At 43.9% G+C, this 233,472-nt stretch overlaps 4 protein-coding genes across 12 annotated transcripts; 3 read left to right on the forward strand and 1 right to left on the reverse strand.

Moving 5' to 3' along the window:
• Positions 1 to 57,492: 57,492 nt before the first annotated feature.
• Positions 57,493 to 101,492, forward strand: RANBP3L (RAN binding protein 3 like). The gene is made up of 14 exons (XM_028524056.2): positions 57,493 to 58,079; positions 75,830 to 75,888; positions 76,724 to 76,763; positions 78,159 to 78,236; positions 80,914 to 80,985; positions 81,873 to 82,000; positions 84,916 to 85,019; positions 85,669 to 85,753; positions 91,918 to 92,020; positions 92,366 to 92,496; positions 94,004 to 94,124; positions 95,940 to 96,082; positions 99,183 to 99,372; positions 101,212 to 101,492. Exons 1-14 carry the CDS (start codon positions 57,989 to 57,991, stop codon positions 101,253 to 101,255), a joined length of 1,389 nt encoding a protein of 462 aa, XP_028379857.1. The 5' UTR covers positions 57,493 to 57,988; the 3' UTR covers positions 101,256 to 101,492.
• Positions 101,493 to 106,548: 5,056 nt separating this feature from the next.
• Positions 106,549 to 150,010, forward strand: NADK2 (NAD kinase 2, mitochondrial). Of its 4 annotated transcripts, none has more exons than XM_036020208.1 (13): positions 106,549 to 107,109; positions 117,318 to 117,406; positions 118,562 to 118,650; positions 120,183 to 120,264; positions 126,365 to 126,448; positions 127,793 to 127,929; positions 133,082 to 133,160; positions 136,016 to 136,081; positions 137,396 to 137,491; positions 146,338 to 146,444; positions 146,571 to 146,624; positions 147,365 to 147,488; positions 148,010 to 150,010. In XM_036020208.1, the coding sequence occupies exons 1-13, from the start codon at positions 106,810 to 106,812 to the stop codon at positions 148,146 to 148,148; spliced, it is 1,446 nt and encodes a 481-aa protein (XP_035876101.1). In that variant the 5' UTR covers positions 106,549 to 106,809; the 3' UTR covers positions 148,149 to 150,010. The 4 variants fall into 4 exon arrangements, with proteins under 4 accessions (XP_035876101.1, XP_035876102.1, XP_028371966.1 ...); XM_028516165.2 differs by having other exon boundaries at positions 106,553 to 107,109; positions 146,389 to 146,444; XM_036020209.1 differs by lacking the exon at positions 136,016 to 136,081 and having other exon boundaries at positions 106,550 to 107,109.
• Positions 150,011 to 155,187: 5,177 nt separating this feature from the next.
• On the reverse strand, positions 155,188 to 185,630 carry SKP2 (S-phase kinase associated protein 2). Its single transcript, XM_028513644.2, has 10 exons — positions 185,365 to 185,630; positions 184,590 to 184,864; positions 175,342 to 175,453; positions 173,293 to 173,439; positions 171,939 to 172,073; positions 170,252 to 170,350; positions 168,683 to 168,813; positions 162,021 to 162,072; positions 161,742 to 161,849; positions 155,188 to 157,080 (listed from the first exon to the last, which is right to left on the reverse strand). The coding sequence occupies exons 1-10, from the start codon at positions 185,406 to 185,408 to the stop codon at positions 156,867 to 156,869; spliced, it is 1,317 nt and encodes a 438-aa protein (XP_028369445.1). The 5' UTR covers positions 185,409 to 185,630; the 3' UTR covers positions 155,188 to 156,866.
• An 85-nt stretch (positions 185,631 to 185,715) lies between these two features.
• On the forward strand, positions 185,716 to 230,119 carry LMBRD2 (LMBR1 domain containing 2). Of its 6 annotated transcripts, none has more exons than XM_028524328.2 (18): positions 185,717 to 185,923; positions 194,938 to 195,167; positions 195,425 to 195,522; positions 197,499 to 197,594; positions 200,710 to 200,877; positions 201,276 to 201,486; positions 206,114 to 206,188; positions 207,260 to 207,373; positions 207,690 to 207,873; positions 211,400 to 211,581; positions 212,375 to 212,508; positions 214,373 to 214,478; positions 215,299 to 215,396; positions 217,693 to 217,796; positions 218,942 to 218,988; positions 220,815 to 220,920; positions 222,630 to 222,762; positions 223,673 to 230,119. In XM_028524328.2, exons 2-18 carry the CDS (start codon positions 194,994 to 194,996, stop codon positions 223,731 to 223,733), a joined length of 2,091 nt encoding a protein of 696 aa, XP_028380129.1. In that variant the 5' UTR covers positions 185,717 to 185,923; positions 194,938 to 194,993; the 3' UTR covers positions 223,734 to 230,119. The 6 variants fall into 6 exon arrangements, 3 of the variants coding, with proteins under 3 accessions (XP_028380129.1, XP_035876103.1, XP_028380137.1); XM_036020210.1 differs by having other exon boundaries at positions 222,636 to 222,762; XM_028524336.2 differs by having other exon boundaries at positions 185,718 to 185,923; positions 222,633 to 222,762.
• The last annotated feature ends 3,353 nt before the right edge of the window (positions 230,120 to 233,472 follow it).

Genomic DNA, 233,472 nt, shown 5'->3' on the forward strand with positions numbered 1-233,472 from the left:
AGAAAAATGCCTAGTATGCCAAAAATGAGTAACTTTAGATTTCATGCTGCTTTCCATTGAGCCCTCGTTTTCCATTCCTTTGATAACTGGACATTTCCTGCATGTATGGCTTATCATTATCAGGTTTTAATGCAAGCGAGGAGCCTGCATTACAGGACCGAGGGAACTGATGCTCCAGGTTGCCTCTGTTTAACCCTCTGAGGAGTGAGATGGAGAGAATGCAAATGTTAATGCTGCTCTCTGGGGTCATAGGACACAGGGGTGTCAATCATCTCCATAGCTCGGGTCCTACTCTGGGGGAGTTTAGGAGTCACGGTAGCAATTACAAAAGCTATATAAAGGTCTCAATATCAACCTTCCAAAGCCTAGTATTGAGTTTCAAAAAGGGGTACAAGTATGTTTCTATCTTCAAAGTGCTGACTGTTTACAAAATCTGCAACTCTGAAAGCCAGTAGTATTACGTATATATTCTCTCTTGAAGAGCTTTCTTGATTAATGCGGATTCGAGATGACATTTGTTAATGTATTCAACTCATGTTTACTGAACACTCACTGTGCAAAAAGCTCATGCTTGAGCGAAGGGAAACGGTGGTGAAACAAAACCACTAGTCATTGCTTTCAAGGTATTTAGAGCCCGGCAGGAAAGACAAAAAATAAACCTTAGGAAGGAAATGCAGTGAGTGCTCACACGGGAAAAGTACGGGGGGGAGCACCGAGCGAAAGGACCTACTCTAGTCGGATGAATAAATAAGAAATGAGCCTGTCAGTGGGAAGAGGAAGAGCGCTTCAGGAAGAGCGACAGCCTGGGTGAAGGACCAGTACCGCTGGAGGGGAGAGGGCGGGGGAGTGAGGTGCAAACCAAGGCCAGAGGGAGAGGCAGTGGGTCTAACCGTGGTGGTCCCTGGGCGCCCTGCTGAGGACTGTGGATTTCAAACAGAAGTGCAGTGGGAAGCCATTGAGGAATTTAAAACAAAGGAGCAAAAAGTTCATACTAGAAAAAGTGCCTTGTACCCTGCACCAAAACAGAGATTGAAGGCTTATCTGCACACACTAAGCAACAGTAACTCTCAAAATTTACCCCCAATTCTGCCACACCTTTAAATAGTCACCCGTTAGCATTATTTTCATTTTGGGTTAGGGTGAAATGTGGGAAAGAAAACCAAAAGTAGCAGTGGTATTTGGATTCTCTAGGATCTAGAGATTCGCATGAGCCAGGATGATCAGGATAAGACTGATGCTTCAGAAAGTGGGGGAAACTGTTCTCATAGCTTCCAGATCAGGAAAGGTACCAGGAAATAGTCAAAATATTGGATAGGTATCTTGGAGTGACTTTATTTAATTTCTATTTTTCAGTACTCCTCACATTTCTTTCTTTATTTTATAATCTGGAGAAACATCATTTTTAATTTAGAGTATAATAATAAAGTTACACTTTCCAAAAGCTTTGTCTTTTCTTTATCCTTCACCATCCTTCCATCGTTGCATATAAGGTCATGGAGAAGGTGTTTTTGATTTGTAATTCATTATTCAGGATCCCGGGACCCTGGAGGAAAAGCTCTGGGATGTCAGACTCAGAGAGGCGATAAATTCCATTTCACCATTGATTTTTATAGCTACTGCCTTTCTTCCAGCCTCTTCTTGCCCCAAGCAACATGAATAATGGATGTCTTATCTTCTTCTGAATTGGATGTTCAGCTCCAACTGTCACTAATGCAGGCCCGTGCACCAAACATGGCTTCAGAAACCCTATGTCCTGATGCATCTCAGAAAACACACTCAGATGTGAATGGTGGGGGGTGGCTGTTGTCAGATGTACAGCTTGATGGAACGATTCAGATGACCACCAAAGCCTCGAGTGAGGCTGGTGATGGACTCTCACATTTTAGCAAAGAGGAAACAGGTCCAGAGAAGTTACACAACTTGGCCGAGGCCATGTAGCTAGCTCGGGGCAGAACTGGGACTAGGCTTCAATGAAATGTTTTCCCTCCCTGGGATGTTGTTCTCACTCCACCCCATGGCCTGGGCACCCACGGTGTCAGCCTGGAGAGAAGGCGGAGGGAAGGGGTGAGGTGGTTGCACAGTGAGCTCACAGCAGCGCCAAGAGGAGTAAGGAAGGGGAAGGAGCGCAGAGAGGACGGAAATCAACAGGGGAGGGGAGCAGGGGGTGTGCTAACCTCAGGGCAAGGCTCAGAAAGCGCAGTGCAATCCAAACCGGGCAGGCAGGCTGCCTTGGATTGGTCCATCCGGCTGAGTCCTCCAAGCCGCCGCCCCCTGAACGGTGCCCAGCTGGCAGGATGAAAATCATTTGAAAAATATCCGGAAATTGCCACTCACCAGGGAGCATCTGTGAAAAATACTGGCCGCAAATGAGCTGGCAGGGGCCGGGGCCTGCCAGTCTCCCTGCCACAGCGAGTTTGTCTGAAGCCTTTTCCCAGATGGGCCGGCCGCTCGGCCGCTGTGAAGTGGTTGGCCCCCGTGAGCTTCTCCGCAGTGTTTCTCATAATGTTCTTAAAAAGCTGTGGGTAAAATCAGGGTTGTATACCCGGAATCATACTTTTCAAAGGCACTTACAGATGTTCTTGTGGTAACTCTCTAAACCGAAGGATTTCTTCAGAAATAATTTGCATTTTTGTAAATCTGGGCTTCCTAATATAGACTTCGCCCTGGCTGGTGTAGCTCAGCGCACTGAGCACAGGCCTCGCCGGTTTGATTCCCAGTCAGGGCACATGCCTGGGTTGCAGGCCATATCCCCAGTATGGGGTGTGCTAGAGGCAACCATACATTGATGTATCACTCTCTCTCTGTCTCCCTCCCTTCTCTATCTCTCTAAAATAAATACATAAAATCTTAAAAAACAAACAAACAAGCAACCTAATGCAGACTCCACCCAGAGTCAACATGGCGAAGAAATTCTAGGGCACTGAGACACAATCTGTATTTTTGCACACTGTTACCAGGCACGGTGAATGAGAGGCAGAGCTAGACCCTCTTCCCAGGAGCCCGGGACCCTGGGGATCGCCCTGCCTTGGAAATCTGCCCGGCCTCTGGCAGCAATGCTTCCTTAAGCAATCAAAGCTGGGAAAACCTAACCCAACATTTTAGCTCCTCCTTTACAAACAAGTTATTCCCAACATCATTCAGTCATTTTCATCTCCTAGACCCAAATGTCGTTCTCCAAAATGCTGATGTTCTCGGCAGGATGTAACGTAAATGTTTCAATTGGAGTAGAGTCTAGGCTCTTTGGTCTCATCTGGGAATGAGGCTCTTGCTGACACCTGGTGACCGTTGCTCGTTCCCTTGGTCTTTTCGCCTGCTGGGTAGGACCAAGCAGTTCACCAGAACAGGGTGTTCTGAGTTTTAATGAAACAGTTGCAATTAAGAGAATAAAATGTTTGCCCTGGCTGGTGTAGCTCAGTGGATTGAGCTCAGGCTATGAACCAAAGCATCGCAGGTTCGATTCCCAGTCGGGGCACATGCACGGTCCCCAGCAACCGCACATTGATGTTTTTCTCTCTCTCTCTTTCTCCCTCCCTTCCCTCTCTAAAAATAAATAAATAAAATAGAAAAAAAGAGAATAAAATGTTTGCTTATCATTTGTACTAGTTGGGGTTCTCTAGAGAAATGAAACTGATAGGAGATATAGATACAGATAGATATAGATCTATCTGTCTATCTATCTATCTATCTATCGTAGGAATTGGTAAATGTGATTATGGAGGCTAGGAAGTGCCCAGTCTGCTGTCTGCAGCTGGAGACCCAGGCAAGCCAGTGGGATGGTATAATTCAGTCCAAGTTCAAAGGCCTGAGAGCCAAGGGAGCCAACGGTAAATTTAGGCTGGGGTACAAATGTCCGAGAACCAGGAGCTCTGACGTCTGCGGGCAGGAGAAGACAGATGTCCCAGCTCCAGCAAACACAGCAAATTTGCTCTTCCTCGGCCTTTTTGTTCTATCCAGGCCCTCAATGGATTGGGCCTGCGTAGACGCAAAGGCATCTGCTTGGGAAGGGCAATCTTCTTTCCTCAGTCTACTAACTCAGATGTTAATTAGTCTCTTCCAGAAGAACCTTCACAAACCGACCAGAAATAATGTCTTGCCTGGGCATCCCTTAGCCCAGTCAGGTTGACACATAAACTTTACCATCACATCATCCAAATCAAACACACAAACTATTCTGTTCATCAGCAATAACCCCCTTGGAGCCTGTCTGGTGATTATAGAACTCCACCAAAGCTGTTCTGGAACTGCTGTGGGGTTCGACTGCCCGCTGCCAAGAAGTATGATTCCCAGGGCAAGAGTCTGGTGAAAAAGGAAAGGGGTTGTTTATTTAAAGTTTATGTAGATTTAGAATAATGGCCGATTTCTGCTGTTCAGTCCCGCTCCCTTTAAAAATACCCCCAAATACATAGTCCTGCCTCCCTTTGCCAAACCAGGCCAGTTTCAGAACGTGCCCCCCAGAGGTACCATCTTCCAGAAAAGTGGAAGTCTGCAGCTCATCATTCCCGGTCACAGTTCAACTCCAAGCACCTCTCATGAATCTGGGTGGCCAGGCAGGTCCTCCGTAGCACAGTCAACTCTGTTGCCGTCTTCTCCAGGCGGCCTTCCCAACCTCGTGGCAGACTCCCTGACTTTCAGACCTCCCAGGGAACCTCCTTGCTCACTGCACACCCCATGGCTCCCTCCCCTCCTAACCTTCAGCCCGCCTGAATTTAAATGCTCAGCCTGGAACCTCCTGTGTGATCTCATATCCAGCCCTTCCTTATGGTGCGTTAGCGTATGCCAGTTTTGTCAGTTCCCCAGTGTCTTTTACCCTCTTCTGGCTGCCATCTTTGGTGGGGACAAGAGTTCCCAGTGACTCTGGGGTATCAGGGTGGGCATTATGAGTCACCGCATCTCTCAGTCAGTACACAGTTCGCCCTGGGCCACAGCCCTCTTCCCTTCAGGAAGGCAGGGCTATTAACCTGCTTTTTGTTACGCATTACATCTTCACCTGTGTGCCGTCTGCTCTCCCCTTCCCCCAGTCCCGCCTGGAGACAGGATTGCGGGAGTTGCTGCCCTATGTTCAGGGGACCCAAGCTCTGCACTCCGCTACAATGGCCTCTGTCTGTTTTAAACATGTGCAAGACCCTGTAGGTGGAAAAGGAAGAGGACACAGTGGTGGAAATGACTTTGCAAACCCCATTTTAGAGAAGCTGAAAATGTCCCAGACAGGCCTCACCATTGTGAACAGAACTCCCCAAAATTCAGGACTTCTTTAAAGAATTCTTGATTTCTTTAAAGGCTCTTGTTTTGAGGGTCCCCTTCTTAGACACTTGACCTTTCAGCCCCTGTAAGCACAGAGGCTCTCTGGAGAGAGAACTGGGAATTGGGGTGAGGAGAAAGACCATTTGGGCAGCTAAGACATTTCAGAGGGAACAATGGGAAAGGGGATTTTAAATATTGCTGAGTGATAGGATTTGAATCTCTCTTAGTTTCTTTAAAAACCACAATGGAAAAATGGAATTTCTTTTTATGACTTTTGGTTCCCAGACTATGTTTTTTAAAAAATTCATCTAAGGATCTTTTTGGCCATACATGATTTCAGGGTTGTCTTTCTTTTGGTAAAGGAGGTTGGGAGTGGGGGACGGAAGGTTGTTTTATATTTCGGAACTCTTTAAGAGATAAGCTCAACCTGCAAAGTTTTAGTGAAAACTCCATAGGAGACACAGTTTGGAAGAAATGATTTTGTCCCTTGTCAACCTGTCCCCAGATGGCTCCAGGCCACCACCAGGATCCCCCCGTCCATCTGGTCCACCTGCTGGTGCCAGTGCCCATCGATGTTGCGAGGCCAGCTCCGCTGACTACAGAATCCCATCTTTTTATTGTGATTTTGTCAATCACAATACTTTATCACGGCTAAACTCACTTGGCAGATGCCTTTGCTTTTCATATATAAATACTGACGATTCCAATTTTAAAAATCTTTCTTATTTGCATGAACAGACTCCAGTTGCCATCCACCAACATGGATTGCACTAAAAGGCAACCACGATGTCCCTGAGACGTGGCCTTGCTTTAGTCCACGACTCCCAGGCTTGGGCATATATTGGACTCACTGAGGAAGGCAGTACTCATGGAGAAGTAAAGATTCCAGGTCTCATCCCAGGGATGATCTAAAAACTCTGGGGTGGGCCCAGGAGTCTGCATTCGAATACGATGATTCGGTGATTCTGGTGCAGGTGGCTCCTGACTGCACTTTGAGAGAGGTTGATGAAGGTGCTTGCCCTAGAGCCCATCCAGAAGCATCCCACGAGTCTCAGCCTCCTGCGGGCCTGCCCCTGCTCGTTCCTGGGATAAGTGAACATTCACAGGGGAACCAGCAAGGGCCAGGGGAACCTCACTGCCATGTTTGACATATAAAAGAGCACCAGGATTGAGCGTGGGCTGCGAACCAAAGCATTGCAGGTTTGATTCCCAGTCGGGGCACATGCCTGGGTTGCAGGCCACAGCCCCCAGCAACCGCACATTCATGTTTCTCTCTCTCTCTATCTATCTCTCTCCCTCCCTTCCCTCTCTAAAAATAAATAAAATATTTTAAAAAAAGAGCACCAGGAAAGCATCCTGTGTGGGTTCATCTCATGAGAAGCCCAAAAGGCTAGATAAGGCTGTATCTGCCACTTCATGGCAAAAGACCCACATCAAAAGGTTAAAGCCAGGCTTCCTTCCTGCCTGTCTTAGTGGCATGGAGAAAGAACTGCTTGGCAAGGAGAGCTGTTGTCTCCATAAGCTACAGGCTGGTTTTGTGGAGGGGGGTTACAGTTCTCCTACGTGGCTCCAGGGAGGAACCAGGATCAGTAGTGGAAGCTGTAGGGAAGTAGGGTTTAATTCAATACAAGGAAGTTTATGATTAGGGATCTTGAGAAAGAAGGGAGCTCACTGTACCATTTGAGAGTCAGGATAAAGAGGCTTTATGAATTAATCAACTAACGTATGTGTCCTACCTTTATGGTTAATATGGGGTAGTAGAAAGAATCCTGGATTTGGAATCAAGCCTAGATTCAAATCCTGAATCCCTCACTTACTTGTGACCTTGGGAGTGTAATTTCACCTTCACAGGGTTAATGTGATAGAGAGATAACACGTGTCACATGCCTGGCGCAGAGGAGTCGCCTGGTTGTATTTGCTCCCCGCCCCTTTCTTCTGCATCTGCATTGTTTTAGGCAATCATGAAAACACGGATGAGGAGGACCCTGGGTCTCCTCTCCAGGAGCACCCCGGCTAAACAAGGGAGGCAACAGAAACACAAATTGGGCACAAAATTGCACCTGCTGTAACTTAGGGCCACATGCAAAGGCTGGCAGAGGCCCAGAGGGCGCGGGAACTTTTCCCTCTCTCCAGGGGTTGGTGCCTCCTACTCACGCAGGCTCCTGATGCAGTCGTTTGAATTTTACTGGACACAGGGAGGGCCTTTCTGTCCTGGAATAGCCACCCGCCACTGGGAAATGCTAAGGGGCAAAGAAAAACTGTGCTATAAACCAAAGGTAAACTTCCCCTTTGTCCTTTGTTGCTTTGAATCCATTGACCCAGCAAATATTTTTTTGCGCGCACATCTATCCTAGGCAGCTGGGGATACAGAGCTGACAGGCAGAGCCCTCGTCCACACGAGGTTCATAGTCTGTGTGGGGAGGAAGACGGAGGTGGATAAATCCACTCCCGGGACCCCAATATCCACTCAACCAACAACGCCTTCCCGTTTTCCCACACTGTAGTCATGTGCACCCGCGGTCAGTAAAACTTGCCTTGGCCAGCATGGCTCTTCCTCTGCTGATGACTCTGCACTCACAATGGACTTTGTTTATTCAAGTTTTAGTTCAAAAACTTTATCCTTGGATCTTTACAATCATGACATTAAAACTCTTTTGATCACACGTTTTTATTGGTAGATAATTTTTAAACCTACATATATGAATGGTATATAATTACAACCATTACTTAAACTAGTTTCTCAAGATACACTCTACACTATGGGCAAGGCCATCATGAATAACAATGTTTACAAATCCTTATACCAAATAATCTTCGCGATTTCGATTTTAGGGAATCCAGTTCATTACCACATAGGATAAGATAGTTATTTTTCCCCTGTGTTGTTGCCAAAGGGGTCCTATGAGGAGTAACTGGATGCCTGCAATTGTGTATTTGTAGGTTTATGAGTTTGCATGATTGCAAATGTTATCTTCCACCACAGTTCATGTGAAACTCCATTTTGCGGGGCCAAGTTTACTTGAACAAGACAACCACCTTTCTGGGCACGCAGTAACCGAAAATGCCCCCATAGCTCGAAAGCAGAGGAGAAAGTGTCGCTGCCCACTGCACTGCTTTGTGGCTCTTCCTCATCTCCCTCATAGGAACCTGACCTAGCCTGTGAAATATTGGTGAAGTTCCTCTTTATTCAACTCTCTGCTTTCTGCTAGATCACCAGGCACCCCCTCAGGGTGTCTACCACACCCTGGAGCCCACTCAGGCTTGACAGCTGGCGCTCCCATCCTTTCTGTTCAAGTGAATGGCCCTCCACGCCGGAACGTGTAGGACAGTAGCTCCTTCCCTCCACGAAAGACTGTGGGGCTCGGGCCTGTGTCCAGCGCTCCTGACGTAGAAGCATCCCAGCGAACAACGGAAAATGTGCTGCCGTCTGCACTTCTTGCACCCTTTTTGATTGCAGTTTGGTTTTCAGAAAGACCACATGATGTAAAAATTAAAAACAAATGTCGTGGTTTCCAAGAGGTATTTGTAGGGAACTGAACACACACAGCACTTGTGTGTGTGTGTGGTTGGGTAGGAAGGAGGGAGCTTTCTCGTCCTCGTGCTAGGGCCCAGTTCCATGAGAACAACAAAAGACAAGACAAGTTTTGTATCTTGATGATAAATATGATGTCAAAAGATCCTTTTGTATGAAAGAAACTCTTGCCATTTAATTCTATAGACAAGAACTAAAAATTGTCGTTTTAGTAAAAGAAATAGTTCTTTTTTTAAAGATTTTATTTATTTATTTTTAGAGAGGGAAGGGAGGGAGAAAAAGAGAGAGAGAAAGAGAAACCTCGATGTGTGGTTGCTGGGGGCCGTGGCCTGCAATCCAGGCATGTACCCTGACTGGGAATTGAACCCGCGATGCTTTGGTTCGCAGCCCATGCTCAATCCACTGAGCTACGCCAGCCAAGGCAAGAAATAGTTTTACATTTTATTTTATCCTCTCTATCCCATCTAGAATCAGCTTTCTTTTAAAAGTGAGTTTATTTTTATTGTATTTTTTCCATTGTCATTTATCCCCCTTATCTCTCTGCCCCCACCACCCCATCCCCCACAATGACCACACCGTTGTCCATGTCCACGAGCGCTTTTTCTTTTTCGCTCGATCCCCCACCTCTCACGCCCTCCCCAGAGCTGCCAGCCTGCTCTCTACCCATGAGTCTGTCTCTGTTTTCCTTGTTAGTACAGTTCATTCCTTAGGTTCCACATATGAGTGAAATTGTATGGTGCTTGTCTTTCTCTGACTGGTGCAACAGGCATTCTTACTACGTTTTGTGCCATAAACCCTTAGCTGCCTGGTAAAAACTATAAACCTGCTCTCAGAATAGCCTGTAAGGTATAAAACAAAATACAGGAAATTTGAAAGGAAGCCAATTCTATCAAAATATTCAAAAATCAAAATATAAAAAAGCAAATTATGAAATACTAATATATGTGCTTATTTGCTAACACAAATAACAAGATCTGGTGGCAGATCTATTGTGATTTCAAAGTAACGATGAGCATAAAAATACTTTGAGATATCTGTAATAGCTAGAACATGATTAGAAAATAGCTGTGATTTCTACTGCTCACCTCACTAATAATACTAGATAATTATCTGTATGTGTCTGTATTTGTAACTCAAGAAAGTGCTAAATTTCAAATAGTAATTAATGGAAATAGAGATACAAGTTTTTTTTGCATTCAATTTCATACAGCCTTCCATCCTACGCAGGTCAGGAACTTCTCATTGAAGTTCCCAGGACCCACCCTACTGCCCCTGATGGGTATCCAGTCCTCTGAGCATTGGACAGAAGGAGCTACTGGCGAGTCTCATAGTCACACACTTTCCAGGAGGTGTCAGGCTTGCATTTCAGAATGCCGAAGTCCAGCTGCCACTCTAACCTTCTCAGGCAAACTCCTGACTCAGCATTTAAGGCAGATAATCCACCACTCCGAGTCACTGAAAATTAGACCCAAAAAATGCTGACTTCCAAGAGAAACAAAGAGCTTCAAGTTTGAAATAAATTCTATAAGGACTAAGGAAGGGCTGTCTGAATTAAAAATTTTTATGGCAAAAAAAAAAAAATCGAAAGCAACAGAGTTATTTTCCTGCCTTATCAGTATAAAGACAGGCTTTGTGTGGTCAGCAAGGATCAGATCCTGTGGAATTTCTGAAAGTACATCACAGTGAGTTTTCGGTTAAGATGAAGAATTTCTGTCATCACAGAGAAGTCCATAGTGGAGGATCACAGAAGAGAGGAGACGCTGAAGACCCAGCCTATGAACCGAGGCTTCGGGGCCCAAAGTAGGGGTAGATTCTTTCTTTTATCTGAGCGGCACCCTTAGAACCTCCCAAGCAAACTTTTCAAACAAACGATTCATTGGAAATCCAGTGCATCTCGTGAGAGTGGTTTCCTAGAGAAGCCATTGTTCTCACAGGGACTGCATGGGCTTCCAACACACCTAACACACGTGTTTAGTTACTCAGTGGATCATTCTTATACGAATGATCCATTACAAATGAGTAGATTTCTAGTATTCGTTGACTTTTGGGGACTTAACTTCTCTTCCCTCTTGATTTTCCTATTATAATTTCTGATTGACATTCGTTAGAAAATGACCCCTGTAATAATTTGCATTATTTTTCCCAAGTATTTGCCATCCCCAGAAAGGGCTAATGTCAAGCTTGGCCAAATGACTTGCTCTGGCTAATGAGAAATAAGCAGAAATGACATGTGTCGTGTCCAAGCAGAAGTTTTGGCCGCCGAGTGGTTTTGCCAACTCTTGTTGTCTTTCTTCTGCCTCAGGAATGGTATGTTCCAGATCAGGACGGCATCTGGAGCTTGTACTGCAGCAGAAAAAACACATGGGAAAGAGTGGCGGCTGACTGGCCGAAGTAATGTAACATAAGTAAGGAAAAAGCCTTCACCATTTTAAACTATTGGTATTTGGAAATTGGTTGTTATACAGTAAAACACACTGATATGTGATAACATAAACTTTTAACTCTTTAATATTCAATTTTCTTCCTCCCTCTCCTGGTTCAAGTAGTTATTTGACCTATAAACAAATTAAAAAAATACAAGTTTACCATGGATGTCTCTATTTAACTAAAATAATTTTTTTAAGGCAAAACGTTGCCTCTACAATTCCTCTCCTCCTCCTCCCTTTCCTCTTCCCCTCCCACCTCCCACCTGTCGGTGCCTGATTGGCCGTGGAAGCTTTCTGGGTTCATATGAAGGAGACTATAACTATTGTATTTGGAGACAAGTTTCTGGTTCCCAGTAAAAGCTTTGGGTCTCTTGGATGGTCCATCACAGCCTTGTTCTTTCTTCTGGTGGAATAAGTATAGAATATCAAGGTCAATGTTTGTTTTTCATAAAGAGACAAAGTTGCACTGACCATGTGTTGAGGATTCTGAAGCAAATATCTTATATCATTGACCCAGTGGTGTACATGAGCACCAAGTTTTTGCTTCTGAAAATAGTTATTTGAGACAATGTGTGATCCTACTTATATAAAGTTTAAAAGAGGCAAAAGAGAATTACCCCATGAGTCACGAGAAATGAGTGCTGGTGGGGATGGGGCTTGAGTGAGGCTCCTAGCGGCAGGTAGTGTTCTAGTTCCTGTCCTGGGTGGACAGGTGTGTGTCCACGTTGTCATCACGCGTTTATGTTTTCTGTATTCTCCAGGTGGGCAGGACAGGGGAGAGCAAGGGGGGGGGGCGGAATTAGAACAACTGTAATTGAACAACAATAAAAAAGTTTACGAATGCAACCGCCACAGCCATAGCCTATTCAAAGCATGTGACATTCAGAGCAGCAGGCAGCTGGACCTGCGCTCGAGCACCTACCCTCACAGGGGAGGGGCTCAGCCCTCCTTATCTCCGTCCTCTCTCTTCCATCTTGCTGGCTGGAATGTGGACTGACTTGAATTAGACAAGGGAAACACCCTATGAATGGGGGAAAAAAAAGATGAAAAGAGTCTAGGTTCTTGTTAACTTGGCAGAGCAGACCGGCCTTACCAGCTCTGGTGTTGATATAAGAGAAAAATTAATTTCCGTCTTGTATTAGCCTTTGTTACGTTTTCAGTCTCAGAAACATGAGGCCAAGGCTATATATACCTCAGCTGGCGCGGAGTCCATCTACACCCCAGTGGTTCCCAACAGGAAAGGTGTAATTTTGTCCCCCGGAGAACATCTGGCAATAATATTTGGACACGTTTTTTGGTTATCACATTTGGGGGCACAGAGGCTGCTGCTGACAGCTAGGGTACCGCGGCCAGAGATGCTGCTGCACCCCCTACAAGGCACAGGATGGCCCCCGCGCCCCACAAGAAAGAACTATATAGTCCCAAGTGATGAAGCCCCAAAGCACTTGAATTAGGACTGAAGAGAATCTAAGGCACAGAGAGATGGGTGACAAGCCTTGTGCCACACAGGTTATTGGGCTGGGGCAGTTGCCCAGGTTCCCTGATGCCCAGCTCTGCACTTTCTTATTTTTAATCCTACCATGTCACCAACCCCCAGAACAGATCGATTTTATTCTCCATCTTCTGTTTGTTTAGTGAGAGGATGAAAAGGTAGACATAGTACTTTAAAGACTAAGGAAAAATCATACTCCCTTTCTACCTACAGTCCATAATATTTCATCACCAAAGTTTTATTGAGCATCTGTTTGGTACAAATCCCCAGGCTGGAGGCCAGTGTTGAATCCAGTTGGAAAATTAAGGTCTATGCCGGGACATGGAGCCCAAGTGGTGCCCTAGGAGGGGCCCCACCACGTGGGGGTGGGGAAGGAGGGGAGGGAGACCACAGTAGGCTCTGGTTGGCAGAGACTTAGTGACACAGTCGGGTGTCCCAGCCCCAAGGACTTCCACCTGGCTGTGACAGGGATTTGACCTCAGACTTACAGTAGCAGCAACCTGCTTGTCCCTTGCAAAGCTGCTCTGTCCCTTTTGCATGTGGTTCTGGTGGGATGCCAATCACAGTCCTCCACTGGGTGTATCCCAACTTTCCCTCCGGATTCTCTCTCCACTCTGCTGTGTCCCAGAAGCCCAACTGACTGCCCCTCTCCCTATGACAAAAAAAGTGTTCCTGCCCTGCCTATCCACAGTCCACCTTTAGCACAAGAGTTGACCTGATAAACTCTTTCTTACTAAAGTGATAAGAGCTGCCTTGGTGAGCAGGAAAAAAAACCAAATCCATATCCAAATCCTGATTCTTTCACTGAGTCACTGAACCTCTCTGAGCTGGTTTCTTCCTCCAGAAATTTGAGATAAACTTAACCCAGGAAACGGCTCTAGAATGGGAGGGACTTCAGGTTCCTGGCTGCTGGTGTTGGTGGGCGAAGATGTTTTTTCTTTGGTGGCGAGGGGAAGTCTGAGGAGGTCGTGGAAAGGCCGATATGACGGCCGACTTGCAGTCCCAGGCCGCATGCACTTCCGTGCCACCGCTGAGGAGCCTGCCGTGGCTGCGAGGGCAGCAGGGACACTGGTGGTGACAGGGAACCTGGAACACCAGCCAGGGCCATTCCACGCAGAGCCAGCTGGATTCTGCACCTGCCACTCCCCACACCCGGCGGGAAGGGTTCTCCTTTCTGTGCTTCCAGAGGGGCCCCTTGCTGCGCCCCCGTCCCCACCAGGACAGCTTCCTCCTGCAGGGCAGCTGCAACTGCAAGGCCATGACACTAGAGCAACATGCCTGTAGAGCCTGGGCAAGCACAGGGAGGGTCTCTCGCAATCACCATCTGTGTTGGTGCAATCCGGGTGGGGGGGGTCCAATCCGCGGTCCAGGATGGCTGTCACTGTGGCCCAACACAAAATCGTAAATTTACTTAAAACATTATGAGATTTTTTTTTGTGATTATGTGTCACAAGGTATTATAAGATGTGGCCCAAGACAACTCTTCTTCCCGTGGGGCCCAGAGATGCCAAAAGGTGAGACACTCCTAGATAAAAATACTGAGTGAAAAGGTCCAGATGTTTCCTGTAATGATTGCTGAGAGAGAAGAGCAGAAACTCTTCAGACCCGTCAAGAAATCCCCCAAAGATCAAGACAGTGGCTCCAGCAGGACACGCAGGCATCTCTCTGCCTCTTTCCCTCTTGGTGCGGTTTCAGTCCAGGCGGTGAGTTCAACCCAGACAGACCAGTCCCGTGCAGTTCCGGTGGGTCCTTTCTCACCCCTCGGCCACGCCCACAGGGGGTGTGGCCGTCTCTCTGCTCCGCCCACCTGCTCCTACTAGAAGGTCGGGCACCAAGGGAGGTGTGCCATTCTTTTCATCCACACTTCTTATTACTAACTTTCCTCACCTCCTTGCAGGTCTTGTAAAAAATTTTTTTAATTTTAGAAGTTTTATTTTTTATTGAATTTGTTGCAGTGACATCGGTTAAATTTATATAGGTTTCAAGTGCACAGTCCTCCACACTTATTTTGATATTTAAGCTCTGCGACTTTTTTTGTGGTGCTGCTCCACAAATAGAATTTTAACTGTGCCCTGTCGGTGTTTCTGTTTCCCACACATGGCTCCCTACCGGCTCGTGCTGTTTCTCAATTTGAGGGTCATATCCACAGTGGCTAACCATTCTATTCCTGTCCCGTGTGCGGCTGACCATACACTGCCAGCCCTAAAGCCAGACCTTGTAATTAGCTCTGTGAGTTTGGGAACATTGCTTCTTTTTTCTGTGCCTTGATTTCATCATCTATACGTTTTTTTTAAAGGGGGGAGGGGCTGTTGGTGCAGGTACTGTCTTTGGTTCTATGTTCCTCTAAGGGGCTGTAGGATTGCTATCATTCTTCATCAACTCGAATGACCTGGACCCGGATTAATAGTTTCTTAGTTTACGCAAGTCAACACATATGTTAATGCATCTTTCTAAATAACTGTTTCATTATCAAGTATCACCAATAACGTCTTTGCCATGGGAGTATCAGTAGGTTGGGGGGTGGGAGCAAGGCCCTGAACAACAGGTCACTGGTTACACCGTAAACGGGGGCCCCAGGAGACGGCCCTCTGGTGCTTCCGGAGAAGGGCGAGGGCACGGGGAGCTGGAAGGAAAACAGAGCACGCACACTGTCGCAGAGAGTGCACGAATAGGCAGCGCGCATACACACACACACACACACACACACACACACACACGCATGGCTCTTCTCCAGCGTAACTCCTTCCACAGCCAAAAACACAAGCAGTGGAAGTTTCCAGCACAATGGACGAGCCGTCTCCAGTCCTTAATTCTCTGCTTCCTGAACTTCCCCGAAGCTTTATGGTGTTTGTAGTCTACCTACAAACTTGGGCTTTGAAATTGTAAAATTGTAAATTTCCCATGTCCTTTTTCCAGCTGAGGGCTCTATTTGCTTCCTGTTGGAAAACTTCCTAATATTTAAGTCTAGTTGTCCATTTGTTATTGAGACTAAAATGAGATCACTGGACAGATGTTTTAAAAAGAGCATTTTTAGAATGCTAAGGAACAGTACTGAATGGCAAACACCGAGTGCCCGGGGTTCTCTGCCGTGGTATCGGTTCAGAAAGGAGAACATCTGATTCAGGACCAGGGAGTGGACTCGGACGGAACGTTCACAGTTACCATTCAGCCGGCTTCCTCGGTGGGAAGTGAGGGCTCACTGAAGCTCCATTCATGGCTTTTTCACTTCCCTCCTCCCAGCAAACAGCATCTTGGGAGCAGATGTGGGCTGAGCTGTGGCTCCAAGAGCTTCTAACTTCGGCTGCTGCTGTCGAAGCTTCCCGACCAGAAATGGACAAGAGTCACAGTTGCCCCAATTAAAACGACTAAAAATGACAAGAATGGAATGTTTACTGTCTGCTAGTACCTTGACTTCAGAGAGGTCAGGTAGCTTGTGTGAGGCCACGTAGCCAATCAGTGCAGCGTCTGGCTGGAAGTTGGGTCCTACCCCTGCCAGAGGCTGAATTTATCGCATCCTGCTACACTGTCCATAGAGAAGGCTTCTTTTTCTTTTATAGCTACCTAGTCAGAGATTTTCAATACTATCCCACTTCCCCTACTCCCCACACCACCCTGTGGGCCAAGGGTGAGGGTTAAGCCAAACAGTTTAATTTGGTTCCAAAATATTTATTGAGATCCAGCTATTTGCTGGGCACCATGTTCGGCGGTGCCACAGACACAAAGTTTAGAGTGGGGAAAACAGTATGTATAACTATGGGTGGACTTAGAGCTGTAAGCAGAATGTGACTGTATCACAGGAACTGCAATGGGGTAAGGAAAGGAAGAAATACATTCAAATGGAGATCTGGGCTCTTTTCAGGGGATACCTGAGCGCATTTTAAAGGATAGGAGGGACTTGAAAAAACAGAGTTGCAGGGAGAAGCTATTTTGAGTGGAAGAAACAGCAGGAGCAAATACAGCCGGATCACAGCTCGACTCCCGAGCCTACAGTTGGAACACCCTTCTCCTCGCCAGCCTCCCAGCTAGGTAAAGAGGCAGTAACCTCCAAAGCTATTAATGCGGGGCTGCCACAGCCCAGCAAGTGAGAAAACACAATGACTACACAGCAAAATCCAGGCTGCTGGAGGCGGGAGGACTATGGACCTCCCAAATAAAGGTGCCCCCCGAGTGGTGGGACTCAGGGCACATGTTCCCTTCTCCCATCAGGAGCCACACTGAAGACAAAAACCACAGAGCCTACGGAGGTGATGAGTCACCTTGGACTTCAGCATCACCCGCCCAGCTGAGTGCAGGGCGAACGGGCTGATTGTCAGCAGGACACGTCTGGACGGGGCAGCAGGCACGCCTGGTGTGGTGCACTGCAGCTCTGGCAGCCATTCTCCTTGGTTGGGCCCAGGAGGTACTGATTTTTTAATACCTTTGAAAGAAGGGGGTCCCTTTTAAGGGAGTCACAATGTCCCAAAGCAAAAGAACCCAGTGCAGTTAAATTTGTAGTTCCTTACTTGTAGTTCATTGAATATATATATTTTTAGGCATAAGTTGAATGCTTCATAAATGGCATGGAGTGCATTCCATTAATGCACATTTTGCTTTCTCAGATCATTTTTGTTGTTGTCTTTATCGAATCTCAAGTTAAAGAGTCCCTTGGGAGGGAGAATAGGAATGGTATTTTCTTACATGTGCCTTTTAGAAATCTGGATTCATTTACCAGAACCTAACAAAAGCAGTGAGCTGTGGGGTGTGGGGCAGGGGTGCCTCAGAATGTGGAAACCGGGGTGATGGCAGGGAACAGGGGTGGCTGCATGACTTTTCCCAGGTTCTCTTTTACATTTGCTTATATGTCTTCTTACCTATGCGAATATAATGTCTCTGAAAACATAAGCAGGCCAATCAAGAAAAGAACTTCCAATAACTCTAACTGTTTAGACTATCTCCAGAAGGAGAACATTAAAGAAACTGATCCTGGGGTCACCTCTAGGGAGGACAGCAGCTGGGGGGGCAGGAAAAGGAAGAAGGCTTGCTTTTCACCCAATCACCTGTTGAACATTTTGAATTCTGTGCCACGTACATGTATTGTCTGCTCGTGAATAATAGATGGAAGAATAACAGTAACCCTAAACTAGGATGACCCTTCTGGCTAATCAAATGAAGAGTTCGAAGAAAAAAGGACCAAGTAAAGAGCGCCCTGGACTTTTTTAAAATTAAATTTATTGGGGTGGCCCTGGTTAACAGGCTCATGTAGGTTTCAAGTGTGCATCTCTGTGATACAAGATCTGTCCTGGGCCTTTGGAAGCCGGTTCCTCCTCACCAAAAAGGCCCCCGGCTTGAAGAAATAGTGCCTCCTCTGACTGGCTGATGCCCAGCTCTCTGTAATTGGGGCTTGACTTATTTTACAAATGCTTCCCTTTCTGGTTTTCTAGGAGGGATCGCACATTAAGCTTTGGTGACATTTCCACGCTAGCGAACGTAAATGTCGCAGTGGGAAAATGCCAAAGCAAACAGAAATAACAACAGGAAATCCACCCACATCCCATATTCGTTTGTTTGTTGTTTGTTTCAGGAGAAGAAGCAAAGGTCTCAGAAAAGAGTTGCACTGTATTCTTTGCCTCCCATTTTCCGGGTCTCCCCGGCTCCCTTGTGGATATCGCTAGGCATTCCCGCAAAACAGTTTGCCATGGCAGAAGCTTTTCGGGGCAGGGTTTGAAGCGGGATGGAAGGGACAAAGTACAAAAGGGGGAAGGATTACCTTGGGCCCGGTCAATGGTGCTGTTCTGAGAGCAGTGTAATGAGAGGGCAGGGTGCAGTCAGTCCTTTGGTCAGTAATGCTGGAAGAGCCAGTGCGTGTTGGGGAGTGAGTGGGTGGTTGGTGGAGGGTTATTTGTGTGAATGGAGAGCTGTGTTTATTGACAGATGGGGGTCAGGGTGGAGGAATATCTCCCACAAAAATGCCCCTGGCCCAGGAGGAAGGAAGTGGCTGTCAGAAAACGAGTAACGATCAAAGTTGCCCTAGAACCCTCTTACGAGTGAGATGAAGTTGACATGAACTTGAATATCTGAGAATATCCTATGTGTTTTTCTCAAACACTACATAGTCTTGTTGTTTAGTCCAGGAACTAAAGAATGTAGCTAGAAATAGTAAGTTCTTCTAAAGGCTCAGACTTCCTAGCTGGCAGAGGGGTGCATACCTTCAGCAAAATGTGCTGGGTCCCTCTTTCAATGACTTAATTTTTATGGCTGGGAATGAGAGGAAATATAAAAACAAGCTGAGGTTGAGTGAGTTGAGATATTTCTTTTGGACTACAAAGCAACAGAGCTCTAAAACAGTCTTTATCTTGCCTTTGGGGCATACACACAGTTTTGTGATTTCTTTCTGTGTGGCTGAGTCCATGAGCAAATATGAAAACGCAGATTTCCCCTGGCACTTGTCCTGCTGAAGAAGCTCCAAGGGCAGGTGGCAGGCTTCCCCTTCTGGGTAAAGAGACAGAGCACCGAGGAGGAGAAACCTTTTGAGCCTCCACTTGCCTCATGCCTCTGAGTCACTCGTGATCCTGGTGTGAGGACAGCCATCCAGAGGCCACGGGCTATGTAAGTGGGAGGATGAAAGGCCAAGACATCCAGGGTGGTGGAACAAAAGGCTGGAAAGAGCCCAGGGCCCTTAGGACATTGCCGCACTGCATCCTGGGGGTTTATCCTCCCATCTGCAATCGATACTGAGAAGGCTGAGAAGGTAATGACGTTGGGTATGAGAGAGCGTCAGGCTCCCATGTGGACCTCAGCTTCTGAGAGCTCTGAGACCTTCCTTTATATCCTCCCTTGACCCACTGCATGAGTCAATTCACATCTATTAATTCATTGACTAATTAAGTGTTTAACAGACTAATGGAGGATATCCAACTTCAGCTACACAGGATACGGAGGGCTTGGAAGGTGGTGCAGAGAGAGGAGAACACCGTGGGAGAGGAGAACACCATGGGATAGGAGAACACCATGGGATAGGAGAAGGTGTAAGAACAGAGGTCCTGGAACAGGTCATTAGTGCAGCATAGTTTGTGCAGAAGGATGGCATCATCTGGAAAGGGTTAGTGGGAGTTCGATGACTGGGAGGAGCAAGCGGCTCTGCTGGATGCCCTGCCAGGCACTGGGGCCCGGGCAGCAGACCGCCACCGCAGTCCCTGCACAGCGGAGAAACACCCGGACAGACACGCGTTAGAGAATGCATTGGTCAGCAGCCGGTAGGACATATGCAAAGACAGACATGCAGGGCAGTCAGGAAGCTCTTGAAGTTGCAGAGGAATGGACTGGGGTGGTGGTAGGGAAGCAGGAGGGAAAGAAGCAAATCCTGTAAATAGTTCCACTGAAGAACTGACAGAAAGCAAGAGAAGAGAAATGGTAACATTTGCTTGGTGCCTACTCCGTGCCAAGCACGTCACAAACGCTGCCCCGTTTAGTCCTTGCGAGTCATGTTATTATACTCACCACCCAGAGGGGAGACCGGCCTGTAAGCATGCAACGATGTGGGAGTGGCCGTAGTTCTCATCGGGGTATGTGAGGAAGCTATCGCTGTATCCAGGGAAGAGGCAGAAGTCTGAGGACTGCCCTGAAAGACGAGTGGAAAATTTAACAGACAGAAAAGTCAGGCACGAACATTCCAGAAGGCGGATGGCATGTGGAGAGGCGCTTCTTTGGCAACATCTTTGCATGCGGCGTCTTCTGGGGAATTCGGCAGTACAAGGAGGTTCCTCCCATGGTGAGATATTTGCAGGCCAGGGAAGGGGGCTTTCTGGTGCCTTGAAAAATACCACGTAGCTAACTGCCCACTTGGCGTCTTTTAGAAGAACTCTAGTTGTAGCCAGAAGGGAGCCTCCAGAGATCCCTGCGGGAAGTAACTCACTGTGAAGTGGTGACATGAGAAGGTGGAGGAGTATTGAAGTTTTTCCCCTGTCCTTCATCTCTCCACTCCTCCCAGCATCCTCCAGGGCCAGTGTTCTCTCCCCCGTCCCCTCCCCTGCCTGTTCTCCCACCTGTGGGGCTACTTATATTTGGAGCACAAAGAGCCAGACAGCACCATCTACATCCCTCATCTATTCACTCTTGAGCCTGACTCTGCAGCCTCCTCCTCTGCCCCCTTCCTTAAGATCACAGACTGCCCTTCTCCTAGCTCCTTGCTGCTTTCTGACATCTGGTCTGGGGCCCCCAGGGCTGGACATCAGAGACTATCTACCCAAACCTCTCAGTGTTCAGGACGTCATTCGCTCACTTGCTTGTTCCCTCCAATGCCCTTGGAGATGGACAGGAGACTTCAGATAACCCTAATCTCAGGAGGGTCATCTGAGGCTCCAAGAACAATGCTCCAGTGTCAGGAGGGGCAGGTGGGCTGCTGGTGCGCTCCCCGTCATGTCCCCTTGCTCACCTGCCCAGAGCCCCTCTCTGTGCCCTTCGGGAGGATGAGGGGTCTACCACATCCTCCTTTCTAAAAGGTGTTCAGAAAGTTAGCACAGGTTTCCATGCTTCTGCTCTGAGTCTGCTGGAACTTCGAAACTACTCTTGGAAGCATCGCAAATATTCACATTATGATCACATTACTCTTCTTTCAAATGACTCCCGAGTGGCACGGGACTCAGGGTCAGGACAGCCAGTGTCTGCAGACCTGACCTCTGGTGTGGCTCCTGCTTCGTTCCGTCATTCTGTGCCCTTGAACTAGACACAAGACTCCATTGCCCTGAGCCCGTCTCCCTCGGCGCAGCGAAGCATGCTCCCTCCTCTCAGTGCTGCTGGGGGAACAGGATGGGCTCCAGAGAGTTCCGTGATGGAGGAAGTATCCAACTTGATGGATGTGCACTGTCACTGGCAGCAGGACACAAGAGCGATGGCACAGATTGGAGCCAGATGGCTGGTTTTCTCCTCTGGAAATCCCCCCCAAAATCTCGGAAATCCCCTACGCTCAGAAGCCTGATGTTCCTTCATCCACGGGCATCACACTTACTGGGGGGCGAGATTGACAGGAGGGTTTTCATGGTTTCTGTCTAGCCCACCGGCTGCACGAACGTCAGCGTGCTTGTCTGGGGGTGCTGCCCGGTCCCTCGGGGAAAAATCACATAATAGGCAGTGTAAACACAGTACTGTTTCTTCTAAAATATAAGAAATTCTGAACTGGAGACGCATTTGGGCTCAAGGATTCTGGATCCAGGATTTTGGGCCTTTGGAACCAAACTCATAGGGTTGCTGTGAGGGTCAATTACATCGATTCAGGTAAAGCTCTGAGCCTGGTGCCTGGCCCATGGGAGAAACTCGACAAGTAGTAGCTGCCGTGCTCCTCCCTCTGTCACTGCAACCCTGAGCTCCCTTAGCACTTCCCACTGTCACTCCAGAGCTGCTTCCCTCTGGGTGGCCAGGAACACTCATGTCTACAGTTCTGTCCGCTCACCCACTCAGCAGTCGACTTCCCCGAAGCTCCTGCTTCTCAGCTCTCCACCAAAGTGCTCCCCTGGTTTAGAATAGGGACATGCTCCCTGTGGCCATCTCCCCTACCTCCCTCTGCTTCCTCGGCAGTTAGGTGGGTGGTTGCTTGCAGGGGCGGAAGGGTGGGAGAAGGATTCAGGTAGTATCCCACCAGCCGGTGTCAGCCTGGTAGCTTACTCTGACATACTGCCCGTGGACTTTGTGGCTAGGACCCCAGATGAGCCATGGGGGCAGCTCTGCCCCCTTACAGGAGTTACTTCCTCCTTTCGGGACCTCAGTTCCTCGTGGATTAAGCACACCCATCAGCCTAAGTGATGGCTGCGTGCTTCCTTGCCCCTGTAAATCCTGCCTCCTGCAATGCCGCGCTACACCTGCTGTCCTTGTGCATCTTGAACTTTGTGATCACGGGACATTTGACCCTCTTTTCCCAACTCTCTGGGCACGGACACTAACATGACTGTAGAGCAGGCTCTGGGTCATCCCCTGGACAAGTTTGGGGATGAATCGGACCATCTCACGTTCAAAGAGGTCCAGCCTTGGGGCTAGGGGGCTGCAGGCAAAGATGCCATCCGTTGAGTAACATTGGGGCTGGGTGGCACAGGGACCAGCACTGGATGCCCAGTTCATAGATAGGAAGACCCCTCCAGTGGGGACAAGGGCTGATGGAGAAGCAGGAGAGGGACTTTGAGGAGAGGCTGGGGCTTGGGGCGGGGCTCTAGTGCAGGAGGGAGGCTGAGGGATGAGGGAGAGAGAGCGGAGAAAGGGGCAGCAAGACGGAAGCCCAGTGAGCCCAGTGCCGTGGGCTGGGTCACCCAAAAGTGGGAGGAAGCGCCACGACCCTCAAAACCATGGCCCTCGGGGCTCTGGAGACTAAATGCCGCCACACTGTGGCCAGATGCTATCACACCTCAGCCTTGTCTCCCCTTTATCCTTATAAAGAGGGCCCTAACTTTGTTTCAGGAACAATGCATTTGATTAATGACACTGGTAGCACCAGAGTCCCAGGGTGCTTGGGCAGGTATACATGGGAATCCCCGGGAGGGGGTGTGGAGACACCTGCAAAAGGGTGGCTTCTGCTGTCCGTGCTTTTGCCCTTCATCCTCCCACTTCTGTTTCTGCCCGAAACTCGGGCAGGACGCTGCAAGAGAAACAGCTGTCTGTCTGGTGCATGGGAAGGCCAAAGCCACAAGCCAAGCTGGGTGGAGGTGAAAGCTAAAAGAAGCCCATGACCCTGACAGCAGCGGAGGTCAAAGGTTGAGCCCTGGGTGGTCATACCGCAGCTTCTTGTCACATGCAAAAAATAAACTCTTGTTTGGTCAGTTGGCTGCGGCTGGGGTTCTGTGTTTTGCAGACAGACCCAGCAGTAACACGCACACTTTTCTGTGTCACCGGGCTGTTGTGAGGATTAGATGAGACACCTCGGGAGACTTTGAGATGAGCCCGACAGGCGTCGCTGAGCACACAGGTTCCTGCTTTGGGACCTGTTCCAAATCTTAAGCCCTATACACACAGTGGAGACGTGAGCCACTGATACACACCTCCTGTCCCCAACTTGATTAACTCCAGACTGAGAGGGGCAAGGGTGATCCTGGGGACACAAAAGGGGTGTCGTAAATCCAGCTGCAGAGAAGCAGTTTAGAAAAACCAGGGGAAGCAAGGCAGAGGATGACAGATGGGGCGGCTTACTGAAAATCCATCTGCACATGTGGAAGGATTTCTCTCCTTACGTCCTCTGAGTGGTGGTTCAGTAGCACCTTCTTCACATCCAGAGTACACCATTCATCCATTCATCCATTCATCCATTCATTCATTCATCACCAAGTACTTCCTGGATGCCTACATTGTGTTGGGCACTGTATTAGGTGCTGGAGACACAGAGGTGGATAAAATACAGTCCTTGGCCTCACACTTCTTCTCTGAGTCCCAAATTGTTTGGGAAATAAGGCCAAAAGGTGAAGGGCACATTTAGGTTAAATATGATGGAAGAAAAAGCCATGGATGCTGAAACTGCCATCATTTTGCATCCTCTTACTGATGCTGGGAGAATCACACACACTGGGTTTGGGGAAGTGGGGGATATTTCCAGTCTCGACTGAAGTGGAAAGTTACTGGTATGCTCAGAAGTAAGCTCACATAATTACGAGCTGAGGTCAGACGAACTATAGAGTTCTTAATTTCCAGTATTTCCTTGGGCTGTGAGTAAACTACCACTTGACTCAAGTGGAATGTGCTATCTTTTTAAATGGAAAATACCCAGATGGTGGAAATTTTATGTGACTTACCAGTGGGAAGCTGTTGTTACCCACTGTCTTCAGTGAGACCCACCGCACCACACTGTGTGCAGCTGACTGGACACAGTCCCTACGCTGCCCACTGGGTTCACACAGTTGCTCCTGGCAGGAGAGGTGATAGGCTCTGTGGTGTAGACCATGCTTCCGAGTACAGACTCTGGCGTAGGGAGACCTGACTTCAAATCCTATCTCTGTTCCTAACCAGCTAGTGAGAAGCCAGGTAATCCCCTGACGTTACTGAGTCTCAGGTTCTTCAACCACAAACGGGAGATAATAAGTCCTACCACATAGGATTGTTATGAAGATTTAAAGTAATAGATTATGCAAAGGCTTGACACAGAGTCAGAGCTCAAAGTACTGTCGCTGTGTGGGGAGTGAGGTGAGAAAGAAAAGATAAGAAAAGGAATCTTTTCTCACAGGGATCACCTGGGCTGGAGCCAGTGAACCCCCAAACAGTCCTCCTCGTGTTCCCTCTGTCCAGACACGTCCCAGCCACAGACCCCAGAGTCAGTCACCCCTGTTCTCCCGAATTCTGTCCCAGCCACCTTCAAGCTGCTGGGGAGTGTGGGGCTCTCCAGTTGTTTAAGTAGAAAGCTGCTGCATTTCAGAGGTGTCGAACATTCATTGCTGAGGGTGGCCACGCAGGCCATTCTGGAGGGTCTGTGAAATGAGTGAGTCCAACACCCCATTGAATGGATCCACATTGTGAGGCTGGTGGAGGGTTTCCATGAAAGGCCACCCCATCTAAAGACATTCATTTCTCCATCTCTCCAGGGGAGGTGATTGCCCTGACCTCATCAGACGGTGGGGGATGCAACCAAATGACAGGCATCTAGTGCGATGACTGGGAGGGGGTGGGAGGTCGGTAAATATCCCTCCTTCCTTCCCCATGCCCCTGCCCTGCTCTCATGCTACCCTAGAGCGAAGGAGTATTACTGCCAAAGTGCTGACAACATGAGGAGGACTATAGAAATCTACTCGCAGCAACTGACACTCCCGTTGCAATTAGCTTATCGTTTCCTGGTCCAGTTCTTCTCAACCCCAGAGCACTTTAGAATTACTGGGCAGAATTTTAAAAATTATTCATGTCTGGCATGCACTCCCTCCCTCAAGAGAACCTGACTTAACTAACAGTTCCTTGAAAGAATGACTGACCACCTCTCTGGGTTTCCGTTTGTCCTTCTGCAAACTGAGAGCAGAGAGGTGGAGTAGCTTCCACATGTTGCACAGCCTGAGAAGCCACGGGTGCACTGAAACTCAGCCGAAGGCATTTACCCGATGGACGCTGTCTTTAGTTAAAATACGACATTTTGTCTATCGTATGGATTTTGATATTAATTTTGAGTTATAAAATATTGCATTAAAGTATTATTCATCTTCATTCCTGGGGTTTTTATAGTACCTCCTCAAATTTTGCACCTGAGGCCATAGTCAAATATGGGGAGTGCTTAAGAGAAAGCTTTTCTCAATGTTGTTTTCTCTAGAAATTGCATCTAGAAAGGGAAATGAACTGGGCATTTTGTCCTTTCCCTTGAATGGTCATGCTGGGCCTCACTGTGGTTCTGTGCTGTGGTTTAGGAGTGTCGATGGCCCATCACGAGGGTGAGGATGAGCTGCTGGTCGGTGGCAGAACTGGGCTTACACCCAGTGAATTTCTGAGGCTTCTCTACGAGACATCAGTTGAGAGTGAATTGAGGACTAGTTAGGTTTTGGATGTGTCTTTGTACCGCCTTACAGAGTGCCATCTCAATTATTGTAACAGCAACTTTATCAGGGTCAAGTGTAGTCTTACATGACCAGAAATGAACTCACACCTAAGGGTCTCTTACAGGCCAAGTCAGTAGCCTCTCCAATGTGTGGTAAAGATAAAACTCCTGCTACATGTCTAAAGCAGAAAAGATAAAGAGCATGTGAGTGTGTTTTATATCAGTTTGAAATTTTCAAGAGTGCCCTTAAATGTCATGTAGGTCTGTCAAGAAAGAGGCAGCATGTTCCTGTGATTGGGTCCTGTAGGGGACATTAATCACCATGCGAAGCAGCGCTGTGTAGTGAACTGCCAAGACCCGTCATGTGCTTCACTGCTAGGCTAACACGGAACGGGCAGGACCTACCAAAATGGTGATCGAAGTCCATGATGAAAAAGGTCAAGTTTCCTTGAACAAGGAAGATTATAGTTGCTGGAAACAACATGGAGAGTGACCTACAATATGAAAACCAAAAGATGACAAAAGAAAAAGATCTTAGAACACCCTTTTGCATACAACAATGAGAAATCAAAATTTGGACGTTAATTCTAAGGAGGAGACACTCAAATGGCACCCTAAAGGGCATGGCTAACTGGGCAGAAAAGGTACACTAGTGAACCAATTGTCAATCTCTTTTCTGTGATGGGGCCAGCCGCCAGATCTCACACTGAGATGTCGTAATGATGTCTGAAGTTCAGGGACAGGAAAGAGAGGGAAGAACATGTCAAAGGTTACAGCACCACACGTGGCTTTTGCCAGTAACCTCCCCAGACCAATCTGCCCTGGCACAGGGGCTGCGCTTTGGAAAATATTTGTCGAGTACCAGAGTAGGTAACATCTGAACCCTAACAGATTTAGGAATCATCCGTTGTTGTTCATAGCTAAAATGAAGAATGTGAAGGAAATCTGTGGAAAATGTAACATGAGAAGAGTGGGGGCCATCCCTAATGTTTAAGATCAGGACAGAAGATAAGGAGCCCAGTAAAGGGACAGAAAGTAAATGCCACAGAGAACCAGCAGAGTGTATTATCGGAGAAGCCAAGGACGCCTGGTGAGACACAGCTGAGAAGTGCGGCCAGCTAAGGACCGTAACTGTGCCCTGATTTGGCCGTGTGTGCCCGAGAAGTTTGAGCAGAGTGGTGTGCATCCAGCACAGATTGCAGGGGACTGACCAGTGAGAGGGAGGAGAGGAAACGTGGGTGGGACCAGCCATTGCTTAAGATCCCGAAGAAGGAAATCCACGTGGACACTGTTAACAAGCTTTTACTCCTGATGAACCTGGCTTGCTAAACTGTAGAAATGTATCTTCCGAACTGACCTGCCTGAACTACCAGGGTAGGAAATAATCACATCTGACCCTATGATTGGAGGAAATATTCAAATAACAGAACAGTCCAACCTTGATTCCTTTGAATATTAAAAACATTATTGCCCCGGCTGGTGTGGCTCAGTGGTGTGAGTGCCAGCCTGCAAACTGGAAGGTCATAGTTTCGATTCCCAGTCAGGGCACCAACAGGTCCCTGGTTGGGGGTGTATGAGAGGCAACCAATCGATCTTACACATGTTTCTCCCCTTCTCTTTCTCCTTCTCTTCCCTCTCTCTAAAAATAAATAAATAAAACCTTTTTTTAAAAAAGCATTGTTTGCTCCTTAGAGAAATAATGCCTTTAAAAAACTTTCTCCATAGCAATTCTTGGCCTTCTCTGTAGTACAGAATTTTCCCACAAGAGTTCGAGGAAAATAGGTTGGTATCTCTTCCTTAGAAAAGCAAGCCTTGGGGGCTAATGAGTTATTGTTGAGTCCAGCAAAGTACCCACCATAGAGGCAAGAAAAGGTCTCTTGACCTGCTGTACATGGACACTAGGTCCTATGTCACCTTTGGGTAAACACAGAAAGTGACCAGCGAGCTTCGGTTCTGCTGTGTCGCCAGAAGACTTTGCGCAGAGAAACTCACTGGAGGTGCTGGAAGGCAGATCCTGCCTCTTATTAAATAATCAAAACTTCAAAGTTGTTCAAGTAGATCAGCCGTGAAAATGCCAAGAAAAATATCTCATTGATTGTTGTTCTATTTCACAAAGCCAAGAGTCTTAGGCTATCACAACATCCTAGTGTTTTCAAACTTTATCTTAGCATCAAATCTTTTTCTTGAACTAAATTGCTCCCAATATAAACATATATCATTTTTTTAAAGCTAAACTATGGTGGTTGAAGTTGGCTGAGATTGGGCAAAAGTTTCCTCTTTGGAATGCAAGACAGGTCAAAAGTCTTAGCTCCAGAAAAGTGGCCCGCAACTCTGGCTGCATTTTAGGATCGCCTACAGACAAATCCGAATGCATTGAGGGGTCCTGATGTAGTCGTCTAGGGGAAGGGCTCTGGCACGGTTTTTTAATAAGCATGCCAAATGATTCTATAATGGAGTGAGGGCACAGACCGGCTACCCCAGAGAAAGACTAGAAGAAGTTCTGTGTAGCCAGAGAAGATTCTACTTACAGTAAGATTACTGTCAAACCAGCAGTTAGAGGCTACTCAGCAGTTGGTTAATTAAATGGTGTAGTTAATGAGAGTTGGCAAATTCACCAATGGAAATCCATTCTACATAGAATTAGAATATGATAATATACATATTGCAAAAGTTGGACTGAATCTCATTCAGCCAACACTTATCCAGAAATCATTTCTTGAGTGCCCATTATATGGCAGACCAGGTAAGGGACTTAGAGGGATATATAAATTATTCTTCTTATCTTTGCTTTCAAAGAACTGTTGAGTCTTTTGGGGAGGGTAGACTGTATGCTACAAAGCAAAATCTAAGAATCAAGAAGCACTGGAGGATCTTACACTATCTTGAAGTCAGTGTAATTTTCGTGGGTTAAAGAAGACTGCAAATTGTAGCCACTCCTCCCATCGGAAGGTGGTATCTATCTTCCTCTCCCTCCACATCCGGCCTTGTCACCTTCTTTGAACAATAAATGCAGCAGAATTGATACGTGCTAGTTGTAGGTCGAGGCTTTAAGGCCTAGATTTACGAAACTTGACAGCTTCTGTCTTTGTTCTCTTGTACCTTCAATGACTATGTACAGTGGGCCAGCTACTCTCCAGCCCCTTGTGTCCTTGTCTGGGGAGAGCTCGAAGGTGTGGTGAGCCTCATGTGACCTTCTGCGTAGCTTTGGGCATGCGCACTCCCACAGAAATGTACTTTCTCTCCTCCGGGAACCCATCGCCAGGAGAACACCTGGAGAGACAGATGCCTGGCTGTCCCAGCTGTTTGAACAAAGTGCCGGATACATGTTGGAACAGAGCCCTGAAGCCGTCATGGGCGGGAGCCCAAGCAAGCCATGTGCAGAAGCCACGTGGGCACCTAGGGCATGCTGGCCCACAGCCCCAGCTCGGTGGCCACATGATACAGTTTCATGACTAACAGCCAAGGCCAGGGGAAGAATCATTCAGTCCCCCCACAGAATCATGAGAAAACATTTAAAATTTTTAAGCCACTAAGATTTAGGGCTGTCTGTTACACAGCAGTATATAACTGACACAGAAACTGGTAACGTGAGACGGGGTGTGGCCATAAAGAGAGAGAGCCCGTAGAATTGGGTTTGTACCAGTTAGCAGGTAGGAGCTGGAAGGATGGCAAGGAGACCCGTGGAGGTGGAACAGTGGCGGAGTACTTGCTACTGGAGTACTTGCTACTGGAAGCTGGAGAAAATAATGCTTCCATTGTGCAGCGCCAACTCGTTAGCTAGAAAATGTGACTTCATGGGCGTGGACCACAGTGTGGTGATTGCTAGGGGCATGGAGGTACAAGCAGGCTAAATGGTAATGGAAAAACACATAATAAAGATTAAGTTTAAAAAAGAAGGAAAAAATTGCTTCAGTCTATCATCTGTTTGTGTTCCCCTAGATACAGTACACATGTTAGTTATGTTTTATCTAATGCACTTTCATATAGTCCCTAAATCATACTTTCCTTGTGTTCATGTGATACCATCAAAGTGTATCTGACAACAATAGCAAAACTCACATAATATGCGTGGGTAAAAAAACAGTCATCAAACCATCAGCACCAGCTGATGTATTCCCCGTGTACTTAGCGAAGCCAATCAAGATGAATTAAACCAGCAACAGGAGCGGATCATTGAAGTTTTTTCCGACTGCTGTAAAATTTTCCCCTGAGCAGTAACCTCTCAGTGGAAAATCCCCAGCACGAAGGTTCAGTGAGGAAGTATAGCCAACACGTGCTGGGCACTAGATTTATCTTTCAATGGTGTGTTTCCATGAATACATGGTTCTCGGAACAGCGAAGAACCTGAGCATCCCAGCAGAAAGAGCAAAGTGTAGTTCCAAGCGGTGATTGACGTCTTTTCTTGTCTTTGTATTGGTGTTCATGTGAAATTACTCAGTATATTCTTAAGAGGCAAACAACAAAACACCCGATTGGACTTTGAAATCACACAATTATTTTTAGAAATGCACAGACTTCAAGAAGAAATAGGCCCAGGGCGAGTAAGTGATTTGCCCGAAGTCACGGAGCCAGGTCCCGGCAGAGCCTGAGTTAAGGCTGCCCTTTACTACCTGGTCTACCCCCCTGGTCTACCCCCCCGCCCCCTGGTCTACCCTTCACTCTCCATACTACCTGCCTGCCTGCCTGTGCTAAGGTGGAGACAGTGCTGGGTGCTCAGTGCGAGACAGGCAGCCACCCTTGACCCTGGGAAGCTGGCAGAGGGAGAGAGATAGTCACTAATGGATTCACAAAGCGAACCACATAGTTTGCTAGGTGGTGACAAGAAAAAGAAAGAAGAAGGTAGAGCAAAGCAAGAGGAACAGGGAGCGTTGGCAGGGGCGACCGTGGGACACAGTTCTGAACGGGGTGCTCAGGGCAGGCCTTGCTGGAAAGAGCAGAAGGCGACAAGAAGTTAGCCGTGGGGGGAACCGCGTGGGAGAGCATTTCAGCAGAGCGCAGAGCCACTGCCAACAGCCTGCAGGCAAGAGTGGGCCGGGAGCAGGCTCCGAGGTGTGCCTGCCGTGACTGAGGACTCCAAGTCGTCTGCAATACTGTCGACAGCGTAGCCTCTAATCATCATGGGGCTGGAGGGGCTTAGAGTGGGCAGAGCCTGCAAAGCTGTGCCGTCCAGCCCCCAGCCTCGGCCTCCGAGAGGGAAGAGAGAGGCCTCAGGCACCTGGCTGAAAGTGGAGAATGGGAGGTTCAGCATCCGGTCTGTGGTCACTCTTTAGCTGGTTCCAGCCCCTTGCGTCCTTGTCTGTGGAGAGCTCAGAGGTGTGGTGAACCTGATGTGACCCTCTGCGTAGCTTTGGGCATGCACACTCCCAGAGGAATGCACTTTCTCCCCTCTGGGAACCCATCGCCAGTCTCCCATGCACTGGCTCTTCGTCGGGCTATCCAGGCCTGAGCAGCTAGCCGGGTTCTGTACGCACCAGCCTCCAGCACTCATGCTGAGCCCATGGAAAGCTCACACTCCTCCGCCACACCACACAGGGGGGACTTGGGCTGTCTCCAGACACTCTCTCCCTGCCTCTCGCCTGTACTGCTGTGGCACCCCTTGGTGTAACCCCGGCCCTCCGGATGATAAATACAAGCCAACCCCCTCTTCCAGAATGATTCCTCCAAAACACACAGGGTGGATTCTCTTGGTACCTCTAACTTGGGAAGGGGCAAGTTCAGTGCCTGCCTTCTTCCACAATACTAGAAGGCTCCACAAACTCTCGCTTCTCCCAAGAGAGGTAGCCTCACCTCCCTCCAGACCCTCTTCATATATCCTGGTGGCAAAGGTCACAAATCAGATCTTCTGGTTCGCTCAACTCAGCTTTGTCCAGTGCCTGGCAAGGTCCCCACTGAGCCTGGCTATTAACAATCCAGTGTCTTTGTCCTTGGCAGTCAGAATGAAATGGCAGGGGCGGGCTGGGGAGGGGTGACAACAAAGGTGAAAGAGAAGAACTCATACTTTATGTCCGAGTCACTGCCATATCCGAATACTCAGTATGCTCTGTCCTTCTCACACCTGCACCCTCCCTTCCCTCGGGGCAGATGGCTACTATACTCATTCCGGTTTTAGGCTCATTATGGTCATGGGCTGAATTTCAAAAAGATTTGAGAGATCACAGTTTAATTTCCTGAATTTGCAGGTAAGGAAATGGAAATCTATATGCGTGCAAATACGAAAAATTTCCCTTCTCTCATAGCTTGCTCCTTTGTGCCAGGAATTTTGGAGCATGGTAAGCAGATGGAAATAGGTACTGGCCATTTCTAGATAGCCTACAAAGATGCGTTGTATTTGAAGCTGTGCTTTTAAAGTAATTATCTCCAATATTTTAAAAAGAAAACATAAAATTCAAAGTTTTTTTTCTGACTGCCACAATTGCTTTTGAGGAAAATTTTAATTTGGCTGAGAGGAGTACAGAAAATACTTGGAGAGCCAGGTGGCCGCTTCAGGACACCCTAGTTCCCCTGTTTGTGGAGGACTAGAGAGGGGACAGGAAGTTCATCAGTAATAAAGGGGTGCGAGGGTTAGCTTTGTGTGTCAACCTGACGAGACTCTGGCACCCAGATATGTGGTTAAACCTCAGTCTGGAAGTTGCTATGAAGGTATTTTTTAGATGTGATTCATATTTCAGTCAGTAGACTTTGAAAAAAGCAGATTATCCTCCATAATGTGATTGGACCTCATCTAATCAGTTGAAGGTCTTAGGAAAAAAAAGACCACGGTCTCTCTCGGAAGAAGGAATCCTGCATTCAGTCACAGGCTGGCACGCCACTCCTCCCCTGGGTCTCCAGCCTGCCATCCTGCCCTGCATAAAGTCCACTTTCTAGTCCCCACAACTGCTGAAGCCAATTCCCTAAAATCCCTCTCCCAATCTCTCTCTCTACTGTGTCCTTCCTGCCTCTTCTTCCCAGCCTCCAGGTATGTATTTCCTGCTTATTATATTCTGCTTGATCTTTCTACTCTCTCTTCGCTTCTCTTTCCTTGAGCTGTCAACCACCTAAATTACAGACTCTTAAAAAACATCCTTAATGCCCAGTTGAGCCTTTCCTGCTGGCCAGCCAAATTCTTCACCACGTGGTAGAAGCATGTGTTTTCATTGGCCACGCCCTCCTTGAAACCCTTTCCTCCCTACTTGCTGATACATCCCCCTGATGGCCTTTCTCCCACTCCTTCATCTACTCTGTTTTCTCCTATCATCTGAAGCTGGCGGAGAGCCACAGAACCCAGCCTTCTGCCCTCTGCCCTCTTCTCTTGCTGTCTCTGTCTCCGTTTCTCTGGCTCTCCTTCTCTCTCCCTCTCCTCTGAGAGCTGAAGTCTCTCCCAGAGATATGATTATCACCACCTTTGGGCTAACGATTCTACTCCTGCATTTCCAGTTCTGTTCTCCTCCCCCGCCCGGTACTCCACTCTTGGGAGTCTGGGACTCAGCATATGTGAAATGAGATGAATCACTTCCCCACTCAAAAGTGGTTTTTTCTCTCTCAATTTCTTTATCTCTGTAATGAGTACATCTCTTCTACTGATTCGGGCAGGAGTTACTGAAGCCATCTTTGCTTCTTTGCCCTCTTGATCCTTCCCATCGCCTAAGAGAACGGTGCCATGCTGTGGAGTACAGTGTAGCTGCTCCGTGTGGCCAGTCCCGTCCACTGGTGGGGTGAAATCAGCTGAGAGGGCGTGGGCCTGGTGTTCCACTTTTTTCTCAGCTAGGCTAACGCATTATTTCTTTGAAGAAAATCATTTGTTTTTAAAGTTCTAGATGTAACTTCTTCATTTCTAATGAGAAAAATTTCAATTTTATTCCTTTAAGCAGTTGTTTTCAAAAGTTAAAACAAGGCTGAGAGGAATTATTACTTTGCATTTAAGAAACCTGTTGGCAATGTGTCGAAAGAGTCATGAGACATGACTACCGTTTGACATAATCGAAATGTTAAGAAAAGGGGCGGATCCAAAGTTGCTCATTGCAGATCTACAGAAAAATAGAAAACCTGACAGTTGAAGAATAAGGGAATGGCTTGGTGAATTACACATAAGGGACGATCAATATCATTAGATAGAATACAGCCATTATGAGTGATAATTGGAAAAATTAAGTAGTATCCTGGAAACATACAGAAAAAATACATAAATTGTATTTCTGCTATGATTACAGCTAAGTTAAACTTGGCATGTGTTTTGTCCTACCTAACTGGCAAAGAACTGGAAAGAAATATGAAAAATAATTTAAGAAAGTAGAATCTGAATCATTTTTAAATTTTTATTTTTATTTCTTCATTCATTTCAAAAGGCATGGTACAAGCAGTGGCTTTTAGACTTTTTAAACTATGACTCATGGTGAAAAATACTTTTATATCCCCAGTTAGCCTGCACGCACATACTCACACACTCAGGTATGTAAACTGAATTTCATTATACTGTCAGATACACACTTTTTCACATTTTAACACCTCTAAAATCAGGACACGTGTTACAATGGTCAGGATCTCACACTTACAGTTGTCAGGCCTTTTTTTCTTTCTTAGAGATACATAAATTAATGGTGCTTCTCCTAATTCATGGTTTCAGATTTGATAAAATATAGCAACAAAAAAGTTTTGTGAAACCATTACCCGATATGATATATTGTGATATTTTCTCTTTTTTCTGTTCTACTTTGTACCTTTTGAAAAAAATGTTTAATGTTGCAAGCGACTCCCTAGATGGAGTCTTACAACTCACTAATGCAGAAGCTGGCAAACTATGGCGTTGAGCTAAGAATGGTTTCTAACTACTTGGAAAAGAGAAAAAGAAGACTAGTTCATGATATACCACAATTCAAAGACATTCAAATTTCAGTGTCATATTGGAGCCCAGCCACGCATTTGCTCATGCATTGTCTGTGACCGCTTTTACACCGGAAAGGCCGATTCCAGTAATTATGACAGACACCATATGGCCTCAAAACCCAGAATATTGACCATGATGCCATTTACAAAAAAAGTTTGCAGACCCTGAACTGGTACTGCAGCAGGACCATAGAGACAGAAGATCAAATCCACAATCTCGCTCCATCGTTGTCACTGCCTTTGCGTTTATAAACGTCTCACAGGCCCTCCTGACAGTGTCACTGTGAGTTTCGTGTGATTATTTATCTATAATGCATGGCCCGTGATAGGTGCTTCACAGATGTTCATTTTCCCCTTTTTCCCCTTTTCCTTTTAAATTGTGCTTAAGCCAGACCCCCTCCCCCACAGCACGCTCACACACACACACACACACACACTTTGCCATCAAGGTCAGTGATGATTATTACCACCTCCTTCCCAGGCCAGTCTCGAGAGCAAAGTCCAAAGTGGTCTTCCATGAGTGTGAAACTTTCGATGTTTCATATTTTATCCTCAGAGTTCAGGGGGATTTTTCTTCTATATCCATGCTTGTTTCACTATCGATGTAAGTTTTGGCCTGAACAAAATGAATACTCCTAGAAGATTTACCATGTTAGCTCTGGGACTTTGCATATATCTTGGTTCATTGTGAGGCAGCTCTCACCCCCCACCCCCACCCCAGCCCCATTTGAGAAGCACAGGTTGATGCAATAAGATTTGTTGTTGTGTTAAGATCTTTTCACCTTCATCATTTCATTGTAGTTAAATAGGAGTGAAGAGAAGCTGTTTTTAAAGGAGGCTAGTTGAGCTGGGCCTCAGAATGGAAGGCACAAGTGCATAGGAAGGCTCAGTAAAACCGAAGATCAGTCCTGTGCTTGCAGGTGCAAAGCTGATTTTTTTTCCCAGCGTTCCCTGAGGTGGTTAGGATTAGCAGGACTTACTCAGCCAACGAAGCTCACAAGAGGCCCATGCCAGGGACTAATTTAATAATTTGCAAAGAGAAATGATCAGGAACAGTGGAACAATATGACTGCTTCTTCTCCCTGGAGGTAAAGTTACGTGGAAAACCAAATCAGAGCCAGAAGGCTGCCTGCTGAGCGCGGAATCAGAGGACTGCTGGGTGACCTTCATGGCGGCTGTGTCAGACTCAAAAGGCTCGGCCTGTCCATCTCCTTACCAGGTAAGTACCTACCAATCAAACCACAATGCGCGTGTTCATCAGTCAGAGTCTCCATGCCCTCCATATTCTTAATCTTGGGGATCTTCCCCTTTCTTGATTCCATGCCAGCCTCTCCCTCTCTACCATACACATTTTTGTTTATTCCTGCTTGGGATGTTAAAACCATTGATTAGCCTACAGAGGTGTTTGGCAGAACATATCCCCTAGAATGACAAATAATCTTGACAAATTTGGGGTTCAGGAAAGTTCAACTGTTTATTCCCACATTTTGAGTGACTCTGATTTCTCAGAGCATCTCTCCAGACTAACAGGAGTAGAAAATGGCCCTGGCTGGTGTGGCTCAGTGGATTGAGCATGGGCCTGTGAATCAAAGGGTCACTGGTTCAATTCCCAGTCAGGGCACATGCCTGGGTTGCGGGCCAGATCCCCAGTAGGGGGTGCATGAGCAGCAACCACACACTGATGTTTCTCTCCCTCTCTTTCTCCTTCCCTTCCCTTCTCTCTAAAAAATAAATAAATAAAATCTTTAAAAAAAAGAAGTAGAAAATGCTGGGGTCCACTTCTCTGCCCTTCACACTTGTTCAAGTCTTGATGACATTGGAGGTCCCGTCCCTACATTCAGCATAAAGAAACCCTCCTGTGCTACAGTGACTTCTGCACAAAGTTCATCTCACCTTGCCTATATTGAATCTATTTGCTTAAATTTCTTCATTTCAATGGGGTCACCTAACATACTATATATGTTATTACCTAACATTTAGGTGACTATACTATATAGTCACTAGATAGTATGTAGATCACCTAACATTTACTGTCTATCTATCTAGTAAATGAATACGTTAGTGTGTAAGTGTGTGTGTGTGTGTTTCAAAAGGTAATAACACATTTGAAACATAACTTGGCTAAAGAAAGAATTATCCATTTCCCCACCATCCTAATTCAACCACGTGGGAAAAAAATCTAAGAACTTATTTGTATGTTCTTAAGAGCTTTCCTCCAGTAAATACATTTTTAAAAATCTTAACTCAATCATTTATTTAAAAATAGTTAAAATCAAAAGCACTTAGTTTCCATCCTTTTGCTATTCATGTCTTTCTTTAAAATCATCAGTTTAGAAATAACTTCCAAGAGGTTGTCGAATCCTTTCCCATACATACAGAGAATTAGGTGCCTAATCTATCTGAAATTCAATGGCCTGCTGCTGTATTCAGACATTTCCGGGAAAGAGAAGGACACAATTCACTGCCATCAGTTAGTCTTCCTTGTGTCTGACTATCCCCTCCCAACCATGGCTCCCCTCCTCCCTGAAGTATTTGGACTATTATGATTCAAATCTACATCTAAGGCAGTGCAACTTCTGTTGTTCTCTGGCTGCTACCCCCAGCTCCTAGCATCATCTGGGCTGCTGTTCATTTCCCTGTTGGTTGGTGCCTAGAATTCTGGGGTGCAGTGCCAACTGACTTTACCATGGGTAGGGGTCAGTTGGAGGAAACCACAATTCCACTATTGTTATGCAATTGAATTTTACTGGATGCTTAAAAAAAAAAAAGAAGAGAAATTTCAGTTCAGCACAAAACAGGAAGCAATTTGCAATTTTTGCAATTTTATGAGACGTTACCCTTCTTATGAAACCAGTGATTTCCCTATCACTGGGAATTTCCCAAGCCAGGGCTGCCGCTCTGCTGCAGGGAACTGCCTCTGCTTGCCTCCTTCCCTAGGGGGGCGCTTAACGTCCCCAGATGGCTCTGACTTTCTAGTGCAGAGCAGCTTATCCGTCTAAAGCAGTGGTTCTCAGCTGGGGACAACTTTGCCTCCCCTTGACAGGGGTCATTTGTCACTGTCTGGAGATACTTTTGATCGGCATGACTCAGCAGGGGGATCTGCTGGCATCTAGTGGACAGAGGCCAGGGGTCCCGCTAAACGTCCTACTATATACAGGAACGGCCTCCCATAACCAGGAATTATCCCGCCTAAAATGTCAGTAATGCGGATGTCGAGAAACCCCGATCTAATTCCAACCCACCTCAACCAAATTGGGTTTGGGATGTTATGTCTGCAAACCCAGATGCCGATTAAGGTGATCTGCTGCACAATGGACCATTTACTCTGAGACTCCACCTTGGTTCTATAAAAAAATCAGCAAACATTTCTTTAACATATCCTTATTCAATTTTTAAGTAGAGTTATTATGCCAATTTTTTTTAAGTAAGAGGAGAAGTAAAACCATTTATACTTCTCCTATTAGGAAAAGTCCCTTCGAGTTGGGGATATTTTTTATTCCAGTTACAATTCTGTCTGAACTGCTTTGTTTTCTTTCTACATGTAAGTATAAACACTCCTTTCACTGCAGGCCCCTCGCAGAGATACCGAGTTGAGCCTGCTGTTGGTGGCAGAAAACCACAGACTGTGCCCGTGCCTGGGAGACTCTGCAGTGGCCGAAGCCAGGAGATTAACGCTGAGGTTAGCAAACAGCTTGTTTTTAGTTTTCTGAGACAATTCCACCCTGTTTTCCATAGTGGTTGTACCAGTCTGTAATCCCACACAACCACTATGGAAAACAGTATGGAATTTTCTCAGAAAACTAAAAATGGATCTGCCTTTTGACCCAGCAATTCCACTGCTAGGATTATATCCTAAGAACCCCGAAACACCAATCCAAAAGAACCTATGCACCCCAATATTCACAGCAGCACAATTTACAATAGCCAAGTGCTGGAAGCAACCTAGATGCCCATCAGTAAATGAATGGATCAAAAAACTGTGGTATATTTACACGATGGAATTCTATGCAGCAGAAAGAAAGGAGGAGCTCCTACCCTTTGTGACAGCATGGATGGAACTGGAAAGCATTATGCTAAGTGAAATAAGCCAGGCGGTGATAGACAAATACCATATGATCTCACCTTTAACAGGAGCCTAATCAACAAAACAAACAAACAAGCAAAATATAAGGAGAGGGGAGGGAATTTCAGGGGAAAAGGGGAAGGGTTTGCAGGAACAAGTATAAAGGACACATGGACAATAACAAGGGATGGGGATGGAAATGGGAGGGAGGTGGGGAGGGCTGGGGGGCTGGGATGGGGCTAAAAGGTAGAAAACTGTTCTGGAACAACAATTAAAATTAAAAAAAAAATTTTTTAAAGAAAACAGCTTGTTTTTGTAGTCTGTTTTGGAATGCATTGCGTACATCTCGCCATTAGGCACGCCTTACTGACCCTAGTTTCCTAGTTACTTGTTTGACCCCAAGGCTCCCTCTGCCACCCCCTCTTAATCTACAAGATCCTCAAAGGGGTTCCCCACCCGAGTACAGTGCCCGGCCCTTCGAGGGTCCTCCACAGGTGTTTACCGAGCAAATGCCAGGACCATTGCTCGGTAGAACCAGGTAAAAATGAAATATCATAGCCCCAGTTTACATGGAGGTGTAAAGAAGAACTTCCATTAACTGTACAGGCATGGAAAAGATGCATTATTAAAGTTCCAGTCACATGAATGAGGCATTTCACAATACTAACTTCTTTAGAGAGTCATTTGAGAAGGGGATTTCCATTGAATTTATTTCTTCTGCTCTCATTCACTCAGAGAAACAGAACAGCAATTTTTTGAAAAGGTACATGTACGTGTAAATGTACTTGAACTGTATTTGGGAACTGTAAGGAGTGTGTATCAGAAATGCACGGGGAGATTCAAATACAGAGTTCCAGGCCCCAACGCTAGAGATTTTCGACAACGTGATGAGAGGCCCAGGAAACAAGCTTTTAAAATAAACATGTCCTGTGATACTGAAATAGTTCATTTCTGAAGTAGATATTCTTTGTCACAACAGCGCATAAACTAAGGCATGCCTTGGAGCTACTGGGAGAGTCTTCTAAAAGAAACAACAGTAGTAATGCACATTCCCAGACCTCAGCCTAGTGAGGTCTGTTCTGGATCAGCAGTAAAACCTGACTCTTGGGAGCGTGGCTGGGGTTCCCTACACGCCAACCACCTGTGGTCTGAGTCAGCCCCGTGCTGGACTAGGGCGGGAGTAACTCGGGTGCAGGCTGGCGAGGCTCAGCTTTGGAAAAGGGGGCTACACCAAAGCAGAGCTGATTAAAAGACGGCATGAAAGCAGGTGGAGACTTCCTGGAAGAGCCTGTAAGGGCTGTGTAGAGAGCTTCTGCCACTGTGTATTAACTTCACCGCGTTTTACTTCAAACCACAAGGTTTTTTAAGCTTCATAAAGTGTTCTGGGCACATGACTCTCATGTTCAAAAGTCATCAAGACGTTCAGTGAAACGAAGTAAAGCAGGGAGTGAAGAATCAAAGAAAGGAGGGAAGTTTTCCTCCAGTAAGCGGGCAAGGGGGGGCAGAAAGGAAGAAGAAACACGATTCAAGGAAGCTCTGCCTGGGGTCCGCTAGGGGAGCCCAGATTGTCCAGGTGGGGTCCCCACCCCAGGAGGTGTGAACGGTGCTGTGGAAGGTGAGGCACCAGCCCAAGGCCGGCTCATCGAGAGTTGACCCGCCAGGCTCCTAAGAGACCCGACCCTTCAAGGAAAGGCAAGCACAAGGAACACCACCTGACCTGAGATTCGGTGTTTACACCGTCTTCGCCTGGCCAAAGCTCCGAAGAGCAGGCGCTCTGTGCTGCTCACTGCCGGCCCCTCAATAATCCGTTTAATTGCCCAAAGCTGTCGTTCTTGATGTTTCCAGTGAAAGCATATGTAAACAAGCACCGAATCCAGCATCTCAGGATCTTTGAGGCAGGAAGAAAAATGTTGTCTCAAGCAACGGGCAGCCGGTTCTCAGAGGGACAGCTGGAAAAACAGTAGAAAGATGGTCTTCTGATGAGTTTTCATTTTTCTTATTTCTGGTACCAACACACTTAATTTCATAAAAACTGAATTCTGTTAACTATAGGTACATTATGTGGATGCGTGTACAAGTTCAGAGGGAAAAAAGAGATACATGCTGACAGCAAAGAAAAAGAGCAAATCGCTTTATTAGAATGTCTTCATGTCTTTGACAAACTGAACATCAAAATAATAATATTATCTGAAAAATGAACTTCAGAAAACAAAGACAAAAGGTGATGATTAAGCCATGTACTTTATCTTCCCACCAAAAAAAAAAAAAAAGGTAAATATGTGAGCCGATGGACATGTTAATGAACTCAGTAGGAGAAATCCTTTCACAATGTATATGTATATCAAATCATGTATTTTTTCTTGTCCCTAGTAGTAATTTGCACGCCTGGTAATGTTGTACTGGAAGCCAGTCACTGTGCATTTTATATTGTTATGTGCTTTATATTTCTATGAATACTTTTGCACTCGAGTCTGGGACACACTTATGGTATAGGAAGATAGTCTGTCTGATCCTCCCAGGTCTTGCTTTTATGGTGCATTAGGTAGGATCATACAGGCCTCAGTACAGGGCTAATTATTCCCACTACCGAGTTAACACCCTGCCGAGTGCTCTGCCCAGCGCCCCACGCCCCACGCCCCACGAGGCGCTCCAGGGCTGTTCTGACTGCCCGCAGACGATCCAGGTAGTTCGGTCCCCAGCCCCGGGCAGCTGCCTCACACGCGTGGCTCCAGCCAGTGCTCCACTGAAAACTCTAGGGGTACTCTGCACATCGTCAGGTTGCCTTTGGGTCTTTCCCATGAACTCTGACCCTTTTGTTTAACTCAACTTTCAGCTCCGTCTCAAATCCAGGCTCCAACTGGATTCCTCCTTTCCTGGACTACAGACTGGGATCTCTCTAAAGACAGCGGGCTGGGGTAATCATAGGGCTTCCCACTTTTCTTTCTTTCAGGAATCACTTCCTTCCTTGCAGGATATCCAGTGTCTTGAAAAACCATTGTTTCACATATTTTCTTCACTTATCGATTGTTTAAAATGGGAGGGTAAGTCTGATTCTCTTACCCCGTCTTGGCCAGAAATGCAATTCAGTTCCTAGGATATTTATTTGGAGAAGGATAATGGAAACTATTCATTGTCAGGAAAGGAAGGAGAGAAAAGGAGAGGAAGAAAAAACAAAAGAAAAGATTTGGTTTTAAATAAATCTTGTAGAAAGACATTATTAGGAGGCAGCAACATTTTTTTTTTTCCTGAGAAAAAAATAGTGTCAGAGTTTTTCATGAAGCTAAATTTATTTCATTTACGTGGTATTTCTTATGCTGAGGTGATATACTTGTTACTTTTGTGTGTTAAAAAGACTCATTTGATTTTTTTTTCTACCTTGCAAAATTAAAAACTGGGAACTTCTCCCACTTAAAAAAATAACTTGCCTGTCAAATTCCAAAGTCTGGAAAAGAATGGTGAAGTGCAGGGCTAAGAACAGGTGTTGCTGCTCCATACACACGCTTGCTGAGGGAATGGATTTGGTGCCGTAACCCAAGGACTGCTGGCCTGGCAGGCCCAGGAATTTTCCAGTCTTCTTAATTGACCGGCTTCATTAGAGTAGAGACAGTTAGACTAATTGGCTTGAACATGGGCTAATTTCCCCAGGTTGCTGGTGTGGCTGTCACATACCCATCAGTAAACAAGCTCCTGTGTGAGGCACCGGAGGCAGAGGACCTGATCAGTTGGCAGGATTCGGACCAGGACCACCCAGATGGGGACAGGAGGATGAGTGAGGCACTGACTGGTGACCTTGCTGGGCCCTGGGGACACAGATGCGAGACTGGCAACGAATGGACCAGGCAGACGCCTGTCCCGTGGGTTGCAGCCCTCGCTTGTGTTCTTGTGTCAGTAATGACTGAAAGAATTAGACAATGTAATTCTATTCGAGGTGTGTAAAATTTGGCTGTATTTTTAAGAAAATTTAAATTAATACAAAACTATACAAATAATTTTTCTCTACATGTTTATGTAAGAAAATTTCTTCTAAAGTATTTAAAATTATTTATTAAAGTTCAAAGGCAAACTATAACTTATGATATTAATTTTTCATCAAATTTTAAATCAAAATTCTTTCATTAAAATTAAAATTTTAATTAATTTTTAGAGAGAGGGATGGGGAGAGTAGGGCAGGGTAAAGAGGGGATAAATAGTGAGGGAAGGAGACTGGACTTGGGGAGATGAACACACAATACAGCCTACAGACCATGTGTTGTACAATTGTATACCTGAAATGTATCTCATTTTGTTAACAAATATCACCCCAATCAATTCAATAAAATTTTTAAAACCCAAAATTTTAATTAAGTTTTTAAAATTTCAAATTGACCTTATTAAATATTTTTATAAAAATAAAACTAGCTGTAATTCTAGAGTTTTATGTCCATGAAATTGCCAGTGTAAGGGGTAGGAATCATGCGTCATGCATGTTATAATTAGGCCTACATATGTTCACATTTCAGGGTAATATGAACAATAGTGCAATCATTTCCCAAGCTGTCAGGTTACCAGGTGGAAATAGTGGGGAAGCCCATGAGCTCCCCTGGACATACAAACGAACGCCTAAAGGGAAAGAAGAAAAAAGGGAGTTGGCACTTTGAGGGAACCGATATTTCCTTATAAAAGAATCTTCTGCATTCACACTATCTGAGAGGGAGGATTTGCAAGGTAATTTCTTTGCCTTGTTTCTCCTGAAGCGTTTTCATCCACTGCACTGCTCAAATCCTCCTCACACTCCCAAGCAGCACAGCCCACAAAACGTAGAGGAGGGCTTTGGACAGAGCGCCTCTTGTTTAGAGGGTGTAGGAGAGTGGGGAAGCTTCCCCTGAGGCGTGGCAGTCGGAGAGCAAATGTTGAGGGTTGTAGGTTGGCCTGTGCCAGCCCTGGCCCCAGACCCCTCATGGCAGCAGCACCATGCACTTCTTTGCAAACGCGCTCACTGGCGATGTGCAGAGCCCACTAAAGCTCTGCTGCTCGTGGGTCCAGGGCACGGGTTCGCTGAGCTGGCTGACCCGTGCTTCCAGCCATCTCAAAGTACATCTGAGCCCACGGGAGCTTAGACTCCATGACAGCCATCTTGGCTCTGTGGGAAACTTGGAAATGATTTGTGACTTCTCCTGACTGGTCCTGCTCCCTTTCCGATGTCCCTGGCTTGTGTCCAAAGCCCTGTGATGCCCTCTGCCCATGCTCTCTGGCAGGCCTTTCCTAGTACCCCCGTCCCCCTGGCCTGTGGCTGCTCTCTTCCGTTAGTCCGAGGCAACCTTGCCAGCGAGCCTGAAGGAAGCTTCCATGTCTGCGTTTATAGTTCACAAATGTTTAGGGTCATGATCCCTCTGACAACTTTTAGTGCTGTCCAGAAGCAATATGATGTGAACAACTATTGCAAACCAAATATATAATGTTATGTTTTTAATAGCCATATTATAAAAATAAAATGAAGCAGGTAAAAGTCATTGTACAATATATCTAATATAATAATATAACATAATATAATATATTTAGTATAATATTTTAATTAACTCAAATATCCAAAATGTTATCATTTAACACAATCAATATTAACAAAATTAACGAGGATAAACTTTTCAAGAAAGATTAATGAGATAGCTAGGTTTCCTTCTTTCCTTACTTAAAAAAAAAACATTTAAAGAAGGAGTTAGGGTCTTCTACGTTGAAAATAGCTTTGCCTTGATGAGACAGAGAAAAAGAGTGGGTAACAGGGGGTCCTTTGATCTCCACTTTTTTTTGTTCTCTTTTGGACACTTGGAAGTTTTCTCACCTTGCATTTGCTACAAATCAGGCAGAAATACCTCTGTAAATGAAGCTAACCTTCCAGAAACTGTGCTCAACTGTCTGTAATTGATTCGGCTCCATAAATCCTTCAGGAATCCCCCCCCCAAAAAATGATGTTTATAATGTGGTGAACTTTCAGTGTGGGAAAGCATACAATTTCATTCTAAGAAACTTAAGAATCAATATCCTAGAGCCACAGCCACCCCAGGGGTAAGACCCAGACATACATTTTGTGTGGCCCCTGCCTGTCCACTTAAATAATTTGAGTGACTCAAAATTGGCATGTCAGCACGATTCTGGCTGCCCAATCTCACACATTCATTCTCACGTGAGAAATACATGTTGGACAGTGTAAGCAGTCCACTGTTCTGCTACCTTTCTGGAACCAGAGTCCCATAGGCCAGAGTCTAGAAGCTCCTGGAGGCGTCTGGTTGAGCCCACACACAAGGCCGAGAGCACAGAAACACAGGTTCTGCTCCAGGTGCGGGGTGCCATGCCCTGAGGACCTTATATCCCAAGAGACTTGGAATATTTGGAGGGAGGCACTCCAAAGTGAGGGCCCCACTTGACCAGGTGTATGGAAGGTTCTATGCTCCCTGCCATGAACCCAGTTAAATAGGTGGGTGGATAAACATAGAGGAGGACTGGCAAAGACACTGATGATCTTGACTCAGAAGATGTCCCTTTGTTGTTGTTATAATTCACTCCCCCCAACAGTATTTACCATGTGCCGCGAACCAGGCATTACAGTCGATGCTGAGGTGAGCAGGGGTGAGGGAGCATGCTCTCAGGGAGTCTGCAGTCTACAGAGCGTTTCTCAGTCCTAGCTGTTAATTAGGATCATGTTGGGGAGCTTTCCAAAAATACTTGTTCCCAAGATCCATCCTGAGTCAATACATTGAAATGTCCTGAGCCCTGGCTGGTGTAGCTCAGTGGATTGAGCGCAGGCTGCGAGCCAAAGCATTGCAGGTTCGATTCCCAGTCAGGGCACATGCCTGGGTTGGAGGCCATGACCTCCAGCAACTGCACATTGATGTTTCTCTCTCTCTCTCTCTCTCCCTCCCTTCCTTCTCTAAAAATAAATAAATAAAATCTTAAAAAAAAAAGGAAAAGAAATGTCCTGGAGGTAGGGCCGAAGCAGCCGAATGATTCTGATGTGCAGCCAGGGTTGGGAACTACTGACCTGGGCAACAAGTGCCACACAGAGCGAGTGGATGTGTCCTGCTTCTACCGTGCGCGGCCTCCGATCTACCCCGGCAGATCGTGAGCCCCTGGGGCAGGCTCCAGCACAGGGATGCTGGCTGGCGAGTTCTTCCTGCCCCTGGAGGTGTACCAGGACTCTCTTGCACCATTAGGAAACCATCCAAGCACTGTTCACCAGCTGGCTGTGGTGGACCAGGCTTAAAATCATGTCGGGGGTGGGGGCGGGGGGAGGGTTGGAGTGTCAGGACTCATTTTGGCCTAAAGTATAATACCAGGTTAGCTCCAAAGCCGGTGAGGCAGCTTCCCAAACCACAAAGAGACTTTTTCAGAACATAATACCTCTCCTAAAATGATTACAAAACCAAATCTCTGGCATGTTCTGTTAGACAACTCAGGTATCTTAATTTTCTGTCAGACTTTTGGAATTTAAGCGAATAAGTATCTTTAAACCACAAAATGCTCGCCTACTTCTAAACTCAAAACGAAGCTTTATAAAGTTTGTTTCAAATGAGCTTCAAAGAGGGAAACCATGAATTTTTACTTAATAGTTTCTAGGCAGTTCCATATTTGCAGACTGAACTCGAGTTCATAATTCTAATTTCCTTCAATAAAATTGTCATTTCTTATACCAAGTATGGCTGGCTCCCTGACATAGACTGCAAGTAATTCCACTTGGTATCTGCTACGTTTGTAATTTATTTTGTAATTTATCGGGGCTGCGGAACGCTGATTAAACAAACCCTGTCCGCTGGCTCCGCAGGGGGCTCTCCTCTGGAGTTCGCACTGGGCGGCTCTCTCCATCTTTCCATCATATTTACTTAATGTGTTTTGTGCTTGGCACATGCAGTGGTAAACAGTATTTGATTTAGAACTTTATGAATTATACAAGTCACATCATTTTAAACACACAATTAATAACCCATAAAAATAAAATCAGGAAAAGAGAAAGCAAATATCTGCTTCAGGGAGTCCCTATCATTTCTATTCTCCTCCTCCTCCTCCTTCTCCTTTCGGGGAGGGCGAGGGTGGAGATGGATTCTAATGAAGCTCTCTCATGCAACTGGAAAATCCCCACAGCTCGAAGGCCGGCCGTCTCTCAGCCAAGATCTGTCAAAGGTTTCCTTGCACACAGAGACCATGGTTCTGTGAGGAAAGTCGAGGGAGATATTATGCAGGTTGTTAAAAGCCGCCATCAAAGGAAACTTCTGCTAGGAGTCCTGAGCTCTAACTGTTGATGTCCATGTCAGCAGTTTGGCTCAGCGAGGACCGCGGGTGTGATTTCATGGACTCGTTCATCCGGTGAACCCCACTGCCGCCTGTGGGGCGCCCGCCTCTGTGCTCCACACTGCAGACCCAGGGTTGAATTAGACATGGTCCCTGTCCCCAGAGACTCCTCTTGTCCTCTTGCTGAGGAGGCCCCACCATGCACAGGCCTCAGATTAGGTGGATCAGAAACTCTCTCTCACCGGTTTGCCCAGGGATGTTCCCTCTGTGGGGAGTTGACGCATCCTAAACCAATCACAACAGGGTATAAATCAGAATGTGCTTGACCTAACTCCTCTTAACAACTCCTTGCTTACACCCCATCCAGTACCTCCACTTCCAGCTCACCGTATGTGTGTGTAGGTGTGTCTGTGTAAATACAATATATATATGTATATATATTTGTCTTAAGTATATGTATACTTACATATAGGGCCTGGCGGAAGTAAGGCCTGCTTGAGTGTAATAATTTATAGTTTTAATTTGAACATTTCACCTAAAATGTCATCTGATGTGCTTGAGTGTGATATTGTTATGTTACGGAGTTACACACGATTTTGTAATAAAAAAGGGGTGTTATTTGTGCCAGACCCTATATCTAAGTATATATGCATGTGTGTATATGATATATAGTACACACTAGTATACACCTATACACTAAGTATAAGTACACAGATATTAGTGGGAAGAAGTATTTATGTTCTGTTAGTGTTTGCTATGCATAGGAAGAGACTAACATTTAAACAGCTGGAATGGCTAGAGCTAGATGCAGTTGTCTTATCCGATGTAGACTACTTGTTAATAAGGGGGCTATTACTGTGCTCACTTTGGGTGACACAGAAACGGAAGCTGGAGGATGGTAAGCGGCTCAAGGTTGCACAGCCAGCAAGGGGCGGAGCTCAGGTTCCCGCGGTCCTGCCTGCGCGCAGAGCCCTCCCGCTCAGCGACCTAGCTCTCGCTGGGATGACACGAAAGTCGATCTTTGCCTCTTAGGTCAGTAGCACTTTTATCTTTCTATTTATTCCAGATGTCAATCACTTGTTTAAGGTCATCTAATTTACTCTTCCCAAACACTTTTTCAAAAATACTGAATGCTATCTTTTGCATTGGGAGCAGAAATTTTCCCAATTCGGGGAACCATCTACTAGGGTCTAAGCATGCCAGAAATTGGTTATTTCATCACGGTGCCAGTAAGAAAAATGAAAAAAATAACATTCTTTTTTTTTTTTGCTTTCCTTCCTTCCCTCCCTTCTTCTTTTCTTATTATCTCCTTTCATCTCTTCTCTCTATTCCTAATTTGAAAGCTATATTAGGCCCAGTGTACCCATTACCTTAGTGAGAATAAAGATGTGTGTAGATAATTATCAAGAAATATAGTATGTACAAGAATAGAAATATATTCAAAATACAGTTCCAACCCAGAAGTGGCTGTGGTTAACTTTTATTCTGAGGAGGGTGGAGCCGGAGAATCTTTCACACAGAAGACGCTTGCCTTGGTTGTTGAGGAATGAATAGGCAAGAGAAAGGGCAATTTGAGAAGAGAGCACAGAATTTGAAAAGCCCGGGGGTCAGTGACCGCCATATGCAACAGTAGGAAGAGGAAGAGAGATGTAGAAAGGTCTGAGCTGAACAAGTATTGTATAGATATTGGCCAACTGGGCACTGTTTCCAAAGACACGCCTCCTGCCGCTCTCAGCATTGCTGTAGTGGCAGGTGGGGCAGCTGCAGGGACGGCACCTGGCCAATCCATGCTCATGGAGTGTCTCCTCTCTCCTGGAAGCTGTGACACTAAATGCTTGATTTTTATCAGGACCATTCTCTTTGTTATAAAAACCATTTGACGTGGTCCAAATTAGAGCAAGACTGTGTTGCGGAGTACTGATTTTCTCACAAATATTTAGTGCAAGGAGAATGGGGCCTTCCTGATGACTCGGACCAATCCCTGATGATGGGGAGGAAACCCATCTCCCCCGTAGCACGTGGCTGCCCGAGACCAGAGTCTGTCAACAGAGAAGAAGGAGGAAGTGGTTATGGGGCAGCACTCAACAGTGTCCGCTGCAGAATGAATGAGTGTGGGAAGGGAATGTCTGATTGACATTTGCAGTTGGTACAAATGAGACACCTGTGTATTGATGAAGGAGCATTGCATATTTCCTCTCTTCTTTAGCAACATACACATTGTTAGAGGTCACATATGTTTTCCAGTGAACTTCTTATTAGTTTTTGTTTTGCTTTACCATATCTTTATCACCTTCAAAACAGTGCTTCATAAATATGAGTGCTATTAAATTCCTATTTGTCATCTGCAAGATTTAAATGTGCCTTAATTCATTCCATATCTGAATACCTGCAGAAGGCAAAAAATCTGTTTTCTTGTGGAGGCAGTCTTTTCTCAAAAATTAAAAATGATAAATACAAATGTTTCCTTTGGAACAACCAAATGGAAGCTACCAGGGTTCCCAGATGACTTCAGATAGAGCCACCTGTCCAATCTGGACCATTTGTTCATCTTCGGACTATTTTGCAGGAAAGGAAGAAATTTCTGTCTCCACTGAGACACTATAGTTTAGAGTCTGTTGGTTACAATTGATAGGGGACTTAAGAGTTGGAAAATTTTAGCTTAAGTAATAGCTAATAATCTTAGTAACCAATGCACGTAAAAGTTTTTGTTCCAGGAACTGAAGGTCTGACCCGCTCTGACTCCAGGAGACCATAAGCAGTCCCACCTTTGCTCCTCAGGGGGACTGCAAATAGTTCAAGGTGCTATCTGAGCTGTTGTACTCCAGGGTGGGATGACCACCACCTGGGGCACAGCTTAAGACCACTACCCAGGGCGAGAATGCTGAAGTTGTTGTTGTTGTTGTTGTTTTAAGACAATTAACTTTTCCCTGAATTCCAAACCCCTTACCTACACTTTATTCTCCTTATTAAAAGGGCCATTTAAAAATGGAATTTAAGAAGGTCTGTTAGGGTATGAACCCTCCATCTTTTCAGATCACCCTCCATGTGAATAAGGCGCCCATAAAGATTCAATTGCTGTCATTGCTTATTGGGTTTGGTAGTGACAGGCAGCCCAAACTCCAGTGTCTTTTCTGGTTTCACAATGGCCTCTCTTAACTAGTAGACTTGCTGACGTTTTTGCAGGGGAGTGGGACAAATCTTCCAATTCTGTCACAAGAATTTGAAATTTAGAATTTTATATAAAATCTACAGATCTTTTTTAAAAAGGTTGACTATTAATTCAGGATTATTTGAGGCTCTGTTTAGGTCAAAATCACATGTTGGTGCCCTACCGTGGCCCCTTTGGCATTGCTTCTTTTCTCCAGCATTGCTTGACTGGATCAGCAGATGCCTCTGTCTCTGCCTCATGCTTTCCCTCCAGCATAGACACAGCCATATTCGCAGGGAGGCATAGAGAGGATCCCTGGCCAACACTGGAAAACAAGGATGAAAGGGAGGTTGTGGACTCTGTGTCACTTATTTGGTATTTTATAAAGAAACTAATTTATCAGGAGAAAGTACTGCAGAGCACCCAGCTTCTCCAGTTAAGGAAGCAATACACCGTGGCAGGTGGACAGCTGTGCTGCAGATAGAGGACTGTTGAGTGGATTAGATAAATTAGCATGTGTAAGGACTTAGAACAGTAATGGCAAAGGCTAAACACACATTTAAGGTTGGTATTAATGATATAAGTTGCTCAAGGTCACAGCTAGTTGTGGAGTATTGGGAACCACCCGGACTGGTTTCAGTAGCTGTAACCCCCCATGGCTAAGGCCGAATTAAGGACGTTGGGAATGAGGAGCCACTGAGGAGACAAAGCTTATCTTCTGTGTAGGGGCACTGCCTCTGCTCCCTTTCACCTCACCCTGCTTGACCTGGGGCAGATGACTGATTAGCCAATGATGGGTAAGATTTCTCAAAAGAGGGACTACCTAAGACAGGCATGGTCAGGAGGGGGCCTTAAGGGAAGGACTTGGGGGCTATAGAAAAAGGGGGTGATGACCCTTGCCCCTCAGCTTTGACATAGCCTGAGTCCACATTCTGTCTGCAAGAAGTCTCCTAATCTTTTGGCTGCCTTACTTCCCCTGCCCACTTTAAACCTGAAACAATGCTGGAGGTGGGTGCGGCCCTGTGCTGGAAAGTGCGGGTTTCCCTGGGGTGATCAGGCCCAAGAAAGAATGCATAAAATCCTGTGAAACCTGCTCTGCTAATACCCTCAATTAAATGACCATTATCATTAAAATTAAATCATTATCATTACCATTAAGTGATAAGGGTCCAAGCATAGAATGAGTTTGTTTCCTCAAGGTTTTATGGCCTTTTAGCTATCTGACCCTGACTCAGAATAAGCCCTCATAGTTCCTTGTGTGTTGTCTATTGTTTGATCCTTACCCCCTGACAGTGATTGATGAGCTTTACCTGTATTCTTATGCAAATTAAACCCAATAAAAGCCCATTGAGGAACAAGCCCCTGGCCCTTCTCCTTTAAGAGACTGGCCACCTTTCCTCTCCAAGCAGATCACATCTTGTAAATTTATTCTCATCCGTGACAGCCAGGGGGGGCCTGCAGGTGGAGCCCCCCCAGCTCTGCCCCACAGTGGAGGAGTAGATGGACCCCTTAGACTGACCTTCCATGTTTCAACTCTTCATGCACTTTTGTCTGCCTTCCTGACCTGTATTCTTGAGATTACTTTGATTTCACCTTCCATATGACTAACTCTATCTTTAATTATGTCCATTTATTCCGTTCAATTTTTAGTGAAGTTTTTTAATTTGGTAATCATATTTTTAATTTCCAAGAATGTTTCTAGTACCCTGGTAGCTCATTGTTTTCATGGCAACCTGTTTCTTATATTGTGGATGTAACATTCTTTCTATCTCTGAGGACACTATTTAAAACTGTTATTTTTTTATAGTTCGTTTTTGTTTCCTTTATTATTTCTATTTTCTCCAGCATCACCATGTTTAAATATCCTGGTCATTTTTCTTTCTTCTACTGGTCTTCCTCAAATATCCGATGATCTTGCATTTGCCATTCATATTTATGAGTAAAACTTGAGGTTGATTTGTAGGAGGAGTTAGCATGATTTTCCTCGGTGGCTGTGTGGGTCTTTTCCCCCAGCAGGCTTCTCCTGCGGGTTGACTGCGTGTTCTGTGTAAGTGCACCGGTGGTGTTGACAGACTTCACTTTGGGGTTCATGGATAAAGAGCAGACAGGCAGCCTGAAGACATCCTCCAGTTACCACAGAGGAGGACTTGACTTTGGCCTCGGAAGGCTGTGTGTGTGTTTCTCTCCTGAGCGGATCAACTTTCCTCTCCAGTCTCTGCCTGTGAATTCCCATTTGGGGGTGGAGAGAAAGCAGTCCTAGGGCATTTCCAGCTCTATTTCTCTTTCTCCTTTCAGTTTAAAACCCTTTTCCAGGCAGATCAACTCACAATCTTAAAAGATACTTTTGTTGAGATTGTGTTTTTTAAAAAATTTTATTACCATGTGATGATTGCCATGCTACCTACATTTATTAACTCTGTGCTTCTCCTCTGACTACGGTTTATTCCACTCTTAGTGTTCAGACTCCATCTCTTTCTTTGTCTTTTTATAAGTTTTCACAATTGTTCATCCAATGATCGCAAATGCATAAAGAAAACTTTCTGAAATATATTGTCCATACTTTTATTTGTATCTGTATAATCTTTCATACCATTTGAATGGATTTGGAGGCATGTGATCAGCCTATTATTTTGATTGGTCCTTCCTGTAAGTGATTTATAAACATCTTTTCTCTGTTGTCTTCTTCAAATTTCTATTTAGGCTTAACTATTTATACTCTTTCACTCTGAAAAGGTGACAACGGGCCCTGGCTGGCGTAGCTCAGTGGATTGAGCACGGGCTGGGAACCAAAGTGTCGCAGGTTTGATTCCCAGTCAGGGCACATGCCTGGGTTGCAGGCCATGACCCCCAGCAACCGCACATTGATGTTTCTCTCTCTCTATCTTTCTCCCTCCCTTCCCTCTCTAAAAGTAAATAAATAAAATCTTAAAAAAAAAAGAAATATGGTACTTCAAAAAAAAAAGAAAAGGTAACAATGAAGAAGTATATGTTTGCTCGTGCAGCTAATATATGTAATGTACAGAAAAGGGAGGAGAAAAACATGTAGTTTTATGTAATTGTGCCAATAATAACTAAATCTAGATCTCAGGGTTCCTGGGAAAACTTCAAACTCCCAATAAGTGATAAATAATTTAAAGAATCAGAAATGGGAGTTTGATTTTTTTTTCCTGATTTACCCTGTACCACTCACTGGTGTAGGTGACCCACCCAGTCTGCAGTGCTTGCTTACAGCAGCCCAGAAAAGACACAACCCAACTGTATTTTTAGAAATAGAAATAATAACATAGTAATGAAAGTATGGAAATATAGTAGAGAAGGGAACATGTGTGCAGTTCAGAAGTAGTAAGTAAAGTGGCTGTTTGGTTCTTTTTAAAAACGCGCATGCCATCTTCACGCCAGGCGCGCTCCTCCGCCTGCACGGTCGCTGATGGCGGTCGCACCCCCAACCCCCGGGATGTTTGAGGGCGTCCCTCAGGGCAATCGCTTTCTTTGTCTGTAAGTCGTCTTCAGGTTCTGCCCCACGAATACAGTGTGAATGTTAACATTTTCTACCTTTCTGTATGTTCTACAATAGATGAAGTAAAAAAATTAAATAGAATACATTTGAAGAGTTTCTCCACATCCTAATAAATCAGGCACTTTGCCTACTCCTTGTACCTTTTCAATTAGACACAAGTTATTATATTCTGAAACATTTTAGCATGGACATTTAAGTATATATATGTAAAAGGAGACACGAACATATAATAAATTCCATGTACTCATCACTCAAGTTGAGTGATTATCTACGTACGGGAAATCTTATTTCCTCTATACCCCCGATATCTTCCTTACTCAAATTGTTTTGAAGCCAATTCCGTATATAGAATAATTTCATTTTTAATGGATCAAAATTACATTATACTCAGCCTAATTAACATAAAAGAAAATGAGTGAAAGGAGAGAGAAAGAGAAGGGAAGGAGGAAGGAAGGAAGGAAGGAAGGAAGGAAGGAAGGAAGGAAGGAAGGAAGGAAGGAAGGAAGGAAGGAACTACTGAAGGACAAAAATATGAGGGACGTAGAGAAGGAGAAAAACATTTGGTTGCTATTTTATTCCTGTAAGTGCATATTCAACTGAAGTAACAAAAGTTTGATCAGGTGCAAGCTAATTTGCTTTATGTTGGAAACGCTCCCAGCTAATAAGTATTTACCTTCCGAGTTCAGTCCTGCTGCAGACCCATTGACCCCAATCCCTGGGAACTTCAAACGCTTTTACATAGCATTCAGGCTCGCGGGGATCATTTGATCCCACCGGATGGGGGACATTATGGAACCAGAACCAGCGTAGTCCGGTTCCCTTGCCACTTAAAACAAACAAAATAAAATTCCACATTTTTCTCACATTTGGTTTTATTTTGTCTTGTTTTCACTTTGGCTAAAAGGCTTCAGTAAAGACAGAACCATGGAAAGAAAGCTGCAGAGGTTAAACACCTGCACACAGCAATGATCAAATTTTACCCACAGGAGAATTACCGGGAAACTTTCCTACAATCTCAGGCCCACAGGATCATCCTCTGATATCACAAATGCACGGCCCCATTCTTGTGGGCGTAGGGAGAAAAGACTTGGGTTTATCCTGCCCTGAGGCCAAGGCTGCTCGGCTGTCGGGACTCTGCTGACCTCCAGAGGGAGCCCTGGGGCAGCCAGATCCGAGGTTCATCTGCAAGAGAGGGCTCCCATTAGTTTGCACTGCCAAGGCAATGTCTATGGAGTGAGGCAATATTTCTGATCAGCAAGACCGAAAGTGTGGTCTTCAGTGAAGTTAAGATCAATGGTAGCATTTCAGATAGTGAGCCCCTTTGATTAAGTAAGCACTTACTGCCATGCCAGGGTAGCCTCGTGGAACACGGAGCAAGTGTTCAAGTGAAACAATCGCTAATATAACCTTTGCATCTCCTATGTTTTACAAATAGCAATTCTGGGAATCCAGCCAACGGAGCTACCTGGGAAGCTTTGAGCTAACACATACCACAACTTGGGGTAACACAACTCTGCGCAGCCGCAAAGCCCACCGTGACGGAGCTGGTTGGTGCACATGTTGCATAAGCCACAGTGAGATCCTGAAACTCGGCTTTCTCATCCGCTGTATCTCTGGTGCGAGGAAGAGTGGCTTAGGAACAAAGTCTACCGTTGGGTAATATAAAGGAATGGGAATCAACACTAAAATCAGCAGGAAATCAACACTAAAGCCTCAGCCCCAGTTCCTCAGCCTTGAGTTAGCAGTGCCATGGGACCACAGCGAGGCTCAGGCCAGGGCCCCGGGGTTCTCGCTTGCATTGTGTGGAGGGTCTTTTGTCCTGTTCCTTGAGTATGAGAGTGATAAATGCAATACTACTGCTTCCCCCCCCCCCACCCCGTATAATTCTGGTCATTCAAAGCAGTCTGAAGACCTCCACAAAGTATATACTTGTAGATGAGATATCACCAATACTTTTGAAATAAGGGGATTTATTATTTAAACTTGTATCCTAATGTAAAATGCATGTGTTCCTGCTTTTTAAACATGGCTGGAAAAAAGAAAACCCTCCTATAAATGTAATACCATTTATATTATTCAGCCAAGCACTATGCTTTCTGGGCAATAAAGTCTAATAGAATATCAATTTGTCCAGCATCCGCCCCAAAAGCACCAGCTTATAAGATTGTCTGCGCCGCCTCATGCCACTCTACCCTTGCGGGTGCACAGAGACACCGGTCAGGCAGAGAGAATGCGGAGCAGAAGGAAGAGCCTAGACCAGGGACACCACTGGCATCTTTCTGGCATCACAGAGACTTGATAAGGGAAGAAACTTAACTTTAATCGGATTCGAATTATTTTTTAGTCACATTGCAAGTAAAAATGCCAAATCTTAATCACCTTTTTCTTAACACAACCAGACTTTACCTTCTGCATGCTGACTTCTTGCTTTTATTTATAAGCAAAAAGCCAACTACAATGTGCATACTGTGAACCACTGACCTGGTGGTGTTTCTGTAAAGTAAGGGCCATGGCTGATTGTAGCTGATACATACTGTGGCTGATAGATCTAACGTTATTTTATACGTTCTTGTAGCATAAAAAAATCATAAAAGAGCAATCACAACTTTATGAGTTCTCATAGCTCAGAGTACATGTGGCAAATTGTAATACCTCAAAGTAAAATGAGGATGTCCGCCCAGATCCGGCCAGGGGGTAAATTGTTACTTTAGCACCAATTTTCAATATGCCCAGGAAGTTGCAGGATCCAGATATTCAGGCTAACGAGCTCTGCGTTCTTCCTTTACTTCCCACACCTCCTTTCTGAATCTCCAAAGAGCTGTGGCTCTGGAAGGGAAGGATCTGCCACATTCATTATGACCTCAGATGTAGCAAGCTCCCAAGTTAAATGAGAGCTGTTTGGGAACTAATTTTAAAACATTAATGAATATGCTGTTGTTCCAATGAAATATGCTTTTTCTGCACCCCACTCCCACCAAAAAAAAAAAAACAAAACAAAAAACCAAAACACTGGAAATAACTTGGTCTTATGACCTAGAAGTAGCAATAGAAAATCTAAGGGGAAACAGAGCTAGATCTCTGGAAAGATAATGTTTTGTGTGTTTATTTTTCTTCCAGAACTCCAAATAGTTACCTTGGCAGGCAGGCTGCTCTCTAACTGCCCATCTCTGAAGACTCTAAGGTGTTTACAGAAATCGAAAGTCCCAGCAGTACATTTCCATGAGCTCATTTTTACTACCAATTACACCCGTCTGATTTCCTGTCTACAAATGAATATCCATGCAGCATAAACCCCTGCTTTGAGCTTTTGTTTTAATTACCAACAAGACAGCAGAAATCATATATGCGATTACTGTAACATGAGGACTTCTTTTTAGAATCCCTGCTGTGGTTACTATTATTCAAAGCAATTCCAATGCTATTTCTTGCCTGCCTCTTTATGCTAATCAGCCCGGCCCGCTGGGCTCCTCCTCCTTCCAGCCTCCCTTAAGAACTGTTCACTTTCAGCTGCCTGGGAGGGTAACACAGACCAGGCGTAGAAATCACTTGATTTAACTCAGCAGAACTTTTCCCCCCTTGACTAGATGTTACTCTAGCACTCCTGTCTAAATATACAGGGCATCAGATTTCATACCAGCAGAAGGAATCAAAAAGTTCCCAAACTGTAATCTGTTAGAAATAGTTACTGTGTAGGATTTTAGACTATAAGGGGGGGGGAACTTCAGTATGCTTTGAAATGAAACAAGAATTACATGTTTTTACTCAAATGCATTGGCATCTTTATAAGTAGGGTCAGTTATATTGGGGACTATTTACTTGGAGAATCGTGACTGGGAAACCCTTGGAAATGTATTAGAGCAGTCAATGTTTTACCCACAGGGACGGGACCTGCATGTGCCCCTGGGGGTCTGGGGGTCTCGTGAAGACCGTTTCTGCTGAGTGGCCAGGGGAAGGGCATTCCCTAGTGATACTGCAGCTGCAGTGACACCGCCAGTACCATGTCTGCCACACAAAGGGAAGGCAGCAGCCACCTGCTCCACGGCTGGCACACCTGCAGACTGAAGCTTCCGGGGGACCAGCGGCAGCACGGTGAGTCAGCCGGGCTAATGGCCGGTGTGTTCTGTAACCTCCTGGCCCTTTGTATTCCTGGAGGAGTGGTGGGCTGGGGAGTACCTGGAGAATCTCTGGTTGTAACATGCTTGACAATCTTCCACTTGTAAGCTCTGAGAATAGTCGTAATGGTGATACATGAGGGTGGGTTCACTTGGATTCACTATGGGTTTTTAAGGGACTACGGAGTACTATCAAGAATGCATATTGCTTGGAGTCGTCATTCTGAAGCTTATGCCCTTACATGGCTAGCCTCTGTCATTTTTCTGGAGTATGCTAGATTTTGTAGCGTTCAGAGCTTCCTCCAGGCAGGACTGCATCAGCTGCAGGGGAGTTTGCTGAGGGCAGCCTCACATCAGCCTGGAACGCTCTCCCCCATTCTCCCTCTAATGGTGCACTTTCAGACTTAGAGTTTAAGTTTAATTTCATCTGGATCTCTGCCTTACTCACTTGGGGGCCGAATACACACATTCTTGGCTCTTTCCCTCGTGTGGTCCAGGAACAGCTGGAGCGGGACTGGGAAAAGCATCACGTCTCACACGGGGGCACTCATTCAGACTAAACCGTCTACCTGCAGCCATGTTCACTCTCAGTCTTTTTAAATCTTCAAGTCCACTGTCAGCCAGCTGCCTCAGTTAGTGGCAGGTGGTTGACATGAACGGACAAGATGATCCTGCCAATCCATGCTGTCAGAGACAGCAAAGGACACTGTAGAAAAGGCTGGGTGCCGTCCCCCATGACCCATCGGCCCTCAGAGCTGGAGGATTGACCCCAGACATGGATAACTTCTCCACACGCTGTGATGCACCTGTCCATGTAGGCATACGGGCTACGAGGTCTTTATTCGTGTTTCCACAGATACGGTTGGGGTTTCAGTGGCGTGGGGAGGGTTGGCTCAAGGACCGAAACCTCCCACTTCCAAGGTGGCATCTGTGTGCTACCATGTGTGTGGACGTGTGAGGCCACCTCTCTGCACATGGACCGCGTGTTGTACAAGGCTTGGCATAGGGTGGGCAGAAAATACTTCATATTGGGTAAAACCAGAGAAAATCATTAAGACCGTCCTGTGCCATCAGGGCTCATGTAAACTGGTTCGAACTAACTGCTTTAGAATGAAAGTCCTGGTATGAGCCAGGGCTGTAGGGCGTTCTTGGTCCCCCGTGATGAATTCCAGTTCATCGTGGGTGTTTTGTTTGCTGCTCCTTTTGTCTGAAATATTTAAAAACGATGTAATACTTGTTAGATAAGATTTCCTGGGGGTAGCATCAAGGAGATGGTAAAAATCACCCCCCCCAAAGATAGTTGCTATTAACATTTGAATGGATAGCCTTCTAGCCTTTCCTTCTGTGCATGTGCACAGATTATTCTCTTGCATGATTTTCAAATAAAAATAGACTTTGTATAAGTTTTGTAAACTGCTTTTTAACGTGGAAATTGATCATGAACAAATTTCTACGTCATTATGTATTCTTCTGCAATATTATTTTTAACGGTTGTGTGCTATTCCTTCACCTGGACATAGCAGAATTCCTTAGGCAATTCTTTACCATTAGACATTTTTTTTGATTTCCAGTTTTTTGACTGTTACAAACAACACTGTGTTTAACATAAATTAATGGATACATCATTCCAGAGATCAAATTATTTTATCGGGGTCCATTCTTCAAGGTGATATTGTGGAGTCCAAGAATATGCATAGTTTTTAAGTTTGGGGGTTGGGTTTTTTTTGTGTGGTTATTTTGTTTGTTTGGCCAAGTGGCCCTCCGATCAGCTGTGCAGGAATATACTCTCAGCAAACTGGGTGTTATTTTTAAAGTTCTTTCCCAGTTTTATGAGCAGAGAATAGTGTCCCACTGTTGTTTTCCTTTAAGGCAGGCTGTCCTGATGGTCTCTCCCTGACCAGAGGGCAGCCTGGAAATGTCATTATGATGACATACTCCCAAAATACCAGCAAGACTGGAAGTCTGATCTCCTTTCTCAGACCGAAGCTTTGCCCAGAAAGTTTTAAAAGCAGCCATATCCTTCCCCAGCCGAGTCTCAAAATATCTGCCCACGTAAACCACAATGCGTGAAGATTTGAGGCATACTAATGCAACCCAGACTGACAGCTGGCTGCGACGAGAAGTGTCATCCAGAAATCTGAGTTGACAAGCGACCCTGGGCAGTGTTTGCTGCGTTGTTGACTAGCGTTCCAGAGACTGTCCTGTTTGAAAATGTTTGTTCAGGGCAGTGGCCTTGATTTTTCCTTAAGTAAAGTTCAGGAAAGTTCAAGGAGGCAAAGCCGGTTGTTTCAGGGTGAGTTCTGGCTGTGGGTTTATTCACGGAGCCATTGGCATTCCTGGCTTTGCTCCCCCGAGTCAGCCCAAGGTTCCAGCTCCTTTGTTCCTCACACGGACCATGGGTGACGGACGCTCAGCTCTTCAAAGGGCATGACCAGGTTCAACGCAGACATCCTTTCCAGCGTTAGCTCCGAGGCATCGAATTTGGCTACCTAGTCACTCACAAAAATGAACTTTTGGGGCAATCATATAGATAAAAGTCACGTACTCTTCAGCAGTGTTCAGGACAGTGACTGTGCAAAGCACTGTGTCAGATGCCGGTGTGTCGGTAGAACGAAGCCAGCGGAGCTGTGGTTTCTACTCCACGCGGACGTACATGCTGGGGCAACAGACACAGCATCCGAAGTCCAGCAGGCTCCGCTCCCGGCTGGTTGCTGTCTTTTAGCGTCTCCTTTAATATTCTATAGTTTATCTGTAACGTTGATCTAAGGCCACATCTATAAACATTAATCTATATGTCTATAAAGCCTCAACAAAGTTTGGTACACATATCATGTCCTAGGCGGATATAACCATTCTTATGTTTTAGAAAGCTTAACATTTACAAAGTGGTTTCAAATGCATTGTCTCATTTAATTCTCAAAACAACCAGGTAAAGTAGTGTACTAGCAATGGGTCTCCAGAGGAACACCATTACTAAGGTGTGTGTGTGTAGATAGATAGATAGATGATAGATAGATAAATAGATAGATAGATAGATGGATGATAGATAAAGATGTATGTGAGAGAGAGAGATGTATTTTAACAGAATGACTCACTGATCACGGAGGCTGGCAGATCCAGAGCCTGGATACTCCGTGTGCCGAGAGCCGCCAAGGCCGCAGCTGGGGTCCGCTGGTAGGACTGCCTCCGGCTCAGGGCAGCTCAGGCTTTTGCTCCAGCCAGACATTCAGCCCTGCGGCCGGTTGGCTGAGGCTCGCCAGCATCATGGAGGACAATCTGCTTTACTGGAAGTCCATTGCTTTAAAGGGAAATCTCACTCAAAAACACCCTCACAGAGGCATCCAGGATGACATCTGACCCAATATCTGGCACTACGTGCAGCCAGGTTAGCACAGAATGAACTGTTACAGGCAGGCATCATTATCCTTACTTTTAAAGATATGGAAGCTGGGAATTCTCAAGGTCAAGTAATTTCTCCAAGGTTATGTAGTTATTAAGGCTTCATTTTTATGCACTGGGTGCTGTATACAGCTGTCTCCATGTAAATCCATGATTCCTAGGGTTACGATGTTTAATTTTCCCCATTGATCTCCATATCAGAGCAACTTCTCTGCAGACACTCACGATGTGTTGGCTTTCCTCACGGGCTCCTTTGTGCGCTCCGGCACCGATGCTCCAACCCCGGCTGGGTTTCCCACGGTTCGGTTTCGTTCTGACACTACCCAGAGTTAGCGAAGACTCCGGAAGTTAAGGGCTCAGTCTCAGAAGACTGTCCCACTTCAAATGCCAGCCACAAATTCCAGGTGTCTCCAAGCCACCTGCACTTTTGTCTGGACGTCTCCAAATTCAAGGCTTCCCATAACTCTCAGGGTTGATAATTGGCTGGGACAGCTCACAGATCTCAACAGAGCTCTGTACTCACAAGCACTGTTTTATCACAGAGGGTACAAGTGGACGGCCAGATGCACAGGTTCAGAGGGAGAGGTCTAAGCGGGTCCCAGGCGCTTCTGTCTCCACAAAGTCAGAGCCCACCGCTCTCCCAGTGGCTCCGTAAGTTCACCAACCAGGGAGCTCCACTAAGCTCAGTGTCCAGAGTTTTCACATGGGGTTTTGTTGTTTAGGCCTGTTTGACTCCATCACTGGCCACGAGTGAGTCAACCCCCAGTTTCCTCTCCCCTGCCTGGAGAGTGGGGGTGGGGCTGGAAGTTCCTGTCCTCTAAATACTTGCTGGGTCTTCCTGATGGGTCCACCTCCTCCCTTGAGACTGGCTGAGGGCCTACTAGGAGTCACCTCGACAGCATCACAAAGACACACAGCGGTCAGTCCAGAAACTCAAAGGATCTTTGAAGTTCTGTGCAACAAATGGGGGACAAAGACCAGATACAGTCTTTGTTATATACAAAGACTATACAAAGTCACACTTTGTATAGTCACACTTTGGCCATGATTTTCTGGATACGTTCTGTTTTTAATATCAGGAGAGTTTTGTGCAAGTTACGAAACACAGATGAATGCCCTCAACCACTTATTTATTCAGCACGTTTCTACTGAACACTCACCGAATCCTGGATGCTATCTCATGCACCACAAATGCAAAGGTGACTTTCTTCCGAGGTTGTTTTCTGCCATGTCTTCTCTGAGAAATTCAGTAATAACGACTGAGCTACGGATACGTTTCCTACTGTCTGGGTGAAGGAAAAAGTGACTTGATTTCGTACTGTTCTGGCTTTGCTGCATGCATCTGATGATCTTTGTATTTAGCCACCCTCCTCTTGCAGATATCGGAGGGCACTGAATCTAGCTGAGAACTTAGCAAACACAAATATAAAAGCTAAGCAGTGACAATTTACTGTGCCATGAAATTTGCTCTGAATTGAAACCATAGAAATCAAGTTGCATTTAGAATGCACAATTTCTTAAACATATCCCACACACATTCATGAATGTACTTACTTTAGGACCCTGAAGAATTCAGGTGTTGGGGGATGAAGACACAGATATGAGAAAGGGAACCCATAAATGGTATATAACTAAATAATGCCTTTTATGTGAAAAGGTAACATGAAAAAATATACACAGAATACTTCTTTTTTAAATTTTTCTTATTTTAATCATTGTTCAAGTACAGTTTTCTCCCTTTTACTCCCATTCCAGCCCACCCACCCAACCCTCCCCACTTTCCTCCTATTACCACCCTCCCCCTAGTTTTTGTCCATGTGTCCTTTAAATTTGTTCCTGTAAACCCTACCCATTCTCCCCTGAAATTCCCTCTTCTCTCCCCTCTGGTCACTGTCAGCCTGTCCTCTATTTCAGTGTCTTTGGTTATATTTTGCTTGTTTCTTTGTTTCTTGTCAGAATGCTTCTTAACATAGCTTTGTATTAGCTCTTTTTGGTGTGCTTCTGAGGTAGTGCCACTGCACAGACGACACGACATCTTTGGGGTGATACACAGTTCAATGAACTCGGGCAAAAGGAAGAACCTACACACATTTCTGTTTTTATTCCACCAGAACGGATCCTCAAAGAGGCTCAAATAACCTTTGTTCTATCTGCAAAGTCATTACTGGCATTTAAAGGCACAGATTGGTAGAAACAAATAGAGACCATTTAAAAATAATTTAAAAACTCATATTCTATTAGAGTTTAAGCTCCCACCCAGTACAAAAATACTTTCAGTAATAAGCCTACTTAGTAAATGGCACATATGTGAAGATTTGGAAAATACATATAATGGTTTAAACTGCATTTTCCCATCTCACACTCATCAGAATGGCTACTATAAAAAAATTAGAAATAGACAAGTGTTATAAAAAATGTGGAGCAATTAGAACTCTTAATGCACCATTGATGGGAATGTAAAAATGGTGCATCTGCTGTGGAAAATACAGGGTCCGGCAGAAGCAATGCCTGCTTGAGTGTGGTTGGCAGGGTAATATTATGGGTGCGATAATTTAAGTTTTAATTTGAACGTTTCACCTAAAATGTCATACGGTGTGCTTGAGTGTGATGTTGTTATGTTATAGAATTGCACGCTTGTGATTTTTATAATAAAAGATTTTGTAATAAAAAGGGAGCTTTATTTGTACTGGACCCTGGAGTATGGCAGTTCCTAAAAAACTAAGGACAGAGTTGCCGAATGACCCAGCAATTTTACTTCTGGGGATATAACCAAGAGGAGTGAAAGTGGGAACTCAAACTTGTGCCCTGGTGCTCATAGCAGCCCTAGTCATAACAGCTCAACTGTTATAACTTACAGTGGAGGCAACTTACATGCCCATTGACAAATGAACGGGTAAACAAAAGGTGGTATGTGTGCACAATTCAGTGTTAAAAAGAAAGGAAATTCTGACACGTGCTGCAATGTGTGTGGATCACAAGGACATTATGCTACGTAAAATGAGTCAACCGAACAAAGATAAATACTGTGTGATTCCACTAATATGGAACATCCACAGTAGTCATTCACAGGGACAGAAGGCAGGGCGGTGAGTTATTTTGTAATGGTATGGAGTTTGCTTCACAAGCCGAAGAGAATTCTGGAGATTGATTGCACAACCATGTGAATGTACTTAACACCATTGAACTATACACTTAACAATAATTAAGATGGCACATTTTATGGTATGTATGATTTACCACAAGTTTTAAAAAAGCTATAGCTGCCCAAAGCCATCCCCAGTTAAATTTCTGAAGTTTGCTCCCTCCCCTCAAAATGCCTGTCATTTTTTTTCTATACCAAATCATGTAAAAACCCTAGAAGGATTTGAAATAGAAGAGACCTTCAACCATTTTGCAAATGTTCTTTACAGCTAACATAGTAAGACTTTCACTACCAATGGAATACTTAACCCTTTCCTACTAAGATCAGGAAAAAAGCCAAGGATGTCCAATGTAGTCACTTCTGTTCCATGTTCTGGAATAGGACTGGAGGGCCTAGCCAGTGTACTAAGTTAAGGAAAAGTTTAAAAAGGCTTAGATATTGAATAGAAAGAAGTAAAACAATCTATGTTTACAGATGATTGATAGTGTAGAAAATCCTTAGGAATCTACTAAAAAAATAAACTAATAAGCGAGTTTACCAAGGCCACAAGATAACAGCATGCAAAATCAATATACAAAAAACAGAATGATATTTCTATGTATTAGCAAAGAATAATTAAAATTGAAATTTTAAAGTACGATTTTAATGGAAAAAAGAAATACTTATGAAGTAATTTAACAAAATATGTGCCAGACCTATACACTTAAAACGATATTACAGAGAGAAGCCAGAGGGAGCCTGAGCTGCACACATGAATTGAAAGGCTCAATATTATTAACATGTCAGTTCTCCTCAGATTGATCTAGAGAGTTGAAGTCATCCCAGTCGAAATTCCAGCAGATATTTTTTAAATTTGACAAACCAATTTAAACTGTGTAAGAAAATGCAAAGGACCTAGAACTGCTAAATCAACCTTGAAAAAGCAGAACAAAGTTGACAACTTACACTTTGGATTTCAAGCTACAATAATGAAGATGGTATAATACTGGTATAAGGAAAGCAAATCATTGAAATGGAAAAGGAAGCACATAAATCGATCTATTCTTATCTGGTCAGTAGATTTTGACAAACATATCAAGATAATTCAAAGAGGAAAAAGATACCATTTTCTGCAATAGTCCTGGAACAAACAGAAAACCGTATCACTAAAAAATGAACTGCATTACCTCCTTCACACAAAAATTAACTTGAGATGAAATATGACTAAAACACAAAAGCTAAATCTAGAAATTTCTAGAAGAAAACATAGAATAATATTTTCCCCAAATCTGAAGAGGCAGTGTTTAAACAGACACAAAAAGCATCAACTCTAATTTAATAGATAAATTAAACTATCGTTAAAAATATCAGTTCTTTAAAAGCAACATTAATGAAAGAAGAATGGGAGAAAATATTTATGACACATTGATCTGATAAAGAACTTATAATGAGAATATGTGAAGAATTCAATATAAACAAACCCTTTCTCGTGAGAAAAGAGGTAATTCATAACAAGGAGGGATGCTGTTGCCATGGAGAGAGAAAAGAATAAAAAAAAGAGAAAGTCTTTCAGTGTTGGAAATGGACCATGTTGGTCTAGGGTTGGCTATGTGAAACTTTGGTTGTCTGTAGAGAAATTAAGCTACAGATGAAGACTTGCGTGCATGTAGGTTTTTATAAATTGAGCGTGAGTAAGACACACATTAGCACTACAGATTCTGAGGTTCTGTTTGTTTAGTAAGAGCAATTGTGTTATAAGGAGCTTCATTCTCTAGTACGGATTCAAGGGTTATTTGTCATTGTTTTCTTTTTTATTATTTTTAATGATTGCCATCACCGTTTATCCCCCCTACCCTCTTTTACCTCCACGCACCCTGCTGGCCCCCACCGCAGTCACCACCCTGTTATGTGTCCGTGACTTCTTTCTCTTTTGTTTTTTTTTTTGTTGCTCAATCCCTCCACCCCCCTCATTTTTTCTTTTCAGAAGCTGAAGAAGTTAAAATTATTTAGCAGAAGTGATTGTTTTTTTAAACTTTTTTTTTTTAATTTTTCAATTTGATAGAGGAAAGTCTTTTTTTTTAAGATTTTATTTTTTTTTTTATTTTACTTTTAGGGAGGGAAGGGAGGGAGAGAGAGAGAGACAGAGAGACAGAGAGAGACATTAATGTGCGGTTGCTGGGGGTTGTGGCCTGCAACCCAGGAATGTACCCTGGCTGGGAATCGAACCTGGGACACTTTGGTTCCCAGCCCGAGCTCAATCCACTGAGCTACGCCAGCCAGGGCTTAGAAGTGATTGTTTTGATAGTGGGATGTAGCAAAGTAGGTTTAGAGGAACTTGTAGAAAACAACTAGCCACACATTTAATGGCAAAAAAATAGAGAACAAATCTTCAAAAAATACCACCGGGTACGTGCCAAACTTCTTTCTAACTTTGTGAGCACTTCTCACGTGTGGAGGCTTAAACACACAGTATCGTTATTGCCCATCACCTGGCTCACAGCAGGCAATTCATGTTTGCTAAGTAAGTCAATATGTTCCTCCTCAAAAGTTCATTCGAGCGATTGATATTCTAAGTCCCTCAATGTCAGGGCCTCAAGTTCACGCAGTACCTCTGCCTTTCTTATCAGGAAACCGAGACCAGAGGAGGGAAGCGACTACTCGCAGTTGGTAGTTACTGCAGAAGTCTGGGACTGCGCCTATCTAAGAAATGTACGATGTAAGGGCCAACATTATTAAAAGCATTTAAAAATGGTTTAAAAAAGTAAAACTAGAAAAAAATCGTGTTACCCCATTTTAAAAAATACTCATGAAAGAAGAGTTACTTGGTGCATACGTGCCCTAACGTTAACCGTGCAGAGAAAATGGTGAGTGTGTGAGGGAGGGGGAGGAGCAGCGGGAGGAGGGGAGGGAGGGAATCTGTGCAGGGAGGCAAAGACCGTGGTGTCAGAGAGAAATACAGGGCCTGATGGAAGCCAAGGAAGGAGAGGAAGGCAAATGAGGGAAAGCTGACTGAAAAAAAGGTCCAGACTATGGTAAATACATGCAATAGAATATTTATTCAGCCTTAACAAGAAATGAAATTCTGATATCTGCTACCACATGGATGGACCTTGAAGACATTATGCTGAGTGAAATCAGCCAGACACAAACAGACACATATTATATGATTGCACATGTACGAGGCCCCTGGGATAGTCAGAAAGTGGAATCGTGGCTACCCAGGGCTCGGGGGAGAGAGGCACAGGGCATTAGTGTTTCATGGGCACAGAGTTTCAGCTTGGGACGACGAAAAATTCTCAGAGTGGATGGCGGTATCAGTTAACACATCCGTGTGAATATACCTCGTGTCTCTGAACTGTGCCTTTAAAATGGTTAAAATGGTCAATTTCATGTTAGGTATATTTTCCCCCAATAAAAAAAATACACTTAATAAAGAGATATCACATACTAGAGATATCTCTTCTAACCTTTCCTCTTGACATATATAATACTTCAATGATCACGAAGGCCTGAAAGAGAGAAAAGAAACATAAAGGATGGTTTTCAGTTTTCTTGAGAATTTTTCAAGTCTTACGAATTCATGTATTTTATAAAAAGTCCAAGTTTTTGTCTGGCAATTTTCTTTAGCTGCTGAAGAGCGGTTTCTGGAGAGGGGGAGCCCAGCCTAGTTCTGAATGAGCGTGGTGAGCCGTCTGTGTCTGCGCCTGCGCAGAGCCGCCTGGGGCTGGCCCCGTGTTCCAGCTGCAGGTCTGGGCCCCGGGCCGGCAGGGAAGGCGGGGCCCAGGCTGCCGCCTCTGCGAGCTCCCAGGAGGAGAACGGGGCCCAGGTCATCTGGCTGGTGAGCAGCCTGGGGGCAGCTCTCTCCTTTTTTCCTGCGTTCACCTCCAGGTCTTGTTCTCACTGGAATAACATCCCCTTGTTCCTGTGGAGGTGGGAAAACAAGGAGCCTCTTCTCCTGCCTGCTCAGAGGCCTGGGACAAAGGGGAGCGCTTTTAAGGAAAAGAGATTGGGAATTGGGAGACGTTGCAATCAAGCTTTTCCATCTGGCCTGTGTCCTTAGACTCTAGGAGAACAAGGCATTTCTCCCAGAGCGAGCAAGAGTGGCAGGGTGACCGCGTGTGATAGGGGGCTGGAGAGGACAAGGGAAGGGAGGCTCCCTTTTATTGAGTGGCTTCTGTGCAACCAGTAGTCTGACATTTGCTATATGTCTCTGTATGTATGAGTATGTACGGATGGATATATTTGTCTGGCTATAGAGATGTGTGTTTCTGTAGGAGATGAATGGGTGGAGATGATAGACAGATAGACAGACACCGATATTCTGCTTTACTCCAGTAAGGTTTGAAGAGGAAGCTATGGTAGGTTCTCACATGTTCACGTTGTTCCAGTCTTAACAACTCTTTAGAAGTAGACACAGAAAGAGATGAGAAAAGACTGAGGCTTGGGGACATTTCCTTTGTGTTTTAGAACACAGCTCTCGGATTCTCTGACTCCACGGAGAATCCGAACTCCATGCTTTGGCCCGACAGCTGGACACGAGTGAAGGAGGGGAGAGGCGAGGCCATCAAGGACAGTCCCGGAGCCCGGGCGAGGGGGCGCACACGGAGAGGGAATTAGAGGAGAGGATGTGGCAGACACACGGGGAGAGGGAGGTCCAGGGAGAAGAGATGGGAACACGCAGGGCCTGCCAGGGCTGCAGTCCAAGGGGACCGCTCCAGCCCTGGGAGCAAGTAGAGGTGACCCAGTTGGCAGCGGGGTTGCTGGCACCCTCTCTCCTGCCAAGGCTGCTTCCACACAACCTTGCAGGCCCTGGCTGGCGTAGCCCGGTTCTGTCCAGTGGGAACTCGGCTTTCACCTCCCCTGAACTACGAGAGCAGCGAGAAGCCGTTTGCAGGGCTCCGGGGGGGGCGGAGCTGGCTAGCACAAACTTGGGGCCCCCAGGAGCTGCTTGTTCCCCTCCCGCTGGGACTCCAAGCCAAAGGTGTCTGTGCTCAGTCTCCTCCTCCTCTTCTGTGTCCGGCTCAGTAGATCCTTTCAAACCTCCTCCATGGAGATGATTCATCGAGAAAATCCTCCAATTACTTCCCTCAGTGAGGCAAGTTTGTTTGTCAGAGACCGAGTGCCAGGAAAAGATGTGGGAATAAAGGGGAGGGACAAGACCTGACCACCCACCCAACATTTGGGGGGAAATTGTGGCATACATGTGACAGGGGACAAAAAAAGACATTTATATTCACCGTAAACACTTTAGAATTCTGAAGAACTAAGCTCTTCTATACACGCATAGTTTTCTAGCTGAATTTTGGTTTGGAGACTTGGAGGAGTATTTTGAATAAAGGTGAAGGGGCAGAACGTAAAATGTTTCTCGCATGTGCATTCTGAACTCGGCGAATCCATCTTGCTCACACCTGTATTTCTGTGCAAAAACCAGTTGGGCCCCAGAAATAAGATATGGGATGCCTGCCTGCCAGGCAATGTAACTCAGTAAGAAGTCTATTTCTGGCAAGGAGCATGAGATTTGTCCTTTAATTATGGGTGTCTGACACTCTAGTAAGAAGGGATTATTTTTAAATTTTATTTTTTATATTTTTAGCTATATATGTTTATGTGGTTTAAAGTATCAAATGGTTCTACAGTTCTGGGAAAACCAGCAGTCTCCTCCTTGACCTTTGTTCTCCCCTTTCTTGGTCCCCAGAGGCAACCCCATCCAAGTGCCACAGCTTTCTTTAGGTGGTAACCTCCGTATCTCTAAATATCTGGCATTTTAGTGCTACTGCTTCATACAGGGTCCAGCACAAACAGCGCCCCTGTTTATTACAAAATCTTTTATTACAAAAGCATAAGGATGTGCTTTTGTGATAGAACAATGTCACACTCAAGCACACCAGATGACATTTTAGGTGAAATGTTCAAATTAAAACTACAAATCATTACACCCATATTATTACCCTTCCAACCACATTGAAGTAGGTCTGACTTACCACTCCTGACTTACCACTATGAATGAATCTATATTCCTTTCACAGATTTCTCTGGGCCCTACGCTCACTCCAACCACAGACATGCATACTCTCTCTTGCCCCCATGTCCCCCAAATCGTTGTATCTTAACCTTGATTAGATCAACCTTCAGTGTTGACATGATTGTGACTATATGAAACTATGGCAATTGATCCATGTCAGGTTAATGATTACTTTCCTTTTCTTGCCCAACTTTGTGGTTTCCTTTGGATTTAATAATTGTGTCATAGTTTCATTTTCTCAGTCCTCTGTGTATTTATTACCAGTCAGTTCCCAAACTCTCCTTCAATCATCTAAAGATCCTTTCAAAATATTCTCACACTTGCCATATTCAACTAGTTTTAGTCCCACCTTTTTGGAGACCTCTTTCCTGGAGTCTCGTCAGGGACCCCCCCAAGGCGGGGGGTGGGTTGCTGCCTGTGATCGGTGCCCCCCTGCCATTCTGGGCGACATCCTCACCATCATTCTGGACGCTGCCCCTGTCTCCCTTCAGTGGGTTCCTCTGTTTCTTGGGTCCTCAGTTTCCTGGCTCTTCTGGTGAGGCATCTCCTGTGGAAGCATCCCGAGAACAGGTGCATGTGGGGCATGCGTTTGGAGATCTTGCAGCTGGAAACGTTTGTATCATATCGTCATGGTTGATATTAGTATATAACTCTAGACTGGAAATCTTTTCCCTCATTAAAAACATTGCTCCTTTGATTTCTACTTGCCAGCATTGTTGCTGAGACACCTAAAGCCATCCTGATGCACGACCCGCTGTGTCTGACCTATTTTACTCCTTTCCTGATGCTGCTGGGACCCCTCTGTCCATCTGTGCTCTCAGGTTTGGTGTGCACACTGGGATGTGTCTGCTGGATGTGTCGCTGCAGGTGATTACCTTTTACAGATGACAAAGGAAGGGATGTTGTTAATTACTTCAAAGAGAAGGATGTTGCAGATCGAGGGGAAAAGTGGTTGAACTGGTCACACTCCATCCATCCTTGGGAGGTTTAGCACAGACTTTAGGAAGCCATTTTAAAGATACACAGTAAACATTTGCTGCCTCAATCCAAGGTGAAGGAGTTTTAGCAAAAAGCAAGTCTCATAGCAGCTCAGGTACATTGCAGGCGTGATTCCCCACGGGAAAACCGATCCGTGGGCTCGGGTCCTGTGCACCGACTTGCTCCCCACTGGATTTCCTGAGTCCGGGGCTGGGCTCCATTCTCCACACCACGCGGATAGGTTCCTGTACTCCCCTGGGCTCCCAGAGGGAATGCACCCTGCCAACCCATTTTAAATGTCTCACCTCCAGCACTGTAAGGTGATACATTTGTATTGTTTTAAACAACTGAACTTGTGGTAATGTGTTATAGCAACCATGAGAAACTGATATAGCGTGTAAGCTTTTCCCTACTCTTCCTCTTTTCATCATAGAACCCCCACTTTACCCTGTGCCTGATGTTTTATCTCTTCCGGGGAATAACCTTGCAGTCTTCTGCTAGGGTAGGAGGAGAGAGAGCGGGTACTTTGTTGCTGAATATATAAAACTTTCTATTTTCAGCCAAACTTCACCTGTGCTTCCAGAAATACTTAGTGATGCCAATTTCCGGACCTTTGGCCTTTGGTGGTTCTGCCGTGGTGTGTGTGTGTTGGGGGGGGTTGGTGAATGAGGTCGCTTTTGAGCAACCACACGGCTGGCTAAGGTCCAGCTCTCCTGGTCTAAGAGTTACCGGTCATCTTCTACTTTCCAGCTTCCACAGTTTTGTCATCGTTATTTCTCTTTGGTTTTCCTTGTCTTTGTTGTAGTTTCTCTAACTCCCGCCCCCGAAAAGCCAAGCCAATCCAACCCTTCATTACTATCTCATTGTGATTTCTGATTCAGGAGGGAGCAGTAAAAGCATGTGTGTATAGCCAGTCAACTTTGACAAGGTTGCAAAACCGTGAGTGCCATTGTTTTACACTGCTTTTTCCTTAGCATGGTGCTGGATTGCATATATTATACATTAGAACATGGCATCTTACAGATAAAGTTTTATATGATTTGTGCCAGTGTGACAGGTGGAGGTGAAGATCAATAATTTTGCAGGAGGGCAGCTGGGCTACATTAAAGGCTTTGCCACTGACTAGTAGTGGCCTGACTGTAAGAAAGTGCCTTAGAGCCTTGGTTTCCTCGCCTGTGTCTAAGGAGGTGTCTGTAAATATGGTAGAAATCACATTAACTCACAATGTGATTAAATTAGACCAGGTAATGGGTAAAAAGCCCTTGGCCACAGCATACTTCCATGGTGGGACAGAATGACAGGTGAACTGAGATCGAATTGTGTCGACAGTACATTTGTCCTTTCCTGTATATAACAGGCACTTACATATATTGTGGGGCAAATGAACGCCTTCTCTTAATGAAGCATTTCAAAAAACAACAATGAATATCGGGGTTCATGAAATGCTACATGAGCCTTAAAAAGGGCGAAAATCTAAACTAATCTTTTAGTCTTTTTAGTTTCTCCTCCCCTTTTCTTCATCTTCATTCCTTTTAACAGAATGTTGTATTTTAAACTTATTATTCCATTTTCCTCAAGAAATCATCAGTGCAAGATAAACAAGGAAATAAAGAGCAACTTAGTCAGCTTTCTTCTAGAATTTAGACGAGCCTCTTAATTCTTTCTTCTCTTTCAGTCCCTGTAATCCCTTTTCCACCCAGCAGGCAGAGGAATCTTAAAAAACAAACTGCACCCCAGAGTGAATTACTCCACAGCTTAAAAATCTCTCACTGGTTTCCCATTTTTCTTGGAGTAAAAAAAAAACCTCCTGGCTCAAGCTACAAGGCTTCCCAAAGCTCCAGCCTCGCCTTCAGCCTCATCTTGTACCACGGTCCTCTCTTACTTTATGAAACGTCTTGTCCAAAGTCACCCCTCAGTATGTTTTTGTTAAATAAATGATTAATACATATAAAGAATAAAGGTTAAATTTTTTAAAATATAATTTCAAGGGCTTTGCTTTTATTTTCACATTTTCCTACTGAGTCAGGTGTGAAAACCAATACGGACCCAGTGGCTTCATAAACGCTTGTTTTAGCTTTGGCTTTGGAGCCTGGAGAATTTTTGGAAGAGGGGGAGAAAAATCTGGATGAGGGCTGAGGTTGGGAGATCCTCTGTTTGCTAACTAATGTGCTGGGCAGTGTCAGGGAGAGAAGCTGGCTACTGTGAGGCTAATCTACCTTCAGTGAGACAACGTGTACCCACGTCCTAACACAGAGGCTGGCCCGCACAAACATGTTCAATACATATGTGTTGAATCAGTGAATAAAAGTGGCCTTCCTACTTTACCATATGCTCTCCAAGCTGCAGGTGAAACTTCGTGATTTCCTCCTTACTGCTGCCATCACAGGTCGAGTTTGCCCATGTTTAGCTGATGTTTTGATGGAGGCCAAGTATTTGCTGTTTTAAGAAGGACTATCCTAGCCCTGGCTGGCATAGCTCAGTGGATTGAGCGTGGGCTGCGAACCAAAGCATCGCAGGTTCGATTCCCAGTCAGGGCACATGCCTGGGTTACAGGCCACGACCCCCAGCAACCGCACATTGATGTTTCTCTCTCTCTCTCTCTCTCCCCCTTCCCTCTCTAAAAATAAATAAAATCTTAAAAAAAAAAAAAGAACGGCTATCCTAAGTCCAGTTCAGAAGAGGCCCAGGCCCGTTCATTATTCTAATTCTTAAGTATTCCCCTCCGTATTCACAAATACTATTTCCTTTCGAAGTCCCTAGTAGTGAGCTCTTTTCGTACGTCTGATGTAATTTGCTGGGAAAGGAGCTTGTTTGACGAAGACCAAGAATGGAGCTCCAGTCTGACATGGACGGGATTGCCAGAGTGTTGCCGGGCATCTGTGCTGGGGCTCACCTGGCTGCCAGGGCAGATGGGGCACAAGCACTTGCGTAGGAAGTGAGCGGTGTGTGTCACTGGGCTGAAAGGAGGTGACCAGCTCCACGTGGCCCCGGGAGCTCGGCAGAGGGAGGGTGGTCTGGCAGAGCTTATGACACTCTTGCTGGTGACATCGTGGGATACTGAGAATCCCTTTCTGGCATCTCAAAGATGTAATTGTCTCGTAGTTCCTTCAAATCGCTCAGCTCGAGATTTATTTGCTCGGCCTAGGGATGGCAGATTACCTCGGCTTGTGCGACAGGACGAAATAGTGGTGACGGCTTCTGGGAACCTAGAACGAGAGAAGTTCCGAGGTTGTGTGTGGGCCCCTCGGGAAAGTCTTGTCATACATTAGCGACGTCGGTTATGAGTTTTGAAATGGGGATTGGTCAGTATGCCCCATATTTAATGTTTTTAAAGGCTTTTTTGTTTGGTTGGTTAAAATCTAAGTAATTAGATCAAAAATTCCATTTGACCTTCACATAAACTCTGTGAGGTAAGTACTGTTATAATCTCTTTTTTTAGATGAGGAAACTAAGGTACAGACCTATTGTCTCCCTGACTGTCAAGCCAGTTGTGGCGACACTTCTATTTCAACACGTGCCTACCTAGCTCCAGAGCCCAGGCTCTTCAGAACCACACGGTTTTCCCTAGGGATTCTGGAGTGCTGCATGTAACTCATTTAAACCTTAGGGTGAATGAGTTTCTCTTCATGGGTCTACTGAAGATAGGACAATATAAAAGATTGGGAGCTGCTTTATAACACTGGGACTGATTCTTAGTCTAAATATTGAAAACATGACTTCGGTATATGCCTATTCTAGTCCAGGAAATATGAATTATTTCTAGATCATTTTTAAGGACGGGATGCAGTACATCTATACCTTGAGGTCGGATTCAAGTGGGAATACTATTATCAAATGAGACTTTTCACCCCTTGACACTTTTTATTCAAAAAGTAAAAGTGTTCATCACTATGTCCTGGTGAGATGCTAAAGGCAGGTAATTATATTTTGTTTGCCTTAAACACTTAACACACGTTCTTTTAATAGGATGATCTGTGTACTTATGGAAATAGATTACTATCATGTTCCCCAAGTATTTATTTCTGTAATTAACTATTAAAATTATTTGTACATATTCAATTTATAGCATTCATGTAAAAACAGCTTAGACTTTACCCTAAGGCAGAAAAAATTACAAACAAACAAGACTCTTCAGATGTTTTTAGTTGCTATTAGAAATGTCAGAATATGGTTTCATTTCTTGCCTGCTCTTTTTTTCTTTTTACAGAAAAATCTGTCATTGCTCAGCCAATATTTGTTTTTGAGAAGAAAGAACAAAGTTCTAAGGTAAGATCGAGCTACTTCCCTTTGTTGGCTTTTTCTTTGACAAAGAAAATTGTGTTTCAAGAAACTAGCTACACCGAATGGTATTCCTGCTGGTTTAGCTTACTCCCTCATTCTTCACTTAGCCGGGTCGCGCCTCCAGAATATATACACAGTAGGGATGTGCTGACAGCAGTTTGGCTGAAAGGGGAAGCCAGTGGCCTTGTCTTCAAGCGATGCCATTTTTACTAAATTATACATTTTTTTGGAGTGACTTGGGAAAGGCGGGGACTGAAAGAGGTTAGAAGGGCCGAGGCGCCTCGTGGTTCTCCACCACCATCCGGCCTAACACTGGGTGTTAAATAAGTTGGAAACTGCGACATTTGATTTAAAAAGGGACTTTAAGGACCCTAACCATTGTTTCCAGCATCATACGAAGATCACCTGCTTTGAAAGACAAAGGAAAAGATTTGTAGCATTCCCACTTTTATCTTAATTAGTATTTCCTTGTTATTCATTCTTGCTTATGTAGGTAATGTCTGTCACCACCCACAAAACTAACTGGCTAAAGAAAGCTTAACCCCCAAGTCCTTGTTGAAAAATCACGTTCGTGGGCCCCACCCCAGGTCGACAGCCTCAGCATCCCGAGGGCTGGTATTTCAGAGGCCCCCACAAGGGATCCTGTAGTCCCTGAGATAGAAACCACTCCCCAGGCTTGGCGTTTTCTCGAATACCTGCCTAGTGAGCAGTTTGGTTCCCACCTACCTGAATAGGCCTGGCTTTGGAGGATTCTCTTACAAAGTGGCAGGGCGGAGTACAGCAGCGAACAGCTCTCACCCGCAGCTTCTTTTCCTTCCAGAGACCTGCCGAAGAAGCCCTGTACGAAGCCGCAGGACATGGTAACTGTTTAGCTCTTGTATTTCAAAATCAACCTTATACAAAGAGAATAAGCGGGCACGAGTACCTGGGCGTGTGACACAGACTATGTAAAACTTAACGCTTTTCTTGGGTTGAAACATGAAAGGGTTATGCGCTCACCCATAATAGGATATACAGACGTGCTATAAAATTGCACACTGGAATTTTATTTCGTGTCATTAACAAATAGCATCCCAACAAATTTAAGAAATTTCAATAGGAAAATGTAGCTTAAACTGCATTAAAATTCAAAATGAAAAAAAGATTTTATTAAAACATGAGGACAAGCCCTGGCTGGCATAGTTCAGTGGACTGAGCACAGGCTGCGAACCAAAGTGTCGCAGGTTCGATTCCCAGCCAGGGTACATACCTGGGTTGCAGGCCATGACCTCCAGCAACCGCACATTGATGTTTCTCTCTCTCTGTCTATCTTCCTCCCTTCCCTCTCTAAAGATAAATAGATAAATAAAATATTAAAAAAAACACACATGAGGACTAAATTCTTCAAAACAAAGAAAGCAGGAGGAACTAATCTAGATTAAAGGAGAAGAAAGACTTGTGACGATCGAGTCCCACCTATGATTCCGGGCTGAGTCCTGGACTGGGGAGAAAAATGTTGTGAAGGATGTTATTAGTCAATGGACAGAATTATGGTTGGTGGGCTAGATAACAGTGTTGAATGTTGTGTTAAATTTCTTAGAGTTGATCAGCATGCTGGAGTAATATAACAGTTGTCTTTATTCCTAGGAAATACACTTTGTAATATTTAGGTGTAAGGGGCATAATACACAGAGCTTAATATGAAGTGATTCAGAAAATATATGTGTGTATATAGGTAGAGAATGAAATCAAATAAGGAAAAATGTTAGTAATTGATGAATCTGATTAAAGGGTATACGAGAATGTTTTGCACTACTTGTCCAGCTTTTGTATAAATTTGAAGTTTTTTCCAAATTAAAGTAAAATTACAAACAAACAAACAAACAAACAGACAAGCAAACATGAAGGTAGGCTGGCTTTTGCTTTGAAAGATGACATGAGGGTCCCTGAGAACAATGATGTGAACAACTTGAAAATCCCATGATTCTCTGCTGCCTGAGTGTCAACGTACTGAAACCATTCTCCAGACAGTCTCGGAATTCATATGCAATTTCTTGCTGAAACTACTGGTTTCTGATGGTTTCATGCTAGGATGATATGACTGTCCATTAATAATCAAGCTATTCACCCTGATATTTAAAATTCTGCTTCAGGAGTTAACAGGTTATCACATGATAATTTGTAGAGATAGAAGGAAATTCTAGCCCACCGTATCATCGGTTGAGGATAATTTGTTATTGCAAACCATTTTACCCTTCACACTGACTTTCCTGCAGAATGTAATGGTTTTTCAAGAAAGCGCATACGGTCTTCATCTTTTTCTTTGCACACTGCAGATTCTCATTCTCAAGGAGGTACGTATAGTGTTGGCTGTTGAGTGTTCACTGTTACGTTTACTGAGTGTGAAATTTCTAAGAAACTTGTCGAATGGATAGTTTTTAAAAGTCTACCCAGTATGTAGTGTTTATAGTATGTGGTCATATGAAAACTGCAGACTGTAAAACGGATTGTACACTAAGTACACGCCACTGATCAACGTGGAAAAAGTCTAAAAGGACAGAAGCCAGCCCATTAGCAATGGTAATTTTAGGTAATGGGATTACACGTGATTGGGTTTTGTTTTCCCTCTATTTGTATTTTGCTGTTTCCAAAGTTTCTGCATTAACAATGTATTGGCTTTGTACCGAAAGTGGCTATTTTCTCCTAAGTAAATATCTACTTAAATAAAGAGATGCCTGTCTTTTAAAAAGACATTTATTCTAAGAACTTCACCAGAGAGAGTCCTGCATCCCGAGTAAATCAGTGGCTTAGTTTGCCTGTCTCCTGCACCGAAAGCACTCCCGGTGATTCCTCTCGAGATTGATGGCATTGCCCTCCGCCTGGTACTAACTGCAGCTGCTCGTGCAGGGGCCCGTCTCCTGCGCTGTAAGTTCCTTGAGGTCATCTTCATGCCCGATCGGGTGTCTCAAACACAGTGAGCACTCAAATATTTACTGAATCAGATGGACATTCATTTATAACCCCTACCAGAGGCACACTTTATTTTTAGTAATAAAAATACATTTTTCTAAATCAGGGATGTAGAAAATTTTCTGAAACAGCAAAAATCCAAGTCAAAAGGAACACAAAAACCCACTTCCTTCCTGTCACTGCAAGCAGTTTGCAATCCGCCTTTAGTGCCAACCTTTGTCCCAGAGGTGAATGAGGTGTCACCCTTCACCGGCCTCCCAATCTCCCCCCCAACCTGCCCCCATTCTGGGCCAGGTAGTAAAGGGCTGCTAGAAGCTCAATCAGGCCTGACACTCTGACTTTTCAAAATCCATTCTTGTTAATGACGATCTCTCTCAGCAACTATAAAATGCTGACATTTTCGTGGCAAATAAAATAGAGATCTTAGCAAAGTATGTATGGAAGAATACTTAACAATACCACAAACCCAGGCAGCATATGTTCATTTTTGGTAGAAAGTTTGAATTTGATGGTATTTTTAGGATTTCATGTTTATGATAGGAATATATTGTATAAGGCAGCCTTATAAAATAACTTGCTTTCTTCTTGCTATTGTTGTCCATGTATATGGTTTATAATATAAGAGTAGTATTAAAAACATACAACTATGCATTAGCTTCTTATTCTAAAGTTTATGCTTTAGGCTTGTATCTTAAAGTTTAGAATATGATTCCTTTTGTACTTTTCACTAATTAAAAGATTCCTTCTTTTTTTTATTTGAAATTTCTAATGCTTTGCTAAGTAAAACAATTTTATCATTATAAAATACTTGAAATGGCTGGAACATTTTGTACACTAAAATTATGATTTATATCCTGTGTGTTTTTATTTCTACTGAACAACCAACTGCCCTTTTCAAGTTAAAGCTTGCCACTAGAAATAAAACATGTAGACCCTTCCCTTCCTTTTAACTGATCCTCATGTACCTGGCAACCACCAAAAATCCAAATGAATGAATCCATATTCTTATTAATCATTCCAAACATGACTGAGCAATAATAGTAGGTCAGACACCTTTCAGATCCAGAAGAGAGGTGTTTCTGGTTCAGTAGACCCCCCTCGGCCGTACTGAAACGTTACAGACACTAGGACCCTTATTCTAATCCTGACTCTAAAGGATTTGTTTATTGTATTTGTGCACAAAGCAAAAGGGATGGCTTTAAGTTATCTAGATAACTGTTTTAATTCTTTTTCTTTTAATCAGACAAAAAAAAATCAGACACACAAAAAAGGAAAGAATGAATAAAGAAACATTCATATCAGTAAGCCTTTGTATGTAGTGCAGAATATTGATGATGTTGAAACAGAAAAATTTTATAATTTTATATGGTCCGTTCATTGTTGCTTTTCAATAATAAAGATTATAAATACCATTTCATTGAATTTTGAATTAGAGAAGCAATTCTACCCCCCAAATTTGTAATAAATTGTAATACTTTAATGAAGCAATTTTCTTTTTCATCTCCATTACTCAAATGCTCAAAGGTCGCCCCTTTTGCCATCTGCAACCAAGAGGGGAGCTTCTTGAAATGCATAATAATTCTGGACTTGTAGCCACCACGGTCTTACCCCCCCATAACACACACACTTCACAGAACATAATGGGTTTACTTCTGTCTTCAGGTATTAGAATGGGGAGGGGAGAGAACTTCCTAACAGTTTTTTGAAAATTTTGCAAGAAATACATATTGATGCACACAGAGATTTTGTTATCAATTTGGATTTGACAATCTGTAGAATTTATCTCAGTACTCGCTTTCATGATTCTAAAGGTGGCCTATTCTGTTCATGACCTAATTTCCACTTAGATTTATGAGAGTAAACAGAACAATGTAGCAAACCTCATCTTGCCATCATGCATTTTTAGCGGAACGAGCGGTCTCCCCTGCACTGCCTGCTACTCTATTAGTGCCAACAGTGACCTCTACTGGTGAGTTCAGTACAGGACTGTTAAAACCCATACCGTGCAGAAAGTGACCCACTCTCACAGATTTGAATGTTTCCAAATATTTTTTCTTACAGTGAAGAAAAACAAGGTCTTTATGACACCGACTCTTGTGCAAAGGAATGTTGACATGAACAGTGCAGAACAAGGTATGCAGTTTCTCTATTACAAAACTCTCAGGCATTACACTTCCCCATCTGTATTTTAATCTGTGTACGAGTAGGTGTGTGTTGGGGGTATGGAGGTCGGGCTGAGTGACAAAACAAGAAAGAATACATTTGACAAGCCAAGTCCCAATGAAACCGGAAAAGACACCTGAGTTCAGGCTGCCTGTCGCTACCAAACCCAATAAGCAATGACAGCGATTGAATCTTTACGGGAGCTTTATTCAGATGGTCGCTGATCTGAGAAGATGGCGGGTTCATGCCCTAACAGACAATCTTCCCTTTTCGTTCCAGGCCAAGGCTTTTATGGCAGGGGATAAAGAAGGTGTGGTGAGGGGTTTTGAAATTCAGGGAGGGGTTAATTGGTTTAAAAACAACAACACCAGCATTCTCGCCCTGGGTGGTGGCCTTCAGCTGTGCCCCACAAGGTGGGCTTTAGCTGTGCCCCAGGTGGTGGTCATCCCACCCTGGAGGACAACGGCTCAGATAGCACCTTGAACTGTTTGCAATCCCCCTGAGGAGCAAAGGTGGAACTGCTTATGGTCTCCTGGAGTCAGGGAGGGTCATACCTTCAGTTCCTGGAACAAAAGCTCTTACATGCATTGATTACTAAGCTTATTAGCTATCACTTAAACTAAAATTTTCCAACTCTTAAGTCCCCTATCACCGTGGCCAGAAATAACTAGCTATTGGGTAAAATCTGGGCTGGAAGTAGGTGGGAGGCAATTCACTGGCTATTTTAACTTTGATTAATTAACATGAACTCCTCATTTAATGCTGACTTTGGAAAATAATCATTATATTAGTCAAAAATATGGAGGAAGGGGTATTTCACTAAAGACATGTTGACCCTTTCATTCTGCTCTGTTAAGGGCCCGTGAAACATCCTGAACGTGTGCTAAGGCCTGCTATTTTGCAGCCACCTCGAACTCAAAGGTGTGACAAAGTAAAACACAGTGCATCGGAACACTGCAAGACTACAGAAAAAACAAAACATAAGGTAAAAAAACAAACAACAACAAAAAACCCAACCTTCCTTTTGGAGGACTGACCTCAATCCCACATCCTTGTTTTGGTAGGTGCTTGTCGGCTCCACAGCCAGAAGTAGGGGCTGCCGGAGCTCAGCGCTGCTGCACAGCCAGCAGCCGAGTGGGGGGACACCTGGACTAGATAGCAAAGAACCCTCAGTAACCTCATCCAGCATGCCCTCTTAAGTTGGAGGGTTGCTCCCAGCAACAAGTCTTGTGGTCTCCCCGAAGCTGCAAAACTGAGTCCTAGAAGGTGGGAACCCTTGTGGTCTTGTCCCAGTGCACTGATCCCATGTGTGAGCAGGGGGAGTAAGGAGGTGGCAGGCATTGGGATTCAGAAGTCCAAACTAGGGCAAGGATTTTCTGCACCCCCCACGGCTTTGCTGGTTTAGGTCACACCAGGGATCCATCCGCTCCAGACCCATCTTCATGGGCAGCAGGAGCAGGGCACTACTTAAACAGTGTGATTGGGAGGGCTTGGGAAGCCACTAGAGGAAGAGAAGAATTCTCTCTTCCAACCGTTGTGCGGGGCTGAACCACACTTCGTGGGCCTTTCTAAGGAGATATTCCTTTGCTCAGGCCGTGCAGACATGGGCTTGGGGTATTCTGTTGCTATAACTCTAGCTGTGTCCTCCAGAGGCAGGCACTTCGGAGGAATGAGACACCAGATCGGTTCATCGGAATCTGAGAGCTCATTCCAACAGTGGTTTATCTACAGCTATACTACTGAGGGGTAGTCACCTAGTCTTGTTTTGTTTTTCCATACTGATCACAAGGACAACACATGGAGTGTTAAGAATACCAGTGATTAAGCCCTGGCTGATGTAGTTCAGTGGATTGAGCACCAGCCTGCTGGTTGCTGGTTTGATTCCCAGGCAGGGCACATGCCTGGATTGTGGTCCAGGTTCCCAGTAGGGGATGCATGAAAGGCAACCACACATTGATGTTTCTCTCCCTCTTTCTCCTCCTCTTCCTCTCTTCACTCTCAAAAAATAGATAAAATATGTTGAAAAAGAATACCAGTGATTTCATCAATTCAATGACAAAAAATCAGATTGGTAGTAATCCTACCTCTGCTACTACTATGTTTGCATTCTTGGAAAAAAAGCACCCAACCTTCTCTTTCTACTGCTGAATTAAGGAAGTTGAACTTGGTCAGCATTTGCTAACATTTTTATATTTTTGTATCTTTTGGGGGTTAAGATATGATTTCACGAGACCCACTGTGAATTTGAAAAATCATTTTATCATTTATGCATGGTTTATGATGTGATTTTTAAGTAAAACATTTTAAGTTTTAATCAGTATATTATTAAAAGTTTTCATTTCTAATAATCATCACCAGATTACTTATTTATTTAAGTAGTGATGTATGTTGTTTAATTTTTTAACTTTATAAGAAAACATATGATGTGTTGACTGATTTCTAAAATGTTAGGTTGCATTTGGTTTTACAACAGCATTACTATAAATTATATATTAAAATCTTTATTACATGTTATGATATCAAAAGTAGATCAATATTACTTCTTTGGCATGAGTTTTTTGAAATCTTCATTGCTTATTTAAATATTAAAATTTAATATATTGCTTGAATTTTCTTCTTAAATGATTAAGCATAGGAGAAATTTTTAGGCTACTGTTTGTAAGTATTTATCCTTGAATAACTTAAGGTTATGAATAGAACTTATTCTTAATTAGTGAAAAGCCTAATTGGATATGCCCATCATTGAATTTTCTATTTAATGATGACCTATGAAGATCTAAAGAAAAGTTAAATGCTATGTAAGAATTCTGACCAAATTAATGTGATTTATAGATCTAGTGAAAATTATCTCTAGGTGAATTTCATAGAACAATTATTTGATGTTCCTTATTATAACTCATATATCAAAATCAAGGACAGTTTTATACATCCTATTTCTGATCAGTGGTCACTTATTGTGTATAATTTAAGCAATATATGCCTAATTAAAACTGTTTTAAGCAACTAAGAGTAAAATCTATGAGTTTGGTGGAGAAAGAAATCCGCTGAGTGATGGAGTCGTGAGCATGAACTTTGACCTTTGCTAACTAATGACACATGTTCTCCTGATACATATTTCTCAGATTCTGTTATAACGGGGGGAAACACTTGGAATTACTTGTAATGGCTGATGTAAGATCAAAGTGAAAACCCACCCCATCTACCTTTAAAGCCATGAAGTCCCGACAGTATCTTTGCCAGTCTCTGGTAGGGGAAGGGAGGTCCCCACAAAACACTGGAGACACTAAATGAGATTGTTTGCAGGGTTCCTTCCAGTCCGAAAGGTGCTCATTCCTTCGTTCACACGGTGAGGCAGGTGATGTGCGAATATACGAATATACGCATCAGAGTGAGTGATTAAGTTCCCAGCCCAGAGTTTCTAGCAAAAGAGACTGAGTTTCCTCTCGCATTGGATGGTGGTGCTGGTGAAGCTTTTAGGGTGTTTCCAGGAATCAGTAGACCTAAAAGATAGACTCACTAATCCAGAAATGAGAATTAACTCCATTTGACTAAAAGGGTAAAGGGAACAAGAGGAATGGGATTTCCGAAATAGCATGACAAGGTGTTTGGTCTCTGGTGTCAGACAGACTCAGGCTCAAATGGCATCTGCATTCCTGGTTGTCCAGGCTTAGCCAACTTGTTTACACTTGGTAGGTTAGTTTACCCATCTGTAAAATGTGGACAATAATAGATGTACAAAGTCTATATATAATCTTGTTGTGAGGAGAAAATGATGAAAATACACATATAACATTTAGGGCAGTACTTCAAAATTTCAATATATTTAACTATTGTTTCCTTGTGTGATGTCTCCATAGTAAGCAGTTTAAGCGAACTTTTTGATGGGTTCTTTTCTTTCAGATTTCTGAGAGGAACTCCTGTTTGCTAAGCAAAAATTTGCCACGTGCCAGAGTCTCAGTCCAGCTGTCTGCTAACCAGAGTGTTTGGGGCGCTCCATCAGTAGGGCAAGTGCTGTTCTTTCATTCTCACTTTCTTCTATCATCACGCTGTACAGGTAGATTGCCGATATTTCTGTGTGAAAGGAGATTTTATAAAGAACACGAGTTTAAAATGCTCTTCAAAATGTCTCCAATATTTCAATGTCATCGTATTAACATTGGATGTCTCCATTTTCTCGTTGACTTGGGAGAGGATGTTTCAAATAGATACAGCTAAAGTTTTATTAGGCATTAATTATCTGGCAAGTAGATGAGTCTTTCCTCCTCTTTCTCTGGCATTTTTTCTCTCTTTGAAATTATTTTTTAGCCTTATTTATTGACAGAGGTTAGATAGACAGTAAAGAACACAGTCTAAATATGCAAAGTAGAAGTTAGCATTGACTAGTATCAGCAATGACGAAGGCATATTTGACCTGAGAGAAGATTAGAACTAGCACTCGAATTAGGCGACCACACAGTGGCGTTTCTCTCCCTCTTTCTCTCTCCCTTCCTCTCTCTCTAAAACTAAATAAATAAAATCTTAAAAAAACTAAAAACAAAAATGTAAAAACAATAAATCATTGATGAAAGGGAAAAAAGTAATAGTTACAACAAAAAATAGTTAAACACACACACAAAATAAATAAAACAGCAAATGCTTATTTCTTTTTTTCAGATGTCAACCCAATGAAGATAAGAGTTCTTTTAAAAGCTGCAGTTCCGATTTCGTTTTTGGAGAAAACATGGTAGAAAGAGTTTTGGTAAGATTTTGGCAGATGTTTCCATTATTATGTAGAGAGCTGTCGCTTCATATTTCTGAAGACAAATGAACTAAAACGATGTTCAACTGGAGCATGCTCTTCGACTCCTGAGTTCAAAGGCACATTTCCTTTACCTGGAAAGATTCTCTGGGGAAGCTGGTTTTAGTTGTTAGAATTGAAACCGGAAAAGACACCTGAGTTGGGGCTGCCTGTCGCTACCAAACCCAGTAAGCAATGACAGCGATTGAATCTTTATGGGCGTTTTATTCAGATGGCCAGCCATCTGAGAAGATGGAGGGTTCATACCCTAACAGACCATCTTCAATTCCATTTTAAAATGGCCCTTTTTACAAGGAGAACCAAGTGTAGGTAAAGGGTTTGGAATTCAGGGGAAAGTTAATTGGATTTAAAAAAAACCAAAACAACAAACTTCAGCATTCTCGCCTGGGTGGTGGTCTTCAGCTGTGCCTCACAAGGTGGTCTTTAGCTGTGCCCCAGGTGGTGGTCATCCCACCCTGGAGGACAACGGCTCAGATAGCATCTTGAACTGTTTGCAGTCCTCCTGAGGAGCAAAGGTGGAACTGCTTATGGTCTCCTGGAGTCAGGGTGGGTCATACCTTCAGTTTCTGGAACAAAAACTTTTTGTTCATGTATTGATTTATTCATGCATTGATCAAACTTTTACATGCATTGATTACTAAGCTTATTAGCTATTACTTAAACTAAAATTTTCCAACTGTTCAGTCCCCTGTCAGAATGGTAGGGATCCACAGCGGAAGAAAATTGTATAATTGTAACATTATGACTGATGAGATATATTATAGTTCTTTTTAAAAAATATATTTTATTGATTATGCTATTATATTTGTCCCATTCCCCCCCTTCACTCCCCTCCACCCTGCACACCCCCTCCCACCCACATTCCTCCCTTTAGTTCATGTCCAAGTGTCATACTTATGACACTTTAACTTCTTTAGCTTCTACATTTCCCATACTATTCTTATCTGCCTCCATCTATTTTCTACCTACCATCTATGCTACTTATTCTCTGTACCTTTTCCCCCTCTCTCTGCCTCCCACTCCCCTGTTGCTAACCCTCCATGTGATCTCCATTTCTGTGATTCTGTTCCTGTTCTAGTTGTTTGCTTAGTTTGCTTTTGTTTTTGTTTTAGGTGTGGTTGTTAATAACTGTGAGTTTGCTGTCATTTTACTGTACATGTGTTTTATCTTCTTTTTCTTAGATAAGTCCTTTAAAATTTCACATAATAAGGGCTTGGTGATGATGAACTCCTTTAACTTGACCTTATCTGAGAAACACTTTATCTGCCCTTCCATTCTAAATGATAGTTTTGCTGGATAGAGCAATCTGGGATATAGGTCCTTGTGTTTCATGACTTTGAATACTTCTTTCCAGCCCCTTCTTGCCTGTAAGGTCTCTTTTGAGAAATCAGCTGACAGTCTTATGAGCATTCCTTTGTAGGTAACTGTCTCCTTTTCTCTTGCTGCTTCTAAGATTCTCTCCTTATCTTTAATCTCAGTTAATGTGATTATGATGTGCCTTGTTGTGTTCTTCCTTGGGTCCAACTTCTTTGGGACTCTCTGAGCTTCCTGGACTTCTTGGAAGTCTATTTCCTTTGCCAGAATGGGAAAGTTCTCCTTCATTATTTGTTCAAGTAACTTTTCCACTTGTTGCTTTTCCTCTTCTCCTTCTGGTACCCCTATAATTTGGATGTTGGAACGTTTAAAGATGTCCTGGAGGTTCCTAAGCCTCTCCTCATTTTTTTAAAAAAATTCTTGTTTCTTCATTCTTTTCTGATTGGATGTTTCTTTCTTCCTTCTGGTCCACACCGTTGATTTGAGTTCTAGTTTCCTTCCCATCACTATTGGTTCCCTGTGCATTTTCCCTTATTTCACTTAGTGTAGCCTTCATTTTTACATCTAATTTGCGACCATATTCAACTAATTTTGTGAGCATCCTGGTTACCAGTGTTTTGAACTGTGCATCTGATAGGCTGGCTATCTCTTCATTGGTTAGTTGTATTTTTTCTGGAGCTTTGATCTGTTCTTTCATTTGGGCTTGTCTTGACACACCTGTTACGTAGTGAGGGGCAGAGCCTTAGGTGTTCACCAGGGCGGGGCAACCCAGTCGCCAGGCTGTGACGCTGTATGTGGGGTAGGGGTCCGAGAGGGAACAATGGTGTTTGCTCCACTCTCTGCTGGATTCTAGTCACTCCCCCCACTTCCCACAAGCAAATTGGGCCTTTCTGGTGCTGATTGCCATGTGGGTGGGCTTGTGTACATTCTAAGGCCCCGTGGGTCTCTCCAACAAACTCTCCCATGGGGCTGGGAGTCGCTCCCAACACCTCAGCCCCCACAGGTGTTTTCAATTGGTGTTTTGAGGCTTTATTTCCCCACACTGGAGCCCTGGGTTGTGCGGTCTGTCTCTCTCTCCAGTTTCGCCTGGTTTATCTGCTCGTGAATGTGAGACCACCTGGTCTGCCAGCCGCCTTGTGCACCATGCCCTTCCACAATCCGCTGCCTCACTGGGTCCGCCAGCCGCCACCTTGCCCCAAGCTCTCTCCGCCCAATTCCACTCCTCCTACCGGTTGGATGAGTGTGTCTACTTTAACTCCTAGGTTGTCGGACTTCCATACAGTTCAATTTTCTGTCAGTACTGGTTGTTGTTAGTTTCTAAATTTGTGTTGTCCTTATTTTAGTTGTGCGAGGAGGCACAGTGTGTCTACCTATGTCTCCATCTTGGCCTGAAGTCTATAGTTCTTGACTAGTATTAAACCAAAGGTGCCCAAGGAAATCCCAGAATTAACTGCAATAGTTAGATAAGCCCAACTGATAGTGGTGATACTTTAATTAGTTTTTCAATAGCCTTTTTTGTAACAAGCTGCATTTAAAATCTTTGCCATTTATTTTTCTCATTAACCACCACTCTCCCCTTCTAGCTCTTACACTGAAAAGTGTTACTATAACTTTTGGGCACTATCTTTTAGAGGAAAACTCACTGGCCTAGGGGAACATACTTGCCAAGTGGGGACCCCTGAACTATTGCACTGCCACCTCATTCAGTACCGAGCATCCTCCTGCCCAAGGCAGCTGCTGCTCTGCCCTCCCTCAGGCATGTCTCTAAGACAGCATCATCTGTGGGGGAGCTCCACCCACAGGGCCCCCACCTGGCTGCCATGGGTGAGAATAAGTCTACCAAGATGTGATCTGCTTGGGGAGGAAAGGTGGCCAGTCTCTCAAAGGAGAAAGGCCAGGAGCCTGTTCCTCAAAGGGCTTTTATTGGGTTTAATTTGCACAGGAATACAGGTAAAGCTCATCAATCACTGTCAGGCAGTAAGGATCAAATGACAGATAACATACAAAGAACTATGAGGGCTTATTCTGAGTCAGGCTCAGATAGCTAAAGGGCCATAAAACTTTGAGGAAACTCACTCTATGCTTGAACCTTTATCATTTAATGGTAATGATAATGATTTAACTTTAATGATAATGGTGATGATTTAATTGAGGGTATTAGCAAAGCAGGTTTCACAGGATTTATGCATTCCTGCTTAGGCCTGATTGCCCCAGGGAACCTGCCCTTTCCAGCACAGGGTGACACCCACCTCCAGCATTGTTTCAGGTTTAAGTCAGGCAGGGGAAGTAAGGCAGCCAAGAGATTAGGAGACTTCTTGCAGACAGAATGAGGACTCAGGCTATGTCAAAGCTGAGGGGCAAGGGTCCATCACCCCCTTTTTCTATAGCCCCCAAGTCCTTCCCCGAGGGGTCCTTTGTGACCTTGCCAGTCTTAGGTCATCCCTCCCTTGAGGAATCCTACCCATCATTGGCTAACCAGTCATCATCCCGGGGCCAAGCAGGGTGAAGGAAAAGGGGGCAGAGGCGGTGTCCTGCCAGGGAGATAAGCTTTGTCTCCTTAGTGGCTTATGGTCCCAAGGTCTCTTACTCAGCCTTAGCCATGGAGTGTTAAAGCTTCTGAAACCAGGCAGGGCGATTCCCAACAATCATCTAAGCTAGGATTTACACAGCAAAGTGAAAACTATGGCACGAACATGCCTGTGCTTTAATCTGGTCCATCGCATCTTCATGCCCTTTCCTACTTTTACCCAGACCAGAGTTTTGGTGAAGATAGGCCAAAGTGTCTATCTTGCTTTATGTCTATTAGTTACATGAAGGACCTCAAAGAAGCTGTGGAGATTTAAAAACCAGGAAATGGTTCAGAGTAACAAAAAGACCAACTCATGAGGCCAGTTTATTCCAGGATTTTCAGGGCTTCCACAAATCAGTCACTTTTAAGATGTACTTTATTCCACACCTACCCCAGGCTGAACCCCAATTCCAAGAAGAGCACCATAGCTCTTTAGTTTAGAGGCACACTTCTGTCACTAGAATGCAGGCCAACACGGGCAATCCTAGAGTCACTGACCCACACCTTTGCACCTGAACCAGAATGGACCAGGAAGTGAAGTTCCGGAGTGAAGTTCCAGGCAATAGCTTTAGGCACAGTCAGTCCATGACATTTATCCCTAAATTTGGCATTAGATTAGTCACGGCCTCACAGAAAAAAAATAAAATAACTCCAAACCTTACAGGATCAACCTTAACATTCAACTCAATTTAACAAATGCATTGTGTTCTTATGATATACAAAGCATTGGTGTTAGCGTCAAGTGTGGCTGCACATGAGACATCTGGTGAGCCTTTAAAGTGTTCCTATGTCCGGGCATCTCCCCAAACCAATCGGATTAGAATCTCGGCGGGTGAGGCCAGGTGCCAGGCAGTTCTAGCATATATGCGGGCTTGAAAACCACATGGGCAAGGGGTGATGCAAACCTAAAGGAGACTCAGTGGGTTACAGGTACTCACAGTCTAGTAGAGAGACAGAGCAAGACCTGTGTGAAGGAACAGGTCAGATCATAGGTTTACCCTGAGGAGGCACGTGTGCACTTTCCTGTGGGCACTTCACATTTGGCTCACAAAAGAACCTGAGCTTCCTCTGTCTTTAAGTTGAGGAACGGAGATCACTTGTATTTGTTTGCTAGTTAATCCTGCATTCCCGTGACCTTGTGATTTGGGAGCCAGGATATCCTCCTGACTTGTTAGCTAGCTGACCACAAGCTTTTAGAGCTAATCATTAAGCTTTCTGTGCCTTAGTTTCTATTTTCTCTACCAGTTTTAATAGAATATCTTGATGTCCAGTTAAATAATGGGAAAGAATCTTGCATTTATAAGGGAAAAGATATACACTTAAGTGTCATTCCTATTTCCCCTGTTCTGTTGGGGATCATATAGTGTCATAAATGGCAGAGCAATTACCCTGTCTTTTTCACACGGGCCTTGCTTACAATGCATGGGCACAGACCCATGCGTGCAGCCTTAAAAGTGATGGTTGGCAAAAACTGTCTTGGGGGGAAATTAGGAGTCTTTCTTTGAAGATGACCTGTGAGACAGCTCAGTGGGTTCTCTGGATGATTTTACTGTTATTGTTTATTTAATGCAAGCAGCAGATTGCTGGGAATGGAAAGAAGCAGTGAATTGCTGGGAATACTGAAATACCTTGAAATAGATAATAGTTGCACTTCCTTATAGGTATCAGGTTAGCCTGGTGGTGACACGGAACAGCTGTCACCGCCTTTTGGGCCTCTAACATGCCTGGCATTGTCGCCAGAACTGGATCCCAGCTGAAGGAGGCTGGTGGTAGCTGGATTATGCTTCCTGAAGATCAGTATCAAGGTTCTCTAAGGGTGAGGGGATGGGGGTCCCTGTTCAGCAGTGGGGAGCCCAGATAAATACATAGCAGTGGGGTTGGTTCACCCCTCTGTTAAAACAGAAGAACAGCCCTGGCTGGCGTAGCTCAGTGGATTAAGCTCGGGCTGTGAACCAAAGTGTCGCAGGTTCAATTCCCAGCCTGGGTACATGCCTGGGTTGCAGGCCATGACCCCCAGCAACCGCACATTGATGTTTCTCTCTCTCTCTCTCTCTATCTCCCTCCCTTGCCTCTCTAAAAATAGATAAATAATTAAAAAATAAAAAGCAAGAAAATTATTTTAAAAAAAAAACAAAAAACAGAAGAACAAAAGTATCTTTTGACTTACAATGAATAAATGAGGGTAAAATTAAGTAATACATCTTCCCCCCTCCCCACCTAGGGTACTCAAAAGCTCACCCAGCCTCAACTTGAAAATGATTCTTATGCCAAGGAAAAACTATTCAGATCCACTCTAAAATTTCCTGTCAACTCTCCAAACTCAAGTAAGAATTGTTTCATTTGTAAAACATTGGGTTCAATTAGTTTATTTCCCATTTTTCCGCATCACTTATTTAACATCAGCAAAATACTAAAACAATAGTTCGGTATTTTAAAATGTGTTGGATTAGTGTATAAATATGGTTACGTGATATAGAAGCTTTTAAAAATTGTTGACTTAATGATATGGGGAACCATTAAAGAGATTTACCTAAACTCAAGAAGTTTGGTTTTTTGGAAACACTCATTGTTATAAAAAGTGGAAGAGACAAGTATTTAATAGGGGCAACCAAGAATGTGTCAAGAAAATGGGGCCTTTTATGTGTTCTTTTTTCCCCATTTTCTTTTAGGAACAGACTCTATTAAAAATAGATCCCTAATTGAATCAGCTGCTGCTCTGTCTTCTGAGTCATCACCAACGTGTTTGCTGAAGAAAATTGATGTCATAACAGGGGAGGAAGCAGAACATAATGTGTTGAAGGTCTGTGTATCCTGCCTTGCTCTTTGTGGTTGCACTTACATACGGGGAATGAAGTTACCATCCACAGGGACAGCTTTTAAAAAGGCAGAGATATAGTTTTCAAGAAAACTAAGCTGCTTAGATAAAAATTTTAAACACTTCCAAAAATCAAACCAGTATTTTGTTGTAGTCTCCCATTTTGTACATGTAATTTGCAGGAAAATGGGCCATTGGGTTTACGACCATTGCCATCAGTCCCTTAGGAAGAAGACAGCTCAGAACCCTTTCTTCACACAACTTCAACCTGTTTCATGCTTCTCCACTGGCTTGTACAGTCATTGCTATTATCATGTGATTTAAAAATGCAATGTACACTAAAGGTTTTCAAGTGCTGATAAGATGAGTTGATTTTAGTTCAAGACAGGAAAAGAATTTTGTTTTCCCTTTGAAAGTGTTTAAGTAAGTTTTGATTTTCCTGTCAATCAAGAATTTCACACATGTAGCACACAGTATCCTACACAGGATTTGAATGTTGAGTGGTCTAGGTATCAGTCTAGGTACATGAAAAGTGACTACTACAACTTAACCAGTTTTTTCAACCAGGCACCGATTTCCCTTCACCTTTCTACATCTGCTCTTCTACCAAACTCTCCCCTTTGCCCTTCTCATCCTCCATGATCTACTAAGACATCTGCTACTCGAGTGTGTCTCAGAGCATAGCCTCACATCCAATCAGCCCTAGACTCACCAAAGCGATTGCTAGGGGTGAGAGCCTAGCGAGTCTTGCAGGTGATTCATGCACACGGTGGTATTTGAAAAGCACTGACATTTTAAGTTGTAGTAGGGTATTCTGGTAGCATATCTTAGTTCTCATGCTACATTCTTTAAGATAGTTTAAGCATACGAATAGTTTCATGGTTTCTTTACTTTCGAATAAATCACGTAGCTCAAATAGCATTGTTCAATTTAAAAGTTGGTGTGTATAGATAGATATACAGGGTGGGGCAAAAGTAGTTTACAGTTGTTCATGTGGAAAATGATACAATAATTAAGAAGTAAGACAAGAATGAATTGTTTCATGGGCTTGTTACTATAAACCTACTTTTGCCACATTCTGTATTGTTAAGTGAAAAAGCAAGATACAGAAAGTATTATGATATTCTACCATTTACAGAAAGAAAATGGGAATATATATATATATATATATATATATACACACACATATAAATATCTCTGGAAGGATAAACGAAATATGAGCGACAGCAGTTACCTGTTGCAGGGGATAGAAAGCCCAGATGGGAAACCAGGGTTGGGGAGGGGCACCTCCTTTTTTACATCATCTTGCTTTTTGAGGTTTGAACTATTCCAAACTTGTATGGTTTTAAAAGTGAAATAACACGTAAAAGCGGATGTATAAATCATTAACAAAGGTTATTCTGGTCGAGAGATCACACAAATAAAAGTATAGGAAGGAATTTGAAAAACACTTTCTGTATGCTTACCGACATTGTAAAATATTGTCCTTCAGATCAACTGCAAGCTGTTCGTGTTCAACAAAGCGACAGAGTCCTGGACGGAAAGGGGCCGGGGAGCCCTGCGGCTGAACGACACCGCCGGCAGCCACTGCGGAGTCTCCCAGTCCAGGCTAGGTAAGGGATCGTTTGTTCTGCAGGGCGCTGTTTCTCAGGGTACAACTGCCAGTACGGATGCATAGCATTTTCTGGAGATGCATTGTAAAATATGTCAGTAAACCAGACTGTTGAAAACAATATTGTTTCCGACAGGAACAAGTATAAAGGACACATGGACAAAAACTAGGGGCTGGTGGAGATGGGAGGGAGGTGGGGAGGGCTGGGTGGGTGGGCTGGGATGGGAGGAAAAGATGGAAAATTGTACTTGAACAACCATTAAAATAAAATAAAATAAAATAAAATAAAATAAAATAAAATAATAAAAACAATATTGTTTCCAGTGTACTATAGGAGCTTCCTGTTTAGAGTAGGCTCTGATACCAGAGTTCACGGGTACCAGTTCTGGTTCCCAATCTGGTGAACTGGTGACCTTGGACAAGTTACTTACCCTCTCTCTGCCCTAGCTGTATCATTTTAAGATGGGGATAATGTTCCATAACTTAACTGAGTGATTGTGAGAATTCAGTGAGATAATGCATATAAAGTACCCGTGACAGAGCAAACCCCATACCTAAGTACTAATCTATTATTAGTTAAAGGAATAGGATACAAAGTGTTTAAAAAGTGAAAATAGTTTTTCTAAAAGAGAACATTTGCCTTATAATTTACTCTTGCCTTTCTAAACATGGTGTGTGGGGCCGGATGCAGGGTCAGTTTCCAGGCAAATGAAAGGTGTGTGGTTATGGAACTCTGCAGACAGAGTGACAGTGGGAATCTAGAGTCCGTCAAACTGAGAGGCCTGGGAGGGTTCTGGCACGGGGAACACACACTGGCCCTTGTCCGGAGGCCCAGAGTGAGAGTGAGCCCGGGCAGACAGGGTGGGCAGGTTCGCTCAACGTTCGGCAGCCAAAGCCGTGGAGGAGGCCACAGGGAGAAGCTGGATCTGGGTCTGTGTGTGCTTGTTGAGTTTCAGATATCCCGCTGGAGAAAGGGGTAAGGAGTAGAATTCAGGCTGAGAGAATAGAAACAATGTCTTCAGTTCTGTAACTGAAAAACAGGTTTCTAAGGAATCCAACCAGAGCATGACAAGAAGCAGGTGCTTCTTGTTTTCATGCTCTGGTTTAATTCTCCTCCCACCAGCTGCCCAAAAAGCCCACAAGACTTTTCTTTTTTTATTATACAGGAAATACATATTCGTTATAGATGACAGAAAATGCGGATCAACGAAAATTTAAAAAATCATTCAGAGGCCTATCTTCCTGTGATCGCCTCTATTAACAGCATATTCCTCTAGGCTTTGTTCTCTATGTATATAAATGTATATATATATGGAAAAATGTGTTTCATGACGTTTATATTGCTTTGCACCCTGACTTCTTTTTACACAGTGTACCATGATCACCTTTCTGCAGCAATCATTATTTCAGTATTTTCAGTGGGTTCATAAATACCTTGAATGGCTGAACTGTCATTTAACTAACTCCATTTTCTGAGTGCTTAAAGATTTTGTTTCCATTTTCTATATTTTAAACAATTCTTGGATGAATTCTTCAGTGCACTAGGTCCTCAGAGGAGTTCTAAACTTTTAATTATTTTTAATGTTAGAATTAAAAATATAACTCCAGCATGTTAACCAAAACAAACCAACAAAAATCCTTTAACATAATAAAGCCCAGTTCCAAAAACAAGTTATAATCGAGTCCAGTTTAAGAGTGAAAATACAATCTGAAAAACGACTACAAGATTCACTTTGCTTTCGACAATGGGACATTTCCCTGCAAGGCTGAGAAATGAGTTGTTCTGTGTCCTGATGAATTTACCTTCCTATTTTAGTTATGCGCAATCAAGGCAGCCTGAGGCTGATTCTCAACAGCAAACTCTGGGCTCAGATGGAGATTCAAAGAGCGAACCACCTGAATTTACGAATCACAGCTACTGATTTAGAAGACTATAGCATCAAAGTGTTTTTAATTCAGGTAAGTAATACATTTTAACAATAGAGGATTACCCACCCTACTATTTTATAGATCTCTGTAATTACTAATTTGTTTTTTTTATTTTATTATGATCATCTGTGCCATTGGCAAAACGTCAGCCATTCATTTTTGTTGTTTGCACTCTAATGTGACCTAAATTTTATATGGAATTTAGAAATTAATACCACAGTCTATAGTAATCAGTTGGTGCTTCTCCCGAGACATTTTTATTGATATGTGCCATCGAGCCTGTACATTTTTCTTTACTAATTGGAGTTATGTCAAAAATTTTACTAAGTTACTAAAGGGACTGGTGTCAAGATAGGCTCCTAAGAAGCTAGCAGAATCCACAGGCTGATGCTTATGCTGAATGCTGAACTGAGAAGGCTTTGAGATCACTGGAAAGGAATAGTGAGAAATGGAAAATCACAGGGCTAGCAAGTTAACCAATCCAAGAGCGAATTCCAATTCTAGACATGAGTCAGTCTCCAAGGTAACAGGATGGGAGCACAGCTCTGGCTGTTCCCTGCCACAGGAGGGCTTGACCTTAAACACGAGATATCCAGGCACAAGAAAGAGCGCTGTCAGGAATCAGGTCAGAAAAAAGGCTGGGTCTCCCCTGTGGGCTGAGACCCGGAAGGCTGGAGAAAACTGAGTACCCAAGTGACTCAGGCAGAAGGTAATGATACGAAGATATTGGCTTCCGTAGAGTAATGGAAATAAAAAAACAAAAACATTGACAAGTGACCGCTGATGAAAAGCCAAAGATGTTATTAATTACCAGTAAGTGCACTTTTAGGTGCAAGTGATGTAGAGTACTAAGATGTTAGAATAAGATGATGCCCAAAACCTGTTTATCATTCAGGGAGATGATACCCTGTCAGCCCGGATCACCTGCCTTTGAATGGGTCGAGCAGCCTGCCTGAGACAGGGGCCAAGGAGAGACTGTTAACCACAATTAGATTCTGCTGTGTGATAGGGACCCATACTGCCTTTTTACATTGTAGGATACTTTTCAGAAAGAAGCAAATTAAATGCAAATGAACATTACCCCAAATTCCACTCTGAGAGAGGGTCACTATTAACATTTTGGAACATATATGTACATATATATGTGTATTAACATATATGTGTGTGTATATATGTACATATAGTATGCATACTACCAAACTGTACATTACTGTGTGACCTTCAGGAAAGTTATTTATTCTTCCTTAACCTGATTTACTTGTCTGCCAAATGAAGATAATAATATACTCTATAAACTGGTTGAGAAGATTAGATAGCTAATACTTGGTTGTGAAATACATATGTGTAAACTTTTTTCACTTATCAATGAAGATCAATCTTTTTGTGTCATTAAATAGTAGTTCATGCTTCAAAAATTTTTTAACAGGTGAAAAGAATTCTATTGTATTATGCATTCTAATTTATTCCATTAATCCCACTTTGTTAAATACTTAGATAATGTAATACATTTCATTATTATAAATTCTTTAAAAAGGCTGTAAGAAACTCTCTGTGTAGATATATGTTAATTTTCTTGGGAAAAGTTTTTGACTTGTCTCAACAAATTTCTCTCCTCAAAAACTGAACCAATTTTCATTCTCACCAGTATTTTCTTATGATACTTCTTCAGAATTACAATTTTTAAAAAATTGTAAATTTGTTATTAAAAAATATATTATTTTATTTTTAACTTCTTGTTCTGAATTTCTTTTTTTTTTTAAAGATTTTATTCATCCATTTTTAGGGAGGGAAGGGAGGGGGAAGAGAGAGAGAGAGAGAGAGAGAGAGAGAGAGAGAGAGAGAGAGAGAGAGAGAGAGAAACATCAGTGTGTGGTTGCTGGGGGCTATGGCCTGCAACCCAGGAATGTACCCTGGCTGGGAATCGAACCTGGGACACTTTAGTTCCCAGCCCGCACTCATGAATTTCTTAAATGAAAACATCTGAGTGAATTTGTCAAAAGGAAATAAATACTTTAACAAGTGAAAGGCATATCTAAAATTTAATGTAAAAAAGTTAAGGAAGCAGAATAGTATTCACATTTGAATTAGAAATATTCTTTCAATATTTGTTATTAATTAGCTTGCTAAAGAAAAATTACACCTTTGCATATGATACAAAATTAAATTAGTCAAATCAAGAAATATTTACTCAACAACTCTGTAAATATATACAATATGAGAAACAAAAATATTTTTTAAAAGATTTTATTTATTTATTTTTAGAGAGGGAAGGGAGGGAGAAAGAGAGAGAGAGAAGCATCAATGTGCGGTTGCTGGGGGCTGTGACCTGCAACCCAGGCATGTGCCCTGACTGGGAATCGAACCTGCGACACTTGGTTCGCAGCCTGTGCTCAATCCACTGAGCTACGCCAGCCAAGGCTTAGAAACAAAAATATTTTATTGCATTTATATTTAAGTTTTTTACCCACAGGTACTTAAGGCAACTTAAGAACATGCAAATGAAAAAGTATATACTTTTAGATCCTTCTCTCAACAGTTGGCATATAGTTGGTTTAACCCAGTTTTCGGTTTTAAAATGTTTGGTAACTCTCTGGAGGATTAGCAAAGGGGAAAAATTCCCCAGATTTTCTTTGAAATTGTGAAAAGATACAAAAATATAAGTATTTCTGTGTTACCTTAAAGAACACTGAGTTAGATGACGACAACCAGAACACTGAGGTAGGCGTTCATTATGTCGGACAATTTACCAGCGAGCTGTGTGTCAAGTCAGACGAGCCCGGATGCCCGCGGTAAAGGAAGGGGAAGTCGCTCCCTCCCCTGGATTCTAGAGTTTTCTACAGGGCGAAAATAGTGGAAGAGGGGTGGTCTTCAGCAAGTGAAACTCAAATAGAAATTTAAAATCCCAAACCTGCATTTTCTCAGTCTGAAGTGCGTGCATTGGGATGCCTTACAAAATTACCCACTTTAGGGATTCAGTTTTGTTGAAGATAAATGGACATGTTACCCTTTTAGTTTTTAGATTTATCCCATGCAATTCCTTCCTTATTCAGAGTGAAAGCTTAAACAATCCTTCAGGTGCGGCTATTGTTAAGTTATCCGTAGTCTTAACAACTTAATTTTCTCCTCGCAGGCCAACGCCAAAGATACAGGGTCTCTGTACGCTGCGATCCACCACCGCCTGGTCGCCCTCCGGAGCTCGGATAAGCAGGAGGACGCAGCCCCAGCGGAAGGCCCGGCGGACATGGCCCTCCAGCAATTGAACGGCGATAGCTGTGATGAGGATGAGGATGAATTCTTCCAGGCCGCTGCAAATAGATCAGGTAGGTGAAGACGTGTCTTTGGGTGTGTCAGCGGTTTAAGAAAGAAGTCTGAAGCACAGCCCTAACATATGAAGTAGATTTTTAAAGAGCGGATCTGCCCTGTTCAAAGAGAGTGGAGGTGAGAGCTCCTGGTGTTTGGGTCTGAGGGGCGGGTTTGAAAATCTGTCTTCTGTTTGGGCCTTCATTACGGTTTGACCAAAAATCAGCCTCATCGTGATGCCTGCATATCATCTCATATCATCTGCATATCATCAATATAATATAAATTGTATAAAAGACCATTTTACAATTTAAAGTACTAATTGCTACCCTGAAACTAACTAACCATTGATTCATGTTTCTTTTCCTTTGGTCTCATTCTTTTATCATTGGCCATAAATTATAAATACTTATAATGGAGCCACTAGGACAATCTGGCTTGAAACATCAAAAAACCTCTCTATTCCCTTTTTGGAATCTGACTGCTTTATTTTTCAAAGACTTTCTTTGGTGCAAAACAAATTATTCCTTTTATTGTGTCAGGATTCATGAACTGAGCAAGGTTGAAGTGCAGCCAGTAGTAAACAGACTTTTCAGTTTTGGTGTTTGTCCTCATGAGTGGATTTAGAATTAAAGCTCAGCATTATTTTTTGGAGAAAGACACTATCAAGGAAACAATGAGCTTTGTTAGATAGATGTGGGTATTCTAATAGAACCAGCCAAATATTTTCAGTACTAGTTTTATTTAGCCTTGACTTTTGCTCTGCAAAGGACTGAATGATGTACTTACGAAGATGGTGTTAGTAAGCAATTTTCCAACTTTTGGTCATCTTAAATCTTCAAGCTACTTTTATCGTACATAATTTAAGAATTATAAAGAAATCATGTGCAGTACTCAGTGAAACATCTTCCTTTGCCTAATACTAAAACGTTAACCAATAGAAAAATGTGCCAAATGTGCAGGTTGGGATCATGAAGTGCCTGACTCGGTGAATCAGAGAACTAAGTGAATATGATTTTCCTTATCACTGCTTATCACTGAAAAAATGGCGTATTGTTCTTCGAAATGTATGAAATATATACAGTTACCTTTCATTATAAAGTTTACATTGTCGACAACAAAATGGGGTCTATTAGAAAATGAGTTGGTATCCACTAAAAATGTTTACTTGAAAGAAGGATTAGCCCTGGCTGGTGTAGCTCAGTGGATTGAGCGCAGGATGCGAACCAGGCATCGCAGGTTCAATTCCCAGTCAGGGCACATGCCTAGGTTGCAGGCCATGGCCCCTAGCAACCGCACATTGATGTTTCTCTCTCTCTCTCTTTCTCTCTCTCCCTCTCCCCCCTTCCCTTCCCTCTCTAAAAATAAATAAGTAAAATCTTAAAAAAAGGATTAAATGGCAAAAGTCTCATCAACAAACAATGCAATTGTTTTTTGCAGTTGCTCTTTTGCTCTTTATGCAATCTGTATTTTTTAATACGCAACTATTGTCAGATAAGATGAGAAGCAATGGAAATAATGCAAAGCGAATATCAATCATAGGACCTCCCTTCTTCTCTCCCTCTTTCACTTAGTGCCTTCCGCAACAGGTGTTGCCTACACATGCTAAAATGTTATGAAAGCCATAAAAGTCTAATATTTAAAACTTTGTTGCCCATGATCTAAGGAAGGGTTTATTTGAAAGTGTCATGTTTGAAATTAGCAACATTTCTAGATGTTACTCACAAAAATAGGAATTCTACCTATTTCAATTCCCCACCATTAAACATATTCGTGAGTATCCCTGTTCAGTTGAATTCAGTATTAAATTAATGCGAATGCAATGTTGTATAATAAAATAGTTTAAATCTGTATCACAGATCCTTCCAGGTGGACCCACCGGCAGTCGGTTGCCTGTTCGTGAGTGCGGCCAACTGTAGACACAGCGACATCTCCGCCAAGATTGGTCACGAACCGAAAACACTCGGCCATCCTAACTAAATGAGAAGATCCTATTCACTCCTTGAAAAGTTTCGATAGAAAAGTTCATGAAATATAATTTGTTGCAATTAAAGTTTTTCTCTATGTAGTCTGATAATTCTGAAGTTTTACATTTTGACCATTGTGCATTGTGGAGAAATGACAATTTAAGAAATACATGGACTTTGGAAGTTCAAAATTTGTCAGTTTTGAAGACGTTAATGCAGAATAGGACTTGATAAGTAATTTGCTGTATTCACCACATTGATGGATATAATAGTTAAAATAAGAAGTTGCTGGATTTGATATCTATTTTTTTCAGTCATATTGTGTGGCCATAAAACATTTTTTTTTACAAAATGCAGTCATTTCTTTGCAAACCATTATAACTGCATAATAACATTTCATTACATCATATCTGTCTTCTGGGAAGCATGTACTTTCATTTAGCCTTTGGATTTCCTAATATATAAGATCATATGTTCATGTATTCCTTTAAAGATAGCATTTGCCCTTGGACTTGTATCCATGGCACCTTGTGTGTGCTTGCCTCACGGTCACCCTCCAACAGTTGTTGAAGGAATGAACAAAATACATTACCTATGCACCAAAACAGTAAGTATACAGAAACTGAGATATTTTAACTTGTTCTTTGCTTTATTTATGTAATTAAATAAATACATTATGTAAATTAATGACAATTAATATTCACAATTAAATGTCATTAATATTCTACTTGGTGTGGCTCTAGAGAACTTTTTTTTAAAATTTTACTTATTTATTTTTAGAGAGGGAAGGGAGGGAGATAGAGAGAGAGAGAGAGAAACATCAATGTGTGGTTGCTGGGGGTCATGGCCTGCAACCCAGGTATATACCCTGACTGGGAATCGAACCTGTGACACTTTGGTTTGAAGCCCGCGCTCAATCCACTGAGCTACACCAGCCAGGGCTAGAGAACTTTTTAAAACAAATATATCAATGAAATTTTTCTTTAAAAACTCAACAATAGTTTCAACAATTGTGCGACAGAGTTCGGATGCTCCTCTTCTGATTTTCGTTTCAGAGACAATGTGTTACACAACCAAACTGGCCTCAGTGCTTAGAGCTATAGTTCATTTTTCAGTGCAGTTTGGTCACCCTTTGGCTTCAAAATGACTTTGTTTTAAAATATTTTATTTATTTATTTTTAGAGAGGGGAATGGAGGGAGAAGGTGTGGGAGAAGAACATTGATTGGTTGCTTCTTGTGGGCGCCCCTCCCGGGGAGGAACCTGCAACCCAAGTATGTGCCCCAACTGGAAATCAAACCAGTGACCTTTCTCCTTGAGGAACGCAAGGCCCAACCAGCTGAGCCACAGAGGTCAGGGTGGTTTCAGAATGACTTTTGAGTGTGACCCCTAAACAATCTCCCTGTTAGAGAAGTCTTAGTCTGCTGGGGCCACCAAACTAAATATCACAGATGGGGCGGCTTAAACAACAGAACTTTAGTTCTCACAGTTCTGAAGGCTGGCAAGGTAGGTTTCTTCCTGAGGCCTATGACGGGGCGGGGGTTGGGGGGGTAGAGGGAGAGAGAGGGAGGGAGGGAGGGAAGGAGGGAGGGAGGGCGAGCGAGCGAGCTCGAGCTCTCAGGTGTCTCTCCCTATTATCCCATCAGACCAGGGCCCCACCCTCAAACCCTCAGCTAACCCTAATTACATCCCAAAGCCCCATCTCCAAATATCATCATCACATGGGGGGGTAAAGCTTCAACATATAAATTTTGCAAGAACATAAACATTCAGTCTATGACAAAGGGGTAAGACTCACAATTCCAAAGTGACTTCTAAACATTTTGATCTTTGAAGACTATGGCATGGGAGGAGTTATTGAAATAATTGCCAAATATGTAGCCTGAAAAATACTTGACACATAATACTTTTCAAAAATTAGAGGTTAGCAGAGCTTCTTAATTTCTGCTAATCTACTGGACATAAAAGGCTATTTCACTATTACCTTAATTTATCTTTTTCTGATTTCTAATAAGGTTCACTGTGCTTCAGATATTTCTTCCCTGCTTGTGTTTCTTCCAAGAAATTCCTGTTCATAATCTTTTCAATGCTATGCATGTCATTTCCTCCTTTCAGTGGCTTCCTAGCATATATGGGATAAAGCCACATTCCTAAGCATGGATATAATACTTTCCATGTCCTTTTCCCTGTGTACCTCTCTAGCCTCATCTAATTCAGAGGCTGCCCTTCCCGCCTCTGAATTCTCTAGGGACTCAGGAGTGCTATTCCATTGCGCCATACCTTTGTGCAATTCCTTTTTCACTCTTGCTAATTCTGGCTAGTAGCTACTCATTTTTTAAGGCTTGGCTCATGACATTTCCCAAAAGCTCTCCCTAAAGGTGAGTTAAGACCTGTTCCTCCAGATTCCTGAAGCATTATTCTGTGTCTAAACTTTATGCTCCTTAAGGAAAGAGACTACTTTTTATTTACCAGTTAATCTCCAGCACCTGGCATGGTCCCTGGCCCATGGCAGGCAATCAAATATAATTTGATCATCACTGACATGTGTTGTATGTATAAAGGTCAACAGAAAGATAGAAATAAGAATTTGAAGTTCAGAAGACAGTCTAGGCCAGGGCTGTCAAACTCATTTTCACCAGGGGCCACATCAGCCTTGGGGTTGCCTTCAAAAGGCCAAATGTAATTTTAAGACTGTATAAATGTAACTATTCCTTAGCTAGGGGCAAGGAGCTCAGTGCTGCCACTGGTTAGAAATGAGGTGCCGGGCCGGATAAAACAAGGTGGAGGGCTGGATCCAGCCTGTGGGCCTTGGGTTTGCCACCTGTGGTCTAGGCTAAAGATAGTGGTAGTAGCTAAAGTCATGGAAGGGAAATGGAGCTAATATTTTTCAAGTGTATACTTTGTAATGGGCACATGTTGAGGCTTTTGTACATATACTTACAACTTCATAAGGTAGCTATTACATTGTGTAAATAAAGAAGTAGGATCAGAAAGGTTAAGGAACCGGTCCTAGGTTGACAAAGGTAACAAATAATGAAGCTGGGGTTTGAACCAAGGTCTTTTCAAGTCCAAAGTCCAAGCTCTTTCCATTATACAATGCCGGATGAACTCATGTAGAAGGGTGGAGAGAGAGAAAAGGAAAGGGAAAGGAAGGGGAAGGAAGAGAAGGGAAGGCTAGATCCTGAAGATGAGCTCAGGAAGAACCCAAAACGGGGACAGAGAGATGGGAGGAACACCATCAGAGACTGGTTTGTTGAAAGTCAAAGTAAAAAAGTCCAAGAGAAAATGGTAACTATTTTAAAAGTTGCATAAAGATTGAGTCATTTAAGGGATGAAAAAATGTTATTATGTCATAGATATGAGCATATTTAAGTATGAAGAGGAAAACCCAGTAGAGAGAGAATTCAAGTTACATTAAAGGGGATAACTTGCTGGAGTGGCGTATTTGAGGATGTGGAGGGAGGGGATCCAAAAATATCAGTGGACAAAGGGATATCCAAGTGAGAAGATGTCAATGTAGGGAAGTTTGTAGCTGGGAATGGGGGAGAACCTCCATTTGAGTTATCTGTGAAATGGAAAGAGAGGAGGTCTGAAATTTCACCCACACAAGGTCAAACCCACAGACTTTGACCCCAACCCAGTTTTCTAGATTCATTTTTCTGTCGAATGAATCATTGGCAATACACTGCACATCTTAGCTTCAGACCTCCTGTGTCATCTGTGACTTCTTCCTTTTCTCCCGTCCTAATACCTAGTGAATTACAAAGTGTTAGAACAGTAAAAAATAGAAAGAACCTTGAGAATGTTCAAGTTATGACATTCCACAGAAATGAAGAGGTATGCTTAAGCTTCTACTATAAGTCACTGTTAGCAGCTGCATTAAGGCAAAGTTCCTAGTCAGAAGGGCTCAGTGACCTACTACAAGGAGGTATCTACCAGCCTCCATGGTGTATTTGCCAATTTAATATACTGCCTGGCACACAGCAGGGAGTCAGTAAATATTCAGTGAACCATGAATGAACGTTGGTGGTAGTAACCAAGAGTCACAGATTCATAATCAGGTCAGGCTTGATAGCACGTTGGTATCCCTGTAGTTCAGCTCCCCCATTTACAGAAGTAACCTGACCAAAGTCCACACGCTGGTTACTGAGAATGCTGGGACTACGGAGAAGCAAAAAGTGTGCCAGAGCAAGTGGATCTAAGGGACACGAGGTATAAACACTAGGGTGTGCACTGCCATCGGAATCTACTCTTATAATAGAAGCATCTTCTTCCATTTCCATTACTACTTCCCTAGCTCAAGTCCACGGGGAACTATTCCAACAGCACCCCAATCTCCCTCCTCTCGCCTCCAATGTGCTCAACATTCCAAAGCCAGATCAATAGTTGTCAAACATTGCTTTCAGGACTCACTTCTTTCCAGGTAAAAGCTCTCAAAGGCTAACTATTACTTATACATAGAATAAAGTCCAAATCACTAACATTCTTAACCCTTATCTTCCCAAGTAATGGTAGAAATGCTGCACTTGTCCAGACTCTTATGCATGAACCTCCAATTTCCTCAAAGGCTATCCCTGTCTTTCTTCCTGCAGGCTTTTTTTTTTGTGGTCAGCAGGGGCTGTGACCAGTGCATTGTCACAAGGCCCCATGCTTGGATGGGCTCAGCACTCAGCTTACTTGCTCTCTTGTAATTTCTAATCATTTCTGAACAAGGGGCTTCGGGATTTTCATTTTGCCCCCAAGTTGAGCAGCTGGTTCTGGGAAGGTCTGCTCAACTCCTAGCCCAGCTTTGTAAATATCAGCCATCCAACAATGCGTTGACTGAATGGACGAACAAAGGGTTTAGACTCATGTGGTCCGCTGCTAAGTGCAGCTACGAAAAAGGTCGCAACGTTGGTATGGAGGTCCGTGGCCCAACTCTTCCCGCCCAACTCCCAAAACCCCACCCACAGCCCCCTCGTGGCCTCAGACTCGTTCCAGCTGGATTCTTTAGGGCAGCTCGACCGCCAAATAGAATCCCAGCCCTTCCCCTGGCTGCAGCCAATTGCTGCAGCTGCTCCGGCTCCGAAACCGCAGCGAGCTCCGATTGGCTGACAGAGTTGGAAGGGGGCTGATTGGCTGACAGAGTTGGCTCCCCGCAGGAAAGGGGGTGGAGCGGGAAGTTGGCTCTCTAGTGGCGAGGCAGCCACTGCGCAGGCGTGGAAGGAAACGCACACACAAACAAACAAAACCCACCATCCTGAGGCCTCCTGCTCTTCCCCGCCCACCTTTACCTCCCGTGGGCTCTACCCCCTTCCAATCGGCCTCGTTTCTCCTCCCCCGTTTACGTCTGGGCATGTGCCCCTCGCGGCGCTGGCCACGCAGGGCCCTGCATTTAACCTCTGGCCGCCCGGTGCGAAGTTAGAGGCTGGGCTGGCGCGGACAGCGCGCACACCTGGGGCGGGAGCAGAGGCGGGAGCCCGGGCCTGCCCGTAACCTCCGCTGGGCGCACGATGACCTGCTACCGAGGCTTCCTGCTGGGCAGCTGTCGTCGCGTAGCGGGCGGCCGGGCGGCGGCGCTGAGGGGCCCGGGCGCGGGAGGCCCCGCCGCGAGATCGCGGCTCGGAGGTGACGGGGACGGCTGGCGGCACCTGGGGCAGGGGCAGCCACGCGAGCTGGCGGGCTGTGGCAGTCGTCCCGATGGCGGCTTCCGCCCGTCCCGGGTGGTGGTGGTGGCCAAAACGACCCGGTACGAGTTCGAGCAGCAGCGCTACCGTTACGCGGAGCTCTCGGAGGAGGACCTGAAGCAGCTGGTAGGTCCCGGCAGCCCTCGCCCTGTGTCTGGGCCAAAACCTCTTCCCCGAGGCACCCCAGATGCTTTACCTGCCCTGCTCGCGGCCCCCAGTCCGGGCTTTGCTCGTGGATCTCTCCCACCCCTCGTCTCTGTGTATGTGTGGGAGAGCGAGCTAGAGAGGAGGGACACTCACTGTTCGTGCAGACACCCCCAAAGCGGGGGCGTCTCGAGGAAGCCGTGGTTGGGGGACTAGGAGCTCCTACAGCCGAAGGGGTTTGGATTTATTTGTACCCTCGCCACCCCACCCCCTTACTGGGAATAGCAACAGTAGCCCCAAGAAAGGTTGGCCCGTGACTGACGTCCGGACGCTCTGGAAGGAGCTCCCCAGGCCGCCCCAAGAAAGCCGGACCCCGGCGCCGTTGCCTGGGCGAAGGTACCGCGGACACACCCCCTTTTATCCCGCAGGACTGTCCCGGGGGCACTCCGTAAAGCCGGTTGGGGTGAGCCTTTTCCATGCTGGAACGTAGTGGTCCGACAAGGGTGCGGCAGTAGGTTTTACAAGCGCACGTGTCTTTGGTGTTGGGAAAAGCAAGGGAGAAAATTTAACTCTGAATATGTGTTATTAAGTAGAAGGGTCAGGACAAAGGGTAGCCAAACCTTGTAATTATGAAATAAAGAGCCCACGTCTATAATGTAGCAGTACGTCCACAAAAGACTATATTTGGTATAGACACATTAATATTTTTACGAGGTATATAAATCCATCCAAAGAAGAAACCCTGAATATCATCCCCTTTTCCTCTTTTTTTGAAACTATTGATCCCAAGTCCTCATCCACCAGCTGTAGAATAAGGATGCTTCCATGAACAATATGTCTAGACAGGACATTTCTAATTGTTGACACTGCAACAAAAGGCTTTGGAATTAATTGCTTACAATCCTAATCTTGGTAGAATTCTGTAGAAGAGTAGACAGACTGTTCTAAACTGCTGGTTTGTAACCTTCAGCATATTTTCTGTAATATTTTGTAGAGGAATCCAAATAAAATGTAAATCATGTTTGCCTAAATACTCTTAAGCATTAAACTTCTTAATTTTTTAATGGGTTAATTGAAGAGGGTCCCTTCATTCATCTGATGAAGTGCTGGGTGTAGAATTGTTTTCTCTTCCTAAGTGTTTGAATGTAACAATTGATAGAAAATAGCCTCGTCCTTTAAAGGAGGTAACCAACAAACAGGTTGCACAGGAGGTTGCAGTAGTTACGTCCGTGTTACGGTGTGGAATCGGGGCTGAGGTGGAGAAGAACAATATCAGAAGCAGGTGTTTCTGTGTTGGGAAAAAGGCACACCTTTTTTTTTTGCAAGATCTACTTTTTAGAAATTGTCAAATGCTGTGTACCCATAAATATATTCTTCATATACCTTTATGGAAGCTGCTCACAACAATTAGTATATTTGATTGGGGTGTTAAAGAGTGTGGGGTTGGGGGTTAGGAGATTGGAGTATTAGGCCCAGATTCTGTGTGGTTAATTTCCTATGAGTCTTTTTAATTTATCTGGGACTCATAGGTGAAAATTTTTTTTCTGTGTGTACAGTGTTGTCAGTTTTCAACGTGCTTTTATCCAGTTCATTATGCAAAATACTAGGGTCAGACTAGATTGCCTCCAGGGACCTAGAAAGGCTGGCATTTTGAACTTGGTGAGCTTTCTCAAGGCCTTAGGGGTGGCATCTGAATTAGATTAATTCTTGGACCTGTGAAGTGGATTGCCACTAATCAAAAGTTTTTAAATGTAGGCATATCAGTAAGTCCTTTAAAAATCGAAATGCTTAGTGTGCCCACTCAGTACCTGAAGAGAAATCTGTAATAGGTAAATATTTGTCTGTCGCTAGGTACTGCTGTTCAGGATAAGAAAACTTTGAAGTAAAACTTCTGGACTATAGAACACACCATTTTGAAATAGTTGTTATTTCAATTAAATTTTACTGGGTTAGTTTTGTCATTTATAGTAAGGTCACTATTCAGAATGGAAGAGCATTAGGTGGATTCCCTAATCTCCCTGATGAGAGATCAGGAAGAGAATACTACCAGGCTTGGTGTAAAATGGGATTCTGTATTGGGAGTGGAAAGGTGATTACTACTGTTTGCTGTTTTGTTGGGAGTAAAAGATACTCAAGGGTAGGAGTCATGTGAATTGGGCATAAAAGAAAGTGTCCAAGTGCTTATTTGACTCTTTGGGTCTGGTGGTTTCTTTGTCTCTAGCGTCATGGTAACCTGAAGTTTGTAACAAGGGTTCTCTTTTTCTGGTAGTGACTGTGGTTGTTTTATTGCTAATACATCTCAATTAAGTTACTCACATTAGGTGTTAAAATGCAAAGGGAAAATGAGGGATGGAATGCCAGTATAATTTTCTATCCTGAAGCCTTATTTTTTTTTCTCACATTGTAGAAGTGCAGATAATTAAAAGAAATATGTTTTAGTTGATAAAAGTATGTACAAAAGATTTACATCCTTTAAATTTCATCAAAGTTTGAATTTCAGTTTTCCCTTCATATTTGTTACATTGCTTAATTTTTAAGTCTTGCCTTTGCCTTCCCCTAGCTGATCAATGACTTTTTTTGTGAATGGAAGATTTCTAGTCAAGCATTTTATTTCTACTGGCTCCTGACATTGCAAGGATTAATTAAACCATTATTACATCATAAGAGATGTAGCTGTTGGCAAATGGGAACTGCCATTAACCGTCCAGGAGACTCACAAATTAGACCTTTAGATGAATCAAAGCTGATTGGAAAGGTTTTTGACATCAGAAACATGCCTTATTGGCCAAAAAGTTTCAATTAAAAAATAGTTTGATGTATACTAAATAAGGAATGAGCACTGTCCACTTTCTGCTCCCCCAGCTGCAAAGTTCTTTTAATGGTTCTCATTTATAGTATTTAAAAATAATATTTTCAAAAAGGGATAGAATAACTTCATCTAGCAGTTCCCTCTATTACAGGATTAATCTGTTCTGAGCTGGTACCTTGTTAACAGATACGGGAGCTGCAGCACCTTGGATTTTGTTTCCCTGACTCTGTTTCCTGCAAACAGCAGTGTAGCTTAGGCTGTATAGTTCTTGGACAGATAATACTTCTGCCACGTGGTGCGCAGTGAGTATAGTGCATGCAATATGAGGATTTATCAAGTTGAAGAACACGATCTGGGATACTGCCAGAGCCTTCTAACGGCAACCTCACTGCTCTCAAATCTTGCAGACACAGGCACCAGTGGGGTGTATCTCAAGGGAACATCTGGCCGCTGGAACCGTCTGCTGAGAACTCCTCGAAAGCTCCCCATAACCTGTAGAGTCGTCACCTAGGGAATTTGTTAAAGTGAAGATGCCTGAAATTTAGTGCCCCCCCCCCCCCCCGCCGCCCCAAGATTGTGATCCACTTTGTGGAGAACTCCCACACTCCGCCTTTCTGAACCACGCCCTCAAAGGCGGCTGACTCAGCATTTTAAAAATAGGCTCTCTGGGGTTTTGAGTGGTCCCCCAGTCACACTTTGAGAACACAGTCCTGTAGGTGAACCTACGTGATCTTGAGCTGCCAAACTAGTCCCCTTGTGAACTGGCTCCTGTCTATCTGTTGAACTTCATTTCTGATCAGGTCTTATCGTCTCTTTACAGAAATAATCTATACGTACAAATCAGCACAGTGAAATATGTCCTTTGTCCCATCCTGTTTTGCTCAATAATATTTATTTAAACTATTCTTTGCCTGTCATTTTTAGTATGTATAGTATTTCATTGTGTGCAGATGCCTTAATTAAACTATATCCTGTAATGAATAACAGTTGTGTTAATTCCTACATTTGTGTTAATTCCTACACATGTTAATTCCTATCAGTTCCTAAGATAGAGGCCTAAAAGTGGAATTGCTGAGCCAAAAGTCATGTGCATTTGAAAAGTTTTTAAATTAATTAATTTTATCCACACCTGAGGACATGCTTACTGATTTTAGAGAGAGGGGAAGGGTAGGAGAGTGAGGTAGAAGGAACCATCCATGGTTGCCTTTCTAACCTGCAACCTAGGCAGGTGCCCTGATGGGGAATTGAACCTGCGTCCTTCTGGTTTACGGTCGGTGCTTCAACCAACTGAGCCACACTGGCCAGGGCTGAAATTTTAGTAAGTATTGCCAAATTGCTTCCCATAGAGGCTGTAGCAGTGTATACCTTCACCAGCAGTGAAGGTGCTTGTTTTATCATAAACAGTTTATTGTATTTTGGGGTCTTTGCCCACCTGGTAGGTGAAAATGGCATTTCAGGGTGGTTTTATTTACATCTCTCAGTGTCTTGATTTTTGCAGCCCCCTTTACAAATCTCAGTAGCCATCCTTCGTAACCTTGCCGCGCCTCTCTCTGACCACCAAGGTTGGGTTGGGTGTTCTTTTCTGTATCTTCATAATACGGCTTCGATTTTTCCACTTTAGAGTGTAATCTGTAATTCTTTCTTTAGACTGGAGGGCAAGGATTGCATCTTCTTATTAAATCGTATTATAACTACAAGTGGCCCATGGGAATACAGAGAAGGGAGAGAATAATTTGGGGAAGGGCAGGAATGAAGGGGAGGCTAAAAGAAGACCTATGACTATTTTAACTTTTCAGTAAACTTTTTAGTGATCTTTTTAAAGGTTAGGTTTTCAGTTATATGAGATATTTCTACCATATAGAAAACTTCCAAGAAATATCTAATCAGTTGTGTAGAACTGTGTAGACTTAAAAGATACTTATTTTGCCATATTTGCTTCAACTATTTTTAAAGGATACATTGTAGTTACAGCTAAAGCCTCATCCTTCCAATTTTTTGCTTCCTGTCTCCCTAGAGGTTACCACTCACCTAAAATTGTTATATATACTTTTCACATGTATAGGTTATATATTTACTAATATGACTATGTCCATAAAAAGTATAATATTGCTTTGTTTTTAAAAAGTTACATTGATAATATCATTCTTTAGAATATGTGCCTATTCTTTAGAAATTTTATTTTCTTCACTATTGGTTTTGAAGCTTATCTGTGTTGATGTGTACTAGTTTAAATGTTTATGGTATTCCACTGATTGCATTATTGTTTCAAGTTATTCTGTTTAAAAAATGTTACAGTTAGAAGTACAAGTAAATTTTCCATAAGCATTGAACAACTCTGATTTCCTACATTGTTATCAGCACTTTGTAGACTTATATTTTTGGCAATGTGATGAAAGTGAAATGGCAGCTTTTCATTTTAGGATGTTTGAATTACATATTGAAGAATAAGGAAGAATACATATATGATGGGGAGAGAACAGTACTAGCAAGATAGTGGGAAAGTTCATTTTTTATGCCAGTGAGAAGAACTCAAACGTTTTTCACTGAAATCCACAGCCAAAAAATTTACAGCATGGCAGAGATGTATTTCATATAGTCATTTAAAATAAAAGATAACGTGAGACAATTTAGTCTTGTTACATGTAGGGCAGTGTATTTTCTCTTTGATGATGCTGGCTGTGACCATTAGGTTGCCCTGGCGACCACTGTAAGGGCGGTTCGGCGGTCATTGTCCAAGAGGAAGTGTATTGAGGCTCAGCAGACAGGCTGGCCCTTGGAAAGGTGTTCTGTGTCCCGTGAAGGGGCTGGTTTCACCTCGCAGTGGTTTTCCACTCTATGGTGGTGGAATACAACCCGTGCTCCCCCCTACTCTCTTTTCCCACGGGAGGGGAGTGATGAGGGTTAGTGTTTCCCAGACAGTGTTCTGGGACTGGTTTGGAAGCAGGCTTCTGGAGGTGGTGGTTAGGTGGAGACAATGGGAAATCACACTTTCAAAGAAGGAACTAGTTGAGGAACTCTAGAAGCAGGCTATTGCATGACACTAGGTAAGAGCTGATGTCCGGAACTCAAGCAGTGGCTTCATGATTGGAAAGGACAGATCGGAGACACAGTTTTGACACATTTTAATTATTGGCCCTCTGTGACTGGCTGTGGAGATGGAGTGTAAGGGGAGAATTAAAGGGGCTACCTGGATTTATTCTGTTGACGAGGTCAAGGGAAGTATTACTAACTGGTATATGGGACTCAGAAGAGCAAATCTGAAGGAGGGATGTGTGATCAGATTTAGATGTTTTGGGGGAGACGTATTTGATTTACCTCTGGGCGGATTTGAAAATTTGAGCGTGTAGCTCAAGAGAAAGCCTTCAACTAAGTCTAGTTTTCATAGTTACTGGTGTATGCTTGGTAGATCAAGTCTCTGGAGTGGGGAGGTAAGGAAAATGGAGCGGGAGCAGGTAAGAAAGTCAAGGAACAGGTATAAAGGACCCGTGGACAAAGACAACGGTGGGGGAGGGGGAGGTGGGCAGGGAGAGGAGAGTAATGGGGGAAAATGGGGACACCTGTAATCAAACAACAATACAAGATTTTTTTTTAGATTTTATTTATTTATTTTCAGAGAGGGAAGGGAGGGAGAAAGAGAGAGAAAGTGAGAGAAACATCAATGTGCGGTTGCTGGGGGTCATGGCCTGTAACCCAGGCATGTACCGTGACTGGGAATCGAACCTGCGACACTTTGGTTCGCAGCCTGCGCTCAATCCACTGAGCTGTGCCAGCCAGGGCAATAAAAGAATTTTTTAAAAAGGAAAGCCAAAGATGGAACTGGGACATTACCAACATATCAGGGAATAGGGAAATAGAGTTCAGAAGATGAATGTGGAGGTGGGACGGTAACAGTGGGAAAAATAAAGTGAGAGCCTGGGAGAGGGTGTAAGTGGAATAGCAGTCATCCAAGATGAATACCAAGTGTATCTGAAGAAACACTTCAGGTTCCTTGCACTAGGCCAGGTGAGTGTAGTTTACTTTCTAGCTGCGAGTTAGAGGTCACTGACCCTTTTAAGGCAATTTTGAGTGACAGTCTACCATTTAGTTAAGTGCGTCAGCTATTAAGAGTACTTAAATTATGACCAGTGAGTTTATATGTCGAACTCATTGTCTCAAAAGCTTGTGCATTTCTCATGTGTTTCCTTCCCTTGCTGAGCTTTTGTCGAAATTACATGGTGTATGAAGTATGGTGTATGAAGTAGTAACGCTCAGTTGAGGTAAAACAAGTTTTTAAAGTTTGTTTTTGTAAGAAATTCAGTTTCGGTGAAGTATAATTAAAGTAAGTGTTTGGGTCACTTAGAAAATAGCGTAACTACCACATCTGACCTTAAGGTGGGGTAAATTTCTTTTCATTTTGAATCTTCCTTTTATCTCCTTGTGTTGCTGCGCTTTTACATCAGAACTGCATGGGGAGAGATGATGTTGACTTTTGGAAGTTTTGTAGGAGACACTATTGCTTATTCCAAAATGTGTCTGTAGATCTTTTAGATTCATACCGCCTTTTCTGGTATCCTGGTGAACCATATTTTAAAATATTTTTTTAAATGCAGATACGTACTAAAATAAGTTTTTGAAAACAAAATAGACTTTGTTACAGATACCTAAGGTGTAGTAGTAGTACAGAATTGAGACTGTTCTTAATTTCAATAATTTGTCTAACCCTCTTAATTATAACATATTTTGCAAAGAATTCAATTCTTTTTTTGTCTGATTAAAGAATGTTTTTAAGTCTTTGACTTAAAAGTCTTTCATTTTTAGAAGTCTTTTTTAGAAGACTTTTTAGATGTCTTTTTTTTTTTCAGTAGTTAGAAGTTTCTTACCAGACTTTGAAACATTTTTAAAAATATGAGAGCAGGTTGAATAGATTTAAGACTTTCTAATTGATGCTTAAGGGATTTTTAAAAATGCCTTATTTCTTATCCGCCTAGTTGAGCCAGTCCATGTGAATGAAGTGTACTACTTAAACCAGTTGGAGCTTTAAAGAAAATAACATAATAACTTGTATTCTCTAAATTAATTGACATGTAAGTTATGAGAGAGTTAGTTTACAAGAAGAAGTTTGAGTGGGAACAAGAACTTATGCAATGAGATTTCTGCTCCAATATTAGATATTCTGATGCTAAATGAACTTTGTATTTAGATTTGGGATTTTAGCATTGCTTGGAAAACTTATTAAAATCATGGAAATACTTGAAGTTTTTTTTTTGTTAGTTCTCCAAAATTATTTTCCCCACAAATTCAGTCTCCCTTCCCAGTCGAAAATCTAAGTTTTCTAACACTTAACTGCTGAATAACCTTAATTTTCCAGATTTTTCTGAGAGCCTGGAAGTAAGCACCAAAGCTTCTGACCCACCAGAGTAGGATTTGTACCCTTTATTCCCGGGTACATGTTCTGTCTGGTCCAAACCAAAAATTGGAACATAAGATAAAAATCTGGACCAGGAATTGAAATCTGAGGGCAGCTAGCCTTAAATTTTATTCATAGCGGATTAGAAGCAGTAAATCTGACTTACTGTGCATTTGAATATTAGTCCTCAGATTAGTCCTCATTGTCCTTAGCAGTTTTTAGTGCTCCATTTGATACATTTGATTGAGCTCAACTAATGTTACAGTGAACACAGTAGTGGGCACTCAAATATTTGAATGAATAAGTTTAATTTTTAGAGCTCAATTTGTAGCTGTATAAAGTGTTCACTCTAGAGATGGGCTTATGAGAGACAATTATTGTAACATGATAGCATCGTAACTAATCTGCTAGAAAATCATGGATTGACCGTGGTAGGATGAGATGCCAGTCAGCTATCCAGAGGAAGGTGTTAGTACATTGTTGGGTGCATTCATTTGGAGTGCTACAGTTAAGCCAGTAAGTTAGAGACAGCCACTGGGAGTCGTCAGCATCTGCATACAGATCTGTGTTAAAGAAAGCCTTCAACTAGAGAGTCCCCAGGGAGAGAGTAGAGACGAAGCATCGTGATCCATATTCATTGAGAGGGAGGTAGTGTAATTTTTGTTAATCTGTAGTTGAGTGATGGTAATCTGAAGTTAATGCTATGTGCGTTCATATTCAGCAATTCTACTCTTAGAGTGGTTTTCCAAACCTGGTACATGTTGATTTGTTGATTAAATGAGCAAATGAACGTTTATCTAATTATTACCGTGGTCACTGCTTCTCTCAAAAAAGAATTTGTTATTGGTTTGCCCTAAATATGAGACTTAGGTCTAGGTGTTAAGCTGTTGCACAGGCTGTCCGATCCAGTGTATCTTTGTGCCTTATCATCCGTGTATTAATTTTCACATAGCCAAATGGGTCCTGTGCTCCTCTTGGGAAACCCTTAACTCAGTACTTATAAACAAAAAAGATTGGGAAGGTATGTGTCAAATATAATTAATACAGATTACCTTGGGGTAACAAGATTCTACCTAATTAAAATTTTCTTTATGCATCTTTCATGTTGTGTTATTTTATAGCCATTTTAAAAAGCAAAATACACATTACTAAAAATTCTATCTAAAATTGGTTTTACTTTATAATCGTGAGTGATGATTGAAAACAGAAGATATTTAAGATCGCATTTCAGACAGGCACTGAACACGGAGTGTGCATCATAAAGAGGCAAGGAACAGGGGCCTTGGGAGGCGGGAAGAAGAGAGCGTGCTTTCAGTCCTAGCGCTCCCTCCAGTGGACCAGTTTCCTGTTGGATGATTTGAATGGACCTTCATTGAGGGTATTCCTGAATTTCTCTCCTAGCATTTTACTTTATGGATTATTTAGAAGGTGTACTTTAGAAGGAGAGTATCGAAGGTAAGATAATGACGTTATAAAATGTCATTCCAATAGACTGGGAGAGAGAATTCTTGAAAGGCAAACATGTCTTCCTGTCTAAAAGTTACCCATTCAGGGAGCTGACCCGCCCTTTGTTTGGCTTGAGCAGGGTAAACACCAACAGAGTCCATGAGTCTGAACACGAGAGAGCTGCACGTCCAACTGGAACAAAAGTCACCTGCCTTCTAAGATACTGGTTTACCTTTGATCTTCGAGTGGCCATATGCGATATGTTAAAAAATCCACTTAAAAGAGAAAACACTCCAGTTTTAAAACATGCAGATTATGAGAGCCTGTTGACTACATGATTCAGGAAAGTTAATGTATTTGGTATTGTGATTTTTCTGAAATCAGACTTTCTAGTGCAGTTTAAACTTTTAAGTTTCACAAGTAGTCATTAAAATGTGCTTTCAAATAAAGCCTCATTCTGTTTTATGTAGGACTTTTTAAGGAAATATGTTACAATATATGTACTATATATCATCTAATAAGACAAAACTTTTTTTTATTTTGATGTAGCTTGCATTGAAAGGCTCTAGCTACAGTGGACTGCTTGAACGACATCATATTCACACCAAAAATGTTGAGCATATTCTAGATAGTTTACGGTAAGTCTGTGGGATTGGATTTTGGGTGGGTTTTTGTAGTTAGGAATTCCAGTTTTTCCCTAACTAGAAGCTAATCCTTATTTGTTTTTCAGTTTTTTTAAAATGTTTTATTTTTTAGAGAGAGGGGGAGGGAGGGAGAAAGAGAGGGAGAGAAACATCAATGTGAGAGAGACATTGATTGATTGCCTTCCGTGTGTGCCTCAACATCCCCCTCTAAACTAACATACCCCCCTCAACCAGGGGCGGGTGTGGGGTGGGGAGGTGGCAGGAGCGGAAGCACTGGACCTGCAACCCAGGTGTGTGCTCTGACTGGGACTCGAACTGAACCCGTGACCTTTAAGTTTGGGACGATGCCCACCTTACTGAGCTATACTGGCCAGGGCAATCGTTAGGTTTTCAGTAAAGATTGTCGTTATAAAATCACTTTCAGAAAATGATACTGTGGTTAATGGACCTGATAAGTGTTTCTAAGGAAATTTTTACCGTACTCTGAAAATCTCACAGATTTTCAGTTGTTTGGCCTGTCTGAGGAGTGGTTTGTCTGCAAAGGGCTATTTCTGTACAGAGCAGGCTTCGACTGTTTTATTGTGTAAATTCAACTGTGTAATGTTTTATTTCTTAAACAGTACTGAATCATGTGGGTGTTTTTTATAATATTTGTCTAAAAATTATCATTATAGAAACTTCGGTTAATTTGGGGCCCAGTGTAGTTAGGGAATGTGTTTATGTGTACACAGGAGGATCAGCGTGAGAACATGCAAATTAGAAATTACTTGAGTCACTATTTCAGCATCTGGCACTTAATGAATATTTATTGGATTTAAATTAATGGCTATTCCGTTTTGTAATTTAAAAATCATGTCTCAAGGTGTCAGTCTTCTGGGCCATTTTTGTATTAATGAATTTTAACATCAGTAGAGAAAATAGAGAAAACATTAACTTTGACTTTGTTCATATGCTTCCTGACTTATAGTTAACTGGCTGCTGCAATTAAAATAAAAGGAAGCTTACTTTACAAAGCTAAACATACATTTGTTTATGAAACAAAAGTGTTCATTTTGTATTTCCATTGTAATGGTCTGCCTCTCAGGAAACACACTCCTTTATGTTGCTAGTGGAACTTCCGTACAACCTATACTTTGTGTTTTGTCTCAGGAAGGAGGGGATTGAGGTCCGGCTAGTGAAGAGGAGAGAATATGACGAAGAAACGGTTCGATGGGCAGATGCTGTCATAGCCGCAGGAGGTAATAGTTTCACTGGGATAAAGAAGGGACCACGGAAGTGCTCCTTGATGCTCACACCCCGGGTACCCTGCGGCCCAGCTGTGGCGAAGCCTGCAGAGTCCTCCTCCCATAAGGCAGTCTTGGATTTCTAGAATCAAGTTTAAAGAGATCTGTTTTATGTAACATTTCCCTTTTTAAGTGAATGATGTTACTGTGAGGTTCCAAGTGTATATTTCTGTGTGTCTGTTCAAGCTGTGCATTTAACTTCAAGTATGATTCAGAGGGTTAGGTTTTTTAAAAAATATATTTTATCGATTATGCTATTACAGTTGTCCCATTTTCCCCCTTTCATTCCCCTCTGCCCTGTGCACCCCCTCCCACCCACATTCCTTCCCTTTAGTTCATGTCCATGGGTCGTACATATAAGTTCCTTGGCTTCTACATTTCCTGTACTATTCTTACCCTCCCCCTGCCTGTCTTCTGCCTACCATTTATGGTACTTATTCCCTGTACCTTTCCCCCCTCTCTTCCCACCCACTTCCCCACTGCTAACCCTCCATGTGATCTCCATTTCTGTGATTCTCTTCCTGTTCTAGTTGCTGCCGTCATTTTACTGTACATGTTTTTTATCTTCTTTTTCTTAGAGATAAGTCCCTTTAACATTTCATATAATAAGGGCTTGGTGATGATGAACTCTTTTAACTTGACCTTATCTGAGAATCACTTAATTTGCCCTTCCATTCTAAATGAAAGCTTTGCTGGATAAAGCAATCTTGGATGCCTGTCATGACTTCTAACACTTCTTTCTAGCCCCTTCTTGCCTGCAAGGCCTCTTTTGAGAAATCAGCTGACAGGCCCTATGAGTATTCCTTTGTAGGTAAATGTCTCCTTTTCTCTTGCTGCTTCTAAGATTCTCTCCTTCTCTTTAATCTTGGGTGATGTAATTATGGTGTGCCTTGGTGTGTTCCTCCTTGGGTCTAACTTCTTTGGGACTCTTTGAGCTTCCTAGACTTCCTGGAAGTCTATTTCCTTTGCCGGAATGGGAAAGTTCTCCTTCATTATTTGTTCAAATATGTTTTCAATTTCTTGCTCTTGCTCTTCTCCTTCTGGCACCCCTATGATTTGGATGTTTAAAGATGTCCTGGAGGTTCCTAAGCCTCCCGTCATGTTTTTGAGTTCTTGTTTCTTCATTCTGTTCTGGTTGAATGTTTCTTTCTTCCTTCTGGTCCACGCCGTTGATTTGAGTCCCTGTTTCTTTCCTGTCTGTTGGTTCCCTGTACATTTTCCTTTATTTTACTTAGCACAGCCTTCATTTTTTCCTCTAATTTGTGACCAAATTCAACCAATTCTGTGAGCATCCTGATGGCCAGTGTTTTAAACTGTGCATCTGATAGGCTGGCTATCTCTTAGTTGCTTAGTTGTATTTTTTCTGGAGCTTCGATCTGTCCTTTCATTTGGGCCATTTTTTTGTTTGTTTGTTTGTTCAAACAAAAGTACTAGTGTTCAAATGATGTGGTTTTGTAATAAGCCTGGTCGTGTTGTCTGTCCTTCAGGTGATGGCACCATGCTCCTGGCAGCAAGCAAAGTGTTGGACAGACTTAAGCCAGTTATTGGAGTGAACACTGACCCAGAACGGTAAGGAAAAACATGTTTTGTTTTGTTTTTATTCCTTCGTTTGGCTTTTTTTAGTGTAATGCATACATTTATGATTTGCTTTGCATAGTATCTGTTTATGATAAGTCTTAACATTCTTAATTGTCTGCACAGTAGTTGTTGCTGGGTTCTGTTGCTCCAAGGAGTTGACTGTGGTGCATAATGTTTAACTGGAAGCATCGTTGCTCCTGGCTATCGTGAACACGAGAACCATGTTCCGAAAACATTCAGTGACGGAATTTAGGCATATAGAATTGATCTCTACCTCTAATAGAATTTTCTTCTGTGTAGTTGTTTTTGGGAACACAGCTCTTGTTTTTAGCTCAGGCATGAGAAATGTATATTGAACTGGCATTGGTGGTAGAAAATTTTGATATGGGACAGACGAGTCCTCACATCTGACTTCCCAGGTAGTTTGGGAGTAGTACCTGGGACAGAAGAGACCTGACCCTTGACCCAGGTGAGTGTTAGCGACCTTTGGAATTGCTGAAGAGGGATGAGTTAATAGTGTTCCATCTTCTGTTCTTTCTTATGACTCTCAATCTACATTCCTGGTTATGCCTCCGCTGATTTCTGGTGACTTCATTGACTTAATGAATAGGCCACATTTTATCATCGTTTTCCCTTCTTTCCTCAGCCTCACTGACATTGACTTTCATTCTGTTGCAGCTAACCCACAGCCATGACCATACCTGGGCTTGATGGTCATCTAGGATTTTCCCGTCTCTCCGATGTTAATTCCACTCTAACCGCAGCCTCCTACCTTAACAGCAGCCTTATTCCCCCAATCCTGCTAAATCTACTCTTTGGTTTTTACCAAGTTGATGCCCTCTATTTTCTTCACTTAATTCTTCCCTACTTTCTTGATAGATTTCTTAAATATTTTGTACTGTTATCTTTCTGCTTAATCCTAGATCAGTGAATCATCCTTTCCATTCCTACATGAGCACTGTGGATACCAGGTGGGGAAAATTCACAGGCACTGGTGCTTGGCGGCCCAGTTTGGTGGCTCAAACTTACTTTCCATGTGGAGGTTCCAGCACTTAGGACTGCACTCGCAGACGCGCTCAGAAAGCTTCCTACTTGGCCCACGTCATCTCTCTTTCCCTTTCCCTGTGACAGCTCCTTCAGGGGTCGCTCTTCAGCTTCGGTATCCTCCTCGCTTTTCTTACCCTTCTTCCTTCAACACATGCTTCTCCCATAAAGGAAACGGAGTCGCTGGATTAGAACTGCAGCTTTTCTCACACTTAAAATTTAACAACCTTATTCTGTCATTTCCTTTCCTCCTCTCTCCCTCCACACATGATTTCCTTTTAGGCTAAAAACTTAAGACTTCCGTCTTTCAAGAAAATTCAGTAAGTCCTTAATCCGGTGTCACTGTCTTGGTTATTTTCCTTTCCTTCGCTTTCCCCCTGAAGCTTGGTGTCTCCACTTCCTTCCTTGACAGTTATTTTCTCAGCCTCTGCAGTCCTCTCTGGACCTGCCCCCGGCCAGCTTGTTGATGCTGCCTTTGCCTCGCACACTGGTGCTGCTGTGGTTGCTGAGCCCGCTGGACATTTTAGGTCTGGTCCTGCTTGCGTTCTGGGGACTTTCCGGTGCTGACTGCTCCCCTGTCGCATCTGCGCCTCTTTGGCATTTAGGATGCCCCTTTCTCCCTACCTTTATGGCCACTTCTTTGTCACTGTCTCTTTCAAAGGATCTTGTCCGTTGGCCACTGCTTACCTACTGGTGTTTTCACATATTATCCTCTGGGTTTTTCCCTCCTCTTTATACTGTCTTTAGAATAACTGATTAATATCTATGGTTTTGACTTAGATCCTGGCGACTCCAAAGTCTTGATATCCAACATTGATTCTGCTTCCTTTCTTACTCTTATTTATAGTCTCTCCTCCTCACTGCAGCCGAAGCGATCATCTGATGAAAGTTTGATACTGTTGTGTGACTTCTCTGCTCAGCATCTTATGGTGGTTCTCAGAAAAAAATCTAGTTCTTTATTATGGCTGGGATGACCATCTCATCTTGTTTTGTCAGGGACTTTCCTAGTTTTGCACTAAAACTCCTAGGTCCCGGGAAAACTGTCAGTCCCAGGCAAAGTGGGACAGTTGGTCCCCTTAACTGTGACATATAAGACTATACCTGGTCCTTGACTGTTCTGTGTCCTTATCTCCTTTTTCCCCTTTTCCTTCTGCCACTTTGGCTATGTTGTCCCCTACCTAAATATACCTGGTGGCGTTACTAAGGTGCCGTATCTACAGAGGAAGCTGTGTCCTTTCCCCTCCCTCCACACTTGATGAGCCAAGTCGTAGCCTGTGCTGAAGCTGTGATCGCCCAACCCTCGCCTCTCTCATCAGATTGGTCTAAGGAGCTAAGTCTGAGTTCTAGGGACCCTACCTTCAGATCCGCCTCTTGCCATCCTCACTGCTCTCACTGCTCCTAATCACAACTCAGGCGCTGGTAGTTTGTTTTTATTGTAATAGCTTCCAGTCTCACCCTTTTCAGCCCATCCTTTACACGGTGCCTTCCTGTTCCTTCCAAAGTATAGGTCTGATTGTGTCTACTCCTCCAGTAAAATCTTTTTTTTTTTAAAAGATTTTATTTTTAGAGAGAGGAGAAAGGAGGGAGAAAGGGGGAGAGAAGCATCCATGTGTGGTTGCCTCTCGTGTGCCCCTTGCTGGGGACCTGGCCCGCAACCCAGGCATGTGCCTTGACTGGGAATTGAACCAGCGACGCTTTGGTTCACATGCTAGTGCTCAGTCTACTGAGCCACACCAGCCAGGGCTCAAGTAAAATCTTGTAACTGAAATCCGTGACCTTCTGGGCACATTGCAGATTTCTTAGCGTAGTACACATGATCTTTTACCATCTGCTTTTGCCTGTGTGCTTGTGTAGTTGCAGCTAGCCTCATTTCCTCATACCATACCTTCTTCACTTAAAAGATAGCACTGCTGCCCCTCTGGGAACAGCCTGCAGTCCTTTCTAAAGGCGGTTCTTTTTTTTGGAATTGTATTTTTCCCAGTTTTATTGAGCTATGATCGACATATATTGCTGTATATGTTTAAGGTATACAGCATAATGGTTTAACTTATGTATGTTTTGAAATGGTTACCACAATAAGTTTAGTTAGCATCTGTCATCTCTTAGGTACAGGGAAAAAAAATAAAAAAAGTTCCCCCCCCCCCCCCCCCGTTAGAAGAACTCTTAGGATTTACTCTCCTGGTTGTTTTCGAATACACCATCCAGCAGAGTGAACTGTAGTCGTCATGTCGTACATTCTGTCCCCAGTACTTAGCTCTGGAGGTTTGCACTTTGGACCACCTTCGTCTAATTCCCCCACCCTCCGCCCTAACGGCCGCTCTTAAGTGCAAATGTAGTGTGTGAGCGTAGGCTGACGCCGTGGATGGAGGCTCACGCGTGGAGGGTTTTGCTGGTGAGGAGCTTTGCTGGTTCTGAAGATAGCAGGACTGGAAAGAGTAAGTCCTCCGCTGGCCATGTTCTTTTCATGCCTTTGTGTGTGCTTTTGCCCGGAGTGCCCTAATACCACCACTTCCTCGTTTCGGTGGTTCTCACTCATTCCAGACTGGCGCCTGCCCCGGGCTCTGACTGTAAGTGCCCCGTACACAGAGCACTTACCCCTCGTGTTGTATACCCTGCTTGATTTCTTTCTTCCTTCCACCTGACGAAATTCCCCGAGTATAGGACTTTGTGTTTTAATTTCTCTATTGCTGTTACAGTGTTCTGTATAGTCAGTAGGAAACTAGAATTTGAAATGAATGATTCACTAAATGATCTTAGGGAGGAGGGTGAGGACCCCCACCTAGCTGAGTTAAGATTCCCTAAGCATAAGTAATTGACATCATTGGTTCAGGTATTATTTTTTTGATTGCTCTCATTGTTGCAATGATGCATATGTATTTTAGAACTTCTTAATGGCATATTTTTATATCATTAAGAGATTCTAGAAATTTCATATTGTTTTTTACAGTATATTTTCCTTTAAAAAGATGACTTAATACTCATGAACTGTGGGGATTTTGGAATGCTGAGTTGACTGCATCGCCTCTCTAACTTTCACCAGGAATAATAGCTTTCACAGGTCCTTTGGTTTCTCTCTTGCCTTCAGGTAGAAGTGGGTGAAGCCTGCTAACTTGCTGAGTAACTCAGCCTGCCTGATTTCTTTTCTTAAGCACTATGGTCTTTCACAATCCTTACATAAGCCCAGAAGTTTATGCTCAACTTAAATTTCTTTTCCTGTGTATTAAGTATCAAATGCTGCATAACATATCACACCAAAACTCAGAGGCTTAAAACACTAATAATCACCGATTATCTCTCACAGTTCCTGTGTGTCAGGGATTCAGGAGCAGCTGGGCTGGGCGGCGTTGGTGTGGCGTCTCTCATGAGTTTGTAGTCAGATGCCGTCTTGGGCTTCAGGCATGGAAGGCTTGACTTGGGCTGGAGGATCTGTTTCTTACTAGATCCTTATGCACGCTCATCTAAATTAAATGTGTAATTTCTGCTTGTCCCTTCTGCTTTCTGCACTCAGTCTACTAAGCCTGGTAAATGTGACATTTGAATGCGTAATAATCAGAATGAGAGAGAGAGGGCATGTGGTAGGCAGCCTGCAAGGTAGGAGCTTCCTAGTATTTACACCTGTTTGTGTGGTTCCTCTTCAATGTTCAATCAGGGCTGGCCCGTGTGACCAATAGAATATGGAGTGTCAGCGTATGGGTTCCAAGGCTAGGTGTTAGATGGTGTTGCAGCTTCATATTGCAGTTTCTTAGATTGCTCATTGTGGGGAAAGTCAGCCACCGTGGTGTGTGAGTTCAGTGTATGGATTCCAAGGCTAGGTATTAAAACGATATTGCAGCTTCATATTGCAGTTTCTTGGATTACTCATTATGGGGTAAGTCAGCCACCGTGGTGTGAGATACCTAAGCAGCCCCATGGAGAGGCTCACTGGAGAGGAATCGAGGCCTCTTGCCAACAGCTAGCACTGGCTTGCCAGCCCTGTGAGCGAGTCACATGGGAAGTGCGCCCTCCAGGCCGGGGCAGGCTTTCAGGGGCTGATGGCCCTAGCTGGTGTCTGACTCACCGCAGGCTCAGGCGAGCTTCTGCTCCCCAGGGTGCTTTAGACCTGCAGCTGGCCGCAGGGCTTGTTCTGTCAAGTGACTGTTGATACCTTTTATTTACTTAGCACTATGTGAGGTACTGCAGAGAACAGAAAGTCTTAGACCTCAGTGTTGACCCAACTCTTGGGCAAAGATACTGGCTAGTCACAGCTTTGTGAAGACCTTTTTTCCTGCTCTTCACGCTCACAAGTTAACTTACAGGCATTACCAAGAGTGTGGTCTGCAAAGGGTGTTCTCAACCTTTCCTTCAAGATTGATGCTCCTTGAGCTTCCTGGACTCCTTTCCTCATGTTAGGTGCCACATTCTCTCCTCTTCCTGTAGCAGCCTATAGGCAATCTTAGCACTCTGTAATTTGCAATGAAAAAACAACAACAACTGTCTGTCTACATCATACTGTTAACTCCTCGAAGGAGTTTATCCTGATGCATTTTGGGTAAATGAAGCATTACATTGGATTAAACTTTCTGAGTTTTCTTTTAATGACTTGGAGTATTTTAAATGACACTTAAAAGAGGTTTATAGTTCAGAACACTTTCACATAAAAATAGCTTGATGCCTCAGAATAAACTTTTGAGATTGGTGGCCTTTGTTGCGGCGTGGAGATGAAGGAGCTGATGTTAAAGTGGCGTGCCCACAGTTAATAGTTAAATAATTTACAGGTAAGATGCAGACAGCGCTGTGCTATCAGGTGATTTTGCAGGGCAGCCAATCAGTGGCAAAATTACTGTCTTTTCAGTTTCTCTGTGATGTGGAAATTAAGTAGTATTGTGTATTATGGCAGTAAAGCTGGATTTAAACTATTTGCTCTTTTTTTGTCCTTGTTGAAAATATAGACAATTTCTGTGGCAAAAAATTGAGTATAGAGTAGAAGTTTTAAGAAATTTCGTGTGATTTTTTTGAATTGTTTTTTCTTCTTCCCTTTATACCACCCCAAATCCCCTTTAAAATACAGGTCTGAGGGTCATTTATGTCTTCCTGTTCGATACACACATTCCTTCCCAGAAGCCTTACAGAAGTTCTATCGCGGTGAGTTCAGGTAGGAAGTTCTTACTATTGGTAATAAATGTGTGCCATGAAAATGCAGTGACACTGGATTAGATGAGATTTGGTTTAGCCCATAGTTACAACAGTAGTCATGAGAAGCCGTGCGTCAACAGCTGGGTCAGAACCACACCCAGCTTACCTTCCCCTAGTCCGATGGAACCACGGCAGAGGAACCCTGACAGACGCCAGGTGGCCTAGGGAGTAGTTGCAGGTAGACGTTTCTCTCCTTCGGTGAGATAGAGGTCCTGTCTCCACTTTCTCCACCTCGTTACATGTTCCTGGCAGTTTGGTAGAAAGACAGTTAACACTATTGGCTAAAACTGAGTGTTCCAGTTTGCTGAGAGCACTCATCCTCATCTTCTCCCATCCAGAATGACAGAGGCTTAGATTTACACTCCAGCCCTGCTGAGATATCTTGGTAGATGGCTGTCTTACATGTCACCTGTTTCTTAGGCAGTTGGGGTGGGTTTTTCCCGTATTTCTTGCACTGACTCTGTTCAGCGGTCAGACTGCCCCCAGAAGAGGAGAGGGGTGAGGGAGGAGTGGCGGTGGGGTGGCCGAATGTATTAGCGAGAGCCCAGTGGCACCACTTTTGACTCCCTGGCTTGGACCAGAATTCATAGCTTGAGAAAGCTTTCCCTCTGGGTATGTGGATAACTGCAGTGCATGTTTCTGACTTCTGGCGTCATTAATAATAACGGTTCTCGCTTCTGGTCATTTCAGAAGTTGGGCACCTCTACAAGTGACCATAGCTACCAAGTGAGAGTATGTTTTTGTATGCGGGTCTGGCAGACTGTGTCCCATCGGCTTTTTGATACATCAGTTTTTGGTTTTGAAATTAATCGAACCTGATTCTTTTCTTCTTTACTTTTTACCAAAAATGTCATTTAAGTTTAAGGTGAAGGGTTTTTATCTAATCTGACCACCTCAACACAATATTATTTCAATTTCAGAATCCCCCTTTTTTGGCATATCTTATACTTTCTGATGAGCACAACACAATTATATCTGGCTCAGCATCTTAGATTTACAGGATCCTTGATAAAGAATATGACTTGATGAATTCAGATTATTGGGAGATTTTGTAGACATACATTAAATATTTCTGTTATAATTGAACAGAGAAATAAACTGTTTCTTAGGCAGTAGGGATGGGTTTTCCCGTCCCTAAATCTGTCTCTAAGCAGGAACCTGTGCTTTTTAGGTTTCTGGAATAATTTGTTCTAGAATAACTAGTTTGTTTTTTTTTTTAAGTGAATTTTTAATTTGGTAAAGTTATAATGTCTAATTTTTAACTTATTCTATCCTAACGTAACTTGCTTTTCATTCTTCCAAGGTGGCTGTGGAGGCAGCGAATCAGGTTATACCTCGAAGGGACTGGCATAAACCCCATTCCTGTGGACCTCCACGAACAGCAGCTAAGTTTGAATCAACATAGCAGAGCCTTCAATATCGAAAGAGTTCATGATGAAAGTAGGTGGATTGGGAGTTAGACATGTTTGGGGCAGTATTTAACTTAACAGTTCTTTTGATGGCCAATTTCTAAAAGTAATCCTTTATAATGAACTTACATGGGGATTGTAGTGCCGTGGACCGCGCTCAGGAAAGGACAGGGACCTACCGCAGGCGTAGAGCTTACTGTTGGACACGGAGGTAGGAAACGCAGCACGTTTCTAGAGGGAATGTTTTCTAGGACGGATCTGAAAGCTAGATGATGAGGGAAGGATTAGAAATTGTCCAAGGGGATAAGCGATATTTAAGGAAAGATTCTTGGCCTTACTCTTTGAAATGGCAAAAGGGAAAAAGAAAGCAGTAGAAATAAAATTAGTTAAGTAGAAGATTTCATAATAGTTATAGATTCATTTTTTTTCTCTGATGTTTCATTTCTTGGCTAAACTTACCCGGAGAAGCTCCCTGTGTGTGTCTGCCCTCTGTCTGCGTGGGAGTTTTCCATGGCGGTTTAGAGCCTCACGGGTCCGCGTGTTCCTGGCCTGTGCGTGTGTGTGCACGTCGGGCTTTGAAGATGTTCCTTCTCTCCCTCGTGAAAAATTATTTGGTTTTAGAAATAGTTTAAGTAATTGCATGTATATGAACGCCTGTTACTGATTTTGAAAGACTGCAGTAACTATTCAGTAAGATATTTAAAAATCTTTAGATAGAGATTTTATTTCATCCTGCACCAAAAGAAAATCAGCAGATGTTCGGAATTTGGCTCCTTTCACCAACAGTCATACAGGGAAGATGGAGATTGGTGTTCAGAGATTCAGTGCTCAGACTTTTATCTCGGACTCACTGTTTTCAGCTTATAAACTAAGTTAATCAAGGGTGTATACAGAAACAGAATGACATGTAAATTGAGTAAATACCCAGGTGGTGTTTACATTTGACTTAGGATAGTTTTAGAAAAAGAACAGAGCAAATGCTCAACATTACAAGAAAAGTCATACAAGAGAATTTCTCAAAACTCAGGTCCCAGTGTTTGAATTGAGGTGAGGGGTCCAACCCAGGGTACGCCAGAACGCTGGAGACAGAGGAAGTGCCTGCACGTTCCCGGGAGGGCGTGGGGGGAGCGGGGGGGGTGGGGGGGGTGCGGTTGTGGTCACAGCAGGGTTTTCAGTGCACGAAGAACCTGGAATCGGGAGAGTTTCCCATTTTTAATATTAATACCGGAAATGGCTGTACTTGCTATTAACAATCATATTTACCATGTCTAGATACTAGTTTTGACTGTGTTTTTTGACAGCTTTATTTTCTGAGACAAAATTGAGGAAGATTTCAAGGTATAGCTCATACTTCCTATTTAAATTCTCTTTGGGTTGGCAGGAAACATTGCCTACTAAGCTACTAAGCTGCCATTGGGATTTTTGAATATATGAGTAGGTTTGAAGTTATAAATATATCATTGGGTTTGATCCCCTTTTTAAAAAGGATTTCATTTATTTATAGAGAGGGGAAGGGGAGGAGAACGAGGAAGAGAAGCATCAGTGTGTGGTGGCCTCTCATGCGCCCCCAGCTGGGGCCTGGCCCACAACCCAGGCATGGGCCCGGACCGGGAATCAAACCACTGACCCTTTGGTTCGCAGGCCTGCGTTCAGTCCACTGAGCTGCACCAGCCAGGGCTGATCCCTTATTTAGCTTTCTAAATTAGAACAAAAGACTACAGAGAAAAACTTTTTTTTTTTACTTTTCAGTTTAAAAAAGGGATGATGTAACTTTAAACAAATAAAAATGTTCCTTGTATGTAGTGTTAACCTATCCTTAGCCAGATTGTATTTGTATGCAAGTTAATGAAGAATTCATTTTTATCACCTGTATACCATCAAAGGAATGTAGGGTTAATTTATTATTTTAAACAATTTTTTAAATCACTTAAACTAGTAGCTTACTTATTTTCAAGGTTGGTTATATTGATTTGGATAAGTGAATGGACTTGATAAACATGCCCAGAATTTTAGTGGCTTAACATATGCAAGTTTATTTCAGCTCGTCTCACTGCCCAAGAGGTGTTCAGGCCACTTCCAGACGGTGGCTCCCACCGTCGTCTAAGGCCTCAGAGTCTCCTGCTGGATCTTCTCCAGCTTGTGGGTGGAGGAGCTCAGTGAAGACGTGAAGAGAACCTTAAGGGAAGTTTAGGAGCCAGGCCTTTTCACTACATTTGCTCATTTAAAAATACAGATTTTAATTAATTTTTGTAACCTATTATTTTGCATAGAAAAGCATTAATTGGTATCGAGTCTATTTTTTAAAGAAATGTAGTGGGGTGACATTGGTTAATACAATTATGTAGATTTCAATAGTACATTGTTGTGACACATAATCTGTATATTGTGTTGTATGCCCACAAGCCAAAATCAGATCATCTTCTCTCACCAATATTTGACCCCAAAATAAGTGAGGCAGAAGAAGTTAACTGTGTGCTTTCACTCATACGTGGGTTACAAAACTGAAAGCAACCCATGAATAATGAAGAAAACTAACAGAAGCGCAGATATAGACGACACGGGGGGGGGGTGACCAGAGAGGAGGGACTTGGGGCAGTGAAGGGTCATTGAGTCCGTTTTTTTAACACCCCACTGAAGCAAGTTATGCATGCGTAGTTTAGTGAGCAGGTAATGTTTGGTACTCAGCACGAAAGGACACATAAGCAGAATTAAGATGATTAATGAGACTTGAAGTGATTTTACTTATTCTCTTCCTCCTTTGGCAGAGGATTTCAGGTGAAATTCAGCAAGTACAGATAAGAATGCAATATGGAAAGGAAAATTAGGATGAGGAAACATGGTTGTAGAGGGAAGTCATAATCATATAAAAGAAAAACATGGTTGTAATTTGATGGTGAAAATTCAGATTTATTAGTAATATTTGGTGAGTATCTACTGTTAGTTGGACATTTGTAGAAAATCTGTGTGGAGATGTAAAACAAATTCAATTAGTAATTAACCTTATGTAAAATACAAGCAATACATTTTAGCCTTTTATGTTTATATTGTAAATCTGTCAGGTATGGGAATGTATATATAACTAGTACCAAACTAAGTTTCAAAAGTTAGCAGGTTTTACGGTCTTTTTTTTTTTTAATATTTTATTTATTTATTTTTAGAGAGGGAAGGGAGGGAGAAAGAGAGAGAGAGAGAAACATCAACGTGCGGTTGTTGGGGGCTGTGGCCTGCAACCCAGGCATGTACCCTGACTGGGAATCGAACCTGTGACACTTTGGTTTGCAGCCCACGCTCAATCCACTGAACTATGCTAGCCAGGAGGTTTTACAGTCTTAAGGGCAATCAAATTGGATTAAATACATCAAACTTTATATACCTCTTTGTGTCAAGTTCCTTCTACTATATTATACGATTGAGCTGGTAATATTAACCCATTACACTTGTATAATTCATTCACATAACAGGTTTTCAAAGGGGACTTGACGTTGTAATGACAAATTGTTATATTTGAAGAATAGGGGATATTGGGTCCCCCTTAGGCAATTGTAAGTCAAAGGAAATAAGATACATGTAATTAGTGTTCAGTAGACATATAAACAGAAGAATATAACAATCAGGCCAGCAGGTCAGACGAGAGCAGTGGTGATACTGGTGCGATGCTGACAGGTTTTACTCTTGTATCGTGTTAAGTGTCTAGTGTGTATTAGACATCTATTACCCCCAAATGTAGCATGTTAGCAATAGGTTAGGGTCCCTTAGGAGGTGACAGGCAAGCTGTGAGCTGGGACAGCGGTATCAGAAGAGTGACTGGGACTTAAGATCTGGGTCCCAGGTCATCACGTGGCTGTCAGCAGGAAGCTTCTGTCCCTCGCCATGGTGGCCTCTCCCCACTGGACTGCTTATGGAACATCCTCCCCAGACCAGGTGATCTGCGAGAGTGAGCCACTCAGGCAGAAGCCAGGGTGTCCTCTCTAACTAGTACTCCGAAGCGACACGCCATTTCTGCCGTGCATTAGTCACACAGACCAGCCCCAGCATGATGTGAGGGGGAGAGTCATGCAAGAATGTGAGACCGGGAGGCGGAGTCCCTGGGCACCGTCTCGGAGGCTGGCCGCCGCAACTGGGCGGGCGTTGAAGCTTTGGCTTCAGAGGTGTGAGGAGACAGAAAAGGGAGCTTGTGCCATGGTAGTTGCCCAGTGGGAGGTTCTTAGGTGCAGTGAGTCTGCTGTTAGTGACATTCAGAAAACGGGGTTGGCATTCCTCATTGGAGATTAAGGATAAAAAGTAAAAGAAACCATTTGCTGTGACAGTCACAAGTTTGATCCAGAAAACAGTGAGAATCCTTTGGAGGATTTTGTGACACAGAGTGATGTCTTTTTTTTTTTTTTTTTAAAGATTTATTTATTTAGTTTTAGGGAGGAGAAGGGAAGGAGAAAGAGAGGGAAAGACATCAATGTGTGGTTGCCTCTCGAGTACCCTGCCCCCGCCAGGGGCCTGACCTGAAACCCAGGCATGTGCCCTGATTGGGAATTGAACTGGTGACCCTTTGGTTCGCAGGCTGGCACTCAATCCACTGAGCTACACCAGCCAGGGCCAGAATGGCCCAGGAAGATTCGTTAACCTGTGCACCCAGCTTATAGAGGGAAAGAAAAGGGAACATCTTTTAGGAGTCATGAGAGGAGATGTGGCAGAGTTCCTCCAGCGCAGCTGCTGCTGCTGCTGACCGCTGTTGAGGGTTTCTCCCTAAGAGAGCAGACCTGATCTTTAACATAACTGACTTGGTCTCCCACATCAGCCGTGCATGCAGTGTGCTGCTGAAATCCAGAATGGCTCGCCTTTGGAGGTGCTTGACCATTTCTGTCTCTGAAGCTTCCACGGTAAACCCAAGTTAAGTGTGACAACACGAATCTCATGAGATGGATAAATATTTTATCACTCTCGAAAAACTGTTTCAAGCAGAATTAAGGATTATTTTAGAGAGTCAGAGGCTTCATGGCAGCTATAATGTTAGATGTCTTTGAGGTTTATATTATGAATTCTTTAAGAACTACTTATATGTTAGTGACGTTCAAGTATAGATTCTATTACAACAAAAATACGAATATTTTAATGTTTTACAGACATTTATCTCATAACACTGCTAAAATTTAAGAGCTGTCTTGGTTTCTTCCCTTTGTTACCTGCAGGGCCCGAGGTGTCAGGACCCCAGCTTTTGCCAGTGAGAGCACTGAACGAGGTCTTCATTGGGGAGAGTCTGTCGTCCAGGTACGCCTACACCTGTGGTCCTCAGTTTGGGATTGAATGTCCTAGTGTTTTTTAGATATTTACTGAATCTCTACAACCTAAGATTTGTAATTAACACTGTATAACTAATAGAAGTGGCATTTGTAATGAACTATTTCTGACACCTTCATTCATGTTAAGGGAAAAGAAAGTTCTGTGCCCAAAGAGTGTGTGAGAACGCAGGCTACACCAGGTTTCCTCACTGCAGTAGTTCCCAGGGCTTCTCACCTGCCGTTCAGGTGCCTTCACGTTGGTCGCATGCATGCTGCAGGGAGTGATGTACTTAGCAGGAGTACCCTTGCAGTTATTACACAGCCTTCATAGACAGTCGTATTAAAACTTAACCGACTGACTTAACATCCTTGAAAGCTGATTTCTTTGCTCGTTTTGATCCAGGATCCAGTGAGGGATCACGCATTGCACTTGGCCGTTCTTCCTTTAGAATTAAGGAAGGTCCTTAGCTGCACCCCTGGTTTGTCATTCGTGATCATAGTGTTTTCAGTGGCCTAAGCCCGTTTGCTGAAAAGCGCATCCCTCATTTTAGATTTGTGTGATTTTTTTTTCTCTGCATGATTAGAGTTAAACTTTTTTTTGACAATACACCTAAGTGATGATTGCATCCTTCTTAGTGAGACATAATAAGGCAAGTGTATTTATTGACAGTTTAAGATTTGCAACCAATAGTAAAAAATTGAGGTTAATAAAGTTCTTCCTTAAGAATATAAATGTATAAAGGACACATGGACAATAACAAGGGAGCGGAAATGGGAGAAGGGAGGTGGTAAAAGGCAGAAAACTGCACTTGAACAACAATTAAAATTAAATTTTAAAAATATGTAAATATACAGCATGTGTTTTATTAGGGATGAAGTCTGTTTCGTGGGAGTTGACTGTAACTCAGGCCTAAATTGTCGGCAGAATGTCTGTGTGTGTGGCCAGTTATGAAATGGCTGCTGCAGTGTAGAGGTGCCCCACGGCAGCCCTGGAGAACTCGCCTACTCCCTTTTGTGTGTGTGTGTGTGTGTGTGTGTGTGTGTGAGTCAGCCAGGGGCGGAGCCTGGAGGCGGTCCGCGCCCCAGCTTCCCGCTCCCAGAGCCACGTGACCTTCTGAAGGCCGTGCAGCTGATTTCCGAGTTTACTGAGGAGGGTGGCACCTCTCCTAAAATTCTGTGTGTTGTAAGTCATACCCTTTCACAAGGAGTTTAATGATGGTGGGAAAAATTTGTCTCCATTTAAAAAGATACCCATGTTTTAGCCAATGACTTACCTTAGGTAGCACTGAAAAGAAAAAGACCTGATTCAACAGGAAGACATGAACATTTTTTTTTTGAGTAATTATAATTTTGATTAATGCAATTTTAAACTTATTCAATAAAAATATATTATGCACTGCCGTGTGTAATATGGGGGCCACTAGGAATATAAAGATGAATAAGATAAAGGCAGTGTTATCTTTATTTTTTGGAGGGTAGTGGTAATATGTATAACTTAAAAAATTATTAAAAATAAGATTCTTCAAAGAAATAAACATATTCTTTAAAGAACTTAATAAAGTATAAATATTTATATTAGTTAGACATGTTTTATATAAAGTTTTTTCCTTTGCTGTATCTCAAGTTTGAAGCAGTTTAGAAATGAATAATGGATACATTTATTTATGTGATAGAAGGGAGAAGGAAGAAAACGTAACTAATTAGTAACACAATCTAGTTTTTATTGCTAAGGACTTAAGACAGAGAGTAACAACTTTAAATGAGATTGGAGAAAGTCTATTAAAGTGAATAGGCATTGTCCTCTAAATAAATAGATGACAAAGGCAGAAATGTTTTATGAGTTCATGCTTTTACTCTAGGAGAGCCATTCGATGGCTTATACTATTTTGTTTGTATATTTTCAAGGTTGTAACTTCTGAGAGCTTCTGCTACCATTGCTTTATAATTCGTACTTACCAAAAAATTACGTAACATACAAAAGCAGGACAACTGGGATAAAGCGGTAGGCTTTGGGCATTCAGTGCAGTCCCAGCAGGAGTTTTTAGATCGAATGCTTGTATCCTCTGTGGCGTAGATGTTTGGTTGGTTCACCTCCTGAGTCGTACCTGATGCTGCTGCTGCTTCCTGTGCTCGTCGGTGCCTCCCCCTACATCTTCACTAAGCAAGGGCAGCAGTGGGGTGCCATTGGGAGAGGTTTTACTGTTGAAGATGCATAGAACTTTTTTTAAAAAAGATTCTACGACATAGACAGACCCTTAGGCAGAAAGGAAGTGGGGGACACTTGCCAGATGCCTGCTGTGTCGGGCACTGTGTGGGGCGTGTCATCACAGGCGCGCTCAAAGCGGCCCTGAGAAGGGTAGTTGTATCTACCGGTGGAAAAAAAATTGAGGCTGAGATCTGGAGAGTTCAGATAACGTGGCCAAGGTCACAGCATTAGTTGATATCAGAACTGCCACATAAAGCTAGTATTTCTGGCTCCAGAGCCTGTGTTAGGTTTCACTAGATCCTGAAGACTTAGGTGCTTGGCTTGGAAAATAGCAAGTGCAGCAATATTATTCCTGCCTCATTTATAATGTTCTTAGATTTAAGAACATTTTTTTAAAGATTTTATTTATTTATTTTTAGAGAGGGAAGGGAGGGAGATAGAGAGAGAGAGAAACATCAATGTGGGGTTGCTGGGGGTCATGGCCTGCAACCCAGGCATGTGCCCTGACTGGGAATCGAACCTGCGACGCTTTGCTTCACAGCCCGCGCTCAATCCACTGAGCTACGCCAGCCAGGGCTAGATTTAAGAACATTTTAAAAGCCCAACTTTTTTCCTTTCTCCTATTTGTTCTAACCTAGAATGTCTTATTCTTGGGCTGTGGCAGTGGACAATTTAAGAAGAAGTATACCCACTCTAAAGGGACTGTGAGTTTTACTGCTGCCTTAAAAAATAATCCCCCTGAAACAAAAATTCTGAGTTGACTAATCTTGACAAACCTGCATGAGACAATGACACTAAATTTGTTCACTGTGTTGGGCTCCACATCCCTCACCTGACTGGTACTTCTCCCCCTCTCCACCTCTGCTTGTTTATCACCACTAACTGCTAATAATCTGTTTGTATGTGATTCTGGCTTCGTAGCAGCCACTCCACTCGATTAACAGGCTCCTAATGAGACTAAAATCACTAATTTTCTAAGAAGACATAATAAAGCGATGAAATAGATAAAATGTGAATATTAAGCCTGCTTTTTTTTTTTTTTTTTTACTTTTATGAAGAATGCTGAGTTCAGAGAAAAAATGAAAAGGAGTTGTATCACATAAAACCTTCACGGAGTCAGGGCTTGGCAGGAAGTTGGAAGGGACAGAAGAAGAGTTAACTTGTCCATTAAGTGTTACTGTTTGCGAGTGTGTCTCAATTCACGGTTTTGAAAAGCCATATTTTATTAAGGGTTTATTTTAATGTTTTTATTTGCTAGAGAAAAATAATGCAGTATCGATTAGCGACACTATTATTTTAAGATATAATTTACAAAATTGGCTCTCACATGTTTGAAAAGTTCTTTGAATAGTTGCAAATCATTTATTCTTTCATGCAATTAAAGAGTAGTATCATTCTTGCTGGTGTTAGAAAACCGATTTGATTTCATTTTATGAAATACTCAAATAAAAATCCTTAAAGAAACCACATTTTTAGTTTTATCTCTAGTTTTGCCCACTAGGTCAGTACTGGTAGAGATTTTTCTTTAGACCTTGTTAGCTTACTACCAATTCAAAAGGCACAATAGTATGTAACTCAACAAAATTTTAGCAGAAACTCTTAGTCACTTGAAGGATTATATATAGACTTACATATATCAAGGATTAGCTACCAAGAAACTCACTGAAGAATGGTGTTTCCTTTTCGGATTCTGAAATAAGGCTCTCTCTGTGTATGTTAGAGGCCATAACGAAGGCAGCGGCCATGCTAGGTCAACATCTAGAAGAAGCGCCTGTTTGAATGTTAAAGCATGGATAGAAAGGAACATACCGGTGAGAGAGGGATGCAGACATGCAGCATTTTTTGTAGCTTTTCCACTTAATATTAGAGTTAGCATCACGACGTGTGTGCCTGCTAAGGCATGTCTAAGGCAGGCTGGCCTACTGAGGGTTCATCAGTTCCAGAAAAGACTGTTTGTTTGTCTTCCTTACTGTGAGCCTTACGTTCAGCAAATCCAGTTTTGTATTCTCAATTCATAGGGCTTCCTACTATGAGATTTCAGTGGATGATGGTCCATGGGAAAAACAGAAGAGTTCAGGGCTCAATTTGTGTACTGGAACAGGATCAAAGGCCTGGTGAGTAACCCGGGACGTTGCTTATCAACTTCTGTGAAACATTTTAAGTAATGTGACTTCCTCGTTATAGAAGACCGGCCTCTCTAAGGCCTCTGGTGCACTGGAGGGAGCCGGGGGTGGGGGTGGTTGTTGGCTGGGTTTCTGCTGCACCCCTGGGTTGGGTCTGGAAGCCTTGCCCTGGCTTCTCAGACTGAAGCTGCAGCCTAGCTGTGGTCCCTGTTTGCTCATGATTTAGCCTACCTCGCTCGATTTGCGAACAGAAAAAAGAAAATGAAAAATGTTTTTTTGGCACTACACATTTTCAAAACGAAGGGTGTCTTAAATAAGAAAGAAGTGAAAACAATGTACAATACAAGAGCCACCTGCTGGAGGTTTGTCCATTGATAAAGGTCTAACCAGAGTTTACCCGGTAGCCTCTTCTGGGTGTCGCTTCCTAGCGCGAGTGTGACTGCCTTCCCGGCTTCTGTCTGTAGCTGTCTTCTCTCCTGAACACAGATCGTACTCTCAAATCACCTAGTAGATAAAACAGTCATGGCTTTTCAAATTGAGTGCATTAAAAATGTATGCCCTGGTTAGTGTGGCTAAGTGGATTGAGTGCCGGCCTTTGAACCAAAGGGCTGCTGGTTCGATTCCCAGCCCATGCCTGGGTTGAGGTCCAGGTCCCCAGTAGGGGGCACACTAGAGGCAACCACACATTCATGATTCTCTCCCTCTCTCCCTCCCTTCCTCTCTCTAAAAACAAATAAAATCTTAAAAAAAAAACTGAGTGTATTGTCTTCGGTTCTTCTGCCTGTGTTCTTGAATTGCTTGATAGTTTCACTGTTTGTGCTGAGCTCGTGCTCTAGAGAAAAATAATTTTTCTTTCAAACCTGCCTGGTCCATTTGAGACTCCCTGTTCTCCCCTCTCCACACACCAGGCTCTAAATCCAGCCAGTGGCGTTTCTGAAGTCCTTGCCCCTTCTTTCAGCTCCTACTGCTGTTTCTTTGGCCCAGGGCCCTATCTTTTTAGTGAATATTCTTGGTGCCTCCTTGCCCTTTATTCTGTAGGCTGTCATCCGTACCAGCAACAGACTCATATTTGTACAGTGTGGATAGAATATGATTCCACCCCTTGTGTGCTTTCAAACTTTCACTGACTCCTAACTCTGTTCAGATGACGTAGGTCCTTTCACTAGGACCTCAGGTCCTTCCCAGCCTGTTACTGCTCCGCCCCAACCCACCGGTCAGCACACTGGACGCACTGCGGGCTACTTGCAATTCCCGGCACAAGTCATGTTCTCTCTGGGCTTTTGTCTTGGCTCAATGCATCTTCTTTCTGCCTTGAGTACTTGGACACACTCCACTTTCTGTCCACTGGCTGGAAACTGCAGTCTTCAGATGTCAGTCTCGGTAGGAGAACTTGAATAAGACCTAGTTCCTCTCACAAGCATAATTAATCCCAGCGCTTTTTCCACGGCACGTACTGCATTGCTAGTTATCTAATAAGCTAACATCCAAGTTTGAGCAACTTGAGGCATCTAGGATAGTGACTAGTGGTTGTCTTTTTTTTTCCTGCTTAATTGTTTTTGTGTGCATAGCATAATACCTAGTACATATTCCTGCAGATATCTTTTGGAATAAATGACTTCATACTCACAAATAGTGCTGATCAAATTGTGATCTTAAATTTGAAATGGAATTTTATTTCCTATTTTTTTTAGCATTACTTTTTAAAGCTTTTTGATGTGCAGAATTTTAAATATCTACAAGAGGCCTGCGTACTCATTAGCCAGACCTGGTAGTTATTGATGCGTGTCCAGTGTTGTTTTTTCTGTCCCCCTATAGCTCCTTCCATCCCGCATTGTTTTGACGCATTTTGCAGACATACCGCTTCATTCCTGTGTTCAGTGCTTTAACATCTTTAAAAAACGATCCTCGCCTTAGCCAAATAAATGAACCTTTAGGAAAAAATGAGAAGTATCCTTTAAAAAGATTGGTTAATATCTTAGGTCCCTGAGGGCCAGTGAGGAGAACTAGATTTCTAAAATGATTTTTCTAATAATTATTTGAAATGATACATGCAATCATATATGCTATAGATTTTTTTTTAGTAAATTGAAAACATTAAAATTAGCAGCTTTAGTTTATCATAACATTGTTCTTTCTGCTCAGCGTGGCACGTCACTTGTTGGAAACTGGACTGAGAAATAGAAATGCTTTTCCATGTCTTTCCCTTTTCATCCCCTGGTATTCTCGTCCTTTGAAAATGGGCAAAACGGTGTAATTGAAACGAACTGGCCTGGGAGTTAGAGACCCGGCTACACCGCTGACGGGCTTTGTCACCATGTACAAGTTCTCTTTTCTGTGGAACAAGGGAAACGGAACGGATGAGTGAGATTACTTGATCCTCTGAACTTCTGTAGTTCTGTCGTGTTTTGTAATAGTAATGCAGACTATCAGTTAGTTAGCCCCTGCTACTTTGAGTATACTGTGCTAGCTACTTTTTGTACATGGACTGTAATCCTTACAGAAATTCTGCAAGAAAGTAGCAGTATCCCTGTTCTGTAAAGGAAGACATTGAGGCTTGGGACAAATAATTAGGCTGAGGTCACGACGCAAGTGTCATAGTCTGGACACAGGCATAGGTGTGCTTGGCTATAAAACCAATGCCTTTTTCATTGCCAGCTTTAAACAGTTGAAAGATGAGTCAGTAGGTTGTACTGAAGAACTGTCAAGGTAAACTCAACCAGTCTTGGAGAAATACGCTTATGTACGCAAAAGGCAGGGGGCTTTGACTTCTGCTGTGAGCGCACGTGTGTGTGATTTTGATGGTTTTAGTTTTCAGCCTCTCACCAGTGAGACGAGCATAAACAGTAAGAACCATTAAGTTGTAAAGTGTGCCTCCCCTCCTCCGCCCCCGCCAGCTGCCGCACACCTGATAGTTGAGTCCTCTGTTGATGGTGCATTTGGAGAAACGTGGCTTAGATTAGAATGTTGGTCTTTTCTGTGTTGTTTACTAAAGTCTCCTATTGTTTCTTGTGCTCTGGTGTAGAACTTTCTCAGTGTCACTAATGTGATCTGTCCCTGCCACCTTAGTTACCCAGTGTCTTCACCACTCAGCTCTGCGCGTCTTGCTCCTTCCTTCCACCGTGTTCCACCCGCGCCCTCCCACTGCCGACGGCACTTTGCATTCATCTCCGGTCCTTTTTCTCCTCGGAAGATGGAGGGGGAGAAAAGGATCCTGAGGGCTAAGGGAAAGATGTGCATTTTTATACGTTAATAATTGTATCTCCTCCCTCCACCATTTCCTAGCCTTTTCTTTGTCCCAAGCTAAGTCTGTTATTTAAATTCTCAAACACTCTGGAACTAGGAGACCAGATCAGTAAAGAGTCTCAGAAGTTAACTGACTGCCCAAAGTCACGTGGCCAATAAATGGTGAAGGCAGGATTCAAATTCTAGATTTAACTAAACTGGATCCCCCTGAGAAATCACTGGGGAAAAAGAATAGGATAGCCTGTTTCCTTTACTATTCTTCTTTTCCTTCTTGATACAGATAGATACAAGTTTGTTTTGCTCTGTGACCTCCTCAGCCCTTGCTTTGAATATGGAATGTGGAAATGTATAATAACGTAGGGTAAGCTAGTTGCGACCCCCGCTCTCAGTGGGTTAACACGGTGGAAGTTCACTACTTGTTCTTGTAAAGCCTGAGTGGGCGTTCCCAATGGGCAGGTGGCCGTCCTCCAAGTAGTGAGCCCGGGAGCCAGACTCCTTCCATCCTGCAGCTCTGCCATCTTTTAAACGTGGCTCCCGAGGCCGCTGTGCTCATTCACATCAAGTCCCAGGGGGCAGGGGGGCAGGCAGGTCATGGTGGGAGGTTTGGGGGCAGGCTGAGAAGTGCTGTCCGCGGCGCCCACTCTCATTCCTGTGGCTGGAACTCAGGCCTGTGGCTCACACAGAGCCTGTGTGCCCAGGGCGATAGCTGTCCCATTTGTGCATTTTCGAAACTTCTTCCACGGGACACACAGGGTTAGGGGTTATGTTGTAGAACAGCTGTCTCTGAATCGTCGCGGTATCGTCTCGGTCCCCTTCTCATGGTGGGCCGTGATTGGCTGCATACACTGGGAGATCATATACGCTTGCGTTTCTGTTTCTGTTCTCAAGACTGCCCCCAGTCCTCCTCCTCCATACATGCTATCCTAGCAGACTTAAATAAGGGTGAGGGGGTGTTCTTAAGTGAACAAAGTTTTATTAGCTGATGAAGGTATGGACTCAATCTGTCTTTCAAGTTGGTTCTCTGTAGCACAAGGTACATCTGATTTCACCTGGGAAGTCTTAGGATGGCGAAGGTTATGGACAAAAGCGTCCTGTGCTGGCTGCAACAGCTGCTTAGTCATACAGTCTGTCTTTGATGCGAATTGGCTGCGACCCAAGTTCTAACCACAGGAAATTAGTCCTAATTTAATTACAGCTCAGAGGACTTGCTTTTGGTTGGTCTGTGGTATCCCTGATAATAGGAACGTGACAGTCCTCATAAGGGAAATGTGGGAATATTCCAGCAAGTCTCTTCAGCCTTTTGTTTTCTTCGGTTAAATCTTAACTCCATCAGTAGTTACTAAAACCTTTTGCCCTTTATATATTTTAAGTCTAATGAACATACTTCATACTTACGTGAATTTTAGATGTAAAATAGAATCTTAAAACAGTGTCTTCCAATAAGGTAGGTATTCGCAGGAATTAGAATATAACTCACACGTTTCCCTCGCGCTAGACATTCTCATTTTGTGTAGCGTTCTTGCCATGAGCCAGGTCGTGACCTGAGTGCTTTCTGTCTCATAGTGTGTGACATGGAAAACTTGATACGAAACAGTAAGAAACTCAGGACACTGAAACTATTTGGCTTTCTTACCAAATGGTAAGAGCAAAGGTGCACAGGCCCGAGTGAGCTTGGCGTGATCAGAACGTGACGTTAGGGGGCAGAGTGGGGAACGGTAGAGCAAGAGGGGCCAGATGTTGGATTTTTGTAGCAGAGAGATTTGGGTTGGGGATAACTCCAAATTCTGAATGTAAAAACTTGGTCATGTAAAAAGGCTGCATTTTTCTGAAGAGAGTGTTCACCATATTTTCACATTGCTCCGAATGTGAAGGATGTAGGATTGTCAGGTATGTGGAGTGTTTATTACCCCCCCCACCCCCCCACCCCCCCCCAGAAAAGGCAAGAGGCACCGAGTGAGGCTGGGGCTGTGTGAGTGAGTGACTCATCAGGCTGCTCCTTCTCATCAGCACTGTCTGCTGATGCCGTGCGAGAGACAGTGAGGCAGAATAATTCTGTTTCCTAGAAGATTTTTTTTAAAAACCTGCCTTTCCTTAAGCATCTTCATAGACCCCAGGACAGAGCAACTTATTTGCTCTGAGAGAGAAGTTATTCATGTTTGGGTTAACATATTTTTTTAAGTGGTTAAGTAAGGCAGTATACTGGCAAAGGATTTCTCACCTTTAAGGAAGCTATTTTATGATTTAAAGAAATACACATGTTAAAATATGTTAAATAGTATAAAAGGTTATACAGTGAAAAGGTAGTCTCTCTTTAATCTCCTATCTCTGGTACTAATTTCCAGACACAATCACTATATATATGTGTATAATTGTTTTTTTTTTAATATAAATAAAACAAGGGAGTAACATATACACCATATAATACCTTTGGTTTTTTAACCTAAGATCTTGGTTATCTCTGTATATCAGCACATGTAGTTAGTTCTGTTTTACTTTCTTTAATATATATGTAGTACTCTGCTGAGTTGCCATAATTTAACCAGCTTCCTGTTGCTATATATATATATATATATATATATATATATATATATTAGAATTTTGCTATTATAAACAGTACTTCAGTAAATATCCTTGTATATGTCTTGGTGTATTATATATGCAAGTATATTTTAGGGTAAATTACTAGATTAAAGAATATGTTCATTTTTTAAATTATATTTTACTCCACCCATTCCTCCCCACTCCCTTAGGCAATCCCCACACCGTTGTTCATGTCCGTGGGCCACGAGTGTAAGTCTTTGGCTACTCGTTTCCTACACCGTATCTTACAGCCCCGTCGCTGTTATGTAACCACCTATTTGTACTTCTTTATGCCCTCACCTCTCCAGCCATTCCTCCACACCCCCTCCCGTCTCAGCACTCTGTATCCATGATTCTGTCTCTGTTCTTCTTGTTCGCTTAGCTTTTTATATTCAATTGATGATATATAAGTATTTATTGCCATTTTGTTGTTCATGTTTTTGATCTTCTTTTTCTTAAATAAGTCCCCTTAATATTTCATATAATAATGGTTTGGTGATGATGAACTCCTTTGGTTTTTTCTTACGTAGGAAGCTCTTTATCTGCCCTTCAGTTCTAAATGATATCTTTGCTGGTAGAGCAATCTTGGCTCTAGGTCCCTCCTTTTCATGACTTTGAATATTTTTTGCCAGCCCCTTCTAGCCTGCAAAGTTTCTTTTGAGAAATCAGCTGACAACCTTATGGAAATTCCCCTGTAGGTAACTAACTGCTTTTCTCTTGCTGCTTTTAAAATTCTCTATCTTTAACCTTTGTCATTTTTTTACGATGTATCTTGGAGTGGGCCTTTTTGCATCCATCTGGTTTGATACTCCCTGTGCTCCCTGGACTTGCATGTCTATTTCCTTCGCCAAATTAGGGAAGTTCTCTTGCATTATTTTTTCAGATAGATTTCCAAATTCTTGCTTTTTCTCTTCTCCTTCTGGCACCCCTATGATGTGAATGTTGGGATCCTTAAAGTTGTCCCACAGGCTGTTTACACTGTCCTCATTTTGTGTTTTTTCTTGTTGTTCTGATTGGTTGATATTTGCTCCCTTATGTTCCAGATCATTGATTAGATTCTGAGCTTTATCTACTCTACTGTTGTTTCCCTGTAAATTGTACTTTATTTTAATTAATGTATCCTTTGTTTCTGACTAGATTTTTTTTATGCTATTGAGGTCCTCACTAAGTTCCTTGAGCATCCTTATAACCAGTGTTTTGAACTCTGCATCTGATAGATTGCTTATCTCCATTTCGTTTAGCTCTTTTTCTGGAGTTTTGATCTGTCCTTTCATTTGGACCATGTTTCTTTGTCTCCTTGTTTGTCAGCTTCCCTGTGTTTGTTTCTATGTATTAGGTAGATCTGCTTTGACTTCGTGTCTTGGCAGTGTGGCCTAATGTAGTAGGTGTCCTGTAAGGCCCAGTGGCACAGTCTCCCCTATCACCCAAGCTGGGTACTTGAGGTGCACCCTTTGTATGGGCTGAGTACATCCTCCTCTTGTAGTTGAGCCTGGGTTGCTGTGGCAGGTCAATGGGAGGGATTTACCCAGGCCCATCAGCTGCAAGGACCTGCTGTGACCACTGACCACCAAGCTCTGCCCTCTCTAAAGATCAAGCTGTGCAGGAACAGGGTGGTGGTGCTCTGATGTGGTTTGTAGCTGTCCACTGGGTGCACAGGCTTTGGGATTTCCTAGGTGGTGCAGGCCAAGTTCAGCCTCCACCTGTGTTCTACCCAGGGCCACCCTGCCTGAGCTATAAGGCAATCTGAGATGGCTGCTACTTGTGCTGGGCTTGGAGATTCCCATGTGAAGCCAAGCTGTGAATCTAGGCCGGCTGTTAATAGTGCCTGGCCTGGGGCCACATAACAAGTGGTATAGGAGCTAAGGGCTCACTGAGGCTGACTGTTGCCTGTTTGAGAGGATTGGGGAAGTTGTGAAGGAAGTTGTGAAGCATGACCCAAGACCGTCCATTTGTATGGAAAAGTCACTGTCAACAGCTTGGGTGGGCCTGTAAGTTGGGTGGGATGGAATCTTGGGATCTTCAGGGTGGGGCAAACAGTGTTAGCTGTGTCGATGGCACCTTAGATATAGCGACTGCTTGCTGGCTCTGTGGGTCTGTGGGGAGAGGGCTCTGAAAAGGGAGAATGGTAGTCTCTGCCTGCCTTTCTGTCTGGGGGAAAGCCGTCCCCCAGCTCTTGCCTTGCTGCCAGACACTCAAGTTCCTCCCCGTATGCCACTGACTGCTACCCTGGTGCTGGAGCTCAGAAGGAGTGACTCTGAGTAAGTCCATGTGTGGGTTCTCTAAGGGGCGCACTGCTTGAGGCTCCACAAGTTTCTTCCACTTCCTCAGTCCCTGCTGGGTTTTGCAGCCAGAAGTTACGGGGACTTACCTTCCTGGCACTGGAACGCTGGGCCGGGGGGCCTGGTGTGGGGCTGGGACTCCGCACTCCCAAGTTATCCCTCCTGAGTTTTTGTCTGCCACACATGGATGTGGGACCAGCCTGTTCTGTGGCTCTGCCCCTTCTACCAGTCTGCATGGATGTGGTTTCTTTAATTTTATAGTGGTTAGACTTCTATTCAACTTGATTTCTGATGGTTCTGAGTGATGGCTGTTTTATAGCTTAGTTGTAATTTTGATGTGGTTGTGTGAGGAGGTGAGCTGTGTGTACATACTCAGAAAACAGGATTTCTGGACTCACACATTTTCTACACTTTAAATTTTAATAGTGCAGAATTCAGAATTACTTGTTGCGACTTTATAATCCTGTCAATGTATGAGAATACTTCTTTTTCCATACCTGTGCCAGTACACTGCTTATCAGTTTATAATCCTTGCACATCTGAGGAAAAGCTCATTTTGGTTTGTATTGCTTTAAAGTGTAAGATAGACCCTTTTTTCATTGAAGCCTATGAACTGTCCACATACTTTGCCTACTTTTTAAAACTGGGTGAGGTGGCTATTGTCTTTTGGTTGTTTTTCTTGTTAGTTTCTGAGTTCTTTGTATAATAATTAGATTACTCCTTTTTCACTTTTAGTATGTTTTTAGAATTAAAACAAGAAAGAATTTATGTGGTGTTTGTTTCTAGGTCATTCAATATTAACAGGGTTGCAACTCAGGCTGTGGAAGATGTTTTAAATATTGGTGAGTACCAAAATAGCCATTATAATTATAATTATAAAATACTATACAGTGTATATGTTTTATGATATTAGCTACTATATGATATGAAACATTTTAATCAAGATATTTCTCCCATTTTTCCAATAGCAAAACGACAAGGAAATGTAAGTCTCCCACTGAACAGGGAACTGGTAGAGAAAGGTCAGTGGCAAACGATCAGAATCGCTAATGGTTTCGTTTAAGTTCTGCATTGATTTTAGGATGTTATTGTGACATGTTCTTGTCTGACTAGCAAAGCACAGGACTTTTTTGACTCAAACATGCTTTTAATATCACTTTAAATCTATTTAAGCCATAAAACCTTTAAAACTGGACTTTTGTGTTGCGATCCTTGAACCAGTGTGTGCTTTGCCTGCCACGTCTCACTGCCTCCTGGTTAAAGGGAAAGCAGGTCCCAGGGATTGCCAGAACTACCTTGAGTAACAGCCTTTTCAGCAGCGAAAGCACGTTGCCGGTCACTGTTTTAGATCGTGGGTTACACAAGACCGCTGATTTACCACCACACTCACGAACTCTTCAATGTGGCTTTTGGAAAAGAACATGGCAGGGGGCTGTGGCAACTCAAATTCCATTTTTGAGTGCCATAAACTAGTTCCTCTCTTTTTGTTTAATTATTAGCCTAGAATTTTTTTCCCAAAATATACCCATTTCTTTTATATTGTGAGTGATGTAGGCTTCTGTGGATTAATCTGGGAACCTAATCCTGCTTTATATATATATATATATTTTTTTTTTAAATGGAAGTGAACCCCCAGGTCCTTGATACCAAGCGGACCTTTGGGACAGACCGCTGTTGCGTTGGGGATAGCATCCCCGCTTCGCTTTGCGCTTCTCAGGAGCTGTTGTTAAGTGCGCTCATGTTTGCTTTCCTTCCTTCACAGTAACAAATGAATACAACGAATCGCTGCTCTACAGTCCAGAGGAACCAAAGATACTCTTCAGTATCCGAGAACCCATAGCGAACAGAGTCTTCTCCAGCAGCCGGCAGCGGTGTTTCACCTCCAAGTAAGTAGGCGTCCAGGGCCCGACGGGGCGGTCTGCGTCCCCCGTGCTTGCCGCGCACACTTGGTCTTAAACAAACGGGTTCGGTTTCCCTGACACTCAATCTGGTGGGGGAGGTAGGACCTGTGGGACCAATGAGGTGTGTCCTGCTGACCCGGCCAAAGTGATGTTTCCTTTGACACCTCAGGTGCCGTTTTAGAGAAGCTAAAATTTAAATAAATAGAAGGAACATAGCTCCTTAACAGAGTGATGTGGACTTTTTTTTGTCATGCATTTAGCCTACAACAAGATCGAGCTGCCATTTTAAAAGAAACTGACTGCAAAGCAACTTTTTTATACGTGCCTGTGGAATAAAAAGGACAGACATTTATATAAAACCTAAATTGGGTAGCGTAAACCTTTTAGAGTAGGATTCACCTCTTTTCCCTTCCACATCTGACACTTCTGATAAAACTTAGGGGTTTTAAAGAAACTGTTATTTCAGGTGAAGAAAACTTTCTTAACGAGCTGTCCTTTCTGCTCAGGGTTTGCGTCCGTTCGCGTTGTTGGGATGCCTGTATGGTTGTGGACGGAGGAACTTCTTTTGAGTTTAACGATGGAGCAATTGCTTCGATGATGATCAATAAAGAAGATGAGCTTCGAACTGTCCTTCTAGAACAGTGAAGGGTACCCTCCGATGACAAATTTGATTACCCGAAAAATACTTTAACTGCAGAAACAGGCGACCGGTCATAAAGCTGCCTTTTTTGGTTATTGTCGAGACCGGTTGGCCCTGGGCTCGAAGGTGACTAAGAAACTGAGATTTGTATTCCCCTCTTGGATTCTGATGGAGAAGATGTTCACTGGGCAAGAAAATGGATGGACTACGCGTCTGGGATTGATACTAGTGAAATTTCTATCTTTCTTGTTGTTGGTATCCAAGAGTGCTGATGCCTTTTTAGATTTAGAGAGATAAGTGCAAATAAAGGATTAAATGTTTAGGATTTGTAATTTAACTGTACAACTTCTCCTTCCCTTTCCTCCTAACTTTGCGGAATTGGTCAGAACACACACAGCTCATTTGACTAGTGTATATTTTTTATAGCACCTACAAATCAAGATTTAAAAAAATATGATGGAGAATTTTGATAAACCCTGACATTGACCTAATTGAAGTAGGTGAATGTGTTTTTATATGTGCTGTGAATTTTCTAATTTGAGAACGCACTGATACCGGTATGGCTATGGGTGTAAGAAGTTCAAGCAATCACTTTTGAAATGTATAGTTTTACTTGACTCACAGGTTAATTTTGACAGTGCTGAGTTAATTGAAGTACATATAATGGGACAAAATCGGGATGCTTTTACAGATGTATTACTATCCATTAGCTGTTTAGTGATAGACAGTTTTTACTTAAAACTCTAACATGGATTCAAAGACTAAAAGGATGGACTGACAAGACATACTCCACTAGGAGTTTGGTCAAACCTTTAAAAAGTATTTTCGTCTACTTTCAATATCATGGTAGTCTTCAACTCGCCCGTATTCCAAATTTCACACATTAGCTTTGGGGGGTAAACGTTACAGCTTTTCTCTGCCTGCCCATGAGAGTTTCTTTATTTTTGGAGGACATTATTTTTGTCTAGTTCTTGATCTACTTATATGGAATCCTAGAATTTTCACAAAAGGCACCTGTTGCTGCCTCATGAGACCGTCGGTAGCCTCGTGCCATTTATTCCAAGTTGTCGTTTTTTCATTTGCTATTAAAGACTTGTATTCAATCATTGAAATATTTATTAAACATCCACTCTGTGCCATGCACTGTACTGATTGCCGGATATACCCTGACGAAGAAAACAGACGCTGTCCTGATGGAACCTGAGCCGAGCAAGCTCAGAAGTGCGTTCTGTGAAAGCTGGGATGCACAGTGAGATCCAGTGCTCCTGGTGTTGTCAACGTGCACTGTGTTCTCGTCAGACTTTCTGTAAAACCTTACCACACAGAAGTAATCTAGGGTTTCTTGTATCTCCAGAACCAGAATCTGTTTTTCTTTAGTTGGGCGTGTCTGCAGAGACACTCACTAGCAAAGAGTTCGCATGATGCGCACAGTAAAAACTAGCATTCCCCCAGCGCTGGTTCTAGTTTCTGGTTTGGTTTAAACATAATATACTTAAGGTCTACGCTACGAAGTAAAATTCCACACTATAGAACTCCCCTAGTAGGCTTAAGATGCCTTCTTGACAAAAATGCCAACTTCATCTTCAGTATCAAGGAAATCAGACTGTCCGTATGGTATTATAGATCTGTTCATATGTAACATATTAACAGGTAACTTCTGTGTAAAATTGTTCATAAGCCATATTTTAAAGGTTTAAAAATGCCTAATGTGTTCCATTTGCAGTATAACTTCTAATCTTTCTGCTATGTGGTGAGGATTTATTTGTAAGAGATGCTGAGAGGCAAAGGATGTTGGAATAGCAAAAATGTTTTTATGAAGCAACCTTTAATGGCAATGAGATGTGAATAAAATTAAACTGTTACTATCTCTTCTTTGTTATGTCATTTACTGACTCTTATAGGGTCATTATTTGAAAACCTGGTTTTCCCAAAATGTTACGTTTCCAAAGTCTTGCTCCCTCCTGCTGGGTATTACTCTTCCCCTGTTGCCCTCACTCACTGCTCATCTCTGACACAGAACCGCGGTTTGTTATACAGTCAGAGGGTGAAGCACTTAGCTTGTGGCTGTGGAGACTCTTCAGATAATTTCGACTTGATGTGTTTGATGACCTGTATGTATTTATATTTCTGGCCCCAGTAAATCAAATCACGGGAGAGCAGTGGTAATGCAGGAGGGAGTTGCCTTCTGCTTGTTCAGGATTAGGGCATCCAGTGGAAAGGGGTTCTAGTTTCCACGTCCCCCAAACCTGGTACCTGTCCTTAAGTGTTCTAGCTTAAGTGCTCTGTAGCTTCCCCCACGTGATTGTTCAAACACAGCATCCTCCACGCTGTGGCTCTTCAGTACACGTGGGACTGCGATTGGGTTCACCAGTATGGAAGGTGCTGTCACTTCAGGCAGAAATCAAAACCTTGGCCAGAGTGTCCCTCATACCTCTGCAACTTGTGGCAAGGGTATAGCAGAGGGAGGAATCAAGGGCCAGAGACTGATGTTCTGTCTCTTGATGGACGAATGTAATACTACCCATCAGGTATCTCCTCCTTAAAAAAACAAACCGACTTGGCAACATAAGCCTTGTAGATCAGGGTTTCTCAATGCTGCACTATTGACACTTTGGATCAGGTACTTCTTTGTTGTGGGAAACTTTCCTGTTTATTGCAGGACGGTTACCAGCATCCTTAGTCCCTGCCTACTAGATGTCAATAACACCTCTCCACTTTTGACAACCAAAAATGTCTTCAGATATTACCAAATACCTCCTAGGGTACAAAAGCACCCTTGATCTAGGCCTGTTTGCTGATAGACCTAATTAACCAATTTATGGAAATAGGAGACAGATTAACCAGTTAAGCATCACTTCAGGGTTTCCATCAGCAAAATCCAGGACCTAGAACAGAAGGAAGAACCTAGTGTCTTCAGTAAATAAATTGCAAGAAAAAAGAAGGGGAGAGGAACCCAAATTGAGAGAGTGGATAATGTCGATCAGTCCTAGTTAGAGCAATTAGGCAAGAAAAAGAAAAGGCATTCAAATTGGAAAGGAAGAAGTAAAACTCACTATTTGCAGATGACACTGAGAAAGACCCAAAGACCTCACTAAAAAAATTGTTAGAATAAATGAGTTTAGTAAAGTTTTAGCAGGATATGAAATCAGTGCATAGAAATCTTGCATTTCTGAACAGAAATTAAAATCCCATTTATAAGTGTATAACAGAATAAAATACCTAAAAATAAATAGGAAGGTGAAAGTCCTATATATTGAAAACTATATAAGGCATTGATGAAAGAAATTAAACAAGACAAATAGATGTTTTGTGTTCATGGACTGGAGGAATTAATAGTTTTTTAAATATATTTTATTGATTATGCTATTACAGTTGTCCCATTACCCCCCGTCATTCCCCTCTACCATGCACACCCTCTCCCACCCACATTCCCTCCCCATTAGTTCATGTCCATGTGTCATAAGTTCTTTAGTTTCTACATTTCCCAGACTATTCTTGCCCTCCCCATCTACTTCCTACCTACCATCTATGCTGCTTATTCTCTGTACCTTTCCCCCCTCTCTCCTCCTCCCCCTCTCCTGTTGATAACCTTCCATGTGATCTCCATTTCTGTGGTTCTGTTCCTGTTCTAGTTGTTTGCTTAGTTTCTTTTTGTTTTTGTTTTAGGTGTGGTTGTTAATAATTGTGAGTTTGCTGTCATTTTACTATGTTTTTTATCTTTTTCTTAGATAAGTCCCTTTAACATTTCATAAAATAAGGGCTTGGTGATGAAGAACTCCTTTAACTTGGCCTTATCTGAGAAGCACTTTATCTCCCCTTCCATTCTAAATGAAAGCTTTGCTGGATAGAGCAATCTGGGATGGAGGTCCTTGCCTTTCCTGACTTGGAATACTTCTTTCCAGCCCCGTCTTGCCTGTAAGGTCTCTTTTGAGAAATCAGCTGACAGTCTGATGGGGACTCCTTTGTAGGTAACTGTCTCCTTATCTCTTGCTGCTTCTAGGATTCTCTTTCATTTTTACCTTGGCTAACGTAATTATGATGTGCCTTGTTGTGTTCCTCCTTGGGTCCAACTTCTTTAGGAGTCTCTGAGCTTCCTGGACTTCCTAGAAGTCTATTTCCTTTGCCAGAATGGGGAAGTTCTCCTTTATTACTTGTTCAAATTAAGTTTTCCACTTGTTGCTCTTCCTCTTCTTCTGGTACTCCTATAATTCGGATGTTGGAATGTTTATAAAGAGGTCCTGGAGGTTCCTCAGCCTCTCCTCATTTTTTTGAATCCTTATTTCTTCATCCTTTTCTGACTGTATGTTTCTTTCTTCCTTCTGGTCCACTCCATTGATGTGAGACCCAGCTTTCATTCCATCACTATTGGTTCCCTGTGCGTTTTTCCTCATTTCACTTATTGTAGCCTTCATTTTTTGCATCTAATTTGCGCCCAAAACCAACCAATTCTGTGAGCATCCTGATCACCAGTGCTTTGAACTGCATCTGATAGGTTTGGCTATCTCTCGGTTGCAAAAGTATTTTGAGGCTTTCAATTCTGCTTGAGCCATCTTTGTTTTTTTTCCCTTTAGTCTGGTCGCACCTGTTATGTATGAGGGGCGGAGCCTTAGGTGTTTGCCAGGGCGGGGCACCCCAGTCCCTGGGTTGTGACGCTGTATGTGGGGGTGGGGTCTAAGAGGGAACTATGGTGCCTGCTCCGCTGTCCGTCGGACCTCAGTCCCTCCCGCTGCTTCCCCCGAGCAAACTGGGCCCCTCCGGTGCCAATTCCTGTGTGGGTGGGCCTGTGCACCCCATGGGACTTTCCAAGGACCTCTCCTGTGAGGCTGGGAGTCTCTCCCTGCGCCTCAACCCCCACAGGTGTCCTCAATCAGTGCCTCGAGGCTCTAGTTCCCAGCGCTGGGGTTGTGTGCAGTGCTTCGCTGGGTCTGCTGGTTGCCACCCCTCGGCCGGGGTCTGCTAGCTGGTACTTGTGTGCCCAGGGTCTGCCTGCTGCCGTGCCCCAGATGCCTTACAAGCCCAGTCCCAACTCTCTCTGCTCTCTGCACCTGGACCTGCTCCTGGCTGCCTGAGTCTGCCCCTCCTACCGGTCTGGATGAATGGGTCTATTTTAACTTCTTGGTTGTCCGACTTACATACAGTTCAATTTTCTGTCAGTTCTGGTTGTTATTCTATTTCTAAATTGTTGTTGTCCCTATCTTGGTTGTGCGAGGAGGCACAGTGTGTCTACCTATGCCTCCATCTTGGCCAGAGGTCTTGGAATTAATATTGTGCATGTCCATACTACCTAAAGCAATCGATAGGTTCAATGCAATCCTATCAAAACGGCATTTTTTCACGAAAATGAAACAGTCAATTCTATAATCTGTATGGAGCCACAAAAGACCCTGAGTGGCCAAAGTAATCTTGACATCGAGAACAGAGCTGGAGGCATCATGCTCCCTGATTTCAAACTATATTACAATCACCTCTGACAGGGGTTAATATACACAATATGTGAAGAACTCGTACAATTCATAGCAAAAAAAGTCCGATTAAAAATGGGTAGAAGATACTAATATATACCACCTTTGGTTTATCCATCCTTCCATCAATGGACGTTTACCGTAAGTTGTTGCCATATCGTGGCTATCGTAAATGATGCTGCAATGAACACGGCACGTATAGCTTTCGAGTCAGTGTTTCTGTTGTGTATATGCACATGCACACACACACAGGAATATTCTGTCATAAAAAAAAATAAAATCTTACCATTTGCAAGGACGTGGATGGAGCTTGGGGGCGTTATGCTAGTGATAGAGTCAAAGAAAAACCAAACGCCATGTCATCATGCCACTCACACAGTACAGAACAGATGGGTGGCTGACGGAGGCTTGGGGGTGGGTGGGTGGGTGACATGGATAGAGTCAAAAGCTACAAACCTCCAGTCATGGGGATATCACGTACAGTAGGGCTCCTATGGTTGATAACACTGTACGACATACTTGAAAGTTGCTAAGAGATTTTAAAAAGTTCTCACAAAAAATTCTGTAAGTATGGTGACAAATGTTAACTGGACTCACTGTGATCCCTTTGCAATACTTAAAAGTATTGAATCATTATGCTGTACAGCTGAAACTAATACAATGTCGGCCAATTAAACCTTCGCCAACAAAAGAATGCCAATCAAGGCAGTACGTGGACCATGTTTGCAGCCTGCTCAAAACAGACCTATGTAAGAAAACACCTGAAACAACTTGATAGCTAATGTTTCAGAATGAACCCAGGAGAATCTTTATTTTTGGAGGCATGTACCTAAACACTTAGGAAGTCACATCTGGGTTTTGTTTCAAAATAATTGGTGTTTGGGGAGCTTGGGAAAGGGATTCACGAGATGAGGGATAAAGAGATTCACCGCGAGTTAACGACTGTTGAACGTGGATGACGAGGTTCACCATAGTCTCTGCTCTTTGCATCTGTTTAATGTTTTCATAATTAAAAACAGAAAAGGAAGCATAGTAGTGACAATGAGAACGAAGAAGCAAAAAAAAAAAAAAAACCACAAAAAAAAACCTCGGTAAAATTGGCAAGAGTCACCCTTCTATTCAAAGGGGTGGGATCAAAAGGAACCGAATTCCCGGAAGACTTCTGGGTACAGGGCGAACAATCCCAAGTTTCCTACTGAGAATCACATGCACCGGAGAGGCTGTTCAAGTCAAGTCTGTGATTTACAAAGTGCTAGCAGCCGACTTTCCTTCATGGCACTTCAGTAATCTCAGCGATCATTTACATTTTCAAAGTTTTATAAAGGCTGTTTTTACAGCGCTTTAAAGATAAATAAGCTAGTATTTAGCACCTTGGTAAGGAAGTATCACAAACTATCATTTTAAGTTGCCAAGAAGCACAGGACTTAGGCGGGGCAAAGCGGACCAGGCCGGGGCTCACTCTGAAGAGCCTTCCTTACCCCGATGGCCGGGACACAGGGCACCCCCACAGATGCCCTCCGACCTTAACCACAGCACGTAAGGGAAAGAGGAAGAAAAAAGAAATCCAACTTAGCAGAAATACTCATTTTTCTAAAAATGTGTTTTATTTTAAAACAAGTTTATAAAAGTAGAAATCACATACAAAAATACAGATTACTCTGAAATGTTAGCAAAATAGCTTTTGGCTGGACTCGAGTGTGGAAGGACATGTTTGAGGACACCCGGGGCCAGAGCCCCACCGGACCCTGTCCCCAGCCCTGGTCACTGATCTGTAAACAATGATCTCAAGTAGTATTTAGCACCTCTGAACTACGACAAAATTGAAACACCATCATTTCCGGGGTAACTACTTTTAAAATGTTCCTCCTTAGGTTTAGGGAGATGCCACTGTTTCTAACATTTGAAAAAATCTGATTTAAAAATCCAACGTTCATAGACATGATGGGTTTTGGCTCTCTTGTTCTGTTTTGAACATGTGGGGAGATCAATTTAAATAAGAAATGTTTCATGTGTGTTTTTTTTTGTAAGTAGAATGTAATCCATTTGCTTCTATGGGTCATTAAAAAAAACCACTGATGCTATCAAAAGGTTCAACACCTGAGTCTTCGCTTTCCCGCAGGTGCAAGCTGTGCTCGCTGCTCTGACACGAGGGACACGCACCTGCTCTAGTGGGCGTGTCCCTGACGGAGGGGCGCGCGAGTCTTCTCAGGGAACGTCAGGTCCAGGAACCTGACAAAGTGGGTAGTGTAAGAGAGCGATTGCGGGAAACACTAAAAAAATTTTAAAAAAAGGAAAAAGACAATTTAAAAGACTCGATTCCAGAGTAATAGAAAAATAACTTCAAGAACCTCAGCAACGAAGGCAAATGGCAGGCAGCTTCGGTCCAGCATTCCCTCCGACACTGCAAACGGACTGGTGACTACCACCGTATAAAACAAACCCGGGCATCTTCAAAGCTAGGGAACCCGCGCTGACATCATTTGGTTATACAGTTCGAAGAGCACAGCCATCGCTCCCCAGTTACTTCAGTATCCTGGGAGCACAGCACGCCAGAGGACACTGCATGGATGTGCATCCCAGCACCCATCGGCCTACCCTGCCATAGAAAACTGCCTCCCGGCCCTTCACATTCTGTGTCTCCAGTGGGTGGTTTTTTTAGTTTAGGTTTTATTTGTTTTCTGGAACCTAACTGCAAAAACCCAAAGGCAAGGTTAAAATGTGTCTTTTTCTTTTTCTATCCCCAGAATGATTGCCTCAAATAGACTAGCCTATGATTCTCTCCTTTCAGCTCCCAATATGAATAGCTTATCCTTTTCCCAGCCTATGACTTATAAAGCAACACTGAAGAATTAAATAGAGGAAAGTTAAGGTACCATAGAGATCAAGAAAATGATTTGCTTACTGGTGATTTTTAAGCTTGTTTCTAAACAGACTTGATAAGAAGGGCACTTGGAAGAGATGCCTCAGGTTTGGCTCTTGAAGGATCTCAAAATTATAGGCTCATTCCGAAATTCCCTAAGGCCCACGACTAGACCCTTAGGAGCGTGGCAGTAACAGAAGCTTTTATCGTCGTTAAAAACAAAAAACAAAAAACAAAAAAACGCTTCGTTTCCTCTCTCAAATGCTTCTCTAATATACTTGTAGAAGAAGGAAGGCAAAGGGAAAACCAAGAATAAAAACAGCTGAGTGCTCCAGCAATCAGGCTTCTACCTACTTTCCCTGATCCAAAGGCAAAGGACACATCACCTTGCAACGCGTACTTCATAGACAGCTGGGCTTTTGCAGCGTGAGTCGGCACCTGATGCCCCATATCTCCGGGTGGCTTTTGGTGCCCACAGTAGGCCTGGCAATGGTGGTAAAATGGGAGCCATTAATCTGGAGATGAGGAAGGGCTTCTTTTAACAGCTGAAGGGTATTGTCGGGCACGATGCCAAATACTTGTAGTGTTTTCAGTGTGGGGATTTCTCCAAGTTCACTGCAAAGGAAGAGGCAGACTTTCAGAGTAGCCGTATCTACGGAAACCGGTCCGTTAGAGTCACGTGACCCAAATTTGACCATTCGTATCACACGCTACACAATACAAACTGAAAACTTAAATGGCAATTGATTTAAGAAAATACAACAGCAAAGCACAGGCCACAGCTGGGGCCACGTGGCCTTGGGAAATGAGGCAGTGCCTTTTGCTCAATTTCTAACAGCCAAAAAGCTCCAGGGTTTGTTTGAAATGCAACCACATTTACTTCCTTTCCCCATTCCTGATTTGGGCTGGAAGGCGTTACTGGGTTGTGAGGACGAGCTAGCAAGCTGGCGATGGGAGAAGTAAAGTGTTTTACTGTGGCGCTGACTGGAAATCACCAAAGGTTACATGCGATGTAAGGGTACAGACTCGATCCCAGGCTCCTCGTCTCAAAGGATGTCGGCGAGGTTGGCAACTCCTTAGTAACCGCTAACAGTCCACACGCTCATTACATGTGACAGAGCCTATGGGTGACTTCACCAGGACGGGGATTCTCAGGCAGGGTGATGTGGTGGGGTCCACAGGCGAGGAAAAGAGGTGGGCATGCACGCCTCCCGGGGACCCGCAGCCATCCCGCCTGCCTCTCGCGCACGTGGGCTGATCCTCTCAGGGGTGGCGCTGACATGGAACTCTGTCAGCAGTGAAATTCTGGCTCATAAGAAAAGGGGAGCTCATTTACCCAAAGTCAATAGCTTTTGGTAATGATTCTTTCTTAATCCAGCTCTGTGTGCTTAGAAATTTCATTTCTCTGACCTGTATTTGCTCTGGACTGGGGCACACAGTACAAAGTCTCAGAGAGGGAATGTTTGGTTTGGAGTTCCAACAAAGGCTCACCGCAAATCAATGGACACAGCAACGACCTCGAGTTGGAAGCATCTTCTATGTTTTCACATTGCCACTAGTTACTTCCAGAGCAAACTCGTCTCATAATAACTGTCACCTTGCCTCCGATTTTCCTTCCTTCCAGCCCAGTCTAGATACCGAAGTCCACAGCATCTTCCGAAAGCCGGGCTCAGGCTATGTCACCCCCCTGCCCCCAAACCTTTGGTGCTCCCCTTGTAGTTAGGGAGCTCGAATTGCTCGGCTCGTCCAAAGACCCTCTCTGCCGAACCTGCGTGTCCGGTCCTCCCACCACTCCTCTGGGGGCATTTATTCTACGTTCGACAAAGCGTCTTAGACTCCAAACGTATTCACTACGCGTTAGCTAAATGCAACAGGGAAGGTGAGTTAGAAACTAACGGTGCTATCCAAATAGAAGGAATGTGCCTGGTGTTCCCGAGGGGACAGTAAGACATGGAGGTCACAACAGGCCTAAAAGAAAAGCAAGAGGAACAAATCGTTGTTCTTAAACTGATCTCTGGAGCACAGAAGCAGGAGTGTGGAGAAGGGCCATCGCGCCCCGACGGTCATGTTTATCACGTGAGAACTCGGCAATCCCGCCCCACGCCTGGCGTGTGGAATTTGAGTGTGTAAGAACTTTGTGACACCCAAGAGAAGTCTGGCTCTGGGACATCCAGATCAGCCCAACTGTAAGTCATTCTGCAGTGACAGTGTGCAAAGGAAGAAACTACGGTGGGGTGAGATGTAGCAGACAGCCAAAGAGGAAATGTCCTCGGGGCCGCACTGACAAGGAGCCTGGGTGAGGAAGGAAACCGGACTGGGCTCTTAGAAGACATGAGGTGTCCTAGGGGAGGGGGAGCGAGCTGTGTAAGGTAAGATCAAGGACGAAGGGCCATTTCCCAACTGAAAAACCAGCAAGTCTTTCAACCAGGGGTGTCCAGCCTTTTCTCGTCTCTGGGCCGCATTGGAAGATGAAGCATTGTCTTGGGCCACACATTACATACACAATCACTAAGGAAAACGGATGAGCAAAAAAAGGTTTTAAGTAAATTTATGATTTTGTGTTGGGCCACATGCAGCCCATGGGCTGGACACTTAAGGAGACAAAAAAAAAGCCTCAGTGTGTGCGTCGCCTACACATTTATAAGCGCCTCTTTAAAAATATACAGTGGAAGAGACTGAAAAGCAAACTAAGGAATAGTAAATAGAAATGAATAGCATGAGAGCCATTATGTCTAATTTAAGTAGAAAATGGCATTACGAATGTCTTGGGTATCTTCCGTTAGTTTTAGTAAACAGAAGGTATCGGTAAACCTTTCACAGGCTCCCTCCTCACTTCAGCTACATGACCCTGTTTTCCTTATAAAACCTGAAATCCCTCAACCACAAATCCCCCCACCACAGGAATTCTTATTTAGCCCCGAGTAATGCCAGACCAGTTCACTGCCTCCAGCTGGAGTTTCTCACTTGAGTGAGAAACACTGGACAACTAGAAGAAAGTTTAGAAGAATGTTTAGACGTAGGGAATCAGACCAATTAAAGAGTAAAGGAATAAATACAATGAAAGCACGTCCTGAGGAAGAAAATCTAGTTTTACAAGTATTTTAATGCATTATCACCACAGAAGAAAGACACTCCAAGTTTACCCCCCTACGTCTGTGATGAGAAATAAAAACCGTTCGGCATACAATAGCTCTCTGGGAATTACTGCTGAGGGCACGAGAATTCTCCTTATGCGTTCAAACGCGACGGCTGCCAGGAAGACTCAGGCTGGAGGGAAAGACATCTTCCCTCCAGATGAGAAACTTTCAGGCGCAGAGTCCTGGCAAAACCTTACTGGATTCACGAGGTAAGCCTGTGTGCCTAAACAAACATACTCTTCTCCTTCAAGATCAAGGACAGCATCTTTTCTTCTTCTTTCTGTTCTCACTCTGTTTGGGTGGTCTGACTTAAAACTAAACCGATGCCCCTGTTTCTCTAACTTGGATACAAGATTTAGATAAATATGTCATAACAATGCAGTGGGGGTTCACACCCAGGTGTGACTTCAGACCCCATCACACGGCCGCAGGTATCACGAAGCATGTGTTATCATGAAGCACGTGTTAGCGTCCCACTGGACAGAACAACAAAATGGGAGGGCTCACAGCCCCCCTTACCCTCTGCTCCAGAAGCAGCATTTGGGGATTACCTGCTTAGCTTCTTTCTCTCTACAGAGAAAGAACGAAAGTAACACGCGTGGATGGATTGTCCCGAGAAAAGCAACCAAGAAAGGATGATCTCTGCACTCCCCAGGGGGCGCGCAGGCGCTGAAGCTGGAGCCGGGGTGGCAAGGACTGGAGAGAACCGAGGACCGAGACACCTTCTGGGGAGACACTAGACGCTCGGGGGGGTTTGGGTGTTGGAGGGGGCAGGGGGTTCTAGTGAAAGCCCCAGTGTGACATGAATGGAGACCCAACATCTAAGAGCCGTGGAAGTAACCACCAGCTTCCCACATGGGCAATGCTTTTCCAAGTAAGAGGCCAGCTCAGACCCTGAGCCCCAAGATTGACTGAAGTGAGTAATTAAAAATATGATGACTGGACTCCCTAATTCTACTAGTTAGCCCTGTATAGATGAAGTATCTGATTTATTCATTAATTCCTGAAACTAACCTACAAGGTCCGAACCAATGATTTGAGGACTACATAAATTCTTTGTTCAAATCCACCACCCGTCTGTGGTAGAAGCCAGAAGCTCGACCGTCTTCACTGGGACAGTGAACTCCATGAGGTCAGCAGCCTCACTCCAGGCACCCCGGCTGGAGTGGGAAGGGGCACCTGGCCAAGTCCAAGATACTGGCTTCTTGGGGTTTTCAGTAAATCTGCTATACGTTTACATTTGATATGAGAAAGAATTTTCCAGCCCTTTGAGATAAAAGGAAATCTTTTAAAAAATCAATGTCGTCAGGTGAGGATAAAAAAGAGTAATAAAAAAAAAAAAGCAAGAGATACTACCAGCATGACATCGGTACAGCCCTTGCAAAAACAAGGATGGAGCAGATTCCTTTTTCCTTTGCAGTCCCTGGTTTTGTGGACGGGGCTGAGCTGGGGCAGAACGAACCCTTGTAATAGCCACCAGACTGGACGCAGACCATTTAGCATCTGTGCAGGAGACCCGGGCTGTAGACCCAGTTGAGCCATTAGCTCGCCACACAGCTTGGGTTAAGTTACTTCCCTCTTTAGGACCTCAACCTTCTCCGTTTGCAAAGAGAGCGTCAGACTCTTACAATATTTACCCCTTACCTATTTATATTCTTCCCCCTCTTGGACCACCCAGGACAGACATCACTAGAGGATGACGGAATTGTCCCTCTAGCTCAGATGAAGGCTTTTGGAATCAGGAGTGGATTTGAAAACTTTGGGGGAAAAAAACCAACAAAAGCCACCCCACTGCGTCTGTTCTCCAGTTACACCCCGAGCTCCCTGGACGTGAAGGCCACCCTCCTCCGCAGCACGTCCACCAGACGCTAGCACAGTGTGCGAACACTGCGACCTGCTCACAGCGAAACAAGAAATGGGAGCGAATTTCTTTCGGTGAACTCACCGTCACCAGGCATTTTAAGCGAACCGTGTTGCCTTGGGTCTTCTATTTTGCTGGTCTTTCCTAACCGGCCCTTGGCACACTGATATCGCTGTTTACGTTTTAAACATCTGCCGTTCGTAACAATGGATTTCACCCCCAGGGGCATCTCTTGTGATCCCTGCGTCCCAGTAGCTTTGACAGACACAGATACTCACAGTAAAGTTTCAGGGATGATGTCATAGCAGCGACTGAGCGACAGGTGCTGGAGGTAGTTGAGCTGGTGGAACTCGGGAAAGCAGTCGTGGTTCAGCATGACGCTGTCACTGCAACAGAGCGGAAGAGAGGGTCAGCGCCCGCCCGTCCTGTCCGGAGGGGCAGGGGGGGCAGCCTGCCGCTGAGTCCCTTCACTGCCACACATGAGGATCCTCTTCCCATTCAAGGAGTAATCACGATTCTTCACTTTTTTCCCCTAAAATAAATGAATGCAAACATACCTTAAGTCTAGGTGGACAAGACTGGGGCATCTTCTAATTAAGGTAGAGAGATCTAGAAAAAAAAAATGACGGTTACTCTACAGGAACAAGACAAGGATGTCCGCTTTCAACACCATCCTTTACCGCTGTGCGGGAAGTTCGGGCAATGCTGTCAATCACACACTGTCAGAAAGAAAGACAAAATTGTCATCTTGGCACGTAAGATTTTTCTCCCCTAAAAAACCAAACGAGCCGCTCGAAAGCTACTGGAAATAGTAGGCGAACTGTGCGAAACGAGCGGTTACCAACAATCCACAGCCACGTTATCCCTGAGTCCCCAAAGCCTGGAAGAATGCCATTCGGAGCAGCAAAGGCAAGACCACACACCACCATCCCCAGTCCCGGCCACATAATGTTTCAAAGGCGGACCACATCCACGATGAAGGTCCCACAGATTATAAGGGAGGTGACAGTTTCCCAGCAGCCACGACACAGTCGTCGAGACCGCCCACGCAAACGGCTCTGCTCCTGTGTCTGCGGTGGTGCAGGCGCAAACAGACCCGCACGCCGCCAGCCGTGTGGTGGAAGCACGGCGCGTGCACTTACGCACGGTACGCAATACCGATGATGATGATGACGTGGCTCACGCATTTACTATTCTGCACTTTGGATTATTTCACAGCGCGCTCTTTCTCCTGGTAAGACAAAGTTTGCAGGAGAACAGCACGTCGTGTGACGCAGGCGTCAGCCTTACACACCGCGTGCTTGCTAAGCCTCGGGGCTGAGTCACGTCTCTTGTCCCTGATGGAGTCTCGAGTTGTGCTGTGCAGGGACGCGCCGCGCAGGCTTGCAGCCCAGGAGCAACGAACAGGCTGCACCGCACAGCCCAGGCACGCAGCGGGCGACACCATCCCTCTGTGATGCTCGCCAGAGCATGAATCACCTAACGGGGCGTGACTGTGGAGCCGAACACCACCCTGTGAAGGCGGCACGTCAGCTCCACGAGGGAGACAGCAGATTTAAAAAAAAATACTGCTACCACAACCAGAAAAAAATCCATTTCTGCAACTTAATAGAACCAAATAAATTCCAAATGCAGGAAAATACTCAAAAGCTCTAAATGCAGAAATTTGGGTAATTACTCATTGGATCTTAGGATAGATAAGGAGTTTCTAAACATTAAAAAAAAAAAAACACTGATAAAAAGGAACACTGCTAATGTAGTACAGGAAAATTTTAAAACCATACCATGTTAAAGCAAAATGAAAACAGAATTAATGAAGTGTCGGAACACTGGAAATAAATGCCTGCCCCACACTTTAAGCCAAACTGAAACAGACTCACAGACACACAGAAAGAGCTGGGGGCTGCCAGAGGGGAGGGGCTGGGGGGCGGGGTGGAAGAGCTGGAGAAGAAGCAGCACAAACTGGCAGGTGCAGAACAGTCCCAGGGATGGAAAGTACAGCATGGGAGACCCAGTCAGTGTAACACTGTAACTGAGTATGGCTTGGGGAACCGGAAATCGAGGGGAACACTATGCAAGGTGTATAGCTGACCACTAAGCTGTGCACCCCAAACCAATACAGAAAACAAAACAAATAAAGCCCTGGCTGGCAGCTCAGTGGATTGAGCGCGGGCTGCGAACCAAAGTGTTGCAGGTTCGATTCCCAGTCGGGGTACATGCCTGGGTTGCAGGCCACGGCCCCCAGCAACTACACATTGATGTTTCTCTCTCTCTCTCTCTCTCTCTCTCCTTCCCTTTCCTCTCTAAAAAACCCCCCCCAAAACAACAACAACAACAAAAAAAACAAACAAAAAACTTCATTAATGTTTGAGGGTTTTTCTCTTTTCACAGTTCTATCTTCAACCCCTCCCTTCCCCTAAACCCTAGGCTTGAATTTTCAACCATCTCCTCAACATCCCCACTGGGATAGGTAATAGGCACCTTAAATTTACGCCTAAAACCAAACACCTGATTTCCCTTCTAGATCTGCTCCTTCCCTAAGTCTCTCCCATCTCAGTAAGTGGTAACTGCACTGAGCCGGTTGCTTAGTTCAAAATCCTGGGAGTCATACGACTATTTTTCTCACATCACACATCGAATCTGTTCCTAAGTCTAGTTTTGTTTGCTTTCAAAATGTGCCCCAAATCTGCTCTTCTTTGTTTTAAAAATCCTTACCTGATGACGTTTTCCCATTGGTTTTAGAGAGAGAGAAACACACGTGCAAGAGAGAAGCATGGGTTGGCTGCCTCGGGTGCAGGCCTCGACCGAGGATCATAAGCGCCCAGACAGGGAATCGAACCCACGACATTGTGGTTACTGGATGACTGACACTCCGGCCAACTGAGCCATACTGACCAGGGCCGAAATACAATTAATTTCCTTTTTTTAAAAAAAAGGTTTTATTTATTTATTTTTAGAGAAAGAGGAAGGGAAGGACAAAGAGAGGGAGAGAAACTTTGATATGAGAGAGAAACATTAATCAGTTGTCCCTCGGGGGCACCTCCACTGAGGACCAAACCCGCAACCCCGGCCTGTGCCTGGACGGGGAATCAAACCGGCGACCTCTGGGTTTACAGAATGAAACCCAACCAACCGAGCTACACAGGTCAGACACAGGTCTGACCATTCTTAGCACCTTGAATGTTACCACTCTAGCCTCCTACACCTCCACTCATCACAGCAGAACAGGACTTGTAAAATGTGAGTCAGATCATATTCCCTGCTCTGACGGTCTCCCACCTCACTCAGAAAAAAATCTGCACAAAGCTCTTCCTTGGTTTGTACAGCCCTCGGTTTTCTCATCTCCTGTCACTGCCTTCCTCATTCCTTATTCCACACTGGCTCCCATTGCAAGGGTCTACACTTGCTGGTCCTTAGTTCTAGAATGTTCTTCCCTCCCACATCTGTGCAGCTCACTCCTTCAGGTCTCTGCTCTTGAGTGTCACTTCCACAGAGCGCCCCTCACTTCGATGGTTCCACCTAAAAACAGCCCCTTCCCGCTGTGTCCGCCTGATGACTCAGCTGTATCTCCCGCCTCGCATTTCCATCTTCTTTCACAATGTTCAGTTCTCTGTTGACGGTCCGGCTCCCCCACTAGAGGGTACTCTTGCAGGGGTGACTTCATTTGCTGAGTTCAAGGCCACGTCACCCAAGCCTGGGACAGGCTTTGTACATGCTCAATAAACACTAGTTTAATGAATGACTAAAAAGAAACGAAGAAAGCGCACGATACAATTTTGAGTGACTCGTCATTGAGCTGGCCCACCAGCCACCCATAACATCCAAAATCAGATGCAATCGTATTTTGGCAGCACCTAGGAAAGAAGGAACCCTTGGGGGGTAAAACTCGTTAATTAGTTTCCATCTCCAGCCCTGATTTAAGCCCCGCCCTCCCTTGGTGGGGGGGGGCGAGGTGGGGGGGTTAGTGACCCTCAGTCACTGCTGAGATTCCCTCCTCATTGTCCCCTTCACTGCACCACAAACTGGACATCCACTCGAGGGGAAGGGACCTGAGAAACCACCGAATCGGATCTGTCATTTTACAGGAAGACAATTTCAGTCAAGGTCAAGTGCAAGACCAAAAGCCAGGTCCGCCCAGGCCTCCTCCAGCACTTACCTATGGTCCCAAAAGGGGTGGGGGTGGGGGGAGCAGTGATAAGTGGGTGGGGTGGCGATGACAGCCAATGACTCCTGAGTTTTCACTGTGTACCAAGAACAATTTAGCATGCCTCATGTGACTCTGAGAGGGGGATTGCACTGTTACCTCCATGTTATCGATTGCTAAACAGAAGTAGAGGGAAGTTAAGCAACTTGTTTAAGGAAGCCAGTAAGCGGCAGAGTGGGTACTTGAACCCAGGAAATCTGGTACTAGTCTAGGAGCTAAAATAAGTCTGTGCCTTCTATATAGTGAAGCACTATGCTATTGTTAGGACGTGCATGAAAAAATCTGATTCCCACTGTATAATTAAGAAATCTGACACTTCAATATTACTCTGCATCTTTGCTGTAGTCCTGAACATGCTCAGCAAGCAGGATTTTATTACCTATTATCGCTGCCAAAACTCAGTAAACAGGCCAGCTAGTCTTCTGCAGAGGGACAAAGAGAAAGGATTAAGCCAAACAAAATTAACAGCAGTTTGCCCACAGCAGAGCTTTTCGAACTTGCACTTGGTTCGTTTCAGAAAAATTCCCAGTGAAGGGATGGGAAATGCAGATAGGAGAAGGAAACTTGAACCGGCACTGTGCTCTCCTCTCCTCTCCTCTCCTCTCCTGGGGATGGACAGGGAAGAACTGGTGGCAGAAGGACTGGGGGAAGGACTGGCGTTAGGACTGGCGTTAGGACTGGCGTTAGGACTGGGGGCGGGGCTACAGGTGCACACGGAGCTTGCCGACTGGAGTTTAAAACCCCCGGGAGGTAATTTGACAAGAACTATCCAAAGCTTGAGAACAAAGCTTCACCCTTCACTTAGCAATTCCACTTTTAAGGCTGCATCCTTTGAAGTACACTCCACGAATTGTCCCTCTCCATGGCAAAGCTGTTTATAAAAGGAAAAAATCTGGAGACTCCAAAAGCCCATTACAAGGAGGTCAAGTGAGTACACTGTTATCGAGCCAACACAAATGACCCCACGCCTGTTGGGCGGAGCACCATACCGCCACTGAAAATGATGTGGTGCAGCCCCCCAAAAGAGGGTGATCTGGAAAAAAAGCATATGACCAAGTATTCAATACACTGTGTCCCATTCTAAAAACCACTCTCGTCCTGACTGATGTGGCTCAGGTGGTTGGGTGTCCTCCTGCAAAGCGAAACGTCACCGGTTCGATTCCTGGTCAGGGCACATGCCTGGGTTGTGGGTTTGGTCCCCAGTTGGGGTGCAAACTGGTGGATGTTTCTCTCGAACTTTAATGTCTCTTCCCCTCTCTTTCTCCCTCCCTTCCCCTCTCCAAAAATAAATAAATAGATAAATGACTCTTCTACAGGGAAAATATGTTGGTGAGATTATGGATTGTTTTTGTGTTTATCCATATTTTCAGAATGACTATATACATACTGTAATCAGATAGAAAACAGTGTTTTTTTTTAAAGATTTTATTTATTTATTTTTAGAGAGGGAAGGGAGGGAGAAAGAGAGAGAGAGAGAGAAACATCAATGTGCGGTTGCTGGGGGCTGTGGCCTGCAACCCAGGCATGTGCCCTGACTGGGAATTGAACCTGCGATGCTTTGGTTTGCAGCCCATGCTCAATCCACTGAGCTACGCCGGCCAGGGTGAAAACAGTGTTTAAAGGGGAAATAAGTAGAACAGAGAAACACGGTTTGTGCAGGGGCGTGGTGGGAAAGATATCCCTGCTGCTTTCACAAGTCTCTGAAGACAATGTCCCTGCTGTCTGAAAACGCGGGTACCTGGACCCAGGCACGGGAAAGGGACTCACATCCGGGCCACTCACGAGAGAGAACCCAGCTCTCACTGTCTCCACCCTGATGGATCTTACTGGAGGGCATATCACGTCCGGGGACAAAAGTTTTCAAATACTGCTTCATTTCTAGACAAATATATTCTGCAAACCTGTGACTCAAATCTTTTCAAGTATGACAAGAACTGTAATAACAGAGTCTCGCTTAGATGAGCCAACAGCAGCATCAAGACACCACGACAGGGCTGAAGCAAGTGAGCTCCGCTGGGTTCTGTGCAGCTCACGGCCCGAGGTCGCAAGGTGAGCTGTTAAAGAAAATCTTGCCATTTGCAAACACTTACCTTTGCAAGTCAAGATTTTCTCTGTATTTAGACAAGCAAACCAAACCGTAGCTGGAAGCTGAGGCTCATGAAGACTGTAACCATCATGTATTGCCCTTGATTTCAAATGCCTGTGTCCCTCCAAATAACCTCCTGCCCTTAGACTGAACTCGCGAGTAAAAGTTCTAGGTGTGGGCTTCTGAGCAACTTATAACAGGGTTTCCCAACCCTGGCACCCTCGCCATTTTGGACCAGATTATTCCTTGTGCGTTGTTCTGCGGCTCTGCACACGCCTGACTTCTGTTCACTGGATGCCAGGAGCACCCCCACAGCCACGGCCATCAGACACGTCTCCAGACCTGGCCAGGTGTCCCCTGGCGGGATAAATGATCCCTGGTTGAAACCACTGCTAAATATTAATCAAAGACTGCATTTATCTATTTTTATATTGGAGTTACGTTGGAGTTCAAATAAAAGTCTAGTCGATTAAAAGAATTCTTCTGTTTTAAAAAAAAACTGTCTGGCCCTGGCCAGGTGGCTTGGTTGGTTGGAGCACGGTCCCGGACACCAAACAGGTAGCGGGTTCGATCCCTGGTCAGGGCGTTGTTTGGGAGGCAAGAAATCGGTATTTCTCTCTCATACCAATCTTTCTCTCCCTCTCTCTCAAATCAATAACATATCTTTGGGTGAGGATTAAAATAATAAATTAATAAATAAGTAAGTAAATAGTGTGAAAGTATAGAAGATCTCCACTCCTAGACTCTGGATCCAAACTTCAGTGCTAGCTGATTGCCTTTGAGGAGCCCTTTTGATCTGTTGCTGCCTCTTTGGGAAAACGGGAAAACACGCGGGCGCCGGGCTGAGAGACGGCTCAGGCAGGGTGTCCTTAGGGGAGGCTCCCTGAAGCAGCCCACTGCCGTCCAGGGCCCGCCAGCCGCGCTCTTACCTGCTCTCTGGAGGTTCTTCCGGTAGCCGCTGAGATTCAGCTGGGTGACGGTCTCCGACACGTGCGCGACGGCCGCCTGCACGTGCTTTTCAGTGAAGTCAAAGCACCAGGAGAGGTTCAGCTGGTCCAATCTGCGCACCAGGGGGGCAACGAGGAAAGCACGAGACCGTCACACAGGAGCGAGTCTCCAGGCAGCCCTGCCTCTGGCTGCAAAGCACGTACAGAGCCAGGCACTCCTTACCATTTCATGCACAGAGCCTCTGCCTCTCTCAGCAGCCACCTTTGCTCACCCACAAGTGTGCCCCTCTTCCCAGCTTCCCCTTGGCATCCTCCCCTGCTCCACTTGGGCCCCAGACAGTGGCCAGGGGATCTGAGCCAAGGCCCGAGTGAATGCTGCCCCCTTGTGGAAACAAAGGGGAGCACTCTCCTCCCTTCCTGCCAGCTCAAACCTCATTCCAGAACTGGAAATAGAAATTCCAGCCTGTTTTCTTTCTCAGCCACCCAGCTTGTTAGAAAACAACTACACAGACTGAACAATCATCTGACATGTTTTCCACAGGTGGCACACACAAGGCCCACGAGCTGAATCTGGCCCTCCACCTTGTTTTATCTGCCCAATACCTTGTTTCTACCCGGCGGCAGCACCAAGCTCCCTGCTGGTAGTTAAGGAGTAGTTACATTTACACAGCCCTATAATCACATTCGGCCCTTTGAAGGCCACCGCCAGGCTGATGTGGCCCCTGGTGAACGTGAGTTTGACATCCCTGTTCCCTGATAAAGAGACGCCTGCCTTGTCCTGTTTGGACTCTTAGCAAAGGAGGCATTCAAAGAAAAGACCCCACCGTTAATCCACACACCCCATTCCTGGCATTCCTGAGAAAATGCAGGGCTGGTAGTTTATCTCATTGATAACATTGTTATCCAAAGGCAATCGACTTTCAACAGATAGATCCTTAAGGAGACAGAGGTGCAATGCAGTGTGGGACACATGCAGAGGCCCAGGGATATATTCTCTCTCTCTCTCTCTCTCTCTCTCTCACACACACACACACACACACACACACTCGGCACTGTGTGTTGTGACTCATGTCCCCTCTCAGCAATCACTGCACCCTCTGTAGCCTCTGTTGACACCGACATTATTAACATAATATAAATGATGTTTTTAATGGAATCACCCAAATTCATGGTGTAGATTTCAAGTGTACAAAATTTACTCAAAAACTGTTAAGTTATGTCTACAGATATTAAAGGGGAAAAAATCCTGACTGTATAGTCAGGTAAAAACAGATTTCTTTCAACCATACTGTGGATAAACAAACCACTACATTTTCCCTTTTAAAATAGAAACAAGAAAAAAGGGCTCACTACACAATCATCCTTTGCAAACTCCTTGGATTTGGCTCCTGAGTTCCGACAGAAAGTTGAGAGGGCAAAGATACTGCATTGTCCAAATCAAGAGCTCGGAGTTAGGAATAACTAAAAAAAATTTCCCACTTCTATTCAGTTGTGAGTTCAATTGTACAGCTGAAACGACAGTTCTGTAATCAAGTGTCAAATCTTTCCCACCTGGAACAGCTACTCAGCAAAGTCTTCAGGGCAGATTCGGAGAATCCAGAACACCCAGAAAGGTTCAGTCGGACTAAATTTGAGTTCTGTGCAAGGTTACTGGGAAAAGAGAAAAATGTCGGAAGAGTAACAGTAAGAGACTCTTGCTCGATCAGCAAGCGTTCTGAGGGAAGCAGGCTAGAGAGGCAGGTGAGCAACGACAGGCTTCCTCCAAGTCAGAAGCGAGGCTCACGCCTCACGGAGATCCGACTCTGGGCAGTGAACCCACAATGCAATACACAGACGCCATATCCGTGCCACCCCAACACATGTAATTTAACCATTAAAATAAAATAAGTAAATTCACATCTCCCTGTGTGTACGGCACTGAGCAGGATGCGCTCTCTGCCTTAGTTTACTCATCTGTGAAATGGCAGGATCAGTATCTTCTTGGTACTGTGGTTGAAATGAAATGATATAACGTAATAAAGAGTTTAACACAGCGCCTGGCACAGAGTAAATGCACAAGAAACATTCTTCAATGTACTTTTTAAGTTTTTTTTTTAAAAGCAACAGCATAAACATATTTCCATCCCACACATAACTGGAATTAACTTGTAGGGAAAGTTCTACCTGTAGTCACAGTGTTCTTTCAGTGGAATGTCTCTCAGACTTGCCCTCTGCTCCACATTCCCAAACGCCTCACGCTAGTGAGGCTTAGTGATCAAGTGCAAGAGTTCTGGAATCACCCCTGCCAGGTTCAAACCTTGGTTCTGCCACCTACAAACTGTGTGACCTTGGACAAGATATTCAGCCCGTGCCTCAGATTCCACATCTGTAAAATGGGAACAACAAGAACCCATTGTGTCGGACTGTTGTGCGAATTAAACGAGGCGACCTTTAAAGAACTCAGTATCCGGCACAGAGTAGGCGCTCAGTGAATGGCAGCTGCTATCATTGCTGTTATCACTATTCATCCACGTCCGGTCTCCTCGTCTCCCACCTGAGTGGACACGAGCACGTCCCACCTCATCTCTTCCTCCAATGTCTGGTTGACTCTCCGAGGTGCTCAGTGAGCTGACTTTCTAATTTCAGCTCGGCCGTGTTCCTTCCGTTCTCAGAAGCACACCTTCACCACATTTCCTCTACAGCCTGCGGTGGTGGAGCTCACACTTCTCCCAGCACGGTGGGGCCCACTGTGATCTGATCCCGTCCGCACCTGTTGTCCCACCTCCCTGCGCCCCCCCACCCTCTGCCCCTGAGCCCTGTGCTCCGGCAATTCCCACTTCCTCACCAGTATACAGCCACAGGCAGCTTTATCTGGACCGCAATCCCAAGTCACTTCCTCCAGGAAGGCGGCCCTCCCTACATCTGATTAGGTCTCGCTGTGTGCTGCCACATAGTTACTGATAAAATGGACAAACACAGGGCACTGTAACCACCCGTTTCTCCCAGCACCAGGCAGGGACCGTGCCTTCATTCAGCGTGCGGCTCTAGCACCTAGCATCAGGCTGCATCCAGCTAGCAGGCGCGCTTGGGTTGCCTAGACGAGTCCCGGAAAGTTTCCGAAGCTGATGCACTGCACTGGCTAGCTTCTGAGTCCGCCTGGACGTGGACAGCAGGGCACCCCAGTTATGCTCAGGAAGCAAAATGAACACACGTCAGAACACCGGCCTCCGTGACAGGCTCCTGGTTGCCACTCACTCACTCGACAATGGGGTCCGACAGCTGTAGGCCTTCCAGGCTTAGGTTCTGCAACTTGGAGCACGGGGACAGGATGCTGTGCAGGGTGGACACACCGATGACCGAGTTCGACAGGTCCAGGTGCTGCACACGGAAAGGGCTGGACCCAGGAGAGAAGAAGAGAGGCTTGCCAGGCAGCCTGTCCATCAAGGTCAAACCCGACCCGCCTCCTCCCCAAACGAGCAGCCAATCACCAACTAGACGCTCAATGCGCATTTCAGGAAGTCCCTATAGTTTCTGCCATAAAACAAACTGCTCCTGGCTAATGCCCATTCTCATTCACTTTAAAGCCCCAGAGGATTTTTGCCAAGTCAAGAAGTTGCTGCCAACAGAGTCCCGCTTAAAAATTAATCAGTGGGCGCGGTAAGAAGGAGCTGGGTGTGCGCGTGGAGCTCCTGCCTAGGACGACGGCTGGCGAGGACTGGCGCGGGGGCGTGGCCGGCCACGGCATTTCACTCAAACTGGGAAGATGACCACGAGCAAGTCGCAAAGGGGGCTGAGTTCATGTCACATATGCTGACCTCGAAGGGCCTGGAGGAAGTCTAGGTGTCGAAGTTTCTGGGTCACTGGCATGGGGGCTTGTGGGAAGGAAAGAGCTGAGCTGCAGATGAGGACCAGAGGGTCCCATTGGGTGGGCACCCAGGACACAGCTTGTCCCAGGCCAGTGTGCGGACCGAGAAAGAAGGCAGCTGGGGACAGACCCTGGAGTGGCCCAAGGAAATGCGAAGGAGATGAGAAGATGCAGCCACAGCAGGAGGATGGAAACCAGCCCGGGCCACGGAGAGAAGCGGGAAAACGCTTGGATCAGGACAAACGCGTCGTCCTTCCTTCTTCTGTCTGCAGCATATCCTTCCGTTCAGCGCCCAGTGACTCTGGTCGGGCACTGCACGAGGAAGCACTGCGCCCTGTTACCGCACTCAGCAACAGGGAAACAGCTTCCCCCACTATTCTACAGAGCGAACAAAAAGGGGACACTTCTTCAGGCGGCCCGTCGTCCGTGACGGGACCAGAAAGCGAGTGCTCCCCAGTGAAGATTCCTCACATGCCCCTTTCCTCCTCTGACGGGGGCACTGGGGGGCGGGGGCGGCAGAGGACACCTCTGAGCCGGGCGGGAGCCCTTTGGCCACCCTGAGTTAGAGGGGAGGGGTCGCGGAAACTCTGGGACTACAGAGCAACTATGCAACCCCTGCCCCCGCTGCACAGGCACCCTGCCTGTCCCAGGCTGTGTCAGGCTGGGCAAAGGGGGAAAAAAACCCGCTTGGATCTGTTTCCACTGCAAGATTTAGAAACAGCTTTTCCCCAGAATTTTTCTTTTTTACCTGAAATGTTCAACAACCGGTTGTTGGTCCACAAATGACCGCGGGCAGCAGAAGGCGACCACCCCTCGAGACAGCAGCCGCCCAATCACATCTGGGTGCAGGTTTTTCCCTGTGAGGTCCAAGGACTGCCAGAGAGACTCGTCAAACCTGGAAAAGAGGGGGACTCGACTCGGTGAGCTGGGGGGGACCAGACACTGGAGGCCGTCAATGCCATCATGGACAAGGCGGACACGGCCACCGAATCCCTGGAAGCAAATACTGAAGACACCTTTGTTTCTCAGGTGACGGCGAATCAGCAGGGACAGTTTGAAGGCACCAGTGAACATTTCCTGGCTCTGTCGTGCCTAAGCTTCCAGGCTCCTCTTTCTACGGATCTCTGATTTGGGGGGCTCAAGGCTGTCATCAGCAAGGCCAGCATGGGGACTCGGACACTAAAATCCCGACGCGAGATGCCATTTGGTAACTTTAATAATGGTTGCTCAAATCGCTCAATGGACTCCTGACGAGGTGAGTAGGTTCACGTGGCCCCAGAGCCCCCACTTGCCATTTCTGTTAAGTATAAACGGGTTTCCGTGATTACCCTCAATAACATGCAAATGTAACTAAAAGTAGGAAAGTTGGCACTACTTTATTATGAGATGCGCCTCCTGGACATCTACTAGGAGAAAGAAGTTACAGTCCAACTCTGCTGGGTGACGCCCTTCAAGCTTGAACACGCACCCCCACACATGCACAGAAATACACGTGCACATATGAACTAACACGAACGGACAAGGGGAAAACATCACTTAGGTTTTGGACAGTGTTTCCAAAGCCTAAAGGAGGAGCCAGTACTGAACACACAACGAGGGAGCTTTAACAACCAGATTAATTCAATTCGACAGGAAAACAGAGACGTAGCACACGAGGGAACATTTGAAATGCCTACCAGAATTTTATTTTTTTTTAAACACGGCTTTAAGTCAGCAGACCACTGGCGCGGGTGGTGAAGTAATTCTATGTAAAGAAACTGCCAGCATGCTACCTGGCCCCTGTTGTAAGAAGGCAGACTGCAGTGCCAGGCACTTAAGCAGTGCTGCATACTCGCCCGCTATTACTTTATGACAACTGAGATAAAGAGCAACAGACTCTGCGTTGGCAAGGGCAGCTGGCGGAAGAAGACAATTAAGACGGGGTCACTTGGGTGGGATGAGCGAAACTGTAGATACCAGGGGCGTCTCACTGCCGGCACGCCCCTGAATGGAAAGAAAGGGGGTCCTCCTGTCTCCCAGCGAGAGTCCCTGAAATGGGGAAGGAGAGGGTAGACAGCCAGGGGCTGGGTGGGGATGAGAAGGGAAGGAGATGGAAGAAACGTTCAAACTGAAAAAAACAAGTCTTTTCACCGCGTCTGGCCTGTTACTGCCTTTCCAGCTCACTGAGCCTTTCCTAACGCAGCTCACTGCCCACACCTGAAAGGTGTTGTCCCCAAAACCAACGAAACACCAACAACGGTTGGCTGCCATGTGCTGAACAGCCGCAGAGCCAGGCACTGCACAGGCGGCGGCATCCTCGTTGTGCATCCTCACAACTGTCCTGCCCCGAAGGTACTGTTATTCCCATTCTATCGACAGGGGGAAGGGGGGGAATGAGGCTCAGAAGTGTCAAGGACCTCCCTAGGGTCACACAGAGCTGTAGTGGCACGGGCTGGGTCCACACTCCTTCTAACACCAGGGCCCCAGGTCCTTGCCCCCTGCACTCTGTGCCCCTGCGGGGAGGACCGGCTGGGCCTCCCGTGTGACTCCCTCCACAGACCACAGCCCAGTAAAACATGTGCTAAAGCGAACCAGGGCAAACAGCGTCTCAGCAACGGGTGACTTTTCACCTCCAGGAGACTCTTCCCATTCACGGTGAAATAAGGCTCTAAGTAGTCAAGAGAAATATGAAGATCCTTACTTTGCTTTGTGCTACTGTATTTTTCTTGGCTTTACTTTCATCAGACCCAAATGAATAAATAAATAACTCTCCCTCCCCCTCCTCCCCCACATGCCAAACAGGGTGAGAAATACTTACGCCAGGTGATACCACCTCTTAGAAACGCTGGAGACCTTGAGGAGGTCGGGGAGGCAGAGACAGGAGAAGATGCCTAGGAGCAGCTCGTCTGGCAGGGAGTCCCAGGAAACACCTTGGAGGAAAGAGAAAAGTGTTTCCCAGTCGCCGCGCTTGTACCGTGGAGTCTCCTGACTCCTTACGCCCGCGGAGGACACTCATGTTTGGCCGCAGACAGGAACTTCACGCTGATCAAATGACTCATCCTCACAACTGCTTTCCTGTCCCTGCCGCGCAGGTGCCCTGGAGAACGGCCCACATTTCTCAGCAAAGAAGAAGAGGGAAAACCCTGAGCAGTCTTCTCGGCACGTCCTTCGGCACGTCCTTCGGCGCAGCCAAGAATAGACCAGCAGCGGCGAGTCCGCACGCCTTGCAGACAGCGCACGCGGGGCTGCGGCAAGGCAGCGCTCCTGGTCGCCGAGGGGCGCTAAGGACTCCAGGGAGCGTCGACCCAGTAGTGACCTCGTGTAAAAGGCAGGTGAACCTTCCTCCCTCTTCTTTCAGGTCGACAGAAAGCACTCAGAGGTCCATTTTACCTAAAAAGTGTAACATCAAAGGGTGCTCTCCTCTATTAACCAACAGGTATCTACTGAGCGGGGGTCGCTTTAGGGGGGGAGCAGCACACAGGGCAGACAAGCTGCCTCACCCTCACGGAGCGTGCGCGACTGTGGCAGGAAGCGGACACTCACACGTAGACAAAAGGAAATGACACGACAGGTGAGAACTGATGAGTGCTGCGCAGGAAGACTAAGCAGGGTCCAGGCGAGGACGGGCAGCCCGGGTGGGTGCTGAAAGTCCGAACACAGCGGTCAGGGAGGACCCTACGACAGAGGTGGTCACTGGGTGGAGGCTGGAAGGAAGTAGGGAGTCGCCCGTGAGGGTCTGGGTGTGTCCGGGGTGCCAGGGACCTGTTGTGAGGACAGAAAACCTGTGTGGGGGAGGGGCAAAAGACGAGGTCGTGCAGGGCTTCCTGAAGTGAGACGAGGTCTTTGGCTTTGACTCTGAATGTGCGCAGGAGGAGGAGGAGCCCTGCAGGGTTCCAACGGCAGGAGTGACAAAGTCTCAAGTTTGTAAAAATCACTCTAGCAGCTGTGTTCAGATGAAAACAGAGGGAGCAGGTAGCTACAGGAAGACCAGTTTTCTTAGTCCTGTAAAAGCAGTCTCTCATGGCTGTCCAGCAAGGAGGCGACGCTTACAGGTGAACAAACCCATCAGGATGATGTGACGATGGCCAAGAAGCAGAAGCACTAAGAGGTGTCAGCACCGTTCAGTCACTGGCCTCCCGTTCCTTCCCAGCTTCCCCCAATCTGCTCCAGTCCCACAGCTATCCTCTCCCCTCTGTGGTGGGTACCGCTGCGTGTCAGCAAGGCTGGGTCTAGGGAGGTCCAGACAGCTGGTGAAGCACTCTGCTGGGTGTTCCGGGTGTGTCTGCAGGCTGTTTCAGGATGAGATTAACATCTGAATACGCAGACTTGAGGACAGCAGACGGCCTTCCCCAGTGCAGGCAGGCCACACCCAATCCAGGGCCTGATTAGAAAAGGCTCATGAAGGGAGAAGGACTCTCTCAGCTGGGGCCTGTGTCTTCTCCTGCCTGCAGACCTGGGACCAGAACTTACGCCTGGAGCTGCCCTGGTTCTCAGGCCCCTGGACTGCAGAGCTCAAGTGGACTTTTCAGCCTCCTGACTCCTAACTGTGTGAGCCAGTTCCTTAGGCTAAATCCCCGCCCGTCTCCTGCTTGTTCTGTGTCTCTGGAGAAGCCTAATGTAATGCCCTCCCACCCAACCCCCGACCGCGCCCCCACTGAAGAGGTAGGAGTATTTCTGGACAAGTCCAGCCACGACACCAGGCCCTGCAAGGACACGAGGGAGAGGGGGACCTGAGGGCAGGTGCTGCCTTCCAGCAGTGTTGCTGGGCAATTTTCTCGATCCTTCCCTCAATGAGAACCCTTCATTGGTGGCCCCTAATAGTTAGCCTAAAGTCTACACTGAATAGCATGAAGTTCAAAGCTTCCATGTCAGAGCCCAACACATTTTTCTAGGTTCATCATCTAGAAAGATGTTCCAGCTGTTTAGAGTTCTTTTGCGATTCTCCGAATGGGTCCTTCTGTGTTCTACCTCCCGTCTCTGTGTAGGTTGCACCCACCCTCGGCTGCTAGTAACTTAAAACCAAGTTGCTGTGAAAGCCCCACTCTTATGGAAGGCCTCCACGGCAGCACCCAAAACTGGCCACTTTTCTACACTTTATTATTTCTTTACTCATCTCTCTAGTCCCTCACTAGACCACAAGTTCTTGAGAACAAGAACTCATTAAAAAAAAAAAAGATCTCCGTAGTTCTAAGAACAAGCACAATGTCTGAAACATCCATCCACTCATGTATTTATTGAACACATAGGACATTTTGGGGTCTGTTCTAGGGATACAAGGATGCACAAGGCACTGCCTGCTCCGAGTTCGAGACACACAGACGAGGGAGGAAATTTCAAAGAAGCATATCACGACAGGCTGCAACAGGTAGGGTTCAGGGTGCTCTGCAGCATATGAGCACGCAGCAGTGGTCAGGGAAGCCTTCCTGGAGGAAGGGGCTTTTATTGAAGAATGAGTTAGGAGGTGTGCTGTTGCTCAATTAATGCCTGCTCCCCTCTCTCTGGAGCACAAAAATAAAGACTCTGAGTCCTAGGGGCTGAGGGATGAAGGCAGATCATCAATGCAGACCCTTGGCCTTGGCCCGAGGAGGCAGGTGGAGACCGCACCGTAGGGCAGCCACCCTCGTCACTGCCACAAAGTTCCTCCACCGTCAAACCAGACTTCTGCTCTGCTCCCCTAATTGGAAGGAAGTTGACGGACCAATTTTTCTCAAGTTTTACTCCCATGAATGCTTCCGAGCTCCCTGACCCTGCTGTCTCTTGTACCCATACATCAGATTCTAGCATTTGATTTGGCAAAAAATTACACACGTAAGTTATTTCTAATCTAATGTCAAGATTTTACTGTGATCTGCAAAGCCCATCCTGGCACCAGGTGCCTGACCCCCGCCCGGCAGCCGGCGGGAGAGCTACTGCACCTGGGAGGAAGCTCGGGTAGGAGCTCACATGAGAGGCATTCGCCAAACCTTCGCTAAATGCATTGTTCCTTCTACTCTGCCCTCACGCAAACTGCGAGGGAGCTAAATCTGCGCCCTCTGCTAACCAGCTCACTGCTACAGACCAGTGCCCAGGACAGAGCCTGGCAACGACGGTTGGAGAGCGCTCGACCGGTATTTCCCAAAGAAACGACTAAGAGCCAAGAGAAGAATACTGGCTGCGTCTGACACGCCGACCACACTGCTGGCCTATTAAAACCGGTTTCCCCATTTGTGGAATGACAAGGCTGGCCTATGGCTCCACTTCAAGAAACATTCCTGGGCGCCTAATAAATGCTCCAGCGCTGGGAGCTGGGTGGAAGGCACAGTCCCCGCCCGACGGCCTCACTGGGAGATGGACGAATAAACAGATACGTTACCTAACATTTAAAACTGCCGCTTCCGGAAAGCCCTAGCAGTCAGCCTCTCGTCCGTATTCAAGCGCAGACTCTAGCCTCAGCTGCAACCCCGTGTGCTGAGTGGCACTAACACAGCACGGTCGATAGAGGAGGAAACCTGTCCCAGCGAGGCGAACGAACCTCACCCAGGTGCCAGCAACCATCAGGAGGCAGAGCCAGAGGTCAAAGGTGGTTCTGCCTGTTCCGAACCCCACGCCCCGAAGAGAAGGCGTGGAGCCCAAAGAAGTGGGCGTGGGAAGGCTGGCCAGGTGGCGCTGCAGGTGGGGACACAGCGCCTGCAGAGGACCCGTGTGGTGCTGTCGGCGTTGGGAGGGTTGAGCCCAAAGACAACTCAGGGCACAAAGGAGATGTCCCCTGCGAGAACACGAGCAGCTTCTGAGGCGGGGGACAGGGCCTCAGAGGAAGATGCAACTGTGACAAAAAGGACGAAGTCCCACAGCCAGCTGCTGGCCCAGTGGGAATTCCCACCTGGGTGTGACTCCAGCTCATGCCCTCTTCTTTCCACGCTGGGATGCGCTCCGATTGGTGCTCTCTCCACGCTGAGTACTCGATGTTGCACGAGTGTAGCGAGGAGGGAATTAAACCTGACTTTCTATGGGGAAAAAAGACACCACCCAGGGCTGGGAGGGGGAGGCGGAGGAGAGAGGGCATAAAACGAAGACGCTGAAGGATATCAGGGTCACGGCTGCCAGATGGAAGGAGCCACGGCCGGGAAAATGCACGAGCAGCCAAGCACCCGGGCGCCCCCCTGGGCTGACCACAGGATGACACTGATTCTCAGGCCCCCGGGGTGGGGTCTCCCGGCCCGAACCTGGCTGCTGTCCAAGCAGATGGGGCAGCTGTCTGTCTTCGTAGAGCTGCTCTGGCGGCTGGCATCCAGGCCTGTGATATGCTTAACCTAATTTCACTTGCCCTGTTTAGTTCTCAAAACATCAGCCATCTGTTTCCTGGATTCCTGACTACGCTGTGACCTGGTCTGTTTGCCCAGAGCGGATGAGAAAGGCCAGAACAGGCCTTTCCTTCGCCGGCCCCCGCTGGCCCCCCAGGGCTGCACAGCAGCCTTGCACGGAAAGGGAAGTAATTATTCAGCCCAAGGCCTGAAGTCTTCAACGACAGGGAAGCAGTAGACCAGGTTTACGAAGCTGCTAGTCATCACCCGCGGTCACCACCACTTCCACCTGTTCCTGGGGGCAAACCCAGCCGCCCACACCTGTGGCCTCAGGGCTGCCCATGCCTCTCAAACTCCTTGGGACAGAGCGGCTCAGTGAAGAGTTTTCTACGTGTTAGATCGTTGCAGGATAAGAAGGAACTCCTCTCACTGGGCACATTTCTTTCTCGGAACATCACCTATACCCAGCGTCAACTCAAAGCACCGAGGTCATCTTAGTCATAAACAAAACTGTGCCTCTTAAAATTGCGCCTCCCTTTCAACAGAGATAAACGTTACCTTAAGGAGAAGCAGGCCCCACCGTTCGGATCTACTGTGTGTGTGTGTGTGAGCACATTTTTAAGGGTGGGGGCTCACCCCATGTTTGCTTCTGCTTGCTCATTGTAAGTAACTAGTACTAACGCACGCTTCCTTTTTGGGGAGCAACAGATTCTGCCCTCTGAGATGAGTTTTCCTTCCCCCTCCCACAAACTGCAAAGAGAATACACTTGACCACACTAGCTCTCAGATTTTTGTTTTTAGGGTTTTGGGGTGGGGAGGGGAGTAGGTGGGCAACACTGAAAAAAGCAACACAAAGCCCTGGCTGGCGTAGCTCAGTGGATTGAGCGCAGGCTGTGAACCAAAGCATCACAGGTTCGATTCCCAGTCAGGGCACATGCCTGGGTTGCAGGCCGTGGCCCCCAGCAACCGCACCTTGATGTTTCTGTTTCGGTTTCTCTCTCTCTCTCTCCCCCTCCCTTCCCTCTCTAAAAATAAGTAAATAAAAAATTTTTAAAAAAAAGCAACACAAAGCCAGGGGTCTTCGATGATCCCCTCTGCCCCACACTCCTAGATTTCTCTGAGACTTGCTCACCTCTGGAGTGGAGGAAGACCAACAAACCACAGAGACCGGGACTGGAGAACAAGGTCCAGTACACAGGCTCTGTGAGAGCCGGGTCTTCGGCCTGCTCTGTTCGCTGCTATATTCCTAATCTCCAGAGTGATGCGCAGTCTGTGCTGAATGAATGAATGAATGAATGGAAGCTACAGAGCAAAGAAAGCACATGGGAGGGCCCCATAAAGGCTCTAACAGAGCTGAGTTTTGAGAGCTGCAGGCTGGGATTCACGGGTGAGTTACAAAATCGGTCCAGTTTGACCAGCGCCGTTTCTGAAAGAATGGACCGGACCAGGATAGGAAATACCTCAGTGAGGGGGATACAGCTTTGTGAAATTTCTGTTTCGGACACACACCCGGGATTGCAATGTAAAATATATTTCTTATGGGCAAAAAAAAGAAAAAAAAAAAAAAAAAGGAAGAACTATGTTTGCCTGGGGCTACTAAGCAGATTCCCAGGTTCAAGGTGGGGCTTCTTGGGTCGGAATCTCAGGAATTTCGCACTTTGAACAAGTTCCCTTGGGGATATCAGTCTACTCTAAACTTTGGAGTCTCCAGTCTGGGAACCAGTGCAGGGTCTGGAATTTCAAGCAGTCTAACAGCCACGAAAAGAGACAATCAACAATCACTGCGACCTTGTCCTTACGGCTGTCCTCCGTTTGGATGGGGAAGTGGGGACGATGGGGCCAGGACAGGCATTCAGTGCCCACAGATACCATGCAGCTGTCCCCTGTCTGCCTACTAACGACCTCGCAACTGGCCACTTCTCCCCGACCCCTTCCACACGCTCACCCCGAGGGCCAATCAGACCTGTCCTGGTTCAGGGTGGTCGCGTGGTTTCTACCTTCCAGAGTAGGCAGATAAAGAGGATTCAGTTGCCAGATGTGAGCCTGGCTCAGGGCCTACAGGGAGAGACTGCAGAGTGAAGAACCAAGGAAAATTCACAGTCCGGGGCCACTGTTGTCAGAGCTCTACACAAAGCAGGCGTGGCCTGTGCTGCCCTAGCCCTGGCAGAGCTGTTGGCCACCTGTCCTGACAACAGCACACAAAACTCCCCGGAATGCTGATCCAGTACGCTGGCGGCCCAGGCCCCTGGAGGCCCCCTGGGGACCCTCCACACCAGCTGCCGTCCTCCTGCATCACCGCTGTCCCTCTCCGCCCCGCCCCCACACCAACGAACCCGTCCATCCTGTGGGCGAGTCCACAGATGCACAATGTGTACTCTTGCTTCCTTCCCTGCCTCTCCCTTCTCACTTCAGACCTACACCGGAGGTCGGATTTAACGATCCAGCCCTTCTCTGGCCTCCTACACATCGGGCGGCTCGCTGCCACCTTCTGCTGTGGGCTCCTCTTCCTGTGTCTCAGTCTTTGCTCCTCAGCTGGGCTTGTGATCGCCTAGAAGCCAGCAACCGTCCCTGAATCTTGTTCAGTTTCCAGAGGGCCTTGCTTAAAAAAAAATGTCTGTAATTTACACCTGTGCGTGTGAATGTGGAAGCACACACAGCAGCTACTCTGTGTTAAAAGCTATCAGCACTGCTCCTTTAGCAAACGCGTCTTTCACCGATTTGGGTGGTCAAGCACCAAATGGCTAGTGCCACATTCCACACACCAAACAGAGCAGTGACGTTAAATTCTGAAGAATAAAATCCCCGACACTAACAGGGTCAGACTAATAGTATTAAGGACAAAAGAAAAAGGGAAGTAGCCTCCCAAATGGATGTCAGAAATGTTGCTGACCAAATGAATTAGCTTTACTTATTACTGAGTGTTATGTGCAGAGTGCATGCTAATAGTTTCACGGGCATTCTTAAATGTAATCTCTTTTTTTTAAAGATTTATTTATTTTTATAGAGAAGGGAAGGGAGGCAGAACAAGAGAGAAAGAAACATCAAACGGTTGTCTCTCACACTGGGGACCTGGCCCACAACCCAGGCATGTGCCCTGACTGGGAATCGAACCAGTGACCTTTCAGTTTGCTGGATGATACCCAACCCACTGAGCCACACCTGCCAGGGTGCATTTAGTCTCCACAGCAATCTATGAAGTGGGTATTATTTGTCCATTTCACAAAGAAACGAAGGCACAGGGAGCCCAAAACACTAGTAAACAGCAAGACTGAGATTCGAACCCAGGTCTGTCTGACTTCACCATACTCCTTTGCTGCCTTTCTAACTCACCTCCTGATGTAGACTCCAGACAATAACTTAAAGATTTTTTTCCTTAAAAAAGGTTCAAAAGCCAAAAGAACCCACATTTTTTAAAAAAGAAAAACAAGCAAGCAAGCAAGCACCTCTAGCCTGATCTACTTTCCCCTTTGCTCATTCTACCCTTAGAACTTGGCTTTCTTGTTCTTCAACAAACATGACACGCTCCTGCCCCAGGGTCTTTGCACTGGTTGTGCCCTCTGCTTAAGGCTCTCTTCTGCAGGATATTTGCATGGTGCATTCCTTTCCCTCTTTTGTGCCTTTCCTTAAAGCTCACTGTCCAAGTGAGGCTTTCTACCAGTACGCTGTTTAAAATTTTCATCCATTTTCCCACTCCAGGATTTCCAATCCCTCTTGGCTTGTACAAAGTTTGTTGTTAGCTGTAGCACTTAGCACATTCTAACATACTGCATACCATATTTATTATGTTTAGTGTGTCCTCTAGTGGGAATGCTTCTGTTTTGCTCATTGCTGTTTCCCCAGCACTTAGAACAATGTCAAGCACATACTATGTGCTTAGCAAATACTTGCTGAATTAATATCTTAAATGACTTACTAGCAAGAAAAACTGATGAACCCAGGTCAATGCACTATGTCTATCTTATGGCTTCGAGTACTCTTGTGGTTCTGACCCACTCTGGGAGGCACCTATTCACCTGCTTGAGAATAGGAATGGAAAGCTATTAAAAGGGTAATGATATGGTGACTTCTACATTTCAGTCAGTCCCTTCTAGCTCAGGGGGATGGGTCCGGGGAAGATAAGGCTGGAATGATGAGTCCATTCCAGTATCCAGGTAAGAGGTAATGAGAGCTTGAAAAATATTTAGGAGACAGGAAGGAATGACTCAGTCACTGGGTGGATGTTCGGGAATGGTGGGAGTATGACTGACCTTCAGGTTTCTGGGCAACTGAACAGATAATGCTAACAGTAATGGGGACTGAACATAATGGAAGAATCCCATTTGGGAATGGACCTGCTTAAGTCTCCTCCAGCAAGTTTATCATCCACTTCAGCAGTCCTTCAACAAGTAACTAATGTGATCATGGCAAGAAGCTCAACCAGGGGCGTAAAACAGCAGAATATAAACAAAAAGAGTCCTATAAGTTCATTGCTTGTGTTCCCATTCATCGGTGGCATTGAGCTGCCTTCGAGCAGGCAGATTCCTCTTCTAAACAAAAAGGCAGGAATGCCTTCTCATGGGTTGAAATGTCACAGGGGTTAACAATCAATTGTGCACTAGGAGATACATACCTACCAAGATGCTGATAGACTTCATTGACAATGAGTTGTTCCATTTCTTTAGAAAATAACCTCAGGATTTGGCGTTTTTTTAAAGGGCCCCACCCTAAAGATCCCCAAACAAAGGTTTACCAACAAAATAGTTCAACCCAGCCCTTGGTGACTGACAGATTGACTCTCATACCTTACCTGGAAAGCTCTCTCGATTTAACTTGGGTCTGCGGATGATCACAAAGTCCTTGTCATTCCCTTTGCTCTTCAGCCGTTTTCGTGGGGGGCTGCTCTGAGGAAGGCCCAGGTTTGAGAGCAGTTCCTGGGGAATGTTCTCACTGTCCACCTCCTCCTTCTCTAGGGCGGAGACCCCCATTCCTGAGAGCAGTTCAGAAGTCTTGCTAGAATCCCATCCCCAAGTGAAGCTAGTTGAAACGTTGCTAGTCTGGTCGGGTATCTCCTGGAGGTGTTTCCTGCAAAAATGCACAACAGCCCCTTTCCTTTGAGGAACACACCCATAGATATTTGGTAGGCCTAAAGAAAACTGCAAGTTATGCAATGTAGAAAACTTTCACAGCAGCTAACAGAACTGCATTTTTTACATGCCTGCCGCGAGTTCCCAAGAATGGAAGGGAAAAATAATCGAACAAATCCAAAAGGCTTATTGATTTACGGTCCTGATTATAGAGAAGGCCTCAAGCATTTCTTAAGGTGGAGGGAACAGACAAGGAAAGACTGAGAGAAAGCCCACAGCGATTCCCAACAGTAGCAGGAAAGCCCACTACAGAAAGATAAAACCACACTCTGATTACCGAACTAAGCATCCATCCATCCATCCACGCTTTCCCCAAAAGGGGCTAAGAAACCATTCACATTACAGCATTAGCAACAATTTTAGCAAGTAGCAATAATCGTGGCCTAAATGAATTAAGACGGTCCATTCATGTTCTGTCCCTTTTTGTAATTGGTTTACCGGTGCATGGCGTCCAGTGATTCTGGGATTTTAAATGCGTGCATTAATTGCAGACTTGCCCGCCAGCCAGATTCCCGCTTTGGCGCGCGGCGGTCCCAGGGCGTAAGGCTCAGGCCCCCAGCAACCAGCCCCGCCAACTCCAGCAACGTTCCATCCCCACCGCGCGCGCGGGGCTCTTCTACTTGATCTCCGCGGCTGCCCGCCTGCGGCCCCGCTACCTGCTGGGAAATGTAGTTTCTGCCCCGCCTCGTAGCTCGCCTGGCTCTCCTCTACTTCCTTTCCTGGCTGCTCAGCCAGCCTTCAAGATACCCACAACCCCCCGCGGGTGCGGGCCCGGCCCGCCCACGGGGTAGGCGGGGAAGCGGAAGCGGGCGGTGCTTCGGCTGACTTGGACATGTCAGCGGCTGGACCGGGATAGGGCTTTCCTTTCCCGGGAGCCCGAAGGCCTTCTGGTGACCGCCACCATCGTCACCTCGGAGCGTGGGTCCCAGACCCTGGGCCGCTGTGGTGGAGGCGGAGTTTCCCGGTCCATCCAGACGCTGTCTGGCGAGATCGGAAGGTGAGACGGTGGGGTGGCGCGTGAAGCACTTCGGGGTCTGGGGTCCGGGGCCCAACGCCGGTGGCAAGAGAGAGGACCCCGAGAACCTCGAGCGGCGGCCGCCTTCGCCGCAAGGCCCACGTCCGCACCCCCCCCCCCCCCCCCCCGAGCGGAGGCGGTGATCCGGTTCGCCCGCCAGGTGAAAGGCTGCGAGCCGCGGGCGTCGCACCTGCTCTCCCCCGCGCCCGGAAGCCGCGGCCCTTACGGGACCGGGTCCGTGGACTAGATCCTTTCGTCGTCCGTGAAAGAGGCACTGCGCCCATCTCACAGGCTGGGAGGGAGGGTCAACTCAAATGACGCGTGTGACAGCGTTTTGTATATTAAAGCGCAGTTTGAACGGGAGGCGGTGGTTTAATTAAGGGAGCAGGAAACCGCAGTGGTTCTCGCTGGGTGCAGTGGGAAAGCGGCGCATCCCCTTGCAGCCTTGGCAAGGCTCGTAAATGCCAGCACCGGAACAGATAAAGGTGACTGTGCTTGCAAAGGGCTTTACAGCCTGCAGCGCTAGGGCCGCCAGCACAGACAGCCCTTCTGTTGCTTTCGTTCTGCCCGCTGCGTCCGGTTGCCTCGCCTCCTATAAGGGAGCTGCTTTTAGCTTGTCTCCCCAGAGAAGAGTATGGAGGCGGTTAGAGTAGAGAGTGTGCCGTATTCCAGGTAGGATGACCACGCGAAACCCATTGTGCGAACTACACTATAACCGTGACCCGGCAAAACAGTGGAAGAGAGGGGGAGTAAATTGCAACCCTGATACAAATGGGAAGGATTTATTAACAAGTAAACAGGCCAGCGTCATCACAAAAATTACGTCAGTACGCTGTATGACACACCTTCTTATTTTAATGATTCACTTTATACAGGAATTAAAACTCCCGTGCCCAGGTATGAGATATTTTTCATGCCTGGTGCTTAGCTTGAAAAGTAAATGCCACCTCTTGACAGAGAAATGTATTCACACACCTGTAGTTTGTTCTTGAAAAGTAGGTGAAACTGGCGCAAAGAAGGGATCAGTTCACAGATTGATTTGGATTGAAACTAGGCTGAGAATAACTAGGTGGAGTGTTCAGAATTCATTAAACCGATGTTCTATGGAAAATATTTTTAAATGCAATATTGTGATTTGCCTACATAAACTTACCTTTCTGTTATGTTGATTAAGAGGAAAGTAGTTGTCTTAGCTTGACATTACATCCTCTCCCTTAAAATTGCAAGTCATTAATTGCAACTTTAACAAAAAAGTTGTTGTCTCCTTGAAGAAAGTAAGCAAGATGGACTTAATGGAGGCGAAAGTATACACATGAAAAACTTTAAAATACTATGATGAGAACAACATTTTGACCTATAAAGTAATTTGAAGAGGTGTTTGAATATAGGTCTTAAAGGAAGGAAGGTCTAAATTAAAAGACGAGGAATATTTTTGTGGTAGGGTTGGCTGTAAGTGCCCGAGAGCTAGGGAGCATTTCTAGTTCCCAGAGAACTCATGAGCTGGTGAAGGTGCGGTCCTAGCGAGGATCTCAGAGAGAGCCTGTCAACCTGGAAAGTCAGTCTTCAAATTCTAGAATAGATACTTCACTAATAGTTTGCCCTGGTAACAGAATACTTTAGCTTGCTAAAACGGGAATATGTTTTTTCTTCATTCCTTCTAATCATGGCTCCTCTCTCTCTCTCTCTCTGTCTCTGTCTATATATATATATATATATATATATATATATATATATAAAAGTTTAAATTGGTACATGTGGTTCTGTTTGATACAGGGAATTGTATCCACTGAAGACTTGAAATTACTGGCTACATGCAGATAGATGTCTCATGTTTTTAAGAATTGCATTGTGATTGCAACTGATGTGGATTATTTTATTTTCCTGACTAATTTTACCTTATTATTTTTTATTTTTTAAGTTTTATTTATTTTTAGACAGAGGGGAAGAGAGGGAGCGAAACATCAGTGTGTGGTTGCCTCGCATGCGCCCCTCCCCCACCATGGGGATCTGGCTCGCAACCCAGACATGTGCTCTGACTTGGAATCGAACTGATGCCGCTTTGGTTTGCAGACTGGTGCTCAATCCACTGAGCTACATCAGCCAGGGCTGATTAATTTATTCATTTAATCTTACTCAGCACACTTGATGTCCATTTCAGTGAGAGGGATATACCATATTTCTACAAGTAGAATTACTAGCTCATTATCTAGGACAGATGAACTATATATATTTATATATATATTTGTATCTACAAATGACATTAGAGTAAGTAATTTCTGGTACTCTTTGGAAGCTTCAGATAGAATACGAAATGACTTTGTAAACTGGGAAGTGTTTATCATACAAAGGGGGAAGAACTTAGTTATAAGATCAGTGCACAAGAAGGGCCAAAAAGGACTGGAAATTACATTTGACTATAAGCTACATCTGTATTCAGTAGTATATTAGTGTGCTTGAATATGAAATATGAAAAAAGAGATTCTATTGAAATAGAAGGAGGGTGTGTTTTTCCTTAGCTCCATCACAGCACGAGGTAAATCTTAAGAGTCCTGTAGTTTTTTAAATGTTATTTAGCTTAGAGGAACAAAAGACTAAGAAGGGTTCTTTTCCAATTCTAATTTTCTCTATGTTTTCTTTTCTACTTTTCCCGTGTAAGCTAGAGTCATATAGTACCCAAGTAATGGCAGTCTTACCTGCAAGGTAAAGAGCCTTAGTTAAATTCTATACTAAACATGACTTTCTTAGCATTCTACCTAAGGGAATAATTAACAGCAGGACGTTTGTAATTTGTTCACTGTGAAAACTGAACAAAAGAAATCACTTAAACAGTTTGAATTCCATTAGGAAGATATGTCCGGACGGGAGAAGAGACTGTGCAGGATCCTCACCGTGAGCCAGGCTCAGCAGTCAGGGCGCCTGGGTTCGAAGCTCCACTCTGAATCTCTGCGGTTTTCTCCTTTATTAAACAAGGGTCCTAGCGTCCTTTCTTGCTGGGTTATGAAGTTTGATTCAGCAAAGCATGCTTGGAATCTAGTAAATGCATACTAACTGTTAGCTCCTCCTTTGTTTAAAAAAATATTTTGTTATTAGGAAGGATTCTAAGGATCATTCTCTAATTATCAATAATAAGTCTTACAGTCTCTTTACCTAAAGTCTTTAAGAATCCATTACAATTCCACTTGTCGTCTTCTTACCTGGTTACATGGTTGCTACCTGCCCCTCTGCTGCCTTGCCAAGGGTGAAACCGTTTTTATGTGTCCGTCTTTCTTCAGAAGAATGGCTTGTGGGACTTTAGAATTCAGTTCACCTGGCTCGTTCGCCAACTCCGTTAGGACTTCAGCATTTTGAAGTGGGGGATGACATTCTCTTGTGGTAGACTCACCTGTATTCTAAGTTGAATTCTCTCTGTACCTGAAATCTTTAAACATGAGAATAACAATTATCTTTGGAAATGTACATTTTGGTTGGGGGGGGTAGAGAATTGTTGACTTTTATCACTACATCTACTTTTGATTCTTTTTCATTATTAGGATCTTGAGTTGGCTCCTGCTTATTATTTCACACAGCTGAGTGGAGATACATATTTAACACAGTCTGATTCTCATGAATCATTGGGTTCTATTTAGAAACTTCATTCAATTTCAGTATCTTAGGTTTTGATAAAATTTTTGTGTTCAGTTGCTGCCACCTCTCTCCCCCTCAATCCCTCTCTTCCTTCTTCCCTCCTCTTTTATTTTCTTCCTTCCTTCTTTTCCTTATCTCTCCCTCTCTCTCTTTGAAAATATTTGGAATGCTTCAAATGTTAAAATTGCCTTAACCTCTAAATTTTCCACTTAAAGTGTGGTTAGCCTGGAAAATCATTATCAGCCATAAAGTACTTAAGAAAGAGTACTTCAAATGAAAGGCATTTGAAAGTAATATTGTACAGTATCTTGATGATTGGTAAAAGATTGAGTTGGATTTTAAATGTTTAAGACTTTCAGAATCGGTATTTTGCAAGGTAGACTATGCTTGCATAACAGGCACTTGAATCTCGTCGAGTGAATGAATTAGCATTTTGATTTTGAGTAAAGTCTACTTTTACTGCTGAGGTGTTAATGCCCACCTATGATAGCTTTATATCTCTTTTTCCTTTCTGATCACATAGGACAGTTTTGATTTGCCTCCAGATTTTGTCGTTTAGCCTAAACATGTTTATATTTGAAGAATATTATTAGAAGGACCATTGTCGTCGTCAGAGGCCTATTTCATCTTTTGCCTTTGAATGGATTTTTGCACAGCTGAGCATGTGCACAGTTCAGCAAATGATCTGTCTCGGTCCACCTCTATTTTGTGCATATTCCTAGAAGAATGGCATTGTCTCTCTGTATGTCAAGTGCCCCTCCTTGACATGGCTCTGAGAGGTATTGTGTCTCTTCACAAGCATCTGGGGAAGGGGCGTTTGGGCTGCCTTGTGGACCTAGGGATGTAATCCCAATCTGTCGGGTGAGGCAAGGGGAGCAATTTCTGCGAGTGAAGATCAGTTTTGGTTTTATATGAATTTGGGTGGACCCAGGATGTGGGAACCACAGAAAATGTGAAGCAAAAAGCAGAGTTTTTGTGGAGGACGGGGAGAAAGAACATAGGGTAAAGCTATGCTTCGAGACCATTGAGGCAACTAGTTATTGTCTAGAAGCACAGCATATGAAGGAGATGGAGATTAGCAACAAGCATTACTGAAGACCTGCTTTGTGTCTGGAGCTACTACTTGGTGTTTCACGTTTATGTCTCGATTCATCTTCATAGCGACCTGTGTGGGATAATTATCCTCACTTAACAGTTTCAATTGCATAAAGTTACACAATTATTAGAGAGTTGGGATTTGGAAACAACGTTTACCATGGTAAAATAAAACGTTTGTATTTCATTTCATTTTATCTTTTTTTGGAGGTTCTATTTATTTTTAGAGAGAGGGGAAGGGAGGGAGAAAAAGAGTTAGAGAAACATCAATATGTTACCTCTCACGTGGTCCCCCACTGAGAACCTGGCCCGCAACCCAGGCATGTGCCCTGACTGGGAATCGAACTGGAGACCCTTTGGTTTGTAGCCTGAGCTCAATCCACTGAGCTACACCAGCCAGGGCTATATTTTAACTTTAGACACTTAATAACATCATAGCAAAAATTTTCATTTTCTAATTGCTATGTATTTTATCCTCATATTACTATGTTGACTTTTAAATAATTTTATAATGAAAAAATAATGTATGTTCACTGTTTAAAAACACACACAAGAAAGCACAAAGAATAAAGTAAAAGCCATCTCTTTACTGCTGTGTGACAACCATTGTTAGCATTTTGTGTGTGTTTCTTATGCATCCTCCTTCAGATCCCACCATGTCCCTTTGGCATCTCGTGTCCTCCTGGATCTCACTTTCCCCCAGAAGGGTGGGATCCACGGGCTCCTCCTGTCGCTCCCTGCAATGGGGCATTTCTAGAAGTGAGGCAGTCTTGGCTGGGGCACAGGTCTCAGGCCAAGGCTCAGGTCGGCCTTGGCCAGGTCAGCAGGATTAATGATTCAAGAGTCAATGGACCACAATGAGACTAATGGATAGTTTTAAGACTTCCTGGTCTATTTAGTACAGCCATTTAAGTTGTTTCTGTGTTTTCATGTTTAAATAATAGCGCCGTAAAAGGTAGCATTGCAGGTAAATTTTTGTTCCCATTTTGGCTTTTCTTTAGTCAGGGGTGTCAAACTGATTTTCTTTTCACTGGGGGCCACATCAGCCTGGCAGTTGCCTTCAAAGGGCCGAACGTAAATTCAACTCCTTAACAGTAAGGAGTAGTTCCATTTATACAGTCCTAAAATGATTTTGGCCCTTTGAAGGCAACTGTGAGGCTGGTGTGGCCCCTGGTGAAAATGAGTTTGACACCCCTGCTCTAAGTTATTTCAAGAGGAACTGCTAGGACCAGAGTTACAGCATGTACTCTATTAAAGGTCTTTGATACACATCACCAAATTGCTGCCATCTCTGGCAATGAGTTCTTTTTTTTTTAATAAGCCAAATGAGTTGATCAATCTTTGTTTATTTTATTAGATTTTAGTTGACAATTGTTTTATGAATTTAATATACAAATAACTAAATCAGATGGAGAATAAGGTATCCCTAGTTTTGAGCAGAAAGTTGAAGTATTCAGATGAAATAGCAAAAACAGGCTCCAGAAATTCATAAGGACCCTTGGAAAGTGTTATTATTCTGGACTGTAAAAAAAAAAAAAAAAATTCCTCACTTGAATTTAGGTGCAAAGTCAAGATATGGATTTTGAAACTATTACTCTTCTCATCTCAGGTTAGAGAAGCCCCAATTTTCATCTTCAATTTCGTGGCACCCCTAGGCCTATCACCTTGTGTCATAACAAGGCAACAGGAGTTCAACCTGGACAGAAGCAGGTACTCTGGTAAACGGAGTAATAGGCCCCTGAGGATATCTCGACACCTAAATCCTTGGAACCAGTAAATATGACTTGGTTATCTAGGTGGGCCCAGTGAGACCAGCCCAGCCCATAAACGCAGAGCTTTCTCCCAGCAGAGGCGGAAGAGGAAGTCAGACTTCTAGAACGAGAAGGATTTGGCAAGCATCTGTTGCTGGCTCAGAGATATGGAGGGCCACTTGCGAACACTGGAGAAAGGCCTCTAGAGCTAAGGGCAAAGGCCAGCTGACAGCTCACAAGGACTTCAGTCCTTAACCATAGCACACTGAATTTTCCCAGCAGCCTGAGTGAATTTAGATTCTTTCCCAGAGTCTCCGGAAAGGAACACAAACCTGCTGACACCTAAATTTCAATGTTGAGAACTCGGTTGAGCCATGTTGGGCCTGGATATCTGACTCACATAAACTATGAAATGCGGGTGTTATTTTAAGCAACTACGTTACAATATCTGCTTATGACAGCAGTGGGAGACTAATGAGTATGGGAAGAGATGCAACAAGTCATGTTTTTATCACCAGAATAAAGGCTCCCTAATTCTGTTCACTCATCTATAACATTTTAAAGTACTGGCAATGAAGCAGACCAAAAAATGAAACATTGTAAAAAAAACTATATTATTAGCTAGTTGCAAGTTTATAATTGTGATTTTGTTATTTGCTTATGCCCATAATCTTACCACCTATTATTGATATCTGCATATATGTGATTATTGTCTTATTCATTTTATGCACATTATATGACAATGCATGAATCTATTTTTCAATTAATGGTATGGTAATGTAGTAATGTTATTAAATAATCTTAATAAACACCATTTCTTATACTTCAGTAATATTCTATCACTTGATTCTGCCATACTTCATGTAGCATTTCCTTGGCACTCTCTGATAGTCTTTTTTTTTTTAAGATTTTATTTATTTATTTTTAGAGAGGGAAGGGAGAGAGAAAAAGAGAGAGAGAGAAACATCAATGTGCAGTCGCTGGGGGCCGTGGCCTGCAACCCAGGTTTGTGGCCTGACTGGGAATCGAACCTGCGACATTTTGGTTCGCAGCTCGTGCTCAATCCACTGAGCTATGCCAGCCAGAGCTCTGATAGTCTTTTTTTTATGATTGTCACCTTCCTCGAACTGGACAATTTCAGACAAATTCCTAAAATACTTGTCAGGTATTATGTTCATTCATATTGAATAGTATTTTCCTAAGAGCTAGATCTTGAAGATGGTTATGGTTTTCCTTAGCATCCTACATCAAGCTATTTCCTAACACTTAATCTGGTCTTCAAAATAAGATCTGACTCACTCTTTTTGTGGTGGTGTAAGTTTTTTAATAGATTGTGAAATTTGAAATTTTGAGTAGTAGTAAGTGAACATGTTTTTAAGCCTTTTGAGTTGTAGTAAGTATTTATACAATCAGTTTTGGAGATTATAACAAGTTTTATGCTGCCTTTGAAGTCAGCAGTAATTAAAAATAGTATACAAGTATACAGTAATGTTTTCTATTCATTTGTTTATTTATTCAACAAATATTTTTTAATGTCTTCTCTATGCCAGACACTATATTAGAGACTTGAGATGTAGTGCTGAATAAAATTGACTAGTTGATGTTTCTCTCTCACATTGATACTCCTCTCCCACTTTCTCCCTCCCTTCCCCTCTCTATAAATAAATGAATGAATAAATAATGTTTTTAAAAATATATCTGACATTGATTTTTACAAAGGTGAAAATTACATATTGCCTTCAGTTAGAAAGGCCAATTATTTTATGAGTAGAGCTACAGCAAATAAAGCATTTGCTTCTGCCTGTATTACCAGCATTTATAATAAAAATACTTTCAATGTGTGACTTTATTCAATAATCATTGATAAGTTTTTATACATATAAAATAGGTAAAGTAAGTTTCTGTAAAGAAAATAAGATTTATAGAGATGAATGGAAAGGGATCAGTATGTGTTGCGAAGCAGCAGTGAATTAGGAGTCTCAAGTTCTGAAAGCCGGCAGACGAGGCTAGCAGTGAAGAAAAGGACTGTGTTACTCAGTGGTCTCTCTCCATCTCTAGCCATCACCTCTCCCCCATCTCTCTTAGAGAATTTTAAGTAATGGGTTGTGGGCGACTTAGAGACTTTATTTTCTGAAACCTCTAACTCCCTAGGATCCAGTAGGTAGCGTGTTTGTGTAAAATGCTTCATTGGGTGTATGACATTAAGGGTCAAGCTCCAAATGACTCTATACTGAAACTGTCCATATCTAGTATTCTTACTTTGTACTGTTTTTAGATGTGATGTAATCTTAGTTAAAATACCTTTTTTTCCTGGAGACATAATTTACGTAAAATTTTAAGATATGCTTTAAAAGTAAGATTTTAAGAACTTGAGGGCAGGAATTATCCTTTTCATCTTATTTGTAGTCCACTGTAAAGCCTGACAGTTTTCCAAAGAATGTATTCATATGTTAATAAACTCCATTTAGTACATTTCCAAGTGGTCGTTTCCTGCATTAACCCTGCGTTATGTTGTTCACTCTGCAGATATGGTCCCGCCCTGCACGTGAATTACTTCGGTCAGTCAGAGTGAACATTCAATAATGAGTGGTGCAGCTCTGGGACTCGAGATTGTTTTTGTCTTTTTTCTGGCGTTATTTCTGCTTCATCGATATGGAGACTTTAAGAAACAGCATCGACTTGTAATTGTTGGAACACTGCTAGCTTGGTATCTCTGCTTTCTTATTGTCTTCATACTGCCGTTGGATGTTAGTACGGTAAGAGGTGACACTGGTTTTCTCAATTGAAAAGACAGTTGTAATCAGCATGTTTGAGATATGTTAGGTCCAAAGACAGCTAAATTGTGTAAGGTTATACTTACATTTTGAATTTAAATGTTACTGTGTTAATTTGATCACTAAAAAGCATAACCAGGAAGGTGGTTTGGGATAGATAGGTTGATACCCTCCAGTCTCCCTTCAGTACTTGGTAACCTTTTGATTTTCATTTTTAAACCACATGTTCATTGCTTTAGACGATATACAACCGCTGCAAACATGCTGCCGCCAACTCAAGCCCTCCGGAGAGTAGCAACGGCTCCGGACTGGACGCAACTGCTACCCCAGCTCCAAGGTATCCTTTCTCTCTCTGGTTCCCTCCCTCCCTCGCTTCCTCCCTTCCTTCTTTCCTCCTTCCCTCCCTCCCTCCCTCCCTCCCTCCTTTCCTTCCTTCCTCCCTCCCTCCTTTCCTTCCTTCCTCCCTCCCTTCTTTCCTTTCTCCCTCCCTCCTTCCCTCCCTTCCTTCCTTCTTCCATCCTTCCTTCCTTCCTCCCATATAATAGAAGCCAAATTGTTTAAAAATTGTCAGTTTTTAACCATCTGTTTGTCAGTTTATAACCAGGTTTTATATTTATAAAAGTTTATGTTCATTCTTTACCCACCCCTCCATCCTTTGCTACTAGACTTTTAGTTACATTTTATTCTGTTTAAATTTAAATCTTAAATCAGTTTGAAATATTTATTGGTGCACAAGGCCTTTCAGTAGATGCTAATGAGAAGCTTGGAGAAGGCCTGGTTCTCTAGTCCTGGTTCTGCCCCTTACTAGGAACGTGACTTCCGAAAACTTCTTTTCCTCTCAGCCACTCTCTGAGCTATAATGTGGGGCATGCATTTTCTCTTCTGCCTAATATACAAGGTTGTGTGTTAAAGCACAAGGAGGTTATTTTGGATCTGGGAGTATTCCTTTCATATTGCACATCCTTTGAAGTTGTCATAATTTTACAAAGAGAATGAATAAAATTCCAATTATCAAAAGGTTGTATTGACTTCATATCAAACTTCCAAGTGAAAAAAAACTGATGTTTTTCTATGTGTGTGTGTTTGTTCACCTTCAATTCAAAAATGAATTTTTACTTCAAAAAAATGTTAAACATGGTTTTATAAGTGGGTCTTACTGAGAAAACAGTGTGGGAGGTAGGAGAGAAGTGTATGTTTATATGTGTATTGTATACTTTCTTCAACCCACCAGATACGCTAGTGAGGAGAATCTAAAGAATACCTGGCCAGTATTAAAGTAGACGGCGGCTCATAGGACAAAAACGTTCACATACAAAAGATAAGATCCAGCAGAGAATCTCATAATAGAAAACACAAGGTGTGGCAGACTTTCTTAGGAAAATGTTGGGCTAACGTTAGTTTTCCATCATTGATCTCAATGCTGTCTCTTAATTTTTGCATTGAAAAATTGTCGGTTCACTTCTGCTCATAGCAATTACCTTCCAAATAGAATTACAAAGCTAGCTAAATATGTTTGACTTCTAGCACCATGGGTTATTTTATTGTTCAAATACACACTAGCTTAGATGAAAAGCTAATAAATATTTATTACAGTTTTTACCATTGCTTTAAGTAGTATGTGCATGCTTTTTATGTGGCTTTTATTTTTTTAAATCTAACAAGTAAGGGTAAATTTAAAACACAGATACTCCCCTTTGTAGCATCATTAAAAATTGGATACAGATCAGCAGCAACTGTGGATTATTGGGAGCCCTAGGACTGCAGGATGCCCCCCAGTCTAGGAAGACAGTGTTAATGAAAGAGTCTACGGTCAGACACACATATCAGAAAATTCAAACAGAAAAAATTATACGTAGGTGCTGGCACATATCTCCAGAGGAGCTGTGCTACGGTGACTATTAGTTAGCTTTCTGATTTCCAGGAATTGATCACCTAATGTCTTTCTCCTCCTTGCTTCCCTTTCCCCAAAGAACCAACTCCACAAATGGGGTGAGTGTGTGTTTTAAAGGCAGTCTTCAATTTTAAGGGTAATCATATCAGAGGTTTGATTTCCCAGCGCATTTGTTTTTAGGTACAGTGTCATTATTAGTCTATGCGGTGAACATTACGTCCTCAAACTGCTTTTCTCCCTTTGTGTGTGTTTGTGTAGTTTGACAGTCAGCTTTGGATTTTAAGTTTTATATGAAGTTTTATAAGTTGGAGTCAGTAATTTAAAATCTGAATGTAAATAAACCGCCGTATACAAATCAGTTGTGTAGTTCATTTAATTAGTCATCACTTAGGTTTAATTTTCTTTAAATTGTTATCCAACAGCCAACACCCATGTTTCAAGCCGTGGAGTTACATTCCCGACGGGATCATGCCGATTTTCTGGAGGGTAGTGTACTGGACATCACAGTTTCTGACATGGTAAGTGGCAGTGAAGAATAAAATTGTTAAATTCTGGCTAAAGTAATAAGAGAAGTGATTTTTTTCAGTGAACCTTCGTATTTTAGAATTTACTTATGTCACTTACTTTTCCTCTTAAGTTTTTATCCTTTGCCTTTTTGCTTCTTCAAGTCTCTGCCATCTTAAAAGAAAAGCAATGAAAAGAAAAAACAAACAAGAGAAAGAAATTAGAATAAATCATTTCCCCTGCCACCGTTCCCTTCCAGTTACTGCTTTCTCTCTCGCCCTTCAGTTGGACAGTCTTCTTCCAGTCGCGGGACTGTGGGAAACTGCTCCTGCGAAGGGCACCGCTGTGCCCGGTCCTGGTTTCCTTAGCCCAGCCTTCTGCACTCCTTCCTGGGCTCCGTTTCATTTCGGCGGTCCATTTGCTCAACGTTCACGTTCTCTGGGGCCCCGCACTTGGTCGTCCTGTTGTTACCTGGCTCTCCCTGCACAGCTTTCCTTGCAGCCCTGCTCTCGTTGCCTGTGATGCGCTCATTCCAGATGTTTTCTTCTACCCGCTACAGCTTCGTGTTTCTGCCCTGCTCCAGACTCGCACTTGACTGTGTACTGAGCACTTGAGATACTCTGCAGGCAGCGGAGCTCTAACACTAGAGGTCTTCAGCTTTGCAAGGGAAAAGTCATGCAGCGGAGTAGAGTGGTGCCCTTGTGAACTGATGTTCGCTGAACTCAGCTGGGCCCTCCACGCCACCAGACGTCGCTCCTTTGTTTCTCTAGGCTGTGTGCTCTTCGTTCCGCACAGCACGTCTTTCCACTCGCTTTCAGACCCCTGCGGCTCCCCTTGTGACTCTCTCTCTCTCTCTCTCTCATATCCCGGGAACACTGCCCTCTCCACTTGAACTCCTTTACTTCCTACCTCACAGTAAAAACAGGAGTCATCAGACGGCAGGGGTGTCAGCTCATCACCAACAAATCTTCCTTCCCACCTACCCATCTTTCCTTCCTTGCCCACCAAACATGGAAGCGTCACTACTAAAACTAATCCCTCCTCCTGAAATATGGACCCATTCTCTTCAGCCCTTTTTACCTGCAGTCACCTGTATTTGTGCAAAGCATGCACAATTCTCTCATCCTTAAAAAAAAAAAAAGAAACTAAAAGTCTCTCAAATCCCAACCCTTTCCAGCTTTCTATCTTCCACCTCAATGATCTGCTCCTCATCACAGTTAAATTGTTCTGGAGACGAACTGAAGTATAAGCTAGTATCGAAAAGTGCACAGGTTGTGTTTAGCTTGACGTTTTTGAAAGTGGACCAGCCATGTAACCAGCACTCAGATGATGATAAAGAGCATTAACAATGTCGGCGTGAAACCGGAAAAGCCGGCGTTCCTGTGGCCTGCCATTTGCCGGACCCAATAAGCAGAGACAGGGACTGAATCTGTGTGGGCGCTTTATTGAGATGGCCCTGGATCTGAGAAGACGGTCGGTTTGTACCCTAACAGACCATCTTACGTTTCCTTTCCAGCTGCCTTCTTATAAGGGGGCAAAAGTGTAGGTGAGGGGTTTGGCATTCAGGAGGGAGGTGAGTCAGATACAAGCCGCAGTCGGCAGTTTCCCCAGCATCGTTTCATCCGCTGACTGCTGACCGCTGACCGGTGGTTGTCTTCACCCGAGTCCCGTCTCCCTGGAACACAAAGCTCGCATACCTCCCTGATGCTTCCTGTCCCTCCTGGAGCACAGAGGCCAGTTGCTTGTGGTCTCCTGGAGTCGGGGGGCCACCCTGCAGTTCCTGAAACAATAGCTTCACATGCATTAATGACTAGGCTTATTAACTATTTCCTAAAACTAAGATTTTCTGACTCTTGACTCCCCCATCACCCAGAAGCTTCCCTCAAAGCCCCCACCCCGCTCCCAGTCATTGCCCTCCCCAAAGGTGACCATGATCCTCACTTCATCCCACAGGTGAGTGTGCCTGTTTTTGACCTTTAGAAACACAGCATTATACAGGACATACTTTTGTCTCTCTTCTTTGCTTATAGACTTGGAAGACTCTTTTGTGTTGTGTTAAATGTATTGGTTCTCTTTCATGTCTGTAAAATATTCCACTTTTTAAATATATCATCGTTTATGCTACCCAGCCAAACATCTTAAATGAATTGTCTGCATTTAGTGTGTTCATTTCCTCACTGCTTACTCTTTCCTCAACTCACTGAACTCTTTCCTACCCCCACCTCTCCACGCACACTCCCAGGTTCTTGATTTACTTGACCTCTTGGCAGCATTTGATTCTACTTGCTCTCTGTCTCCACTTTAAAACACGTGCTTCTCCTGGGTTCTGCTCCATACATCCTGCTGAGTTTCCTTCCATGCCTCCCTCCTGTTCTGTCAGAGTCTCCTTTGCTGGCCTCCCCTCCGCCTCCCGTTTTTCTGCTCTCCTTTAAAAGTAGGTATTTCTCAGGGGTCAGCCACAGTTCTTTGCTTCTCACTCTACACACTCACCCTTCCAGCTCTCGTGCTGACGTTGTTTCAGTATGGTTGATGTGGGGACGACTCTGAGTCTGGGTGTGCTTCTAACCCCGCCTTCTGACCTCTGCAGCTGGAGAGCCAGCGATTCCCGTGCAGCTCCTTTGGGATGTGTCCCGGGCACTTCAGCATCAGCACACTGACCACCGGTCTTCTCCCCTCCCGCTCTTTACCACACGGATAGCTCCAGTTTTGTTCCCTTTAAGGCCATTCTTCATGCTGAAACCTGATCAGTCTTTAGAAAACTGAAATTTTATCATGTCTCCTATCTGTTCAAGAAAGTGGTTCCTTTCTATTCTTTGGATATAGTCCAAACTCTTCATAAAGGTTTTAAAACCTTTTTTTTTTAGACTTAGAGTAAATCACTCACTGTTGTATTCTCAGCTGGGCATTGTGATCTCCTTTGCTCTCATGAATATGCTTTGTTCTACCCCAGATTTAATATTACAGAAATATTCAATCCCCTGTTTTAGTTTGTTTGGTATTAATAATTACTCAAAATCATTTGTTTGTGAAAAGAACTATACATTATAGTTGAGATTCACATATTTCTGGTATTTTGAGATTAAAAAGATATATCAAGTGTATTTAATCATATTTTTTCCACCTGTCTAGGATCCTGTTGCCTTTTATGCAGTCCTATGCAAGATCAGGGGGCTTTTCCATCACTGGGAAGATCAAGACTGCACTGATAGAGAATGCAATCTACTATGGCACCTATTTGCTGATTTTTGGAGCATTTTTAATTTATGTAGCTGTAAACCCACATTTGCACTTAGAATGGTAAGAAAAATCATCTTCTTAGCACTGCTTTTTATATTTCCATTTTATAAAATTAATTTTTATCTCACATATGTAGGTAAACATATATTTCATCAAGAAACATAACAAGTTATATATTTTATAGATGCCTCAAAAAAATACCTGAGTAATTCATTTTACTAAGATGGAAAATAGAGAAATGCCTGAGTAATCCGTATTACTAAGATGGAAAATAGAGAATAGCATCTGCTGTCCCTGAAAGGGTAGCTGAGGATGTGAAAGTCTAATTTTTTCATATAAAATGTTAGCCGTCCTTCAGGGTGGTGTTTTTCTGAAAAACCATTTAACACTCGTTAGTTTGATTTTACCTTGTTGTGGGGAAAGTTTCCCGTCACAGCGGCCTGCGTCTGCTCTCGCAGGAACCAGCTCCAGACCATTGGCATCGCCGCCGCGAACACCTGGGGCCTGTTTCTCCTGGTGCTGCTGCTGGGCTACGGCTTGGTGGAAATCCCTCGGTCGTACTGGAACGGAGCGAAAAGAGGCTACCTCCTTATGAAGACTTACTTTAAGGCAGCCAAACTGATGACCGAGAAAGCAGACGCGGAGGAGACTTTGGAAGATGTCATGGAGGTAGGCGGCTTCCCCCTGAGCGTCAACAGCGAGTTGTGTGTGTCTGCTTGTGGGTACACGGGGGGGGGGGGTTCATCGTCCTGGCTAACGCCTTGAAGGACTTCAGACTTAATTTCTTGGCGCGTTGCAGTTCTTAAGAAGGTCTCATCCGTTAGGATGGCTTCTTATTGGCAGTTCAGCTCCGTGAGAGGTCACCTGCATCTTCTGACTGACAGAGATTCAGGGAAAACACACCCGCCCGCGCAGGGCCACACTTGTTGTCTTCGGGTAAACCCTGGGGTGCCCTCTTTCACTCGCGAGTCTCTCAGGTTGGGTGGGGTTGCATGGCTCCCCTGACACAGCGGGGGTGGAAATGAGGAGTCACAAGACACTTCTTACTGAAAGTTTAACCCAAAGTGACCCCACCACGTCTGGAAACCTCTTTAGAGAACAGTTTGCGTGGGAATTTGCGTCAATAACTCGTTTGGTCTTAATTACTCTAAGTAGTCTTAATAAGGCACTTCACTTGACTCGTTATTACTTTATCATCACATACATAGATTTCCCCAGTACTCCTATAAACTCACCCAGGAGTTCCCCAGATGCATTTATTTTATAATAAATAAACGCGGGTGACTTGAACTAACTTCATCAAGTTGATGAAAGTATAAATTTCAATAATATACATAAAAACATATAATAAATTATAAAACTTTGCTGTTACACAATTTGATTATTGATTTTAAAAGGGACAGTTGTGGTCCCGTCACACTGTGCTCTGCTGGGAAACACGCTATACTATGATGTCACCCTCCACTGTAGCCTCAGGCCGGAGGCCTCGCAGTCACGTTGGAGTGAACCCAGAGTGTTTCGCTGGGCCTCCTGAGAAACAGTCTGGCCCGTGCTTAGGTCTCTACCCTTACCTTTAAGCCTCTCTCTCCCTCACACTGGTCAGGTTTGGCTCCTCCAACTTAATAATGGGGAGGACAAGAGCCAACAACTGTGCAGACTGACTGACTTACTAATGACTCTCTGAGAACTTCACACATGCTAGTACATTTCGTTCTCCCAGCATTATGAAGGAGCATTTTTTTCAGCTCCCACTTTATAAGTGAAGAGAATGAGTTACACTGAGGCTAAGTTTCCCACAGTCACACAGCCAGTGAGTGCTAGAGCCAGGCAGTCTGCCTTCAGCTGATGCTGTGACAGGGATCGGCAGCGAGGAACCGGTGACACCTCGCAAGCAGGGAAGAGACGTGGTTCTGTGGCGTAGAACCGTGGGTCTGAGGGAGGTGTGCGGGAGGGAGCCCGGAACCGGAACAGGAGTCGTCTGCTGGGGAGGAGGCTGAGTGCACCTTTTAACAGACCACAAAGTTCAGTCGTCTTTTTTTTTTTTGTAATAGTGATTATATTTTTAGCCATCTAAATCTTCCAAATGCAGTTTTATAAAAAGCATTTTAGTGTTTTTCAGTTTCTTTCTGAAGTGAATGCGTACTGCATCTGTGTGATTATCTATTACTTTTCTTTGAAGCATTAATAAAACTCACAGGTCATATCAAGCGATTCACAGGGTATTTGCTGCACGGCCAAAGACATCACGTCTACCTTTTGTCATTTTTGTTGTTGTTGTAACATCATCAGTAATTTAATCAGATACAATTAAGTAGTGCATTGAAATTTGGAACATGGGAGGCTAAGGTTCAGTAAACTTTTGTCTGGGAGGTGTGCTCTGTCTCAACATTAAAGACCATGTTCTTAACACAAGTTAGTTATTTCAGAAAAGCATACCGACTGACCGTAAATCAAGCCAATGTCCTATTAATAATGTCTTGATTACTTTGTCATGACATACATAGATGTTCCCAATATTTTTATAAACTCGAGTTTCCCAGATGCATTTGTTTTATAACTACTAATGTTAATCACCATTCATTCATTTCCTTCCATTACCTCTCCTGCGCCCTGGGTTTTTCTCTTCTCTCCCAATCCTTTCTGTTCAAGACCCAGTTTAGTTAGATAACTGCCAATTTCCTAAAGTTAAACCATAGGATAGGCGCAAACAAATATATGAGGAAAACCTGGGAGGACTTCAAGAAAGATGTAGACAGCAACACGCTTGTAGTAGGGCATCTTAACCCCCCACTGCCAACAATGGGCAGACCTGCCAAACGACATAGGCACGAGAACGCTGTGGCACAGAATGACGCACTAGATCACATGGACGTAACTGATGTGTCTGCAGAGAAGCCTGTGTCGTTTTCTAGGGTAGAGGGTTTTGGAGAGGGGGAACGGCCACTTACTAATGCCGAGATCGCCTGTTCTCCTGACTGCGTGGGTGCTGTCTGACCTGCCTGGGAGAGAACCCGCTAGGCACTGCAGTGACGGAGCTCCAGCTCATGTTGTTTTCTATGAAGAAAGCAGGCTGATGTTTTAAATGCTTTCCACACTTTGTAACAGTTATGAACTTCTGAAGGAAACTTATAATAATAAATACAGCAAATGTAAATAGTTGTTTCAGTACTTATTTCAATGTGGTTAAAGAATGTAAAGGGGATGCATATTTCATACATAAGTGTATAACCAGACTGTGTAGTTTACATTCAAAGTTTTGCCAACAAGTCGATGAAACTTGAGGACAGCTTAGTCATGGAAAAGTGTTACATCCTGGTGCTTCAGGCGCCTTCTAAAAACCCAGGGCTTGTCCCGTTGCTCCCGTGTTCAGGCCGCACTCATTGACCTCAGGCGCACTGTTGGGACTTCCGCTGGAAGGCTGAAGCAGTTCTTCAGCCTGAACGAGGGCTTCGCAGGCCCCGCCTCCTCCCAGCTCACACCGGACTTCTCTGAGCTCCTTGAAACTCTTCCTTCCTTTCTGCTCAGAGGCCCTCCTGCGTGCCGTCCCTCCGCCTGGCGTGTTCTTGCGCCTTTGATGGGCTGGCTCCTCACGCTTTTCACTGCAGCTTACATAGTCAGTGCATCACGGTCTTGCACACTGAATTACAGAGCCGTCCCCTCACCATTTCTCTTTGAAGAAGGTATTTTCACACTCATGAAGCTAAGCACCTTGACAGGACCAATGTCTTGTAACACACACTGTTCACAGGGTCTGCATATTTAAAGTTTTGATGGATATTGCTAAATTGCCTTCCAAATTTTACTGGATATAGGAGGACCTGTTTCCCCATAATCTTACCTCATTACCTGATATCTTTTTTAAAATAATTTTGTAAGGTAATTGTCATTTTAAAATTTGTAATTGTGTTCAGTGAGCTGGAATGTCTTTTCAGACATTTATCATCTAGTTGTATTTCTTTTGCATCTTGCCATTTTTTTGTTAATTTGCAAGAGCTCTTCATATATGAAGGATACTGATTTTTTGCCATATAAGTTACAAGTATTTTTTTCATAACTTTGATGATATGCCAGATGGCTTCCCTGCCTCCAGTGCTGTGTACCTCAAGGCCATTCTCTACCCTACAATCAGAATGTTCTTTTTAATATTCTGGTCAGTTCTCTTTTGTCTCCCAGCCTTTGAATGTGCTACTTATTCTATCTAGAACAGTGGTTTCAACTTTTTAAAAAAATATTTCATTTACTTATTTTTAGAGAGAGTGGAAGAGAAGGAGAGAGAGAGGGAGAGAAACTCAGTGTGTGGTTGCCTCTCGTTTGCCCCATACTAGGGACCTGGCCTACAACCCAGGCATGTGCCCTGACTGGGAGTCGAACTAGTGATCCTTTGGTTCATAAGCTGGTACTTAATCCACTGAGCCATACCAGCCAGGGCTGGTTTCAACTTTTTAAAAATTTTATTACTGTTATAGAGTATTACAATTCTTTTAGTACTATTGGTTCTAAAGATCCCTCCCTGTAACCCCTTTATGCCTTTCATACTCATTCAATTGCTTATTTAATTATTTCATCACTAGACTCTAATCTTAGTCGAACATCTATAACAACATGTCTTCCCACTCCACCCTCTACTGGGGATGGTGGTGACCTTGCACATAGCGCAGTGCCGGCCTCTCGTGTGCCCTTAGTAAACACGGCATGAGCCATTGGTGGGGACGCTGTGGAGCCTCTCCCGCTGGGAAGGAGCAGGAGCTCTGTGGCGTTGGTAACCGCTCTGCTTCCTCTGGTTTCTTCCCTGAAGTTTAGATAACGAGATAATTCAGTTTGATGAGCAAGGTGAAGGGGCACAGTCCTATTCTTTCAGGATTGCAAAATTTGATCCTGTGTGGCTTCTTTATGTTTATTCATCTTTGTGTACCAAGTAAACAAATGATAAGGGAGTGAGTCTACAAAGTAATGCAAAGTGTAAGGGTTGTACAGGGTAAGGCCAAAAAAGGTTTACAGTTGTGAGTATGCAAAAGTATTTTTGTATTAGTATTTCTTGTTGTATTATTTTCCTCACGAACAACTGTAAACCCACTTTTGCCCAGCCCGCACAACTTTGTATAGAAGGTGTGCATTTTTCCTTGTGTTCTTAAGAACTTTTATTCAGCTAAGTGAGCTTCACGTAAATGCTAAGTAATTTGGGTTGAAATTAAACTTGTGAGAATATATATATTTACACAGTACCTAGAGCAGTCTCATTTGAAATGTTCCAATCTATAGAAATGGAAATATTTTAATTTTTCTTACTGTCGTATAGGAGGTTCGTAAAGTGAATGAAAGCATCAAGTATAACCACCCATTGAGAAAATGTGTTGACACAATACTTAAAAAGGTAATTAAATCATACTCGCATCTGTTTGTCTGAGAAATAAAGTTTCCATATTGTAAGTATGAAAACAGCCTGTAACTGAAGACTTCCCAACTCCTTTTCATTTTCTTGGAAACATTGACCATATAAACCAGTTGTAATGTGTACATAGAATTTGTCCCTTTGTGATTACAAGTTAAACATTAATTATTGGCAGTATTCCACGACACAGTGATGGAGATGGGCCCTTACAGTTTATAAAAGTGTCATCGCATGTGGTCCCTACAGGCATACTTCACATATTGTCAAATGAATGGCCCTTTGAGATATTTAATGCATATTTAATAAGAAGCCATACCATTAAGGTTTGATGTATTGTTACTGAATTAGGAGTATCCATATACTTCCAAAAATGATTACTCACAACTTGAGTTCCCCAGTTATCCTCTCTGCAACCACGGAACCCCCGAGCTCTCTCTCTGCCTGTACTTTAAACTCACTAGACTGGTGGTTAGCTAGTGTTCCTTGCGGCTAAGATGATAGTCATGGAAGTCAGTTCTCTCTCTAATCATTTCTCGTATATTTGCTACCTTTTGAGACCTATCCAGGGAAGTTAACTAACTTGCCCAAGTTCATATAGATAATAAATGACTAATAGCAGGACAGATAACTTCAAATCATGTATTTGTTTCTCTGTACTATTCTTTTCAAAAATTCAACATCTTCAGTTTGTTGTGATTCTTCTTCTTTATTTAGCTGGGAAAATCACTGACAGTTTCATTAGGTGCTTACCTAGACTAATCCTCTCAAATACTAGTTGCTTCATGTAGGTGAGCAACTGTGCCCTATACCCATCCCCAGCTTGTATAGCTGAGCACAAAGGTCCATATGAATACAGGTAAGGAGAAACCCAATGCATCTGTTAAAACATTTTCAAGAAAATATCATCACCTGAAATTCCAACTATTTAGAGATGACAATAAGAAAGATATATTTGAGAAAATTAGAAATGCCCAAGAATGAAAGACATTCAATAAAAATAAAATTTCATCTTTCTGCAAATAAGATTTTTACCAATCTGCTTGTTCCTTTCAGTGCCCCACAGAATATCAAGAAAAAATGGGTAGGAACATGGATGATTATGAAGATTTTGATGAAAAGCATAATACCTATCCTAGTGAAAAGAGTCTGGTGAAGCTACACAAACAGGTAACTTTATTACTGAGAACTGTATTACATACCAATATTTTAGATTTATAATTATTGTCCGCAAGAAAGGAGTTTTGAATGAAATGTTTGTAACTTTGTGTTTCTTGACAGGGGTACTCCTGGCCTTTGGGGGAGGGGATTAATCACTGAACGTAGTAGCACTTATATTACAGAATGGCAACGCCCTTGGCCCCGCCCAGGAAATGTCCCTAATACTTCCAACTGTTGTGACAGTGAAGACAGGCTCCTTAGTGAGGAGTTGAACCGCCGTTGTGTCAGAACACTGGACAGATGTATACCCTGTTCTCTTTTTTAGGTTATTTATTCAGTTCAGAGGCACCGTCGAACTCAGGTACAATGGCAGATTCTTCTGGAACAAGCATTTTATCTAGAAGATGTAGCAAAAAATGAAACTAGTGCTACTCATCAATTTGTTCACACCTTTCAATCACCAGAGCCAGAAAATAGATTTATCCAATATTTTTATACTCCTACAGTTGGTATGTAATTTGACATAAATTTCAAAGTTTAATGATGATAATTTTTCTTAAGAAAAATGTATATATTTTCACCAGTGTGGAGTTGAATTGTATTTATATTATTTGACTTATACTATGTGGCAATACTATGTAACTGATAAACTACACCCCCCTGAAAAAAACTATTTTACTTGTCATATAACATATCATCTATCATTCTGCACTGTTACTTCACAGATAATCAAAATTCTACGCAGAAATATATGCAATATATCAAGCATATTTTGTACATATAATACATACTTAAATAATTAGAATTCTAAGCAGTTTTATACCACAAGCTTGGATCTCTCCCTCATTCTTTGTTTTAAATTTTTTTTTTAAAAAATCATGTTTTTAAGTTGTTCCAGTTTTGTTATCCCCTTTATCCCCCTCCTCCCTGCACCCCCCACCCTCCAGCACTGTCCCCTCCCCCCACTTAGCTCATGCCCATGGGTCGTACATATAAGTTCTTCGGCCTCTCCATTTCCTATACTATTCTTAACCTCCCCCTGTCTATCTTGTGCTTACCTATTATGCCTCTTATTCCCTGTGCCGTTTCCCACTATTCCTCCCCTCCCTCTCCCCCTGATAATTCTCCATGTGATCTCCATTTCTGTGATTCTCTACTGTTCTAGTTGTTTGTTTAGTTTTAGTTTTTGTTTTTTAGGTTCAGTTGTTGATAGTTGTGATCCTTCATTCTTGACATACTACTAAATTGTTCCCCTAGAAAATACTCCTTGATTATTTACATTTATTAGTCTATTTATAAAACCTACACTCAAGAGTCATAATTATTGCCTTCTCCTTTATGATTATATATGACACTTTCTTCACTGTTGTCAAATTTAGTATGAAGAATTTAATGAAAAGACCAGTGTCAGTATCAAAACTTCTGTGTACTTTGGATATTCAAACAGATACGTAGGTTCACTTGATTCTCTTCTGCATGTTTGATCTTCAGTATGAAGACATAGTGGTGGTCATTATAAGTATCTTAGAAGTCTTCGGTGAAGAACTTTCCTAATTAAATGAGGGAATGGTGTGACACTTGTTATTCATTCAACAGATATTTGTGCTCTTACATGCTGTGTATTGTTGGGTGCTTGGAATATATCAATGAATAGAAAAGACAAAAATTTCTGCCCTTGTGCAGCGAGGAAAACAAGCAATGTACAATGCACATAAGTGTATAAATAAGATGCTGAGTCGGTAGTTGGCTATAGAAATGGGAGCTCAGAGGAGAAGTCCGGTCTCCAAGCGTGAAGTAGGGCGTTGTTAAAGGATAGGTGGGCCGTGGGTCTGGACAAAATCAGCAAAGAAGTGACTGGGGTGGAGCAGAAATACTCTGAGGGCTGCGCGGGAGGCACCCAGAATTCAGACGCCAGGCTGGTGAGGAGGAGTCAGCCGAGCAGACGAGAAAACGAGTGGCCAACGAGATAGGGCCACTGGGACAGGGGAGTCTTTTGAGGAAAAGGGTGTATAAAGTGCCTTTTCAGGTGTTGCAAGTTGGTTGATTGTCGTAAGACTTGCCCACTGGATTTCAGACAGGTGAGGTGGGTAAGAGTGAAAAAAAAAGCCTGATTGGAGTTTCAAAGAAACAAGGAGAGCGGGTGGAAACAGTAGGAACAGAAAACTCAAGATGTTCCCTGTAAAAGGGAATAGAAACACGAGGTGGTAGCTGAAGGAGGACGACAGGGTCGAGAGAAATCGTAGCACGTCATTCGAGAAGGGTGTCTCAGGGTAGGCTGGTGAGACTGAGGACGGCTCGGACCCTGCTCGCGTACGGGGGAGCTGAGACGGGAAGTGGTGAACAACGAAGGGGAAAGCCTCAGGTTGGGAGATGAGGCGCAGAGGCAGCCGAGCAGGTGAGAAGATGTAGCAGTGGAGGCTTGGGGAGGTTTTCTTCTGCCAGCTTTTATTGCTCGTGGAAGTGCTGGGAGTAACTATAAGGAAGGACATTTTGGAGAATTGAGGAAAGAAGAAAAGGTGCAAAATAGTTACTTGGGAGCTGGTGCATGGAGAAAATTGGTGAATTATAGCAGGCTAGCCAGGCACTGCTAAGGGTCCACTTGAAGCCAGTGATTAAGAATTAAAAGTGAGGCGAGTCAACAAAGTTGTGTCTTATGCCTGCAGTGTGCAGCCCCGTGGGTGCACACTCAGGGTAGCCAAGGAGTTGGCAGCAGGGTATGGATCAGTTTAGCCAGCACAGGGAAGGGAGAGGAAGCAGAAGAATTGGGATATTAGAGAGTGCTTCCCCGTAAAGGCGGTGGAATCTGAGCCCAGTGAAGAAGACAGTCAAGGGCAGGGGGGTGTTAAGTGGCAATGAAAAGGAAGAATAAATGGACAGTTGCTCCAGACTGAGGCAGTCAGTGGAGTTGGAATACAGACGAAGGTGCTGTTTGGACACAGGAAGCTGCAATGAGATGACAAGGAAGGGCTGGAGCTGGGCAGTGAGTAGTTGAGATGGAGTGGAGGACAGAGTCAAAGGAGCGAAAGACCCGGGTTTTGAAAGGAGTGTGCCCTGTGTGGACACTGACCTCACCAGGAACTGCGCTGAGAGTAGGGCTGAAGATGGTCAGAGTGGGCCGGGGGCTCGGACTATAAACGCTAAGGACCGCCCTCGCTGGTGTGGCTCAGTGGATTGAGTGCCCACCTGCCGGCCAGCTCTTCATTGATTGAAGTGAAACACAGCCTTTTCAATTTTGTGAGCTTTCTTCTCTTTTACCTTTTATTTTTCCCTAAAATCAGGCTTAACAAAAAGTTGCCAAAATAGTAACAAAGGATTTCCACATATCCTTCACCCAGACTCTCCCAATGTTAACATGTTACCGTATTCATTTTCTTTCTCTCTGTATATCTGTTTTCCCTTAACCTTTTCCAAGTTGAATCCAGACATGATGCCATTTAACCCCTAAATGTTTCGGGGTGTATTTTCTAAACATAAAGGCATGTTCTTACATAACCAAGTGTTGAATACAGTGGTCAAAAAGTTAACATCAAAACAATAGTGTTACCTACAGACATTACTCAGATTTTGCTAACTGTCTCAACAATGTGTGTGAAAATCCCCAGGCCATACACTGCGTTCAGTCATCATTCGGTCGTCATGTCTCTTAGTCCCCCTTGAGCTGGACCAATTGCCATCTGTGGTGTCTTATGACACTGATGTTTTTGGAGACTACAGGCCAGTTTGGTTTTTTTAGTGTCCCTGAATTTGAGTTTGACGTTTTCTCGTGATTAGGTGCAGGTTCTGTGTTTTGGGGGGAGGGGATGCCCCAGCAGCGATGCTGTGTTCTCATCGTACGTCACGGCAGAGGGCACGTGAGCTGCCTGCCCCGCGACCCGTGGTCATTTGGTTGGGGCGGTGCCTGCTGCTTCCTCCGCTGGAAGACTGCCGTCTTTCCCTTTGTAACTGTGCATCTGAGAGGGAGATATCTTGAAACACTGTCAATGCCCTGTTACTCCCGTATGGTTTCCTTAATCGTTTTTCTCTTTTATCTTCCAGAATGGTACTGGGAATGTCTCTTGCGACCGTGGTTTCATAGGATGCTTGCCGTGGTCTTGTCCATATTCTCTGTGATTGTCGTGTGGTCCGAGTGCACGTTCTTCAGCACGACCCCTGTCTTGTCCCTCTTTGCAGTCTTCATCCAGCTGGCCGAGAAAACGTACAATTATATTTACATCGAGGTCAGTTTACTTTAAACCCGCTATCAGTAAATGTCAGTTATAGTGCAGTCCTTAACAGCAGTAGCTTGCCCCCATGTATTTCTTCTAGCAGTAATGAAAACAGTGAAGCTTCCCACGGTGTTGTCATTCAGACTTCCAGAAATGACCTTCGTCAGTTTACCCAGACTATAAAAACCAGGGACCACCCTGCCTGGTGTGGCTCAGTGGATTGAGTACCCACCCCCGAGCCACAAGGGCGCCGCCCGTTCAGTTCCCAGCTGGGGCACAGGCTGCGCTGTGGGCCAGGTCCCCAGCTGGGGGCGTGCGAGAGGCAACTGGCCGATGTGTCTCTCGCACGTCAGTGTTTCTGCTCTTCTCTTTCTCCCTCCCTCCTCCTCTCTCTAGCAATAAATAAAATCTTTTTTAAGAAACAAGGACCGTATTTGAGGAGAAGTGAAAAGATACAGAACAGGGCAAAATAGCGCTTGAGGCTGTGTGGCTCCTCCTCACGCCAGTGGAGCGGCCTGACTCTCAATCTTCACGTGAAGAGCTGCCCGGGGGGCGGGAGGGCAGGCCCCTTCCGGAGGGAGACTTGGAGCTTAGCGATAGGATGCGACATGGTTGAGTTGTAGATTTTCTTTTCACAATTTCGTTTTCTTAAGTGGTTAAAAAATCCATTACTAATATATTTCAATTTTAGAATGCCCACACTTGGTAGCTGGCAATAAAGGCTAATGCTCTGACAGTTTGCGAAGTACTGAAGCCCATTAGTCTCAACCTGGGCTTTTTTGTCTGTTTGTTTTTGTTTTTTCAGATTGCTTGCTTCCTTTCCATCTTCTTCCTGAGTATCTGTGTGTATTCTACTGTGTTCAGGATCCGTGTGTTTAACTACTATTACTTGGCCTCACATCACCAGACTGACGCTTACAGCCTCCTTTTCAGTGGCATGTGAGTAGACTGCGTTTGCACACGGGCCGTCTCTCCTTTATTTCTTGCTGTTTTGGGGGCTTCCACTAACCCCCGTATTTCTCTGATCTAATTGATTAGGTTTAAATGTTAATGCCACTAACCCCTGTATTTCTCTGAACTAACTGATTAGGTTTGAATATTAATTAGTTGTTTGTTGATTGCTAGCTAAACAACACGAAGTGTGAAGTTAAAAATAGGTATGCGAGATTAGAATTGAAAAGAAAGGCATAGTGAACCTGGATTTACCAATCGGAGAGTCAGTAAATCGGTTAGTAAAAGAAATGGAAACATTTGAGAGGGAAACAACCCTCGGCCCAGCGTGGCCCAGGGTGGCTGTGACTGCAGCCCAACATGAAATGGGAAACTTACCTACTTAAAACCTTTTTTTAGCTCATCAGTTTTAGTTAAGTGTTTGTGTATTTAACATGTGGTCCAAGACAACTCTTCTTCCTCCGGTGTGGCCCAGAGACGCCCAAAGGTTGGACGCCCCTGGATTAGACCTAGAAAGTAGTTTGAGATCCAGTGGACTCAGCCTGAATTGTGGTGGGCTGAGAAAGCCAATGGGAGTAACGTTTACTGAGAGACCTCACAAATTTCAAGAGGGTGCTTCAGCTTGGGCTAGGTTCAACAATCTATTATTTGTCCATATTGTCTTACACTGTTTATTATTTGTCCATATTGTTCAATTAGTCGCATTGGGGATGTTTGTAAGGGCTGGACTAGATATGCAGATACGCAGAGGAATCTGCATAGAGAGGAAGTAAACAAAACTTCTCTAAGCCTTTTTTTCACCCTTTTCCCCAAATAACTATAAATTCATAGGAACTGCCAGGTATCATACAGAGTCCTCCTCTGAGCCTTCCCCCACCTGCCTCCCCCAGCCCCCCCCCCCCCCCAGTGGGGACATTGTCTGTAGCTGTTCTACAGTATCCAAACCTGGAAATTGACATTGGCACTGTTTACTAGGCTACAGACTTTATTTAATTCTCATTTTTATCCTCTATTTGTGTGTGTGTGTATGATTTCTGTAACCACAACTATTCTATCACCACAAAAGCATTCTTCCTGTTACCTCTCTTTTTTTTCCAATTACAGTTTACATTCAGTATTTTTCTGTATTAGTTTCCGATGTACAGCATCGTGGCTAGACAGCTGTGTAATTTACAGAGTGGTCCCGCCCAGTATTTCAAGTACCCACCTGGCTCCGTGCATCCTTATTACACCATCACTGACTACGTTCCCTGTGACGTCCTTTGCATCTCTGTGGCTGTCCTGTAACTATGAATTCGTGCTTCTTAGTCCCTTCACCTTTTTCGCCCACCCTCCATTTTCCTCTCCCCTAGTCTCGCCTCTGTGGTTCTGTGAGCTTCTCTTTTTATCAGGACACACCGAGCTCTGACGGTTCTTTATACCTGTAGCTATCAGAGTGATGTACTGCAGGTCTGTCATGTAGCGAGTGCAGTTCGCCCCAAGGAAGCTGTTGCCCTGGCCGTGCTGCTGGGGCAGGCCGCACAGCCGGTAGGTTTGGGAGCGGCGCACATGCAGGCACTCCACGGATGCTTGGGGTAGAGCAGTGGCAACACCACGAGAGCAGGCAGCCTGAGACTGGAGCTTTGCCTTGTAGGTGTTGATGTTTTTACGGAAGATGTGATTAATAGGGTTTCCAGAGTGTCTCCCAAGTAAGTAGGGGAGAGTCACATTAATAATTCAAAATATATATAATACAGACAGAGGATAATAACAGTTACAATGATCTGAAATGTTCTTAATACAGTTCAATATAATGTAAAGTAATTTCGCTGCTTCATTTTTCATCTGTTCTGTTCATACATGCTTATTGCAGGTTATTTTGCCGCTTGACTCCTCCCTTATGTCTTAATTTCCTGGGTCTGACGCACATGGACTCCTCCATCTCTCACCAGAACACGCAGCCGACAGCCTACACGTCTGTACGTATGGCCGGGGAGCCGCGTTCTTTGGGTTCGCTGTCCATATGGGATGTTACTGTTCTGGGTTTGGGGTGCAGAAAAGTACTGTGGCATGACTTGGGCCTTTTTTAAATAACTAAAACTTTCTTTTAAAGGTTGTGTGTATAATTGCTAATGACTGTATAAAAGTGATTTTGTTTCTTAAATTTTATTTATTTTTATTTTTATTTCTTAAGACTTCTTTATTATTACTCTGTTACAGTTGTCCCAGTGTCCCCCCTTGGGCCTCCTCCGCCCAGTCCACCCCCGTTCCCACGGTCCATGCCCACATGCTGCCCATGCCCGCGGGTCATTCGTGCATGTTCTTTGTCCAGTCCCTTCCCCACTCTGTTACAAAAAATGGTTCCTGTAGCTCATCCAGCTGAGTAGTAGCAATAGACCTGACCTATAATAATGTAAACTTTTATATTTATAGTTTAGTGTAGAGGATAATTTTCCGTGATGTTTATAAAATATTAATTTTCTTTAGGAGAAAACCTTAATAAATAAGCAAATTAAGGTATAGTCAGCATATAACATTGCATTTGGTTAAGTTGTACAGCATAATGATTTGATATATACATGTATTGTGAAATGATTACCACAATAAGTTTAGTCAATATTCATCACTTCAGTAACAACTTTTTTTTTCTTATGAGAACTTAAATATTACTCAGTGTTTTATTTATACTTTTTGAAAAGTCCAAACTTATTAATATAAGTGGTTTTGTGTGAATTTTCTAATGATAGAAAAAATAAAAAATATAGACTGTACTGATTTCACTTTTCTCTTGCTCCTCAGATTATGGGTTCCATGAAAGTTTTATCCTTTATTGCAGATGGATTCTATATATATTATCCTATGCTGGTAGTAATTCTCTGCATTGCTACTTATTTTAGGTAAGCAACCTAGCATCATTTATGTTTCCACACACTCTTAGCCTGACCTGGATATCTTTTCTTCTTAAAGCTCTTTTAAATATTTACTGGTCGGGTTCTGGTTATTGTTCGTTTTACTGTGGCTTCAGATCCCTGAAAATCTGAATGGGGATGCTGGGAATAGTTTAAAAGGATTGCTTGAGTGATAAGGTAAGGCTCTTTCTCCGAAGATGTTTTCAGGAAAAGAGAGGCCAAGAGTTATTTGTTACAAACACCTAGGCTACAAAGTGATGGGATGAATTACAGAATGCCAACTCAAAGTCCTGGCCGTCAGCACCGACAGCCAGTGTCGCTTATGAAATAGCCCACGCCCGGCTTCTGCCCAGTGACACAGATTAGTCTTCGGGCTGACCCACGGTCAGTGCCGGGCTTCTCCATGCTTCAGGTGGAGCCAGCACAGAAGGCCGGGCCGTGCCCGCAAGGCTGGGCAGTACTTGGGCTGCAGTGTTGTGCGGGGCTGGGAGAAGTGGCAGGGTCCTAGAGGTAGGACTCAAAGGGAGCAAAGGACGGGGTGCTTGGCGTCCGGCACCCGTCCTCCCCACCTGCACGTGTCAGGGGCCCTCGTCCCGCCCCCCGCCCCCCTTCACCGCGTGAACACTGCTTGGCTGCCAAAGGGGCCGCTTTCTAAGGAACATTTTGTTGGTGTGAGTTTGCTTTCCTGACAAAAATGTAAGTTTTATCCAACCGTTTTTTATCTAAATCTTATAATACCATTATGTGGTTATTACAAATAATATGTATGTGCTCACATTAGGCTGTGGAGTAAATACCCAAGTATTGTTTGAAATCAATTCTCTATTGAATTTTTTAAAGCACCTGTATTTTGCCTTCTCATGAGCAAAGGAGCTAAAGAATTATAGTTTAAAATAAAACTGTCAATATGAACGGATCATAAATCTATTGTTTTGAGATTTTCTGTCAGGCAGAAAAGACTTAGCTTTATGCTGTGAGCATCATGAATTATAGGCAGAAAACGGCCATCTTTTTGGTATTTGAAGCTAAGTTTTGATTATATGCTTATTCCCTTGAAAAGTCTATGAAACTGTGAATGGAACATGAAGAGCTTGTGATGTGTAAATTATGTCACGTTAGTAGTTACGTGGATTGGATTAGTATCTCTTCTTGCCTTAGTAGATCATTGCTGGACCAGAGAATGGGTGGGACAGGGCTCTGTCAACTCTAACACCTTAAATATAAAGAATGATTAGTCTCAAAGGAAAACTGTTAAACTTCAAAATAACTCCTTAAAAGTGTTATTATAGATTTCATTACAATAAACCTTGAGTGTCAATTTGTCTTTAAGGAAAAAAAAAGGTTATATTTCTCCATTTTCAAATTATCTATCCAAGAAGATGTTCCATTATAGGAATATATGAAGCAATGTCTTGCTGGCATTTCATTAGTAACTTGACTTCATTTATTTAGTTAGTTGTGTAACTTGACTTTATAGGTCCATTTTTTTTTGAAATGCTGCCATAACTGGTGTAAATAATACCCATACTGCTAGCGACATAGCCATACCCAGAGCTGATTTTTAGATTTAACTGTCTAGAGAGGGTAAGGCTGCTCACTGACACTTTACACGCAGCTAAGCCCTTTCCAGAGACAGTTACGTAGTGTAGGGCTTCTCACCCTGAACCAGGGGTGTGCACCTCACTCTCACCGGGGGCCACATCAGCCTCACGGTTGCCTCCAAAGGGCCGAATGTGATTTCAACTCCTTAACAGTTAAGGAGTAGTTCCATTTATACAGTCCTAAAATTATTCCAGCCCTTTGAAGGCAACTGCAAGGCTGATGTGGCCCCCGGTGAAAGTGAGTTTGACACCGCTGCCCTAAGGGGTATAGTATTTCCACAGGATATGAAGATGGCAAGGGAATGCTTAAAATCACAGAACTAGCAGTATTAAAATTGCTGTGTGGATGTAAGACAAGAATAAATTGCTTTTGTATTATAGCTATGGTTTAGCATCCTAGCATAATAATTTTCTAAAGGTGTGCTAATGGCCTACCTTAGTTTGTTTCCTCAAGAAATCTGCATGTGTTGCATACCCTCATCCGTGCCGTCCTGCGCATGCACTGAGCTTCTTAGAAAGGGAAGTAGGCACTTCTTAGAGACAAATGTGACTCTGTTAACCTGCCGTGATAGCTAAAAATGAAATGTAGGCTTCTTTGAGGGCGGCGGCACTAAAAACAGTTTGTCTGCATGTTTACAATGTGAAATAATGCTTTTTTTTCTTTTGGAAATCTACTTTACTAGTTTGGGAACTCGTTGTTTGAATCTACTTGGTTTCCAGCAGTTCATGGGAGACAATGATATGACCTCAGACTTAGTCGATGAAGGAAAAGAATTAATCAGGCGAGGTAAGACTTGTCTTTTAAAATAAATGAAGGGAAAGTGCAGACTCAAAATACAAAATTAATATTTGTATAATTTGTAATATGTATCTTAAGAAATTAATATTTTAGCTAAAAACCTACATAAAGCCTTCATAGCAAAAATAATTGGAAAACATAAATGCTTGTTTCATCTGCCTTTAAGAAATTCTGCAGCAGAAGTTTTTTAGTATTTTCTTGTATTGTGTTGGAGTCATCTTTATGTTTACTTTGAGGCAGATATGCCAGGTTCAGTACAACGGTAAAACTCATTAATTTAGAAAAGATCGGTTTAATACTGCACAGGAAATCAATTCAAGCCAAGGCTGGTTTTTACAATGTGGTGAATATCGTTAACAACCTGTTAGAGTACACGGCACTCTACTACAATCTAATTTCCAAACTGAATGTATCAAATTCCCTGATGTTCAGGTGATGGTAGCACAGGGAACAAGAGAAACAAAACTTGAGCCTGGGGACATTGACTGTTAGCTGCTCTCCCTACTGGGGCCGGGGGCTTTTATACGATCACTAGTCAGACGTAAGCCAGTGTCGTGGCTCTAAAATAAGTTGGTGTAGCCTTCCCAAGCTCTCATAGGACGGCGGTGTCTAGTTAATATACAGTTCTGCTGCTTTCTGCATTAATCAGAGCTCATCTGGAGTATCTTATCCAGTCCTTGGTAAGGTTCTCAAGAACAAGAGTGATAAGTCAGAAGCTATTTAGAGGCCAGAATTATGGGTCTGTACAGCACATCCTGTGGGGGACAAAACCACTGGGTAGACAGCCAGAGGGGAGTAGGGGCGAAACACGCGGAAAGAAGTGTGAACTTCATTTAGAAGATAGAGCACGGAGAAAAGAGAAGCTACAGAGACACAAGTTCAGGTCACCCCGAGGAGAACTGTTTGCTCACCCACCGGGACCAGGCAGAGCCTCGGGGCCGCCGCCGGCAGGAGTGCAGGAGGCGTCCACTGCGCAGTGAGGGGGGTCCAAGGGCCTTCCCAGCAACAGCCCACCGCCTCTGACACTGTAGTAATTTAGGGGACAGTGGCCACGGCCTGGTACTTGACTGCAGTTGCTCTGCATCTAACTAAACCTTGTTACACCAAATCTGACACCCCTTTTCTGTCTCTAGAGAAGAGAAAAAGGCAAAGGCAAGAAGAAGGTGAAAATCGAAGAAGAGTAAGTATAGTACTCATTAAATTGCTGCAACCTAAACATGAATGTGAAATATCCTGAGAATTTCACTGACGTAGAATAATTGGCTAAGACCAGAGAATGGTTGGGAAAGCCCTGGTCTATTTGTACGGACAGGTGACCTGACTAGATTCTTACCTACACACGAGGTGTCTGGTCAGACGTGTTCTAGAAAGTCGCTGGTGACAGTGCCCTCCAGCGTCCAGCCGGTCTGGAGCGGGCGGGTGCTCACTAAGTAACTACCAAGCGAATGACTCACTTCATCAGTCTTACATATGGTGAAGTAATTTTGATTGCTTTAAAATTATACTTTTTTTTAAATAGGTACTTGTGTACCTATTTAAATCTTTTTTTTAAAGATTTTATTTATTTATTTTTAGAGAGGGAAGGAAGGGAGATAGAGAGAGAGAGAGCAACATCAATGTGCGGTTGCTGGGGGCCGTGGCCTGCAACCCAGGAATGTACCCTGGCTGGGAATCGAACCTGCGACACTTTGGTTCCGAGCCCGCACTCAATCCACTGAGCTCTGCCAGTCAGGGCAAATTATACTTTTTAAATAATATGACATCACTGTTACTAGTTTTTTTCACTCTTCCGTTTGCTGAGGTAAACTGACCTCCTCCTAGAGAGTGAAAAGGCAAGAAATGAGAAAAACCGGTCACAGCCGCCACACACTTCCAGCCCCGAGGCGGATTGTACCAGGGAAGCGGAGGCCGGGAGACGGGAGACTCGTCTTCCCGGGTTGTGGAGTCCGTCTCGTAACAGGAGACGCGCTCTGCCCTTCACCGCAGAGCCGGGGCCAGAGCCCGAGGGTGGACGTCCCTGGAGACGGAGCCCCCCTCTGTGACAGTGGCCTTGGCTTACCGCAGTCGCAGGGTGACCCTGCGAGCGAGCGCCCGTGTCATCCAGAGAGAGAGCCAGGACGCACCGGGCGTGGCTGGCCCCCCGCCCATGCAGCCCTGCCCCGCGTGGGCGGCGGAATTCTCGCCACGCCCTTTTCAGGGGTCAGCTGTCGGGACGTAGTGCGCAGGCTCCCGGGTGGTGCGGGTGTAGTGAGTGACGACTGCACGCGGTGCCCTTCGAGTCGTCATCGGACCGTCCTCGCAGACAGCTTGAACTCGGCTCGCAGAAGTGGCTTTGGAGGTCTCTGAATTTGTAGCTAACTCGGGTAGAAGGGGGATTTTGTCAACATCTCGTTAATTGTGTGTTCTCATAACTTCTATGTCGTCAAGGTAAGTTTATTATAGTTGTGATATTTTGACATTTTGGTTAAAAGAACTGAATGACGAAATAATTATAGCTAGCAAGTATGTCTATAAATGTGTTCATTTGTGAAAGTTAGGTTTGGAAACTATTAAAATTATGTAAAGATAAAAAAATTATTGACCTGTGATTTTTCTATAATATCAGAATCTCTGATATTCTTTTTAAAAATATTTTATTTTTATTAATTTTAAGAGAGAGGGGAAGGAAGGGCGGAAGGGAAGGAGAGAAACATTGATGTAAGAGAAACATCCATTGCCTCTGAAACATCCCCAGCTGGGGCCCTGGCCTGCAGGCATGTGCCCTGAGTGGGAATCGAACTGGTGACCTTCAAGTTTGCAGGCTGGCGCTCAGTCCACTGAGCCAAACCAGTCGGGGCGACCTGTGATTTTTAAACACACTGTGCTAGTTACACTGAGTATCTAATGAATTTCTGATGAAAAAAAATTAAATTACATTACTCAATACATATATAATCTGTGATACCTATGAATTATTTTCTGTCAGTGAGTTCTTTGGTTGTATACTCATCTGTGTTTCTCTCCTAGGAGTGGAAAGAACGTTATGGGCATAATAGAGAAGATTCCACTAGAAACAGAAATGTTCATGTTGATTCAAAAGAGTCGAGTTTTTCAGATACCAGTACAAACCGATGTAAGTAGTTTATTGTCTGAGTGATTTTTCCTTATGCGTGCTTGCATGGAGACTGAGGATTCCGATGCCCATTCAGAAAAGGGGCTCTGCAGTGAGCTTCCTTTTTTGTCCCCCAGAACTTTTGGGGGAGTGTATCGGCGGGAGGGAAACTCACATACACATTCTGGCAGCAGAAGGAGACATCAGGGATGTGGGTGAACAGTTGCAATCGTGCCACCCTAAGTAATGGCACTTACCCAGGCGTGTTCTGGGCAGGTCCTGATTATTTCTGTTAGTTGCCAAGATGTTTTTCTTTACTTGTGTGTTACTGGACTTAAGCCTAAATTAATTTTTATAACAGTTTACTGACCGACCCATAGGTGTCGGGGACTTTCCCGGGTATACAGGGATACAGAGAACATGAATTTCCGTCCTCGAGGGGCTCATGATCAGTGAGGAGCTGATACCAGGCAGGAGACATTTGCCATCAGGTTGAGAAACCTCCCCACGTCCTTCACCCTGGCCCCTGCCCCGGAAGGGCTGCAGGAGGCCTGTGTGTGTGCAGAAGCAGCACTGAGTGAGGGGCTGAGGCCTTCTGTCTTTGGAGGAGACGCAGCGGTGCACCCTGGTGCTGAGGGAGCCCCACGCAGGGCTGGACCCAGTTCTTTACTGGGAAGGGATTTTTGTGATGAAGGACGTAATTCTCCAGGTGAAGGTGTTTCCGGCAGAAGTAGTAGTGAGTGGCAGGAGAGAACTTTTGGGGAAATGCAAGTTTTTCTCTGATTAGAGCCTAAAGCAGGAGTGTCTCTGGCCCAGGATGGCTGCAAATGCGGCCCAATACAAAATTGTAAACTTACTTAAAACCTTTTTTTTTGTTTTTGCTTATCAGTATTTGTTAGTGTTTGGGTATTTAATGTGTGGCCCAAGACACCTCTTCTTCTTCCAGTGCAGCCCAGAGACACCAAAGGGTGGGACCCCCTGGGAGGAGCCCGGAAAGAAGGAGGCTACAGAAATAGTTTGGGCACAGATATTACTGTGCTCAGAAGTTTGTAATTTATCCCAAACATAAGATTTCAACCCGGAAGGAAGCACACTCAGAATTTTGATCCAGAAAGATTTGGGCAGCAGTGTAACTCATGATTTTTAGGGAAGCGAGACCCGGGAACCAGTGTGCCATCTGCCTTGGCGACGCTGCCAAGGGAGGAAGAGGGCCTGGAATGGCAGTGAGCCTGCAGATGAAGCGGAAAGGGCGCACGTGAATGCCACCGAGGGCAGGGGAAGGGGGGCTGAAGTTCAGATGAAGCTAGGAAACAGAGGGGACACTTTACAGAAGGATCTGGAAGCTTGCTTACCATGGAATAGGAGTTCGCAGAGTAGAAGGGTCTGAGAGTACGGGAGAACGGACGGGTCAGAGGAGACACTAAGCCTCAGAATGGAGAGTTAGAGGGCACCTGGCAGGCGGCGGACAGCCAGTGTTTGCTGAGGGAGCGAGAGACGGGATGCAGGGCAGAGTCCAAGGCGTGATGGAATGGGTTTGCCCTAAGTTTTCTGAAAGCGCTCCCTCATACTACTTATCATATCATTTTAATCTGATTGTAAGGAACCAGGTGGTTATCTTTTCTCAATATTGTCACAATCGAAATTCAGATCCTTGACTTTCCTTTGGGTTCATAGACTGTGACCCATAAAGACAATAGAAAAGCAAGCATTTTTTTTTCTTTTTTTTTCAGCAGCAGCATCCAAATATACCCGGGCTAATAATAGGACCGAAAGGGACCGAATAGAACTCCTACAAGATGCGGAACCCCTGGATTTTAACGCGGAAGCATTTACCGATGACCCTCTGGAACCTGAATCAGGAAGGTAAGCCCCAGCTCTGTCACGGTGTGCCCAGCACTCCCCTGACGTTTGAATAACGCTGCCTTGACAAGGTAGATAAATATACGGAAAAGGTCCATCTTCACTGCTCATAAAAAGCATATTAAGCAGCCTTTGATACCTTTTTCTACCTTCTAATGTGTTTGTTTTTAAATTATAGCATCCGGGGTGGTAATTGAAAACTGCTAGTGGCATTAGAAATAAGCAAGCACTGGCTATGATAGTAAGAGTCATCAATTCACAATACCTGTTTCTGACGATCTCATTTATAGAATTTATCATGTTTAGCAATAGCCACCTAGCTATGACCAGGTGTCAGACACTATTCTGAGCGCTTTTACAACGACACTGTATTTTATGGTTGCGACTCCAGCTGGATTGGAATCCAGAGAGGCTCAGTCCCTTACACAGCTTGTAAACGGCCAAGTCGGGTATTCAGACCCCAGGACTCTGTATGGCTGGAGTCTGTGCTTGTAGCAGCGATGCTATGTGGAAATTATTAAACAAAAGCAAATGTGATGCACATGAAGGTATTTGCTATACTACTGCCTATAAATAGCAAAAAAATATTCTATTTGTATTCAGCAGTCAAGAGTGGTGGTTCAATCTCGTGAGTTCCATTCTGTGCTTTATGCCCCCACCCCCCTTTTCTGTCCCAGCTCTCACCCGGTCCATACGTGCACTCCAGGCCCTAAACAGGGAGTGGCTGGCTGGCTTACGACCATGTGAATCCCTTTGGGGTAATAGCCTTGGAGAAGAGACTTCTACTTGCAGCCGCTGGGGAGATGTCACAGTGCTGACGAATTATGTAGCCACTTCTTTTTAATGCGTTCCTATTTTTCTCTTTTCCTTTATTATTTTTGATGCCTCAGATCATTTCTTTATCCATTTTCAGGTATCAGCCTGGTGGACGATACCTCTCGATGTCTCGCAGCAGAATATTTGATGATGTCTAAAGTCTGGAAGAATCCGTGGAATAACCAACCACAACCAAAATCGACACGTCAGTTCAGTCTTTGTGGGCATCTCTATACCCTGGAATTTGCACTGCATTCTCAGTGAAATGTCAGGATGAGAAAGACACTGAAAATTAATCGCAGCTTAGTAATAACAGTTCATTCTGCTTTGATAGAGTAGCATCTTTTCTCGTAGAATTTATTACATGCCGTTTCTGAAGGGTCTGCCTCAGAAGCAGGGGTGCGGTCGGAGGGGTTGAGTTTGTGATCAGGATCGCTGTATGTTGAGAGCAAGTAGCTCCGTTCGTTCAGATTTCCTTTCCCAGGAAAGCTGATTCGAAGCTCCAAGGAAGCCCTAAGTCAAACTTAATAATAACGTCATACAGCTCTTTTGATTTACTTTTTTGCTGTTTTTAAAGAATATGTTCATCCTCTGTTTCCCACAGAATTGGAGACCTCGAATAATAACCGTATTTACAAAACCCATGTCTTAAAACAAGGCTCACTTACAAACATACCTGAATGTAAAAAGCTCTTTTTCAACTCTGTATGTCTGTTATTAGTGCGGTTTTTGCACGTACAATTAGGATTATACTTCAGCCGGTGGTGGTAGTATCTCTAGCATGTGTGCTCTGACCGGGTGACGATTAGCTCTTTCATTTTTTGGTAGTAGCTGGAAACTGTTGTATGCCTTTGGTATTGCTTTGTAAAGATTTTCATTTCATCTTTATCATTAGCATGATGATTTGTTTTGATTATTCCATCTAGGGAGAATCCTACACATTAATTGTAAATAGTAGGATTTTTTTTTAATAACCAAAGATTCTCCCAGAATTCTCTAATTTTTAAGGTACCTGTTTAGGCTTTTTGAAAAAGAATATCTGGTTATTCAAAGGTAAAAAGTGAATCCATTTTCTATTAATACTAACACTTTAATTGTGGTTTGTAGAAAACAGAAAACTATAGGCAGACCTTGGAGATATTGTGGATTCGGTCCCAAACCACAGCAGTAAAGTGAGTCTTAAGTAAAGTGAGCTGTCATCTCTTTGCAGGTGGAGGGCATTGCCTTCGATTTATAAGAACAGTGACATCTGTGGGACAGATAAGGCGAAGCACAGTACAGTGAGCTGTGCCTGTGTACTGGAGCGGAAGTGTGTCATAACGTGCTGGTTAAACGTGCTTATTAGATTGATTTTTTAACCTCTGTGTTTCAGTCAGAGTTGTTAGGGATTATATTTTAAATCATCACATTACACAGTGAATATAGTTAGGCGAAACATGCTTGCAGAGTTTTTACGTCCCTGAAACGTTTCCACGTCTCAGAGGCCCACGCTGTGGATCCGCCCCCTGGTGGCTGTGCTCTAGCTTGCCCGCGACAGTCGCTGCTAGGGACCTACCGCCCTGTGTCATCTTCCCAGTGCTCGCGCTCACTCCCACGTGTTCCGGCCTGAGACGGATTACATAGTCACTCTAACAGTGTGATTATATGTTTCTTAAAAACAGTCTTTCCCCGAGGCATACTTTTTCAGTTTTCATCTTTAGTGTTATCATGTAAGTGTTTAAAGACACAGATCTATGCAGACAGACGCTGACAGGAATGGTGTATCTTAGTTAATCTAATTTTCTTCCATTTTTTTTTAGATTAGCTCCCTTTTAAAATAACTATCAATGGATAGGTTTTACTGTCAATCAAAGGTCACATAAAGTGTCCACTTGAGGCCACACACACACAGCCTTATGTGTTGAAGTGTGGTTAGAGGGCAGCCGGCCAAGAGCGGAGGTAATTCAGTGCTATCTGTAACTTCGTGGTGGACGTCTGAATACCTTGGGCAAGTCACGTAACCTTTCAGTGCCTCAAACTCTTCATTTGCAAAATGAAGGTGGAACTCGCTCTTTACCTCCTGATCTACCTCGCAGAGCTCTTGTGAGGGCGTTGGGCTGAGGTTTGTGTGGCGGGGCGGAAGGAGAACCCAGACTCAGCCGCCAGCTGTCCCGTTCTGCCTGGTGGTGCTCGAAGGCTCGGAACGGGAGATGAGCACCCCACGGAGGGACCCAGAGTCTCGTTGTTAGAGAGAATCTTACATGTCTCCGAAGCGACAGCTCTTGCGGGAAAATTCACCCAAAGTCCTGTGAAAGTAGTATGTCTTATTATTTAGTCTTCGGAATATTTCCCTTACGTAAAATGTTTCTCATCAGGTTTTCTTGTAAAACTCAGATGCTTTGTAGAAGCTGAAGTAGAAAAAGAGAAGAAATCATTCAATTACTTTTATACCTTACAATGCCCTAAGATAACTTGATAGGAAAGTATCAGGAAATGTACTACTTTCTGTTAGTTTTAACTTTTTATGATTATAACAATTGAAGTATTATACTTCACAAACAGTAGATCCCTTTACGACTTCTGAGTTACTTCCCAAATGATTTTGGTTAAATGATCCAGCATAGTCAACTTTTTAAGCAGAATTTATCTTGCCGGATCTTATATATGATCATTTTGGAAAATTATCTGGCTAGACAAATTTGAGTTTGGAAGGTAGTGATTTAATCACTGAAGACCAAGAGTTTATTGCTAGGGGACTAGGTTAATATTTATTAAGCCACCTGTGTGAAAAACAGTAAGTACAAAAGATTTCTTTCCTGAAAAGCTTATTAAAATGTAATAACATCTACTGTAAAACATCACTACCAAATTAACACAGTGTACATGCAAAGTACATTCCTTGAAGTGTTACTTCTGGCAATTACCTTTTGATGCCTTTCTTACATAATAATAGTTATCTGATTAAATTTTGTATATTATTTTTCTATAATTGTTAGGTAAGGATATTCAGTGAGCCAATAATTCAAAATAGTCATTGCTGAAAGTAATAATTCATAATCTAATTTCATGAATCACCTGTAAGTTGCAAATTGTTTTTGTTACTCCATCAATAATCCTTTATAGCCCTGGCTGGTGTGGCTCAGTGGATTGAGTGCCAGCCTGCAAACCAAAGGGTTGCTTGTTCGATACCTAGTCAGGGCACATGCCTACGTTGTGGACCAGGTCCCCAGTAGGGGGTGCATGAGAGGCAACCACACATTGATGTTTCTTTCCCTCTCTCCCTCCCTTCCCTTCTCTAAAACTAAATAAATAAAATCTTTTTAAAAATCTATTATTATCAATAGAGCAGTTTTGTAAAAATCATTATTAAAATAAGAAATAAGGTATAAGCCTAATTATTAGAATTGATTCCCTTACCAAATGAATACAAGGGCTTTGGAATAATGTCATCACACAAGAGGCCCTCATTTCACAAGAGCTAAATCGAAACATCCAATGGTTCTTTATTTACAAAAAACAGATCAGAGAATTTGACAATCCAAACCTTCAGAAAGAAACGCTGCCAGTCGGTTTGTTTCTGGGCTCCACTATTTGATTAGATGATCAGTTCTTAAATTTATGCTGTCTATGTACCCAAATAAAATTAAATGTGGATGGGAAAGGCGATGTGTGTTTTCTTAAGTATATTGTAGCATATAAATGGAGGAATTCATGTATGTACAATAGAAAACCGCTTTTTTATAACTTTAATAGGTTTAGGGAATGTTGTTGATGGTATGTTGGTTACCATTTTAAAGGAAAAAATATCCTCTCTGTGATTATAATACACTCTGTTCAGTTGTGTTTTATATTTGTGATTTGAATGGACCATGCCTGAAAATCACAAGGATAAATATATTGACACTAAGAAGCAAACCTTGTTCTTTTTTTTATAAGTTTTTTTAAATTTTTTAAAAGATTTTATTTTTTAAGAGGGAAGGAAGGGAGAAAGAGAGAGAAACATCAATGTGCGGTTGCTGGGGGCTGCCGCCTGTAACCCAGGCATGTGCCCTGACTGGGAATCGAACCTGCGACACTTTGGTTCGCAGCCCACGCTCAATCCACTGAGCTACACCAGTAGCTTGTTCTTGAAAAGAATAAACCTTGTTCTTGAAAAATCTTAACATGCTTGAGTCTCCGAAGTGGATTGGATTGGATTGGGTTAAATTCTAAATGTAAGAAGAAAATAGGCTTAGAGGTGTATCTGTCTTTCTTCCTTTCTCATTCAGCTTACACCTCCCTTCCTTTACGAAGCCTCTCTGTAGAGGATGACTTTTCAAGTCTCGGCAGATTTTTCTTCTGTTGTTTATTTTTTTTGTTGACTCCTCATTGTGTTTTTCCCCATCATTCTGTGGTTTTGTGTGCACAGTTGTTTGTGATGATCCTCGGTATACTCAGAGGAAATGGTTTCAACCACACAGACCCCACTGCTGAAATGGCAGGTCTGCACCCGAAGTAGTGGAGCAGGTTTTGTTAGTCCGCGGGGCCTGTGCGCGCTGGTGTGTTGTCTCTTCGATTGCTAAGGCGGGCACTTCAGCGAAACGAACTATTCTCAGTGTAACGTTCTAGCATAAAAATGGATTTCCAAAAGCAGTGATTGTTAAAAAACAAAGCAAAAAATGTTAAAAATCTTGAGACTGCCCTGGCTGGAGTGGCTCAGTTGGTTGGAGTGTTGTCCTGTAACCAAAAGGTTGCAGGTTCGCTTCCTGCTCAGGGTACATACTTCAGTTGCAGGTTCAATCCCTGGTCCAGGTGCTTATGGGAGGCAACCAATTGATCTTTCTATCTCCTGTCGACACTTCTCTCTCTCCCTTCCTCTCTAAAAGGAATGAAAAAAATATCCTCAGGTGAGGATTTAAAAAAAAAAAAGCCCTTGAGATTTTTTTTAAGGGAGGAACTCATAACTATAACATCATTGTTAAGATTTTTATTAGGAGAGGTTGAAACAGTGTGAGAGGGTTGGAGGCCTTCTAAAATAGGAGTTCCCTCTGTAGAAGGTCCTTCGTCCAAGTCTGACTTTTTCCTACTCAGAGACCCGGAAGAGCCTGCGGTGGTGCTCCCTGCCGGGTTCCCAGGGGGACTGGCCCTGTGCGCCCCTTCCCCGATCAGAGCCGGCCTGTCCCCGCCCTGCCCTGGCCCCACCCACTGCCGTGGGAACGCGCCCTCACCGCTAATGTCTTTCACGCTCAGCCTGATTTTCCTAAAATTTTATTCTCATTTTCCAAAGATCTGTCCTTTGAGGTTGATGGAAGCCTTATTGTAATTTTAAGCTTGTTAATAACGCAAGAATGATGACACACTCCTCTTCTATATTAAAAACAAGACATTTGTTTTTAATATACTCCCTGGGGGAAATTAGCTTTTTTCCTCTGAAAATCTCTTCTTATGTGGTTATTTTGATCTCAGATTATTTTTTGCAAAAAGAAATTTTGCTGTCCTTAGTTCAAAAAAATAGAAAGAATGGCTCACTGTGGCAGACATACAGGGTAAAGTCGAAATGTATTAATCTGACTATACAACACCATTTCAAGTTGACACTTCACGTCAATCTTATCAACCTAGTCGCTTAGCGCTGTGCTTCTCCAAGGAGAGCTGGCTAGCATCTTCCCTGCTGGTGTGCAGAGTTGTGGGGGAGAGACTGTGTATTTATTTTTTAAAAGTAATCCAATGGATTTGTTTTTGTCCATATTTTGAAAACAGGCTTGAAGAATTTTTCTCATTTTAGAAGGTAGAGAACATGTGGACCTGTCTTTTAAATTACTGTAATCTAATATATATTTATAAATTACAGCATTGAAAAAGAGTTCTGATATTGATGTTGTCAATTCCTAGTATTTAATTTTTATAAAATGTTTTGTAAGTAACTAATTGTAGTATTGCTTTTAAGTAGTTTAAAAAAAAAAACCCTTTCTCAAATAAATTCTGCCCAGAACCTATTTCCTTAGGGCAATATTCTAAAAGTTCATTAGTCCAGTGTGAATTGGAAATATTGCTATATCTGTTCAGTATCTTTTTATATATATCAGTACCCAAGCAAAGTATACAAACACCTAATTTCTGTGCTGCATTAATAAAGTATGTGCAAATTATCTAATTCAGTGGATTAGTTGAAATAAAAGATAAGTCTTTTTCAAATGTGTATCTGATCATAATTTTTCAAAATGTTCATTATGTTTTTTGTGGTGCATGATGCCAAATTTATCTTTAATCAGCCATTGCTACCTGATATGTATATCTGATCAGTGGGTTGTGGATTTAACTATTTTTCTCTGCATATTTTCACTACATTTTCAAATGTGTGTTTGGAAAACGCTGCAAAGTGCTATCTATAGGTAAACTAGCATCTTTGGCCTCATCTGTGCATAATGGTCTCTCAGTTTGGTTTTGACAAGCTCATGGACTTGCACTTGCTCTGTAGTGTTTTAACTTATTGTGATGTAATACATTTTTTGAAATGTTTGATTTGCTGTTAAAATATAGAAAATTATGTAGCTTTGCATGAAATAAAGTACATTTCTACAAATTACTAATAATTTTTCTCATTATTTATGTGTTTTGCATCTTACCATCTTTAAGATCAAACTCTATTAAGTAGACTAAAGCATTCTTTGTTCCTTACAAATTTATTAACAGATATTATAAAAATTAATGTTTTAAGATGTACTTTAGATTTTATATTACTTTATCCTGTTTGTTACTAAAATAAGGAATTATAATAAAAACTAGAGCAGAAATCACTGAAATTGAAAACAAGAAAACAATAAAAATCAACAAAACCAAAAGCCAGTTGTTTGAAAAGATAAAATTGATGGAACCCCAGTCAGGTGAGCAAGAAAACAGCTGTTTTTCTGTATATCAAAAAGAACAACCGAAATTTGAAATAAAAAACACCACCATTAACATTAGCTAATGCAATAAGACAAAAAAAGGACTCTCTGCTTGCACATGACGTGATTGTCTATGTAGAAAATCCAAAAGAAATGACAAAAAAAATTACTAGAACCAATAAGTGGTTATAGCAAGTTTGTAGGATTCAAGGTTAATATGCAAAAATCAGTCCATTTCTCATATACTGCCAATGGACAAGTGGAATTTAAAATTAAAAACAACACCATTTAATTAGCACCCCCAAAATGAAAAACTTGAGTATACATTTAACAACAACAACAAAAATACATCAGCTGTATACGAGGAAAAAAACATAGCTGCTGAAAGAAATCGAAGAAGTACATGAATGGAGAGAGGGTCCGTGTTCATGGGCAGGGAGACTCAGTATCACCAAGTTGTCAGTTCTTAGATGCCGAGCGCGCATTTTCCCAGTCACTCCAACACTGAGTGACTTCTGCTTCGGCTGACATGAAGTTGCTTCCCAAAGCAGGCCTCGCTGCCACCTCCTCGTCCAGCAGTCCCGGGGTCCTGGAGGTGCCCAGAGGCCCGTCTGATGGGGTCCGACACCAGGGAAGGGGGGCTCATGCTGGGTGCAGCCTTCCCGAGGCAGGCCCAGCCCTCCGGTGGGGACGCGAACGTGCACCCCAAGCCCAGGCGCCGCTGGGAATCGACCCCTGGCCTTCAGGGGACCCCCCCGGGCTTCAGGGGAACCCCGGGCATTTCCCAGTCAGACCTGAGCGCCAGTCCGGGCTAAGCACGTTGCTGCTCTGACACCCCCAATTCCTGGCCATGACGGCCTGCGTGGCGGCCCACACATTGGATCCCGTTGTTCACAGTTGTTTCTCCAGTTCCAAGAGCATCCAACGTAGTTCAAAGGAATACAATCGCACTATTTTTTAATAACAGACATTTGAGCATTTTGTTTCTCATACCCCTTATTGTAAATACCAGATGTTTATTCTATTTTGGGTTTTGTTTTGAAACTTCATGTGGACACTCAGCAGAAAAATACTTATTTCTTGCCAGTTAACAAGATTAGCAAAAATCTTTGACCTTTAGTTTCAAAGATTCACCTTCAAAGTTTTCATAACTGCCTTGACATTTTGAGTTCTGTTCATTTTCTTTTGCCTTTTTTGTGTTTTTAATTCTACTTTTGCACTTAAGATGATTAAATTGTATTTGTTTTGCATGGAAAAAATATGAGGTCTGTCCAGGAAGTACCCAGGCACATACTGTGGGAAATAGAGACATTTATCGACAAAGATACAAGGAACACTATATAGCACAATGACACCTCAGTCCCCTTCAAAGTAGGCACCTTGGGACCTCACACAGTTCTCCCACTTGCCATCAGCTGCCCCATCGTATTTTCCTGAATCTCATCAACAGGCTGAAATCTGTTCCCTTTCAAAGGTGATTTAAGTTTTGGTAAAAGCCAGAAGTCACAGGGTATCAAATCTGGGCTGTAGGGGGGCTGAGTCACCTGGGTGATTGGATGTTTCACCAAAAAACTGCACAAGACATGATGCGTGAGCGGGCACGTTGCTGTGATGAAGCTGCCAATCACCAGTTGCCCATAGCTGTGGCCTTCTGAATCATCTAAACAGCTTCTGCCGAGGAATGGTCAAGCTTGACACAAAATTGGATGCTGATTCATTCCTGTCATTTTGAGTGCAATAGCCACACAGTACACATGCTCACTCAATTTCATGTGCTGCCCCCACTTGCTAACACAGTGACGTCGTCCCTGTTCAGGCATGAGCATCCCCGGCCACTCTCCTTGGCTGCCAGGCTACACTGGCGTCAGGCAAACCGTTCTCATTACGTTAACAATGGCTGGACTTTTTTCCAGACAGACCTCGTAGATGTCGAGTTCTTCCAAACTGGATCTGTAGATGTGATGTAATCCCAAAAGTTACTTAGTGGATATTAGCAAACTGATTCTAAAGTTTCCCTGGGGAGGCCAAAACCCCAGAAGAGCCAACTCGAAATTCAAGGCAAAGAACAAAATCAGAGGGCTGACACCACCCCACTGGAAGACTCCATGTAGAGCTACAGTCATAAGGACAGTGTGGGACTAGTGAAAAGGCAGACAAGTGTCCGATGGAACAGAACAGACAGCCCAGAAGTACATCCACGTAGACACAGGCGGTTGATCTTTTGACGAAGGGATACAGGCAATTCAATGGGAAAAGGGGACTTTTCAACATGTGATTCTGGAGCAACAGACGACCACGTACAAAAAGTGAGTCTAGACACCACCGACTTTACAACGTTCACAAAAATGAACTCAAAATGGATCATGCACTGCCCTAGCCAGGGATCATCCCGTACACCAAAAGTCTGCGGGTTCAGTTCCTCGTCAGGGAACACACGTGGGTTGTGGGTTTGATCCCTGGTCCGGGTGCAGGCAGGAGGCAGCCAATTAATGTTTGTCTGTCTCCCTTCCTCTCTCTCTCAAATCAAGAAGCATGACCTTGGCTGGGGATTTTAAAAAAGAACGACAAACCTAATACTTTAACAGCAAACTAGGAAACTAGGAGAAGGGGACATAGGAGAGATCAAAGTTACCTTGGGCTTAGCAATGAGTACATCACACAAAAATGTATGTTCATGTGGACCACCAGACATGTAGAAGAACGTACACAGTGGCATTAGTCATAACAGCTTCAGCCATGAACGATTCAATCAACAGAAAGGCTTTATTTGTTCCGCATGATAAACACATAGATACCAACATGGAAAATGAATTAATTACAGCTATGCAACAGCACAGCTGAAACTCGCATAAAATGTGGATCAAGAAAAGCCAGGCATAAAAAAATAGTTTTGTGTGATTCTACTTAGATAAAGTTCAAAACCAGGCAAAACTGAAGCATTCATAAAAAAAATGAATGCACTGGAGTAAAACTAACAAAAAAAAAACGCATGGAAGATATTTCCGTGCATATTCAGCTACCGCTTACCTTTGAGGAGGGGGAAGGGCTTAGT

The sequence above is a fragment of the Phyllostomus discolor genome, chromosome 3 (assembly GCF_004126475.2).
Source record: "Phyllostomus discolor isolate MPI-MPIP mPhyDis1 chromosome 3, mPhyDis1.pri.v3, whole genome shotgun sequence".
In the NCBI taxonomy this organism is placed as follows: domain Eukaryota; kingdom Metazoa; phylum Chordata; class Mammalia; order Chiroptera; family Phyllostomidae; genus Phyllostomus; species Phyllostomus discolor.

Bases quoted from the DNA above. Each gene is read 5' to 3' on its own strand.
- LMBRD2 (XM_028524328.2), top strand. From the start codon at position 194,994: ATGAGTGGTGCAGCTCTGGGACTCGAGATTGTTTTTGTCTTTTTTCTG. The intron at 214,479-215,298 runs GTACGTATGGCC...CTTGCTCCTCAG, and splicing joins AGCCGACAGCCTACACGTCT to ATTATGGGTTCCATGAAAGT. The intron at 220,921-222,629 runs GTAAGTAGTTTA...TTTTTTTTTCAG, and splicing joins AGATACCAGTACAAACCGAT to CAGCAGCATCCAAATATACC.
- RANBP3L (XM_028524056.2), top strand. From the start codon at position 57,989: ATGTCTGCCACACAAAGGGAAGGCAGCAGCCACCTGCTCCACGGCTGG. The intron at 80,986-81,872 runs GTATGCAGTTTC...TGCTCTGTTAAG, and splicing joins CATGAACAGTGCAGAACAAG to GGCCCGTGAAACATCCTGAA. The intron at 99,373-101,211 runs GTAGGTGAAGAC...TCTGTATCACAG, and splicing joins GGCCGCTGCAAATAGATCAG to ATCCTTCCAGGTGGACCCAC.
- SKP2 (XM_028513644.2), bottom strand. From the start codon at position 185,408: ATGCACGCATTTAAAATCCCAGAATCACTGGACGCCATGCACCG. The intron at 172,074-173,292 runs GTAAAAAAGAAA...TCCTGGGTCCAG, and splicing joins CCGGTTGTTGAACATTTCAG to CCCTTTCCGTGTGCAGCACC. The intron at 168,814-170,251 runs GTGGGAAAGATT...CCTGGTGCGCAG, and splicing joins TTGCTGAGTAGCTGTTCCAG to ATTGGACCAGCTGAACCTCT.
- NADK2 (XM_036020208.1), top strand. From the start codon at position 106,810: ATGACCTGCTACCGAGGCTTCCTGCTGGGCAGCTGTCGTCGCGTAGCG. The intron at 136,082-137,395 runs GTGAGTTTTACT...CTCAATTCATAG, and splicing joins ATACCCACTCTAAAGGGACT to GGCTTCCTACTATGAGATTT. The intron at 147,489-148,009 runs GTAAGTAGGCGT...CTTTCTGCTCAG, and splicing joins CAGCGGTGTTTCACCTCCAA to GGTTTGCGTCCGTTCGCGTT.